General features: G+C 40.5%; 1 protein-coding gene across 1 annotated transcript; it reads left to right on the top strand.

Moving 5' to 3' along the window:
• Positions 1-53,749: 53,749 nt before the first annotated feature.
• On the top strand, positions 53,750-224,208 carry Pdgfc (platelet derived growth factor C). The gene is made up of 6 exons (XM_004655887.2): positions 53,750-53,896; positions 154,431-154,623; positions 181,518-181,698; positions 213,885-214,092; positions 218,518-218,735; positions 222,688-224,208. Exons 1-6 carry the CDS (start codon positions 53,776-53,778, stop codon positions 222,802-222,804), a joined length of 1,038 nt encoding a protein of 345 aa, XP_004655944.2. The 5' UTR covers positions 53,750-53,775; the 3' UTR covers positions 222,805-224,208.
• Positions 224,209-231,068: the final 6,860 nt, after the last annotated feature.

The raw sequence follows: 231,068 nt of genomic DNA, 5'->3' as shown, positions 1-231,068 counted from the left end.
ATGATAAATGCCAATGATTCTTTGAGCTTCTCATTTTCCTCCTTCTTTCCTGATCTTTTTCAGTCTGTCCACGTCTTTTAAAAAGTGCAGAGGCCAAAAGTAGCCACAATATCCAAAGAAGGAGCTCATGAATGCATAATAGGATTCAAAGATTGCTTCCAAGTGCTCCAAGAATTGTTCCGTTTAATCAATTCCAGAATCATGGTGTCGGGACAAGCAGCAGCTCAGAGTTTTCTTCTTTGTGCTTGTGTGTGGTTGGTACTTCCAATATTTTTATTCCTTTGACTAAATTTCATTTTGTTTTAGAAACCAGTATTTTTATTGTCACTTTGATTTTTAGTTTATCATTCCAGAATAATGACAAGATTTCCAAACATTAAATTATTTTACATTTTGTGGCTGGAAAGATGACTTAGAGGTTTGGTGCTTGCCTTCAGAGCCTAAGGACCCAGGTTCAATTCCCCAGTACCCACATAAGCCAGATGTACATGGTGGCACATGTGTATGGAGTTTGTTTACAGTGAGTAGAGGCCCTGACCTGCCCATTCACTCTCTTTCTATGTGCTTCTTTGTTTCTCTTGCCCTCTCAAGTCAATAAATAAAAATAAAATATGCTTTTGAATTACCTTGCGTCTTCATCCCTTTATAGGTGTTACTTTGATTATTTAAGAGCTTCAATGTGTTGAATTTTAAAATCACTGTGTGGGGCCCTGGGAAGATGCCACAGAAGTTAGAGGTGTTTGCTTGGGTTCCATTGCCCTGCCGTCTGTGTAAGATTAAACAGGCATTCCTTTGCAGTGACAAGGAAGCCTGGTGTGCTCATCACACAACACACGTATGTGTGCACGTACAATTAGAACTTGGTATTTTTGCTTCCATATCATAACATTTATAAGCAAGTACTATTAAGATAATGATTCACAATGTTCTTCTCATTCTTAGAAGAAAATGCTGCTCTACTTTAGTCATAATGTAAAAATTTTGTGTAAAACAAGAGCAGATCGACGATGACCATGTCTCTCAAAAATGTGCTACCACTACAGAGAATCTATTTTTAGTTGTATATGCTGAGGCAGCTTACATGGACCTTATGTTCTCTTGTCTTCCTATATTGTAAAAAAGCCGGTAGCATATCATGATGCTCTAGGGGCTGGAGAGATGGCTTAGCCACTAAGGCACTTACCTGAAAAACCAAAGAACGGCAGTTTGATTCCCCAGGACCCACGTAAGCCAGATGCACAAGGTGGTGCATGTGTCTGGCGTTTGTTTTCAGCAGCTGGAGGCCCTCCCACCCATTCTCTCTCTCTGTCTCTTTCTATCTCTATGCCTCTTTATCTCTCTCTCTCAAATAAATAAATAAAATAAAAAATATTATGCTGTTCTAAAAACGAAAGGAATTATATCTCTCTTCTACAATTCATGGAATTAAATCCAGTCCAATCTACACATCCTGAAATTACATTCAAAATTACAAAACAGAAGTCCACAGTGAGGAATATGAGGTATTTTTTAAGAGATTTGTCCAGGAAAAAAAATAAATAACAAAACTATGTTAGAAACTAGTTGACCACATGTAAGATCTCAGGTTCTTTTTTCTACATAATACCATCTCTGGATATTCTACATCAAGAACTTTGAAAATATGAAGAGTTGACCATTTATAACATGTAGGAGTTCAACAAGCTGATAAAATGTGTTAGTATTAAGGAGTCCATTGCAGCTATTATACCTCATAGGACGTGACTGTCTTCCCACAGGCATACTCACATAAGGCCACAAGTCAACAGCCACGGCCAGTTGCTGCTTTAAAGGCTGTGCTGGCTTTTTTTAATGTTTTGTCTATCAGTTGCAGATCAGTCCTTCAACAATGTACCTGGTGCGGCCACAATTGGAATTCTGCAAGTCACGCAGCTTGGACTTCCTGGCCTGTGTTTTCCCACCAGGCTCTGCCAACGGGATGAGCGAGAGGAAGGCTGCAGGCAAAAGGGACTTCCTCAGTCCTGTTTGCTCTCATCTGTCATCGGCACCCTGACAGTGGAGCTGCTTCCAGCACCCAGATTTTTCCCTTTCCTCTTCTGCCTAGTTGGGGGTATCAGCGCTGCCTGCTCTCGGCTGGGGCTCTGGTCACCCTAATCTTTCCCCTTATTCCCAGCACTGGGCTAGTAGCTGTTTCCTGCTCTTTGCTGCTGTGGTTTGTTTCAGTATTCTTCTTCGTTTCTAAGATCTGGTTAGCAAATTCCATATATCAAAATCAGTCTTACTCAAAAGCTTTCCATCCGGGACATATAAGATTACTTTTATCTGAAGGAAGACTAGGTATGTTGTGTCTCTCTTGTTCTGATTTTCTTCCTTACAATTCAAAATTCTCTATGATATGAGAAAAAAGATATGACATAATGCCCACCTTCCTTGCAATGAAGTTCTTTAAAAAGAATCAATGTGAAGGGTGGGAGAGCTCAGAAGTGGAACACTTGTGTAACATTCAAGAAGCTCTAGGTTTGATTCTCAGCCTTGGGGGAGGGGGGAAGAAAGGTAGTAAAACAATCAATCATGAGAAATAGAAAAAAATCTCACCTAAAAGAGATTCTAAAGTTAGTTAGTGTTTGACTAGGCTAATGCGTGAAGGCGAAACAGAGAGGAGAGGAAGAATGGAAAGTAAGTTGAGCTAATTATACAAAAGAAGAAAATTTTCTGCAATTACTAAACATATAAATAACTAAACAAATCAATAAGTCAATGTGCAAAATAAAGGTTTAATCCAATCAAAAACATCTTGAAAGTCTGTTAACAGTTCATTAATAGAGCACATTTACTTTTACAGTGTTCAGCTGAGGGAAAGATAGGGACAGGTTAGAGAATGGGTAGTATGTTGTAGTGAGCTTAGCTTAGGTGTTGAAGAATAGGGTGGCCATAGACAAAAATAACATTTTGTATATTTCAGTAAATGCAAATATGGAAGGAAGGATTCGGAGAGTTTTCCTTATAAAGAAATAACTGGTCAGGGCTGGGAAGATGGCTCAGTGGTGAAAACTGTTTTCTCAGTAAGCCTGATGATCAGATGTTGGATTCCCCAGAACTGATGAAAAGCTAGAAACAAGGGCTACACATGCTTGTAATGTCAACATGCCTAAAACAGTGCAATGGGAGGTGGGGTCAGGAGAATCCCACAGCTTATGCACAAGCTAGTCTGGCTTTTGCTGTCGCAAATCAGAAACAGTGACCCCATCTCAAGCAAGGTGGAAGGTTTGGACAGATACCCTGAGAATGTGTTCTGACTTCACATGCATATACACACATAACATGAGAAATAACTGAGTTGGGGAGATGACTCAGAGGTTAAAGGCATTGCTTGCAAACCTCACAACTTGGGTTTGACCCTCATCACATCAGATACTCAAAGTTCCACATGCATCTGGAGTTTGTTTGCAGCAACAATAAGCTGTGGTGTGCCTATAACTAACTAATTCTCTTTCTCACTCCCTCCCTCCTTCCCTCTCTTTCTCCTTTTCTCCTTTTACTTTCTATCTCAAATAAAAGTATTTTTAAAAATAACTAACTAAAGTCATAGATGTTTAATCGAACTTGATAATTATATATGCTTATGCATACAAATAACACACAATACATGCCAGGTATGTTCAGTTACTGTTATGTGTCAGTTAAAAGGAATATAAAAAGAAAACTGCATAAAATATATATAAAATCTCCAGTGCAATTTTAATATACCTATGCAAAACATAATGTAAACAACCCTATCCCAATAATTTATCTTTTTCTGTTTTGAGCATTTGTACATGAAATATTAAAAATTGAATTCATGCAGTTTTATCACTACTAGATCATCATTTAATTGTATTACAACATTAAGTATTTATAGAATTTATAGAATTGTGAGAAAACAATATGTTACTTTCTTTAGAATCTATTTTTGAAATCCAAGAAAAATATTAGCTATCCAAGTTTTGGTTTTCTAGAAGAATCAGACCATTAAACATGCACATAAGTACTGGGCTAATTAGTGATGATTTAGTGCACTGCCTACCACACTTCTACTTTGTAAGAGTTCCTCCAGGATTTAATAAGAAGAGTGGATTTGAATACAATAAATAACTCATCATGTTCCATTCATTTACAAACAGCATGTGATGTTATCCAGAAAATATTTAACAAAATACTGCCATTTTCAAGCCTGTTGTTATTAATAACTTGTTTTAGAAGTCATCATCACATTAATGCACTAAATCACAAAGATATAGATAGAAGAGTCAGTTTTTTAATGCAAGCTTCCATAGTGGAGATTTTTTCTATATAGTCTTACTCTTATTTTTATTTAGTTATTTTTTCAAGGTAGGGTCTCACTCTAGCCCAAGCTGACCTGGAATTCACTATGTAGTCTTAGGCTGGCCTTGAACTCATGGCGATCCTCCTACCTCTGCCTCCCAAGTGCTGGGGTTAAAGGCATGCGCCACCATGCCCGGCTTAATCTTATTTTTAATGGATTTTCATTTTTATATATTTATTTACTAGAGACAAAGTATAAGACAGACAGAAAGAAAGAAAGAATGTGTGCACCAGGGCCTTCAGCCACTGCAAATGAACTCCAGACGCATGCACCACCATGTGTATCGGGCTTACGTGGGTACTAGGGTAGCAAACCTGGGTCCTTAGGCATCACAGGCAAGCACCTTAACCGCTAAGCCATCTCTACAGCCCTTAACCTTATTGCTCTTAATTTTTATCTAGATAAATTCTTGGGATTCCTGCATATGGCCTGTGAGTGACAGCTTACTTTGTAGATACTCGTATATTCTCTTAGAACTCATTTCACCATCAGTTCTGCTTCTTATATTTGTTCAAGAATTTTTATTCTCTAACATTTACCCTTTATGACTTCAGAAAGAAAGAAAAGCAACATCTTTTGGAACAAACAGTGTGACTGATAGGACAAAGGAGTTCTGTGCTTAGCTATACTATATATTTTCTATTACTAAAATGACATAAAAATGCCAATATATGAATTATAATCCACCTGTGAACATGGCCATGAACTATGTGACAGTGAAGGGATCTTTATGTGGCTATTTAATATTTGATATTATATTTGATAGTAGCTAGTTGAATTAAATTTATTAGCCTATAAAAGCTTTTTCCCGACATCATTCAGTACAACTTTTAAACCAATATGTCATTTGTTTATTCAATAGGTGTTTCCATTAGAATTCTCTAATTTAGAAGCCTTAAATTGTGTTCTTGCAGGGAATAGAAAGCTGTAGAAAGAGGGCCAGGGCAAAGTGTAGAGCTGGAATGCTTGCCTGGCACAAGACAGGGCTTGAGTTTGAGTGTCAGAACTCTCCCCATTACACAAACACACAAACCAAATAGAAAAAAAAATGAAATAAAATTAATTATCTCCTAGTATTACCATCTCTATTATCTAGCTTTCTGCCCTTGGCAATGTCCTCTAGCATCCCGAACAAGCCTACTATACAAAGCTTGTGGTCCAGGCTCCAGCACCTACTCCCTTTAATTCCACCGACACTCGTCAAACGTCATGAAGTCAGCCACAGCCGGAGGAAAGCCATCTCAGAAGAGGGCCTGTGGTAAAAGGTGGTTGTTACTTGTTCATCTCTGTGAGAAGACACCTGACAGAAACAACTTAGGAGAAGGAGATTTCTTCTGGCTGGATCACGGTTCCATGCCCATCATGGCTGAGCTGTGTGTGTGTCTCACGGGGGCAGCAGCATGGGATGAATGAGGTCGTAGAGGCTCCCACAACACAGACTGACCTGGAAGGAAAAAGTTCCTCCAAGCCAAGGACCCTACTTCAATATTCCAGAAGCTTCCTTTGTGACCTAACTTGATGCCACAGGCCCCACCTCCTAAAAGTTCCACTGGCTCCTTCAGCAAAACAGCTCTTGCAGCTGGCAACAAGGAATCAGAACATGAGTCTGTGGGGGCCATTGCAAGTGTTGAAAGACCTCCACGTGAGTGAGTGAGCGAGTGAGGCGATGTATCTCCGCGGAGGTCTGCTAACTTTGATCACTGAAACTTCTTACTTCAGTTTGCATGTGTTCTTCAAGAATTAGGTTTGCAAACTCTAATCCTTGAACTAAAGAAGTTGAGCCAGAAGATAAATAAAGTTAATCTCACTTCAGACAAAGACATAGACCATAGTCTTCATTAGAAAATAATGTGATTATTTTCTTTTTGGCCTACGCAAAGTATATTGTTTTTATAAAAAACAGCTACAGATGGAATTTTGGCATGATTTTGTGAAACTTGAGCCAGATTATCTTATTTTATTTTATTTGGATCCCTGGTTTATCTCAAAAGCTGGAATTCAGGGCCAGCCCATCTATGGAACTTTCTAATTATCTTCAGAGCTTGAACTAAACCCTATGCATTTTTACAAAAGCCTCTTATCTTATAATTTTGGCTTTGTGTAAAGAAATGAGCATTTCCCCTTAAGGAAGAAATGTATAGAACATAACTGAGGTATAATGATCTACCTCAGAAATTTCAGAGTAATAATTTTGGTACATGAAATGTTAATAAATTTCATTGTCACAAAAGCAATTTACTGTTCATGGAATAAGCCACGACATATCATAAAATATAGTACAGTAAGCTTTTTCTTTGGTCTAAAATTCTCCCAGTGAGTGTTTTGCAACTTTGGCAGGAAAGTTTTGTTTTAGGACCTTATGATAGTACTAAACATAGTTGGGTGGATATAAATATAAAGGGATATACAGATGATTTATCATGTTTGCCACTAAAATAGGGTCACCCCATTATATCTTGATACAAATGTAAATATCTGGTTCTGCATATCCAGAATGCCACCTACAGGAGTTGTTGGCTTTCTCAAGTTAAACAAAATAACTATTTTCATAATTTTAATAGTAGAACCTCTTTTTGTCCCCTGAGACTCTTGACAAAACAAGCATGTGTTCAGAATTTGAATAAAATAACGTAAAAAGACAGGAAGGATATCTATTTGGCATGAAGTTATGAAAAATATCACTGGACACATTAGTCATGAAATGAAAAGTTCTAAAGTTTTGGTAGCTGCATGTACCTGAGAGTCATCAGTATCTTCAACAAGCCATCAAGAAGCCCAACACTGGCCCTGGGCAGGAAGTTGTGAGTCCCATGCTTTGCCATGCAAACTGACGTGTGCCAGCTATGAGACCCCTAATCTCCTGGGCTGGGGCTGAGAACCCTGAGAACAGTCAAATCCAGAAACTGCTGAGAACCCTATTCTGCATGAGTGGAGACGCTGAAGTCTACAATCCCTCACTGGTTTTGGCTAGTCCTTGAAATGTAAACATCCACCTGCCTGTGACCTTAAGCAATATGACATTTTGATGGGATTTTATGACAAGTGGGGAGCATAATTTTGGGGATCAGAGAAGTGTGATTTGCTGTTCACTGGTCACACTTGCCATGTCCAGTTTTAGCCTCAAAACACAAACCTGACACAGTTAGGGACATGCTAGCAAATGTTTAATAACAATTTCTCCATGGAGAAAAATGCCTTGGGTTTTATTATTTGTCCATTTTCATAAAGTGTTCTCATTATGTCAAACAGAGATATCCAGGCCCTGAATATGGAATTGGGGACTGGAAAGAGAGGTATGGACTTAGCAAGTTGATAGCATCTCCACGGTGCCAACAGAAGAGACATGAACTCCATTATGTAATCTCAGGGGAGGGGGCTCAGCCACCATGGTCCTCCTACCTCTGCCTCCCCAGGGCTGGGATTGAAGGTGTGTGCTACCATGCCTGGTTTGGACAGCTTTCTGTCATTCACTGATGCCAAACTCAAGAAGTGACTCCATTTGGACCTATAAGTCTATAAAGTTGTAGGATTAAATAAGAGGGGTTACAAACATCAAATTCTCCCTAAATTCATAATGCTTATACCATTTTAACTATCCAGACTTCACTCTCCGTTGGAGAATCTGTTCTTTTTCAGAAGGTAGTGAGACTGGAAGAGATAAACTACCCTCACACTTCAGCCAAGCCACAGCCGAATCCACAGAGGAATGAGAGATGAGCAAGAGTGCTTCTTCCATGCTATTCCTGATAATCAGCACCAGGGAGCAGGAAGCAGGCCCTGAGGTTACTCAACATCTACCAAAGCAGAGATCTAGAGAATCCTAAGAGCTCATCACTGAAGTTGTCTTAAAACTTACCCACCATGGCTCAGGGGATTTTGCGGAAGAGGGGGTAGAAAGATTGTAAAAGCCACAGGTTGAGACATCATGCCTAGAGGCATTCCCTCCCTGCAAAAATAATTGATTGCTGATACCACAATGCATAAACTACAACCCCAGGGAGAATACCTGCAACCCTACTAAGGAGCGACCCCAACGGAATGGGGGTAGGGACAAAAGAAAGGGGTATCAACACATGATGTATACATATGAAACATCTTAATAATAATAATAATATTATAATTTAATAATAATATAAATATATTATATAAATATTAATAATATGTAAGGAAGTAAGAACTTAAACATGGTAATAACTTTAGAACATACATCTACACAGAAAAATACCTTAACTATTTGGGTTCATGTGAATCTTGTATTCTGAGTATTTTTTTAATTTTTTTTGTTTATTTATTTATTTGACAGCAACAGACAGAGAGAGAGAAAGAGGGAGAGAGAGAGAGAGAGAGAGAGAGAGAAAGGGCACGCCAGGGCTTCCAGCCACTGCAAACGAACTCCAGATGCATGCGCCCACTTGTGCATCTGGCTAACGTGGGTCCTGGGGAATTGAGCCTCGAACCAGGGTCCTTAGGCTTCACAGGCATGTGCTTAACCACTAAGCCATCTCTCCAGCCCTTCTGAGTATTTTTAAGGTCTTCCTGTCATCCACTCTTTTGGCCTCTCTCCTTTTATTCCCTACATAGAGGTGGATCCCAAGTCAGCTGAAAGAAGAGAAGCTAAGTGCCGACTCTGTGCATGAAGGCATCCTTCAGCAGTTTTATTTTGGCCTTACATCCTGATACCTTTTTACAGCTTTCTGTTCTGACCATCTATCCCAACTCGTACGCCTACCTGTTAGACATTGTTGCAACAACAGCACATCTTGCAGTCTTTCCCATTGTCGGTTGAACCAGCTAAATTCCTACTTCAAATATGGGATGGGAGAGAAAGCTGAAGAACAAAGCCATTGTTCAAACTGGAAATGTCTGTGGCCAAGAATAGCAGCGACTTCGCTGGTGTCATTTCTCTCACCAGAGTTCTTATTCCTGGCAATCCAACATCAGCGTTTGGGGATTTCATGACACAAAGGAAAATGCAATTGATGAGCCAACAAAAGTTGTCAGCATTGTCGACTGGATGTAACTGGGGAAAATCAGCAAAGGAATGAATGTGTTCAATGAGGTTAGCGCATGGCGTGATTAGCTTAGAGGATGTCACCTATCAACCCTTTAAATAAACAAAACATGGGTTAACAGCTGGTGCTATAATTCTCTCTTCTGAGGAATGATTTTGGGAATGAGTCCAGTGACTGTATCACCAGTCATCATGAAAGATTGTGCCTAATCTGAAATACTGTAAACCTGAAACTATTCAATTAAACCTTCACAGCCTTCCAGCATCCTTAATTCATGGAGAAAGCAGTTATGGCTATGCATACAATGTACACATACAACAAGGAGCCAAAAGAAAAAAAATGTTGGAAAATGTGTATTGGACCTTCAATTCTGATTTACCTTGCACTGAGGTAAAATGAAAAAAAAAAAAAAAAAAAAAAAAGACCAGAACTTCCTAAGATTTTACCAATAACTTCCATTAGACTCAAAACCAGGAAATTAGTAGAATTGGCAGAGTATAATAAAAGACAGACCTGCTGGAAATTTCTGACCTACTTGTATGCATTCTTGAACAGAAGTTTGGTCTGGGTAGGTAATGCATATAGATACCCTCTACAGATTTCAGTCCAGTGTGCTTGGAGACACTTCAGAAAATGGTTGAGTGGCCATTCATATCCTCTTGAAATTTTACACCTGGGGCAGTTGTTGTACTAAGATTGAGTTTGGAGACACTTTGGGGTCATGACTTAAAATAGCCCGATAGATACATGCCCCAATTCGGCTTCTCCCTGGGGAAGTTGGATGAAATAGTGTGTGGTGGTTTGATTCAGGTGTCCCCCATAAACTCAGGTGTTCTGAATGCCAAGATCCCAGCTGATGGAGATTTGGGAATTAACGCCTCCTGGAGGGAGTGTATTGTTGCGGGCGGGCTTATGAGTGTTATAGCCAGTTTCCCCTTGCCAGTGTTTGACACCCTCTCCTGTTCCTGTTGTCCACCTTATGTGGGCCAGGGGTGATGTCCCCCCTCTGCTCATGCTGTTTTCCCCACCATCGTGGAGCTTCCCCTCGAGTCTGTAAGCCAAAATAAACCCTTTTTCCCCGAAAGCTGCTCTTGGTCGGGTGATTTCTACCAGGAATGCGACCTGACTGCAACATAGTGTTGCAGAGAAGAGAAGCATAGGAGATGTAAACAGCCTGGAATTAAGTGTTCACAAGCAGAAGCAAAGCGGCATGGAGTTCTATGACTAGCGTTAGGGCTCCTTTTATCTGGAGGCATGTGAAACTATTTATATTTACCGGTTATATTTTTCCTTCTCAGAAAAGCAATGTAAGCCTAAACTTAGCCTATGAATTTATAAGTTAATATCTGACAATTAGAAACCTGACACTTATAAAACTCTAATTAATATAATATAATATAATATAATATAATATAATATAATATAATATATAATATAATACCAATGCATAAAGAGAATTCTTCTATTTTCACTGTGAGCATTTACATTTCCCCGGAGATGGTATTTATGTGACACAGACAAATCTTCACTAACATGCCTCAGAATTACCTGGAGTGAGTCGTACAAATGTCACTTCTGGGCTGCACACCATGGAGATCCTGGCTTAGGCGGTCAGGACCTACGCAAAGCAAGGCTCATACTTGCTTCACAGATCACCCCACATTGACCTGTTTGATATAAAATACACCTGATTCACTGGTTTCTGTCCATGATTCTGTCATAAAGAGAGAGTGATAGTGACTAGAGGTGAACCAGGGCCTCCTTCCATTGCAGATGAGCTCCAGGTGTGCCACTTTGTGCATCTGGCTTTACTGAGGAATTGAACCCAGGCCATCAAGCTTTGCAGGCAAGCACCTTTAACTACTAAGGCATCTCTCCAGCTGCTGGTTCTGATTTCTTTTTTAGAGTTTTTTTTTTTTTAATTTATTAGTGACAGAGAGAAGGAGAGAGAGTCAGAATGGGCATGCCAGGGCCTCTAGCTACTGCAAACGAACATCAGATGCACGTAGCACCATGTGCATCTGGCTTATGTGGAACCTGGCGAATAGAATGGGGGTCCTTAGGCTTTGCAGGCATGAACCTTACCTGCTAAGCCATCTCTCAAGCCCTTGTTTTGGATTTTTTTTAATTTTTTTTTTTTGTTTATTTATTTGAGAGCAACAGAGAGAAGGAGGGAGAGAGAGAAAGAGAGAGAGAGAGAGAGAGAATGGGCATGCCAGAGCTTCCAGCCTCTGTAAACGAACTCCAGATGCATGCGCCCCCTTGTGCATCTGGCTAATGTGGGTCCTGGGGAATTGAGCCTCGAACCAGGGTCCTTAGGCTTCACAGGCAAGTGCTTAACCACTAAGCAATCTCTCCAGCCCTTGTTTTGGATTTTTTAAAAGTACATTTGAGTAGCTAACTCAGGAGAATGGCAAGTTTGAGGGCAGCCTGGATAATATGGTAAGTTCCAAACTGCTTGAGATGCAGTATAATCAGTATCAAAATGTACAAACAAAGAAAAGCAGAAATATTTAAGGATGATAAGCAGCTTCTCCATCAGTTCTCCTAAGACACGATGGCATATACTTTGCCAGTTATAAACTAGTTTTCTTAGATACTTGAGTTTTAGTGCAGATCCAAGGGAGAATATGGTAAAACTAGTGCAGAGGAAGCAAAAAAGTTTTATAATAAAATTGGTGAAAACCAATGAAAGGATGTTGGTGCATGTGTTGAAGGTACACTGTAAGGTTCTAGTCCCATAAACTGTATCTTTTTTAAAAATTCAAAATCTAAAGGTTTATATTTCTGTGTTATATATGCTCATTTCGAAAAGCATTTTTTTCTTCTACTGGCTAGAGGTCTATGGAAGGACTTGGATCTCAATGTTTTCAGGGGTTAGACCACATTGAGAGCAAAACCGAAGATGTGGTCAACATAAAGGGACAATTCGTAAATGGCTTCATCCTTTCACTGAGAGTGCTGATGCTCCTGCGTGTTGTTCAGCTTCCACAATCAGGGAACAGAGATAAGATGGGGCAATAATTTAATTCTGCAACACTGGGGTTACAAATTCTACTTCAGGGTTCCTAGAATTGGCTTAAAATATCAATATACCAGTGGCATCATGTTTCATATCAGTTGATTTTTAAGCTGATTCAGCCTCAGAACAATAAGTTAGTATACCTACAAACAAAGTAACTTTGGGGAAAATAACCTGAATTCTCAATTGTATTAATCATAGCACTTACTAATAATTGTTACGAAAGTGACCTTTGTTTTCTTTATTTCTGCTTGAACCAGACTTAAAATAAATAGTGGATTGTCTTCACCTAAGACATGCTTCTAGTGTAATATAGGTTTTCTGTTTCCAACTCTTCATTACAATCACTACTAACTCATGTCAAGGTCTTTAATTTTTAAAAATTTTTATTTATGTATTTATTTATTTGCAAGCAGAGAGAGAGAGAGAGAGAGAGAGAGAGAGAGAGAGAGAGAGAAAAGAGAAACAGAGAGAGAGAATGGGTACATTCAGGGCCTACAGCCACTGCAAAACAACTCCAAATGGATGTGTCACACTGTGCATCTGGATTTATGTGGGTATTGAGGCATTGTTGCAGTCAGTTTTGCATTGCTGGCAGAAATCACCTGACAAAAAGCAGCTTTCAGGATAAAGGGATTTATTTTGGCTTACAGACCCAAGGGGAAGCTCCATGATGGCAGGGGAAAACAATGGCATGAGCAGAGGGTGGAAATCACACCCTGTCCAACATAAGATGGACAATAGCAACAGAAGAGTATGCCAAATACTGGCAAGGGGACACTGGCTATAATATCCATCCATAAGCTTGCCCCCAACAATACATTGTCTCCAGGAGGCATTAATTTCCATATCTTCATCAGCTGGGAACCTAGCATTCAGAACACCTAGGTTTATAGGGAACACCTAAATCAAACCACCACATTCTGCCACTGGCCCCAATAAACTGACAACCATCCATGATGTAAAATGCAATGCATTCAGTCCAACTTTAAAAGTCCTCATAGTGTTTATCAATCCTAATGATGTTCAAACATTCCCAGAGTCCAAGATCTTTTAACTGAGCCATAATACCAAAAAAATTCCCCTTGGGCTGGAGAGATGGCTTAGCGGTTAAGTGCTTGCCTGTGAAGCCTAAGGACCCCGGTTCGAGGCTCGGTTCCCCAGGTCCCACGTTAGCCAGATGCAGAAGGGGGCGCACGCGTCTGGAGTTCGTTTGCAGAGGCTGGAAGTCCTGGCGCGCCCATTCTCTCTTTCTCCCTCTATCTGTCTTTCTCTCTGTGTCTGTCGCTCTCAAATAAATAAATAAATAAAATAAAAAATTAAAAAAAAATTCCCCTCAAGACCCATAATGGCACAGAATAAATACTCATACTGCAAAAGATGGCATTGGGCACAGCAAAGAAATATTCAACCAATACAAGATTTAAACAGGGCAAACATCAAACTGTGTAGTTCCAAGTGCAACAACTCCAGTCAATGACAAGTCTCCAAGTCTGATAATTCTAACCAGATACAAGCCTCTGGGATTTCCAATTCTGCACCTCTAGCTAGGCTACTCACAATCCTGGAAAACTTCGTCCATGGCTGGCAGTTCTCCTTGGAATCAAACCTGGTTCCCTAGGCTTTGCAGGCAAAAAGCCTTAACTATGAGCTACTTTCCAGCCCTTTAGTTTGTTTTCATTAGCATACAAAGAACTGGGTTTCCAACATGGTGTTGTCAAGGGCTTCCCTTTGTTCCCCTACCCACTGCCAACTCAGTCTTTCTGTCTTCATACTCTGTGTTTCCTTCTCTCCTTTTCCTGTGAGCAAAGACTTTTTGTTCTCTGTGATTTCATGACTAAGTACAAAGCAAAGACAGTCACTAGAGTTTCCACTTATTATAGCGCCATGTCTTAATTGGCAGTATTTTCCTCATATGTCTACTAATATATTTACAGGGTAACTTCTTTGAGACATAGACCACTGGCTGTTCTCCGACTCACTGTGCCCAGCACCTTGCACACAAGGATTCCAATGCTGAACTGTGTCAGCAAAATGTTAATTTTGCATGCTTCATTTATTCAAAATAGATTTATTAAATAGCCATAATGGAGGTACCATAGGAGATACTAGCAAAAGTTAAAAGATACATAATATTTATGAATATATTAAGCATTACTGGGCAGTTAGAGTGGACTAAATATCAGATATAAGCACTAGTTCTAGGTTATGCAAGTTGAAAGTGGAAAAAAAAATTAAATATAGACAGTGCCCTTCAAATTTTAACATCATATAAGCCGGGATCCAAGTTAAATGACAAGGTTCTCCAGTAAACTGTGGTTCCCATAAGAGGGAAGGCATCCACTTGCTTTCCAATACAGAGACTCCCCTTCATCCCTAAATTTAATAGAATACACTTGATAGTTTATTTATTTATTTACTTGAGAGCGACAGACTGAGAGAGAAAGAAGCAGATAGATAGAGAATGGGCGCACCAGGGCCTCCAGCCATTGCAAAGGAACTCCAGATGCGTGCGCCCCTTGCACATCTAGCTAACGTGGGTCCTGGGGAATCGAGCCTCGAATCGGGGTCCTTAGGCTTGACAGACAAATGCTTAACCATTAAACCATCTCCAGTATTTGTTTAGTAGAACATATTTCTAGGACAGAAAAGTCTCACAGGCCTTTGTCATGAGTATGAAACATCACTTTGATTATACTTTAGTTACTCATTGGAGGGAATAAGAATAATATATAATAATATATAGAATATAATCCCTGCTTTCATATGAAAAGAAGAACTGGGGAAGCTTAATTTATTGAGATATTTTCCTTTATCTGCTTTTGTTGATAGCTGGCTAGCAATGTTTTATTTTGAAAATACACATATGTTACCTTACTCTTTAGGTTGATAAAATGTGATATTTGCTGCTATAATTTGGATTTAAAATATCTTCCCACAGATGAAGGTGTGAAAGACTGAAACTCCAAGTGAGCACTCCAGAGCAACGGTGGAGCTTTTCATCACTGAACATTACCCCGCGAGTCCCAGACATTTCGTGTCTGCATTGCCATGTGAAAGAACATTTCACTTCTAATTATCAATGTCTCTATTTTTAAAGCTTTGCATAGACTATCTTTCATAACAGACTTCAGACACATGCACCACCTTGTGCATCTAGCTTCCCTATGTTCTGGAGAATCAAACCTGGGACCTTAGACATTGCAGGCAAGTACCTTAACCACTAAGCTATCTCTCCAGCCCTACATGTTTTTTTTTTTTTTTTTTTTTTTTTTGAGGCCAGGTTTTGCACAACTTAGAGCTCACTGATTTGGCTAGTCTATCTAAAAACTCAACCTTAAGGAACCACCTCTCTTTCCCTGAACAACGCTGGTATTCTGGGCACAGACCACCACTCCTGGCATGTTTACATGGGAACTGGACATCTAACCTGAGGTCCTTGGGCTTGCATGGTAAGCTCTTGACCCACTGAGCCCTCTCCCCAGGCCACCACAGAAAAAAATTAACCTCGGTGGCTTATTTTACAAAAAGCCGTTTCTCCTTTGCATCTTACCTAAGGTGAGTCATGGTTTGTGCCCAGCATCGGCCACAAGCCGTACGCTAGCTTTGGGTGTGCTCCACTTATCAGAGGATGTTGGTAACCAATGTCGTTTAAAGTCTACAATCATTGCAGTTGCCACTTTACCCACATTCCACTGGCCACAGCCACATATGACCCGGCCCAACGTTGTTACAATAGGAAAATGCATTCCATCTCAGCAGCAGAAGGAAAGACATTGAGTGTTGGTTGGTGAACACACCGTACCACTTGCTGCCGTCACATCGGGTTCACCGTGATGTGAATCGGGGAAGGTGACAGGGCGCGTAGAAGGACCCATGCCATGTCATTATTTTCTAGGACATCTCCCAGGTCTTATATTCATAGAATGGTTGGTTTTCGTATGTCCTACAAATTATTTTGAAATAAAATGGAAATGTATCTACTATTTGGTTTCTACAAATGACTTTATAAAAAAGTGGGGGCCATCTTTCTACTGCTTGTGCATATCCTGAGTACACAAACATGCAGTAATACATTGAGATCTGGTCTGTTATGGATAACTCATAACTAGACTCAGGGAGACAGAGAGAGAGAGAGAAAGGGAGAGGGAGGGGAAGACAATAGGTTTTTTCCTGTACTATCAAACCGTATCAATGTGGATTTCTGACTCCTTTGGACAAATATCGATCTTGACACTGAACTAGTTTTAGCAAATAAGCTGTCTTTGAGTATGACTATAACAGTCTCAGGCGACAGTTACCACTGGCTTTCTACTTGAAGAATGTTTTTTCTGTCCTATGAATGAAGCATACAGTAAAACATCTTCCACCTCCAGCTGTTCCTCTCATCACCAGTGGTGAGGCGTCTGGAATTCTTTTGGATTATATGAAGTTTTTGCTTTCATCCTTCAGATAATATTTACACACACGGGTCAGGCTTAGAGCAATCATCTTGAAGCCTACCTACCGCCAAGGGGGAAGTCTGAACAAAGCCAGGCTGTGTCTCCCTGATGAAGAATTGTGCTCCTCCATTCACAGCACCTTTAAACATCCCACTCTGCACCTGATAGTCATTTCTGGATGCTAACAGATTTTTGGCACTCTGCAATAGGCAACTTCTCAGTGACGGAGGTCTGTGTACATGTCCCTGTCCTCGCCCATCCTGTGGCTATTATGTCACCCATCTGTCAGGTCTCATCACTGCGACGATAAGGGCAAGACAGGCAGAGTACTTCTGCAGGAATCTCGTGCCAGCTGCTGATGTCAGACCTCCACCTGTTCACCTTACAACAAGCACAGATTCATAAGGAGGGTAAAACTACCCCCATCCCAAAGACGGGGACAATTAGACTGTCTCCGCAGATCGTTAGGGGCATGATGTCATTTCACTGACTCATCCCAGCAGTCTGCCCTGCACTGGGACGTTAGCCAGAAGCTAAGGGAGTGAGGGAAGGATGTAGAAAAATCACAAGTTATTCTGATTTTTGAGAAGAAAGTTTTTTTTTTTTTTTTTGCCTGAGGTCTTTTATGGATTTGGGACTTAGAATCAATATATGATATGCAACCCAAATCTCTTAAACCAGACTCTTAGAGGTCAACTCATCTCTACTTCCTCCCAGTGTTCTACACTGTAAAAAAGGACTTTTCTCTGAGTACCAATGTCAGAATAAAGTGCCTTGAAATAAAAATATAAGGAAGCTTGAGCTACAATGGCTCTGATTCAAACACCATCAAAACCAACTACTGGTGAGGATGTGTGGAGTGAATAGATGGCTCAGCAATTAAAAGAGCTTGCTTGCAAAGCCTGCCAGCCCAAGTTGAATTGCTCCCAGCACCTATGAAAAGCTAGATGCGAAAGTGGCCCATGAAGTCGGGCATGGTGGTTCATGCCTTTAATACAGCACTCAGAAGGCAGAGATAGGAGGATCACCATGAACTTGAGTCCACCCTGAGACAACATAGTGAAGTCTAGGTCAGCCTGAACTAAAGTGAAAACCTACCAAAAAAAAAAAAAAAAAAAGAAAGAAAGAAAGAAAGTAGCCCATGAGTCTGGAATGTGTCTGCAGTGACCAGAGTCTTAGGTGCATGTGTAAGCTTGCACATGCAAACAAACACACACACACACACACACACACACCTGTGTTCATGCAGATGATAGTACCACATTGCACAATGCTATCACCATTTTCATAGAAGCTATTGAAGAAAAAGGATGTCTAAATCGACCTGGGTCCTGAGACGCATCTCCTGAAATTGTTCACAACAGTAACCTTGTTCTGCCTGACACCTCCTTCTTTCCACCACTGAAGCCCACTCAACTGTGGGCTTTCAGAAAGCAAGGCCCACCTGTCACCTTACTTATATGGTTATTGTTTTCCTGTGCTAAACTGTATAAAGGCACTTGAAGTTGTTTAGTGAAGGAATAAATGGATACCTGAATGATGTTCATAAAACATCTCTTCAGTTATTTATATTTATACTGAATTTCAATTTTATGTCATCTCTAGGAAGATGTGTGTGTGTATGTATGTATGTATATATATGACATTTTTAAGTGTATAGGAAATCCTCTTTAACCACTGATTTCAGGCATTCTGAGAAATGTCTGAGTGCATCTTGCTTCATAGTTGACAGTTAACAAATATATATCTGGGTTCAGATTTCTTACTAAATTTTTATATATTTATGAGAAAGAGAGAGAGAATGAATTCCAAATGCATGCACTGCTTTGTGCATCTGAGTTTAGGTAGGTACTAAGGAATTGAACCCAGGCAAGAAGGTTTTGCAAGCACGTGCCTTTAACAGTTGAACTGTATTCCCATCCTGTGTGTGGTCTTTTTAGTATGTGCTTGTGATCTTTATGACCACGTTAGGTTTCCGTCTTGAGGGTGATACTTTAGTGTGACTGGTATGTGATATGGTGTCTTTCAAAATTTGCTGCAGGAAGGAACAAAACCTCAGCAGACTGTAAAGAGCCTCACTTGTGGGCATATTACTACACACGCTGACATGACCCAGGCAATCAGAACACAGGGCAGTTCAAGCAACTCCCAGGATCAGCTGCCCGCTGCTGCCTCTGTTTCTCTCCAGTCGTGGGGCTCAGTAAGGGCTCTCAAGCTCTCTGTGTGTGACGTCAGCTTCCAGCTCTTCAGCTCTGCAGAGCAGCTAGCCTCGTCGATTCATTCCCATGCCTTTTCCTCACAAGCTGGACATCTGAGATCCTCACAGGTCCGGCTCCTCTCTTTTGTGTTGGATTCTGCCACCTGGGCTCATTTCCCACTCAAATTGTTATGATTTGCATGGGAAACGTTCCCCCCATAGGCTTGTGTTTTGGCTGCTTGTTTGCCAGTGGTGGCACTGGTTTGGAGGCTTAGGAAAGTGGAACCTAACATAAGTGGGTCACTTGGGGAGAGCCTTTGAAGGTTATACCAATCTCTGCTTGCTGGCCCACCATGTAGTGAGACGCCTCTGCCACAGGCTCTTGCTGCCATGAACACCACACCTATCTACCCCAAAGGACTGAAACCCCTGACACTATAAGCCTAAGAAAACCTTCCTTCCCTTAAATGGTTCCTATAAGGTACTTTGTTACACTAATCCACAGTGACAAATACAGACGTGTTTGAGAAAAAGTCTACGATTGGCCAGCAGCACTGTGACTCTAATATCATGACAGGGATTCCTGTCAGGTCTGTTTCATTCAACCTCTTTTTTAAGTTCCTACTGAAAACAGTGTAAGGGTTCCAAGTGTGTTGGCCCCTCCAAAATCAACGGGGAAATGGTTTCTTTTCAAAATCATATTTTTATTCACTATTGGTAAGCAGGGATAGACAGAGAAGGGTGGGGAGAATGGGGACACCAGGGCCTCTTGCCATTGCAAACAACCTCGGATGCATGTGCCACTTTGTACATCTGGTTTTAAGTAGGCACTAGGGGATTAAACCTGGGCCTGAAGGCTTTGCAAACAAGTGCCTTTAACCACTGAGCCACTCTGCTGGCCTGGAAATGATTTCTTAGGTATCCCTAGGTAGTATGAGCTTCTTCCTTCGCATATCTATTCCCTTACATATTTGTTCCTGTTATTTGGGGGATATGTAAGTGTTTCACAGCTAAATGGCTTCTAGAACTTCACCCAATCTATAGTAGTGTCAAAACGGTGGTGCATTTGTGATTATAAAATGATTGTAAGCTTAGATTGCCACAGTTTTGTGGGGATACAGAAGAAAATGATCTTTGGTCATAGAAAAGATCATTTCTCATGATGTTATGGTTTGATAAGTCCAGAGCCTTGTGTGATGAAAGTGTGGTCCTGAGCCTCAGTTAAAGCCTTGATCACCAGCCTCTGACACTATTGAGCTGGTAGAACCTATAAGAATTGGGCCTTAATGGGAGGAAGTAGGCCATTGGGGCTGCTGTAGTAACCTTTCCATTGTTAGCACAAAGCACTCGACCAAAAGCAGCTGTGAGAAGAAAGGTTTTATTTTGTCTCACAGTTGGAGGGGAAGCTTCATGATGGCAGGGGACAGCATGGCATGAGCAGAGGCTGGATGTCACCTCTGCCACGGCAGGTGGAAACAACAAGAGAGTGAGCTGAACTCTAGCGAGGGGGCACTGGCTATAACACCCCTAAGCCCACCCTCAACATCTCACCTCCCGCAGCAAGGCTCCATCTCCAAAGCTGCCATCATGTGGGCACCAGGCATTCAAAACACATGGGTTCATTTGGGACATCTTTTTCAAATGGCTATAGGAGCAAGCAAGCCCGTGAGAGGACCCTTGATATTGAAACTGAAACCCATTCATTCAGTCTCTTCCTTTCATTCCCTGAGAAGAGGTCAATAGCTTTAATCTACCACACTCTCCTACTGTAATGCACCTGCCCCAAAAGCAAAGAAGCCAATTGACCATGCACTGAAACCTCTAAAGTTACAAACCCAAACAAACCTCCTGAAGTGTTGATCATCTCAGCAGTTTTGTCGCTGTGAGAGAGAGCGGACCAATGCGAACAACTGCAGTCATAGCCCGAGTCCCATCATTTTCTTAAAAAAAAAATTTAAACTTTATTGAAAAATTCATATTATCCTTTTTCACTAATCTTCTTTGCTCTTCCTCCCTTCTCCCCTTCACTGAGCTCCCTCTTCCTTCCAGCTATTCCCTTTTCTTCTTTGATGTCTTTTTTTGTTGCCCTGATCCATCATCTATGAAAATATGTTTATGGGTCTAATACTGTGCAGGTGTTGTGCAGGTGACACCAAAGTCTGTGAATGTGGCTGTCATTTTGTGTCTGGAAGACAGCATTCCAAAGCACTCCTCCCCATCCTTTGGCTCTTAAATTCTTTCTGCTCATCCCTCTGTTATGATTCCTGAAAGATTGGAAGGTGTGATAGAGATGTCTCACTTAGTGTCTCACCTTTGATGACTTTTGAGTCTCCCCAGTCATCAATGTCATCTGAAAAAAGAAACTTCTCTAACCAAAAGTGAAAGCAGCATTAAAATGTGGGCACATGGGCCGGAGGGATTGCTTAGTGGTTAAGGTGCTTGCATGCAAAGAAAAAGGACCTAGGTTCAGTTCCCCAGAACCCATGTAAGCCAGATATACGAAGTGGCACATGTGTCTGTAGTTTTTTGCAGTGGTTCGAGGCCCTGGCACGCCCATTCTCCATTTGCCTCTTTCTCTCCTCCTCCTCTCTCTCTCTCTCAAATAAATAAATAAAAATATTTTTTTAATATGGGAACATAAATAAATAGGTACAGGGCAATTTGGTGTGTGTAATATATCCACTTAGCTAAACACAGTGGCACCTTCTCCTAAGAGTTCAAGTTTCATCACTTTCTTCCTCCAGATTCATGAGCATCACGGGACACACAGAAACATGGCTGGGGCAGATGGTGCCTGTGTACAGAGGAAGCTGGGCTACAGGAAAGGATTCTGTGCTATCAGACAGTAATCTTTGGTAAGCCAGAAGCAAGTCTGTACACAGCCTGTGCTTGGGGAGAGAGACATCAGTTTGATGACCTTTTTGGATGACAAGCAAGCTTGTCCTCTGTCCCTGAAGGAGATTGCTATCTATCTTTCAGAGCTGTGTTCCCAAACATCTGTGAAGAGGTCACTCAATACTGGAACTCCAGGATTCTCTGCTTGTAAGACACTCAAAACTCTAGAAGTCTAAGAAAATTCTATCAAACTAGGAACTTCCCCTCTATGCCAAGGAAAAATTATCATCTCCATAAATCATATAGCTAAATGACAAGTTTCATTAAGTTTTATGTGTTTACTGGTTCTAGAAAGCAAGGCTAGAATTGGTAATAAATTATAATGATAGGCTGAGTCCCTTGATATCAACATGTGATTTTATTAATCACTAAAAACAAAAATTTGCATTGAAATATTTCTTCATTTGGACAATCTTACAATATCCTTCTGATTAATATCTATTAAGCAATATATTATGTAGATATTTTATGTTTTATTTTCATTCTAAGTTTTTATTAGGCTTCTAATTGAGATAAGTGAAACTATTATTTTATTCTGGTTTATATACTCTATAAAGTGGAATCATAATTCTAACTTTTGCAACAAAATTTATTACTTTGTCAATGCAAACATATCTTGCAAAATGTCAATAAATAATTATATTTATTGACCCATAGTAACATTTTGTTTTATGCAGTGATTTATCTGAAATTCACAGTGATATGCTGCTTTCAAAAATGGAATGATTTGTTATAGCTGGAGCAACTTAAAGTTATAGAATTTGAACTAGAACTATACACATTTATCATGTTCAAATGCTTATTTAGAGGTGATACAAATGTTAATAATTCCGTCTTGTGAATGAAGTTAACTAATAAAGATTAATAAAGGAAGGTTTTAAATGCTAGGTAATTTTGGTTAAGAGATAACGTCACTACGGCATAACCACCATGGACTAGGAGAGAGAATACATAAAACAAAATACTTGAATTAAGGAGTGGAAAATATCTTCAAATCAAAGCTATTCATGTTCCATGGATATCACATGGGTAAAATTCCATATTAAATATTCTCACTAGTTCTTTCACTAGTAATTTCTCATTACATAGTACTTTCCTCATCATACTAAAATGGACAATTATTTACCAAAATTAAGCATGCTATTAATAATCAAAAAATTATTGTTCAAAGCTATATATTCACCAGTATAAGTGTAAATGTCCATGCTATCATAGGAAATTAATATTAGTTTATTTTGTAGGTAAGAATGAAGGATTATCAGATATATATTTCATAAACGTTGGACATTTTTATATATAATACCTAACAGAAAATGGACTTTTAAAATAAGTACTATTATCACTAGCAGAAATAAGAAATTAAAAGGTAAAAGAGTTTTTACTCTCTAAAGCAAAACCAGCAAATAGGAAACTGTAGTTTTTGTTTTTATTTATTTTTTTAATGGTCGAGGTAGGGTTTCACTCTAGTCCATGCTGATCTGGAACTTACTCTGTAGTCCCAGATTGATCTCAAACTCATGGATAGACCTCCTACTTCAGTCTCCCAAGTGCTGGGGTTAAATGCCACCATCTGCAGCTATTAACTGTTTGTTTGTTTTTTTAAAAGTTGACAAAATGTGTAGAATTATATCACTTTATGGAGTATTACTGTGAATGTAGACATTCCTACTTGGCTGCTTGACTTTATGACTTTAGGGAAACACAGCAGAAAAAAAAAAAGAGAAAGAATTAGAAATACAGAATTAATATAGTACACCACTTCACAAGGTTTAGTAGCACAGCCAAATCGTCAGGCAATCTTCATTCCAAAACTCACGAACTCTCCTCATATAGTGCTAAGACTTACATTCAGAGAAACAACTAAATGAATGAGGGAGTGCATAGTCAGCCTTTCTTCATTTAGTTCGGTGCAACTGAAGGGGTATAGAATTCTTATTCTTGGGCTAGGGTTGATTGGCAGAGTAGACCTTCCAAACAGAGATTAATTAATCAAAGAATGACTCTTCCTGGTTTTGTGTTTTCTCTTGCCAGCGATGAATGGATAATGCATGCTCCACAGTCAGGCCAGTTTTAATACAGGCTACAGTAATCTAATAGTTGTATGAGTTTGGCATGCGAGGGCAGCTCCTTCTTGGCCTCTCATGGATAAAACACAGGTAACAAGCACGCTCCGTTCTCACCATTGTTGTGAGCACTATGGAAGCTACTTCACGTGCCTGCACATGCTGCCGTGGCATGGATGCTCCTCACTGTTCTGGCTCCACTCATGCATATGCACATGTATACAGCCTGAAGAGAGCTGGGTCACACTTATGTGAATGGACACATGGGTAAGCTACGCCGAATTCCAGAGGCTGTGATAATGTAGGTCTTATTGAAGACTTGACCCCATATCCTACAGCAAAATTGAAGCTTTCAAACAGTATTCTATATACTTCTCCCAGGTACCCAGGAGGTGCTCTTGGGTTCCTGTAACTAATAATTTTTCTATGAGTTCTTTTTATTCTGCTGTGGTTTGGGTCTTTAAAAAGTCTCCTCAAAAATCCCATATGTGCCAGGCATGGTGGTGCACGCCTTTCATCCCAGCACTCAGGAGGCAGAGGTAGGAGGATCGCCATGAGTTCGAGGCCACCCTGAGACTACATAGTGAATTCCAGGTCTGCATGGACTAGAGTGAGACTCTACCTTGAAAAAGCAAAACAAACAAACAAAAAATCCCATATGTTAAAGCCTTGCCTTCACTTTGGATCTGGTAGGGGATAGTAGAATTCACAATATGATGCCGGATGGAAAGAAGTTATGCCCCTGGGGGTGCACCCTTGAAAGGCATGTTAGCAAATCATTCTCTTGCTGTTCCTCTTTGTTACCCAGCTGCTGATAGCTGAATGGATTCCCCTTGCCACACATTCCTGCCACCATAGGCCCATAATAATGGGGCGAATTGGTCAGACTAACCACCCTCCAAACATAAGAAAATCCCGGAGTGTGTATTTGCTACATTAAGTAACTACAAAGTAAATGGATTTGTCTTTGCACTGACCCAAAGTCATCTGTGTATTTTTATAGGAGAGTTAGTGCTTAGGATTATCAGTACCTGAGATAACCAGGTTCCCAATTAGTTATATCTTTTTTTAAAAGGTTTTATTTTTTTTTATTTATTTGAGGAGGGACAGATAGAGAGAGACAGATAATGTGGGAGCCATGGCCTCCGGCTGCTACAAACAAACTCCAGACACGTGTGCCACCTTCTGCAGCTGGGAATCAAATCTGGGTCCTTTGGATTTGCAGGGAAGCACCTTGACCATTAAGCCATCTCTCCAGCCCTAGATATACCTTTATTATGCTATATTTAAGATTATTTCATTTTTTCAGAGACAAAATACAGAATAATTGCAACTTCCCAGGCCACTTTTCCTCTATAAGAGCAAGTCAAACAATGTATTGTGATAAAATAGCATTTTGGTCATATAAAACAGACCCAGAGGTGAGCAGCTGGTACAAAGTACTTAAAGACCCAGATTTGCTCTTCTTGTTTACTGTACCTTCTCCAGAATGAGACCTGTGGTTTCAAAGGATGCTATACTGCTAGCCAACTATGATGGCTTCAGTGTATTGCCCCATAGACTCAGGTCATTTATTAAAATTGACTTTGCAGCAGCTAAGCATGGCGCTTTTAATCGCAGCACTCTGGAGGCTGAGGTAGGAGGATCACCATGAGTTCAAGGCCAGCCTGATATGACAGTGAATTCCAGGTCAGCCTGGGCTACAGTAAGACCATGCCTCAAAAACAAAAATAAACAAATGGGGGAAAAATTGAGTTTGCAACTTCAGCCCCTAGCAGGCAGACTCCAATAAGAGGAGACGTGTCATGGGGTGAATTTGAATTCCATCCCAAACTTGTGCAGTGATCTGAGCTGGGGGTCTTGCTTGCTGCTGATTAGTGTTAGTGTTTGCTGGTGTTGGGGTGTGTGTGTGTGTGTGTGTGTGTGTGTGTGTGTGTGTGTGTGTGTTGGTCCTGGTGTTTTGCTTCGATGTGTGAAAGGGAGACAGCTTCTGCCAATGATGGAACCTCCCCTGGATCTATAAGCTTGAAATAAACTGCTTCATGCTATAAACCTTCCTGCTATAAACTGTGTCTGATTTGGGTGTTTGTCCAAGTCAAGGAATAAGAGGTAGGTGATAATGTAGTATCTATAATCTACATTTCCTTTAAAGTATATTTTCTAAAAGCAGCATTAGATACTTTGCCAGAGTTAACTTGCCAAGATGTCCATTAGTAGGTAAAGAGAGGGTGCAGCCATCGTCTCCTTGCTGGACTGTGCTAAGCACCCCTCCCGCCGCCCCATCAAGCATGAGCACTGTTCTTGCTTTCAAGGTAAGGCCAAATCAATATTAGGAGGCTGATCACATTCTCTGCCATAGTATGTTTACTCTATCTTCTAAGAACTTATTGCACTTGATACTCTAATTGGAAGCATTTGTTTAGATCTAGGTCTCTGTCCTCTGCTCCTATCTCTTTTTTTTTCCTGGTTTCTGTTCTCTAGCAACCCTTACTCCTCTTTTGTTTCTTTTTTTTTTTTGTTACCAAAAGGTATTCCTGGTGATTTACTTGGGCATCTGTCTTACTATGAATTTGATTTCTGTCCATTACTTTCTTTCAAGTAATAGCCCCAGTTTGGCTTGGTATTTAGGCTTCAGTCACATGACCCACTTCCCTATCTCTGAGTCCAACACAGTTGCTGCAAATCTGAACTTAACACCTGGCTCCATCCCAACAGCATCAGTTCACTAACCACTGAGCTTTTACAGTGAACATCAGAGCCCCCAGGAAACCAATTCTTAGCCTTACTACAGTCTAGCTTTTCATATTCCACTGCATGCCATGCGCTGTGCTTTGTATAGCAGAGGGGTTTTCCTTCAAGTTGGCATAGTTTCACAAGCATACTCTCAAGACCTCGCAGTAAAAGTAGATTATTTGGAGATAACATCTTTCACACCAGAACTATTGGCCACACACACACAGAAAAAAAGAAAATATCAAGGGATCACTGTGTACTTTCACAATGCCTTCCCAGTCTAATATTTCAATATTTCAAGACATTTATAGCACAGTTCCTTATTTATCTCTGACTTTCAACTGCTGGGTTTCACTTGTTGGCAGGTACTCTTTGGCAGTCTACAGTGGATCTTCTTACACACCTTCCAGCAGGAATAGCTTCAAAGAATTCATCTATTTACTGTCTCTGATTACGCAACACATCATTTTTGACAGTTGTGACATGACTTCCTGGAATTACGAGAACACATTGTTCTTAGCTGGCAATTGGTATAACTATAAAAACATTTTCCTAAGAAAATAACCTATGTTTAATTAAAAGCCATTAAAGCTATCCCTTGTATCAAATACTATCTAGATCTATTTCAATAGTCTAGGGCATAGAGTCACAGGGAATATTTTTGGAAACAAAAACATGACTCAAGGTACCCCTTCATTTCCAGAGAGCAAATCTCTGATGATAAAGGTCAAGTTCTTTTCAAGTCACCATATGTTTGAGTTCTGATATGAGTTCTCAACAAAGCACAGGAATTGAAAAGCAAAATGTGGCAAGATCTGATTAGCTTATTATCTGAAAATCTAAGAAGCTATTTTGAAAATCTTAAACCTGTTGTGTCATCACAGTTTTAGAAAATTATATAGGGCATAAAAGGTACTTTCAAAAGATTTTTGAAGTTTTTCTTTGAAAATTCCACTCAACTTTCTCATTGTCTTTATTATCACAATTCAGTCCAACAGTAATCTACCCTTCTTCCATATGTTTTCTTCATCACAATTCAGCACAGGGCAGTACACAAATAGCCAGAGAAAGATAACTTATTATACAGGAAAGTATTCTATAGTCACAGTGGATTCACTGGTAAAGACATGCACACTCACACACATACACACGTTCTTATGCTTACTTCTCGTCTACTAAAATCTCCCTTCCAAAAACATCAGGGATTTAGGCTCCTGCTATGTTATGGCTCTAGAATGTGAATATTTAACCCACAGAATCACAAGCTGGAGAATCCAACAGCCTATTTTCTTTGCCTCATTCTGAAAGTACCACAGGTAAGTTCCACACCCACAGCTCATTTGTCATAAGTAGCCGCATGATTTTGCATCTTCATAAGATGGCTGGTTGGTATCTTTGTGTTCCACAAATCAATAAGGAGGTAGTCTTGACAGCGTAGAATTTTAGGAATATAGACCACAACACTGTACAGAAAGAGCTATATATATTATCCTAAAGCCTTACATCTATTGTAACCATTTTCTTAGACTTATTTTTTTCATGGTTTGTGTATGTTTTCAATTCATTTTCAGCCCTTGGCTGAGATTGCAGACATGTTTTCTTTAAAAAAAAAAAATAACAGTCCACATTGGCCTTTCTGGGTTCTACCTCAATGAATCTATCTGTTTTTTGTTTTTACTTTTGGCTGCACATTCCTACAACCTATGTGGCTGTGGTTGGTGCTCAGCTATTTGTGAGAACTGAATCTATATATGCTGACAATCAGAAAGGACACAGAGAAGAAACCACATCTTGCTGTGTGGTTTTTCTCACTGGGTGGTATGGTGGACTGAATGAGATGTCCCCCATACACTCATGCACCCTCCAGATTTGGTTCCCAACTGATAGAAACTTGGAGGCGGGCCTTGCCCGGAGGAGGCCTGTTGCTGCTGGTGGGCCTTGCAGTTTACTAACCTCTAGCTTCCCAGTGTCAGCCTGGTGCACTTTCTTCCTGCTTTCTTTTTCCCCCGTGCAGTGGCAGAGGTGGTGTGCAGTCTCTGCTCATGCCATGGTTTCCCCTGCTGTCACGAGGCTTCCCTTTGAGACTGTAGGTCCAAATAAAACCTTTCCTCCGTCTTTTTGGTCAGAAGCTCTGTCCCAGCCACGTACCTACAACATTTAGAATATATCATCATAATGTCTTCACAACTATAGTTTTAGTATCCTTGGACTCTCTTGCTCAGGCCACAGATCTGCTTGTCCATTCCAAAAGCTATCAGAAAAAACTTTACAATGGATCCCTAGGATTCTTCAAATCTCTCTGTAGAAAAATAAAATAAAATAAAATAAAAAATCCTCATTTCATTTGAATGTCAGGAACCTGAGTTAGGGCTAGGAGGAAGGTGGTTCAGAAGTTAAAGGCACTTGCTTGCAAAGCCTGCCAATGTGGATTCGATTCCAGCTACTGGTGTAAAGTTAGGCATGAAGTGTGGCACACACTTCCGATGTGTATTTACATATTTGCAGGCTTCCCGATCTCACCATCACCCCAGCCCCACATACAAATAGGCACACAAGTGATTTTTGAAAAACAGCAAAATACCTGAGAGATGGAACAGGTGAAAGGCATGGGAAGTAGGCAGGGCCACGCAGCAGAGAGAAGGTGACCGCAAGCTCAGCTCCCCAGTGTGGAAGGAGAAGGCCAAAGCTTCCTGCCCAAGGAAAGCCAGCAGGACCTGAGGGAGAGATGCTGGCAGTCCTGCCCACCACCTGAGCCCACTCTCACCGCTGGCAGATCTAGTTGCAGACTTTGCTTAGACAATGCATCCGTTCCTTTCTCAATAGTGGGACAAAGTATCCTACCAGAAGCAGATTCTAGAAGGAAAGGGGTCTACAGCAACTTATCATTCCAGAGGTTGGAGTTCATTTTGGTGGGAAAGGCAGGGTAGGAATAGGAAGCATGGATCACATTATTACATCACAAACAGGAAGCAGAGAGAGAGAGGGAGAGAGAGAGAGAGAGAGAAAGAAACAGGGCTAAACTCTGAGCATCAAGACCTGTCCCCCAGTGACCCATTTTCTTCAGCCAATCTTTAACTCCTAAAAGGTTCACCACCTTCTCAAACAATGCCATTTTCCTGGGGATGAAGTAAATAAATAAATAAATAAAATATTAAAGAATAAGCAACTAGAAAATCTACAAAAAAATGAATGAATTTCTACACACAGCCATCAAAAGCAAATCAACAAAATATAAATAACTGAAACTGATGCATAAGAAACAATGGGACAAAACTATTACAAAAGAGTATGTATAATGAGACTATTCAAAGCACTCCCTTTTGTATATTTTATGTTTACAAAGTATTATTTTTAAGTCTAGTCTCCCTGCTGTGCAGTAGAATACCAGAATATACCCTTCCTTTCTAACTATCAACTAGTGATGGACCACCCATTCTAATCTATGCATCCCCTACCTGTCAATCTCTAGTAAGCCCCATTCTACCCTTCACGTGTTTGCACGCTACATCTGAGTGAGATCATGTGTAATTTTCTACACTGGCTTATTTCACTTGACACACCATCCTCTGGGTTCATCTATGTTATAAGCAATCAGATTCTATCATTTTTACATCTGAATAGCATTCCAGTCTGTACAACCACCCTAGTTCATTTATCTCTTTTTAATTTAATTTTTTATTTAGTGTGCAAAGTAACAGTCCCTTTTCTGCTTCTGCGTCATAGTATTTGTGGGTAGGAAAGGAAATGGTGAGAAGGAAGGGAAAGGGACTGGAATGGTACTGGGTAGGACACATAAACAAGGAACATGGAATATAATACATATGTGAATAAATATTACAAGTGCTTTAATCCATGAGTCCCCTCCCCAACTCTAAAGAATAAAAATTTAAAAGAGAAATGATCTTGTTCTCAAAAAACAACTCACTGGAAAAGTGCATTTCTTGACTCAATCTTGGCTGATTTTCATGCTGTGCCAGTTACAGTTTGATCCTTTCTGGGGGGCAAAATCAAGCTTTTGTCAGTTTATGAGTTTTCAGATGATAAATTTGAAAACTTAAGTGAAATTTACATGCAGGTAAATTTTGACCTAGTACACATCCAGTCTTTCCAACAAGAAGAAGTGCAGATGTGTTTTGGTCAGTGTTGAAACAGGCATTTCTTTGTCTCTTAGAACACTGAAGTGAAGTTTACATAAAATCTTTCAAGAGCTCTTTTCCGGTCGATTAAATTATTTGCTAAAGGGTTGGATCAGGCACTCTGTAGGACGCTCAACCAAGAGGAAGTAAAACTGGCACTTAAAAACTGCTTTGGCTAAACAGCACTGACTCCATACCTCAGCCCAGAAAGTAACAAAAAAAAGCGCTCTGAAAGCTAATCCTAACTCTATAACCACCTTGAATTTCAGGAACACCAGGACTTATTAAGAAATCCTTTCTTCTAAGAGTCCAAAATTACCTCTAAGCAATGACAAAGTTCAGATCACTACACCAATATGAGGTCACTTATCCAAGATGGCAAGGGTGGGTTCGGAGGGATCCAGAACCCAAGACACCAAGGCTCCTTCCACCCCTGAGCCAGAATTGAGACAGTGATCTCTAAGCCCCTGGTGTGACCTAAGAGTACTCACTTATGCAGGCCTCTTGCCTCCTGCCCCAGAGCTCATGTTGGTGCCCTAAAGATGAACTTGGGTTCACTGAGCTGGGGTAGGTATGGAGTAAGAGAAATGGGAATGGAGGCACATTCTCAAAGAGGAGGTTAAAATGCTCAAATGCTAATATTTCCAACCAGCACTCCTCTAACTGCTTAAATGACCGAGAAGAGCAGTTTAGGATTCCAAACTGGCTGCAGACTAAAGGGCAAATAAGCTGCTAACAGGAAACAGAACCAGCCGCACCTTCCTGGCTTAAAGGTAACAGAAGCCAAACAGTAAGCCCATAGCAATAGATGGGGTAAGCTATCTCTTATCTTAAACATCCTCCTGAGTTGTGGGTCCCACAGAACAACCTTTAACTGGCGGAAAAGTAAAAACCAGTAGTGATGGACTGTGGCTAATCATTTCTTTGTTGGTTGGCTTGACAGGGTGCAGCATAATGTTTATGCACGCGTTCACATCATTCTGGGCATGACAGAGTTTCCGCGCCTACCTCAGTAGAAACCTCAGCGGACAAACTTTTGATGTGGACTGTCTTCTGCTCTTTATTTTATTTTATTTTATTTTATTTTTTTGGAGTAGGCTCACCTTGCTTTCTTGCAAGTCATACCATTCTTTTCTGAACTCCAGGTGCTTTCTTTCTTTTCTTTTTTTTCTTTGATGCTTTAGGTGAGGCATTTCTCACCCAAAGACCAAGGTCCGGCTGTTCATCTCTCCTCTTTCTGATGTGCAAAGTCTTCTCCTTTCTGTCCTTTTCTTACCTGAATTGGCATCTTGGAATGGGAGGCAAAGCCTTGTCCATTGCGACAGGCTCAGCAGAAGCTTCTGGCATAAAACTCTGGCACTGGAACCATTTCCAAACCAATAAGGTACTGGTATGGTGTCGGATTGGAGCTCAAGGAACCTGTGAACCACCCAAACTGAGCTGTCTCTAGCTTTGCATATCTCGCCTCTCCTGTTGGCAGATGCTGTCGTGAGATTTTCCCTGTTGTCTGTGAGTTTTGGCCCAGGCTGCAGAGACGAAGACAGGCCAAGGTAAGAACCCGTGAAGTAAGTGATTTAGGACAGTCACTTGTCAAGACTGGGCGCTTGTTCGTGTGCCGCAAGCGCTGCCTCCAGCTGAGTACTTGTTAACGGAATGATCAGGCCTCTCAGAAGAGTGCTGGGGGCTCTCTGAACCTTGGGACCTGGGTGAGTGGTGTTGGTACACTGGGGATTGGTTCTTCCTTGTAAGAGTGATGTCTGTCACTGGGATTGCTTCAGATCAAAGCTTGAAGCTGCCTGGGGATTGGCCAGTCCTTGAAGAAAAGTCTGGGCAGGGGGAGCAGCCATTTTTCCCAAGCTGCAGGCAACAGTCTGGAAGGGGGCCAGGTGTGAGTCATCAGGTGTGAGTCATCAGGAAAGAATGCTGCCTTGCAGCAGCTCCACTGGGAACAGTCCTGGGGCAGGAGCTGAGTGGCCCTCACCAGGAAACAGCACAGGCCTCCCTGCTGGAGTAAGGAAAGCGAAAAGTGCTGGGGTTGTGGAGGAGAGCTAGAATGAGGACTTCCCATTCCATTCCAACCAACCCTGGAGAAACTGGTCACTTGCCATGACAGAAAGCCCACATGCCAAGCTGCAAGAACAGCAGTCCCCACTTGGCCTGTCCTGGTCATTCCTGCTCACCTCCCTTCTTGCCCCTAGGGGTGCCAGTGGCCAGAAGATGGCAGGAGGAGGCAGAGGAGAGGAGGGGGAGCAGATACCGCATGCCAGGCAGTCTATGGCTTTCTGTGTGAAACTGTGGACGGCATAGGTGACCTGAAACTCCAAGGAGCTGTGAGAGATGGAAATAATGGCCTTACTGGGAGCAGTAAACAAAGGTACTGCAAGAGTGTGGCCTCTGTCCAGTATATTGATTGTGCAGGCAGATTTCTAGAGCAGGTGGTCTGCTGAGGGAATTTATTATTATTATTACTACTATTAATTTAATTTTTTTGAAAGTGAGTATGTACATGCCAGGGGCTTCAACTGCTGCAAATGAACTACAGATATGTGTGCCCCCTTGTAGCGCATGAGCGACATCATGAGCTTGTGTTGCTGCTGAAAGGCCAGAGTTAATTTGGGATTAAGAAGACTGAGGTGGCTGGAGAGATGACTTTGTCATTAAAGGCACTTGCTTGCAAAGCCTGACAGCCTGGATTCCGTTTCCCAGTACCCACATAAAGCCAGATGAACCAAGTGGCGCATGTGTGTGGAGTTCACTTGCAATGGCAAAAGGCCCTGGTGTGCCCATACTTACAACCACTCTCTCTGTCATCCTAATAAATAAATAAATAACTTTAAAAAGGACTGAGGGGTAGGTGGGGGGAAAGATTCAAGAGCACAGTCACAGACTCTAATCTCAATTAAGGTCTCTGCCTTTTGATAAAAGAAAACCAGCATCAATCTTCTAATACCTACATTTTGATCTCAGAATTATTTTGATCAACTGCATCGAGGACATTTTCTGTATTTCGGTGGGTGGTCATTTCTCTTTATCGAGGACTTGTTATGAACTTAGTGTTTCATTGAGTGTGAAAATGTGATCAAAATCAATATGATTCTTCAAAAGACTGACGAGAAACTCAGCATTTCTCTGCCTTTCAGAACTGAGTTGTCCGCGGAACATTCAGCAAGTTTACATAGAATATCCTTTCAGAAAAATGATCCCTCTAGTGGCTCATTTGAGACAGTACATTTTTCTTATTTAATAATTAAGGTATCAACATTTTTTGTTGTTGTTTGTTTGTGTTTTGAAGTAGGGTCTCACTCTAGCCAAGGCTGACTTGGAATTCACTCTGTATTCTCAGGCTGGCCTTGAACTCACGGCGATCCTCCTACCTCTGCCTCCCGGGATTAAAGGTGTGCGCCACCACGCCTGGCTATGAACATTTTTGATAGAAAGTATGAATTAAAATTTGGTCTACATAAGTCTGATTACACATGAGCAGGTATGATTTTGTATGCTTTTTACATGCTTACCACTGGTATCAATGGGAAATGTAAGCCGGATGCACAAGTTGGCACATGAGTCTGGAGTTTGTTCACAGTGGCTGAAGGCCCTGGTGCACCGATTCTTTCTCTCTATCTGCCTATTTCTTTTTCCTTCTCTTTCAAATAAATAAATAAATATTTAAAAAACTAAAAATAAAAATTGCATACCAGGCTGGAGAAATGGCTCAGTGGCTTAGGCTCTTCCTGCAAAATTTAATGACCTGAGTTCGATTCCCCAGGACTCATGTAAAGCCAGATGCACAGATAGCACAGACATCTGCAGTTTGCAGCAGCTGAATGCCAGGTCACACGCAGACACTCCCTGCCTCTCTGTCTCTGTATCTCCTCTATTTCTCTCAGTTTGCAAATAAATAAAGTATTTATTTTTTTACTGCACACCACACCACGCACAGCATTTTAGGTCAATGTTGGGAATCTGAACTCGGGTCCCCATGCTTGATTCACAGCACGTGGCCAACTGGACACCCTCTCTAGTGCCCGCATTATAATCTGTACCGATCCCTCAATGTAGACCTCGTGAGCACTGACCCTTCCATAATGCACATTAAAAAGAAGACATTTTCAAGACTTTTTTGTAAATATGTTAGGACCTATCTTAGAGTAAAATGTGTTTGCTATGAATTATTAAGCAATGTTCTTATTTTCCTACATGGCTACACTTCTGTTGATAGGTACACAGAGGATTCATTAGATCTACTTCTTATTAGAAATTGATGAGTGCATAGCATCACGCTCTTAGCATTTTACTTGATATCATAAACTTCCAAGCAAGAATTTTATTTTTTTTCTACTTATGTTTGTATAGCTTAGAATTTGGTGAATGTTACATGCTTAGCACATTGTGTTTCATCTACATGGGGACGAACAGGGTAATACGACATGAGTAGCTGTGTTTTTTATATTTGTTACAAGGCAGACCTCTATAGTGGTTTCATGATGTAACAGTATGCTCATTTTAAATTTATGCTTCTCATTCTCTCGCTCTCTTTCACAAATAAATAAGTTAATTAAATATATTTTTTAAAGGGGACTGGAGAGATCGCTTAGTGGATAAGGCATTTGCCTGCAAAGCCAAAGGATCCCGACTTGACTCTCCAGGACCCACATAAGCCAGATGCACAACAGGGAGCATGTATCTGGGGTTCGTTTGCAGTGGCTGGAGGCCCTGGCACACCATATGTGGAGAAGATGGAGCTATTGAGAGGAATGACCCCATCGGAGATCTTACCATGGTGGTTATCTCTTGAAGGGGAATATTTGGAACCTAGCCCTTTCCTCTGACATTTTTCATGCCAGGCATGAGGTGAAGGTTTTCTTTCACCACATGATGCTCTGTATGATGTGCTGACTCACCACAGACCCAAAACAATGGGTTCAATCAATCGGTTTTGGACAGAAACTTCTACAATATTATTCTTTATAAGTTGATCGCATAGGCATTTTGTTATAATGAAGGAAAGCTGTGAGACAATGGGTATGGTCAAAAGCCTCATTGGGAAAGTTCATCTAATGACATGAGGGCTACAGAATGTTTCCAGCCAGAGTTAAATTGTGAGCTGGGGCTTTCTATATAGATGGACAGTAACGGAAAGAGAACATCCTATGTAAAAGTTCATAGGAAGTTATGAATAACGGGGGAGTTGTGAGGAAGTACTGACAGTTTGATATCCCAGAAATCTCCAGCAAAGGGAGAGAATTGATAAGTGAAGGATGAGAGGAAACCCATTCAGACATGAATTCATGCCACTTGATTTTGCCACAGTGGAGAGCGGCGAGGCATTGTAAGAAAGGGGGCGACATGACAGACTGCATGGAAGAAGCGACTTTGAGACGCGTGGGGCTGTAAACAGCCGCTCCAGTTGAGAGGAGCTGGATGAATACGCGCACACACGATCTTAAGACCTCAAATAGCTTAATCTTGGTAGGACTACAAGGGAGAGGATGGACTGAAGACAATGAAGAAAAACTTGGATAAAGTTGGCAGTATCAGCTGTAGTGTGTGGAGGGGGGGCGGGGAGAAAAAGAGAGGAGGAAAAAGGAATTGAGAGTGACTTTTAAGGTTTTAGCTTAGTTAATAAGTCAGCAATCATCATTTATTTTACCTATTTTAAACTGGCTTTTAAAAAGTAGATTATGGGGTAGCTATGTGGTTCTTAGAGAGCTCTTGCTTAGCATCTGCAAGGCCTTGGATCTGATTCCCAGCATTGCAAACTTACAGAAGTGTTTGGGGAGAGGTTGGAGAGAGGGCTCAGGGGATAAAGGTACTCACTAGCAAAGCTTTTTTTGATTTTTTTTTTTTTTTTTGCCTTGGATTGGCTCCCTAACACCCATGTAAAACCAGATGTGAAAGTGGTGTCTGCCTCTGGAGTTCATTTGCAAGAGGTTCTGGTGTGCTTATTTTCTCTTCCTCTCTCTCAAATAAATAAATAAACATTCAAGAAAAACAATAATGAAAACTAGTTTTGAATAAAAGAAAAGCCCAGATGAGATGCCTTCACTGCTGAATTTTATCAGACCTTCAAACAACTAAATCTAATGCTTCTCTATGAAACAGAAAAAAAATGACACACTAAATTCCTTTTATCAAGCCAATATTAGTTAATACCAAAACCAGATAAAATTATAAAAGTGAAAATTACATACCAACCTCACTGATATTATCAATGAAGCACTTGCAAACCACATTCAAGAACACACCAAAAATGACATTCACTTTAATTAACTCAGCTACTTGAAGGGAGATACAAAGAAAGATGGTTCAGCAGATGCAAATCAATAAACGTTTATCATATAAAGGACTCATGGACAAAATTCACATCATCATTTCACAATATATAGAAGAGATTTTGACAAAATAGGACATTTCTCCATGATAAGAGCCCTGAAGATACTAGTAATAGAAGGAATATATCATAACATACAACATGTAAAAACATAATAAAGTTTTATAAATATATATAAAATCGTGTTCCCTGGTTTGGCCTAGAAGACATAGTCCCCCTGCCTCAGCCTCCCGTACGCTAGAACTGCAAATGTGAACTCGGAAATGAATGAGAAGATACTTGCAGCTGGCACATCTGGAAGATATTTTTAATGACAAAACATAAAATTTGCTTTACAACACATTCCTAGCTTTTCTCAGCCATTTTTCTCTACTTAAGGTCTGGCTACTAGGAGTCCTAAAAGCAAGCCCTGGGGTTTTTCACCATCTACTTCCTCGCTATGGTGTCTAAGGGTCTGGAAATGTGTCTGATACCGTATTGGTTGCTTTCTCATTGCTAGGACAAAGTATAGGACCAGAAGCAGCTCAGGGAAGGAAAGGGTATATTTTTGGTCAAAGCTTCAAGAGGTTTTCACAGGAGGGAGGGGAACATGGCAGGAACCGGAAGTTATATCACCACATGAGCAAGCAGGAAGTAGAGAAAAGAGCGGGAGAATGGCAGGCCGCAGGGCTGGTCTCTAACATCACCAGGCCAAAGTTGGTGACCAAGTTCCTCCAGCAAGGCTCTACCTCTTAGAGTTTCCACGACCTTACCAAATATCGCCACCAACTGAAAATCAGGACTGAAACACAGGGAGCCTGTGAGGGGACCTTTTACGTTAGACCATCACAGACGTCAGGTATTCTTAGCTGATACACTTTGCAAGTGAGGAAAAGTGTAAATGACGCAGTGAGGGATATTGCTCAGTTGTGGAGTGCTTGGTACACGTACACAAACACACAGAAAATAAAATAATAAATGTGAAGGCTCAAATGGTATTATTTATGATTCGTATCTTTTTGTTGTTATTGTTGTTTTTCTTTTCTTTCTTTCTTTCTTTCTTTCTTTCTTTTTTTTTTTTTTAGTCTCATTCAAGCCCAAGCAAACATGGAATTCACTATATAGTCTCAGGCTGGCTTAGAACTCACAGTGATTCTCCTATCCTAATCTCAGGATTGCTTGGGATTAGAGGTGTGTGCACCCCCACACCTGGCAGAAGAGAATGCACCAGGGCCTCCAGCCACTACAAAGGAACTCCAGATGCATGCACCACTTTTGTGCATCTGGCTGTAAGTGGGTGCTAGGGAATTGAACTCCCATGTTCTGCATTATAGGCAACTGCCTTCACCACTGAGCCATCTCTCCAGCCCAAGAAATATCTTTTTACAAAGTAAATAATGGCTCCTTAAACTGGTAAGCAAGTTATTAAATTTCTTTCTCGGTCATTTTGTCATATACAACTTATCTATTCCAATTTCTCTTTTTACCTTTTTTAAGTAAAATTATAGATGATAGTAAACATTAAATATATCAAAGCTAATGACATAAGTTATGGCTCCTAGTTTCTTATCTACTTAACAATGATTTGGGTATTTTTAGAAAAAAAAATAAATTGTGGTTTATTGTTTTTAAATCCCTAATATATAGTTCTGTATTTTTGGAATTAGCTGTGCTTTCCTTGAGAAGAGAAAAAATGGAGCACACATCATTTTAACTGATTTTTGAATGTATGTTTAATTTTCAACAACTCTAAAGTAGGTAGGCAATAATATTTTAAATATATGCATGCATAATAACTGGTCTCCACTTCAAATCTGCCTACTAGTCACCATAGAAACACATACAAAGTCCCCTCTGTGTGCCTTCTGGTGTTATCAATGTGAATAAATGCACAGTATGAAATTCAGAGAAGGAAAAATAAGACATTCTTAGCAGCATCTCAGGACATAGGTTTTAATAACTGCAGTAGTCTTAATTCATATTTAAATCTATAGAATATTAACATACATTGTTATATCATTATGCAATGATAATGGAAATATTTCCTTTGTAGCTAAGACATTAATATTAATGCAAACCTAATTTGCATATGTATGAAAGAATAGACGGAACCATCAGTCACTATCCTTTTACCCTGGTCTATGAAGTTAGGAAACATGGCCTTGCTACTGCAGACCCCCAGCACAGCTGAAACAGAAATTGGCCACTGACATTTTATAACTCCTACACATGTGAATGCATGTGCAAACACACACACTACTACCTGTGGCTTACAATGTAAGAGTCCTAAATTATTAAACACTTATGCTAATAGTTTATTCTCTAAAATGGATATTTTAATTGTTATCTTTTGTAGCTCTCTTCTTTGGAACTTCAATCCTTCTTTGTTTTCATTTTCTCTTACTCCTGAATAAGTTTTTTGTTTGCTTCTTTTAAACCATTGTCAATATTTTTAGAGTTATGCATATTGTGCTGGAAATGTTTTACAGCTCGAGTATGATGATGTTTACAAGTTATCTCTCCTCTAAACTATGCTGATCTGCCTGTTTTATCTCTACATATTTATTTCCTTGTATCCATCAATTATGCAGTAACCAATCATCTAATGATCTCTTTCTTTGTCATCTAATAACTCTAACAAAGAGGAAAAGGGTCTAGTAAGAAACAAAATTGAATATTGCATAAAAAAAATGATGGAGGTGGAAAGAATGTTGAAACCAACCAGGTACATTTCATGCTTCCCACTATGGAACCTGAAGACCAGAAACCAGTCTCCTTCTCTCCCTTCCTCCCTCCCTTCCTCCCTCCCTCCTTTCTTCCCTCTCTCCTTCCTTCCCTTCCTTCCTTCCTAATTTCCTCCCTCCCTCCCTCCCTCCCTTCCTTCCTTCCTTCTTTCCTGCCTTTCTTCCTTGCTTCCTTTCTTTCTTTCTATCTTTCTTTTCCTGCAGAAGAATTGTTTTCTGAAATTGAGGCTTTCCATGGTATAATAGGGTCCTCAATCAATTTGCTGAAACAAAAATTAATACATTTTAAAACTTTTTTAAAACTTTCAAGTTTGAACTACAAATGAAAATTTATTTTTGCATTCCAAGAGGTGTGATACCTTTTTCCTATAGCCTGTTTAACTAATGAGGGCCTTTTAGATGGAATAGTAGTTGAAAACTCAACACATTATATATAGATGAATCATTTTTGCAGGTAAAAAGTATCCAATGAGACCTACAAAGGGATAAGAAATATGATCCTAAATATTTTCTCTTCATTTGACATTGATTAGAGTGAATATTTATAAATTTTGAGTCACAATAGTAATTATATTTCATCAGTCCACTAATACTGTGCTATTATTGAGTTTATTTCTTAGAATAAATTCTTAACATATATGCAGTTTTTAAAGTAGTGTATTTGGCTGGGCATGGTGGCACACACCTTTAATCCTAGCATTTGGGAGGCAGAGGTAGAAGGAACACTGAGTTCAAGGCTACCCTGAGACTACATAGTGAATTCCAGGTTATCCTGGGCTAGAGTGAAACCCTTCCTTAAAACAACAACAACAAAATTATAATAATAGAATAAATAAATAAAGTAAAGCATTGAGTTTGATGTGTTAAAAACAGGGTAAAGAAATCATACTTGGTTCATACCTTATCAGTTGATTTTTTTAGGATAGAATCCCAGAACTGCAACATAAGCTGTTATCACAAAGGAAGTTTCCCAAAGTTTCATGAAATGCAAAATGATTTAGTATTTTATTTTACTATAAATACTAATATTTATAAAAGCATCCCATCTCCATTTTAGTTTCATGTGTCTTAAAATGGCTTCTTTAGGGGGGAAAGCTGTCATGGATTATTACTTAATTAGCATATGAACTAACAAAACATACACCTTAGATTGTAGTAGACAAACTTCAAAATAAAAAGAGAATTGTACTTGACAACACATCATATTATCAAGACATGAAAAACATACTTTCTTGGAAGTTATTTTCCAAAATGATGACATCTTGGATGAAATAGCTTGGTTATTAAGTAGACAGAGACTTGTAAACCATCTGTTGTGTATGAGTGTTCTATCAAAAGGAATTAACTCTACTAAAACCAAACAGTATGAGTAAAGGCTGTCTGCCAAGCCTTCAAAATGGCCTATTGGAATAGATGTTAACACCATGTTTGTGAAAAAAAATTTATGCATTGTCACCTGCCTTTTTTTAAAGTGCCTATCTGGTCTTCTTCCAGGCTCCCCAGATAAATAAAATTACCTGCATAAATTTCACTTAGGTGTAGGTGTAACTTAGAGACTCTCACAGCTCTGCTGCTGTTTTCCACAATTTAGCCCTTCCTTTCCATACACCTCTGTCCTTGACTGACAGCCAAGCAAGAAAACAAACTCCACATGCTCCAGTCGCTCGATGGACGTCCAAAGCGGCTGATCTTCATCCACACTTCTCCCTGGAGATGAGCCCATCCGCACCTGGCAATTTCATGTGTCAGTAATTTCGCTCAAGAAATATGAGAGCATATTTTAAATATGGTGTGCCCCCACACAGTTCTAGATGCTGGGGCAGGGCACAGGAACCCAGATGGGTAACAGATTTAAAAAAATGTAAAAACAGAAAGCAAAGCTTTTTCTCATCAGAAGCTTATAATCAGTTTTAGAGAGAATATGTCAACAGCCCTGGAAAATGTAACTAATGTGGAAAGGTGAAGTTATAGATTTTTCCTGCATGGGTTTTAGAAGGATGAGAGAAACTCACCCTGGTATCATAATTTGTGATGGTGAAAAAAAGTCAGACTATAGAAAAATGTTTCTTTAGTTAAAAAAAATTAAAGTCTCTTAATGTTGGCTACAGTGGTTACAAAATTACTTTAGAATTAATAATGGTCTTAGAGGGAAGAAAAAAGTTTCAAAAAATATAGGTACACAGTTTCCTAGCAACTAATTGAAATGTTTTGTAGTTACTTTCAGAACTAGTACAATAGAAAAAAATTGAACTCACGACTAAAAAGAAATGGTATTATAAATTTACTATGTGTGTTTCAAACATGCAGGGCATGGCACCGCAGCTTTGCACACGTTGTTGCATTTAATGTGAGCACATTCTGTCATTAGCGATGTGCATTGACAACCTGTCTTAGGCGAGAACTATTAGACGGCTGGTGTGTGTTCTCTTGGCCAACAAATGGTCCAGGAGATTTGTATCTTGGACTCTGTTCCTTGAAACTTGACCAGACGTCTACAGCACCTATGAAATCGTGGTTGATCATCCTCTAGTAAAGGTAAGCTGATGCACTGCTCACTTACATGGGCTTCAGAGCTAGGTCCTCAAGTTTGAATTCCAGCTCTGCCAATTTCCGCTTGTACAGTCTTAGGCAAGCTGTTTAGACACCCGATATCTTGTTTTCCTCTTAAAGAGACTCTATGAGGATTTTGTATTATCTTTCTTTTTTTTTTTAATTTATTTATTTGAGAGCAACAGACACAGAGAGAAAGATAGTTAGAGGCAGAGAGAGAGAATGGGCGCGCCAGGGCTTCCAGCCTCTGCAAACGAACTCCAGACGCGTGCACCCCCTTGTGCATCTGGCTAACGTGGGACCTGAGGAACCGAGCTTCGAACCGGGGTCCTTAGGCTTCACAGGCAAGCGCTTAACCGCTAAGCCATCTCTCCAGCCCTGTATTATCTTTCTTGTACTTTATGAGAATATATAAACATGTGGTCCCTACAACAGAGCCTGGAGCATGGATGAGCATATTCTATCAACTGGGGAAACACAATATGAAAAGAAAAGCAAACTAGAATAACTCCGTATCATGTTCGTTACAACTGTGGAGGAGCGTTACTAAGCAGAATCCAGTATGTGTGCACACACGTGTGCCATGCCAGGACACTAGAATGTGGGAAGAATGAGGGCACATGAGAAAAAAACAAACAAACAAGCAAACAGGTCAATTGTTTGGAAGACAGTGTGGCTTTGATCACACAGGCAAGGTGGCCTGAAGTCCTTAACACAGGGACCTTGCTCTAACCAGATTAAGCTGGTTCTCTGAAGGCAGTATGGGGCTGGTGGAAATGTGGAATAGGCAGAGAGCAGGTGGGAGGCCTCTGGGCAGGGAGGGGATAATGGGAGAAGACAAGGGTTACATTGAAGATGGAAACAAGAGTGAATGAAGGGTGATTCATTCAACCAGGGAGAACGGGTTGAAGACAGCAGGAAAGTATTTTTACTTACATTGTAACTTCTTGGCCCCCACAGCATACAATCATTTTCTTGATAGATGGCTATTTTAGGTAAAGTCCAAGTAATCTCAAAGTTAATAGTAACAGAAAATATGCCTCCCACTTTTACTTCTCCCTTTCACAAGAAAATAGAGAGTCATTGCACCAACTGATTTTTCCTATTACTGTCCTTCAGAAATGTGTTTGAATTTGACTTTTATGTGTCTTTCATTACCAATTGTCAGAACTGGGAACACTTGAATGGTGACTTTATTGCTGGGCTTTATTGTTAGGCAAGGAACACCAGCGAACTGTCTTCCCTCATATAGTTCAGAAGATTCATTTCTTATTTCTTCCCACTGAAGGGTATTCTGTCACGTTACTGTGATTTTTTTCTTGACTGGATGTCTACTTCCTGTATGACTGTGGTACCGTCTTTTCTGACTTTTAATTACGTAGAAACTTAGTATGGACACATCATGTGTCGGTATCATCATTTCCCTCCTCCCTGCCCCCACTCCACTTAAGGGCCTTCCTTAGTGGGATTGCTGGTATTCCTCATGGGGTTGTGGGTTGTGAGTGGTGAGAGAAGCAGTCAGTCATTGTAGGAAGGGGTCAATCCCTCTGGATGTTCCCTCCTACCTGTGTCTTTTACGTTCTTGCCATCCCCTCTTCCACAGAATTCCCTGGGCCATGGTAGATGTGCTTTTAGTTTATGATAGTGTTGAGTTCTCAGCAGCTTCTGGATTTCTGCTTTGGGTGCCAATCTTTTGATGAAGTCAGACACAATCGAGATGATGTATGTAGTGTTGGTAGCAATAGAATTTTAAGATACCTACTTATGTTTAGAATTATGTGGAGTTGTAAAATAAACAGCACATGACTACTATAAATGCATATGTACTAAGTTTGAAATGTACTTTTCAAGTTACTGTCTATTTATCATCATGGTCGGTGATATGAGACAATGAAGTCTTAATTCTCCAAACCACTTCTTCTGGAAGCAATTCAAATTCTGGTTTCAACTCTTATACACCATACGACCTTGGACACATTACAGAATCTCTTTGTGGCTCAGTTGCTCTATGGAATGCAAAGTGAAACCACGATGAGATATCATCTCACACCCTCAGAAGCTTTTATCAGTAAGGCAAAAGATAAAATGTGTTGGCAAGAATGTGAAGGAAAGAGAACATTTGTACACTGTTGGTGGGAATATAAACTAGTAACAGCCAGTTTGGAAAACTGAATGAACATTCTCTAAAATGCTAAGGAGAGAAATGACATTGGCTATACCAGCTATACTGTTATGGATATTGACCCTAAAGGATTGATATCAGTTTATCCAAGGGGATGCCTGCATGCCCACTAATGCCAGCTTATTGAAATAACATCAGTGCCCATCTGTAGTTCAATGGATGAAGAAAATGTGGCACATATACACAATGGAATACTCTTTAACCTTCATAAAGATGGAAATTGTGTAATTTGTGCCAACATGGATTGAACAAGAGAACAGTATGTTAAGAGACATAAGCTAAGCACAGAAAGACATGTTCTTCCTTACACATGAAACCTAAAGCAATAAGACCCACAGCCATAAGAATAGCCCGGTGATGACACAGGGCGGAGGGCGATGGAGGGGGTGAGCAGAAGAATGAGGGTAGACCAAGTTCATAGGAGGACGTATGGTTTTAGTTTTATTTCAAAGTATACTTAATAGCAGGGAACCTACATCAAAACCACTGTGAGAGTAAAATTCAAATCTTTCATCATAAAAGGTTAAGTATTTAAGGTGATGGATATATCAACTTTCATGATTTAGCTCTTCCACATTGTAGTTTTAAATCCTATTATTTTGCATTTCAAATTTTTATGCAACCATAAATTGTCAATTTATGATTTAAAAGAGTGATATGAGGGCTGGATATACAGCTCAGTGCTAGATCACTACATTCAGGGGTCTCTGAGTTGGAGCCCCGAATCACAAAATAAAATAAAAAATAAATTGACATCAGCTTTGTGCATTATACAGTGAAAGCAGACAGCTCACTGTAGCCCCATGGCAGACAACGATTCATTCGTATACCAGGTGAGTATTTCCTGAGGGTAAAGAAGTCTCTTTCTTTGCCTGAGCAGTGTTGATGATACTTGCAAGCCATGCTAGTAACCTTGAAACAGAAATCTAGATAGACAAATTAAAAAAAAAAAAAAAAAAAAAAAAAAAAAAAAAAAAAAAAAAACTAGCCAGAAAACAGATAGAAAGGGGATATTTTCAAATGCTTTGAATTCTTAAAATAGTTTTTTTTTTTTTTTTTTTTTTTTTTTTTATAGAGGCTAGTGCAGTCATTCGTGTTAAGTATGAATCACAGTAACTACACTGCGGTTCTATTCAGTTTTATGTGTCTTAACGGTCATTTATGAAGGGATTTGCTGTCTTTGGTACAAAAGTGGCACCGCTGGGTACATGTCACAAAGCATATGCTCTCAGACACAAATGAGATTTATCCAGGGAATCAGAACTGAGGCAGGAGACTTGCCCGCCTGAGGGCTTAGCAAGCCACCACCAGTCAGGGCATGTAGCAGCCTTAATGCTTGGAAGCACTCCAACTAATCTGAAGAAAGAAAGAAAAAAAAAAAAAAAAAAAAAAAAAAAAAACCTTTGTAAAGTTATCAATGGAGACGCAAATTTGCATCTCCACACAGCTTCAGAACGCCCTGGGCCCAGGATTTGAAATCAGAAACATATGGACAGATGCCGGACAGGGATTGCCTGAACAAGATCCGCCTCGACTTGGACATCATCTGTAGACAAATCTAAGCTGATTCTCCAGAAGGAATAAGTGGGCGAAACAGTGGATCTTTTCCCAGTTGTGATAATTCAATTCAGTGGTAATCACGGGTAGCCCAGGAGGAATGATAATTCTTTCCCGTCCTCCTCAAAGGCAAGGAGACGGATTCTGTAAGGACTGGCCACAGATGGGCTGGGCTCACACACTAGCTGGATGACTAAATTTGTCCAGGATAAGCAGGAGACTCGGGCTAGCCCACACTTTGGGTGGGCTGCACCCCAGGGCCACTTACCCAAGCCTCCCTGAGTCATCTTCACTCCCACAAGAGGCTCATATTCATTCTTCCTCTGACATTTCATTTAGGATGTCACAGAAAGTCAGCCGTGTGTCACTGGATCAGTTCTTATGCTTGTCTACCTGGCTCATAGGATGCTTCACATAGATGTAGGGAAAGCTGTTATGTCAGGATAAGAAAAACAAAAACAAAAAAGAAAATAAAAAGAGGGGCACCCTAATAAATCTTCAGTTCAGATGATGTTTGTCCACTGTGCAGGGCCAAAAGTGTCACATTGGCCTAGAGGACAGGGAACTGTAGCAAATACACCATTTGCGCTTATCACATCACCTTGGAAAAATTAATACTTTTTTCTCAGATTCATTTTCTCTGTAGCTCTGGGGGAGGCTATGCCCTTTCTCGCAGGTAAGTTAAGTGAGAAAAGGTATCTGAATGCATCTCCATTTCCTGAAACATGACAGAAGCTCCAAAAATTAAAAACTACAAGTTTGGACAGGCGGATCCACTGGTTAAGGGTGTGTCCTATGCAAGCATGTGGGCTTGGAAACCCCTGAGATGCCCTGCATGTCTGTAACCTCAGTATTGCAGGCTGGCGCAGACACCTGAGGGTGAATCGTGGTGTGCGTCCACATCCGCACACACATGTATGCGCACATGCACCTGCTATGTACGTGCACACCACATCACAATACTCTACATGTGCACCTACTCCAAAAATAAAAATGAAGTAACTTTTCTTTAAAGTTTTGAAAGTGAGTAATTCTTCCCTTATTTTTATTTTCTGCAGTTCTCTTTTGTCTACTTGTAAGTCATTTGAGCAATTTTAAAAAGGACCATGTGCTTCCCCCCACCCCTTTCTAACTCTGCAGAAGTTGAGAGAAGACTTACCCGAAGGGAAAGAGTAGAAGGATGTGCAGGAAAGTGAGGCACGCACACTTACAAGTTGTACTAACAATAAAACTGAGGAAGAGGAAACAATGCCTAAAAGTGTGGCTAAAGCTGTTTTTAAGACAACAACAGACATTTTCATTACTGCACATTGCATTACATTTTCACTACTATGAACACGATAAAGATAAAGACAGCCAATAGAAATAATCCTACCAGAAAAGGGGGCAGAAATCTGTTGACCATCCTGAGCTTCAAAAGCAGTCCGGGGCACTTTGAATGTGGTGAATGCTATATTTTGTTTCTGCTTCACCAGAATCACAACACTTTCATATAGTAACTGCACATGTTTATGGGGTACCATGTGAACCTTTGATATGTGCCCACAATGCAAGAGCCCTTTTTCATGTTTACTGTGAAGTTGGGGCTCACACTGTCTACTTCCTCTACAAAGGCCAGTAGCCAAGGAAAGGATTGCATGTGAAACAATGACCACAATGTAAAAAGACCCTTCTCCCATGACCTTTGAAATCAGAGGGTCACTTTCTGAGAAAAGAGGATCAGTGGTTTCACTTGACCTCTTTACTAAGATTTGTCACAAAGCAGACAACAGCCTTCATATCTTACAAATGATTTCAGGGGAGAGCAAAAATGACATCACATTGCCTCTCTGACAGAGCCAAGCCCAGTGTTGGGTTGCTGTCCACATTTTTATGGGACACTCCTTATTCTGCACATTGGATCACATTCCACCAGTGTGATGACATAGAACAGTGAGAGATCAACCTTCTGTTCTTGGCTGACCACAATCTTATTTCTCTATTATTTACGTCAGTTTTATATGCTGTCCATTTCCTTTCACTGTGATGGTCTATATAGGGCCAGACATTTACCTTTTTGGAAGTTCACATGGCATTAAACAAGTATTTGGAAAAAAAAATGTGTTTACCACAGCCTGTTTAGTTTCTTTGAATGCAACCAAATTCTGGATGTGCACCCTGCTCCTGGCCAGTGATTTTCAAACTTCACCATTTCCCTTTTTTGGGGTTATCAGCAGAAGTTGTTTCCAAACCATAATGAATATAAATAAAACAGAACTGCTTTTGTTGGGCAAGGTTAGGAAGAAGCAGCTATTCATCATTTTTCTTGCCAGCCATGAAGCCATCCTAGATGGAGGCGAGGAAGTCGCTGTTCTAATCATTCATTATAACAGAAGCATATGAAGTTGGGGGAAAAAAAATTGCCATTAATCTCTGGAATAGCTCAGAGAATCCAAGATGTGGGGGGTTGAGATAGAATCCAGCATAGACTTCCGAGGAGAAAGAAATCAGGGAGAGGATTCCTGTTTGTCAGGGCTGGAGCCAGACTGAGTTCCTGGTCTCCCTGTTCCTCATGAAGTGACCTTTGGTCATGATGGTTCCAAGGTTCCGGGGCTCCCTTTCCTTTGAGCTGTTGTTGAATAGCTACTTTCTCTGAAGTCTGAGTCAGCCAAGCACTACTGAGAGCTTGAAAACTTCTGTGAACACTGTCCATGATTTCACAATGCAGACAGTAGCTTGACTTCAATGAGAAAGGCCCCAGAGGACCACAGGAGCAGCCCTTGTCACTGTTGCTTGGACCACACACTTCTAACCATCCCCTTTACCCCCCACACACACCTCTCATTCTCTCCCCTAAAGTCAAACTGAAAAAGTATTTTTACTCCTTGCAGAGAGGGACCCTGAGTTTAGCAAAGGTGTCTTTTATCTGCCCCAACAAGAACACTGGAAGACAGGGGACATCTGATGCCAGAAAAATGAATGCAAGATAAAGTGAGCTTTGGGGCCTGGAGAGATGGCTCAGTGATAAATGGTGCTTGCTTACCAAGCCTGTAGACCTGGATTCAATTCTCCAGCCACCCGTGTAAAGCCAGACAGGAACTGGATTGCAGTGAGTGGCAAAAGACCCAGGTGTACCCATATGGTGCCACACCTAGTGGCACACACACAAACACACATCATGTATGCAAATAAATGAATAATTCTTTGAAGAAGAAAATGTGAACTTCATTTCTATTTCTACCACTTCCACTTTTGTTCCTTTTTTTTAATCTAGAGGTAGCAAGGCATGCCTGCTTCTCAAACCAGAGTGGTTGGAGAAAGTAGCTTAAAAAATAAAAAGGCATGACTTTTAGACAGACAACTTCATTTATTCCTTTATTACACACACACACACACACACACACACACACATACACACTCACACACACATCATATGTATATCTATATCTATCTATCTAGATATATATATATATATATATATATATCTAGATATATATATATACACATACACACACACACACACACACAGCACACACACATATTTTTCCAGAACAGGCATTATTTCTGGTGTGGTTTGTGGCATTTTCTTTGCTCCCTAATGATTTCCTGGGCATAGCCTTTTCCATATGTGGACATAATTGTTGCTTGTTAGCCGTTCTGGAAACTGGATGGCAATGCGATGGCTGGGCATTTGCATAGAACTTTGCCCCTAAAATGATGAAATGTTCTGAGAGAAGTCTTAAAATAATTGTGTGTGTGTGTGTGTGTGTGTGTGTGTGTGTGTGTGTTTACACATGTGCATTAGGACAGCAGCAGAAATCAGCACGTTTGTATTATTTGATTTTCTGGGACAAAAGTATATATCCATGATATGTGACCTTCCGGGTACTTTAGTGACTAACTGCAGGAGTAGCTTGTTAAAAAGCTTATTAAAGTTTAAAAACAAACAAACTGCAGTGGCTCCTTGGCCCCAGGGCATCGCTTGATGTCCACGGCATACACACAGCTCTCCAGTAGCCGTCTGTACATGGTCCCCATCCCTGAGCCTCCAGCAGGAACATCATGCTTACAGCTTCCAAAGGTTTTTATGTTTTGTTTTTTTTTTTTTAAATGAAACCACAAAGAATGTTTGCAATGATTTTCTCTTGGTTGTACGGACTGATGGCTTTCCTTGAGGAGAATGCCTTAAGCTAAAACAAAGCCACATTCATTCAAAATATATTGTTTAGTAATTGCACAGGCCCTGGATTTTGTAAAACTTAACTTGCAATGCCAGAGTTTTAGTTTTCTGGGAAAGGTTTAAAGACAAAGAAAAAAAAAAAAGAGCAGGAAGACCCTTTGAGGGCAGAGTGTTAAGAAGTCAGCTATGCCAAGGGCAAGGGTAGTTCAAGCAATGAGCATTGAAGGGAAAGTAGTGTGGATGTGATTTTGTCTTGGGGTCACTCAGGAGCACCTGGCTGGCTTTATTTATAAGGCAATTGTCAACTCAATCTCTAGGACACAGATGAGGTAAAACACAGGGTGGAGCATTATTCTCCATCATCTGTAACTTCTCAAATGCAACCTCCGTGCTGAAATTCCAGGGAGAACATAAGTGAGTCCAATAAAGAAACCTGTCAGTCAGTCCAGTGTGTTTATTTATTAACCCCATGTGCCAGGCACCGTTCTCACCAGTAAGAAACGATACAAAAGAAAGGGCAGTTATAACCCTCACAACCTCCTGAGAGCAAATGGATTAAATCTGTGCACTGACACACACACGCACACACACACACACACTATGTGGGTGGTCAGAAGCTTCAAAAGTACGGACATGCAATGTGTTCATTTAGGTAACTCCTGATTAGAAAACTAAACTTCCACAATTAGAAAGACTGATGACAAACGAATTAAATTACAAATGGATCAAGGTAGATTGCTGAGGCATGTACTTTTATGGGTCTCATTATGCTATTAAAATTTCAAACAATCCCCTCCATGTTGCAAAATTTCCAAAACACTTTTGGAGCACATTTGCTGTGCAAATACGGAATCTCACTGATGTGGAGGTAGTACAAAGTTGAATAAAATAACGAGGTTTGTAGCCAGTGAACTTTAAATTCCTTCTGTCAACCCCTAGCTCTGTGAAGGTAGAGAAGACAAATGGAGGAACGGGACCCCATTTCCACAGAGATTTCACAGGAGGAGATGAACCCTGAGCAATTGTGACTTATATTTTATTTTCCAGTGCTGGGGATGTAACCCAGGCTCTCCTGCAGGCTAAGCTTATGAAGTCTGCTACTCAAGAACACATCCATTCCCCGAAGGTGAAGAGGGGGAAGGGAGTAGACTAGGAAGTAGCAAGCCAAGATGTCGAGTTGGTTGACCCCCCCCCCCGCCCCCCAAGATGTCCAAAGAGAGATGTCGTCACATTTCAGCAGACAGCAACTGGTCTGGTCCAGCAGTGTATCGCCTCGCCCAGGCTCCACCTCAGTTTTAGAAACATTGTTATATTGGCCCACTCTGAGCACAGTTTGCATTGACTAACCAAAGGACTTCTGATTTCCATGAATATATATATATATATATATATGCATGTATGTATGTTTTATTTTCACTATCCAAGAAGCTTCATCTTCTGTTTTCTCTTTCCGATGGCCTTGCCTGTGCCCTCATCACTTGCATTTTCTGTCCCTCCGACCAGCAGGCACGCTGCATGCTGCCAGAGAGACTCCCCGTCACACAAGTGGAACCATCCTGGGCTCTGCTGACGTGTGTTTCTTCCCTCCAGAACCCCAGGGCTCAGCACCAAGCCCAAGACTTTGCGATTTTTTTTTTTTTCCCAATTGCGGATTTTGGCGCTTTCTCAACTTTCTTGCATAAAGGCGACTCCTTGAACCACCAGGGCTCAGGCCATCCTAGGAATGTATGCGAAAGGCTAGACCTAGTGAGGCTATGGGAGCTGGGCACTGATTGGCAGCTGCTGCCAAGCGGTATGTGGTACCTTGACTTCACGGGGCAGGGACTGCTGCCACCACCGCCACCAGGGTTCTTCGCAGGGCGCGCTCGAGGCAGCAGGACGTTTGTGAGACGCAGGTCCCAATTTGGGCCTTGCAAAGCTCTGCCCTTTGGCTCTGCTATCCGGTTTCCAAGGACCCCGCACCGCACAAAGTCTGGGAGTGGGAATCCCCTTAGAAATAACAAGTCACAGCCTCGGAGCGCGGGACGCGTGCTGTGTGTGTGTGTGTGTGTGTGTGTGTGTGTGTGTGTGTGTATTTCCCTACTTTTTTTTCTTTTTTTTTGGCAGTCTCTTTGAGGATCCCGCGGGCTCCTTATTTGGGGTTAGGGGCGCCCTGGGAGAGGAAGCCTGGGCCGCCTGGCGGCATTCCTCGCCGGCAGTGGGGGGTCCCGTCTGCGGCGCCCCCCAACCCCAGCACCCCGTCTGCGCCGGCACCTGTCGGCGGGGCAGCTGGCGGTCTCTCCCCGCCCGCCCCCCGCTCGCCCCGCGCCCCCGCCCCGCGCCGCCCCGCCGCCAGGGGGAAGGTGGAGCCGGGGAGGGGACGAGCGACGTCCCGGGGCCCGCCAGGCCTTCCCAGCGCAGCCGGCTCCGCCGCCACCATCACCGCGTGCCGGAGCAGACCCGGGAAGGAGGGAGGGGGGGACTTGGGGAGGATGGAGCCCCCGCGCCCCACCGCCCACCGTGCCCAGCAACAGAAGCTCCCCAACTTCCATCGCCACCGACTCCAGCCAGGTGGTGGCTCGGTCGGAGCGGACTCCCAGATCGCCTCGGGGGACCCCCCCCCCCTCCTCCTCCTCCTCCTGCCCAAACACCCCACCCAGCCCGGAGCACAGCCCGGCGGGCGCGCCGGGTGGCCCTGCCGCCCCCACCCCGCCCCGGGGGACCCACCCGCGGCGCTCGCGGCGGGCTCCCTCGCCCGGCCCCCTCCCCCTCGGGCTGGGGGGTTGGGGGTGGGGCGGGCGCGGGCCGGGCCGCATCTCCCGGCAGCTTCGTCATTGATCCCAAGGTGCTCGCGTCCGCAGACCCGGCCCCGGGACGGAGGGAGTCCGGGCGCGCGCGCGCGCGAGACCCCGGGGTCCTCGCCCCCGAGCCGTCCCCACCCTGACTGACAGGTGCCGTTTGCAAGCGGCCTGCGGTGACTGCTCCCCTCTCCGACACCCCCCCCCCGCACACCCCCACCCACCATCCACCCGGGCTCTCCCCCACCCCACCCCGGCGTCCCCTCCCCTCTCCCCTCCTTCCCTCCTTCGCACACACCCCCACCCACCCAGCACTTCGGCGCAGCTCAGGATCTGTTTAAACCTTGGGAAACTGGTTCAGGTCCAGGCTTTCCTTTGATCCTTAAAAGAGAGAGAGAGAGAGTGAGAGAGAGAGAGAGAGTGAGAGAGAGGGGGTTAAAACAAAAAGAAGGGAAGAAAAACTGGAGACACAGAAGAGGGCTGGAGGAAGAAAAGTTTTGGATGGGATTATGTGGAAATTACCCCGCGAGGCTCGGCGCTTCCAGCCCAGCGCAGCCGTCCCGTGGCGGGGCTGAGCCTCGGCGTCGCCGCTCCCCCAGCGCCCGCGCCCGCGCCCGCGCCCGCCGCCACTGAGCTCTCGCCCCCGGCAGCCCAATGCACGTCCTCGGCCTCCTGCTCCTGCTCACATCCGCCCTGGCCGGCCGGAGTCCCGGCGCTCGCGCGGAGGCCAACCCCAGCGGCAAGTTCCAGTTCTCCAGCGACAAGGAGCAGAACGGTGAGTCCCCGGCTCCCCCGGCGCCCGCCCGCCCCGGCCTTGTGCGCGCACCGCGGAGGACCCGCGAGCCCCGCCGCCCGCCCGCCCGTCACCCGCCGCCGCCGCCGCCGCCGCCGGGGGGTGCAGAGGCGCGCGCGCCCCTCAGTCGGCCTCGCACACTTGTTTATTTATTTATTTATACTTTTTGTGTGTGTGTGTGTGTGTGTGTGTGTATGTGTGTGTGTGTGTGGTGGGGGGTTGTTCCAAAGTTTGCAGCAACTTTGGGAGCTGTCCTGTCTGCACTGGGTAGCCTAGGCTGGGAGAGGACTTTCTGGGGGCGAGATTGGGGACTTAAGTTCTTCCTACGTTGTAAGGTCGTGGATGTCACAGGTCCAAGTTCAAGACCTGGCTGTAGAAAACGGAATCCAAATTGCAGCAGTTTTGGCATGTTTGACTTTATGTATGTGTGTGTGTGTACACACAGACACACACACACACACATATATATGTGTGTGTGTGTATATATATATGTATATGTATATGTATGTGTATATATATACATACATACATATATACACACACACACACATACATACACACACGCATATTGGGCTTCAAAAAATGCATCAGCTGCGTTGATTGAAACACTCTTATGAGAAGGTATACACGAACAAGTATGCAATAAGTACAGAAGTCAAAAAGCAGAAAAATATATTTCTCTTGCACTTAAGAAAACAGTGCCTTTGTGCCCTGGGGCCGTCACCTTTCTGGTGGTGTGGTTTTTGTACGTGTTAGTGAATGACTGCTATTTTGTGTGTGTTGGAAACGACTTAATCCTGCATAGGAAATGAGAATTACTTTCAGCTTTCAAGTGTACCTGAAATGTTTAGAAAACTCTCAGATGCAAGTTCCCCTGGGCTGGGATTGCACAGAGCTGGAGAAAGACTCCTTTCATAAGCCCAGAGAAGGTTCCCGGGGTGTGTAATTTGCTTAGCCTCTGAACCCCATATGATTTACATCATGCAATTTCTAAACACTTTTTGCTCTCGATCTACCATTATGAAGTCATTTTGAGACTCCTTTGTAAATAGAAATTTTATCCTGCGCATGAAACCACAATGTTAATGTAGTCTGCCTAAAATTGGAATATTAAACACCCTGTTTACAAGTGGTGGTTGTTACTGGTATTTGAAGTGAAATGTGCATGCTTTTCTGCTCTGAATGCCATCTGTTTACAATGTGAGTTCACTAACCAGGTGAGATGAAGGGACGGACGCAAACAGATACTTGGAAAATCAGAATGGAATGCACTCTATTTTTAAGTCATAATGAGTTTTTCTGTATATGGGAGAGTCTTTTCAAAGTGTCAGCTCTGAATTTAAACTCCGTAAATTCATCTTTAAATTAAATTAAATTAAAACAAAACAAAACCACAGAGCCCTAGAGTCTAAAAATGCACAGGGATTCCTGGAGCTTTTGTAGACAATTTTTTCCCATTTGTTGCTTCTGTACCGACATGGTATCACATGTTCCAGCCAGTATCAAGTGGTGCCTTGCTACTTGCTAATGTGATGGCACATGGCACCTGCAGGCTCCTTGACCTGCTGATCAAAGGGCAGCCCTGGGCTCTATCTACAACAGGGCCTGCAGAGGAGGGCTGGGGCTGAGGGAAGTGATCAGAGGCGCTATGGCATCAGCTGTACCCAGGCAGGACACACATCTGACCAATCTTTGTTCTCTCTCAGGGGAAATGCATTATCTTCTTCTCACCAGACCTGCATCTCCATAGCAAGGGTACACGGTATTCCTTCTGACTTGCTCCTGTGTAGAGCGCTTCTCCTATTGACATACCCTAGCATCTCTGCCCTCCCCTTTCAGCTGGGCCTTCTCCTGCCCTGTCCTTGATTCATACGCTCTGAGACGGGCCCTAGAGCCTTCAGACATTCAGCCATTGGCCACTTCACTGAGTAAGCTCACATCCTCCCAAGAGGTGAGTTCAGCCAGCCGGGCTACAGAGATTCTGGTGCCATCTGAGGCTAGGCCATTTTCATTCCTAAGATGCATGATACTAAAAATAGCCCAGTTGTTTCCTAATCTGTGGGCAAGAGGATTGGGCTATGTTTAGCTTTTAGAGGGTTGGCAGCAGCAAGTGAAGCAGGAACAGAGGGGAACCTCTCACCTTATAGGTTTTGGCCTCAAGGAGAGGTGGGGCTGGCCAACGCTAGGGGGCAATATAGAGCTGTGTTTCTGCACGTGCTAGCTTGATTTTCATGCTTCAAGGTTCCAGGATTTGAGGACAGCAGGTGGGTTTGGAAGACGACCTACCCCCCCCCCCCCCCCCACGGAATGTGACCATATTTCCTGGAACAACAGCAGCCTCTTCCTCTTCCTAGACTTCACTACTTCCCATTTCCCTATTTGGGTATTTTTCACCCTCGTGTTGGGTTGTGACTTGCGTTTGGTTTGCCCTCCTGGTCTGTTTCCATATCACCTAGTTCTGTAAGTGCAGCCATCTGAAGACTACCTTGTGGAGAGTGCCAAGGGCTACTTTGGCAAAAGGCAAAGAAAAAAAAATGTTCAAATTGTTCTTTTCTTGTGATAAACACTCAATGTGTCTTCAAGAATCCCTCCCCAAGATACTCTTTCCATTCTCCCAAATGGTGTTCGCACATTCAAACCCCAGTCCGGCTCAGTTTCGGTATTCATGGGGTGTCCTGAGTTCAAATTGAGGGCTAGCTGTGTCATAGCTAATGCTAGGTTACAGTGAGACTGGGTGGAGTACGTGCACCTGCCTCTAAGTTAAGGATGGGTGCCATTCACCCAGTCACTTGTCACCTGGCTTTTGTTTTAGTGTAAGATTACTGCTCTTGTCTCCTTAATGTAAAAATAGTTTTAACCCCCAACAATATACATTTCTTTTGTTTCATGCTAGAGATGGAACCCAGGGCTTCATGCATTTTGATATAGGCTGGCATTGGTTCCCCACAAACCCCTTCATCTTCTTTCTGAATGTTAAACCCTAACATCACACATGCCAAAACATGCCAAAAAACAAGCTTTTCAGATTTAACTCAAGGGAAGAGATTAAAAAAAATAATAACACTGGCTTACTTTGAGGTGTGCTTTTGGTTGGTGAAATGTTCTTGTAACTATGGGGAAAATTCCAATATAAATGATAACTGATTTCAGGGAACTATCCATTATAACAGGAGTAAATTCATAAATGAAGCTTCTGAGTTTAAGTAGAAGCAATCATATACATGTATCTGTGTGGATATATAAATATAGATAGATAGATGTACCTTCAGATACGTGTATATATATTTAGAAATAACCAAGCTAAAAACTTACTTTGTCCATTACATACAGCCAAAATGGATGGCGAATATAAATTTGTTGGTTGAGAATGCTTAACTTCCTTTATGTCACCAGAGAATAATTTTCATGGAGCCATGACCTGGAACATGCTCCTTTCCCCACTTTTTAAATCTGTTTTGACTTTGGATGCGTCTTTCTTAGTTTGGGCTAGTGTGAGAGCATTGATTACCGTATGTGCTCTTTTCTTCAGGGACTTTTAGGTTGCGGCATAATTCACCTTGGGATCAAGGGTCCACTAGGAATGCCTTTAGATTTTGGTGCACTATTAGTGCTGGCTTTTTCTTCTTAATGCTGTCATCTGCCTGTGTATAACAAAACTGGGCCCAACCCCCACCTTCTTTTGGTTCCAGACTCAAAGCTCTTTTACTAACAAGTATTGAATTACATCTTTCAAAAGGTGCCCAACTGTATATAAGCTCTGACTGAGGACTGAAGAGACTTTCCTACAACACAGTCTTTAAGTTTTCGTGCATGACCTTTGTGACATTTATTTTTGTTACTTAGGACATTAGGAAAAAAAAAAAAGAAAGAAAGACTTCCTCCTGAGTGTTCTGTTTAAGAGAGTTGAGGAAGCTCATAAGTAAAGTACTATTATGTAATGATGAATTTTGTTTTCTACAATAGGTGATGAACAGAAGCCTGATTCTACTTGATGGGAATTTTCTTCCCTACCAACTGTTTTCCTGTATACTGAATCTGATACACATTACACTCAAATCTAAACAGGGCTTAGGCAGTATGAAAGTTCCGTAGGAAGCTTTGGGACTGCCGTAATGCATTAGTTGTAAACAGACGTTAGGCTGAGGGGCTGAGCTTCCTCTTCAGTGCTGTCTTATGAAGTTTCTCTTCAGCCAACAGAAGCTCAGCTGTGTCCTTTCTTTCTTCATCCTTTCCAAAACTCCTTCTTTCCTGACTTATTTGTGTTCACTCCTACATCATAGTACTACAGGGCTAAGGTTCTATTTTTTCTATACATTTTCACATCTTTTACTTAAATATTTTATCCTATTCAAAAGTTCTAATGATTAAGTGATATGTCAATTCACAAAATTCTACTCAAACCTAATATTTCCAAGCCTAATAAAGTGTTTTTCCCCCCATTTGTCTTATGTCAGTTACCATGGAAAGTCATGAAGTCCATTCATTGACTAGTATTAGAGCCTTGGGCAATTTCAAAACCCTTTGTATGTAACCAGAATATTTATATGACTCATGAAGTCTCCAATTCACTTCTTAGAACAGCCTCGTTACGTTATTCATTTCTGCCTGCGATTGAATCATGAGCCGATTTTCAATTGGTGTGCCCCAGTACTGAAGTACCATACTGACTGTTAAAACAGTGCCATGTTGGCAATGGATTGAGAAAGAGAACCTCCCCCAGCATGTGGGGACCACCCAGACACAAGTGAACCTTCAACTCTGGCGCCTGACTGGTCAGTGTCCCTGCCTTGTCTATCATACACCTTCTTGATACTTGTAGATGTGGACAACTTAGTTCATAATGGAGTTAAAATCCTACCTGGCATTGGTTCCTTGGGTTCTTGTTATTGGTAGTTCAGGCCTTTCCAACATTTGAGGGACTTGGAACAAGGAGGGGTTCTGGATTTTTTTCAGTTTCTGCCCTACCTTCATCCTGGAGCCCCAGGAAAGGTTGGGAGGAAGACATGACAACCTTTTCCCTGGAACATGGGCTCTCAGACCTCAGTTGGCTGCTCCTACCTCCCTGACTAAGATTTACCCTTTGGGTTTATATGGGTGGTACCCCCCCGCCTCATGGATATTTGATGGATCACATTCCAAGACAGGTCTTTCTGAATCATTTGGTCCAAACTAGCTACATATCTCATCAAGGTTAATTAATTCCACTTACCGCACTTTGATATTCCTCTTGCTCTTTCTTGATTCTTTTATTGTCTATCTATTCTTCCCTACTCTTACCATGGAATCCAAGTTCTTTGAGAGCATAGACCCAGCCTAACTTGTTCTCTGTCAGAACTATAGTGCTGAGAACAGGGTGTGGTGGATAGTGTCTACCCGGTAAACATTCATTAACAGTTCTTGGATATACAGTGTCTTTTGAAAATGAGACCATGGCATATGCTATAACAGTAGACCTTTGAAGGTCTTTGAAAGTGTGTTTCATACTGTTTGATATTTTTCATAAGAAGAAAAGCTCAAGAATGATGGGCCATGCCAGAATTCTACTTTATAATCTTGGCGAATGTACCATGTCACCAAGTCAGCACATACTAAATAGTGGTCAGGTTTTCTCGACCTTGTGTTGCTGACTGTCTTTAAGGTACAGTTGGTATGCATTCATTGTGTTACCTGAGGATGGAGATATATGTGGGCCGAGGACTCCTGAGATTGGTGAACAGATAGGAGCCCTGCACAATGTGAGTGCTTTTTACCTTGTGTTTTGGATCATGGGTAACTTGTACCAGAAAAGAGTGGAAATCATCAGCAACTATTGCACTTGGGATCTAATATCTGCGAGGGTCCCAGGAGCCTAAAAACTCACCAATGAGACAATTGAATGAGACCTTAGAGAACTGAAGTATATAGGCAAGATCACTTGTGAATGCAGTACTAGTCAATTGCTGGTGTGTTTTTCCTTTTTTTAGAACAAGTTCTGTAAACAGAATTATGTGGTCAGATTCCTGACACTTAAAAAAATATTTTTATTTATTATTTTTGAGAAGGGGGGAGAAGGAGAGAGAATGGGTACACCAGGGCCTCTAGCTGCTGCAAACAAACCACAGATGCATGTACCACTTTGTGCATCTGGCTTTACATAGGTACTAGGGAACCAAACTAGGATTGTTAGGTTTTCCAGGCAAGAACTTTATCCACGGAGCCATCTCTCCAGCCCAATCCTGACACTTTAATAATAGGATTTCTTTTATTTTTAAGTTGTGAAAGTCATAAATATTTTATTTTTATTTATTTATTTATATATTTTGACAGAGAAAGTGAGAGAATGGACGTGCCAGGGTCTCCAGCCACTGCAAACGAACTCCAGATGCATGTGTCCCCTTGTGCATCTGGCTAATGTGGGTCCAGGGGAATGGAATGAGGTCCTTTGTCTTTGCAGGCAAATACCTTAACTGCTAAGCTATCTCTCCAGCCCAATAATAGGATTTCTTCTTTAAGAAAATATTTCTATTTATTTTAAAGAAGAGGGAGAAAGAAGACCATACAGAACCTTTTTCCACTGCAAATGAACTCAAAACACATGCACCACTTTGGACATCTGGCTTTATGTGGGTCTTGGAGAATTGAGCCCAGCACTTAGGATTTGTAAGGAAGTGCCTTTAAATGCTGGGCCATCTCTTGAGCTCCAGAATTTCTTTACCATGAAGGAAAATTTTGTGCTTTGCAGATGAGATGAGATAGGAAGCATCAGTCTTAAAATACTGTTGTTAGGATACTAAGAAAGTGATGTCACCGTAACCACCTTACCTTCATAGAATAGTTCGTGCAGCAAATATGTCTTGCATTTCTTCTCTTACATAGATGCCTGATAGTTTGGCAAGACTGGAAACACTGCCTTTAAAATTCCTACCATGACTGTTTAGAATCTTATTTCAAGTAGGTATACTGTGTTCAAAGATGAATGATTTTTTTTTAAATTTTTTTGTTCATTTTTTATTTATTTATTTGAGAGCAACAGACACAGAAAGAAAGACAGATAGAGGGAGAGAGAGAGAATGGGCGCGCCAGGGCTTCCAGCCTCTGCAAACGAACTCCAGACGCGTGCGCCCCCTTGTGCATCTGGCTAACGTGGGACCTGAGGAACCGAGCCTCGAACCAGGGTCCATAGACTTCATAGGCGAGCGTTTAACCACTAAGCCATCTCTCCAGCCCAAGAAGAATGATTTTTAACTGAATATTTTCATTGAGTAGTTGATGGTGATGGAGACCATGGCTGACTTCAGCAAGCCGGGAGGCAACAGGGAGCTTTGTTTAGATATTTTTTAAGACTTCAGCCTCTTGGGAGTGCCAGTTTGTCTCACGTGATGGAACGCTTGCTTAGCATTTCTGAAACCCTGGGTTTGATTCACAGTACCACATGCACCAAGCGTGGTATACATCTGTAATCCCAGTACTCCTAAATAAGTAGAAGCCAGAGGAAATGGAAGGCTAAGGTTATCCTGAGCTGCACAGTGAGTTAGGGAGCAACCTGGAATACATGATGCCCTGCGTCAAAAAAAGAAACCCACCAGACAGCAAAGCCTTCCAACATTTTGTTTAACCCGGTGTTTCATTAAATGTTGCATAGATTATAAATAGTAATGCTCACAGGATTATGGCAAACCAAGTGTGTTATTCTTTTAAAATAGATTTAATGCATCTCTTTACATTTATTCACACTGTATTGTATAATCTACTCAGAAATCCATTTTTGTCTTCCAGGACAAGAGTATGATGAAATAAATTCTCAACAATAGATCAGTGACTTGCCTTGTTACTATTTCTTGCTTGTTAACATTTTGTTTGCAAAGTTCTTCAATTTGAACTCAAAGGGAGCTTATAATTTTAAAGACAAGCTATACTAAAGACATTTAGCACCAAAGCCAAGTGGTTACAAATTGATATTTTGGTGATTAACTCATTTTGCTGTTACCTTCATAAAAAATGCACTCTAAGATCCACTGAATTTATGTTATTAGATTGCCATAATACTTCATAGGTCCTCTTCTAACCCCTTGGTCGCTACACAGTGTCCTCTCTGGACATTTGTCTGGATTCTTACCTGAACCTCTTTGCAAGGCTAGCCTAACTGAGTTTGCATTCTTGGTGGTCTCTCTCTCTCTCTCTCTCTCCATGTTTTTGTTTCTTTCCAAATGTGATTGAGTCATTTCGTAACCAGACTCAATGGGTGTTGGTTGATGCTGGACTCCTTGAGGAAAGCCAGCATGTCAGCATGTCTCAGCTCCACAAGGGACTTTAATGTTGGCACAAAGTGGTAGGTTTTCATTGCCGCTCTGTCCCTTCTACATTGGTAGGCCAGCAAGAACAGCCAGGAGAAACGTAGAACAGGCAGTGTGGGGATGGCTCTCAGGGTCTCTGGGCGCCTGTGCGCTTCTAGTTTTGCTAGCTTCATGACACCCAAGGGGCGCCTGCTACAGACTTCATGCGTGCTTGTCACTTGCCGTGTTACGTACTTTGCTGCAAACATTCCCATGAGGTGTTCAGATACACAGGTAGCTTAGTGGAATTCCCACAGCTGGTCAATGTTTCTACCTAGATCTGTCCCCAAGCCTTGTCTCAGAGCCACATGCCTCTTCTTACGTAAGCAAAGTCTTCTAATGTTTTATTCGAATACTATTTCAATCAGCAAATCTAGTGAACATGTGGTGTATGCTGAGCTGGGGCCTGGGTTCAGGATACACGATGAAGTTGCTCTCTTTCCTACTTGTTTTGGTGTCTGGTCTCCTTTTGTAGATCTGGCTGGCTCTGATCTCAACATCTCAAGAGCCCAGACTGGCTGGCTTTAAGACTCTTTTTCTTTTTCTTTTCTTTTTTTTTTTTTTTGAGGTAGGGTCTCACTCTAGCTCAGGCTGACCTGGAATTCACTATGTAGTCTCAGGATGGCCTTGAACTCATGGCGTTCCTCCTACCTCTCCTGAGTGCTGGGATTAAAGGCGTGGACCACCATGCCTGGCTGCTTTTAGACTCTTGATCCTCCTGCCTCAGCTCAGGGCAGTTAGTGTTGGGGAGAAGCTTGTCGCGGCAGGCTAGCAGAGCCTTCCTTTGTGCCCTGATCCGAGTTAGGTGTATTGGAGCACTAAGTGTTTATGACAAAGATCCTGCCTTGGTCAACTCAATGGTTGATCTCACCTGGACAGGAAGTCCATGGAGAAAAGTTATTTTAGGGATGAACTGACTTATTTTGAAACACATTTTTGGGATAAAAAAAAAAAAAATTGGAAAACATGCTAGGCAGTGGGAATGACCTGAACAAACATTCAGAGGCAAGAAAAGCTAAGTCGTGGATGAGTCGAGGGAAGAGCCGGAAGGAAGCGCAGTGGCAGGAAACGTGTGGAAAGCAGTCCTGCCCTCACATAGCTGAACTCGTGTCTGGTCTCCTTTTGTAGGTCTGGCCAGCTCTCCTCTCAGTACTGTAGACCAGACTGGCTTTACGGCTCTTGATCCTCATCTCTCTGAATGAGAGGGCAGTGAGGGTCCCCGAGAACCTTGTCCCAGAGGGCCTGGTGAGCGTGCTTCCTGCAGGTAGGCAGTACACAGAAGGAAGACCAGTTGTCATGAAGACAGGAAGCTTAGGATTCTGTACCAACCGATTTACTTTTATTCTTCTCTCAGCAAGCTGGCCAGAGCAAGATTCTGCTTTGGTGCCCATCCTCAACTCTTGGTTGCTGGAAATTTTCCGCCCAGTCCTTGAGCACGTTTGCAGTTCTGAGCTGGCCGGGAAGTGCGGCATGTGGCCTTCCTTCCAGCTCCCGGTGTCCACAGGATTCTGCGCTGCCTCCTTCATTTATGTAAACCAAGAAGTATTTTCACACTTCATTCATAAACTGAATGGCAGGCAGAAGGAGGTTGTCTGAGGCCTCTGGAGGTGTATAACACAGGCAGGTTCCAGAATATGGCATTAGTATAATGCAGGTACAACTACACACACACACATACTGGCCTTAACCTTTGGAGCAGCATTTGAAATTTAGTAGGACATCCATTCCACAGAGGTGTCTTTGCAAAGGGTAACTGTATCACTTCTCCAGTTCAGTCTGTTCTTGTCGTGTAGACATGCCTTGCTAACAATATCTCATGGTACTTTTCTTAAGTACCATGGAAATGACTCAATTATCTTGCTGGATGCACTCTCTTGTTACCATGCCATTTTTTTTTTTTTTTTTTTTTTCTTGGTGGGAATACTGTGTACACTGTAGGAAATAGATGTTGCTGGGTAAATGCTGTTTTAAGCAGATCAGTGTTTGAAATATAGAGGTCTCTGATTTAAGTGTGCTCAGCTGGCCATGGCACCTGCCCTTGGAAACCTGGTAAAGAGAGTTACCAGCAACAACAAAGGTTATACGCATGTGTATTTAATCACGTGCTTCGTTCTCACTAACAATTTTTGCTAGCTGTTTGTCAGAACATCTGTCTTTGAAATGGTCATATTACTTATCCTTTTTTCCATTGAGAAATAAATCACAGCTTATTTCCCATGTTGTCACGCATATTCATGGTCTGGGGTGATTAGAATTGCAAATTGGAAGTCCTTAAAACATTCTGATATCTTTTTCCATGAACGATGACGTTTTGCTTGAAATGGGAGCAAATGTAAGGAAATGAGAAGAAAGACATATTCAGTTTCCACATGGGGACTTCCTTACTAGGCTTGGTGTAAAGGAAAGATTCCAGGCATTCATTTCTGATTGTTCACATTTTAAACCTAGACATGGTAACAGGTGGGGCGCAAATTGCTTAAAGAACACGAGGAAAGCAGAGAAATCCTCAATAACTCTTAGTGGAGTGTGACTTCCTGTAAAGCTCTCACATTCAGAAGATGTCAACATTCAGCTGGTGGTTGTGAGTGTAAGATCCTGGGTTCTATCCATACCGATGAAAATAAATACAAGAATAAATGGAGTTGAACTTCTTAGACTAAATTGTGGGTGTGTGCACAGTCTGAAGAGGAGACTAAAAGTTGGATAATGCTTAACAAAGAAAGCAAGGGTCTGCACATCCTCAGCTAGGAGCAGGTGTGCTACAGGCTGAGCTTGCACTGATGTCACAGGTAATGGAAGATAATTAAACAGGATTCTGTGATGTCTCCAAAAGCACACATGTGATCACTGTCTTCAATTTCTAGCCAAGTGTGCCCTGTTTCTGGAGTCTGCATGGTGAATATGAGCACAAACAGCCTTACTACACAGAGATGACTCACCCCAGGACATGGGCATCTTTCTAGTCTCAGATGCATTAGCATATACTTTAGAGATTTGTGTGATGAGTTTAAATGTATTTTTGTTCCGTGTCAATTGTTGTAGATCAAATTGCTCTCATTTTTTCTAGGAAGAAAAAAAAAAAAAACATGCATCTAAAAATAGCAGTATTTTTTCAGGATTTATCCAGGACACTGTAAATTCAAGTCTAGAAACTTCATTGATAAATGTGAAAACATTAAGTAATGGTGTTCATATTTGTCTTCTTGAGAATATTAGCAGGCATGAGTTTAAAGGCAAGATTAAGCATGTAAAATAAGGAATTAAATGATTTTTCTGTTTCCTAATATATATTTTTTCTACTTGTGGAAAATTTATTTTTAATTTGTACCGATAACTTTTAATAGGCGTCAGTTGGGCACCCCATTAAGCTAACTGCTTTAAAATGGTTTTCTTTTAGAAGTTGACATTCGCATCTTAATAAATCAATCAGAGGGTCTGAATTTCACATGTTCCTTGTAGTCTTTCTGAGTGGTGTGCCCACAATGGCAAAACACTCCCAAGGTGCAAATCTTCTGGAAGTCATGCAAATGTCACACTTATACTTGGGGAAAAAAGGAAAACTAAGACTTATTTGCTGTATCTGCCGAACATTTAGAACCGCATAAAACACAGGAATACGTTTGGCATGTGGGAATGTGTGGTGTTTCCAAACTGCAAACATTGTTCTACACAGTTGCCCGGTAGTGGTGAATTATATGAGCCCACGTCCATCGAAGCAAGTCTTGTTTAACTAGCTTGTGGTTCTGGGGCTCATTCAAACACTCTGAAACAAAATAAAGGGAATGGATGTAATAACTTCTTTATGGAAAGGCCATAAAAAGCTAGAGGGCCATGTAAACAAATTGGGTCATTTACTGGATGCTTAAGTGATAGATTTGTAGTCCAAATTCAGGGCTGCGTATGATGTTTTATGGCATTGTGACCATGGTCTTTCTACCTAGAGAATGAGGGTACAAAGTTGTTTTTGTTGCCTATTTGTTTGTGTCTAGGGCGTAGAAGTCCAATACAGCTGTCTCAGTACAGCTTGAAAGTAACTAAAATTAGGGCTATGTACATTATTTGTAAATCTTTTCAAGTCTGAAAAATGTCTATAAGCCTGTGTGTGAAAAGTTGAATTGTTCTTCTTTTTTTTTTCCTCTTTTTTTTTTTTTTTTTTTGGTAGCTCTGGGTTCTGTTCAAGGAAAATGCAATGATTGAAATTAAATTTTCCTTCTGGGCCCAGACATGTCTAAACTAATTGTAATATAATTGTTCTGGCTTACAAGACTAGACTTATAACTACAGCTATGTAAAATAAAAGTCCAATGGCAGTCTGATTGATGGCCGTGGTAGGTAACTCATTCTGTCTTGGAAGAAAATTCACTGGTATAAGCAATCTCATATGACATTTGTTTGTCTTCCTGAGAAGTAGCCCTTGAGCCCTGTTCCAAGTCACCCTATTTAAATAGAGCCTCTTTACTGCATTAGGCTATTAGTTTGCCTTCTATGAAGTTGGACATGTGGACTGGGTGAGATGTTCCCAAAGCAGTGAGCATGGTTAGGTGGGACTGTATGCCCTGCCTGTGCTCATCAGTGGGAGAGGCCCAGGGTAACTGGAATGCAGAAATACCTGTGGTGACTGAAGTGAGCAAAGCATGGTAAATAATGCCTGTGTTGGTGCCATGACATTTTGTTCTCAGGCTCCTCTCAATCTGGTTGGCTCAGTTGGCCTTAAAGGAAATTATTGTGTAAGAAACCCATAGTAAAAATCAGTGAATCAATGAGTCTTTCTAAGTTTTAATAACTGATGGCACCCAACCACACTGGCAACTTCTAAGTGTTGCTGCTGGAAGTTTGACAGAGGAAATAACTTCTCTGGTTCAACAGGTTTAAAAACACAGCACACAATGGTGGACATTATGGTTCTGCATAACGTGTGACTTGCTGTTTCCTTTAGATGGCCTCCAGTAGAACCTTCAATTTTCACTTAAATTAGATTCTATGTGATCTTGCACATGCTGAAAGTTGGCTTTGCTCTGCTTTAAGCCCTTTCTGAGCCCCTTTTTGTACTTGTAGACTATCTTAACAAAAGCTTTCAGGATTGAGGTGGGCATGGCATGGGAAGGCTGGTTTCTGCCCCTGAGCCATGAGTCTGGACAAAGTTGTTCTTGTTGCCTATCGGTTTGTGTCTAGGGCATGAAAGCCCGCTATAGCTGTGTCTCAGTACAGTTTGAAAGTAACTAAATTTTAGGCTGTTTACATTTATTTGTAAATCTGTTCAAGTCTGAAAAATGTCTAGAAGACTGCTTGTCAGTGTTTTGTAACTATATCATATGCACCTTTGGGAGACATTCATGATCCAAATAGCTTAAATGTTGCCTCCAAGTAGTTTATAGTCAGAGGAGATAAGACACACAGAAGAAGGTGGACTGTGGTAGTGCACACCCCTAATTGCAGCACTTAGGTGGCTGAGGCAGGAGGATTGCTGTGAGTTCTAGGCCAGCCTGAACTGCAGTTATAACAAAGACAAGGAGATATGCCTCTGCTATGATATGGGGTAAAGGGCGGCATGGCATTAGGTGAGAACTGAAAGAAAGACAAGCTCATTGTCATCAGAACTTTTAGAGGAAGTCACCGAAAGTTGTTGGGGAGGTTTGGGGAGCCTGGGTGAATGGGAAGATGAGAAATCCCTGGAAGCCTCAGAATTACAGTTGGAGGAGCACCTTAGGAGAGAGCAACTCTTGAGTTAGGCAGAGAAGGAAGCACGGGGAACCTACGCTGTCTAAAGAAGAGATTATTTTCATAGCGATATAAGAAACAGATCCAAGGGCAGGGTCACTGGGAGGCTGAGGACAAAGGGAAGATTTCGCAGCAGCGTCAAGTCCACCATCAGCTTTCCTATCCCACTTCTCCACACCCTCAAATGGTGACTGATGCTAGAGGATATGAATTGGGTGTTACTGGTAGAGCAGGAATAGGCCCAAAGTGAACGTTGCTGCAGGAAGAAGATAGAGGGCAAAATAGGTTGCATGAAGAAATTCTCATGAAAAGGAGGCAATGATAGGGGAAAAGCAGGATCAAAATTAAAGCAGGAAGGTGAGAATGCCATGGAGGATCACGAGAAAAGTAAGAGAAGCTAGATCAAAATTTAAAACCCAACAGGGAGTCAGTCATGTAATAAACTGTGAACAACCTGTGATTTTTCCATGTTGGCATAAACAGAACTTCATCAAAAGGAGGGGTATAGAAGCGAGGGTAAGGAGGAAAGTCAGACCTCATGTTTTTAAGAGGGAAACACATCGAAGTGCTTCCAGAATGAAAGGAGAGAAGGGGCAGGGCATGTTCGGTTACTCTTTCGGCTTCTTTCAGAGCTTGGGAGAGAAGCAGTGGACAGGGGCTGGTTAAGCACATGCCAAGGGAGAAGGCTTCCGTGTAACAGGTCTTCAGGAACACATGTGAGCTGCATACGAGACCTCAAGCAGTGTATCAGACCTTTACAGCAATTGCCGAACATGCTGGGTGGGAAGCAGTGGAAGTCCCGAGCCCTCAGACAGACTTTGAAAAGTGAGGGACTCAGAAGAGAAGCAGGAAACATTTCCCAAGGGATCCCCAGCAATGGCATGGGATAAAACTCCATGATATGTGATCGCAGTGCCATCGATGTGAAAGGAACGGTGACAGAGTCCGGAGCTCTGACAGGCTGGTCCACCCAAGGGATAATGAAGTGACACCTCTGTGATTTAGAGGTGAAGGAGAGAGGGGTAGGTGGACAAAGAAGAAACATGAACGATGTGGCAGAAGTTTCCATCAAATGTACTGTTAAAAAGTAGTCAAAATGTGAAGAAATGAATCCTGAAAAGGCTTATGGACACCTGGAATTAGCAAAGGCCTTTCATGTCTAAGATGCTCCGGAGACCATCAAAGTCATTGTGGACATTTAAATTAAATGACTGGTGAATGACTTTTACATTTTTTTTTTTTTTTCTGGCTCTAATGCCTTTACCGAGTATGGCCTTAAGACCATGAGAAATGAAAAACACCTCAACAGTGCCCAAGGCTCTGATAATACAGGTCTAGAATCTCTCTACTCTGTTGCCTATACCACACAGATGCATTGTTTTGGCACCTATTAAAGCTGCACTTGAATGTGCACTTGAATGTGTTGCAGTACTTGTCCAATGTAACACACCATTGGATGAGTGACCCACATTCTGCATGCTCTTTCTGGGCGCACTGGCAGATCAGGAAGCCGGCCATATGTTCCTGTCATTGTTGGCAATACGTCCATGGAACTGGTCTTGATCAAACATCCATTCATTTTGGAGGTCACTGAGTTTTAGGTCAAAAGAAATCTTCAAATCTAGAATGAGCATTTGCCCATTTGTAAGTGGTAGTTTTGGAGAAACATCTAATGTTAATATCCATACACTTTGGAGTCCAGAATGTGAACTTCTAAGTCATGATTGAATCTCTGAATGGGATAGCTTTGGATCTCTATATATCTAACCCAGGCCTCTAATGTTAATATCCATACACTTTGGAGTCCAGAATGGGAACTTCTAAGTCATGATTAAACCTCTGAATGGGATAACTTTGGACCTCTGTGTATCTAACCCAGGCCTCTTCTCATGGGGACCTGCAGAGGTAGATGGTGGGAACCCCAATATGACCAAGAGAGTCAGTGATCATAGAACTTTCTCTAGCCATTTCCCTTAGAAATTTGCATATGAAGATATCTGTCACTTTAATGCTTGCAATCTGTTGTGTTGATATATCTCTTCCATCCTGCCTTCCAGTAATGCATGTGTTTATAGATCGTTTTGATGCTCTGAGACTCCAAGGGAGACTGGAACTTGACAGAGACAGATTTTGTTCTATGTTACTACACAAAACATTAACATATATATATATATATATATATATATATATATATATATATATATATATATGTATACACACACATAAACACACACACATATATATACATACATATATATATATATATATATATATATATATATATATATATGCACATAGTAGACTAAGTGAGCCTTTTTTCAAGCTAATGAGTAAATACTGGCATTTCTATTTGTAGATAAGATAGTTGTATTTGTATTCGTAATTTCTACAATCTTACTATCATTATCCCAAGTAAGGTCCTGGTTATCTATGGCATAACTGTAGGAAAGTGTCTTTATCCTTCTGGGATTCAGGTTTTTCCCATGTGTACACACCCCTGTTAATCAGCTATTTGAGCTCCATGTCAGAGAGTGTTCCCACCATTGAGTTCTGGTTGGGTGGACCCCAATCAAGCTTAGACTGCTGCCTCTACAGCTGTAAAAGTGAAACACATCATCTGGGGACCTGACGAAAAGCCACACTGTGAGTCAGGAGGTCTGGGATGGAGCCACAGAGTTTGCATTTGCACAGTCTCCTAGGTGATGTGGGCTGTGGACCAATCCTGGATGCAGAAGAGTGCTTCAGAGCTCATGAATTCTACTGTCATCTCACCTCAGTCCTTCTTATACCTGGCGCCCATAGCTGACCTGTCCTCTCAATGGTGAACTTTGCACATTGCTGATCCTTTGCCATTGCAACAGCCATATAAATCAGTTCAGTTGCGTAGGCTCCAAATGCCTGTTGTTGTGATAGGACTGTAATACTGAAAACAGTAACAAAATGTGGTTGTGTGCTCACTGATGTCCCTGTTCTCTGTGGTTGTGACGTGATAGCAATATGCTTATAATTGTAAAGGAACTGAATGCCATTCTACTTCCAGGGAAGGAAAGACCTCTTGAGAGGGCATTGTCTAAGGCAAATTGAAAGATAAAGTATTTAGAGGGGTGCTGGAGAGATGGTTCAGTGTTTAAGGTGCTTGCCTACTAAGCCTAACAACCTGGATTTAATCCCACATTACCCACACCAAATGCACAAAGTGTCACATGTATCTGAATTTAGTTTGCAGCTGCTAAAAGCTCTGGCTTATAAGAGGTTATTCCAAACTCACATCTTTTTTATGGGAAATAAGCAATGCTGCCTGACATACCTTTGATTTAGTTATTATTTATTTGAGAGAGGTGGGGAGAGATAGAGAGGGGAAGAGACAGGTGAGAGATTGAGAGAGGGAATGGGCACACCAGGGCCTCCAGCCACTGCAAACAAACTTCTGATGCATGTGCCATTTTATACTTTTGGCTTTACGTGGGTACTAGAGAATCAAACTTGGGTCCTTAGGCTTCACAGGCAAGCATCTTAACTGCTAAGCCATCTCTCCAGTCCCCGTTTTGCATTTTAAGTGAATGTGTACATTTTAAATCATAAGACCTTCAGACAGCACCGAAAGGTTTTGGCTTGTAGGTATTATGTTCCTAAAGGTACATTTCTTTCTTAAAATATTTACTTTACATTTTTCATATCATTGTTTCATCACCCCATTGTACTTTTTCCTACTTTTGTGAGTATAATTGATAAATAACAATTGAATGTATTCACCAAATACAAGACAATGTGGATGTATGTATTTATTGTGACTTCGGTACCTCAAACCACCTACTTACCCATCCTCACACCTGTTCATCTTTTTCTCAATGTGGTGATACCCCTTAAGATCTATTCTTTACAGAAAAACCTTGGGCTAGAGAGATTACTTAATGGTTAAGGTACTTGCTTCAGAAGCTAAAAAAAACTAGGTTCAATTCCCCAGGACCCACGTAAGCCAGATGCCCAAGATGGAACATGAGTTTTGAATTTGTTTTCAGTAGCTGGAGGCCCTGGTGTGCCCACTCTCTCTTTTTATCTGCCTCTTCCTTGCTCTCTCCCCCTTTCTCTCTCTCTCTCTCTTAAGTACATAAATAAATACATAAATAAGATATTAAAAATTTAAATATGCAATGATTTGATTTTTATTTAACAATGAAGATAAATACAGACAATTATAAGGGCCAGAGAAGCTGGAGCTAGGTGGCAGCTGAAAGTTGTGGTGCCGGGTGCTGAGAACGTGGCTCAGTGAGTTAGTGCTTGCTGCACGGAGCGGAAGCCCTTCACCCTGCATGTTATATACCCACATGCTGTAGTGGGGGTCCAGCTTGCCCAGTGCCCTGCCACGAAGCCATGCTCACTTTTCAAACTGGTGTGTCGGCTTTCTCTAAGCTCCCAGAGTGCCACAGAAATCCCCGTTTGCTATTGTGGGTTCTTATTATCTCATGCTTTTCAAGCATCAGCAAAGAAACTGTTGATTAATCTTTACCCAGTACCCCTTGCGTGGTCGGTCTCTGAATGAAGGGCCGACAGCACATTTGAACTTAGCACAGCCTGGCTGGCTGTGGTATTGGCATCTGGGCTCCTAAATCACCATTGCTGGTCTTTAAGTGGGTCATATGCTTTATTTCGCAACTAATGTCTGTCTCATTTTGAGGAACTAGAAGGGGACGCACAGGGGTCCTCCTCTTTCTGCTTAGATAGAGTAAAATTAATGTCTAAGGAACCTGATAGGCAAAATTATAATGATGACTGTTGAGAATGTTATTTCCTCAACAAGAAAACAGAAATGTATCATTTTCAGGAAAAGAAATTAAACCTTGTGATTTTTATGATAATGTTTCTTTTTTAATCAATCTGTTATAGGGAAGAACATGTCTACCCAAAGTCTATTTTCAATAGCTAACTTTTGAATTACTTTCCCCTTCTGATTTAATATTTAATGTAAAATATAGCTCATATGCTTTCTCATTTTTGCTTTATTTTTTTTCTGTGCCTTGGTATTTTGAGATTGACAACTTTAATTTTTTCCTCTATAAGGCAAAAATGTTAAAAACGTTTTTGCGTTTTAAATTGCTCAAAAGATACATTTTCCCCCCTTGGAAATTAAGTTGATAGGCTGTCCTTAGTTTTGGCATGAGTACAAAACAGAAGCAGACCCCAGAGAGAAAGAGAGTTAGTTCAGAACTTGCGGCAGGAAGCACGTGGTCAGTATGCCAATATTTATGGTGTCACAACCAAATTAAAACCATGCACTCTGTTATTTACATAAGTGTGGTACCCAGACAGCAGCAGTAAGATGAAGGCCACATGAATGTTCAAGACACAGAGATCAGACCACTGATTCTTCATATTCATTTCATTTCTCTATGATGGGCAGTGAATTTTTCTTTATGTACATTCAGTTCTGAAGTTAGCTGTAGTTAGTCGGAGAGGCATTCAACCCGGATGAAGACTGACTATGTGTTTCTCAGGTGTTATATTTAGGCAGTGGTGTCCTGGTATTTTGTGGGTCTGACTTGGAGAATTAAATGTACAGATTATTCAGTTGAACCTGGATTGTCGCATAGACAGATGGGAATTCTCATCCTTCCATCTGCAATATTGTATTCACGTTCATGGAGGAGAGTTTGGGTTTCATCTATTTTGAAAAAACACAGGTACACATAATATTCAGTAATAATTCATATTTGATGTCTTTTAATGTAAACTTTTAAAGTACTTTGATTTGGTAAAATTTTAAGAACAATAAGTTATCAGAAACATTTTTAGTAGTACATCTATTTTTCTCTTCTTTAACAAGACAAAGACACGTAGTCACTTAAATTTTATTTACACTATTAGATACTTGGATGGCAACTTATAAAAGTAAACTACAGTGGTAATAGTGGAAATCAGTTCTGTAGAGAAGTGTATTACATTTGCTAGGGGAGATGACATTTCAGTGTGAATGCTAGTGAATGCTTTCTTACTAATTCTCATTAGAGAGGCCTAGAGTCTTCTCAGATCCTCTCGGATGCTGCCCCTTGTTGATTCTAGTCTAGAAAACACCCTGGAAACTATCCAGATTGTTGAGTTTTTAGCAGTTTGGCTGTTTGCTTTGGCTCTCACAGAGATGGTCTTGTAACTTGGTGTCAAGAGAAAGTTTTTCAACACAATTGGTGACTGAACCTGATGATCCATTGTGCAAAGAGGGAGGTTTTCTCTTCCGTGAAAGATAAAAGACATTTTTTAAAGAGTAACTCCCTTGTGAGCTAATGGAGCTTGACTATGTAAATCCTTTCTCTTAAGGGATAAAATTCAAGATATTTAAGAAGTCATTTTATGTTTTGAACTCAATAATTTAAACATTGTGCCTGGGCTTTTTGTTTGTACTCCAAACATTTTACTCCTAAGATTTCCTTTGGTGTTTCCTTAGAAAGACAAAATTCAGCATGTTTTCTTTATAAATAATAACCTTTAGCAGAGATAAAAAAGAGACAATAAACTTTCCCAGTATTATTTTTTTTTCATGCTAATTAGTCAATGTTCTTTATGCCCAAGAATTTACAAATGATGGCAGATTTTCTCTGAGAGTATTATGACTAATTTTGATGCTAGAAAAAAATAATGAAACAAAACTTCTGTACAGTTTAATTTGGGTATTCAAGTTCAGTGCAGACTCTCACTAATAAACAACTGAATTTCCATAAAGCTTAGTAGAAGGTTAAAGAAAGGTGCTAGTTTTTATAGACCATTAGTCAATCAATTTATTGACTGTTTAGTGCCAGGAATCTCATTTCTCAGGATTTGTCTAAGGGATTGAGGAGAATTGGCCTCTGTTCTTCACATGCTGGTCTAGGTGCCAAAATTGATTTTCACATTTTGTATTCACTTAGGACTTTGTACTGGAACTAACAGCAGGTTAAAGAATATTTCAAATCTCAAACATTGATAGGCTAGTTTCAGTGTTGACAATGTTTCAGTAAGTAACAAAGAGAAAGCGGCATTGAAATGTTCTTGCTAGCTCTTTGATTTTCTGTGGAGTGGCAAGTATTGTTGTCTTCTGCAGGGATTACAAATGTTAAGATTTCCTAAGAAACTTGGCGGTGTTATGGAAAATCTGTGTGTCACACGCAGCCTAGAATTTAGGCTCATCTCACTATCATTTTGTGACTTCTTTGTTTCTGAGACTTCCATGACTATTGTGTTTAGTTAAGTGCAAAGAGAATGTTAGTGGAATCAGATATTCAGCAAATGCTCTAAAAAACAGAAGTTTTGCTTATTTTAAGAGCACATTATTTTGAAATTTAACAGATTCTTCCCTCCCTTTGGGGAGCACCCTGTCTGTTGCCATAGACAGGGCATATCTTCTTTCATTTCAGTAGACGCATTTAGTCAAGTTATATACACAAAAGATCATGTGACCCTTGGTTGTCACCGTGCCCCAGTTAGGGAAGTCTAAAGCAGAAGAATATTCCTGGAGAAACATTGTTTTTTCTTATATTTAAGCATGTCACTGTAAGTTATTTTTTTTTCCTAAAAGTTACACTTAAATTCTTGGGAGTTCTTAGATATGAAGCATATTGTGGGTAGAGAACTTCCCTGCCTATAGGAAAGGTTTGAAACTCTTGTGCAACAAATCTATAAAAAGCAAAGGGTATCATTTTTCTAGCCAGATACTTTCCAGGATCATGTTTTCAGTAAATCCAGAAGCACCTGACTCTTGGTAAAACTGTGTCTAAGTCTGAATCTGGAATACAGATGCTAGGTACCATTCTTTCATTGCTGCCTTGGCTGATACTGTCCTTGATAGAATAGTTTCTACCTTGAGCTTGGCATCATTCAGGAGTCCTGCTTATCTTCTGCCTTGCAGCAATCTCAGGAAAATGTCCCTTTTAGGAAATTGTTCATATAAGAAGCAGTCTATTAATGATAACTTGCATGCCTACTAGTGATTTCAAAATTTGAAAATATGATGCTAGCATTGTCACAAGCAATCATATATAAACAGAAACATCTCTGTCATGCCTTTACTTAGTTTTTGTTTTCTTGTGTGGATTATAGAGGAAGGGCACCTCAGGATGGAATATGATGTAATCTGAAATAAGATATGCTGTTTTATACTTTCTGGAAGGAACCCTTTTGAATAGTCCCTGGGCCTTAATACAACAATGAAGGCTGAAGTTTTGTTGTTATTTATGGAAGTTTGTTTTTCTCTTGTTACAGCTTTGTCTCTGGCACCTAGAATCTTGCCTGTAGGCAGTGGGTACTCAGACATGTCTAGAGACAAAACAGAGCAAGATGAAAGAGAAGAGCCCAGTCTCCTCCTTCCATGTTTAGGGCATCAACCACTGTAAACAAAGTGCCTAGTTTGGGAGTTCATAGGTATTCTGCAATTAAAAAAAATAATAAGCAAGTAAATTATTAAATCTATAAAAATAAGCACTACTGATGCTTTAAGTACAAATTGCCATTTTATTTTGATATTTTTAACAATTATATCTTCATTTCATAAATTCATTTCAACTTAGCAATTCAACATTTAAGAAATCTCTTCATTTGGGGCGAATGAGGTCGTTCAGTGGTTAAAGGTGCTGAGTTGCGAAGCCTACCGCCTCTTGGTTGGCTTGCCCAGTACCTACATAAAGCCAGAGGCACAAAGTGCCGCATACATATGGAGTTTGTCCACAGTGACAAGAGGTCTTGTCACACCTGTATACTTCTCCCTCCCTCCCTCTCTCTGTCATGAATAAACCAACAAACAATTTAAAAAAAAAATCTCTGCATTTCTAAGTGTAATAGACTTGTTTTCTAATAAAATGCTGCATACAGATCACTTATTACACTCTAGGAGAGGGAATGCAGCTTTACTTCTTGGATTTGCTATCAGAAAAGATGGCATAACTGAAGACAAGACATAGGGGCTTATTGCTATCAGAAAAGATGGCATAACCGAAAACAAGACATAGGGGCTTATTGCAGATGCAGTGAGACTTCGCAGAGAAGTGGAAGCATGAAGAAATGGTCACACATGGTTTTCACCTAAGAGCCTAATAAAGAACAATACACTGTAGACTGGGGACAAGGTGGGGAAGGGCATTTGGACTTCTTTTGCTGATACATTTTGGGTAAGTGAGTAGCTGGTATTGGGTGAGGGTTATTTTAATGAAGTCTGTTGATATGATTCATCCTGGTATCACCTGTGTGTGTCTGGTGATTCAGGTCACTTTCTTCATCCTGGTCTCAGGAAAGGCTGAGGTCATGCAACTTGCACAAGGGGAAAGCATACTGGTTTCTTTTTGGCGGGGTTGGGGGAGGTTAAGTTAAGCAGTGAGCAGAGACCTTTTCTTGCATGCTGATGTTCAGCATCCTCAAGCTCAAAACAATCCTTGTGTTGCAGCGGGATCGCTTAGCCTGGTGTACTGTGGGCCAGGGCTGGTGCTGTTTGTACCTGCTGGGACTTGTTCTCCTCGGTGAAGCCGCCTTTGTTTCTGGGGTGCTTCTTCTCTCTTCTCTTCCTGAAAACAATGCCAGAAGCTACAGATCCTGTGTTCCTCCAGATTGTAGTACCCTCCTCCAGGACCACGTCCATGTGTCCTCCTACCACTTGGTCCTGGGTGAATTGGAAGAGTGTGCTGGGGGGGTGGGAGTGTCGCACTATTTTCTAATTGATATTTTCCTTAAATTCCTTAGGAATCAGAGGTCACCCCACTCACACACGGTTAGGAAGTGCAAACTACTATGACTCATTTCATGTTGGCTGTGCACGCTATAGAATGTTTCTTGGCTAGGAAGGAATTCCTTTCAAACTGCCAGTCTTCCTCAAACAGCCCTCCTCCCCTCTGTCTGACTAGGTAGTTCTCTTTGCATAGACATTCTTGTGGGCTTAGCTGCTGTGTAACCTCCTCACCCTCATTAATAATTTCTTGAGGCTAGTTTGTTATAAAGACACAGTGCTGTGCAGACAGTGAGTGTGTGTGTGTGTGTGTGTGGACACACACACATACACACACCATGCATACTCTTTAATGACCAACTTGAATGATGCTAATACACATTTAAGAAAAAAAAAAGATGCTTTCCTTATTGCTTTGCACATTAATCAAGAATATCAAACTCAGGTAGAAGGTCTGAAAAGCTGTTCAATTTCTCCTCAATAGTTATTCAAGTGAAAGGAACAATCATGCATCTTTCAGTGGCTCCATGCTCTGAGGAAGCCAGAGAATACATTGAACTTTTTGATTCTTTCTTAAAAAATCCTTTTCTCTCTGGGAGATGTGTGTCATGTCTTTAATCCCAGCGCTAGGGAGGCAGAAGTAGGAGGATCAAAATGAGGCCAGCCTGAGACTACATAGTAAATTCCAGGCCAGCCTGGGCTAGAGCAAGACCCTACCTCAAAAGACAACAATAAATAAATAAATATAAATAGATGCTGACTGGAAAAGCTTACTGAGAAGTGGGTGTGTTTGGAGATGGATACTGGGGCTTCTATCTTTCTGGGCTGTAAACACTCTCTCAGCATTCTCATATTTCTGCTGCACATGTCATCCATGAATTTGACTGGGGTTGGCTGGCAGAGCATTCATGGGAAACACTGTCAAGTATATAGAGATATCATGACTGTTGGGGACATCCACATGCCACCTCCTGTGGGAAAGTGTGGATTGTTCATGTGAACAGTACATGCACAGAGAAAATAGATCTGAAATATAAATATTTCAATGTATGCAGAAAGAAGGAGTAAAAGCTACCAAGATATTGTAAATAACTTATTGACAGGAATAGAGAAGCAGAGAAGCTATTGGTAGTTGTTTTCCTAATATGAATTTAGGACTTTATTTGTTCATTATTTGTGTGTGTGTGTGTGTGTGTGTGTGTGTGTGTGTGTGTGTGTGTGAGAGAGAGAGAGAGAGAGAGAGAGAGAGAGAGAGAGAGAGAGAGAGAGAGAGGGAGAGAGAGAAGTATGTGTAGTGTGTGTTGTATGCATGTGAAATTTCATATTTTGCAAGTGTTCAAATGGAGGGTTAAGTGTGAGGAAATATAAATCACATTTTTCTCCACCCTAACAGAAAGCATCCAAAATTCAGAACTTGCTACTAGAAAAGCTGCCCTTCAGGGCTGAGATTTAAAGTTGGCACTGCCTTTTATCCCAGAGGCTAGCTGAGGCTACAAGGCTACAGTCAAAGCAGCAGAGGGCGGGTGCCTGGTCCACACAGGAGAACCATCCTAACAATTATCTTTGTTGTTCTTGGCACCGTGCAAGAGAGTCTGTTTTCTTAAGACCTGAGAGTTTTGTCTGGAGGAAGGAAGATAGTTGCCAACATTTGGCAACACACAGGATTTACTTGATTTTTATTTCTTCTTTTTTAAGCTTAGTAGGTAGTCTCTGCATCTTGCTTAATGAAAAAAAACATTGTGGGGGAAAGGGAGATGGCTCAGTGGTTAAAGGTGCTTGTTTCCAAAACATGCCAGTCTGGGTTCAATTTCCTACTACCCACCTAAAGCCAGATGTTCAAAGTGGTACATGCATCTGGAATTTGCAGCAGAAAGAGGCCCTGGTGCACCCATTCACCTCCTTCCCTCTTTCTGTTTGTTTTCTTGCAAATAATGAAATAAACACACCTGTTTTTTCCTTAGAAAAAAAAGAAAAGAACATATCTTGGGTTATTTTTTTTCTTGACACCTGCTGGAAACATTGGGAATATGACATTAGGTTAAACTCCATGGCCTTTGTTTCTAGCCGAGCACGTGAGATATAAACCATGCAGAGCTCATCTCCCTTGCAACTGTATTCTGCAGCACACCATCTGAAGTCCCTACTGACTGAAGAGTTGCCCACAGGTCACATTTCTTGAGACTAGTAGATTGTCAATGAATTTTCCTTATTTATTTATTTATTTGAGAGTGAGAGAGAGAGAGAGAGAGAGAGAGAGAGAGAGAGAGAGAGAGAGAGAGAGAATGGGTGCACCAGGGCCTCCAGCCACTGCAAATGAACTCCAGATGCATGCACCACTTTGTGTATCTGCTTTACGTGGGTCCTGGGCAATTGAGCCTCACACTGGGGTCACTAGGCTTCATGAGTAAGTTCTTAACCACTAAGCCATCCCTGCAGCCCCTGAATTTGCCTCCAGGCCTATGAACACATGCCTGTTACTGAAGTTAGCTTATTTGGTTGGGTCCCCAAGCTGTCTTCCCATGTTCTTTCTTATATGGGCATGCGCATTCATCTCCTTCATGATCATTTGAAAATCAAGAATTAAAGGTTTTTTATCCCTGCATTCCAGGCATAAGAAAGTTCCAGACTATAGAGCACTTTCTTGGTTTGGGAGGAAACATTATTCTGTGTGTTCTCTGCACCTGTGACCCTCTATCTCACTTAAGGTTCATTTCATGGGAAAAGAAACAACAGTAATAGTGGTGCCTTTTATATTTTTTTTTTTTTTGGTGGGGGAGGGCTGTACATGCATGCAGTTATACCTCAGCAGAGATAATTATTTTTGGGCATCTCACATTATTATGTCTGCGTATAAAGAAATCAATAGTCAACTTGGCTCTTGTGTTTCCTCCCTCCTCCCTTTAGTCTGCCATCTTCTTTGCTTACCAGTGTCTCGGATCAGAATGATGAGAAGGCCACATCTTTTCTCTACAGTGCTGGCTTCCTCCTGCGGTGATTTGTAGAGCTGAATCCCTGACAGCTCTCTGCTCACCCTGGGACAGGAGGGATGGGTGCTGGTCTGCCCCTCCGAGTCAGTGACCAGGCTGGGAAATCTCCTGGCCCCCTTCCATCACTGTTGACATTGTTCTTAAGTTAGAAGAAGTGTGCTTTGCTTGTGCTCTGGAGATGTTCGGGTTAAGAGAGCATTCAGAAACAGGAAGACGGATGCTGGGAGTGCCTGACACATCGCCTTGTCCGGGCTTCCTCCTGTCTGGTGGTGGCAAGGCCATTCTGGAAGCAGTGGGAAGTGAAGTCACTAAGTCTGAGGTGACCACAACGACAAAAAGGGACTCGTTGGAAAGGAGAGGGAGTTCGGTGGAGGCGTTTGGGAGGGGAGACAAAGCAGTGTGGTAGAGGGTATGAGGTAAACTTTTTAAAAAGTTTTTTTTTTTTTAAATTAAAAATAAGATGACGAGTTTGTGATTCAGGAGTCAGGTGGAGCTCATAAGGGAATGGTGTTGGGAGAGTTATCATGCCACAGTGAGCATTTCGGAAGAGAACTGAAACCAGACCGCTTGGTCAGTGAGGTCATTAAAATTCCCAAGGTGCTTTTGCAAGATTATGCATTTTTTAACCAGCATCCCCACCAGATGAGTAATTGCTCTGTCGATGGCACCTTCAACTGCATTCATACAGGATCATTAGATCCCCTTCTGATCTGAACAGACTGGTTAAGGGAGGTTGGCCTGGGACTGAAAGTGTGCAGTCCCTTTAACTAATGAGCTCATGAAGTATTGTTTTAACCCCTGCTTTGAGATAAGAGACAGTATATGTTAGCATGTAGAAAGTGAAGCTTTTCTGGGGACTGTGGAAATGGCTTAGCAGTTATGGCATTGGCCTGCAAGGCCCAAGGATACGGGTTCACACATGTAAGCCAGATGCACAAGGGGCCACATGTGTCTGGAGTTCATATGTAGTGGCTAGAGACACTGGCATGCCCATCCTCTCTTTCTCTCTCTCTATCTCTTTCTCTCTCATAACTAAAACAAAATCACATAATAAAGAAAGTGAAGCTTTTCTTTTAAATCTTTGATTTATTTATTTTATATTTTCATCCTAGATAAAGTATGCTGCTGTCATAAGTTCTTTATTTTTCCTATCTTTATTTATTTATTTTCATATTTGAGAGAAAGGGAGAGAGGGGGTCAGATACAGAAAGAGAGAGTGGGCACACTAGGGCCTCTAGCCAGTGTAAACAAACTCCAGACAAGTGTGCCACCTTATGCATCTGCTTTATATGGGTGCTGGGGGAGTGAAGTGAGCATGCTTCCTTAGGATTCACAGGCAAGTACCTTAACCACTGAAGCACCGCCCAGCCCTACTTTCATGTTCACAGATATAGATATAGATATTATAGATAATTGAAGGGATATCTATAGTCTCATTCAGTTTTTCTTTCTATAAACATTTACTTTTTATTTTTATTCATTTATTTTATACAGACAGAGAAAGAGAGAGAGAGAATATGGACATGCTAGGGCCTCCTGCGACTGTAAATGAACTCCAGATGTATGTGCCAATGCATACATCTGGCTTTACTTGGGTACGGGGGACTGGAACCTGGGCCATCAGTGTGTTTAACTACTGAGCCATCTCTCTAGTCCTCCTGTTCATTTATTTTTTTCAACATTTTAAAATTTTTATTACTCATGCAGGGAGATAATATGGGCTGATGCTGTAGAGATGAGAGAATTCATGCAGCCTGAACTGGAGTTTGCAGTGTACCAAGGAGGAAAAATGACATAAAATATAAATAAGTTAAGGGCTTCCATGGGGACAGGTCACTGTCTGTTTGGGGGATTAGGAAGTGGGGTCTGGTAGGGAAGTTGCTGAAGTATGGTGTGGATTAGAGAGTGTTTATGATACAGGGATTCTGAGCGTAGATGCGGATATAGGGAAGAAGGCTTTTATAGGAGGGGTCAAAGAAGGCTGCAAGGAATTGTTTCTGGTATGAATGAGGAAACGTTAAGTGGATAAGTTCTGGAGGGGAGTGAATGGGGAATTTTACATAGGGACTACTATTTCTGCTGGATTGAAAATATTCTGCAGCAGACTGGGAATATGGCTCACTGGTTAATGGTACTTTCTTGCAAAATCTGCCAAACATGGTTGGATTCCCAAGTGTCTGCATAAAGCCAGATGTACAAGTGGCACATGTGCTTGGAGTTTGTTTGCAGTAGTAAGAGGTGCTGGTGTGCCCATTCTTTCTGTGTGTCTTGTCTATGTCTCTTAAATAAATAAATAAATAAATAAATAAATAAATAAATAAATAAATACAGTATTAAAAAAGTGTCCTCTAGGGCCACAAGTAAATAAATGTCATGATGGTGAACTACATAGGAATGAAATCAGTAAGGCTTTGAGCATATTCTGACATTAACACAATTGAAATGTGTGGGCAGAATGGATTGGGGAAGGTTAGTGATAAGGGGTGAGACAAAAGCTCCTTTTGCATTTTTTTTATATTTGAGAAAGGAAGAGAAGGGGAGAGAAAGAGAGAGAGAGAGAGAGAGAGAGAGAGAGAGAGAGAGAGAGAGAGGGAGAACGGCACCACTACAAATAAACTCCAGACACATGTGCCACCTTGTGCATCTGGCTTTATGTTGGTATTGGAGAATTAAACGTGGATCCTTTTGCTTTGCTGACAAGCACCTTAATTCCTAAGCAATCTCTCCAGCCCCCTTTTCTAGGTTTTGATCTGCCTTAAGTATTCAGGCTACCTTTTAACTGCTGTATGTTGGTGACCCCAAGCACATTAATTGATAGTGACAACAATAGAACAGACACAAGTTGGTGATGACTTTTCCTGTTAAGTTTTAATCATAACCATCAATGCATATAGTTAGATCAGTAGCAAAGAAAGAAACAAATATATTGATTTGGAAGATTACCAGTGCCTAGCTACAGAACTCTGAATCTTATTTTTTGTTTTATAACCAGATGCAGTTGTACAAAATGACTTTGATTTGATAATAACAAATGCAGGTAACATTCACTGGGCGCTTACAGCACACTACAGGCACCCAAACCTTCACACTCATTACTTCCTTCGATCCGCACACAAAGCCATGGATGGAATTAGTCTTGTCTGTTGAGAAGAATATCAGCTTCTTGGATAAGATCAGGTGGCTGAGGAGGGCTTTGAAAGGTAATTTGATGACTAAAAGGATTTTCATTGGTGGAAAGAACTGAGCCTCTAGTCCAGCATGGGGCTTTTCTGTACTGCTTAGTGTGCAGTTTCATTTCTTATTTGCAAACAAGTCACTGTGAGTTCTTCAATACCCTTGGCTGATTCTTACTAACCATATGTATTTGTTCTAAGGAAAAGTCTGGTGTTTGTGATAAGAGAAATCAATGGTTATAGAAAAGACATAGTTTCCTGGTATGGTGGCGCACACCTTCAATCCCAGTACTCGGGAGGCAGAGGTAGGATGATCACTGTTAGTTCAAGGCTACCCTGAGACTACATAGTGAATTCCAGGTCAGCTTAGACTACAGCAAGACCCTACCTCGGAAACAAAAAACAGAAAGGAAGAAAGAAAAGGAAAGACATGGTTGAATATGTGAACTAATGAGACCTGAACTAAACGTAAACTATGGTTGAGTTTCTTCTTAGTTTTATGATCTTCAATCACTCCATATTAATACGTACTCAGTTTGCTAACTTGTAAAAGTGTCAGATTAAGGAATATTTCACAAGGACTCTTAGGAACGAAAAGCCTTACTCTTATGAATAGATTTCAGTTTTTCTGTCCATCTTCTTGGCTGGGTAGTCTAAAAATAAATATAGTGGGGAGGGTTCTAAAACTAAATTGGATGAAAAAAATGCAAGGTGGCAAACAAAATGTTCCAATTTCCAATATAACTTCAAAAAGAAGAACATTCATAAATAATTTGTGTGCATTCACTTAGATCCATGCATGATTGATTGGACTCCTCACTGAAATCCTGGATCTCACTTATAATGTTGTTGCTGCTTCAGTGGGCTTGAGGTAGGGCCAGAATCTGCACTGTAGCAAGTTAATGCTGCACAAACTGAGTGAAATGGCTTCATGAAGAAGCACGTGGGACACGATAGTGAGTAACAGAGAGGTGAGCGCCCTGAAGAGGAAATGACCTGGTGGTGCATAATTCACTTCTGGACCCTGCATGTGAATGATTTTTGATCTGTGCTACAGACACCTCTCTGTTACTAGGTGTGACCCCTGGCTGCTGTTTCTCTTCTGCATTAGTATGGGATAAACACATAGATGTGGCCGTATATAATTAGATAGGTTTGTGAATTGGTAGACCATCAAGCATGATGCTTTAGAGTAGGGCTTCTTTTTTTAGTTTTATTTACTTTTTTGAGGAAAGAAAAAATAGATAAGATAGATAGATAGATAGATAGATAGATAGATAGATAGATAATGGCTAGGATAGGGAGAAAGAACGGGCATGCCAGTACGTCCAGCCACAGCCAACTAACTCCAGAAACATGCATCACCTTGTGAATCTGGCTTACATGGGTCCTGAGGAATTGAGCTGGGGTTCTTTGGCTTTGAAGGCAAGTGCCTTAACTGCTAAGTGACTTCTTTAGTCCAGAGTAGGGCTTCTTTTTTTTTTTTTTTAATTAATTAATTTATTTATTTGAGAGCGACAGACACAGAGAGAAAGACAGGTGGAGGGAGAGAGAGAGAATGGGCGCGCCAGGGCTTCCAGCCTCTGCAAACGAACTCCAGACGCGTGCGCCCCCTTGTGCATCTGGCTAACGTGGGACCTGGGGAACCGAGCCTCGAACCGGGGTCCTTAGGCTTCACAGGCAAGCGCTTAACCGCTAAGCCATCTCTCCAGCCCAGAGTAGGGCTTCTTAAACTTTTTTCCAATGAGGACCCCTTTGTGCCTGAGGAAGTTTTACATGACATGACCCCAGGTGCATAGGTGTAGAAAATTGCTACATAAATCAAACATCTACCCATAATAATAAATAAAGATGATAAAGAAATTTAGTTTAAGTAATTTGATATACAAATATATTTCCAATTTATTATTAAAGGCAAACACAGACAAAGCATCAGGCCTTAGTTTACAGTGGTAAGACCTAGCATATGCACGCATGTGAGCACACACACACTTGCATACTTAAAGAATTAAGAATTAAGTCTTGGTTGAATATTTGTTACTGCAGAATGTAGAAAACCTTAAATGCTTTTCAGAATTAATTGATATTTTGCTTTTGTAACTATTAATGCTGAGAAGGTCATTTTGCCAAAATAGGTAGCACAAATGGCAAAAGGATATTTCAGAAATTGTTGGAAATTTTGTCTTAAATCAAAGCCAAAATTTATTTAGTGATACTTTATGAAACTTGAGCCAACAATATAACATCAGCTTTTAAAATTTAGCATTGTAACACATTAATTCCTGAGATATATGGATTTGAGGGTTACATGCTGAAGGATGATGGTCAGGGCATACTGAAAGCTTTGCATCTACAGTAAGAAACTGCACGTACAGTAAAAGCACTGCAGTTCCTGACATGCTGCGGTCTTGGCTGAGGCATTCCAGGCTGTCACTGGCACTGTGTGAGGTGAGGGCGAGTGGAGCACAGGACATACGTTGTGGGCTCGAAATCAACAGCAGTGACGTCACAGGTTGCAGCATGGGCAAGTGCTGTGTTGCAAGTAACACCCCAGATTCGCTACATATTTCATTTTGAATTGAACGAATCCTGGGCACCCCTGTTTCCAATTACATGACCCTATTTAAAAGGTGTGTTTTAGGGCAGGAGAGATTGCTCAGTGGTTAAGGCATTTGCTTGTGAAGCCTAAGGAGCTCACATTCGATTCCCCAGTACCCCTCTCAGCCAGATGCACAAGGTGGCGCATGCATCTGGAATTTGTTTTCAGTAGCTAGAGGCCCTGGTGCGTCCATTCTCTCTATCTGACTCTCTCTCAAATAGATAACACACACACACACACACACACACATATGGCTGTGTTTTAAAGGGATTCGTGTCAAAAAATTTGAACAAACTTGCTGATTGCTAGTGTTGATTTTGACTCTGTGGCATGACAAAAGCAAATACTAGCTAGCTGAGAACAAAACTCGCAGATGTAGATGATGCCTCACATATGTTAATAAATGGAATTCTCTGAAGTCCCTGAGATTTAAATTGACACTGTATTCATTGTTACACCCATATGATCGTATTCTGGTCCAAGCATCTTGATGTTACAACTGGTGATGCATACACATAAATCCTCCCAAATATATGCTAATAAGGTGTCCCTCTAATATGCAGTCTATTTGATTTATATTTTTTGTTTTGTTTTGCTCATTTTAGGTTGGAGTACTTTACCATTTCTCAGAAGTTTTCAATGCTTATCCTTCTTAGTTACTAAGAAATGTAACAGCACAGCACACTGTCGTTGACCACAAATGCATTCTTCTCCATTCCATAATTCTCATGCAGCTGTCATGTTACTAGAAAGAAGTATCTATTTATGGGAAATGTGCTTTCTGAACTCGTGAGGAATTTGGAAGGCTTATATTCAAGTATGTCTAAAGCTGGCACCTGTTAAGTTGTAGTGATTCTATTAGGCTGTGTGTGTGTATTTCCATGAAAGAACCTGAGGCAGAAAAACAAAGCACATTAGATGTAGGGGAGCAAAGTCATAGACTGTTTTAATCCTGCTTTTTTGAGCCCTTGGACCCTCCTAGGCTGGCCACTGTTCAGGAGGGCCTGTGAGCACAAGGGAATGGCATGCATTTCTACTTGTGTAAATAAGATCCTGTGTGCTTTCCTCTGAGAACATGCTGGCGGCCCTTTTATGGTCAACCCGGGGGTTTCCCTCTGGCCCTTGGGCAGACCACGGGACTACATGCTCAAGCGTTATTTTCCAGTGCCTTCTGTATGAATGATTTCCTAATCTGGTTCCCTTTTATGAAATCTTGGGTATGTTTTTGGGATATTTGCCTTGCTCTAAATCATTCGGGACTTAATGAGAGGTTTGAGGTTAGAAACGGGTGGGGGGAGTGCTGGAGAGATGGCTTAGCTGTTAAGTGCTTGCCTGTGAAGACTAAGGACCCCGGTTTGAGGCTTGATTCCCCAGGTCCCATGTTAACCAGATGCACAAGGGGGCTTCCGCATCTGGAGTTCATTTGCAGTGGCTGGAGGACCTGGCATGCCCATTCTCTCTCTCTCTCCATCTTTTTCTCTCTGTCTGTCACTGTCAAATAAATAAAAATAAACAAAAGGATAAAGAAAAAAAGGCCAGTATTACTTTTGTCTAAGTCACCTGGGTTTTCCTTAATTTTTAACTTTGTTAATAGAGTCCACCTTCAAAGCAGAGAGTGATACCTTATTTTCCTCATGACTTCCATATGTTCAGCAATCCGCATGTGTTCCTTCAAGGCATCTATGATAGTTACTTTATCCCTTGTTTTATGATTTGAATCTGAAATGTCCACCATAGGCTCATGGTTTTAACCATTATTTCCCAGGTGGTGGGCTGTGTTCTAAAGACTGTGGAGCCTTGAGGAGGCAAAGCCTGCAGGAGGTGGCAGGAACAGGTCCGAAGAAGTGCACCTTGGAGGACCACACTGCTTGTGACTCAGGGTGACCGCTCAGCTTACTGGTCCAGGCTCAGTGAAAGACACCGGGGCCAGCCTCAGCCCCCTTTGACTGACCTCTCCTGTCTCCAGTTTCCTCCACCATGAGGTGCTTGACTGAGAGAGAAAACAAATCTGTCCTCCCTTAACTGTTTCTTTATGTCAGGTATTTTGCTAGAGCAGTGAAAAAGTCTGAATTATAACTTCAAGATTGTCTTTGATGAAGAGACTCTTAGAGTCATATACTCAAATGCATCATTAAACTCCCTGAAAGTTGAAAAAGGAAGAAGAAAAGAAGGGTAATGAATGGATCATTTTAGCAAGCATCATTATGAACTCCCCACCCCTCCCACACACAAACACACTCACACATGCCTCATTTTGTGTGGGTGCTTTTGCATTGATATTGTTTCTTTTAAATTAATGTATTTGGCATGTGTACATGAACATGCATGTGTGTGTGTGTGTGTACACAGATGCATAGGTCACAGCTTTTATGCGGGGTCTGATGGCTGAGTGGCAGGGACTTTACCGACTAAGCCATCTTCCTAGTCCTTTGACATTCGCGCTTGTCATCATATTATTATTTAAATTTGATGATTCTAGAAAACCACAAGGCTAATCATACCCAGCCCCTTTATTTGCCTCAGCACAATATTTCTGAGAAAGGTGGCTTTGAAAGCAAGTCTCTTTCTAGAGTTATAGAATGGGAGCTATTTTGCAAGGCCCTGATTTTCCATAGGGGTTGCCCAATTGTCCTGTTCTATTTCCATTTTTACCAAATGCTCATTTTTAGTCCTTTTCTGCAAGTCTCTCAATTTTGGGGACACATATTTAAATAAGTGCAAACTGTGTACCTTACTAAAGAATAGTATCCCATGTGATCTTGCATTTCTGCCCATTTCTTCAGCTCTCAGGGCCGAGAATTGACACATGCACATTTTTTCCCTCCATGATTCATGTTTGGTCTACAGATACACTCAGCGTCAGCTATGTGCCAAGCCTATGGTCTTTAGTCTTTCTGATGTCAGACCCATTTGCACATGTAAAGACTATTAGTGATGCTAATGGACTTCTGTATGTGAGGAATATATATATATATATATATATATAAAGAGTGACTATATTGTAAATTAATTTTTGGCTGGAGATGCACTTCAGTGGTAGAGTATCTCTTGAAATAAGCAGGGCCTTGGGTTTCATTCACAACATTGTAAAATAAAAGAAATAAAAGAAAAAAATAAGTTAAAAAAAGGGAAAGGAAAGAAAAACAATAAAGACAGAGGAAGTTTATTTATTTAGATATGGCAACAGTAAGTATAACAGTTATAAATTTTTTTTAAATATATATTTTTTTAATTATTTATTCGAGAGCGACAGACACAGAGAGAAAGACAGATACAGGGAGAGAGAGAGAATGGGCACGCCAGGGCTTCCAGCCTCTGCAAACGAACTCCAGACACGTGCACCCCCTGTGCATCTGGCTAACGTGGGACCTGGGGAACCGAGCCTCGAACCGGGGTCCTTAGGCTTCACAGGCAAGCGCTTAATCGCTAAGCCATCTCTCCAGCCCAGAGTTATAAAATTTAATGAAAAAAATCCCATTTTACAAAGTGGAAACAATTAGTGAGGGAGTGGTATCATAGAATAGCTTTTGAAAACCTGACAAGAAGATAGGGAACACTCCTCTCTGCGGCTGAATTCCATGTGGATTACACATCATGGAACCTTAAGAAAACTTGATTTGTACACTTGCAAAAAAAAAAAAAAAAAAAAACTGGGGAAAAGAGGCAAAAAAATACATTGGAGTTTATGGAGCAGGAAAGGTCTTGGGGATAACATGCACAGTTTTCTAGATGGTACCCTAGAACACCAGTCATGGAGTCAGGCAGTGCTCAAAAACAAAAAAAATCAACGAAGGCCCTTCTATAGGGGACCTCATGTTGGTTCTCTTTAGTGTCTGTGCCTTTCTTTTTAGACTTCAAGCCTCTTACTGCAATGTGCTTGAATCTCACTAGTGTTTGCTTTTCTAAGGTATATGATTAAACATTTATTGGGTGAATAGATAAAATCAAGTGTATGGAATGTTAAATATACATTTTTCTATGTTGTTTATTTTCAGCACTTACTTTACAAGTATAGACATAATTTCTAAATCTTGGAGAAAATGAGTTTAAATCTCTCTGGATTAAGTGCTATAATGGCTGAACTTTTTCAGGACACTGGGAAATAGACTAATATACTTAAGAGAGGGAAGACGATCAAAAAAATCAGTAAACAATTGATTTGAAGTAATAATGAGACTGTTTACTTTGTAGTTCCTCGTCTCCAAATCAGTAGTTTAATGCTTTAAAAGTATATTCTTACAGTCCACATTAATTAGCAATATAAATGCCTTTCCCATGTGGGCAAACTATCTCGGTCACTAATAGCTGCAGTTAGAGTAATAAAATGAGAAAATCGGGTCTTTTTCCCCCTTGGCATGTGATTTTAAATAGGGAACAGTATTTCTAGAAAATCATGTTGCCTAGCAACTGTCACTGTTTACCAACTTCACAGACTTTCTTTCTGATTAGCCCCAACAGCTTTCTGTGTGATGAACTCCTCCCTGCCTGCTTTCCAACTCCATGGAGCCGGACCCGTGCTCACACTTGTACATACTGTGGGAAATATGTAGGCAGGGACGGACGGAGGAGGGATGAGAGTTAGCATGATTGCAATTAGCTCATACTTAGCATCAAGTCTTAGGAAGATTGTTGCAGGGGAGACACTTGGATTCTGCACGGGCATAGAACACTCCAAGCCAGTGGCCTTGAATTCTTAAGTTCTCGTCTATCGTTAGAAAAGAGTTGAAAACAGTCACAGGACTGGAGGGGATGGATCAGACTTTAAAAGCCCCAGTACCCACGTAAAGTCAGACGCCCAAAGTGGTACATGCATGCGAAGCAACCGGACGCCTTGGCACCCTCTATTCCCTCGCTCTTTGCCTATCTTTCTCACATAAATAAATCAAACAATAGCCCTCACAAAGAAGATAATTAAGAAAGATCAATTTTATAAGAGTAGAAACAAACAAACAAAAATAGAAAAAGAGGAAAAACTCCCAAGCTAAGAGGAATCCCCGTCTTCCCACCTAGGAGCAGGTCCTAAGACAGAGATCAGGAAATCCACTTGGCAACTTGGACCAGGTCATTTCATAAATTAGGCTTCCAATTAAGATGAATCGCCTTGCCAAATTCAAATGCTTATGAAGGATGTTGGTTGGTTGGTGGGCCCAGGAGGAAAGCACAGACTTCTGAAAGAGCCTGCCCACAGGGAATGCAGCTCATGGAAAGTTGAGGAAGACTCGGAAGCTGTTCATTATCATCAAGTTGGGTCACAAGGTAGTTCTTGCCAGGGCAGGGCAGCATCCGCGTGGTCCTGGGTCTGTATGGGCAGCAGACAGAGGCCTTGGCCCTGGTCTGTATCAGGACGTGCTCATTAAACTCTGCAAAAGACACGCAGATCTCAAGACACGATGTTGAAAGATGTGTTATGTAAACAAACCACAATTTAAATAGGCAGTACTAAAGCAGTTTTCTTCTGATATTTCACCAGACTATAAGCCCGATGGCATTTCCCCATCACCATCTGTATGAAACCTGTGTTTCTTTAGCTCCAGGTAGTTCTCACTGGCTGCCTTGGTAATGGACTTTTCTTCTTTTCCCCTGTGTAGGGTTAGACCCTGCTTGTTCTTTCTTGTTCCTCCGTTTGACTCATTGAGCTGCTTTGCTTGCGAGTTTACATTATTCATGATGTCAGCTTTGCAAGTTTATACACATGTTATTATATAATAACATTTAACGTGCTATTTGGAACCAGCAAAACACACACACACACTTGCACACACACACACTTGGTGATGTGATGTCTACAGTAGAGGATGAGGTAGGTGAAGGAGTGGCTTGGCAAACCCTTTAGGCCAAACACTAGTTGTAAGTAAATTGAGGATTTAAAGTGTTTTTAGCTAATTAATTATATGGCCTTGCACGATATTCATCTCAAGGCTGACACATAAGCCGTTATTTTGTACATGTAAATACTTTGCTAGTTAATGAATCAGAAATTCCAGGTCCCACAGAGGAATATAATCTCCACAGGTTTTGATAACTATTTTGTAGAAATTTTGTTATTTGGTAGGAATGTTATCTTTACACTAAATCAATTTAATTGAAAATTTAAAATGGCTAAGTGTAATGATGAGCATTTGAAATCTCAATAGTCAGGAAGCAAAGGAAGGAGGAATGCCATGAGCTTGAAGCCAGCCTGGGCTAAAGTGAGACCTGGCCTCAAAAAATAAAATAAAACGATTGTACCTATTCTCATATCCAGATTATTTTTTCTGATATGGAGAAATATCAAATAAATCAGACATACATTATTAACAGTATATATGTTATTTTGCTATGTTCTGCTGAAAGTCATATACTCTGTCAGAATTATGCATGTTATGGATAATTTTCAAACTTTTTTTGTGAATTAAAATGCCTAAAATTCTTTTGCAGCTAACTGTGTGTAGCATTTCCTTACATATTATGTTATATATATATATTTAAGTTTTTTTGTTGTTTATTTTCATTTATTTATTTGAAAGTGACAGATCGAGAAAGAGGCAGATAGAAAGAGGGATAATAGGTGCTCCAGGGCCTCCAGTCACTACGTATGAACTCCAGACGTGTGCGCCCCCTTGTGCATCTGGGGTCCTGGGGAGTCGAGCCTTGAACCAGGGTCCTTAGGCTTCACAGGCAAGTGCTTAACCACTAAGCCATCTCTCCAGCCCCTATAAGTTTTTTTAGTGTTTCATGTGTATGCTATTTTGCACCTGCTTTGTTTACCTACTTTTGTCATTGTTTGAAATTATTAGTGATCCAACCAGTTTTGTGTAGTCCATATGCATGTAGATGTAGATGCCTTCCTTATATTGCTTGCATACATTATTTCTAGGTTTATTTCCTTTAGTTTCCATTATGGTTTGCTGAAGAGCTGGGTTATGTTGGGATCTCAGTGTTACCTAGCTCCAGAGTCCTCTGCATTCTAAACCTTAGCAACAGCAATTAAACACTTCAAGTTATGATATTGTAAGATCCTATATGCCCTTTTGTTTGGAAGTGACTTCTTTGACCATGTTCTCCATAGGCATACATTATTTCCAAATCCTATGTTTATCATATTCCTCACTTTTGCCATTTATTCTAAGTCTCCATGCCTGCTAGTCAGAGCTGTGTGGATGTTCCCTTGACGACCTAGAGGTGATTGCAGTGCCCTGGGAAGACTATGGTGTCTTACAGTAAGCAACAAAAGGGACAGAAGGAATGCTTAAGAGATTTGTGGGACCAGTAGGAGCAACACTTTTGGCAAATACTTATGTGTAGAAATGGAGAAGGGAAGAGGGAGGCACAGACTTCTGAGTTGAATGCCTTGCTGAAAATAAGACTGTGCCCTGCACTGTGGATTTCATAATAGAGCCCCACTTGGGCATTGAGTAATAAGATCACTTTGGAACATGTCAAAACTTGAGGTCCGCAAGGGAACATCCACACAGCTCTGACCAGCAGGCATGCACACTTAGAATAAATGGCAAAAGAGAGGAGTGTGATGAACACAGGACTTGGAAATAACATATGGCCATAGAGAACCTAGTCAAAGAAAACACTTTTTTTTTTTTTTTTGGTTTTTCAAGGTAGGGTCTCACTCTAGCCCAGGCTGACCTGGAATTCACTATGGAGTCTCAGGGTGGCCTCAAACTCATGGCCATCCTCCTTCTCTGCCTCCCGAGTGCTGGGATTAAAGGCGTGTGCCACCATGCCCAGCTCAAAGAAAGCACTTCTAAACAAAAGGCCATACGGGGTCTTTCGATATCATAACTTATGATGTGTAATGGTTGCTACGGTTTAGAATGCAGAGGAGCCTGCACGGGCTTCATTCCGACAGCTCACCCGATTCACCAGCCCAGTTGCCAACAGCAGAATTCCCTGGAGTCCCTCCATGGTTCTTTTTTGACTTTTTGGATAAAATCTAAGTTCCTCAGAATGGTTTTCAAGCCTTTTAATCTTTCTTCATTGTCTTTTTTTTCCTCCAGAATCTTCTTTCTAGCCCTCTTCCATCCTTCCTCAATCATAGCTTTCTTTGTCTAAAAATATGAAGAAATGAGATTTTTGTTCTTGGAAAATTATTAATATTTCCTTTTTATTTTGTTTTTCAAAGACTGAGTAATTGTCTTATTACACAGGTTAGTTAGGATCACTACTTCTCCCTCTTGAATTGGCATGGATGTTGTAAGGAAGAGAGGCATTTGAAGTATGGATGAAATACTCTTAAAGTTTCCCAGTTTTTCATAATGCCTTCTTATACATTTCCATTCTAACAATTTTCAGTTTGTATTGCAGCATCTCACACTGTGTGTACTTGGCATTTTAATTTCCTTATGAGAGAGGAACAGTGTTTTTAAAGCTTGCATTCCTGTTATGTAACAGATTTTCCAGCATATAAAGTCTGTTCTCCTTTTCATGGTAGCGCTAGTCTATAAATTCACTGCCAGACTTGCGTAGTGAAAACTGAGTGGTTGGACCCACAGGACATACATACAGCACTAGGATCCAGCAACTCCCCAGTCACATTGCCACCAACGGATAGATGTATAACCTTGTTTCTTTTGTGTTTCTGTCTGGAAACCTCTTCAATGTACAGAACTGATCGATTACCATTGCACTCCTGGCCCGCTGCACTGCTGCTCATGTGTGAGTGTGAGCGAAGCTTGTCTAACACATGCACCACATCTCTTCACCAGAGGCACAACTTGCAGCCAGTTTTCTTTTGCTTATGAATGCTGGACAGAGCTTCAGATCTTTGTTTATGGCCATTGTAATAGCAAATTTATTAACAAGAAGACAAAACTGTGCAGTCTTGCAGTAAGTATCATGCACTACTAACAGTTGCTTGCACTGAGCTGAAGGAGGGAATAGAACACTCTGGAGGTTCTGGGGCCCACTTCAGCTGGGAACAATCTTGGCTTTGCTGCCTAAGGCTTTTGTCACTCACTCCTATGTGCGTGTGTGTGTGTGTGTGTGTGTGTGTGTGTGTTGAACAGAAATGGCTCTGCTACTAGACTCTTTCTGGGGGCAGAGGGTGGTGTACAAACTTTTTAAAAAAGATTTATTTTGTTTTATTTATTTGCACAAAAGAGAAAGAGAGGGAAGAAGGAGAGAGAGAGAGGGAGGGAGAGAGAGAGGTCATGCCAGTGCCTCCAGCTACTGCACATGAACTCCAGACACATATGCCACCTTGTGCATCTGTCTTATGTGAGCACCGAGGAATCAAACTTGAATCCTTGGTCTTCACAGGCAAACCTTAACTGCTAAGCCATCTCTCCAGCCCAAAAAAACAAATGTTAACCAGGGCGTGAGTTCACAAATATTATATCTATTTCTGTTAAATATTTTATTAAAAACAGTAACACTCTACATAAGAGTGAGATGAGTTCCCCAAAGTGTGTCCTTAGGTGATTTCAAGTTGGAGCGTCATAAAGTGTCCTGGCACACACCTAGGTGGTTTAGGTTAATGGTTCCACCTGGCCTCTTGAAGCAATTAAGAGACTTGGCTTGCAGCTACATGAGGCTGCTGCTGGCAGGGTATGCTGTTTTACAGGAAACCGGTCTGTATGTAAAAAGGAGGGTTCTAAAGTAAGATAAAGATATAGTAAATACATAAATTAGTAAGCGTGTTATCAAATATCATGTGCTGTGTGTGCATTAGCTAGTTACATGTATTACATATCAACATTTCCTTTGCTTTCTTTCACTGAAGTTTCTAGAAATGACTGGCTGGCATCCTCATGCAGATGAGAAAAAGTGAAAAGACAGAGAAAGTGCAGAACTTCCCCAAGGTCCTGTAGTCAGCAGGAGGTGCCAGGGCCTGAATTCTCCACAGGCAAGCCAACTCCACCACGTGATGACTGTGGTTAAGCAGCCATTCTCATCCCACACCTTTTCTTTACTCTCAGCATGTATAGTTCACATTTTGGTTTTTGGCTTTTGTCCTTAAACTAGGTAAAGTACATATGCTTAGCTTGAGTTCAGCAAGCTAAAGTTAGGTAATTCACTTATAAACATATTCTAATTGCCTGAAGAATGTAGTGGTAGGGGCCACAGATCCAGCACCTTTAATAGAGTGCTTGTCTGAATGTACAGAGTCCTAGGTTTGATCTCCAGCACACCATAAAACTGGGTGTGTTGGTAATGCCCTCTAATCCCAGCACTCTCGGGGTAGAGGCACAAGGATCAGATATTCAAGGCTAGCCACAGTTTGGGTCCTTATCAAAACAAAGATTACTAAAAATAGATTAAAGTTGTGTTACATTAATAAGTAAACAGCCTCCTCTTATCTCTTTTATTTATACATTTTTTTTAAAACTGAGCATTTTAAGAAGACGAGAGAGAGAAAGAGAGAGAGAGAGAGAGAGAGAGAGAGAGAGAATAGACATGCTAAGGCCTCTAGCCACTGTGATCAAATTCCAGATGCGTGCACCACCTCGTGCACATGCAATCACCTTGTGCACGTGCGTCACCTTGTGTGTTTGGCTTATGAGGTTACTAGAGTTGAACCTGGTCCTTAGGCTGCACAGGCAAGAGCCTTTACTGATAAGCCATTTCTCCTGCCTTGGAGCAATTTGTTAAAACAATATTCTATACTATAAATATCATGGTCAGGTGATGTGGGCACTTATAAAATGCCAATGAAATAATATTTTTTATGAGGAATGCTTAGAGTGATTTTCATGGGGACAAAGCTTCTAAAATAAAATACGATAGCCTACTCTCTTACCTGAGAGTTCTCTGTTCAACAGATGTAGTTTAAAAAAGAAAAAAGAAACTATAAACATCATGTTCAAAATCCACACACTGTAAGTATAAACCATAATTCTGAATAAATATCTCCACTTTAGTTTAAGAGGATAGTCACATAGCTAATGTGTGGGTGGTCCAAAGCTTCATGGAAGCTAAGCATGCTGGGAGTCCAGGCCAGCCGCTTCCTTTCCAGTACTGCAGCCTCACAGTCCACTGCGGACCTTGCTCCTTCCGGCACTAATAAACAGCTAAGGTGTGATGTCCTTCACGATTGCTGCGGGCTCTTTTCAGGCATAGTTGTGAGAGGACGGCTAGGGACCCTCGTCCCAGCAGGCCAGTCCTGTAATGGGCAGGTGTCCCTAAGCTCACACGGTGGCCAGTGAGTGTAGTCTGGGGGCACTTAAGCCATCTTGGAACCATGCCTGTCATTTAAGTTTCCTTCCCAGAAGAAATATAATACCCTTCGTTCTGTAGCTGAGAGGCACATCTAACCTCTCCGCATTGTCACTCTTTGCTTATCTTTGCAGAAGCTCTGCATTCGTCACTGTGGGGAGGCACGCCAAAGACGTTTAATAACAAGAATTACAGGCTGTTTGACTCACCACACAAAAGGCTCCGTGTTTATTGGTTTTAAGTTCTAAAGGTCATGATTCTGAGGCTGTCATATCTTTCACTCTCACAACTTTTGTCTGTTTTTGTCTCTTCAGAACAGTTCCACTGCACTCCTGTATCATCAGCACAGAGCAGCAGAAAAAAGGAGTTAAGATTACAGCTGGGGTGCAGGACAGGGAAATTAAACATAAAATAAGATGACAATAGAAACTAAGTCAGACTGAAATTTATGTATCATAAAACTATGAAGCTAAATTCTTAACCAATAAGTTTCTTGCAATTTAAATTTTTGATGAAGTGGCCTCAGCTTTATGAAAGGCTTTCATATTTCCTTACAATGATATTGCTGTATAAAAAAACCACTAAAATGAGAATGTATTTAAGATCCTATAAGCTGATCATTCTCTACAATGTTCCCACACACAAAACAATCTACAATAGGAATTTTTATGAAAATCTTCTATCAGCCAGGTCACAAGTCTTATTGCTGCATTTTTTAATGCTTTTAGTTCTTGCAATTTGACATGGTTTTGTATGTATATATTTTCTTTTTACTGAAGTCTTGTCTTATCTTTCTACCTGAAAAAAAGTATATAAGTATATAGCAGCAATACTACATATCATTGTGTGAGATAAATCTACTCTTGAATGAAATTATCTCCTAAAATTATAATTTTAAGAAATATTTCCAGTCTGTATACAGTACACATGCATGTGGCTTGATACTCATTCTATAGTATTTTGTGAAATAAACCATAATGTGTACTTCTAACAGGTTTGTGAAACATGGAAATTGGGTGGCAAATGAATCCAGTGAGTAAACCAGTTCCCTTTGGTTAGAGCCATAATCCAGTGCAAACCCATTTGGTGTCCTCACATGGGCTGAATCGCCATGTATGAACTGAAGAAGTCTTTCTTTCTTTCTGCCTTTCTTTCTTTTGCTTTCAACTTGTGTGGGCTTTGAGCAAACCTCTACCCTTCTCAGGACATTGCAGGTTCTGGCCTGTCGATGGTGACTTCTTCAAAGCACTATTTGAAAGGTCGGAGGGGAGACTTGTGTGTAATCCCAAATTTTAATGTGTTACCAGCTATTCCTAGTGTCATAGGCTCCGGGCAGATGAGGAACCAGGGCATCCTTTTCATTTTTTCCTGCACAGAATGGGAGGCTCCATGTTAGCCGACCCGAGTTAACCCCGGGAGTCAATCACTGACGGAGGAAGATGAGGACAAGGAAGGAGTAATTATTTTGTTTTTCTTGCTCCTTAGAAGGCTGGAAAAATGGAGGTTTCATGTGAAGAGTCCATGGAGAAAAATGAGTTATGATTAAAACAAAAGCAAAAACCTGAGACCAGTTTTGCTACTCATGTCATTTTATTAATTGTTTTGAATGACAAAGACTGATTTTGTGGGCTATGAAGTTATTCTATAAGACATTCTATTTACCTTTTCTTCCTTTTTTTCCCATTCCTCTGACTCGTGACTCTCACAGGTAGTTACTGAATGTTGCTTTATTTTTTTCTTTGATAGATAAGATTTTAAGAGACACTGATATTTACATAAAATATACTTTGGTCTAGCATATCTAAGGCCATATTTTTATTATTATATTACAAATGTCTGCTGGTTGTTATGTTGTGTCTTTTTACTGGCTGGTCCTCGAAGGAACTTTTCTTTCTCATGCTGAGGTTTTCCTGGTAGAGATATATATGGCTCATATGTTTCACAGAACTTAAATGTCAGGATTATCACTACTTTCTTGAATGTTGCACTTTCCTTAGCTGCCTCTTATGAATTTACTTTCTGCCCCTTCCTCATTTTGGGGAGCCTGTGCACTTTCTGGGTTTATGAGTTCACTGTTGTTCTGTTTAATTTTATCCTTTCACTAAAGTCTGTGGCTTCCGTTTCCTTCACTCTTGTCCCTTTAAAAACCACGAATCCTTCAGTACCTACAAAATTCATTCTTATCAGAAAAAGTGTAGTCTCCTGTGATTGGTGTTTTGCCCCTAAGTCTGTCATGCTAACTCCCACTGTTTAGGAGCGGCGGACTAAGAATCTTTGAAGGCTACCATACAAGGATGTTCTGAGCCCTTTTAAAAGTGGGAATAAAAGAAATCCAACTGGGGGCTTTCAATGCAAAAGTGCCTAAGAGATAAGTGTAGTGCCTGCTACAGGCTGTAAAATCCTTATGTCATCGCTCCATTGGCCTGACTCCTGCTTGACTGTTTGAACCTCATTCATTCTTCTGGTCCACTTGATGCCTTGTATTTTACTGGTAAGATAGCTCTTCTTTTCCTTTTTTATTAAATCTTGATCCAGTAATTTTAGCCATTGCATATTACAGATTCACATGTACTTCATGAGTTTTCAGTCTTTAAGAATCAAATCAGATAGATGTATCCATAAAAGGATGTTAGTAAGATGTGCTTAGGCATTATTCAGAACCCATGCACACTATAGAAAGTGATATTATCAGAAATGCATGTAAAGGCATGGTTTACCGTTCTTAAAACTCAACTAAGGTGGTATTTACTGCCATTAAAACGAAGTAATTCTTCATAGTAAATTCTTGAAAAGTGCATATAATCGTTTTTACATCCTACAAATAGCAACTGAAAACCCCATGTATGTACATTTCTGTCATAGAGCAGACTGAATAATTTATCAAACTTTGCATTAGACTTCCTCCAGGGTCTCACTTCTGGAGTTCTGCTCTGTAAGTGTTCTGTTTGACAAAGATTCACATCTGAAACATTTACAGGTCACGTTCTCGGCAGTTTGAAAGGCTTTCTAGTCTAACCCAAGTGCTGTTTACTTTCAAAACTGTCCGTGGTTTTATAGACATAACTATCTGCTAAGGACCAAGTGTTCAAGGAGCTTGGGGATATGGGGCTGTTTTGCATTCAAACCATCACAGCAGAGAAAATACAGGTACGTGATCAATGGTGGATGATTAAAGGGTTTCACGTAGACATACATTTCCAGGGTGCACAGTGTGGGTTGAAACTGCTAAGCTGTTAGGCCTTGGGTCAGTGAATGAATTTTCTAGATAATGGAGTGTGAAACTAAACCTTCTGCCCTCCAGAATTCAGTGCACATTTTAACTGAATTCTTATTTGTCGAGAACTAAGGGAGAGATAGGAAACACTCTTACCCCTCAGATGCTTCCCTGCAAGGCAGGTACAACTATATGGGTGCCTGTCCTCAGGGCTCGCTAATGCTGACTTCCTCTTTTTATTTTCTACTAGCCTGAGTGTCTGTGAGGGATAGTATTGAGCCATATTCATCACCATGGCCCCAAAAGAAATTGTCTCCAGAATATGGTAGCATAATTTAGTGATTTCTTATATCAGAAGCTTAATGGCCTGTCTCCCGTTGTTTTTCTTACGCTGAGCTTCCACAAGTGAGTATGAGTGCTCACTGAGGCTTGGGCAGGTTCAGGGCGATGTGGCTGGAGGTCCCATTCCTCCCTCCATCAGTGGGCAGCAAATCTTGACATAGAGAGGGCGGTACTGTCCTCTTCACTCAACAAAGCTGTGAAAAATTATACATGCTGACTGCAGTATTGGGGTTCCATAGGAAGGGAATTCAGACTAGCTGGAGAACACCTTCCACTTGCTTGGGAAAGTTAAAATGTCTCCAGTCATCTCGCAGAGAACAACTGACCAGTTGTCTTTCTCTGTTCCAAGTGCAACCTACTTCTCTCTCCATTTGTAATTATTCCTGTAAAAACCCAAGTTTTGGTTGCTTTACCGCTCAGCGAAATTTAACTTTTCATCTCTAACACCCAGACTCCATCCAACCTGGGCATATAAAAACGGTATTCATTATTCCTTCCCAAACCAAAGAATCACCAACCATATTATGGGCCCAGAAAAGTAGAAAATGATTGGTAATTATACTTTTTAAGCTGAGCCAGACTAAGGTATTAAGCATGTTTGTTCCTCACCCTTGAGAAGAATTGCAGTTTTGTGTGCATGTGTTTGTGTGAATGTGTGTGCATGTGTGTGGGTGCATGTGTGTACATGTGTGTGCATATATGTGCATATGTTCTTCTCTTCCTGTTCAGCTTTGGCAGAGAAGAGTTGGTGTATTTTCAAAATACGTGCTCATCAAGGTCATTGACTTTTCTCTTAACGGGGTGCAACTACAGCTTTATTTAATAATAACAAATCTGTCTTGAGATGGAAGACGTTCTTGTTGAGATGGTGACAGGTTTGGTGACAGTGGAGACTTGGGAGCCATCTTTCCCTTTGTTCAGCCCTCACCCTACCCCGTACAGTTTTCAGTGTGCGTAATGGCCCAGTGGCTTCCCCGGTAGAAATGGTGATCCCCAGCTGCCTCACACAGTTGCTAAAATAGGGACCGATCCACACCGTACTTGAGCAGCGGTTCATTTTCTCAAAGAGTGCATTTTATATGGAAGTTTATGGTAGGCCTCAGCCTCCATAAGGAAAGTCTGTCTATAGAGACCTGAACTATTGTGAAATTCCATTTATGTTTCCCATTGGTTTCTCTTTAAGTTGATACTATGTTGTCATGACTACAGAGTGCTGGAAGGGACCGTAGCCTCTACCCTGTTCGGGCAGTTTCTGTGTGTGGACACCACTGTGTGTAAGCCACATCCGTGGAGTCTTCCCCCTGCTCCTGGACTTCTCTTCTAGAGGGCAGTGTCCAGTTGGGGAGCTGTGTGAAGGGGTTTAGCTTGTGGCACTCTTGGAGGTAGTGGGATACCTAAGAGGTGGGGCCTTGTGTGAGGAAATTGGATCACTGGAAAGTGTGTCCTTGAAAGGGATCGTGGGATCCTGCCCCTGCCTGCTTCTCTGCTTCCCAGCTACTGAGATTTGAGGGATGTTTTATTTGTTTGTTTTGTTTCTACTTTGTGTTTTCTGCCACCATGTTTTCACAGGACCAAAGTGAGTAGGCCCAAGTGAACGTGGACTGAGATCCTGCTTCCTTCTCTAGAACAATTTTCCTGCACTTTGGAGTAGATGGCGACGTCTAAGAAATTCTCCAGACCCCCTGCCTGATCAGAGTCAGTGGGTTCTTTACTTGTACGAAGAAGGTGGAAATGTGTGGGTCATTGAGGACACTTGAGGGTCCCCCGTATGTAAAAGCATCAGGTACTTTATTCTTTTGAGCCATCACTCTTTAGATTTGTCCTGAGCAGGGAAGGTGACTGGTAGAGCCAGCCTTTTCTCGGGTATCTTACTATGAGCAACGTATATCCGGTAGGCTTTGCACTCTCCCTGTCCTCGTACGGTTGAATGCGCACTTGGGAACAAGGCATCATCCTCGTAGGTCTGAAAAGAGGGTTGTGGCAGCAGCCATCTCATTGCTGGGACAAAACACCCAGCCCAAAGCAGCTTATTTGGTTTCAGGCTAACAGGAAGTACCAAGGGGAAGTTCACTGACGGTAGGAATAGCATGGCAGACTAGGAACTGGGCATCAAGTCTTGTCACATCAGCTGGGAGGTAGCAGCAACAGTGAGCTATCTATGCCAAGGGAGGCTTCGTTTATGACACCCCAGCAGCACAACTCCTCCAACAAGGCCCTAGCCCACAAATTGTCAGCAGCTGGGGACCGAGAATGAGGCCAAATCACAAACACGCAATCCTATGGAGAACTGTGGACTTGACATTCAAATTATCACAAAGTCACATAATAAGTAGTGTAGGAGCTAATGTTTGTTTTCTGTGCCACGAAAGTACTCAAAATTCTGCCTTAACTTTACCATCCAACAACTCCACAGATGCAATACCTGCAGCCAATAATGATGATGATGATGATGATATTAATAGCACACCCTCTTGATGCAGGCGTCACTTTCGAATCTGGCTTTACATGGGCTACTGGGACATTGAACCAAGGCCAACGGCTCTGAAAGCAAGTGACTTTAAATACTCATAAATCTCCCAGCACTTACCTATTTTACTCTCACAGTAAGTTCAGTCAGAAAATTTGATGCTAACTTTTTTGATAGTTTCATGAATCCTAACTTTAAATTTTCTTTATACGTTGTCATTTATTTATTATTTGGAGAGAGAGGGAGAGAGTTTATGAACATAGGCATGCTAGGGCCTCTAGCCACTGCAAATGAACTCCAGGTGCATGTACGACTTTGCACACCTGGCTTTATGTGGGTACTGGAGAATCAAACCCACACTGGCCAGATTTATAAGCAAGCATCTTTGACCACTTAGCCATCTCCCCAGCCCCCATGAATTGCAAATTTCAAGAATGTTTAGTGTAAGAACGTAGTGTAAAGTACTTGCTAAACATCAGTAGACCTGCTTTACAGAAAAAAAAAATCCTCTCTTAATACCTATTTTTTGTAATTTCCTCCAAATGGAGAATGTTAAGTCATATTCCACTTGTTGATTTCTCTTTCTGTCTATTGACTTCCCTGTCTCCCTCTCAGCTTCTTTCTACTTCTTCCCTTGTCTCTATCCTTCCCTCTCTTTTTTTAAAATAATTTTTGTTTATTTTTATTCATTTATTTGAGAGCAGCAGACAGAGAAAGAGGGAGAGAGGAAGAGAGGGAGGGAGGGAGGGAGGGAGGGAGGGAGGGTGTGTGTGTGTGTGTGTGTGTGTGTGTGTGAGAGAGAGAGAGAGAGAGAGAGAGAGAGAGAGAGAGAGAAGGAGAGAATGGGCGCACCAGGGCATCCAGCCACTGCAAACAAACTCCAGATGCATGCGCCACCTTGTGCATCTGGCTACGAGGGTCCTGGGGAATCAAGCCTCCAACCAGTGTTCTTAGGCTTCACAGGCAAGCACCTTAACCACAAAGCCATCTCTCCAGCTCCTTCCATTTCTTTTTCGCAGTTCGGAGAGATTGAACCCAAGATGTCCATACCTAATAGGCACGTTCTCTATCACTGAACTACCCTGAACTACACTGCCAGCCCTGTTGCACATCTTTACTATGAAAATGATAACTTGGATTTAAATTCTCCAAGCATGGCTCTTTGTAAATAGGTACATAAACTTAAGAACTACCACATCCAAAATGCAAATCTGTATTCAATGGTGACTTCATTGTGTATTAGAAGCATTTTTCATCCTCACTGTGTCCTCTGTGTTAAAGGCTGTCCAGCCCAAGGAAAAGCAGTTCCTCATGCTTCTGAAGTTTCACAAACATTTTTCCCCTCACTAATAGAATTTAATTTGATTTGCAACAAATTGGAACTGCCCTGAGTGTTGGAATAGTCAAGTGCATTTGAGTACGAGTCTACTTCCGCAGCTAATGGAAATGGGAGTATTACTTCTAGTTGTTGTACAAGGTTTGCTTTTAACATTGAGCAGGCTGGAAAGCTTCAAAACTACATAGAAGCACCTTATTCCATTGAACATAATTCGTGTAGATTAAGTTGATTTAAAGTTGAATTAAATTAATTTGTTACATTTGGAAAGGTAAATATTTTGAGTCTCCAATTATTTCATTGCATTTAAGAAGTTCTCTTATTATTATATCCCTTTTGAACTATGCAACTTGAAGGTTATGCCCAAGGCCTAGGAATAGAATTTTTTATTTTATGTTTTAAGTTTTGCATCATTTGTGTCCATGTGTGACAGAATTTGCATGATTTACAAGTGACATTTTGGGAGCAGAGGAAATGGCTCAGCGGTTAAAGATACTTGCTCGCAAGTTTGACAACCCTAGTTTGATCCTTTCCAGCACTCACATAAAGCCAGACACAACATGACACATTCCTGTGAGACCACCATGCGACTGTGGTAGTGGGAGGTAGAGCCAAGAAGGCCTGGAAGCTCAGTGGCTAGCTAGTCTGATGCGCACAGGACCAAAACAGCAAGGGAGACTCTGCCTCACAAGGAAGACTAAAGGAGGATGGAGAGCCTGAGGCTGTCCTCTGACTGGCATGTGGTCACCACAGCACACATGGGCCCTGATACACACAAAAACGTTTCCTCAAAAAGTGCTCTTCCAGTTTTATCTGTGTGTGCTGTGCTTTGGGGTGAAAGAATTTGACGGTGTTCTTGGTGTTCTCCTCAGGTTGCATGTTGAGTGTTTTTGAATTAGACTTTGTTGCAGTCAGGTTCACCTGGCAGGTAAAAATCACTAGACCAAGAGCATCTTGTGGGGGAAGAAAGAAGTTTATTTTGGCTTACAGACTCAAGGGGAAGCTCCATGATGGCAGGGAAAATGACGGCATGAGAAGATAGTGGACATCACCCGCCCCAACCAATATAAGGTGGACAATAGCAACAGGAGAGGGTGCCAAACACTGGCAAGGGGACACTGGCTGGAACGCTCATAAGCCCGCCCCCAACAATACACTGCCTCCAGGAAGAGTCAATTCCCAAATCTCCATCACCTGGGAACCTAGCATTTAGAACGTCTAAGTTCATGGGGGTACCTGAATCAAACTATCGCAGACATGCATGTCTCTTTGGACATGGCTGACCATTCTAGGGGAATTTTTTCTTGATTTGGTGTGGGAACACAGAGGGATTGTAGGAGTTGGGAATTTCTTGATTTCCTCTGGCTTTAGCATGTCATACCCTCAGTGATGCCATTAATCACAAGTTCAATGAAAAAAAAAAATGAAGTGAGTTTAATATGTGATGGATAGGCATCAGTTCATTTTAAGTATTTTTTAATTGGGCAAGGACATTATTTTTCAGGCATGTTGAATTAATGGTTTCTGAAGTGATGATAAGAATAAATGGTAGTACTTAAAAGGAAATAATAAATTGTAGTTCTTAAAGGATAAACTAAAATGATAACAATTTTGTAATACCAAGCTAATAAACTAGTTAAAACAATTCTATCCCTAAGTCTGGATTGTATATTTTTAAATGAGTGATGGTTATTAATGTATCAATATCAAAAATTGTTTTAGACTATATTGACTCAGGGAATGAGACATTTCTGTTAGCAGTGCTCTAAGACTTCCTTACAGACACAACTGGAAATTATTCCCTTCTACTGCATAGGATGACTAAGTTCTCTAGCCACTTCAGAAGTAGAAAAATACAGCTATTCATATAAGATTGAAGGGATGCTTCCACCCTTCTTGAGTTTATCTTCTTTTCTTAGGGCTGCCCTCAGTTGATTCACCTGGAGTTTGTAATCTCAAGTAGACGTGTGAAAATTGCCTCACTCATGGCAGGCTTTTCTTTAGATGGCCGTCTGTCCACTGCCAGGGTTGAATGATAACTTTGGGGATTATTTTTTTTCTTTTTTGCTATCCATACATTTCTCCCTAATATTCCCCTACCTTGCAGACAGGAAGGACAGAAGATAGGAAGTGCATCTACTTGAAGGGACCTAAGCGTTTCTATAGCTAAGATTTAATTAAAAAAAAAAAAAAACAACATTTGAGGGCTGCAGAGATGGCTTAGTGGTTAAGCGCTTGCCTGTGAAGCCTAAGGATGCCAGTTCGAGGCTCAATTGCCCAGGACCCACATTAGCCAGATGCACAAGGTGGCGCATGCATTTGGAGTTCCTTTGCAGTGGCTGCAGGCCCTGGCGCGCCTATTCTCTCTCTCTCTTCCTTTTTCTCTGTCTGTCACTCTCAAATAAATAAAAATAAGTAAGCAATATCCAGGATCTCCTCGGTATAAAAAATGGCATGGTTCCTGCCTTTGAGTTCATCAGCTTATTTCTAGATGATTATATGAGCCAAATGGGATATACATTTAGTTTGGAAGATAATTCTTAAAATTTCTCTTGTTCAATCTTAAATTACTGGGTACCCTGTACTTGTAATAGGACTTCCAAAAAAAGGTCAAGTTCCGAGCTAAATTCATTCTCAATTTCTGTCTTTATTCTTTGTCCAAATCCAAACAAAACTCTCTTTGTCCCTTAAATAGAGACTTTAGCCTTTCTTTTTTTTTTTTTCTTTTCTTTTCTTTTTCTTTTTTTTTTTTTTTTTCCAATTTGGAAGCTTGATCAAACCATTAATTTCTGGCAAAAAATATAGATATTTGTTGCTCAATGCCACTCAGTTAACTCTCCTCATACCATCATCTATGAAATATAAATGTGTTTCCTACCAATATAAAGAAAATCATCACTTCCCAATGTAGAGTAAGGCACAGTATCACTTGCCTTGCCCCGCGGAGCTGTGTGTGGAAAAACTGGAGGGTGATCTTGAGAGGATAATTTCAGCATCAGGCTGCAGTGGATTATCTCTGCTCGCTGCCACACACGAACTTCAAGGTTTATTTAACTCCCCTATACCTCAAGGTTCACATCTATAACATAGCTTTCACAATAAAGTGGATTTTCACCTCTTAAGAGGTTTAATGAATGAATATGTAATGTGTGCAGGAAAAATCTTGAGAGGTGGAAGCATTGTATGTGTGTGAAGTTCTAGCCCTTGTGGAGTTAAGGCAGGAGAATCTAATTGTGGTAAGCCTTGTCTACCAGTAAGCCACAGGCCAGCCTGGGCTACGTAGTGAGATCCTGTCTCAAAAAACCCAAATAACGGGTCAGGGGAGATGGCTCCATAGGTGAAGTGCTTGTCACACAAGCATGAGGACGTGAGTTTGGATGTTCGGCATGTCTGTCAAAAGGCCAGGCACTGGCCTGAAACGGTACTGCTCATGGGGCCAGCACGGGGAGCCCTTAGGCCTCACTGCGTGGTTAGTCTAGCCTAGTTGGTGAGCTTTTCAAGGAACCCACTATGAAAGCAGCAAATACAGAGCAATCATGAAAGGCCGGACATCAACCTTTGGCCATTACACACACACACACACACACACACACACACACACACACACACACACACGTAGTTCTACACATATAGGAACATGCATACACACATGTGCTTCACACACACACACACCACCACCACCACCACCACCATCAACAGCAAGAACAGCAAGCAAGCATGCAGTATGTTTAGGCTGCTCCAAGAGCATGTCACTGTTACTTCTACTAACAAACGGAGACTTTTAACTAGAACCGTCAGACTAAAGAATAGAACGCGAATTTCTCAATGCCATTGTAAAATAGACGGGATCAATAGTTGAATGTAGTCAAGGAACATGGGAAATTTGGCATTTTTTTAACAATAGAAGAGGAAAACTAAGCATATGAAATTGGTGAGTATCTCTTATGTAATTCACAAGTACAGGTGAATACATGTGAGAGGTCTTGATGCAAGACATGAATACTAGAGACACAAAAAATGATATACATTAAAATGCAATTCTGACTTGAATGTCATTCATTTACATTCAAATCAACAAAACTGTGTGAATTATATTATATAATTCATGATTATAAAAATAGGAATAAGTGGGGAGGTAAGGTGTATATAGGACACCAGAAACACAACCCACATAGCAATAAGTGATATATTTGACTTAATCAAAATTAAAAAAAAACAACACTTTGCTTTGCAAAAGATGCTGTAAGAGGACAAAAGATCAGACCATAAATTGACTGAAAATATGTGTAAGTCACCTTGCATCTAGGATATATAAAGAACTCCCAAACTCAATTATACAAACACAAACCGCCCAGTTAGAAATAGCAGTCACGAACACCCGTCACTCTGTTTGCAGACAGTGGATACAGATGTGAGTTTAGCACAGGAGAGGGTGACGGGGGAGCACATCCTTAGCCAGTGGATAAATGCAAATTAAAGCCACTCTGGGGCAGATCTGCACACCTGTAAGAATGAGTGAAGAAAAAATAAAAGGCTGGACATGGTGGCTCATGCCTTTAATCCCAGCACTCAGGAAAACAAACAAACAAACAGACAATGAAGCCAGGCATGGTGATTGGTAGCACATGCCTTGCATGCCTTTAATCCCAGCACTCAGATGCAGAGGGAAGAGAATCACCAGGAGTTCAAGGCTACCCTGAGTCTACATAGTGAATTCCAGGTCAGCCTGGGCTAGAGTGAGACCCTACCTCGAAAAACAAAAATGTGTTTATTCAAATGCTGCTGAGCCAGGGAAGAAATTGGACTTTTCACACTCTGCAGGAGACAATGTAAAGTCCTGTAGAGTTGCAGCCATTCTGGGAAGTAATTAGACATTTCTCATCAAATTAAATGTACATGTTTCACATGGTTTAGTCCAGATAAAATAATCTATTTACTCACATAGAAAGCTATATGTTATTTATCTGTAGCACGTGAGTGTTTAAAAGCCATAATTTGGAAAAGACGTGTAATTGGATTTCAGAGAGTAAATGATGAGATAAACCTTTTTTAAATCTGTTTAACAAATTTTCACTTGATGATTTAAAAAATAAAGAACAAACCATTAATAAATGCATCAAGTTTGATGGAACATAAGGTCATAGCACTTTGCCAAAAAAAGTTAGTTTCAATAGAGTGCACAATAAATAATTCCATTTATATAATGTCATCGTACTGATCATTCTGAACATAGAAACAAACAGATGGGTGAAGAGAGGATGGAGAAGTGATTGAACCAGAGCACAGGGCAGAATTCCTTTGTGTGGATGGTGCAAGAATCCGCACTAGGCATCTTGGGTATATGCGGCCCAAGGCATCTGCTTCAAGGCATGAAAGCCTCCTTCATTGTGGAGCCTCATGATTTGGGATACGTTCATGTGCACAGAACTCGGGGTGGCATGCTCCTATGACAGCCAGGAGTACAGAGCCCACACTCACCTGTGTGACCTTCACCGCCCTCCTGAAATGCACACTCCCCAGGGGGCTGGGCAGAACTCTACTCACGAGAGCAGTTTCCCAGAGAAGTTGAAGGTTCCAACTCTGTCTTCCACCTTGAAGACTGAGGAGTAAACACTGAGCTCAGCTAGAATAAGAAGGAAAAGAATCTTCCTTCTATGCTTCAGAGAACAAAATCTGTAATCGGTGGTGCTCCATTTCTCTATAGGCAGATTGCTAAAGTTAACTTTAAGTAGACTTGACTTTTCATTTGTTTGCATTTTTGGCACACACTTTTTATTACAGAGCATATACGTGCTAGCTAATGAGTAGTGTATGAATACAATATGGGGATAATTTTATGAAAATTTTCTGTAAAAATGGGAACAAAAAAGTGAATTTATTTTTCACATTAAAACGTTAAAGTGCTTTTAAAGTATTAACTCATACATTTTTAAAAGTCTCTTTAGAAACATATTACTGTATTTTTTTGTTCCTGTCACGTGTGTGTGTGTGATCTATGTTTGTGTGAGTTCTGGCATGTGCATGCCAGGGTGTACATGTGGAGGTTAGAGGATAGCCTGGAATAACAGTCCCCCTTCTGCCTCTTTGAGGCAGGTTCTCCCTGGTGCTCACTGCTGAGTATCGAAGGCAAGCTGGCCTGTGAGCTGCTCAGTATTCTCCCGTCTCTGCCTCCCATCTTGCTGTAGGAATGCTGAGGTTATAGTTAGTGCTGTGTCCCGTACCGTGTGGGTTCTGGACCTGAACTCAGGCCCTCACACTCACACAAAGATGCTGTACCCGCAGTCTGATCTCTGGCTCTGGTCTTCTCCTTTCAAGTCTTTCTGTGGTGTTAAATTCTCATTACACAGCATACTTGGCTCTTAATATGTATATGTTCTGAGCCAAGAGAATAGTTCATAAATGCAGTGATTTTCATTTGTTCATCAGGAACGAAGCATAATATTAACAGTAAGGGCTGGTGGTGGGCGGGGGGAGTGCGCATAACTTCAAAGGGTGAGTCAACTTACCCATGGCAAAGGCTGCTAGCTTTTAGAGACAGTCACAGGCAATGTGCAGGGGCCATGTACATCGTGGGACAGCCACCTGAAGAAATTTGGGGATTGTTTCAGTTTAAGAGAATTTGTATGAGTTGTGGTTCTCCATAGAAATGGAACCAATAAGAAATGCTGTGTGTGTGTGTGTGTGTGTGTGTGTGTGTGTGTGTGTGTACACCAGGATCACTTGCTGCTATGAACTTTATGTTGGAGATGGAGAATTGAACCCAGGGCCAGCAGGTTTTGCAAGCAAGTGACTTTAACCATTTATATATCTCCTTAGCCCCTAAGGTGCCTTTTAATTGTCACAAACATACTCATTAATGAGCTTCAGCTCAGAATTTATTATGACTAAAAACTTACAATAATACAGACACATGTGTACATGAAAAAGTAATTAGAGGAGAATTACATGATTATGGTTGAGTGTTGGTTGTCATTTCAGGAGTTTTAGAGAGTATGATCACTTCAGTGTTAGCACACTGTTTCCCTGTTGCTTTCTTTATTTCTATATAGAAGTTAAAGCTTGTATATTTTGAGTATTCCTAAGGAATTATATTCATGTCTATTTACAAATGGTGAATTTAGTAGATGTCATCATCAACAGGTAAAATGGAAACTGTTGATGGTGAATTGGTAGGTAATTTTTATGTTATCAAACTACAGAACAATTTATTAAAGAGTTTGGTTAAATTTCAGATTTCCTAATTAATTTTTTGCACAACTTGGTTTTATTTTACTACTATGGGAAACCCCAAAATCTTTTAGTGTTTATTGCATTTTCTCAGGAAGAACACTAGCTCCTGCAGTCTTCCATAGCCTGAAGTAGAGTGAGGTTCCTCAGTGTACCTCAAGTCTATCATAAACCAATACTCTCAGTGACATAAACACTTGAATCAAAATGAGAGAGTATACTAACTACTTGTGCAGAAGACAGCAACCAGACTAAACTGAAGTAGAGCTAAACCACACACTCGTAAGTGTGGACCACACACTCGTAAGTGTGGACCACACACTGTCAGTTCTTCAAAAAGTGGGAAAGAGTTATTAGACAATACAGTAATCAGACCAACTTCCTCAGCAAACCAGGTCAAGGTGACATTCACAGTGAATGATGCCCTGTGGATAGTATACACTTTTAGTACGATGTGTTAAGAACAGTGCTTTTGGGCTGGAGAGATGGCATAGTAGGTAAGGCACCTGCCTGCAAAGCCTAAGGAACCAGGTTTGATTTCCCAGGACCCACATAAGCCAGATGAACACTGTGGCACATGTGTCTGGAGTTTCTTTGCAGTGGCTAGAGGTCTTGGTCCACCAATTCTCTCTCTGTCTCTCTCTCTCTCTGTGTGTCTAATAAATAAATAAATTAAAATACTTTTGAAAGAATAGCATTTTCTTCTGCTCATGATCATATCTACAGTCCCCAGTTTGATTGTGAGGAAAATTCAGCCAAATTTAAATTGAGATACCATCTATAAATTTCAGCCCAGTTCTCTTACAAACTGCGCATACCATTAAAACAAAAATCTGCCACAGTCAAGAGAGACCCGAGGCATCAAAATGACCATGTGTAAATATAGTATCCTGGAACCGAAAGAGGATATTAGACAAAAAGTAAGGAAGTCTAAGTATAATGTTTGCACTATTGGAAAATATCACTGGTTCATTAACTGGAATTGATAGGCTATCTGAATGTAGACATGTTCATGACTGGAAAAAACAAGTATAGCATCCATGGGCCCTCCACGGTTTTTCTAAAAACTTAAAACTTCTCTAGATTAAAACTTTTTAAAGATTACATGTAATTGAGGAAAAAAGAATTCCAGGTGCCATGTTTAATTGTGCTGCGAATAGAGCCCATTGTGTACTCGCAGAGAAGAATGCCAAGTAACCAGAAACCCAGGTCAGGACTGGGGAAACACTCTTAGGAGAACATTATGAATCAGAAGTCTATTACACTTTAATTATACCCCAGGACTTCAAAGATAAACTTTTGCCCATGCTTGGGATTTTTTTTTTAAAGTATATCATAAATCTTTTTAAAAATCCCGTCCCCTTAAGCTACCTTCCAAGAATTCTTAATTACAACCACGTGAAAAACAGGAAGACTTCTCCTATTATTCCTGTGTCTGCTCTTTAAATTGTAGCTGTACATTCCATTGTATCACATGTTTTACAAGTGAGTGTAACGCTACAGCAAAAGAAGAAAGGTATTATTCTTTCTTTACATCAAAGAGTGTGCCAAACCACTCCTAACTGTAAGCAATAAATTTCCTGGAGTTGCAAGTAATGAAATGAAAATTGATTGTGCTGTTTTTAACAGTAAATATAGATTTATTGGGGAGAAAAAGAGTATAAACCTTTTCTAAAATTTAAAACCTGGGCAAGCAGCATTCTTTTAAAATTTACTTGTGTGTATACGCACGTGCATATGTGATTGCACGCGCACACATGCCTGCAGCACGTGTGTGGAAGTCAGGGGACAGCCTTGCGTGCTTTTTTCCTTCCATCTTCCTTTGAGACAGGGGTCTTTCATTGTTTCGTTACTGCTGCCTCCCATGGCCATATGCACATCGGGGTCCAGCTTGAGTGGGCAGGCAGGCCAGCAATGGCGTTTAACCTCGGAGCCAAATCCCCATCACAACCATCAGTGCTTTTGAGTGATATGTGCTATTTAGGCATACTGGGTTAAGAGAAACTCATGTTATTTTTTAAAACTTTTTAAAATTACTTTATTTGCAAGGAGTGATAGAGAATGAAAATGAATGCTTATGGGCCCCAGAGGGCCTCCTGACACCTCAAATGACCTCCAGATGCACGTGTCAGTCTGTCCAGATGCTTGTGCCCACAGGTGGACAAAAGTGCCCATCTGCCAAGAGTACTGAGTCCCATGAATTACCTTTGGTCGCGGGTATTTTACATGCTTGACTTACAAACAGAAATAAGATGTCCACTTAGGGAAATACATATAGCATTTATTAAGTGTGCTATATCCGATATTCCCATTCTGAGTGCAAGTCTGGCTTCAGATCAAGCAAAGAAACAAAACTGAGCTCTATGCTTTGTAAAGCGAGTTACTCTGACATCTAGATAAATAGTACTTCATTGAGGATGAATCCGAGAGAGGATGAAGATATTTCCAAATGGTCACTAGAGGAAGAAGCATCTAGACAGTTGAGCCAAATGAGGGACTGAGAAATCTAGGAGTATGTGGATATTATAGACAGACTCTCAGGTGTGAAATCATGGGCTTGGATATGAATTTTCCCTTTAATCCTTAAATCTATGTTACTTATGTAAACTTTACCTTTGTCTTGGGGTCACAGTTTTGGTTTATACACCTGGATTTTATGGTTAACCATCTTATCTTTGAGAAGCAAAAAAAAAGTGGTTTGGCTACCTTCCTCCCCAGGGCGCCTGCCACATGGGGTTAAAGAATATCCTGTAGCCATTCCTAAGCTTTTCTTAAAGATTCTGTGTAGTTACTAAAAGGCGCGGAAACAATGTTGAGCCCGTGGGGGTGCTGAATTTCGGGCAGCATTGCTCAAGGGGATGCTCTCATGTTGTCGGGCTCTCATTTGTTAAACAACTACGTTAATAATACTTAGGGGATACATAGCAAATTAGCATCCACTTCTGGACACCATCCCAAGCCTGCCAGCTGGAGTATCCTCACCACTTTCCTGCCTCCAGGAGAGGCACAGACTCTGGTCTTGCTTGCTGAGTGGTGCCCAGTGGGAACTGGGAGACCTCGGAAGTGAAGTTAGCCTGACTTTCATTGCTCAGTGGTCACTTTGCTCCCTCACTCCCCCACCCTCTGTCCATATACATGGGTATGTGTGACTTCCAAATAATTTCCTTTCCAAATCTTGCTTTCATTCAGTAAATATTTAATATACGGTGGGTACCTATGTCTCCCCTGTTGAGCTTACCTTCCAGAATGGATGGCAACCACTACACATTTATGTGTGCGCGAATAAGGTGGTGACGCATGCCAGGCAGAATAATACAACCAGTTATGAGGTCGAGCCTCACAGGGCTCTTGTGGGCATCAACTGTAGTCGTCTGGAGAGACCATGCGGAGGAAGAGCATTTGAGCTGCAAGTGGTCTGGTGTCACTTTTCTGGTGGGTTTTCGATGCTATTGCTGGTTACCGCAGGTGGAGAGGACAACAGAACTCTAGAGAAAGGATGCTGTTCACGTCTAGCTGGGGGAAGCAACGAACTCTCTGGTGTTTCTTATGGGAGCGTGGAGAAGGGATAGGTCTGGGTGGGGTGAAGGGCTGAGTAACTGCATCACTAAGAAGCCTAGCTGGAGACCTGGGTGGGTGGACGTGTCTCCTGTGTAACGCTGAGGCCGCTGTACCTCGGAAGAGTCTCTGATGACCTCGTGAATCTTTGTTTCTATTCCATGAGCCAGTGCTCCCCACCCAATCCAGACACTGTGTTCTTCTGACAGAAACAGCTCCGTTACATGTAAGAATGCCTATGTGGAGTAAGTTGGCATTCTTGTACATACATGGATGGCATCTCCTTAGTTTCTTCTCTCAAGGTTTACTCCACTAAATATCTTAAGAGATCATTAGCTCTTTTTTAATTTTTTTTTTTTTTTTTTTTATGGTAGGGGATTACTGTAACCCAGGCTGACCTGAATCCTGAATCTCACTCTATAGTCTCAGTTTGGCCTCAAACTCACAGTGATCCTCCGAGTGCTGGGATTAAATGTGTGTGCCACCACGCCTGGCAATCACTAGTTCCTATTTGTATCTCACAAATGAGGGACCTAGTGCTTTGAGCAAGGGATGAATACATGGTAGCTGTTTTTACTGAAGAAAAGATGGGTTTTTGGGGCAAAGACATTTTGCATCTGCTATTTCATGTTCACAGTGGTTTAAGAAAGTGTTCTTTCTCCTCCTCTACAGGTGTTAGAAGCTCAGTAAGATTCAGTAATTTGCCTAAAGGTTAATGACTAGTGGAAAAAAGATTTCAATCTTGATCTCTTTTTTTCCCATTCATGAATCCCATGGTAAATTAGGGCACTGAGAACAGGGAAATCCAAATTGTTTGCTAAGGTACTCAATTCTCTGCCCATTGAAAGACCTAAAAGTGCTCCCCTAGCCTCTGATTTTGTTCTCAATTTAGTATAATTTTCATATAAATTAATTATTAAAACTAGTCTCAAGTTTTAATCTCAATTTAGTACAATCTCTTGTAAATTATGCTGTAATCTCACTGCAAAAGTGTGCTAGCCATGTCCATTTGAATTTATAAATTCAATTATTTCTTTGTTTTTTAAATATATTTTAAAATTTTAATTTATTTATTTGACAGAGAAAGAGGGAGATTGAGAGAGAAAATGGGCATGCCTGGGCCTCCAGCCACTGCAAATGAACTCCAGACGCATGTGCCCCCTTGTGCATCTGGCTAACGTGGGTCCTGGGAAATCTAACCTTGGTCCTTTGGCTTTGCAGGCAAACGCCTTAACTGCTAAGCCATCTCTCCAGCCCTATTTCTTTGTTTTAATTGTTAGATAAATGTATAGATAGCCTGGTTTTGAGTAACTAACTGGACTTCATTCAGTCAGCTATGTTAAAAGCAGATCTCTCACCAGTGATATGTGGCTTAAAAATGTTTTTTGGAGCCTGGAGAGATGGCTTAGTGGTTAAGGCATTTGCTTGCACAGCCTAAGAACCTGGGTTCAAATCCCTAGTACCCCACATAAGCCACACGGTCAAGGTGGCATATGTGTGTGGAGTTGCTTTGCAGTGGCTAGAGGCCCTGGCATGCCCATTCTCACTCTCTGTTACCCTCTCTATCAAATGAATAAATAAATAAAATATTTGTGAAATGTCTCTTCAGTCCAATTTTTCAGCAAACTATGCAATAATTTATTTATTTACCTACATTTTTCTACATGTTATGTGTTTCTTTTATGCCACTAGAGTCCAGTGATTTATTCATTTTATAAACATGGATTGCATCATCTACGTGCTACTATTTGGTAAGGCAAATTGTTTTCATAGATAAGTCTTTTTCTTTCTATAATTTCATGAATTGCTGTGCTGTCTTAAATTGCCATGCTTATTAGTTTTATCAGTCAAACTCATTCTTTAATTATTAAGTTGCTTTCACCTTGGTATCTGTTTCTGAACTTACTATGTTATTTTTTAGTTTTATAGGGGCATATTCTGCTTTTTGTAATGTATGTAATGTTTTTGTATCTGTAAGCTTGCTTGCTACTATACGTGACTTGTGATGTCTTGATGTTGAAAGGCATAATTTTGCCACCTGTACACATTGTAAATTCTTGTGTTCAATTATTTCTTTTCTCAATTTGCTTAGTTTCTTGTGGCCTCCAAATTGTTTATACTGTCCACATGATTCCTTGTCTTACATATTTAACTTGCTGATGTGTCATCTTATTATATAAACATGATATTTCATTTGCTGTATAAATCATATTCTTGAATTGGAAATACTGCAATGGAATACATGTGCAATATTTTATGTTTGCAAAATTAAAGTTTCTTGAAGCAACTGACATTTTTATCTGTGAGGCAGCACATTGTCTCTCATACTCTGATTTTGCATTACACCAGGAATAGGTTTCCAGATTCATTGGAGTGTCCACAAACTTCACTGTAGCATTTGTCCTTGCTTCCAAGATTCATGCTCTTCTCAGTCAAAATACATTTATTTTATTTTTTTAATTTTTACTTATTTATTTACAAGAGAAGACATACAGACAGAGAGAATGGACACACCAAGGCCTTGGCTGCATGTGTTACTTTGTATGTCTGGCTTCACGTGGGTCCTGTGGAATCAAACTCAGGTCCTTAGACTTCACAGAAAAGTGCCTTATCCACTGAGCCACCTCTGCAGCTGCATGCTTATTTTTTAATGAGACAAGGTCTTCCAGTACTGACCATGGTCCCCCTTCACTTCTCCTGCCTTGGCTCACTAAGTGTGTGGATTACAGGCAAGAGCCACCAAGCACAGCTGACTTACTTTGCTTTCTATTGCCTTTTCTTCTCTTCTTCTTTTTTTCTTGTTTGGTTTTTCGAGGTAGGGTCTCACTCTAGCCCAGACTGACCTGGACTCAGTATGTAGTCTCAGGGTAGCCTTGAACTCATGGAAATCCTCCTACCTCTAGCTCCCAAGTGCTGGGATTAAAGGCATGCACCACCACACCTGGCTCTTCTCTTGCCTTTCTTTACCATACCTTAGTGTTTCATCTCTTCCCTTTCAGTCACAGGAAAGGCTTGATGGTGCTAAGTGTGTGATGTTTTGGAATAAAGCCAGAAACAATACTAGTTATTCCAGGTCACAGTCACAATAAAGACTCAACTAAATGTGACTCTTGGCATTTTATTCATTAAGCCACACACACACACACACACACACACACACACACACACACACACACACACATATATACATAGATAGATAGATATAGATATAGATATATATGTGCATATGCATATGTATATGTGGTTAAGTTTTAATTGATGCATATCTTCTCATATTTTCAACTCATATTCTATATAGCAAGAAAGGCATATAATTTTGTGGCCTGGCCAATTCTTCAGACAGTTTACAGTGAGCAAATAATCATGTAATGTTAGGGCCAAGGGAGTGCATGAAGGTGGCAGGGGAGGGCAGAGGGAAGAGGAGAAATGCCAGCCCAAGTATGTTGGGAATGAAAGAGTGGTTTTGATTGTAGTCATAGCAACTTCAAATAAGTGTTTTGGTGAATTATTAAAGAAAATGTAGTTTTCAAATTAATACAAAAGACCAACTTTCTTTTCTTTTCTTTTTTTTTTTTTTTCTTTTTTTGGTTTTTCGAGGTCGGGTCTCACTCTGTCCCAGACTGACCTGGAATTCACTATGGAGTCTCAGGGTGGCCTCAAACTCACAGCAATCCTCCTACCTCTGCCTCCCGAGTGCTTGGGATTAAAGGCGTGCGCCACCACGCCTGGCTCAACTGTCTTTTATTTAAGTCAAAGATTTTTCTGTTTACCTTAATTTTACCTACATATTATCTCAGTACTTTTCTGTGTTTTTATTTTTTTCTATTTCTAGCATGTATTTCTCTGTGGGCTGCGGGGTGCATTCACTGTGCATGGTTAGAGGTCAGGAGACAGCCTAGGGGAGTGTCTCCTGCCACTTTCTTTTCAGACAGTGTCTCCCCTGCTTCTCGCAAGCTTTGCAAGTCTTGTGGCACTACTCCCCATATCAGATTCATTGGGGTTGCAGGGTGTACCACTTTACATCCAGATTTATGGGGGTAATGAGGAGAGATGACCTTGGATCTGGAGTCTTGCAAGCAAGCAAGCACCTCTAGCCCCAGAGCCATCTTCCCACTCCCTCAGTACTTTTAAACACCCAAATACGACTTCCCTTGCTTACCATTTTATGAGACCATCTCTACATTTCATCATTCATCATTACTGAAGAATGTATTAATAGGGTTTCCTGACCATGGGAATTAAGTTATCCTCATAGAGAAATAATTTCTGCTCATTTCGGCAAATGACCAGTGGACACATTGTTACATTCTTCTTGGACTCATTTCCAGCCTTGGTACTTAGAAAAGCATGTCTCTGCCATCACTTTTACCTTGCAGAGTTCTCATAAAGCATGCCAATGGTTGCCCGTGTTTTGCGTGGGTTTTCCGTGCGCCTGCAGGAGTGAGCGGATAATTTCCAGCCCGTTCTGTGTCAGCTGCTCTGGCTCTCTGCTGTGCAGAGGCAGCGTTACCTGTAGTGCTTTGCTACTCTTTCATCTCCGTCGTTTGCAGAACTAGGGCCAGAACCCCATGCTGCTTGTGTGGGTTAGCAGTCTGCCTGAGGCGTCATCACCTCTTCATGCACACTTCATTTGCTTTGTACGACTCTTTGGTACGTGTGATGTGGTGTGTAATGTAGCACGTATGTGGTGTATGCTTGTGTTGGGCACAGATGCATTGGCCACATGTGTTCATGGAGTAGCCAGAAAAGAGCACTTGGGTGTCCTCCTCAGTGGCTCATCTGAGTTTTCCTTGAGAGGAAGTCTCTCCCTCACTCCAGGGCTTCTGTTTTCTGTCCGTGAGTCTGAGCTACCAGAACTCTCCACTCTGTGCTACCAGATGCACTACACCCAACCCACTTAGGACTGGGGTTCCCTCCCAGCAGGCCACACTCAGCTGTCTATATCAATGCCAACAGATCAAATTTGGGCCCTTCTCAGACCCTAACACTTTTATTCACTGAGCCACCCCCCCACCCCATGTATGACTTTTCTAAGTATACTGACAATTTTGATGAGTTCACAACAAATACTACATCGGTCTCATAAGGAAAACTTGACAGGTTCAAACTGTAATGAAATTTTGTCATGGTCATGTTGAAAAGTTGTAATTGATACAGGAATAGAGGTGTCCACATGAGCTATAGTCTGAACTGGACAGCACAGATACATTGAAAACCCTTGAGCCTTAAGTTGAGTTACTGTAAAAAGAAGGTCGCTCTTGATTTCCAGGGTAGTGTGGGGAATACTCGTGACTGTGGACGGAGAGTCTCCTTCTTTCCTCCAGCCTGGCAGGACACAGCATCACCTGTGATGGAGGGTGAAGAGCCTCACTCACATCCTCAAGGCAACAAAGATGCTTCCATCTCTCTAACCTCTACCCACTTCAGGTTACCACATAGTTTTGAATTTTCCCTAAGAGACTTGAGAAAATTATTCCCTGTATATTTCTAAATTGTATACCTAGTAGAAGTAAATTATATTTAATGTGTCCATTACTTTAATTAGCACTAAATTAACCAGATTTCCTTAGCCCAGATACTTTAAATAGTCATTTATTTTTTTTTTTGAAGTTTAAAGTTAAAATGCTATTATCCTAGTTTTACCTATTTTTTGTAGAAATTTGGCTGAATTATTTTGTTTTGACTCACTCATGAAAGTAGATTAATTATTATTATAACAATATTAATGATTAAACCCTTGGTCCTCTTGACTTTTTCATCAGGGAACACTCGGGCTTCTGGTACTTTATAAGCTTTTGGCTTTCTTCTGTACTTTACTGTTCACTTTCCTGGGAGTTCTAGTCTCACGTCTTGTGTAAAGCTTATTATGAAGTTTACATATATATTGTACAATACACACAGTTCATGCACACATACAGTCTTTAATCTCTGAGGGATAGAGATAGAATTTATTACTTTCAATAACTCTAGAATTCATATGTTAATATTAGGATTTTATTTAGGAATAGATTTTGTAAACTAGTAAACAGGACATGCTGGTTTGGTCTTTTGTCTTACTTTATTGATGATACAGTCCTCCTGTGCTGTGAAAACGATATATGGAAAATGACTTGAATGACCATCCTATGGAGCATCCTATGTAATTTGTGTGATAGTCTTTGGATTTGTAAGGGAACAGGGAAGTAGTTTATGCTGTACAAACTCAAGGAACTTACACCTTACTCACAGACAGTGTGACAACAAATGAAACAGACATTTCACAGTTATATGAGGTTGTATCGTGGTTTGCGTGGTTGTCTAGGAGCATCACATCCCTGAAGGGATTAACTATTAAAGGAGGTGCGTTGACAAATATGGCAATGGATACAAATATAGTAAAGTGGGATCTAATCTACATCAATGTGTCTAATGTAACTAAAGGGCCAAGTGCATTTTGAGGACACAGTTTTAAACCATTCTATTGACAAATTTCATAACCATAGACAATAAAAGGTGATTAATAACCCCCTCCTCCCATCCTTCTATCCCCCCTCCTCCACTGAATCCCTTCTCTCCAACTCGTCTCTCTTCTATTTTGCTATCATCACTTATTCTTTCCTGTTATTCAGGTCTTGTGTAGGAAGCTTCAGTCACTGTGATGTCATAAATGCCATGGCCACTTTGTGTCTAGAAGACAGTATTTTAAGCAGTCCTCCTTTCCCTTTGGCTCTTAAATTCTTCCTACCACATCTTCCATAATGTTCCCTGAGCCTCAGAGGGTGCAACAGAGACGTCTCAATGCTGAAAATGCTACTGTTTTCACTTCTTCTCGGCACTCTGGTGAGTTTTGAGTCTCCTCAGTGGTCACTATCATCTGAAAACTGAAGATTCTTTAAAAAAAGTAGCATTAAAATATGGGCATAAATATTTAGAGAGTAGTTTGGTGGTCACAATATATCCATTTAGACAGGTGACAATAGTTTCCACTCTGGGGCTTTGAATGTCCCTAGTCATAAGCTTTTGATTAGGTTTTCAGAACCAGGAAGGAATTTCCTACCAGGGATCAGGCCGGCCTCAAGTCCAGTCATATCATACTGTGTTCCTGTAGAACAGACGTACCACCATTTCAGCAGTTGGTATACTTTTGGCCTGGTTGGTCAGCCAAAAAGCTTGCAGGGCCCATAGCTGGTTAGGTTTGCGAGGACTCATTTTTAATGTTAAATTTTAGAGGATAACCTGCTGGTGTATTAACTACAGAGTCTTTTAATTATTTCCCAATTGCATAATAAATTTTATCTTGGAACGTTCTGCTTTCTAAACTACAGTGATTAATTAGCTTTGAAACCATGATCTGGGAGATTAAAATATTACTGTGTACTAACTGATGATGAATTAAAGAAACACATTTCCTATATCTGTTGCATCTGTTGGTTTTACTCTCTCAGTAGTCATAAGCAACACTGGGATACCTGCTTCAGTGTTACGTATGGAGAAAACAACGCAGCAGTATTCAGCATGAAACTAGGAGACACTGAATAATTATGTTGCCCAGGCAGGAAGGGTCATAATCTAGGCTTCCATGTCCTATAATATATACTTTGAACTATAATTAGGTTATTTCTCAAAATAAATCCTTCAAAACAGCCTGATAAAATCAAGATTTTGAAAATAAACTATACTTATGAAATAAAATGTAATTCATTGGAAATACCCAGGGGAGATCAATCCAACAAACTGTAACTAATATGCTGATAGTGAGAAAGTAATGAATGTAAGAGTGAACTCCCTTTTAACCATGGAATACCAATGAATAGACCATAAATTAGCTCTGCATTTGTCTCCAGGCATCAGCTACTATCAGGCACTTGGATGAGTGCCATTAATAAAAGATGAGGAATGCTTTATTGTGAACCTCAGGGACACACACTCTAAGGCACGATTGCCATCTCTGCTTTGAGAGAAAATAGGATGGATATATGTGGCTATAGAGGCTGATGTATTTTATGTTTTCCATTTTCAATGTCAGCACATTTTGATCTTCTGAATTATATTTGTTTTTGTCGTCTGTGGCATTTCTTAGTATACTTCCTCACTGCTCAGCCAAGTACAGAAGTCAACAGACCTGTGGGAGTAAGCACTGTCTTCACGATGCTCCTTGCAGAAATTATTGTAATGGTATTGAAGGATTTCATGACCAGATCTGGAAAGATCTGTTTGTGTGTTATATCCATCGAGTCTGTATCATTACAAATTGTGGGACCTGAAGGTTAAATGTGTATTGCTTGTGCACCATATAATAAATGGAATAGTTATTTTTGTATTAAGGAAACAAGACTCAGCCAAGCATGGTGGTATTCTCATGTGGGAGACAGAAGCAGGTACATTATGAGTTCAAGGGCAGTCTCAACTACATATGAGTCACAGATCAGCCCAACTGCTTGAGAACCTATCTCAATCTAAATATTTGTTGCAGTCAGATTTACACTACTCACAGAAATCACCCAACCAAAAGCACCTTTTGGGAATAAGGTTTTATTTTGGCTTATAGGCTCGAGGGGAAGCTCCATCATGGGAGTGGAAAATGATGGCATGCGCAGAGGGTGGATATCATCCGCTGGCCAACATAAAGTGGACAATAGCAACAGGAGAGTGCACCAAAAACTGGCATGGGGAAACTGGCTATAACTCCCACAAGCCTGCCCCCAACAATACACTTCCTCCAGAAGGTGCCAACTTCCAAATCTCCATCAGCTGGGAATCCAGCATTCAGAACACCTAAGTTTATGGGAGACACCCAAATCAAACCACTACAATATCTTTTTATTTTTCATAATTTTTGAAATTTTGGAATTTTCAAGATAGGGTATTTGACCTGGAACTCACAGTGTAGTTCTAGGCTGGCCTTGAATTCACAGCGAACCTCCTAACTCTGCCTCCCAATTCCTGGGGTTAAAGGTGTACACCACTGCATCTGGTTCTGAGCATCTGTCCTTCTTTTTTAACCAGAAGAAGTGTAACTGGGCAGTTATCATAGCTTAACCTTTTTTCACTGAAATTATTTTGGACAATCACAATATCGTTGCAAAGAAATGTAGAAAATATAGTAATTAGTTACATTTATACCACTGTGACCAAACACCTGATAGAAATAATTTAAAAGGAGTGAAGCAGTTACTTCCTCATTGCTGGAGCAACACACCAACCAGAAGCAGCTTATGGAAGGAAATGCTTTATGTCTGGTTTTCAGTTGCAGGGAGAGGCTTTATCATAGTGGGGAAAAAACCTCACAGACTTTAGAAGGTAGCCTGGGTCATATATCCACAGCAGCAGACAGGAGGTAGTGTAATCTTGCTTATCCCTTCCAGTAAGTCTCTCTCCCAAAGGCTCTATCAGCTGAGGTTCATTATGACACTTAATCACAAACATGCATCTATGGGAGGGGCATTTTTTGTTACATCCACACCATTGCAGGGAAGAAAGGTTTATTTTGGCTCATGATTTCAGAGGCGTTTCAGACAGGGAAGGTATGATAGTAGACATGTGGTAGGAAAGTGTGGCAGAGACTCCTCCACAGTGAGGAACCACTGAACAGAGGAAGCAAGCCGGAATGAGTGGTTAAGTATCACCTCCAAGGCCATCCCAACCTGGCCATTCCCACCAGCCAGGCCGCCCTCCTACAGGCTGCCTAGCTTTCAGAATAATATAACAAATGTGGGATCAAGACATGAGTCTGTTGGCAGACCTTCCTTATTGAAACTGTCGCATATAGCTTTCCTTTTCTAGCTAGAGTGTGCTATACTAAATGCAATGCGACCATCACAAGGGATAATCCGTGTGATGGGGGCTGTGATAAGGGGTGACTTGATCAGATCTGTGGCCAGTTTCTAGAATGTGACTCCTATTCATCTGCTGAGAAGGTCAAGTGCCCTGGTGCACCCATGGTTCTCTTGTGGAGAGAAGTTGCAACCCGTCTTTGCGGCGCTGCCCCAGTAGCCACGAACCTGGGTGATGGGTGCTGAGGGCTCCACTTTCAGCCACATGCCTGCATCCCATGCCTGAGCAGTGCGGGGGATGCCACCAGAAATCTCTCAGCTGCAGGTATCATTTGTTAGCCTTCTACTAATAAAAGTGTGTTTGTGTCTATGCATTTTAAATTCTGCTGAACATTGTTAGGTATCTTTAACTTTCCCCACCATAACACTCCCTAGGGGTATTTATATCTTACTGGGAATTTCTGCACCTCCCCCATGTATTATCCATTAGGACAACATCTTATCATTATTACATTTTATTTTTATTTCAGAATTATGATGAGAAATCGTACCTCCCAAGAAAACATAAATTTGAAACAAAAGCAATAGAATATACAACTCCAAGAGCTATTTATTCATGATTCCTGTATGAGGTGTGTTAAACTCGCAATACAAAGCTGAGTGGAAAACACATGTTTTTATTAATTATGCCTTAGATAGACTATAACCTGTTACAGAAAGTAGCTGTCCTTATTGCCATATCAGCCTCAGTTGGTTTCCAGCATTAACTGAGGCTTTGCAGTTTTCATTTGTCCTATGAGTTAGGAATTACTTTCCCCAGTCATAGATAAAGCTCCTAGGTCAGATATTCCAGTTGCTTACGATTATGTTGCTGAAAAACATAGCCTTTGGGTTTCATCATGACCATGGTTAGGCTTTCTGTATACTTCTGCAAAACCCTCACTAGAGAGCTGAGTGGATACATAACCAGGGGGCCCTTGGTGTGCAGATAAAAGGAAATACTGAATCCATCACTGTGGTGTCATTTAGGGTAGCAGTTCTACTTTAGCATTGTGTCCAAGGGTTTTATTAAATTTAAAAACCAAGCCGGGCGTGGTGGTGCACACCTTTAATCCCAGCACTTGGGAGGCAGAGGTAGGAGGATTGCCATGTGTTCGAGGCCACCCTGATACTCCATAGTGAATTCCAGGTCAGCCTGGGCTAGAGCGAGACCCTACCTCAAAAAAATTAAAAAAAAAAAGTAAATAAATAAAAACAATTAATGTATGTCAGCACCAGTGGAGACCTGGTATTTAGTGGAAAGTAGTCACATGCATGTAAAACTTCCTCCTTGCTATTTATGACTTTGCTTTTCTACCTTCCTTCACCACCGTGCCCTAGTCATGTTATGATGGGGGAGCAGAGGGGGATTATTGCAGAATCTGCTCCTAAACTGTTTATCAGAACAGTAGAAGAGATGTTTTTCAAGGTTACCTTGTGGTCATATCAATTTGGCTTTTGTTTCTGAATGGGTGGAAATGATTATTTCTAAAAGTATTTTATAAGACTGGGTAATGTATTCAGCTTCTGCAATCCTGACTGAAAACAATGTGAATGTAAACTTGGACACTTACTGGCTTAGACTTCAAAATTTTATCAAGCTCTTACAATCTCTGAAACAGTTTGGAAATTAAATTCAGCACATATTTTCACCAAACACACACACACACACACACACACACACACACACACACACACACACACATTCACTTTGGAGAAATCAGCAGAGAAATAAAATACGTTTAGGATACCCTGCATTTGCATTTGGCTTAAATTTTTGGTTCTTTTGGGTTACCTGAACAATTTTACACACAGTATGGTGCCACTTAGTAAGGGATAACATTTATTGAGCAGCATTTTAGAGAGATCTATGAGCTTGATAAAAGATCTGAAAGATCCCTTCTTCAAAGTTTCTCAGTTTGGTGACAATCCCCCCCCCACCAATGTTGCATACATTTGTTTCAGGCATGGGAAAAAAGTCTTAACCTTCAGTAAGTCAGGAGTCTCCTCGAGGGGAGCAGAAGGAAGATCAGTTATAAAGCTTTGCCCATGTCTGGAGGGGTGAGGAGAGCAGCCACGTGGGAAGCACAGGGAACAGTGACAGCAGCCTGTGCTGAGTGCTGAAGCAGCAATCCTGGCTTCCCACAGGACAGTCCCTGGGCTCAAAGGGTCAACAGTTCAAGAGGGTGGTCATCATTTGTGAGCTGGCTGGACTCACAGTCCAAGGAGGAGCATGCTGTCCCTGTTCTTCCTTGCAGAGCTCAGGCCCTTTCCATCCTGGCCCCTGCTCTCAGAATAAACTCAGGTGACTCGTCTCCTCTCACAGTCCTGTCCCTTGGGGCACGTCTCTGCTGTTGGAGATCACAACTTCCCCCTGGCACTCACCTTCCCTTATAGTTCACTCACCTCACTTGACACGTGCATGCTTCAGATCAGTTCCCACCCCCTCTGTAACCCCAGGACCTGAAAAATGTAAAAAAAAAAAAAAAAATCAGCATGTATTTAGACAATGATCAACATGTATTAACTCAAATGACCTGATTAGGGGAAATAACTTTTTTTCTAAAAAGTCAAGGGCTTTACATGTAAACAAGAAATCATGCCTACCTACTTCCTGATTTCACGTATAATTTCCCAGGCAATTCCACACTTTGACAAGTGAGCATGTTGAAAATAGCTTTGCACCCAGCCTTAGGTACAACTGAAATCATGTAACTGGATCTTTGAAGTTACCTCTTAGATGCATACAGGCACTAACTCCATCCCCAGAGAAACCTTGCTGCAAACGCCAGTTAGAAAACAAAATAAACCATACTTAAGTCACCACCGCCTGCTTTTGGATTTGGAGATTTCTGTATTGGGCTTTTAATAAGGCCCGCAGGAGCTCCGTAGAATGGAGCTCTGTTGGCCCAGGAGCTCCAAAACGTCACTAAAAATCAGCTTTGGCCTGGGACCTCATATGTACAGTGTTATTTATCACAGACATCTGGCCAACTGGGAATGAATGAGCATTCACAGGCAGTGTGGCGATTAAGGGCCTCAGGCTTAAAGTCACCCATTTTTCATCCCAGCGAGTTACTTTACCTTTATAAGTGACATGGTAATAATGCTTCTTCTCTCCGAGTAGTCAGGAGTCACCATGAGAGGCAGGTTATGTCTAAGAGTTGTATGTCTATCAGAAAGGTCCAAACTGTGACGCAAACTAGCATGGGGCCTATATGAAGGTTTAATGGTTAGGGAAAGCACCACATCTGTGTAGGAGCTGGGCTCACAAGTGGGTAGCTGGGTAGATGAAAAGATGAGAAGAAAAAAAGTAACAATGAGCAGTGTTAAGAAACCATGGCTAAGGGAAGGCTGACCTCTGTCTGGGCATGACAAGAAGATTTCTGGAGATAATGGCATAGAGTGAAGCTGAGAGGTTTATAATCAGCCAGAAGGATGGTGCTTGAACTCTTTATCACACAGTAGTAGACACACACACACACGTTTGTTCTCTCAAAGCTCTGAGGGCAGTTCACAAAGGAATCATTGACACACCATGAAGTTCAACATGAGAATACTCCAAATGAATTACTCAAGGCACTTAACAGATCTAAAAAGCTTATTTTTTCCCCCAATCCTGTAGTTCTTGGCTAAGCCAACCCTCCCCTAATTATGTGGCAGTTACGTTTGCCCGTTTCCCTCTATGATACTGTGAATGCTCCATGTTGATATGGACCAAAAGCTCATACATCAGCTGGTGAAGCATGCGAAGATGACTGATAGTAAATACACAGAGAGCTGTGCCCAGGGGTGACAGTGTGGATGAAACAATTAATGCAAGTGTGAATGAGAAAACAAACAAACAAACAAAAACAAAAACACACTAACCAAAGAGATAGCAGCAAGAACAGTTTAAAGCAAGAGGTAAAAGCAATCAATAAAAATGTTAAGCTTTTTTTTTTTTTTTTTAAGTAAGGGACTTCCAGATAAAGCTCTGTGGGTGACAGGGCAAGAAGATGTGATATGAGGTGCAGTGCAGCTCCATGGAGCTCTGCATTATGAAGTCCGTGAGTTCAATTCCCAGTACTGCACAAACAAAAGCAAACCAGTGATGTAATGTGATGTGGGATGCTAGAGAGAGAATATTTTGGTCTCAAATCCAACTTTGTGCCTGATTTTTTTTTTTTTTTTTTTTTTGAGGTTGGGTCTCCCTCTAGCTCAGGCTGATTTGGAATTCACTACGTAATCTTAGGCTGGCCTTGAACTAACACTGATCCTCCTACCTCTGCCTTCTTAGTGCTGGGATTAAAGGTTGCACCACCATGCCCAGTGTGCCTGAATTTTTAAGCACAAATTCTTTCCTTAAGGGCTCAGTCAAACTGAATTAAATTATTATTCTTTAGATGGCGCAAATGCATATACAAACTTGAGCTTTAAAGCAATGCCTAGGTAGTTGACAAATAATAACTTATTGTGACATTAATTTTTCTTGTCTTTACATGGTTCTCCAAATAATGAAATTCAGACAGTATTTATGATAAATGCAAACTGAAGACAAGAATTTCTGACGTGGAAGCATGTGCAGGCTTGCCTACACTACTCTCTGCTGGAAAACAAATGCTCGGTACCAGAAGGTGGGCATCCATGTTAGTGCCACACCGTTCTCACACAAATGAGAACTGATGAAAGCTCTTAAAATTGTTCGGCCTATAGCAATCGTACCTCTAAAATCCTGTTTGATGTCCTGTTGGATATTTAACATGAAAAAGGTTTTTTTAATATGTTATTTTTATATATGGAAAGAGAGAAAGAGAGAATGGGCGGGCCAGGGCTTCTACCTGTTGCCAATGAACTCCAGAGCTTGCGCCACCTTTGTGCATCTGACTTATGTGGGTCTTGGGGAATCTAATCTGGGTCCTTTGATTTTTAGGTGAGTGTTAAGACATCCTTCCAACCCCCCCCCAAAGTTTTTTTTTAAGTAAATTACTTATAAATTACTATTCAAAACTCTTGAAGTATGACAGAAATGAGTCAGTTTTGTATTCCTCTCCTGGTTTTTTCTGAAGCTAAATTTGTTTATTCCTTCTTCTCGTGGTATTGACAGGGGCAGTTGAATTTAAAAACAAAACCTCATGATGTATGTTTTATGAAAAATGTTAATGCAACTTTGATATGGTCAGCTTACCTATAATAAGTAAGAAAGAATTAAAATGTTATAAATGACTTCAGGCAGTAGATATTTTTTTAAATTTAATTTATTAGTTTTCTTTTCAGTAAATACAGGCAGTTTGGTACCATTATTTAGGCTCATCTGTGATCTACCCCCTCCCATTAGACCCTCCTTGTTATTGAAAATGGGTCGTGCATTGTGGAGTTAGCCCCCAGTTATTAGTATGATAAATGTCTCTGAAAATCATGACCCAACATGTAACTCTGACAATCTTTCCACCCCCTCTTCCGCAAGATTTCCCTGAGCCATGTTGGGTTCATTTTTGGTCTGCTTCAGCGCTGAGGTGTTGGGGGCCTCTGAGGCTCAGGCAGTAGATATTAACGTTCATTAATTACACACCATTACATTAACAGTCATTAGTTACACACCATTTGTGCATATTTTGTAAACACGAGTGTTATTGAAGACAGAAGATGGCAGAGCAGAGCGACATTGAGCATCACACACTTATTACTAAATGGGATTAAAGGACGTCACCTTCCTACCAAGTTTAATGGGCTTTTATCTAAAGAATTGATATGAATAGTCATATAGATAACTTGTAAATATAAACCAGACTTTCAAGCCTACACTAAGCTGTGATGAATAGTGATCTCATGTTTCACATCTGATTACTTAATGTGTGATCTATTGAGTATTTGGGTACACAAATAAGTCATCTCTCAGAAGGTCATATGGCTTTGTTTCAGATGCACATTATCTCCACATAGATGCAGAAAATGCAACATGGAATGATTGGCAGTAGTTCTAGCTGCAGATAACAAAAGCCCCAAATAAGACTTACATATGAATGTGAATGCCTCATGTAATTAGTTGTCTAAATTTAGGTCAATTTAAAGGTTTGTTAACTTGAGGGCTCAGTGGTGATATCATCAGGTTCATGAACCCACTTTTGTTTCAACTTTATGCCTCTGATTTATCCTGGTAGAACCTCCTCTCCCTCTCCCCTCTGTATCCACGCACAGAAAAAATTCATTATTAGCCAAGTATGGTGGCACACACCTTTAATCCCAGCACTTGGGAGGCAGAGGTAGGAGGATCTCCTTGAGTTCAAGGCCACCCTAAGACTACAGAGTGAATTCCAGGTCAACCTGAGCCAGAATGAGACCCTACCTCAAAAAACCAATATATAAAGTACCTTCCTTGTCATTGACCAGATCAGGAACAGAGCACTCATGAACTGAAAGGCTGTTGAACTAGCTATGTTAGTCATAATTCTGTGTTTTGGAGTCACAGCTCACCACTGGGTCTGGGAACCATGGTCCGCTTCTCATGAAAAACATGATCCTTTTGAAGTCAACACAAATTCATGTTTCTACTTAAAGGAAGTCTATGGACAATGGGGCTGGGGTCAAAGTTAGATGTCACATATTAATTTATGATATCTTATATAACTTGATAGAGAAAAAGAACTTTTTGTGGGTTCTTATAAAGCACAGTTAAAACACCACAAGCACAGTAGAAGAATGACAGCTAGAAGTGAAGACTTAGGGTTTAATATCAGACAGTCTTTTGGGCTTCTGTAAAAGTCCACTCGCTGCAAGGTAGTTCATAGTTTACTGATATTCACTTACATCTGGTCCCTAAAAATTCACCCTATGACATTATTACATTAAATTTCACAATATGTAAAATACTTTGCCATAAGTTTCTCCTTTTATTTTATTTTATATCTTCTTCTTCTTCCCCCATTTTTTATTCCAAATTAGTACCTATTTCTTTTCTACCCATGCTCAAATCTAATCTTCTGTAAACCTCTTAAGTATTGGCTTCTTCAATGCCAGATTTTAGTAACTTCACAAGGATGGAGTGGAATTGAAGATTGACTGTTACTTCAGGGGCCTGGCATGTACACCAATGTTACACCAGCTGCTTAGTATGCAGCATGTGGACGGCGCTGGATTCCATGGTGAGTCCCGTATCACCTAGGAAATGACTCTATCTGTGTCAGGGTGCTTAGGAAGAATGTGACACAGTTTTGTAATGTGGAATACTGAAAACAGCATTATAGAGACCTAAATTTTATTCCAGATTATGAAAGAGTGAAAATTATTCAACAAGAAGTGGTCAATTGAAATTGACTGTCAAAATTTATACTTTTTGTTTTGTTTTGTTTTGTTTTTTTGAGGTAGGGTCTCACTCTGGTCCAGGCTGACCTGGAATTAACTCTGTAGTCTCAGGGTGGCCTTGAACTCACAATGATCCTCCTACCTCTGCCTCCCGAGGTCTGGGATTAAATGCGTGCGCTACCATGCCTGGCGAAATTTATACTTTTATGTGTCATTTGTATTTAACTTATTAGTAACTTTAAAGTCCTAAAGCCAGAATCACTGCCTTTAAAGAGTGCATACATATTCTAAGACTCATTTAAAGTTACTATATGTGAGAAAAATTTAGAAGTCATATTTTCATTGATCTTTATATTAGATGGAATAACATTCATTCTCTGTGGGCCACCTATGGCTATATATATTAGGATTCCTTTGCATATAATTAAAATGGAAAAGTACAGATAAAATAGGAATGTGTGTATCTTCTACTGTAGAACAAAGCTGATGAGAACTTTGATGTGCTAGATATTAATATGTGTTTGCATATGATGATGCATGCATGGGTTTAAATGTGCATTCACTTGAGTGTGATTTACTCCCCACACATACTAATTGTGCTTATGTTAGGACATTCATTCTGAAGTGTCTAACATGGAAAGTGTGACCATTGTAGTCTTTCAAAATATGATATACTCTTCTAAGGAGACAGCTTAGTGGTTAAAGGCACTTACTAGCAAAGCCTGTCAGTCCAGGATAAATTTTCCAGCCACCCATGTAAAGCTCAGTTAAAAGAAGTGGTACATGCAGCTGATATTTGTTTGCAGAGGCAAGAGATCCTGGCATACACACACACACACAATAAATTGATAATAAAATTGAAAAATATGGGGCTGGAGAGATGGCTTAGTGGTTAAGTGCTTGCCTGTGAAGCCTAAGGACCCCGGTTCGAGGCTCGACTCCCCAGAACCCACATTAGCCAGATACACAAGGGGCGCACACAGCTGGAGTTCGTTTGCAGTGGCTGGAGGCCCTGGCGCGCCCATTCTCTCTCTCCCTAGTTGTATCTGCCTCTTTCTCTGTCTGTCGTTCTCAAATAAATAAAAATAAACAAAAAGTTGAAAAAAATTGAAAAATATGGAAACGCTTAGACAATAAAGCCAATAATGTTATGAAAATTTCTTTCAACCAAACATATTTTTAAATTTACTAAATATTTTTATGTATTTATTTATTTAATTATGTGAGAGAGAGAAAGGGAGAGAGGGATATAGCAAGAGAGAGAATGGGCAGGCCAGGGACTCCAGACACTGTAAACTATAAACATATTGTGCCACCTTGTGAATCTGGTTTTATGTGGATAGTGAGGAATTGAACCTGGGTCTTTTGGCCTTGCTGGCAAGTATCTTAGCCAGTAAGCAATGTGTTTGGCCCCATATGAAGGTGTTTGAAACATATATCTAAGACTGCAAAGAATCTCCTCAGAGGAGAAATTGCCTCAGTCAAACTTGTACTCTTGGCAAGTTGAGGCCCAAAGATGTCTCCTTCTTGCCTAAGAAAATAGCAGGTAAATGTCTACTTTTGAAGAATTCATTCAGTGGTTAAATGTGTTTTCTGGCAACAAGGTATTAATTTTGTACAAGTATGCATATAAAGCCACTTTCACTTGAATTGTTTGCTACCGAGAATTTAAGACCCAGTTTTGCTGAGTCTAGGCATGCCCAAGCTTGGGTTCTCCACCAGTTATAATGTCTTTTTAGCTGGATAAGGTGGCACACACCTTTAATCCTAGCACTCCAGAGGCAGAAGTAGGAGGATCACTAAAGCTCAAGACCAACCTGGGATGACAGGGTGAGTTCCAGGTCAGCTAGGGCTGGAATGACACCCTACCCTGGAAGGAAAAAGTAGGAAGGAAGGAAGGAGAGAAGAAAGGAAGGAGGGAGGGGGTGGGAGAGACGGAAGGAAGGAGGAAAACATTCACTTCTTCTTCTAAAGGCTCCGGAAAAGTACATTCATTCCCTCAAATCTTTCTTCCCAGAGAACTGCTTTTTCTTTTTGTCCAAAGCTGTTTTGTTTCACAGTTTTTATTTGACAGGACCTATCAGTTATATTCTTAGAGCAAATGTTATTCAGATCATCATATGTCCCATGACTGTGCTGGGAACTAAAGCAGTGGCCACCTCAGCCTCAGTTCCCCCCTCATGGGTTCATGTCTCCATCCTCACACACTGCGACATGCGTGCGTTCACACCCTCACCAAAACCCCCAGTCATTTGTGCTGTTAACAACAGTTCACTAAATATCTTCCTCATGCTGAGAAACTTTTATTCTTAAATAGGTTTTCCAACTTAAGGGAAATGACCATATAAAAGTCATATGGTTGATTTGTATATATTATCTTTAAAGTGAAATATCAGCAGTAATAGAAAATGCCCATTCTAGTGCTACCTAAACATCACATTCAAAAGCACTGGTGGTATAATGTCTCACTTTGAGAAACGATGGCCCAGATCCACAATGCGGAGTCAAATGTCCTAGAAGAATATTGACCTTCGTGACTACTTTGAGCATGGGCATTGGGGGGGGGGGTGATGCTGCTCTTGCCTTATTCCTGTCACTAGGGAGCATAACAGCTTGTCCAGAAGAGACAGTCATTGGAAAGGCGCTTGCCTTGGAAGCAAGGGTTATAATAAAGAGCATGGGCTTTGCATACTTTTATTTTATTACACAACCAGCGTCGTATATGTTGCATTCTTTCTCAGTAAGAAATTTTAACAAGACTCGGGGTGTAAATTATTTTTTTAATGCATAGCAGTTCTAAAGTTGCTATGTATTTAAGTGCTTATTTTAGGGCAAAGTATCAAAATTCAAGCTGAGATTGTACATTCAATAGCATTAACATGAAATAGTGAAAAAGAATGTGTGTGTGTGTGTGTGTGTGTGTGTGTACCAAGACATATTTTGTAGCCATGAGTAGTGTCCACTCTATTATGGTGCTGAGGCCAAACACATCCAGCAATTGAAGAACCGTCAGGTCTAGTGGAGGAACTTGCGCAGTGTGTGAGTGGGAAAGATGAGAGATGTGTGGTGGCCTTCAGACGATGAGGTCATTGCGTGCTAGATTCAGACATCAGACTTGGCTTTTCTGAAACCTGGGGTTCCAGCAAGACATTCCAGTTGAAGTGCATTGGTGGCGGTTGCTAATGTGTGTGCTGGCAGCAACAAGCCACGGATCAGAGGTCTGCAATTGAAGGTCTGACCTCGTTCCCAGTCTTTTCATTGCTCTGGACTTGTGGCTCTGGTTCCCTAGAAATCTGGCATGTTTGAAGTTTAGGTCTATTAATGCATGGATGCATGTGTGTGTATGCATACACATGTATATTTTCACTGTATAACTCTGTCACATATACAATGAACAAGGAGAAAATTTGGTGAAACTGACTGTTGTGCTTAAGTCAGAATATAAAAAAATAACTATTATGATTCTCTATAGTAGCAAATTAGAGTTCTATAGATCTTTCATTAATAAGTTTTTTTTTATAAACTTCAGTTCAATTTATCAATATTATTAATTTAAAATTTGTCAATTGTGTTATTGGGAAGTTTGAAAGGTATAGACTTATTTAAAATTTTTAGAAGTAGTACTCTCTCCTCTCATATACAATCATATACAAATGCAAAAGGTCTAATGTTTATTTATAAGAATGCCTACATATAATATGTTATCCATAAATTACTCCCAGGCTAACATACTCTGAAATGCTATTTTTAAAACAGTCAATTTAGTTAAGAAATCATAAATTTCTTAGGTAGTTCATTGTAAAGAATATATTCTCCTTAGTAAATCATTTTGACTAGATGTGGTGGGGTGTACCTGCATTTCCAGCAGCATGCAGGAAGCTGAAGCAAGAGTTCAAGGCCACCCTGAACTATGTAACACTCCCCGCCCCCGGCACACATACAAGCAAACAAAGAAGTAAAAGTAGGTTGTGGAGGTGGCTCAGCAGTTAGAAGATCTTGTTTGCAAGGCCTGCCAGCCTGGTTTTTCAGTACCCTTGTAAAGCCAGGTACACCAAAGGGCGCATGTGCCTAAAGGGTGTTGAGAGCAGCAAATGACTCCCTAGCTTACCCATTCTCTCTCTTCTCTGACACAGAAGTAAACAAATAAAATATTTAAAAATTATGAAATTTGCATTAATAATTTGCACTTGAATAAAAGATAGTTAAGCTGACTTTATATTTAATCCATGGCATGCAATCACAAATATGAACACATTAAGCAAACCTACAATGAACACTTTAAAGCAGTTAAGTGGGGGTTGCAATGGAGCTCACTTACCCACGATGCCATTGTTTGTTCACTTCAGCCTTGGATGACACTTGTACATCATCTGGTCTTCGTCACCTTGTATGTCCAACGCTGAGAGCACGCATGGACTCCTTGGTTTTGACTCACTGTGTTCTTGTGATTACTTGTTTGTTTCCTTCAACTTCAATCTGTTCCAGGAGAACACTTCAGTGCTAATATTTGCCAGGACTTTCTTGCACACTTCCCATCATAAAGTGGACAAAACCCCCGTTTTGGCACCTACTTGAGAGGAGTCACAGCTGCTCACACAGACAGCAGGTCATAGGAGCCAGCATGAAGCTCGTGATCATTTCCTCCCCACTCTGTCCTTACATCAGAATCTGTGCAAATAGCTCCTAACTGTACCTTAACTTTTATTATTTTAAACAGTGTTGAATGCTTTATGTTATTTTTTTCAACTTTAACTTTACATTTTTGCAGTATCTTCAAATTTTCTCATCACTTTAACATGAATTGCCTTTTTGGGTATATAACAAAAATAAATGCATGTCAAAATAAGTACATTCTATTAAGACTGGGCTAAACTTCCAATAACAGTGAGGAAGTAGGGTTGGTGAGAGTCATGTAATTAACATTTGGAAATGGCTTTGTGTTGAAAGGATTTTTTTCATGTTTGTATTGTTTCTAGACCCACTGATAAGAGTGAGCACTCTGTTGAGGTAGTTAGCTTCTATTTAATATATAAAAACCTTTGGGTCAATAAGTCTGTTGAAGCAAGTTTATATTATCATTATGTCAACAGGAGAAAAAAAAAAGTATGGTTGCAAAGCGGGGGTAAGAAAAGGTTAAGAACTGCAGAGGAGAGTTCAATTCACAGAGGGTGTAACCCAAGGAAACATTCTGGGAGGCAGAGGCTGTGCTCAAGTTTAATCAAGACATAGCCTTGAGGTCTCTTCACAGTAGTGAATATTGTCTGTTCTGAAGCATTTGGCACATTATTTCTAATGAAATGCCTCTGTGTGAGATCCATGGACAACAGGTTTTAGGAGAGGAAGCAGAAAATCCCACTTAGGCCAGCCATCAGTTAAAATAAAAAAGACTGTTAAAAAGCTGTAAAATGAAGCTGGAAGACATGTAGGTAAGGAAAAGTGGTGGAGGCATGACCAGGGAAGCCACGCTGGTCGAGTGTCCTTTCCCAGATTCAGAGTCCGAGTGCTCACCATTACACCATGGAATCCTCTCTGGAGTGAACTTTTTTGATGTCTTGTTGGCCCATGACTGTGATCTCAGGTTTCCTTGGTATTTTTGTATATATAATGGATAAGAGGATTACAAACTCAGATAGCAGTCAAGGCAAAGTCTAACCATTCATATATTTACATTAAGGATGTATCATTCCTTAAGTATCAGTTCAATAATTAAACAGGTATGTACTGTTTAGGCTGTATGGACAGTGTAGCATTCTAGTTGATAGGGGTATAACAACAAGCAAAACAAACTGTAGGGCTGGAGAGATGGCTTAGTGGTTAAGCGCTTGCTTGTGAAGCCTAAGGACCCTGGTTCGAGGCTCAATTCCCTAGGACCCACATTAGCCAGATGCACAAGGGTGCACATGAGTCTGGAGTTCGTTTGCAATGGCTGCAGGTCCTGGCACGCCCATTCTCTCTCTCTTCCTCTCTCAAATGAATAAATAAAAAATTTAATAAAAAAATTATCCCTTGCTACAAGGAATTTGCCTCTAGAAGGAAGGAAGAGACTTAAGCTAAAGCCAGGGTGACACAGGAAAAACCCAACATGCTGTGAGGAAGACCTGTTGTAAGAAATAATGGAAAAGACATCCTGATAATATAACCAATACAGAACCATTAACCATTAAAATTAGGTATACAAAATATTTGCGAAAATAATTTAAACTTCATACTAGACAGAGAATATCTAGAATATTTTACATGGGAATTTTGAGGAATCAAGCAATATTTACTTTCCATTATTACATCTCTTTTTATCTCACAATCTTAAAATAGGTTTTGGAATATTGCAACAGGTTTGGTGTGGATAATATTCTAGCTGAGAGGGACCAAGTGAGTGGCCATTGCAGTTTCTTATAGGCAGCTTTATCCTGAGGCCCTCTGTTTTAACTGTTGCTTCTGTATTACTCAAGTAATTCTGGGAGAAAAGGAACACATAACATATAACTAATTATACAGAGGAAAGTGATATTTACTGGTAAATCCCTACCATCAAAAATAATTTTACAAAGTCAACTAATTACACTGAATTTCTTGGAAAACTAAATGGACCTTAATCAGCAAACTTGTGAATTGGCATTGGTAGTGGGCATGATTAGTATGCACAAGGTCCTCTGTTCAATCTCCAGCGATGTGGGGAAGTATACATTGAAAACAATTCATATCATAAGCAAAAATAAATTAGAACATGAAGTGGTAAAATATAAAGTTATATATTTTGGACACTATAAAGAGTATATGTTCTTAAATTAGACAAAATACTCACAATATGACTATAGTAAACATTTTAATATATGTTAAAGAATATTAACAAAGTTTAAAGAATTCCAAATCAACCTAAAACCAGAAATGCCCTAAATATTCTACACTTAACATGAAGCTGTGTGTACCCTATGGGGTGGCATCTTACACTCAAATCAACACACAACAGAAACCAAAAATGACAGTACAAAAAATGGCAAAAAGAAAACAGAAAGGTAGAAAAAAAAATCCTGATCTTTTAGTGTTTGTTCATGAAATTGCACACTACTACAGTAAAAACAGTCAAGTAAGTTGTTGACTCTAGGTGTGAGATGTATGCAAAGTTTTATGTATATGTAATATATGCGTAGTTCATTTTTTAAAATTTACCTTTAAAACCCTTATCGCTGAAAGACACTTGGAATGTTCTCTTGCCTATGTAATTTATCACTTTTTAAATATGGTGACAATATTAGACATTGGCAAGTTCATGAAAGTAAATAAAAGTTATACTCAATGGGTAAGTTTAACAGGGTACCTACACTTACGAATAAACTACACAGCTTCCCATGTTGAAGTAATTCCTACAGCAGTCTGATGTGGCTGGTAGAAGGGAAGTCTGCACTAATTATAGGAAGTTGTCTGGATTGGTTACCAATGCTGTCTTCTGTCATTAGGATAACCGTGTATCCAGATTATCTGGGAATGGTTATGGTTTAGAGCTATTGCTCTGGCAAAACACTATCACTCTCGTTCTTAAAAATATATTGGTTTGGATAAAAACTAATGGGCTTCACAATATTGTGACACTGTGATATTTTATTTCATTTTTTATGGGAAAATGAATATATGAAAATGTATGTATGCATGATGCACTTGGTATTTGAGGTTATTGTGTTAGTTAGAAAACACTTTGGCATTAAAAAGAATTTTGTTATCTAAAAAACATAAGGTCTATAAGGCAATATTAAATGTTTGTGTGTTCAGTTGGACAGAATGATTGTGTAACTAGATAATGAGTAATTTCATTTCATTTCTTTTTAAAATATATTTTTCTCTTATCTGTTTTCAAGGAGAGAGAAAGGGAGAATGAATATGGGTGTGTCAGAGCATCTTGCTGCTGCAATCACCAGATGCATGTGCCATTTTGTACATCTGGCTTTATGTGGGTCACAGGACAGCAACCCTGGGATGGCAGCCTTTGTAAGCCAGTGCCTTTACCCACTGAGCATCTCTGTAGCCCAATTAATTTGTATTTTAAACATAGCATCCTTTTTGAAGTTTTTTTTTTCATTTTTTAAAGTTTTTATGTGCAAGCAGAGAGAGACAGAGAGAAGAGAGAGCACATGCATGCCAGAGCCTTTACCTACTGGAAACTAACTCTAGTCACATCATGTACCACTGTTGTGTCTGCCTTTACATGTGTACTAAGGAATCAAACTCAGGTCTTTATGGTTTGAAGGCAAGTACCTTAACTGCAAGTGCTGAGCCATCTCTCTAGTCCAGCATCATTTATTTATTTTTTTTTTTTCAAGTTAGGGTCTCACCTCACTAGCTCAGGCTGACCTGGAATTCACTATGTATACTCAGGGTGGCCTTGAACTCATGGTGATCCTCCTTCCTCTGCATCCCAAATGCTGGTGTGCTGGTATTAAAAGCATGTACCACCACACCCGGCCCAGCATTCTATTCTTTTCTTTTCTTTATATATATATATATATATATGTATATATATTATATATATATATGTATGTATGTATGTATATATGTATATATACATATATATACATACATACATACATATACATACATACACACACATACATACATACATATATATACACACACACATATATATATGTATATATATTTGAGAGTGACAGACAGAGAGTGAAAGAGACAGAGAGAGAGAGAAAAAAAGAATGGGTGCACCAGCACCTCCAGTCACTGCAAATGAACTCCAGACACGTGCACCCCTTGTGCATCTGGCTAACCTGGGTCCTGGGGAATCGAGCCTCGAACTGGGGTCCTTAGACTTCACAGGCAAGTACTTAACTGCTAAGCCATCTCTCCAGCCCACAGCATTCTTTCTTTAAACCATGTCATTCTTGAACAAATTAGTATAACTCTAACTTGATGATTGTGTCATGGATGTTTTCCCAGAATGTGCTATGCTACAATCTAATTACAGAACATGAAAACTAGCAGCATTGGACTTATCCTATGCTTGGTATAATGAGCAGGGCTGCATTCCATTCATGATTAATTCAGAGGGATTATTACCGCGAGCGAGTAAAAAGAAGCCACTTATTTCCTAATCCCATCACTTTCAAATTGATGTTTTAATGTTCTTAAACTTCCTTCTTTATTCTCATTAGGAAGTACATCAAGCCCTTCCATTAGCTCTTGAAAATGACAATAATTGTATTGTTTTTATAAAACATTACCAGCAATCACAATTTTTAATGCATTTCCCTGAGTTTAACGCGAAGTACCTAGTGCTTAAGCAATGCTATTTTTATACAGCTCCTGACCTGGTCCTGAGAAGTCATTGAATGTGTAAGGCTGCATTTCAGCTCCATCCATTTCTCTCTGAAAAGTAGTGGGAGGATTTATTCATTTGAAAGAATAATAAATAAAACAATCAGTTTTTATCACTAGCAGTGGAGTTTCCAACTTTCAGTTCCCTTTATCAATAAAAGTCCATCCTGGATCACCAGGACTCCAGAATCTGAGCATGTGGATTGAATTTAGCATCTGGATGTTAAACTATACAGGCTCTGGAACAGGCTTTAGGGGTTAATAATTACTAACTACTACGCCTATCAAAAACATTAATTAGATAGTCTAGATTGTGCATCCGGACACTATCCATGGTATATATTATATATTTCTGAATATCTAATAGATATTAGTCCATGAATAAACACATTCTCCAAAAATCAAAATATCTAGCCTTATACTCTACCAAATAATGCTCTTTCTTATATTTTTTCTATGCCAGCCAAGACCCTGTCATGTAAAGATTAATATAAATAATGATGGATAAAAAGTTCCTTTGAGTTACTTAGATAGTTTTAGAAACTTTTTGTGTCTTTTCAATAGTTCAATTAAAAAAACAAACAAAAGAACAAAACTCCTGAATTGAAGATTCTGAACCACCTAGATTAGGATTTGAGGTCAACAAGACTCAATTTTACTATCTCCATCTACTGGCAGGGAGGAACTATACCCAAGCGTCTGGACTGGCATAGAAAAGAGGAGAAAGAACATTTAAAGGTAAGAAAAAGATATATTTTATTTACTCTGAATTTTATGCACTTTCTTATACCCATATACTATTGTACTCTCACATACAGAAGGCTAATAAAATGGGCAATGGTAAAAGAAGAGAAGTTAGGTGGTATAATGCTCATATCTGATTCCTCACCATGAGCAAGTACACACGTGAATATCTTCCCTTCCATAACGCCCGTCTTTGTCTGTCTTTGCACTTTTAACTTTCTACCCAGTCATTCCCAATAAGCAAATACTGTTTTCCGGTGCTTAATAGAATTCCTGTCTTCATATTTCTGTGCATCCTCAGAGATGCTACAGATATCATGACCAGTGAAATAAGAGGAAGCATTAGAATTTAGAAAAAAGAAAAAGTCATGCAAAAAAAAAAAAAAAAAAAAAAAGATATCCTAAGCTCTACCCCTTGGTACAAAGGAAAGAGCAGAGAATTCTGGAGACAGAGGCAAGGAGTTTAAATCTGAGTTGTGCCAGTTTTAGCTCTCAGACCCTGGGCAGCTTATCAGTGAAACACAGGAAATAGCTATAACCTCAGAAGATCCCTGGAAGGGTAGAAAACAGAAAGGAACTGTGTAAACTATAAAATATGGTCGAGAGTATCTATATTAACCATTGTACGTTCTCGGAAGTGAAAGTTATGAGGAAAATCTAAGTACAATAATTTGTTTTCCTCCTCAAAAGATTAAAAAAAAGGAACGGAGAGAGACTAGACACTTGTTACTTAGTGTATGTATTATTACGCTGATGTTTATTAGATTTTATTTATTTATTTCCAGTTTTCATGGTAGGGTCTCACTCTAGCCCATGTTGACCTGGAATTCACTATGTAGTTTTAGGGTGGCCTTGAACTCATGGCTATCCTCCTGCCTCTGCCTCCTGAGTGCTGGGATTAAAGGCGTGTGCCACCATGCCCAGCTTAAGATATTTTTCCTCCTTAATTTATAAGTATCGTCATTTGGAAGAATTAACTTCCTACCTAATTGTTACATCAATATTAATACATATTTATGTCGGTGTCATTTGTGTGTGTGTGTGTATGCATGCGTGGCCATGTGCGTGCTTTCACACGCATGCGTATTTGTAACTTGGTATTTTGCTTTCCCATTAGACACACTCTGAACTTGTGTACTTCCCTGTCATTAAGATTAGAAAATAGCTATGACCAGTGCAGAAACAGAATGAAGACATCCACGGTTTCTGTGGTGATGTGGTGAGAGACCTCTGCAAGGATTTGAAATGATCGGTGTAGTAGTTCTTAAGGCTAGCGTCTGAATTTCTTTCTTAGGATACCCATATCTAATCTTGAGATTAGAAATAACAGCCTTCTGAGATAATTAGTACTATTACATTTGTCACAGCTACATTGATCATTTTTCCTGTTGGCTTTCTTTTCCTTTTGTAGTCCATCCCCAGATCTGCTCATCTCGTTCCTCCATGGCTCTCAGTGATGATGCAATTATTTCAAAAGAGGGATGGGTAGTTTTATAAGAAACAAGGGTGGAGCCTTTTCAATGTCAACATTTGGTGGCAGGGCCAAGGTCTTCAAGGAAATGCTATGTGTAAGCAGGTCTAAGCACATCCCAGAAGGTCATGAGATATGGCTGGTGCATTTGCCAGCTGAGGGATTAAATTCATAAACAGTACAAATGTCATAAACAGGGATTATCACATTTTCCTGTGGTGTCCAATCTGACAAGCATATCTTCAAAGTGTTCCCTGAGATCAGAATGTGAGGAAGTAGGTAGGTATCTTGAGATCATATTCAAAGGGACAGAAGTAATATGTCAGAGAAAAATCTGCCCTCGTGAATGAGAAACCTTGTGTGTGGGACAGCCACAGTTGAATGTGCTTTGGAGGACAAGCGTCCCTCTTGTGGACTGCTTTCCATCCTCTGCTCCAACTCCCCTTCTTAGGCCACTCTTACATTTGGCATAACTTGAAAACTGTTGTCACAAAGCAAACTGTTTCCAGTGAATGAATTAAAACCAGTTTTAGAATCAAAGAACACATTCAACTTTATACATATTCCCTATTCCGTTATATAGCCTGCAGGTGGTAAGATACTCTCAGTTTGGATAGAATACGGTGGCATGATTGGGTACCTCGCTCCTTATTAAAACACATGTCTCTGGAGGACATAATAGGTCCATATTTTTCCATTAAATTATCAATATTATTATTAACTCATGCATATCATTTATTTTAATAGCTTCACCTTTGTAATTTTTTGTGTATAACTTTAAGGTATTAAAATAAATCTTCAGAGGCGGGAGATATGGCTCATGGTTAAGACACTTGCCTGCAAAGCCTAATGACCAGGTTTTATAACCTAGTACCCATCTAAAGTCAGATGCACAAGGTGGTCGATGCGTGGAGTTCATTTGCAGCAGCTGGAGGCCCTGGCATGCCACTCTCTCTCCTTCTCTCTGTCTCTTTATTCTCTCTCTCTCTCTCTGCTTGAAAATAAATAAATAAATGAATGAGATATTAAAGAATTGTTCTGGGGGCATATTGGGTGGAGAGACCATGCTGTCTAGCAGAGCAGAATGATTATGGCATCCACAGTCAGGTTTCATTTAAACTTAGCCTTGAGGGGCAGTAGTGGCTTACCTACTATAATTACTGCTCATTTATTCTTGGTATCATTAGGACAAAGGCCTGCGAAATCAAGCCAGTAACCTCTGCTGCCTTATGCTACAAACCTAATTTATAAACCTCACATATTTCTTATGTCAATGCAAACACATTATTATTTATGAATAGAATTTAATACCATATTAAACAAAGACAGGTAGCTGAATTTGTGTTTTTTTCTTCTGGTCTTTGGTTAGTATCCACAAGAAAGCCACAGGCTCATTACAGATTCATGGTAGCCATTTACTTTGAACACACAGTATTAGATCAAAGCTAGAAGCAGTAAATCCTCATTTTCAGCATCCATATGCTAAATATATTGTAATGGAGGCTAATGATGTATTTTTATCTTGCTGTTTCTAAGGTTTCGTTTATAACCTAAAAGTGTGAGGATATTATAAATATTTATTAAAGCCATAAGCTTATGGACTTCCTTGCATTTTTTTCTTTGAGTAATTCTTCATTTACTATTATCTTACTGTTTTTCATTGAAAAGTACTGAACAACTTCCCATCAAAACATCATCACTTTGTACAGATGCTGTGCACACACAAAGGAATAGGTAACTACCTTGCATTGCAGAAATTATTGGTGAATTCAAACTTCATGTTTAAAATTATGTGTCCAAGGCAAAAAAAAATGGTAGAAGCTAAGTTTATGAAACAGATTAAAAATAATTTTACTTATTTATTTGAGAGACACCGAAAGAGGCAGATAGAGAGAGGCATGCCAGGGTCTCTAGCCATTGAAGTCAAACTCCAGACACATGCCACCTTGTGAGTCTGGCTTTACATGGGTACTGGGGAGTTGATGTGAGTCCTTAGGCTTCTTAGACGAGACCCCTACTCCTGAGCAATCTCTCCAGCCCCCTGAAAGAGATTCTTAATTTTTTTCTTTATTTATTTGAGTGTGAGAGAGAAATAGGGAGAGAGAGAGAATGGGCACACCAGGGCATCCATCCACTGGAAATGAATTTCAGATGCATGCACCCCCTTGTGCATCTGGTTTACCTGGGTCCTGGGGAATCAAACCTGAGTCCTTTGGCTTTGTAAGCAAGTGCCTTAACCACTAAGCCATCTCTCCAGCCCCGAAACAGGTTTTTAGTTGAAAATATTTCTTTTAAAATAAATTGGTTTCCAGTACAGTAGAAATTTGGGCATAATCACATTAGTTTTTCACATATCATTTATTGTAAATGTATGTTTTTTGTAATAATTTTCAGAGCTCCAACTATCTAATATTTTATTTACACTTAGTATGTTAAATATTAGTTTGAATTTCTAAGAGTGGATTTAGCTAATCCTAAGGTGGAATTTTCATTTTAATGTGAATTATTACCAATTTATCTCTTCTATATTCTGTATTTGGTCTCCATGATGTCTGAGATATGTCTTACTTAACAGAACAAACACAGCAATGACTGTATGTTTCATCCTATCAACCCATGTAATTGTGCATATGTATATGTATATCAATTGCTAATGGCTATGTGCAAAGGCTTTATGGTGAATCATGTTTGCATACTGGGTTTTTTTGTCCTATTCCATAGTAGATTAAAAGGTTATTGCTGGCTTTACTTCCATGGCTGAAACCTCACTTTACACTATATCTTAACCTCTTGTATAGTACCAAAGTAGGTTATTTTTTCTACTTTTAAAAAACATATTTTATTTATTTGAGATAAAGGAGAGATAATGGGCATGCCAGGGCCTTCAGCCACTGCAAAAGAAACTCCAGATGCATACACCACCTTGCGCAATTGGCTTACATGGGTGCTGGGGAACCAAACTTGGGTCCTTTGACTTTGCAGGCAATGCCTTAACCACTCAACTATCTCTCTAGCCCCAAAGTAGGTTATTTTAATCATTGCCTAGGGACGAAAATATTATGTTGACAAATCTTTAGCATTTCTAAATTACATGGCTCAATTTGAGAAGAATTTTACATATCTTACCTTGTGACATTGTTGTGATATAAACTGGAGTATTTTCAGGATGAAAGGGCAATCAATAATAAAAAGTTGCTCTAATATGTCGGACTAAAACCAATGAGGTTCCAGGCAAACCCAATGTGGTACTTAGTGGTAATTTCTTTTAGTTGTAGTTTTAAAGCATTCTAATTCTAATGGGTTAAAGTAAAGTGATTTGCTTATTTAAATACCTAAGAAAGTCACTGAGGGAGTGAGTTCGTTGTGTATTTGAAACTTAAAGTAGTTGGTGACTATAATTAATTAAAAAAAAACAGTTATCAAATGGCTTGCCTAAAATAATCACATTTAAAAATTAATCTACTACATTTAAGGGCTTATGTAATATAAGTCTATAAGTGTAGTACTTACACATTATGATAAAGTTATAGAGCATGTCTTATTCTCAAAAATAATGAATCACATTGAGAGTATGGCAAATCTCAGTACTGAGTTCTCTGGCATAGCTCCTTCAGCTGGTATCTGTGTAGATTGTGATAGATGAATTTGGAATCAAAGATGAAAGGATATTACTGGGGACTATGGGTTGTCAGGGGTCTTTATTCTGGTCATTCAGGGTCTATGAAAATTTAGGAGATAAGAAATGTTTAAATGATGACCAGATCTCTCCTATTTTAGGAGAATGTGTTTCTTTGCACTGATCATGTGTATGTGGACAGACCATGTGCTAGGAACAGAGGTAGATATCGTGCTAGAGAGGAAAATAGGAGTGAGTACACTGCATTATAGTTCACATATGCACTCCCAGGAGGATGTACAGCGGATGTGCATGAGTGCATTGGGTGGAGACCTCACCTGAACACACTTCTGACTTAGGATGCTTGGCCTTGGGCTAAGCTAAGTCATAGACCTACAAAGTACCGTGTGTGGTGGGAAGTGCTTTGTTTAGTTCCTGATGTCCCAGTGCTGGACTATACTGAACACATGATGGATTTTTAGATTTTCAGCATAAAACCTGATTGATCAATTCCCCTCAAGGGGAGAATATATGAATATCTAGTAGAGTATGTTTGAAAAACTCAATTGGGCATATCTTCTTAAATAATTCAAATTACTCTTGTGGTGTGTTGAATATGCAATCACTTCTTTCACTTTGTTAGTGGTCATTTGTTTTCCTAACTTTAAGCAGCTTGAGTTGACTTTGTTAATTGTCTTTGTCTTACTTTGCCTATGGTGTTAAAGACATGAGAAAAGGCAGATCAAACCTATCATAAAAACAAAAATCTTAGAGTTTCATTTATCTGTCTAATGTGTTATCGTCATGGTTCATTTTTACTCCGCATTTGAGGTACTAAGCATGCCAGTGGGGCATGTCAAGGTGGACATAACTGGTGAGAGATGTTTTTCAGAGCACTGATACGTGAAGTATACCTTCTCCCTTGCAGAATCCAATAAAGTCAAGGAGAAACTATTTAGGATCTTGTTACATAATAAAAAGGACTTTCTCCTGGAATCAGTGAATATAAATGTACACATATATACATTCTATGCCATAGGGTTTCAAGTATTGTCTGAAATGAAATTTCTTGATTGCCATAATAAGCAAACTTGCAAGGTTAGGAAACGAAGGATCATCACAGGCTGATAACCTGTTACTTAAGAAACAAACAGTGGGATGGAGAGATGGCGTAGTAGTTAATGGCACTTGCCTACAAAGCTTAAGGACACAGCTTTGATTCCCCAGAATTTACACAAGTCAGATGCACATGGTGGTACACGTATCTGGAATATTTTTTTTTTTTTTTGCAGTGGCTGAAGCACTCACACTCTCTTTCTTTCCCTCGCTCACCATCTCTCTTATAATTAAAAATAAAATAGTATGAAATGAAATAAATAGCAAAATGCAAATAAACTAGTGTGTTTATTTTCCAATCAAGTATGTATTAGAAATAGTAGATCTACCAGCTTTCAAAGGAGACGTTTTTTAGCCTATTTAAGCCAGGGATGGCGGCTCACACTTATAATCCCCACACTCCAGCTCTGACATGAGAGGTTCATTATGACTCCAGGGCTGCTGGAGGGTAGAGAGTGACTGCCATGTCAGGCTGCACTACGGTGAGACCATACCTCAGCAAAGAGCCACATGTATTGAGGTGTAAACATATTGCACGCCTCACAGGACATCTTGGAGTTCTACCGTCTCATAGAGACTCATCGATCATAACAAGCTTGCCTCTGGGAAACAGAAAGGCAGGATTCATCAGATCTCAGAAAGTAAGCCCATTTCCCTCTACCTGGCTTTTCCATCCCACAGTTTTATGATAAAGTCAAAGTAATACGTTGTCTCCAAGCCTGGTATGGTGTAGAATACTATGATCCTAGCAATCAGTAGTCAGAGGCAGGAAGACTGTAAATTTTTAAGATCAACCTTGGCTACATAGCAAGATTTTGGAAAAAAAAAAACAAAAGTATAGAGAGGGAAGATTAGCCAACTTGTTGATTCTGAGAGAAAAGTACCTGACAAAATGCAGTTTAAGGGAAGAAGGGTTTATTTCAGCTTTCAGCCAATCACGGCAGGCAGGGTGTGGTGTCAGGAACTGGCTACATTTAGTGAGGAAGCCAAGCAGAGCATTGAATCCTTTTGTATATAGTCCAGGACCCTGGCTGAACAGCTGAGTGTCTCTTCTCAAGTCATTTAACCTAATCACGGTAATCTCACACTGGTGCTTCTAGGTTTTGTCAAGTGCGCAACCAATATCATTCTTCAGAGTGTCAAAGGACATTGATGATGTCTTTATGATGCCTTTCTCTATAGGTCACATACTTTCAAATATGTCTTAAAATGTGTTTTTATTTGTTTAGGACAGAGAGAGAGAGAGGGAGAGAGGGAGGGAGGGAGAGAGAGAGAGAGAACCTTTCAATGTTATCATTACCAACATACCACCTTGAAAAATGCAATATTTTAATAATTCTATGATTCTTTTCCCATTTTTCTCTTTCATCCATGAAAATATACCTTGCTTTTTTTTATTATTGACAACTTCCTTAATTATAGACAATAAACCATGATAATGCCCTTCCCCGTTACTTTCTCCTACACAACTCCACTTTCCATGACATACTGATTCCCTGTCAGTCAGTCTCTCTCTTTTCCTTTTTTTTTTTTTTTTTTTTTTTAGTTTTTCAAGGTAGGGTTTCACTCTAGCACAGGCTGGCCTGAATTATAATGATCTTGTGTAGGTAGTGTCAAGCATTGTGAGGACATGGATATCCAGGCCATTTTGTGTCTGGAGGAGTATGTTGTAAGGAGTCCTTCCCTTCCTTTGGCTCTTATATTCTTTCTACCACCTCTTCCACAATAGACTCAGTCTTGGAAAGTGTGACAGAGATGTTTCAATGCTGAAGACTCCTCTGTCACTTCTCCTCAGCCCTATGATGTCTTCAGAGCCATCCCAGAGGTTGCCATCATCTGAAAAGAAAAGCCTCTCTAACCAAAAGTGAGAGTAGCACTAATATATGGGTATGAACATTAAGAAAAGTGCTTATCGGCAGTTTGGTGAGCAGAATACATGTGTTTAGCAAGACACCAGCAAACAATATATCCCTAGGGCTCATGACTACCCTGTCATAGATTTTCAGTACCAGGCAGGTATCCCTTCCCTTGGAAAGGGCCTGCAGTGAAATTAGAGAGCAGTTGATTTTCCCCATAACAGACATGCCACTATTGCACCCATTGGCTCATTTAGCCTGGCTGGCCAAAGTTAAGGCTTGTGTTGTCCATAATTGTTTATCTCCATTGATCACTTCTCTCTCGCTCATGGAGTTGCAAGCAGCGTAGCTGAAAAATACACCTTTAAAAGTATAAACTATGTATAATCATGAAAACTAATGTGGAATACTATTGGTTTTAATGATAAGCTAATTTAATTCAACAGATTTGTGTAACTTAGTTTTACATATACCAAATCAAAAATTTATAGTCTTTCCAATATGAGTCTCTACTCTTTCTTTTTCTATATTTACCTCATTTTAGTTTTCATTTCTGCCTTCAAGGGAATTGCATGAGATAAAATGCAACTGTGTGTAATGTTTAACAGTTTTTTTTTTCATGTATGTTTACCTTTTTATCTAATTATATCCAAGATTTGTTGTTTCCATCAACTTTTCAAAGATCCTATGGATAACTTATTAATATGATTCCCAGCATGTGTTTCATTTTCTTAATGCCTTTTTATTTATTTATTTGAGTGGAGAGAGAGAGAGAATGAGAGAGAGAAGGTGGGAGGAATTGACATGCCAGGGCCTTCAGCCACTGCAAATAAACTCCAGAAGCATGTGCCACCTTGTGCATCTGGCTTATGTGGGTCCTGGGGAATGGAACTTGGGTCCTTTGGCTTTGCAGACAAGCCCCTTCACCACTAAGCCATCTCTCTAGCCCTTTATTGTTACTTTGTATATACTGGCCACTGGATATGAAGAAAGCATACTTTCCTTAAAATAGTCACAGTATGCATTGAACTTGTTTCATCCTTTAACTACTAGCAAAGTTATGTTTGTGGGGGAAAAAAAACAAACAAAGTGAACGTGAAAACAACTGAACTATCAGTGCAGAGTCTAAATTTGGTAGAACTCAAAGTCCATTGCTTTATCCTGTGCTTTTCCCCTTTTCTGATTACAGACTTGGTTGCTTGAGATTTACATAAAACTTTGAGTGTTGTCTGAAGTCATACGCATGTGGTGGAAAGCCTCATTATATTTTGAGGTGAAGCTTTTGAGAGCTGCAATTTTAACTTAAAAGACAATTTACAATTCTTTTACCACAAATCGAGGCTAGATTTTTGTCTTTAAATTATGTTTAATTACTGTTTAATGAAATTATGAATTGTGAAGGGAAAATGGCATAAACAGAAACTTAAGTACATACTTTATTGTGTACATAGGTAGAAATAGAATTTAAACCTTCCAGTAGACATGTGGTTTTTTTCTAGATTATATATGAAAAATACTAATGTGTTCATCCAGCATAATCTCTTCAATATAAAGAATGTGTTCTGAAATAAAATAAGGTATTATTAAATGTAAATATTAAATATGCTTAGAAATATTAATTTATTAAAAATATTAGTTACCAAAATAATTTACTACTGTTCACAGCTCTGAAATATGTAGGCTATTGGTAGGAAATTCAGAGCAAAGGAACCTAGCTCATGTTTTAAAGAAATATATGAAAATAATTTATGTGTATTTTTCATAGCTCATGACTCATTGTTTCCATAATAATATTTGTCAGGAAGGGAGTTCATCTAATAGGACAGATCTTCTGTGGCCTTTAAAATACTCTAGTGTCCCAAGTATATGCATAGAAGGAGTAGCAATTTGATTTGATTTTGCTACATTTTTACAATTTTCATTTATTTATATGAGAGACTGTGTACAGGGGCTCCAGGGTCTCCTACCACTGCAAACAAACTCCAGAAGTACGCTCCTCTTTGGGCACCTGGCTTTACATGGACATTGGGAACTGAACAAGGACTGTAAGACTTTGCAATTAGGTGTGTTTAACTGCAAAGCTATCTTCCCCAGCCCCTTGATCCGATTTCTTGTGTGCATGGTGCTTGGATGTGTTTGAGGGCTTTGTACCTGCTCAACAGAGCTGTGCTCCAGCCACAGTCATTTTAAGTTAGGCTGGCCAACAGCAGTGTTGATCATTAACATTCCAGAAAAGGAAACCTTTCTATACAGAAGCACATTGCTCATGGAAAGTCTGTGGATTAGGAAAGACAGCATTAGGTTCTGCTAGTCCAAGGTCACAATCCTCCATGCTGACATTAGGTCTAACTTCCTAGGGACCTCACCAATATGTGCCACGATGTGCCACTGCCCATGGGCAAACGTGAACAGAACCTCTACACAGAAGCATACACAAGACACGCACACACAAACACGACACACATACATACACAGACGCACAACACAAATACGCAAATATGGAAGCAAAGCTGGGAGTGGTGAAATACATATTTAACCCTAACACTGAGGAGGCAGAGGTAGGAGGACACCCATGTGTTCGAGGCCACCCTGAGACTACATATTGAATTCCAGGTCAGCCTGGGCTAAAGCAAGCACACAGTCTCTGTACACATGTACACAGCACATACATATCACGTGTGATCACTAGCATATATCACATGCAAATAGAGAATGCAGTATTAACTATAGTCTCAAATACAATTTCAAAGTCATTCTGGATAGTTTTAGCTTGTAGTAGGACATTTGTTAGCCTTGAAAACATTCTATTTTATGACCCTTGGCATTATCTCTTTTAAGTTTAAGAAGTTGTATCTATTTTTTTCAGAGCAATATACCTGAACTGTATTTTGTCACTGTGAAATAATATTGCTATATTTTTATTAACATACACTTCAAAATAAATTTTGCTCTAGTTACTGTAGTTTCTGCTGAAGACTCCAGGGGCATGAAAAAGCACTAACAGCAACTCCATCAACTTTATGTTCATGTTTTGTGTATTAGGTTTTCAATGGTATATAAGAAATTGTAGCCTCAAAGCCCGGCGTGGTGGCGCACGCCTTTAATCCCAGCACTCGGGAGGCAGAGGTAGGAGGATTGCCGCGAGTTCGAGGCCACCCTGAGACTCCATAGTGAATTCCAGGTCAGCCTGGGTCAGAGTGAGACCCTACCTCAGAAAAAAAAAAAAAAAAAAAAGAAAAGAAATTGTAGCCTCAGCTACATAAGAGCTTGTCTCAAAAGTGATAAAAAAAGAATTGTATCAATTTTTATTACAAAAAGAGTTATAATTTACATCACCATAATTATATTTAAGTGAGTAATGTTCTATGTACTTTCCAGTATAAGTATACATTTGTTTTATTCATTAATATTTTTCTGTAGATACTTTGAAAAGAGTGTTGCTTCATTTATATAAGATGGGCATCTGTTTTGGTAAAACACAAATAATTGAAAAAAAATCTCTCATTTTGAAAGCTATAATTTTTGAAATGTCTATTCTAAATGTGTGTCAATGCCTGTTTTTACTTTAGGAGTACAAGATCCCCAGCATGAGAGAATTATTACTGTGTCTACCAATGGGAGTATCCACAGCCCGAAGTTTCCTCAGGCTTACCCAAGAAATACAGTGTTGGTTTGGAGATTAGTAGCAGAAGAAAATGTGTGGATACAGCTTACATTTGATGAAAGATTCGGGCTGGAAGACCCTGAGGATGATATATGCAAGTAAGTCATGATACCTGAAATTCCCACAGAGTGACAACTGTTGACTTCCATGCTGCTTCACTGATGTGACTTTTCATAGCATTTTTGTTTTATTTTCTGATCACCTGAGAAACTGACAACTGAATTTAAGTCCCAGCTCCCTGAGCATCTTATAAAATCAGGAGATGCATACGGAATTAGAGAGCGAAAGATCTGTACTTGTGCCAGAACACGTAAATGAACATTAGTGCTAAATTTATTCTTGAATTCCCGGAGAGATGAGTCAGTAAGACAAAAGAGAAATTAGTAAGAACAAACAGTGAATCTCAGGTTTTAACGATCTGGATCTATATATCACTGCATCCACATACACACAGGCCTAAGAAGTGTGGGTCTTTCAACTCAAAGGAGGAATATGGTGGCGAAGGCAGAATTTGACTTTTAGGCTCTGAACATTCCTTGCCAGGTAGGAATTCATCATGATTTTTTGACATTCAGGAACCAAAGTCGGCTGGGCTATTTCACTCACACAGAAGACCACCTACTGCATGTCAGACAAACATTGCTCTGTAAGTCCCATGGGAACAGGGCTGTCAAGGTTGGGTGGTCTTCCTGAAGAATTTCCACTCCAGCGGTATTTGTATATCATGGCCATTTCACTTGAACTTCTGGTCAGATTCCTTAGATTTTCTTTGATATACAAGTTAAAAGGGAATTTTCATTTTATCATACATTACAGATAAATATTTCAGTGGAGATGAAACAAACTTTGTACTTGCTGTCATCAGGTTTTATCTTTAGCATTTACATTCTTTTTCCACATTTCTTCTGCCTGTGACTGTGCTTTCCCTTCTAGCAGATATGTGTGAGACCTGCAGAAATGGAGGCTCTTCTCAGAAGGCTCATTTAGGTCTTGTTCTATAGGTAACAACATGAGACCAGAGACGTGGAGCACCTCTCAGGCATATTTTACACCCAAACAAGTGCTGAAACTCATTTTTCCTGTCTCCCGTGTAGTAGTTTTTCCACCATACAGCACCTCCTCTCTCTTTGTTTTTGTTCTCATGAAAATTCCCTAATTTGTGAAGAGTGTAGAAATATATGGGAAGAGGATCCATGAGACATCTGCATAGCTGAAGGGGTAACATTATAGACGATCGTATTATTTTATAGAAGGGCATATTATGTGTTTGTACTTACACATATATACGACACATTATTATTTAATTCTTCAAATTAACCTGTCACCCTGCATGGCACACCAATGTGTGACATGGCTTTACATAGCATGTGGCTCAATGCAGGAAGGTGACCCTTCCCACTGACTTTGGAATTTTCTGCCCTTGTTCATCCTTAATTACATCTTCTTTTTCTGCCAGTAGGTAAGTGCTGTGTCCCCAAGTGACACAACCAAGTTCTACTCAACTTTTCTCGTCTTACCTGCCTCACTGAGCAATTGTTCGCTGGAGGAGTCTGTGAGCTTATGTCTTAGAATGGGGGAAACAGTGAGCATACAATGTGTAAATTTTCGACTTGACTAGAGTTGAGATACTTTTAAAAATGACTAGTTTCAGGCTGGAGAGATGGCCTAATGGATAAAGGTGCTTTCTTGCAAAGCCTAACGACCAGGGTTCAATTCCCCAGTACCTACATAAACCAGATGCACAAAGCAGCATATGTGTCTGGAGGTCATTTGTAGCGACAGGAAGCATTGGCCTGCCCATAAATAAATAAAAATAGTGATTAAAATGACCAGTTTGTACTTATACCAATAATCAATGGTTAAGCACTTGCCTGTGAAGCCCAAGGACCCCAGTTCAAGGCTTGATTCCCTAGGACACACATTAGCCAGATGCACAAGGGGGCATACTCATCTGGAATTCCTTTGCAGTGGCTGGAGGACCTGGCATGCTCATTCTCTCTGTTTGCCTCTTTCTCCCTCTGTCACTCTAAAAATAATAATAATAAAATTATCATCCTCAAAAGTTTTTGTTGGGTGGCATTCTTACTATCTTAATAATATATTTTATTAGAATTTTACTCTATGAACATATTGCATATTTGTGTTCATATTGGGTTATCCTCTTAGGTTCCCTCTCCCCCGCATCCCCTGCTCCACTGAGGGCCCACAGTGTATTCCCTGTGGGGTCATGAATGTACTAAGCAGTCTTAGTGGGGTGGGGGCAGGCAATGCCTCTGGATATTCCTGCCAACCTTAGAGTTCTTACACTCTTTCTGCCCCCAGCCCTTCCACAATGTTCCCTGAGCCTTGGAGGGCTCACTAACTTGTGTCTGTTTATGACAATAGAGTCAGTGTGAAATTGGACCTATTATTAATTTGTCTTTGTTTTTCTCATTATGAATGAGGCTGGGATATTGTTGTATTCATTAAGAGCCTTTTTACTTCCTTTTCTGTGAAATGTCTGGTTATTTTTCTGTCTTGCTATTCCAAACGTGCCTGGCATACTTCAATCCTTGATGTATTGCCATGTGGCCCTGAATGCTTTCCCTAGAGAGCACAGTATGTCCTTAATATTTAAAAAAAATATATTCACTCTTCCTAAGATAGGCAGTACCAACCAACAACAGAGTAAGTCCCTGTTTAGGATCGGCCATCATCAAAATGTTCCCTCTTTGGATCATCTATGTCTATAGTACTGAATGACATTGTTTTCATTTCTTTTCACATTGTGTAAGCTTCTGTTAAGGAATTCTTTTCTCACCTTTACCTTTCAGACCAATTTTGACTTTTTCCCTTGTAATATTCTTTCAATATACTTTTTTAAATACAATATTAAGAATTGAACCTAGGGCCTCATGCAGATTACACATATTAGGCAAATGTTTTAACATTCTTTCTCTAAACTACAGCTCCAGTTCTCTTTTCAAATATTTTTTATTTGCAAGCTGAGTTAGAGAGAATGACCTCCAGACATGTGCACCACTTTGTGTATGTAGCTTTGCATGGGTACCAGGGAACCCAACTCAGGCTATTAAGCTTTGCAAGAAAGTCCCTTTCACTGATGAGCCATCTTCTCCTTAGTCCCTCTTTTCACTTTGATTTTAGGCAAGATCTCACTAAATTGCTCTGACATTCTTTTTCTTTGTGGCGGGGGTTAGAGGTAGGGTCTTACTCTGGCTCAGGCTGACCTGGAATTCACTATGTAGTCTCAGGGTGGCCTTGAACTCTCAGCAATCCTCCTACCTGTGCCTCCAGAGTGCTGTAATTAAAGGCGTGCACCACCATGCCCAGCTCTGAGACATTCTTGAACTCACCATGAGTTCAGGCAGGCCTTCAATGTGTGATCCCCCTGCCTCAGCATCCATAGTATCTGGATTCATAGTTCTTTGCCACCAGACCCACTGCCTTTTAATATATTCCTTAGAAGTAGGTTGAAAATATCCTTGGAAACGGCTCAAGTTTTTATTCTAATACCTTTGAATCTGTAGGTCCATCTTAAGAAAAACAAACATCATTCTAATCATCTTGACCTTGAAGATTTTATGCTTCTGTGCTTATTTGAATCCATTCTTTCTTATTTCCATACAGTTTTAAGTTTTCCTTCATAAAGATAAATCTAGTGTTAAATTTCCTTCCTTCTTTCTTTCCTTCCTTCCTTCCTTCCTTCCTTCCTTCCTTCCTTCCTTCCTTCCTTCCTTCCTTCTTTCTTTCTTTCTTTCTTTCTTTCTTTCTTTCTTTCTTTCTTTCTTTCTTTCTATCTTTCTTTCAAGTATTGCTCTGTAGACCAAGTTGTTGGTCTCAAACTCACAGTGACACAACAGGCTTATATTCAAGATTTCTAAGATTCCAGGTGTTGATAACCATGCCCACCTCATTTCACACTTTCTTACTAAATATGTCAGTAACATTTGCATAGCTAAGAAATTAGTGTCAGCGAGAGGGCAGACTTTAACTGGATGCCAGTGTATTTTTCCACGTCGTATCTTCTCCTGTCCTTTTCAGGACATGCACGGCATGTGGAGCTGTAGCCTCCTGGTCGCATCTTGTCTGCCACTGTTTTCTTTTCCTGTGTGTGATAACTTGATAACACTGCTTAGGCACTAGGTTTAGGTTTTCATGAGATTTCTCATGATTACATTGAGGTTCTGGGTCTGGGAAGAATTTCCATGGTCAGATATAGTCCTCACGTCAGGAGGTCTGTGCTGTACAGGCCACTCATCAGAGATGGGGCTAGAAGTGAGCACTTATCTGCTGTGTTTCTTATCTAGTAAGATAATGGGTTTCCCTTTATTTGTCTGCTATCTGGAGATTTTGTAATCAAGTCACACCTACTCTCAAGAAAATAATGATCAGGCTTTGCCTGGAGAGGGAAGTATGTGGGGTGGGTTGGGGTGTGTGTGTGTGTGTATGTGTACATTTACATGTGTATGTAATGTATGTATATAAAATTTGGAAATTTCAGCAAAGATTTTTCTTCATTCTTTCCTCCTTTAGCTGTGTTAAAATAATACTAGTTAAGTTCACATATATGATACTATTATCTTTAGTAATGTTTGGTTGAAGATATAGTATTACTAAAATAAAGGTAGCTATATCTGGTCCCACTGGTTGTAACTTATCTTCATTTCTTTCTTATTTTCATATGTGAAAGCATGTTGGAGTCTGTATCATTGAATCTGATTATCTTTATATTTTCACTCCCAACTTCAATTTAGTTCATTGGTATTTTCGTGAATATTTAAATTCTGTCCTAGGACTCATTTTGAATATCCCATTTATATTCATTTTCCTATTCAGGTTTCTCTCTTGAACCTATTCATGTTGTCTTCTCTTTTCATTTTTCATTTAATTATAAGACCATGTGCATGCTAATTTCTGTTCTTAATTGCTATCTTAACATTGCATATTTAACTTAAGAATATATATATGGAGTTAACTGATGCTTGCCCTCCACCACAATATAAAATTAGACTCTGGGACACCTAGAACCAGTTATGAGGACTGTCCCCAGGGTGACAGGAGATCTGGGGAAGCAGCCCGACAGCCCCAGGGCTGTACATGGCCCTTTACTGAGCATTAGAGAATGTGTGGACCCTGGCAGCAGGAAAGCCGGTGAGTCTCTGACAAGGGTCAGAAGGAAGTGGCATGTATAGTGGTCAAGACAAACATGGCCTCATGGAAGTTGGAATGTGCCTGAGTTATTTTATCTGACTATCAAAGGATGTGGGCATATTCTCGGAGTCCACAGTGGCAGAGCCTAGTTGTAAAGCAGTATGCAGGAAAATTATGCCGGCACAAACCAAACAGGGTTACTCGGAGGTAGTCCTGATACCCATGACTCAAGATGGCTGTGGTCAGGACAAGATGGATGCTCACTGTGATGGTATAGCATTTTAACTGCTGGCTTCTACATACCACAAAACCAAGTTGCTTTCTGATAAAACAGAGATGAGTCATTGAATATGGTCATGAAGCCATCACCACAGCTTCAGTAGTATGCGGCAGGAGGACAATAAAACCAGGTTTTGTCAACTCAAGGTCAAGTTCAGATGGCGTTCCTTGTGGGGCCATGGATGGCGCTATATACAGACGTGGATATAAGAGCACAGAGCAGGTGGGCATAACAGAGGAAGGCTTCCTGTGAGGCCTAGAGTTCAGATTGGCAGAAAGCATTAAACTAAAGTGAGACAATTTAAACTCTTAACAGTGCATTTTAGGGGGCACATCTGTATGAGTGACACCATTATGAGTTGACTTTTTTTTTTTTCAAACAAATTTTATCTTGAACCATAAAATCTTTCTTGAACAGACCTGGTATTTAAGGTTCAAATTAAAATTTGTTATTTTTTTAAGCTTTCTACAAGCTGAAACTGACCACAGTATACAAGATACATGCTAGCTTCGGTTTTAGGAAGGATGGAATAAAGCTTGTGCAGAGTGGGCAGACTCAGATGTCGCCGGCACCGCTGTCCTCAGACCACCTTTTATAAGGAAAGAAACTGTATAACTACGTCAGTAACCTGGACATACACAAGCACTGTGGTTGTGGAGGTACGAACTGTGAAATGTTAGGCAACTGGAAAAGGGATGAACATAGATGCAAACATATGTATCTGTTTCCTACTTTCTTGGTGTAAGAATGATGAAATGTCTTGATTTTCAACCTCTTCCCCTAAATAGGCAGACTGTGGTATAGAAACCTGCCATAATCGAGCCCCTCCGTGCACTTCCATGCCTCCCACAGTTACATTTTATGTACTTTTTGCTGAGTCTCCTCCAAGGATTCTGATGTGTGTTACACCCAGGAGACATGTTTTTAGTGGAAAGTTTTATTTTTTAATAAAATTCATGTCTGTCTGCTCCTCTTTTGAAGTATATAATCTCTTTGTCATGTGTACTGTTTTCCATAGAGAAAGCTGGTAAGAAAGACAGCATTTGAAAAAAGAGATGTTAATCAGTGCTCCAGTAAAAAATAATGCCTCTTTTGAAGTAACATGGAAATAATGGGTTATAGAAATTATAAGTATGATATAGTAAACAGATTTTAATATGTAAAGTATAAGATAATACAATTGTTTTAGTCATTTTTATTTGGGGGGAAAAATAACTCTTTAGACATTTGTTATCTTCCTCCTGTTTACAGTAGAAACACCACAGCAACAATCAGTGTGTCCCCTGTTGATGTTCACAGCAGGCAGTGATAGACAGGTAGCTTTCAAATTTATAGTTCAGATTTCCTACCTGCACTTTTGGCCACAGAATAAAGCATTTTTTTAGAAGCGCATTTGCCCTTTCCAGCAACCGTTGTGAGTATTGTTAGCTTGGTGGCATAATTTATAGCTTTGTCATCCTCTGACCTCTGCAGAAGTTACTTTTGTAGCTTCAGGAACAAACATAACAAAATGATGGGTGTGGACCTGACCAAGGCTCAGATCAAGGGCTTATGCTCTTGACTAATGAGACGTTCTGGTTTTATGTTTTTGAAATGCTCAAAATCAGCATACCAAGTAGAAAAAGAATACAGGCTTTAGTTCTACAGCTCTTTCCTGGCTCCCTGGCTGTCCCAGAGTTGGTCTCTCATCAGCCCTGCATCAGGTTCCCACATCCTTGTTCCTAGGGCCCCTGCTACTCACCTTTCCTGCTCACCCTCCAGGCGCGGGTGCCACCCACAAGCCATTTTCCCGCACCCACGCTGGAACCACTGTGCACTTCGTACCCGCCAGGACTTGGCAGTGTTGGGAGCATTCTGTGCCACATGCCCTCCCTCTCAGTTGTCGTTCCTAGGGTCACAATGAGGCCACTTGTTTGGGTTAACACAATGACTTCAACATAAAGAACTTATAAGACCAAAGGAGTAGAAACATCACCGCCTGGCGAGTTGACCAGTTATCCACCTATGGTGCTTAGTCAGCAGGACAAACAAAAATGGTCGCTACTCCTTCATATTAGAGAGATTCCAAATGAGCAGAGCTTTAAACCTCACAGCGGTAATTCTGCCTGCTTTTCTGTCTCTTCGGTCTTTTGTAAAATTGTGTCTCCAGTGTTCAGCCACGTTACCATTTTCCTGCAGTCTGCCACATTCCACACTTTTCCACTTGACCCGGATGTGCCTGGAGCTAAGTTCTGTTGAAGTCCAAGTAGTTTTTATGGAAAAGCAGCACTTTTACAGGCGCCAATCCTGAATTCCACAGCTTTAGTAGTTACCTTCTGGGGGCTTGGGAGAAAGCGCCAGACCAGAAGCAGCTTGTGGGAAGAGAGGGTTTAGTTCAGGTTTACGGTTTTGAGGAGAAGTTTCACCGCTGGGTAGAAAACCTTGGCAGGGCGGGTAAGTGGCTCATATTTCCATGAGTCCGTGGCAGGGCAGGAGCAATGCAAGTGAGCTGTCTCTGAACACCAGTGGGCGGGACGAATGAACCCCAAGATCCCCCCAGCAACAAACCTTCCCAGCAATGCTCCACCTCTAAAATGCTCCACCTGCTGGGGCCTCTGAGCCTTAATCACAAATGCTTGAGGCCACTGGAGAACGTTTTTCATTCAAGCCCCTACAGCAGCCTGTTGTCCCAGGACAGTGCCGCCTTAAGGTTCTTACTGGGTTGATGGATTTCTCTCTAATTGTTATTCGCTATTCCTCTGTAAGGTTTTTGTCTGGGTGTTGTAATCAAAAGAAATCTAACTTCTGCAAAAGGACTGTTATTTGGCTATGTACTTGACAAGGCTTAAATTAGCATGCTGAACAAAGTTCTTCCAGGTTAAGGGTCACTTCAGTGCAGGTGATTGACTGCGAGGGAGCCTCATGGAATTGTGGGCCCCTCCCAACTTCATTGGTGGCACTGGTCAGCCTTATCATCTTTCCATTTGGAGCAGAAGGCAGTTCACCTCGGGTAATGCAGTTTTACCCTAAGCAGCAGTAGGCCGGCTGTATGAGACCAAGACTACTCGTATGATTAATGAAAATGTTCCAAGATTCCTGAACAGGTGTGCCCCACCTCTCCTCCTCTCCACAGAAGAACCCCAACAAATGAATATTTGAGATGGGTGGCTCTGTGAGATCACTGGACCTCAGCCAGGAGAACCACGGAAGACCAGGTGTGACAGCCAAGAGAGTCTAGCAAGGCTCAGCGCCCATGCCTTGGCTCCCTCATGTGCCATTCCGCTGCAGGGGAAATCGTAGCAGAAGTGGTAGACATATCCTCAGTACAAGAGAGTTGCAAGGGAGGCACAGGCTCAGAGCCCAGTTGGGAGAACTGCCTAGAGCCCCCTTGGGAGCTTTGCCTTAGCCGAAGATCTCTTTCCACTGTGCCCTTGTACCTAGGCTCCCGGCCCTTGGCTCCACTTGAGCGCAGAGCCGATGCTGGAGCGTGCACACCCTGGGGGCGGAAGCTCTGTGTGGCCTCACCTGCAGGGCCCCAAAATTGTTGCACTGCAACTTCGCAACTCCAGCCAGACCCAGCCATGCAAGTGGCACCCAGCACCCTAATTCACCAAGTATTCTGCCTTAGGGTGAATGAGGAAGTCTTTGCTTCAGACCCAAGGAAAGATCGTGCTTGTCTTGAGGACATAGAGCATGCCTCTCGAACGTCGCTGGAAATCTGCTTAAAAAATACAATCTGTTTGAAAAATAGAAAAATGATCTAGACGTGTTTTTCTCAGAAATGTTCTTGTGAGCAAGAGATACTTGGAAAAACTTTACCACCATTGCTAACCGTGAGGGCAGTGCAAACCAAAATTGAACAGTGGGCTGTTCTCACCTCAGCCATAATGGTAGTTATGAAAGACTCAAAGTTTGACAAATGCAAATGAGTATGCCCAGCGAAGGCCTTGCATGCTGTGCTTTTGAATACACTGAACACATTCTCACAAAAGCTAAAAATAGAACCATCATGGCTCTGCCTGTACCCCCACTGGATATTCATCCAAAGGAAATGAAGTCTTTCAATCGACCCATTTTTATTGCGGCACTATTCACAATAGCCGAGATGTGAAGTCAACCAGGACTTCCACAGACAGATGAACTGATTTCAGTGCTTGTGTGTGTTTGTGGTGCATACAGGTGTTTCTCTGTGTGTGTCCATGTGTGCGTTTTGATATTGTGTGTCCTCCTCCATCACTCTCCTCGTTGATTCTTTGAGACAGAGGCTCTCAGTGAACCTGGGGCACACTCACTTTAGAAAGACTAGGTAGACAGCAGTTCCCAGGGATTCTCTGTCTTTGTCCTGTCCACACTGGGATTGTAGCCACATGCCACTACACCCTGAATTTTATGAGGGTCACACTCAGGTCCTCTTGCTTATTGAACAAACACTTTACCCACCGAGCCATCTACTTGACCCTGAATGGACTTTTTTTTTTTAAATACATATTGGAATATTTTACTACCATAAAAAGAGGAATTCTCACTTGGTGACAATATGGATAGACTTGGAGGCATTATGTAATATACTATGTAAAAGACACATACTGTATGTTCTGGTTCGTTTGTGGAAAAAACTTCAAGGAAGCAGACAGAGGAACAAGAGTACTAGACAGTCAGAGGGAAACGATGAGGGACGGGCGATGAGTAACAGAGCACAGTGAGATGTACAAGTAATTCTAACACCGTGTAGTGACTACAGAGCGATCCTGGACTACAGCACTCAGTTACTCATTCCAAATAACTAGCAGGAAAGAATTTCAAAGCTCCTAACACATAAACTATATCATGTTTGGGGAGAGAGAAATGGTAATTTCCCTGGTGGGCAGATTACACATTGTACAGATATATCACATTTTGATACCATTCCTCACAGATGATGACTATCAATTAAAAAATAAATGTTAAAAACAAATAACATATTTTTGTTCTTATATAGACATAGATTTTTTTCAAAGACATTAAGAAGAATTATTATATCGAAATACATGACTAAAAATGTTTTAGGAAAAGTCTTATTTAAATTTAACATTTCAATAAGTCAAGGGCAAACCTTACTTTAAGTCACTATGCTAAATCAAAGACAGATGGCAGTTATGACTTCCTTAAGATTCATTGAAATTGAGCGTTTGTTGGTCATGGTGAATGCTTCCATAAGCCCATAAGCCATGCCTTTTTTTTTTTTTTTTAACACTTGGCCAGACCTCTGTGTGTTCATAGATACTCACTCAAAGGTGGGCAGGGAAGGATGCCAGAGGTCCTCATGGACACAATTCCTTTGTGAACTCAGTTTCAGAGTATCGAGGAAATACATGATGTGATGATGTGTTTCTTATTACAGAGAATCTGAAATATGTTTCTTCCCAGAGTGAGATAGCTGCTTTAATTTTTAATTAAAACAAATATCCTTCCTAATGTTGTGGTAAAGTGCATGCATGCCTACTGTGTTTGAAGACCTAGCACTTTGTGTGTCTAGCTCTGTGTGTGTGTGTGTGTGTGTTTTCTATACTATGCTGCCTTTCATTCTTATTGATAGCATATTTATGCTTGTAGTACACAGGATTTCATTCCTATTCCCAGTTACTAAAACTCAAAAGGAGACCTGAGGTGGGGATTGTTCTTATGCAACCAAATAAGATTCAGATGCATTTTTCAACACCCAGAGGATTAGAAACGCTAGTTTGGAAAATGGGAAAAAAATATACTCCATTTACCACACTGATTGCTTTGATGTTTAGGTACTTAAGGTGAACTGGCAAGGTATTTACGGGAAAAAAAAATATATTTATTTCCTGGCAGCAGTACGTGCTTGGAATGCCTGGCATGTGCTAAACCTAAATTCAACAGTGTCACTTGTCACTAGCGATATAATGCCTAGGAAAAAGTTCTCTGCCTGGTTGATCATGACATATGTGCAATATATGTATATTTATTTATTTCACAAAGAGGGAGTATGAGCAGGCTGGGATGTCATGCCACTGCAAATAGACTCCATAGGCATGCACCACTTTGTGCATCTGGCTTTACATGGGTATCAGAGAATTGAACCTGTGTCAGCAGGTATTGCAAGGAAGCTCCTTCAACTGCTAAACCATCTCCTCAGCCCCATACATACATGCATACATATATACATACAATATGGATTTGTTGGTGTTGTTTGTTTCTATGGATGATCTTGTGTATACTAAGAAAATGCTCAACCAATGAGCCAAAATCCAATTATAGCCAGATATACTTAAAATATTTTACAAGAATCAGATTATATTCCAAATGAACACTCACTTCCAACATTAACTTTCTGTTGAATATCCATGTATAAATGTGACACCAAGGTTTTTCTTCATTGAAACAACATTTTTTTAAAAATATTAAAGTTGAAATAATACTGTGGTTTCTTAAAACATTGATGGATAAACCATCCCTTATATTGGAATTCAAATTTGATTCAAGATTAGGTTGTAATTTTTTAAACTTATTTGTAAACAGAGAGAGAAAAGAGAATAGGCCCACAAGGGCCTCTAGCCACTACAAACAAACTCCAGGTGCGTGCATCACTTTGTTCACATGGATACTGGGGAACAGAACTGGGGTCATTAGCCTCTGCAGACAAGTGCCTTAACCGCTGACCCATCTCTCCAGACCCAAGATTAGTTTTTAAATTGCAAATGTTTAATGCCAAACCCATATGGTGATCAACTCAGTGAAAAGAAGTTTTCTGCTCTGTCTCTGCTGTAACATAGCCCATGTCATGCTTTCTTCATTGCATAACCCTTCTTAGGAAGTCATGAAAGTATGCCTTCCTCGGTCCTCTTCCTCCCTTAAATAAAGTTTGATATGATAAACATTTCAGTGCTTAGAAGTCTGAAACGATGTTCAAAGGCTTAACTATTTGACTGGAGACCATACAAAGTTCTGAAGTGAGTTCTTTTGATTCAACATGCTGTTCATTTTTATGTGGTTGGAGAGGACTTATCTATCATCCACTGAATATTTTGAAACCCTTTTGTCCAAAGATATTTTCCTTGACAAGTTATTCCTCATGGCTATTTCCCGAACTTGGGAAAAGTCTGGATAAATATTCAGCCCTCAAATCAGCTCTCCTCACGTCCTGCCAAGGGACACACTCCATGCCCCCAGTGGCAGCTGATTTAACCCCCAACTCTGCTACCCCAGAAACCCTCCACGCTAACTTCAAAAGCAGAATTTACTTCATGCCATTTCTATCTGTAATTCTCCATCTCTGACTGTCAGTTTGAATAAGCAGGCTAGTTCATGATATCAAAATATTTGTGTAAATGGAACCAGTCATAATTTATTGCTTCTAAAATTATTTCATGGGATTGCGGTAGGCTCTGTTTTCACTAAGGCTGTGGGGTTAATCTCAGTGGAAATGAAGCTTGCACTCTGTGTTATTATAGTGTATTTTGGAGGGGAAAAAATCTCTCTAATGTCAGTTTACCTACTATTTATCTAGATTAGGAAATTTCAAAAAAATGAAAGGTGACTGTAACAGTGTGATTCCATGCTGCCAGTTACGACCTTTCTTCCTTAAGGTTCATAAAATTCATATATTCATTTATATATCTCAAGGTTCATTGTACAAATAATTTCTCAAGAGATAAAAAGGGATATCCAAAAGTATGTTCTGAGTTTTACATGCAGCATACCAAGATAGAAAGGAAAGAAAGAAAAAGAAGAACATGGCTGGAGAGATGGTTCAGAAGTTAAGGCACTTTCCTGCAAAGCCTAAGGTCCTGGGTTTGATTCCAAAGTCACGTAATACCAGATGCACAAGAAAGCTCATATATCTAGAGTTAGTATGCTAGTGGCTAGTCCTGGCACACTCATTCTTTCTATCTCCTTCTATCGGCCACGATGTCTCTCTGTCAAGTAAATGAATGAAATATTTAAAAAAATGGAAAAATAGAAAAATGAGAGGGAATGAAGGTCAAGGGGAGAAAGGGAGGACGGGAAGGAGATGACTATAAAGATGACTGCTTAAGTGTTGTGTCTCTTTCTGATGCTACCAAGTTCCAAGGAGACTTAATAGAGAAACCGTGGAAATGTGTGCCATGTAATTAGTCCAGTAATTTATCAGGTACCTAGTATATGAATTATGGTGGCTGCCCAAAACTTCAAACTTCCTTCATGGTGTTAAGAATCACTGTCATTTTAAACTGATACTTAGTAATCATGTATATGCAGGAACACAGCAGGCTACGTTGAGACACTTGTACAGTATGCATGGATCTATTCAAGATAGCCAGTATATCCATCACCTCAACCATTTATCGCTTCTTCATGCAGAGACCATTCAAAATCCCCCTTCTAGATATTTCAAGCTAGGCACTATGCCATTGCTGGCTGTGATCACCTTAAATAGCACATCAGAACATAGGCCTCCTGTCTAGTTAGAACTTTGTACTTACTGATTAAACTTTCTTCTTCCCTGCCCCCTTTCCAGTCTCTGGTTTCCTCTGCATCAATGGGAAGAGCTGTTATAATTCACAAGGAAGTGACCTCAGGAAGCATTATTAGTCCCTGTATGACTTGGGAGCTTTCAGATAGAAAGAACTGGAAATTGACCTCCCAAGATAGTAGATACGGTATTCACACCACTGTCCTAGCTAGAGTGGCTTATAGGAGGATACTTGTCCCGGTTTCTTTCATTGTTGGGGTATTGCTAGCCCATACCTCCCCCCAGAATAATTTTGTCTTTCTTGTTAATCACATAACTCAATAAAACAAAAAAAAAATGGTTCATGTGATAGAACTGCATGTTCAATCTGTAAGTTGGAATTCAAAGCTCAAATCTTTTTTAAATTGGCACAAAGTTCAATTGTATAGTGTTGGTGCTGTGGGTAGGAGACGTGGGAGTCGCTCTCTTGCATGAGTTAATATTTGAGGGGTCGTCACCATCCTGTACTGGAATTAATATGTGCTTAATGCACATTCATTAAGTGAAAGGAAGCCTTGGCAGCAGGGAGAAGCATTAGTATAATTGCTGTCCTCTGGGAGCATCGAAACTTGCCAGGAACACCTCAGTCTGTCAAACAAAAACAAGCAAGACTCTTTGCTGCTAAAAGCTCTCCTGAAAAGGATTGGATTTACTTGTAAGATATATGCTTCGGTTTGCATGCTGAAAGGTTACCGTATGTTTTGGCTGTTGACTGCCCCCCGTGGCCCTTGTGTTAAAGGTTTACAGTGGTGTGCTATCAGGGGTGATGGAACCTATGGGAGGTGAGGTCTAGTGGGAGACCCTTTGGGCTTTGGAGAGTGGCCACAGAGGTGATCGTGGCCTCCACACTCTTCTCTCTCTTTGTCTTTTGCGGTATGATGTAACAGATTTTGCTTAACTGTGTGCTCCTGCTGTAACAGGCTGCCTCAGTACAGGCTCAGCACACTGGGCCCAGTAGATAACGGACTGAAACCTCCCAAACCATTAACCAAAATACTTCTTTTTAATGGCTTCATTATCTCGGGTACTTTGTGATAGTGACAGGAAGCTAACCCACCCAGTATGGAACTGTGATCAGAAATGCAGTCCTTTCAGCCGTGTCCGAGTTCAGGAGACTCCAAGACATGACCAGCAGTCGTGTTTGTGTTCCTGGATCCACTCCCGGGATGTGGCCTTCGGCTGTGATGATGCGACACTGCTTAGCACTGCCCACTGAGGAATGGTCAAGTCCTAGGCAGCAGGCTTATGGGAACCAAAGGCTCAAAACAGCCCCTGGAGCCAGAATTAAATCTATGATCTGCAGGTGCAAGGGGGTTGTGGGTTGTAGGAAGTCCTGATTTGATGTAAGTGATGATGGTTTGGTATTTGCTATCCTTGGCTGGTAGAGAAATGTGTGTTTGAAGAAGGTGCCATGATAAGATAAGGCTTGTCTTTTATTTTACACACACACACACACACACACACACACACACACACACACACATTTGCAAGCAGGGAGAAAGAGAGAAATGCAGAAAGAATTGTACCAGGGCCTCCAGCCACTGTAATTGAACTCCAGATTCATGTGCCACTGTGTGCATCTGGGTTTATATAAGTACTGGGGAATCAAACCAGGGTCATTAGGCTTTGTAGGCAAGCACCTTAACCACTGATCCATCTCTCCAGCCTGTCTTTAGGAAGATAAGCCGGGTGCTGGAGTACCGGTATGTGCCAAAGAAGGAAGTGTGGATTCCACAGGTCTCAAGGGAACATTTTAGAGACCATGTGCAGTTATTTTTTCATAAAATTAGGCTTGGAATTAATGCAAAAATTCAGAATTAGAATCAAGTAAAAGTAATGTTTAGGAGTATCAATATTGGGCTGGAGAGATGGCTAAGAGGTTAAGGCACTTGCCTATGAAGCCTAAGGATCCATGCTTGACTCTCTAGATCCCATGTAAGTCAGATGCACAAGATGACGCAAACCGTGTAAGGTGGTTCACATGTCTGGAGTTTGATGGCACTGGCTAGAGACCCTGACAATTCAACTTTCTCTCCCTTGCTCTCTCTTTAAAAGAGTATTGAGTATCAAAGGCAGAGGTAGGAGGATCACTGTTGAGTGAATTCCAGGTCAGCCTGGGCTAGAGTGAGTAGAGTGAGAGCCTACCTTAAAAGACCAAAAAAAAAAACAAAACAAAAAGAGTATCAATATTCACTATGTGTATTTCAACATTATATATGCATAAGCATTTTGTCACCAACTGTGTGGACAGATACTTTCCTCTCAATCTGTTACCATGTTATAAATGTATAAATTTACTTATCTATATGTCCAGTTAGCAGTCAGGTAGCCTGAAAGTGTTGACAAAGTACCATGTTAAATATTAGGAACACAAAAATGGTACAGTGAATCCATGGCCTATAGAAAGTATTGAATAGGCCTGGAGAGATGGCTCAGCAATTAAGGTGCTTAACTGCAAAGCCAAAGTTCCTGGGTTTGATTCCCAAGTACCCAAGTAAAGGTGCTGCATGCATCTGGAGTTTATTTGAAGTGGCTGGAGGCCCTGGCACACCCATTCCGTCTCTGTCTCTCTTTCTCTCTCTCTTCTATCTGTCCATTTTTCTCTCTCCTTCAGATAAATAATCAAAATATTTTCTAAAAAAGAAAGTATCGAGGGCTGTGGAAATGGCTTAGTGGTTAAGGCGTTTGCCTGTGAAGCCTAAGGACCCTAGTTTGATTCCCCAGGACCCACATAAGCCAGATGCACAAGGGGGCGCATGTGCCTGGAGTTCGTTTGCAGTGGCTGGAGTCCCTGGCACACCCATTCTCTCTCTATACATATATGCCTCTTCCTTTCTCTATCTTGGATAAATAAATAAAATATTTTTTAAAGTATTGAATAGTAAAGGGATAATCATGGACAAATGACCCACATTCCCCTATGAGGAGGGTCCCTGCGGAGGAAGAAAGACAGGGAGGAGGCTAACGATGGTAACAACATGGCTGTATACACACTGTGTGCATAACTAATAAAAAACACACATAACCAAATTGCCATGGGTGTGGCAGGGGCCATGCGCAAAGACATCATAATCACAGCCATGGGACCCACAGAGGGCTTCCTTGACATGCTCATTCAAGGCGGAAATCAGAGTAAAAGTGGCCCCAGTGAAATTGGGAAGGAAATATTATTGAAAGTAGAGATTTAATTGGTTAGCTTTGAAAAATATTGAGCATGCAAGCCCCAAACATCACTGTTAGGTGGTTCCCAAGCATTCCAGTGAGATAAATGCCCCTGTGCCTGCTTGAAGTGCCAGAGTCACAGTCTGATGACATAAAGTCTGTGTTTTGACCTCTGACGGGGCTGTGATTGCTGGAATTGCTACTAAATGACGTGATCACATTTGCCATCTGGTGAAATGTCTGTCTCACCCAGGTTGAAGTCCGCAGTGACTAAAGGCTTAAGTAGCCCACAATGACTCAGTTGCCCAAAGGCCCCGAGGGAGACAGGAAATCGGTCTGTGCTGTCTCATCAGTTCCCTGATCTGAGGTCAGGGGTGGCAGAGAGAGGGTACACACACATTGCCTATTCTTTTTTATGTTTATTTATTTCTAAGGAAAGAGATAGAAAGAGACAAAATGGGTGTGCCAGCGCTTCTAGCTGCTGCAAACTCCAGATGCATGTGCCACTTTGTGCATATGGCTTTATGTGGGTACTGGAGAACAGAACTTTGAATGCTTTGCAGGCAAATGCCTTAACTGTTTAGTCAGCTCTCCTGTGCCACATTGCCTTCCATGGGCCTTAGTAGCATGAGGTCTTTCACGTCTCCTAGACAGATGGAACCGTTCATGCTCCTGCCAAGTCAGGTAACAGATAGGCTGTGGGTCAGGAAGACTCCATGAGAAGTGCCCACACCTTCATAGACAGTATATTCTACTTGTATGTAAACAATCATCTTTGCTGTATATTATTTTTAAGACAAAGAATTTTCATATCTTAAGCGGTAGTTTAAATTCAAATACAAGCAGCATAGTAATTGAAACTGTAGTACAAAAACTACTACAAATAGTCTCGAGTTACACCTCATCCTTGCTTGATAATGTGGAATGAACAGTTCATCAGATACATTTTACAAATGGGGTTTCATTTCTATTTTGTTCTTTTAAATTACTGATGTGTTACTCATGGGAAGGTTCTCAAATCACCAGATGACTTGAGACACAGACTTACTTCTTATTACTATCTTAAATGTACGATTGCTGAAGCAAAATGAACCATTGGTTCTTTGCATTTCTAGAGAAATTGAGGCTCAGTGGAATAAATCTTGTCAATGCACATTTGTGAAAATATAAATAAAGGTGCCATGTTTCCAGTCAAAGAGAAAGGGGTCTGAGAGAAACCATCAGGAGCCAAGAGGAAGTGAGGGGTGTCTTTGAAACTGTCAAAGCTGCTGGATCTTCCAGTAGCCTGGTGACACGCCAGGAATGCTGGCTGTGAAAGCACCTGGACTAGGAAACCAACACGGTGATTGAGGAGGAAAATGCAGTAAGTCTATGACCAAGCAGTCCCTTCCTCAGGACCGTCCCAAGAAGGTGAATCTGGCCACGTGGACACTAAGTCTGGCATTTCTTATTTTTCGTTCATACCGTGTCCTTTGAAGAGGTCTGTCTCCTCAGCAGGATTGCCGTCGGAATCAGATCGGGACCAATCAGTGTTTCCTTATAGCTGAAGCATTTCGCTTGTTTGTTTCTTGGGGCATGACAAACCTCTGGTGATGTTATTGCTCACTCCTCCTTACTCATTAATCGTTTTCTTGAAAAATACAATCCCATAGATCCCATGAGGGTTTTGTCATTGGAAATAAATGTAACTGTTGATCCCAGAAAGGCAAAGAAAGAAAGAAAAAAAAGAGTGAAAATCTTGTTTGCATACTTTTTTAATGTGGCACAATTAAGATAACTTATTTACTTACTATCTAGGTTTCTAAATCTTGCACTTAAGAGATGAAATGAGTTTTTTATATCAAGATGTGCAGCCCAAAACAACGTACTTAGTGTGTGTATCTCAAGGGATGTCCCTGAGTTTAAGTCTCTATAGATCCCCAATGTCCAACAAAGAGGAGATGTTTTAATTTTGCTGTGTTAGTATATTACTTATTTTTACTCTTGCTTGTATGTATGTCTGACGTGGTGTGGTGCGTGTGATGTAGGCACACACCCGCGTGACCTTGCTGGGCCCTGTGTGCCTCAACTGCAGAGGGAGTCCCTTGCCCACTAAAGCTGGGACGGAACACCAAGTGAACTCCTCTGTCTGCCTGGTCTTGTTTTGAGCCCGAAAGGCCTGTTAATAGTGTCCAGTGCTCGGGTTGTCATGATCCTTGGGTCTCTCCTCCCCTGGGTGACGGGAGTTAGAGGCATTATGGCTGCGTATGCTCTGTTTACCATACAGCACAGTAAATAGATTGCTGTGACCTATTCCTCCTCCCTAACTGGCCCTGTGTACCCTGTGGTGAACAGCTCTCCTTCCCCTAGCCACTACTAACCACCTGTCTGCTGTTTCTGTGAAATGGACTTTTTCAGATTCTACATATAAGTGAGATCAGACCATATTTTTCCTCATGTACTGGCTTATTTCACTTATCTTAATGACCTCCAGTGTTGTAATGAATGACAGAATTTTAAGCATTCTTTTTAAAATTGTAGAGTCTTTCATATATGCATATGTATTCCACATTTTATCTATTTGTCTGTTGATGAACAATTAAGTTGCTTCCATATCTTGGCCTTTGTGAATAATTCTGAGGAAATCTTTTTAATATACTGATTTAAGTTTTTTTTGAAGTTTACCCCAAAGTGAAATATATAAACATAGTGACTCTGTGTTCAGTTTTTGGAGGACCCTCCATACTTCTTTTCCAATTGACTTACTACTTTACAGGCCTACCAACTTTGGATAAGTTAGCACATTGTACCCATAACTATACATAATTATTCAAAATAAATTTAATATTTTAATTAAAAACTAATTTGTTTAGCTTATAATTCCACAAGAAATTTCAAGGTCTGTTCATCCACACAACTGGTTAATAGTGACTTAATGACAATTACTATCTTTAAAAACTTGCAATTTTTGAATAACTTACTGTTGGACACCATACTAAATCCTATTTAGTCACATCTTCGCTCATTGTGACACTGATTGTTGTATATTTGTTAAAGAGATTCTAGAGAGCTTAAATCAGAATTTCTCAACTCGTTTGTGGATATCACCATATGGGGCTGGATGACTCTCTATTATGCCCTGTTTAACTAGAGACAAAATTGTGTTTCCTTTGAGCCTAACACTAGGTCCCTTCCCTGGTCTTTCTGACTCTTGCTTGTGTGGCTTTACCTCACCACACAACTTCTCTGTGCCCCTAAAATAAGCATAGCCACACTCCATGGATGGGCTTTGTTTGGAGATTTAGTGGCTGTTGATGACCAATCTAGTTCCTTGTATGTGATGCATAATGTGTCTTGCATTGGAATAAATATTTTTATTTTATTCAAGCGTTTTAGAAATCTCATTGAAATGCTGACTTGAAATAAATGCAAGACTACTTTTGTTATCGAGTGATATGATGTTTCCTCCTATAAGATGTATTCGTACATTATTGTTTAAATTAATTTATTGAGTTTTTAACATCTGCTCTGACATTTTTCCCTAGGAAGTTTTTCTTTTTTTTTTTTTTTTCCTGTTACAGACAAAACTATTAGTCCACTGTTGAGTATCTTCAGTGGTGATTTCTCGCTCTCCCATTGACCTGCATGCAGAATGCCTTTTCCAGATTTCTCTCAGCTGGTCTACATGGAAGAGGTTGTCAGTTCAGTTCCAGCAGGATTTCTCAGCGGCCTTGAAGCCCAAGTATGTGGAGTCTTCAGCAATAGGGTCTTACCATCTATTCCTGGTGGGAAACCAAGGGCCTCGGCAATGGCCTATAATAATTTGGGAGCATCAGGGACCTCCCTGGCCAACAACTCACTGGACGGTATCCCATCCCTGGCACTGAAAATTTTCTAGTGACAATCTACTTCTCAATCTACTTTGTCCAAGAAAGTAGGTTTTTGTATGATAAATTTATATCCTCTTAGATTTTGATTAGCCCTCCTTCCACCTTTCCTTTAGGATTATATTGTGTGTAAGTAGGTAGAAGAATAGATTAATGGGGGTAAAAAGGCCTAAGTGAGAAGTCATTCTTAATTGTAAATTAATTATTCCAATTTCAAACATTTAATACAAGATTTAGGCTAGCCATAGCAATTTTTCACTAATAATTGAGAAGATAGCTATAATTTTCAATTTTTATTATTGTTTATGAAATATTGGAAATATCTTTAAAGTGTAGTATAAATATCTTATAAAATCCCATTCCATCTTGTTTAATTGATGAATCCCTGAGAGACTTTTCAATTTCTTCTGGGTTATTGATTACTTTCATGACTTTTTCTGTAACTATTAATAATTCAGCTTCTTAGTCATCTTTCTGATTTATTCCATGTAAGTTACATAAATAATAAGATTTAAGTACATTCTTATTTGGAATCAAAGCTTCTGGCTGGTTGGTACATTTAAGAAAATTCATTCTCCTCTCTTTCATTTTCCCTTTCCTCTCTGTTCAAGTATTTGGTTAAATTACAAATTTTAATTTTGTATTCATTAATGATTACCTTTACTTTCACCTGGTTTGTTTTATTTTTAAGTTGGACTTATGGCACCTATTTACAGTATTTTTGTTTAGTAATATGAGTACTTTAAAATTCTATTTTGACACCATGACGATTTTAACAATTCTTCATTAGTTGCATTCTCTTTTCTGCCATATGTTCTTAGTCCTTGGAAGCTTGTTACTTTGCTTGATGTCCATAGTCTCTATGTAGGAGTCAGTTCTCCAAAACAATTTACAGAGTCTAATAATAAATATTACCAAGTTAAGTATAAGAAATATCTATATAATTGATATTCCTAAATCAGCAAAATAAGTGATCAGTTTTATGTTCAATGTCCATGGCTTTTTTTTCCAAGCCCTTGCGCATGACCATTTGGTCAGTTTGCATAAAGCCTCCAAAATTCAACCTACTTCAGCCTCAGAAAAAGGAAATTTAATGACATAGGTATATTTAAATAAAGTAAGAAGGATGGCTTAATAATATTTAAGAGCTTGGAGTCTAGAAATTGGTCCCTAACACTGAAGCCATGCCTTCACATTTAGTTACTATGTAAACATAGCCAAATTACTTAACATTTTTACATATTGCAACCCACCAAATAGGCATAGTCAGCAATATCAACCCTTGTTTTGGGGGAATAAAATAATTGACCGCATAGAAACATTTGAAAAAGTGTCCATCACAAAGTAATCACCTAATAAATATAATTATTATTTAAATATATTATATTTATGTTTAAATAAATAAAAAAATAGAAAAACACTGTCTAAATAGGGGTGTGAAATCACCATTTCTGTGTGGGGGTTGCCTCTGCTAAACTGAAGTGTAATTGTCTAGGTGCTGTAGAACGATTATCATCTTACTAATTTTGTTAACTTTCCCAACCAGCTTCTGTTCTAGTTGACACTTGCTGAGGCGGGCTTTTTCACCCACATTCCCTTGGTGCGGCTTTCACCACTGTCACGCCTGATACATGGTGCAGATTTAATTGACAGGGTTTTAGTTCCTATGAACTGGAGACAGCCTGTTCCTCAGGGTTGGTTTATTTTTGTTGAAGGAAGCTGGGTGCCTGACAACTGTGTTTACCAGTGGATTTATTTCTTTGGTATACTCCTTAACATTTTTAGGAGTAAGAAAACAACTCCCACATCCTCACGGTTTTTGAATTTCCACAGAAAAGCAGAAACTCTGTCTATAACACTAGACATGTTTGTTCATCATAAAAGGACATAAATCCTCTGTGGTTCCCCGGGGTATGTTGGAGAAAGGGAGTGATCAACACCAGCCACTTAGCACCGTGTGCTGGCTCATGCTGCTTTGAGAACATGATGTTTGATTGTCTCATAAAACAGGCTTAGTAAATCCTTTAAACACTGATGTGGACAATTGTGCATCTTGAAAATTAATACCTGGGGGTGTATTATATATAAGGATTACCATGTCTTCAGGATGGCCATGTGGGCATGTATGGACTGCTTGCTTTAATTATTTCCATTCACTTCACTATGACCTATTGTGATTTTCAACATTTTTTTTTTTTACCTCTCTTCACTTTCTTCCTGACATTTTGACCTATGATAGCCATTCCTCTGTCACCCAACTTGTGTGAATCCCATTTTCTGATATGAGCATTCTGTCCAGGAGAGCAAATGAACAGAAAAACATACTCTTCTAATTATGAGAGAAGACAACTGGGTTTAATGCACTCTTCTTTTCCAATCATAATTCTACATACTTGACAAGATAGAGGGAAAGATTGAACCAGGTATGAATGGCTTTTTTTTTTTTCTGTTTTTTTATTGCATTTTGAAAAACGAAGTTTGTGGATGCTTTCCAGACACATCCTCGCTTGATCTGTTTCATTTTTTTGTGCCTTTGTACATTATGTTATTCTATTTTGTTTTATTTTGTTCCTAGCAGTGCATGGCAGGCAAGTGCTGTACCATAGATTACTCAGCCACTCAAGTCTGTTGTACATGATCCTCAATGCATTTTATGAAAACTGTTTCTGTAATTATATCCTTTCCCAGGGGACTTTCATTAACAAATACTTGATTTATTAATATTTTTATCTTCCATAGATGTCTTAATGGTGGTTACATATGGCTATGAAAGTGATGTTTTAAATTGTCCAAAAAATTTCACAGAATTGTTTAACAACAGACCTGGAAAAAAGTTTGAAGTGCATAATTGACTATGAAACAATTGGTAGTTTATGCTGAAATGTACTTTTTGATAGGCAGAAATTGTGCCAGTTTTAGATGTGCATTTCACCTCCATGGAATGAAAACACCATAAATTTTGTAAAAGAAAACTATGGTAAATGTATGTTTCATACTTGTATGAGCATGTAAGCATTAATTGCCAGCTGTCTGGCTGAAAATACAGGAATCATTATAGAAACTAACATGAAATTCAGCAGAAAATCTTCATAAAATAAGTAATACTTCCTTTCCCTTTCTCTTAGGTACACAATAGTGAATTTATATCCTTTAAGTAAGGCCAAAGTTAAGACATTTTTTAAACTATTTTTCTTTTATGGCCACCAAAACCACACATTCCTTAAACATGAAAAGCAAGGCTTATTTGGACTTTATAAACTCAACATTTTATAATGCAGATATTTCCTCATGATTTTAAAAGCATTTAAAATTATTTTAAACCAATTACAAATGAGATAGGCATATATGGTGCTGCATTATCAATAAAAATTAAAGTTGAATTTCATATCAATGCTATAGGAGTGGTTTCTTGAGTATTATATTATCTTTCTTAGGATACTTTCTATATTTCTAATACGCTAGTTTATAGATACTAGGTGTTCTGCCCACTTTATTTGCTGGAAATGTCTTTGTATGCTCATTTGTCAAATCCATTGTGTCTGGTTGTCTTCTCTTTGTCCAGGTTTTGCACAGGGCAATGCCGACCACTTTTGCTTCTGCTGGGAATTTTCCTGTCCCTCTTTCTTAGCTCCCTTGCCAACTGGGAAAATGCCCACTTCTCTGAACACTGCTTTGTAGAATGCTTTTGTTAAAGGACCTTTACTTTTCACTCACACCTGAAAGGTTCCTTCAAAGGCCTCAAATACATGATGTTTTTTTCTGTCTGAGTTGTTGTCTTAATTAAATGTGTGTCTTCTGCTATGGGACTGTTAAACCCAGATGCTTATAGAGCTAAATAGGATGGATAAACAAGGCGATAAGGATTAAAAATTAAACAGAACAAAATATGAAGATTAAATTGGAAAACTATTTGAAAATGACATGTCTCAACAAAAAGTCTTTTCATTCAGTCAGTCACCCATTTAGTCAATCATTGTGAAGACCAAGTGTTCAGCTCTTCACCTGCCAGGTGCTAATCAGGTCTGCTGAGTACCTGGCCCTCCATAAATTGAACAGACACTGCTACACCTGTATCTAACACCAGTTCTGAGGAGGATCCCTCACAGAATCACATCAGTACAAATGACATGTGGTGTCACCAAATCTTAAAATTAAAGAGAGAGGAAAAATTACAGAAATGTGGATTCTGGGAGAGTCCCCCCTTTTAATATATTGACTTAAAAATTTAAGGAAACATCAGGCATATTAAAGCTGTACCAATCTCTATTTTCAACAGTGTCCTTCAAGTATGATTCTCACAGTATAGTCTGAAAGGTCAAGTCTTCTTATCTACATCTGTTTTTCCCCACTTCATCTGCATGGACTGCTTGGTTTCCCATCCTTCATTCTTGGTTTAAAATGCCTGGCCCCTCAATCTTATATTATCTGTTTCCTGTTGTGCTTCTTGATAGCATGTATTTTCATTGCTTTCTTCGTTCATCCCTTGGTCTGTCGATCAATACTCATTCACAGACAAGATATCAAGTCTTTTGTAATAGACTTTTCTTAATCTCATTGGGTAAAATTCCTCTTGCTCCTCTGGTATTCCACAGTGTATTCAGCAGTGCTTTAATCAATGTGCTTTATGAACCGTGAATCCAAGGAATCTATATTTTCTTCAGTGTAACCTGAACATCCAGTGTAATACTCTAAACGAAGCCATCACTTTATAGACGCCTACAGGATGCATAATGAAAAACCAATCAGATAGATTTACTTTCCACACACCAAACATAGGTTCTATAAATACAAGCTTTGTTTTCTCTGCTGACACTGATGAGAGTAAAATTACGAAAATGATCATTACCAACATTTTAACCAGTGATAATTAAGGTATTTACTTAGATCTGCTCTATTCTACTATGTTACATCTGTTCCCTCCTTCAACACCTCCCACATATATACACCCAATCTACAATAAATAAAATACTTACTTTTCAGATTTTGTACATTTGAGCATTCTGAGACCTTGCCCACTGCCATCCAGGAGTTTTCTTCTCATCCCCAAAGCTTGAACCAACTGAAAATGTTCTAGTAGATCTCTGAAACATTTGCTTATTGAGTCATGCAAGTCATGCTGTTTTAAATAAGTAGTCCTGATGTGAAACTCCTAACCAAAGTTGCCATTTATTTACAACAAGCTTTATGATATTTTGTATAATCTGATATAGAGCAGAAATATGTAAGCCTTGATTTTTTTCTTCAAGTATTTAATACCCTAAAGTAGATCACTTATATACAAATGTACATATCTGCTCAATAATAAGAATCTGTGTTTATTAAACAAGAGTGATATCAGGGCTAGAGAGATGGCTTAGCAGTTAAGAAACTTGCCTGTAAAGCCTAAGGACCCATGTGCCATCTCTCTCCAGATCCCACATAAGCCAGCACACAAAGATGGCACAAGAACAAGGTTTACTGGTGGCACACATGTCTGGGTTTGATTGCAGTGGCTGAGGCCCTGGAACACAAATTCTCTCTCTTGCTCTCACTCTCATCATTTCTAAAAATAAAATGTGATATCAGGAAGTATGATCAAGCAAGATGATGTGAAAGATGGGCACGTAATGATTTGACTGAAAAAAATAAAATAAAACCGCACCTCAGATACAGATAGAAAACCAGAGAACCTGATTAGGATGAGCAAGCTGCCAGAAAGTAATGGGCAATGATTTTAGGACCTAAGATGAAAATAAAATCACCAAATTCAGATGAAAGTTACATGAATAATTCACGAGGTGAACATCAGATATTGTTGGTACATGTAAAATAATTTTTAAAATGTCTAGTAAATTTGGAATCTGTTCATTTTACTATGAAAGTCTTCTAAGTGAAGAGTCATATATATTCAGTTGGGTCTGAATTTCAGTGTCCTTTATAGAATACTTAATTATATTCACCCTGTTTAGCTTGGGATTAACTCATTGCTCTGCCCCATAAACTTACTACATGGATACAATCTGTTTTGCCAAAAACAAGAAATTACATTTTGCCTCTTTTCCTTTCCCCCTCTCTCAGGTATGATTTTGTAGAAGTTGAGGAACCCAGTGATGGAACTGTGTTAGGGCGTTGGTGTGGCTCTGGGGCTGTGCCAGGAAAACAGATTTCTAAAGGAAATCAAATCAGGATAAGATTTGTGTCGGATGAGTATTTTCCTTCTGAACCCGGGTTCTGCATCCACTACAATATCATCATACCAGTAAGTACCGTTTTCAGATACCTCTTACTTGATTGACTCATCTATTTGTTTATCAATTTCTTCACTTAAATATGAGAATCAGAAGTTGAAAACACAGGAAAAAAATCTTTTCCTAGCTTGGATGATTTTTTTCTCTCTACAAGTCATTGTTTCTGTGAAAAACAAATTAGTAAACAATGTCATTATAGATAATGAAAAATGCCAAATGTCTTCTCAATGCAGGAAAATAAAATATTTTAATATTTAATATATTTTTTACATTTGAAGCATATTACTAAGTAAAATTTGGACACTGAGATTATTTTCTTGAGTTAAACTACTTAGGATCTATTTTCTCAGCATCCTGGTCTGCAGAATTTATTTTAAATTTTGTTAGAAAACATAAAACTGAATATGGCCTTAGAAACCATAGGTGTGCTTCCCAAATGTCCTTTCTTCAACACTTCTTGTTTGATTTCCAGCATTTTAAAGAAATATTTTTAATACTATTTTATTTTTATTTATTTATTTATTTGAGAGAGAGTAAAAGAGAATGGGTGTGCCAAGGCCCCTAGCTGCTGCAAACAAAGTCCAGACACATGTGCCATTTTGTGTATCTGGCTTAATGTGGGTTCTGGGGAATGGAACCTGAGTCCTTACGTTTTGAAGGCAAGTGCCTTAACTACTACGATATCTCTGCCTGCGCCCTTGAATGTTTAACGTAGCCGTCTAAGGGAAGAGGCACTCCCGGGAGAAGCTGGGCTTTAATAACACCATACCCACCCCCAGCAACACCCTTCTCCAGCTGTGCTTCACCTCCCAGAAGACCAACAGCCTCCTGAGACTGACACTAGCTGGTGACCAAGTTTTCACAACACAGGAGACAATGAGGGTCATCTCATTCAAACCACAACAGCAGGCCTTGTGCAAGAAGAAACGAGAGAATGTGGAGTTAGTGTTTCTATTGCCTGATAAATGAAACTTTTTTTTTTAAATAAAAGTTGCTCTCAGGACTAACTAATATATATGAATTTTACTATCTCATAATCTTAGCTCTTTCATATTAATATATTAATATATTAATTTTACTTTGACATCTGACCTGGCATTTCTTCACATTTTTTTTTTTAAATCAAGCCTCCTTACGTACAACATATACATTCCACTCTTAATAATTTGCCTACAGCGAGAAAGATTTGATGATCAAAATCTGGCAGGTTTTTACACAGAAGCTTTTCAAAATGTTTTGCATCATGGCGTATAGCTAAATGACACCCTCTTACCCTCAAAACACACCGGCAAGGCAAGAGTCATCCATCACTCTTATCTGTGGTTCACAAAAGTGACAGCCCAGGGGAAGAAAATGTGCCTCTTGGAGAAGAGACTTCGAGGTCCTTGTGGCATTCGCTCAGGGGCAAGTGCCCCGGTGAGCCATCGCGTCATCTCTCTGGCTTGTCCCTTTCTGCCTTGGATGAACTTTTCTTACTCACACTCCCAATTCCCTCCAGGCGGCGGTTGGACGGCCTGCAAACCCACCACTGCAAAATAAAATCCGCTTTGCTCTTGACCACTATTAGCTTTGTCATGGTAAAAATAGTAGGAACCGCAAGCCCATTAACTTCCTGCACTGAGGTTTGCTGTGCCAGTCACGCTTGGTGCCATCCAGAGGGCAGCTTCTCAGAAACTGCTCAGAAGCTCAGCCCTTTCTCTAGCGTCATAGAACAGGGGACCTGCATGAACTCCCCAGTAGCCATGTGCTGCTCAATCCCACAAAGTCATCCCGTGAGTCATAAGCTAGAAAATTTGTAGTGATGACATGAAGAGATCTGCTGTGCAGTGTCGCAGAGACAGTCAGGCTTGCTTTAATGTTCAGCACCGGTTCCCTCATTTGGGAGCAAGAGAGAGTTGCAGGGTGCTGGAAATTAATATGATATCCATGGCAAAAAACTTAGTAGACACTACTGAACAGCCTCTAACATATATATATATAATTAGCCTTTTGTGCTTTTTATAATGAATATTTCAAATATGTTTGTGCACAGGAAATATGTCAAGACAGTTTTTTTTTTTTTTTTAATCCCAAAGCACAAGTTACAGAGAAAATGTACTCACAAGTTGTTTACAGAGTTAACTCTTCTGTCTTCTTCTTTGGGCGCATGTTTGGATTTGGGTGCTGTTCACTCTCAGCACCCCGTGGTTCTCATTGCCATGGATCACAGAGGAAAGTCAATGAATATTAGTTAATGTGCTCACAAGTCATTTCTGCCATGCAGCTGGCCATAAAATTATTGTGTTCATTGTGAGGTGATTTATCCATTTATTTCCCCCTGAATGTAAATAATACAGCTTACACCTTAACAAGGGACGTTTGTGGTGCTGACTAAGGATTTTATGTTTTATAAACCTAATTTCTCTTTATATTCCAATTTTGGTACCCTTTTCTTGATTTCTTAGAATTAGATAAATAAAATTCATCTCTCCATTTTACAATGTTAAGTAAGCATTAATGGCATAGTTTAGTTTTAAAATCCCTAATATGCAGTGTTGACCTGAGGTTATGGTGAGTTCTAGGGCTAAAATAAGTGTACTAGGTTTACCACAGAAATTTTTAATTTTGGTATATTAGTGCTATTTCAGAGAATTATTTATGGAAATATTTCTCAGTCATGCTTCATTAACAAATAATGAAAAACAGGTCTGTGTAAATTGATACAAAATGATATATATTCAGCTTTTATGATTGCTGCATAAGAAGGTAATATCTTTGATTTATTTCTCTTTCTTGCTGAAATGTAAGAGAGAAGAGAGAGAGAGAACAACCTACCAAGAGACTACTCAGCCTGATAGGTTAACAGTGAGAGATGTTTTAACAACAACAACAACAGCAACCAAAAGTCCTGAAGCAAAATTGAAATGAAGCAAGTCAAGCTTGTTTCCACGTGCAGGCCACACGCAGCGAGAGCCCAGAACATGCTTCAGACTTATTAGGAAGAAAATTTTTATTTAATTTTTGGATAAATTATATTAGGTATGTGTTACTGGGAAGTGTATCCTAAGACCCCATTTTTAAAATGTGAGACCTGGCAAGGCTGAGAATAACATTTTCCCTTCCAGTATAAAAAGATATTATTAAATCTTTCATTTTACTCCTCAATTTTTGTTATCAAACTCCTCTAAAGAGCCATTTCTAAGGTCTTATGTAAAAAATGTAAAAATTCAAAGCTTAGCGTTTTAAATTATTTTTTCTTAATATAGAACAATTCATGGTTAGAATGCTTGATGTAATATAAAACACACTTTTTTATGGAATGTGAGGCTTTTCCTTTTTTTCCCTTCCAATCTAGTTAATATTATAAAAATAAACTAAAGTAATCACTCATTTAAAAAATATTTTATTTCCCCCTTATTCCTAACTTTTCATCAAATAATTCTAAGTAGAATTATAAGGTAATGTTTACAATGCTTTTCCTCTCTTTCCATGCAGTAAGTTCCAATTTAGATAAAGAGAGCTTCCAGAGAACTAGGCATTATAGAAACTACTGCAGCTGAATTTCACACATCATCATTTTCTTTATCCCCCCGAAAAGGTGGATAGCAGAGGCCTAAGGATCTAACTCAATGCCCAGCAAAAGCCAGCTGCTTTATCAAGCTTATGCTATTAGTGTGTGACATTACTTTTTTGATAAATGTGCATCATCAGTGACACTTGCTAGGATATCGAAGCTTATTATTCTTGTTAGTAGATGTAAAAAAAAAAATGATGTAAATAGAATAGTGTGGTGTGGTGTAGAGCAGAGCAATGCTGCTGTGTCACAGCTGCATTACAACTGGAATTGTGTGCTGTCCGTCATAGTGACAGCGTTAAGCAAGTGCGTGGGCCATGGTGGTGGGTTCTCTGGGGAGAGGTGAGAAGGACATTTGGTGCCCGAGGTGCCACTGAGGAATGCATGACTGATTGCCAGAGCAGTTATTAATTATGCAGGATGTGAGAACAAAGCAGCTTCATGGATATTGAAGTTGTAGAGAGAGAAAAGGTGGGAGGTTGCTTGTTTCCTTCCCTGGTAGATCCCAGTAGAAAGTTCCACTTCCAGAGCCTGTAGAGAAAAGTCGTTCCAGGGGACCACGCACGCTGCGTATTCAGATGAAGAACACTCCCAACAAACCCTCAAGCAAGCTCCGCTTTGATCCCTCTCACATGCTCTTACGTAGGAAAAAAACCAGTGTGTCTAGAATAGAATCACTTACATCAGTGACATGGCACGGATACTGTGGAGCAAATAACAGTGTAGAATGTGCTGGAAAGTCTTTGAATTTCAAATCATCACCACCACTGTGTTCATCCCCATGTTAATCATACTAACCTCTCGTGAGTACTGATCTATCTATATTCCATATCTATCTGTCCGCCTGTGTCTCTCTATATGAATCTATATTATTTATACTATACATAATGAGAGAAAAGCCAGAGTCTTAGAATTGCCCGTAGCACTGTGCTCATGGAAAGGGCTTTCCAAAGCATGGCATTATCTACTGCTCTCTGAAGCATGTGTTGAATGGCTAGATTTTTATTAACATATATAATGTGTTTGCATATTTATGTAACAAGTCATGAGGTTGCACTTATTTTATTGAACCTAGGAAATTATACAATCCCTGCAGCAGCTAAGCTCTTCCTAGTAGGAACATTCACTGAGGTTGCTTTTGACTTAACTTCTGCCTCGTAGGCACAAGCACAAGGCTCCCTATCCTCCTATGCTCCCCTGTCTCATTTCTACTGACTGCTTCTGCTCTAGTTCATGCCCTGCTATCTACGAAAGTTTGACTCGTGGTTAATATTTAGCAAATAAAATGATGCATCAGCCCTCCTTCAAGAAAAGTGAAAGGCAGAGCATTTTAGTAGAGCTGAAATTAAAACTTTAGACAAGTGAATAGTTTGAGGTTCGATGATAATTGTTTTTATTATTTATTTACAAGGTCAGAAAGATCTAATCACTTAAGCTGAATGCACAGTAACACTGATGGGAAGTATTCTCTAAAAGTAGTATTTTTGTCAATAACATCATTTGTTTTATAATATCAACACACATTTTCACATGAATTCCTTCAAGATGCATTGAGGGATTTCTGAGATATTTTGAGAACATTTGGATGGATGACAATATTGACGTGAGTCATCAGTTCCCTATATTCCTTACAGAAGTATGTACATTGAACTATTCATATAGAGTATATACTCTGTAGTTATACATGCATAATAGTTATAGGTATGTAATAATATCCTAGAGATAGTATTAAGTATGATCTGTTATAGAAATTATTTTGAAAGATTTTTAGAAAGAAGAGAGATGACTATTGAGAGCCAAGGAATTCCATCACTGTCAGAGCACAAAGAAACTCTAAACAAGAACACAAACAAATAAATGATCAGGAGTTGTCCTGTGAGAATTGTTTTCAAATACAGTGTAAAGCACTTTGAGTGTATTGTACGTGTCACATATGAGAGTTTCTCTTTTGATTCTGGTAGCACCCAGTTATTTGCATCTAGATCACCAGACCCACCTGTAGACTCTGTCTCTGCTGTTATGACTCCTGTGAGCTTGGGTTGGGAGCCCAGGGGAATTACTCTCTGTAACTTGAACAAGATGAAATGAGTTTTACTAAGAAATTGAACACATGTGCTTTTATATTCAAATTAGCATGGATAGTTTGTGACCCAGCTTGGAAGACACATACATATTTGACAGCTAATAAGCCATGTGTTCTCACTTCATCTTTTCATTTTACAGAGAGGGGGGTTTCTCATAGAATCGGGTGTGTGTGTTTCAGTCTATAGGGCTTACTTGCATGTATGGTCCATCTTTCCATGCTGTGTACCGAGGGCTATCAATTTGTCAGTATCAATTGGTCGGTTTCGTGTGGGCATGGCACTGTGGTCATCACCTCCTGCCATTGTTTCTGCTCACCGCCATCCTCATATGGAATTCTCAGATGGCTCAGTTCCAACACACAGTGTGATTCTACAACGTATCTCATCTCGTTCCACAATATGATGAGATGTTTCAGTCAAACCAGACATTGCCATCTATCAAGAAAGACTCTCATTTCTCTAGACTTTGATTTCACATTCAATGGCAATTTTTGTTCAAGTGAATCTTATAGATGGTTCAAAGGACAAGTGTTTCTTTTAGAACGCCAGCTCACCCCTCTCCCCTGTGGAAACTCGGTTTTTGTTTCTTATACTTCTTTCCAGTGACCCTTGGGGAATTTACTCCACAGCCTAATACAACATACTTTGTCTGTGTGTGTGTGTGTGTGTGTGTGTGTGTGTGTGTGTCCGTTCTTGACCCTTTGGCTCTAACAATTATTAACTGACTTTGCATTCTGGAAGGTGAAGTTTTACCTCTTTCTGTCTTGTGACTTCGTTGCACACTTAGAAACTTCTAATTGATGAACCTAATTTATCCCTTGTGTGCCTTAGCAGAACCATGAACCACTTTCTTTCACAGCTAAATGAAGTAGATCAACACTGCATTTGGAGTTGTGCTAGTTTATTTTTTTTCACTTAGTTTTTATATTAGTCTTTGGTTCATCGCCCAAGCACAACTCAGATTGTGTGTGTTATTTCTTTTTTTGTAACTTTTTTTTATTAAGAACCTACTATGTAAATAAATAAAAATATACATCTCTAAAGAGGGGTGTGGGCTGGAGAGATGGCTTAGCAGTTAAGGCGCATGCCTATGAAGCCTAAGGACCCAGGTTTGACTCCCCATATCACATGTAAGCCAGATGCACTTGGTGGCACATGCGTCTGGAGTTCTATTGAAGTGGCTAGAGGCCTTAGCATACCCACCCTCTCTTTCTCTCTCTCTCTCCTCCTTTGCCTCTAATAAGTAAATAAAAATAAAAATTGTTAACAACAACAAAAAAAAAACATACCTTGTATGGAGACATTATGTGTTGGTACCACCATTTCCCTCCTTCCTGCCTGTACTCCAGAGGGGCCACCCTCAGTGGGGTTGCTGGTATTCTCCATGGGGTTGCGGGTTATTCTTTGTGGGAGCAGAAATCCCAACCTATGGCTCTTACAGTCTTCTGCCCCCTCTCCCACTAAATTCCCTGAGCCTTGGTTGCATGTGTTTTAAGTCTACTTCCATGATGAGCTCTCGGGAGCCTCTGGGTTTCTGCTTTGGTAGGTGTTGCGTATCCTCGGCATCCGTCTCCTTCACCCTGTCACTGATTGTCAGGCCCACTGTGTAAGCAGCGCTCTTGCTCATCTTCCCACTTTCTCTGTGGTTTCGCCTGGACCTTGACATGAGAGGGATTGTTTACCTCCTTCTGAAAAGGAAAAGAAGATTGCCCAGCAGAGAATGAAGTCAGTATAGGTAAAATTGGATAAGTGTTATTAACTAAGGTAGAGTTTGATGGATGTAGCCCTTCTTTTCACCAGAGGCTCATGGGAGCTTGACACTGGAGTGCATAATCTTTGTCTCCATAGGATTCTGACCTGGTTTACAGTCCCAGATATGGGTTCTTTTCCACTGAAGGGATCTTTTAGCCAATGAGAAAGCCCTTGGTTAGCCACCAAGGCTGTGTGCCATCATTGCAGCGATGTGTACTTCTCACCAGGCTTGGTGATTCTGAATGGCTTAGACCCCTGCTTACTCACACCACTGTTAGCCGCTTTCCCCCAGTAGCTCACACAGTGCTTTCTACAACTAGATGGGCTGCCTGTCTGGGAACTGGCTTCCTTCTGGATGCCAGCCAGATCTCTCCATGTTCTGTGCTGGCAATGTCTTGTGTTTTCAGCAATAAGGTCTTACCTTATACTTCAGGTGGGTAATCAAGTGCTTTGGCAGAAGATGTCTTGTTTTGAGGACCTCGTAGGTCTTTCTGATCAACAGCTCCATGTGAATAGCACCTATTTCTGGCACTGCAAGTTACAGGTCAGAGGCAAAGTTTCTTAAGGTTAGTCTTCATCCCACTCTCTCCAGGGCCCTTTTTTATCAGGCGTTGCTCCCACCCCCACAAACTCCTGTTGAGGGTTATGTCTTTTAGTCTACCTTCAAGAGAAAGGTTTCTATGGTACCAGTTCATTTGGGGTTCAGTTTTGTGTTATTTCCTCCCAAGCCCTTCGGTCTCTATTGTCTGGGCCTCAAGGTGCCTCTGCAGTATACCAGCAGTTAAGCTGCTCCAGGTGAGGAATCGCTGATGAAGGGGGGCATGTGCTGATTGTCTTCCTGTGGCTGCGTGTGTTTGATGTGTATAATGTGCTCTAAGTCCACCCATTTCCCTACACATTTCACTGTATTGTCTGTTCCTCCTGCTGAGGAGAATTGCATTGCGTATATGTACCACAGCATTATCCATTCGCCCAGTGATGGGCACCTGGATTGATTCCTGCTCTTAGCTGTTATGAATTGAGCAGCTGTAAGCATGGCTAAGGAAATAGCTGTGTAGAGAAGCAAAGGGCATTTAGGGTAAATTCTCAGTAAAGCAGTATTTCTTAATATACCCAGACACTTTGGTTTCCTAGTATTTTCGTATCCGTGCAGAAGCCCTCTGGGCTACCCCAGTATTGGGCTGGGTGCTTTACGGACCATGTCACTTGTCACCGCCCTTCCCACAATCCCTTGCAGGCTGATTCCTTGCCTTAGATGCTTGTTTGCTGAGTCATCTCATTCCCTCTCGTCATTTATTCGTTGTTTAGTAGGGGAGTAAAATCTCCATGAATTTGCTGAAAAACGTGAGCATGAGTGATCAAAGGTTTGAGGCCCTGCATGGCAGAAAATGCCTCTCATTGCCCCTTAAACTAAAATGGCTGCAATTCAAGACGGCCATGTACAGAGTGATCTGGCGCTTTGAAAAGCTTGCTGATGTGTTGTTTGTACTTGTGGTGCACCTTTAAAAAATACTGAGTTTGGGGGCTGGAGAGATGGCTTAGCGGTTAAGTGCTTGCCTGTGAAGCCTAAGGACCCCGGTTCGAGGCTCGGTTCCCCAGGTCCCACGTTAGCCAGATGCACAAGGGGGCGCACGCGTCTGGAGTTCGTTTGCAGAGGCTGGAAGCCCTGGCGCGCCCATTCTCTCTCTCCCTCTATCTGTCTTTCTCTCTGTGTCTGTCGCTCTCAAATAAATAAATAAAAAATGAACAAAAAATATTTAAAAAAAAATACTGAGTTTGGGCTGGAGAGATGGCTTAGCAGTTAAGCGCTTGCTTGTGAAGCTAAGGACCCTGGTTCAAGGCTCGGTTCCCCAGGTCCCACGTTAGCCAGATGCACAAGGAGTCGTACAAGTCTGGAGTTCGTTTGCAGTGGCTGGAGGCCCTGGCGCGCCCATTCTCTCTCTCTCTCTCTATCTCTCTCTCTCTCTCTCTGTATCGGCCTCATTCTCTCTGTCTGTCCCTCTCAAAAACATAAACAGAAAAAAAATTAAAAATAAATAAATAAAAAATACCGATTTCCCTGATCATTTGTTGAGACATGTAAATGAATGTTGGTTGGTAAATGAAGTCACAGCATTAAATGGGAACAATTCTATCCAGCCCCTGCCCCATAGTAAGAAAAATATCATCCCCCACCCAAGTCTGCTTGACAATGCCAGCCCACAGGTGGTCAGTTTTATTCTGTTCTAGGAAGTTGCACAGGGAATAAGTCTCAATAACAAAATACATTTGGAATGCTAGAGTTTCATTCACAGATTTTCAGCCAATCTCCACGTTGTCAACCTCAATGTCACTCCTACTTCCACAGGCCCCTGGGACATCACCAGGAAGGAGCACTGTGGTGACACCTTCACCTGCCTCAGGTGGGTGGGTGGCCTTGCCCACCACACTCTGGCAGATCCACCAAGCCGGTGACCACCATCTGCTTTACGGCAAATTCTATTACTCTTGGCTCCTTCCGACCTTCGCTTTGGCCTTAAAGACTTGCACATTTTATTTCAATTCATTTTATTTATTTAATAATTTTTAGAGAGAGAGAGATAGTTGTCACACCAGGGGCTCAGCCACTGAAATCAAACTGCAGACACTTGTACCACCCAGTGGGCCTGTACAATCTTGAACTTGCCTCACGTTTGTGCGTCTGGCTAACGTGGGATCCGGAGAGTCAAACATGGTTCCTTAGGCTTTGCAGGCAAGTGCCTTAACTGATAAGCCGTCCTTCCACCCTGGTTGCACATTAGAACGAACCATTTCAGAGGATGACATAGCCAAAACCACTCTCTTCACATACTTTTTTCTTTATTTGGGGGGTGTATTTATTGGTGTCTTTGTTAGAAGCTACCTTTCTGTGGAGTGGGGAATTTGAGGGACATTCTTTTGAGTCTGCCAACATGAGTTCAGCCCTTCTCGGCACTCACTAAATCCAGATCCAAAGTAGTTCATGTGTCTGTGATCCCAGTGTGTATACAGAAATGAAAGGGGGAACGTGCAAAATCCTGAAGCAAGTGACAGTGGACAGAGGGACCCTGTCTGCAAATGGTGGATGGAAGGTAAAGAGAATCATCCCAAGATGTATGCCCATATGCACATACATCATACACATGCATACACACACATAAATAATAAAAATGGACAAAAAGAATTACCTTCCAATATAAGCTTAAAAAAAATAACCAGAAACTGACAAATCCACATGTAAGTATTCTACAACTTTTGCTGTATGTCATTGAATCCTCACAATTCAGTGGCATTACCATTTTGATGTTTGACACTCAGAGGAAGTCACACATGCAGAAATGATGGTATTACCTAGAATTTCTTACAAATAGGGTTAGTCTGTTTCTGAAATGGTTAGAGAATCATTAAATAAGTAAAGACAAATTTAGCTCTCTGATCATCATTGCTTTCTTATGAAAATACCTGTGCCAACATACTATTTCTGTTGACTATAATGTCATCCATGTTTGGGAAATTTTTGGTTTATTTTTAGTAAATGACAAGATAATAAGCAATGAAGGATAAAATACTACTTTTTGGCTCAGAGAAACTTTAACAATCATAATACAGTAAGTTACCCGCTCCTTAAAGAGATTTACATGTAATGAATGACAAATGAAAAGGTAATTGCAACCAAGTCACTATAGAGTCAAACCTGCCACTGCCAGCCATTGCCCACGTCCTTGATGTGCGTATTCTAGCCACCCTGCCAGCAACCACATATCCCGACATGCATGAAATACCGAGGGCCATATTAATCCAAACAAATCAGAAGATAAACCTAGAAACCAGGTATACTTATTGACTAGGAAAACCTTCTATTAGGCATTTTCTGAATGCATTTCTATGGAATGCAGAAAACCCATAGCATCTTATTTGAAAAGAGGCAGTTCACACACTGTCTAAAAAATAGTGGCCTTCCAATACGTGTTCAGAATAAATGAAAGAGGAAAACAGCCTGAGTACTAATATATTTGCAAAATCCTGTTTTGTAGCTACTTGTATAATGTCTCCTTGCAGATCACCAAGAGCCCCAGAGAGCCAGGAGGGAAATTCTGACATCAGGATGCCTTTGTGGCCTTGGCCTCAGGCCCAGGTCCTGCCTGCACATAAGTCAGCCTTCTTGTTAAGCCTGGCTTTGTTTAAGTGTGAATGAAAGTACAGGTTGAAGTCCCTGGCTCTGCACTTCCTTCTCCTTCTCCAGGGCAACTATTATTTTAGATGTGAGATTAAGGTTGTCAGCTCTTGCCTTAAAGAACTGTGTGAATTATCTTAAGTACTTCCAAGGCAGGTTGTTGAAGAAAGCTAAACTGTGTACTACAAATTCTTATTTTTTCTCCTTACATAAAATAGTAGAAAGACATTGAAACAGCAATTATCTGAAGATTAAAAATCAAATCTGAGGTAGGGATTGGAAATTAATATGCAAGCCTCCACACCCACCGTGGGCCATATTGTCTGTGCAATCATGCTTTCAAATTTTCATAGCATTCCTGAGGAGGAGAGGCTTTTTCCAGTAGAATAACATTCTGGTAGGGTACAAAGAAAAAGGCACTTTCCTGTTGGATATAAGTTAATGAAATAGCATTGAATGCAATTAGTTGTTTTTAGAGAAAGAAATATGTGAGACAATGCATGCCAAAACTTGACTTTCAATGCTTGAATGAGAAGGTATTAAGACATGACACATCCTTTGGATAGGAGCCTTTAGAAGTCATCTCAAACCTTCTGACACAAATATTTTCCTTTCTTTGGGGGAGAGGATGAGTGACAGAGCTCCAGGGAATCCTAATTCCATCACCGGTAAAATAACAGGATGAACTCCCAAGTGCACAGAGCTTTGTTTAAGTTTGACCTTGGGGATCCCTTTTAGATGTGACCTTTTCCAAGAGATACACTGATTTCTGAATCTAATACCTGCATGTCCATTTTCCAGCTGCCTTTTAGAACACCAAAGAAGCATAATATTTTATGACTAGATATCAGACAACAGAAGCTTGTAGTTGAAACAGTGTAGACTGGTGAGGTATGCATGTTTATAGCACATTGCAGCAGGCTTCCCATAGACTTGGAATCTTGTCTGTGTTTTCTTTTATTTGAATAGGATGGCTAATGCCTCTGTAAGGGCTTCATTTGCCCTCCATGCCTCACCTGTTTCACTGGACAATAAAAGCATAGCATGATTTTAGACCACTGAACAATGAGTTTATGAATCTCAACATTTCAAAAGATAGGGGCATGGCCTGGTGATGGCTCAGACCTGTAAATCCCACTGCTTAGGAAGCTGAGTGAGGTAAGAGCATTGAAGCAAATTTGCAGTCAGCCTTGATTCCATAGTAAGTACCAGGACAGCCTAAGCCACAACGTATAGCTGAGTCTCAAAATGCACATACACAAGTGCTTCCCCTGCCCCACACACACGGGATCCTTTCGAGAGATGATGAGCTGTAGCATCCACAGAACCCGGTCGCTCACAGCCCAGCAGGGGAGGACCTCACTCAGTAGTACATTAGACGGCTGTGCAATGGGACAGCTCGCCCACAGCCTGGGCTAATTCGTCATAAATAATGCCAATCATGGAGCACTGGTGTCGTATGACACAACCAGGAAATTTTGAATGAAGGAAACCCCAAACATCCTAGGAAGTGGTAAATAAAATTATGACATGAATAATCGTTCACAAATAAGAAGCACAGAGATATCTGATCCACGATTATAAAAGTGGATTCATTCAGAAGGGAAAGTATATGTTTTTGGATACCCCAAAACAGCTCCACAATATTAGCTAGGGTCCGGAGGAAACTTTTTAAAAATTTTTCCTTTACTTACTTAAGCTCTTATTTATTTAAGAGAGAGGCAGATAGAGAGAGATAATGGACGCACAGGTACTGCCAACCACTGCAAATCAACTCCAGACACAAGTGCCACCGTGCGCTTCTGGCTTTACGCTGGATAGTGGGGAATCAAACCCGGGGTCATTAGGCTTGCAGCCAGTGCCTTAGCTACTGATCCATCTCTCCATCCCCAGGAGGAAACTTTTTATTCTGAATTTTTACTTCCTAAATGGCTTCATACAGAATTCCCCAGTGTGGTGTGTAACCATGATTGCAGCTGTGAGTAGAACATCTGCCATAAATTAATAATCACAGAATAGAAAAAAAAAATAATCCCACGAATCACTCTTCTTGATACAGGATCGTAAGTAAACGTGTGAAGCATAAATAATCATGATACATAAATCCACGAATAAGGCTCTGTTGCCTCCAAGACAGAGATTAATGAAGGCTCAGGATGCTAAGAGCTCAAGATATAATCTGTAGATTTAAACTCATGTCAAGATTCAGAACTGATTGCTTAAAATGCTCTTCATTGCCACAGAAGAGACTGATGCCTCCAGGGCTACTTAATTTCTTCTCATGCAATATGTATACAGTTTGGTTACCACAGGTATGGTATGTGATAGTATTTACATATTAAACATAACCATGTAATAGGTAAATGTCAAGCAGTTTTCAAAGGGAAAGACAGGAGTCCATGATACATTTCCCAATTTTAGAGTAGTTCAATAGAGTCTAGCCCAAGAACACTGTTGAGGCTATTAGCTGGTCCATTAGTGGATTTATGTGTTCAAGTGGAGAATCATAAAAAAGTAAGACACATATTCTTAAACAGTTAGTTCCTATTCACCCCTTTTAGAGCCAAGAACCTTTCTTTTCAAAAGTAAGGGTTTCCACACTGTGGCTTCTTTCTTCCAAAACTCACAACCACAATGCCTCTATTGTAGCTTTTAGTTTGGCTTTCATTCAGTACAAATAAAAGACTCAGATATATTTGAGAATCTAACTGTGGAAACTTCTAGTATTTTATGAGGTTTTTCTCTCCTAGAATTTATAGTTATCGCTCATCCCTAATTTAGTGTTAATTTTATAGTAGATCCTTTTCTATGGAATCCAAAGGAGTCATCCATGTTTCGAAGAGCAAAACCCCCTTACACAGTATTTTAACTATTACAATATTATGATCAACAAGTACCGCTGAAGTAAGTATTTGTAGGGAAAAGAAGCTACTTCAGTAAAGGTAGGTTCAACTGGTCAAAGGAGAGGGAGGACGAAGAGATTTATCTCGGTGTGTTATGGGGTCATTGGTCAGAGGTCAATACAGGCATGGACAGGGGAGTAAGTAGGGGCAGCTAAGTGGGGTCAGTTCAGATAATGCCCTCTGGGCAATGGGTATGCCCTCTGGGCAATGGGTACACTGATACTGCAGGCTCCCATGACATGGGAAAGTCATGCTGTCAGTAGAAGGGTAACTTGCCAACTGTCTTGGTATGTGTTTCAGAGGAACTAGCAACATGCCTATCACAATGAGCACACTTGATGCCTCCTGGTCTCTTCTATAATTTTTCCATGACTGGACTTCATTATTTTTATACTACACAAACAGATCAATGGTTGAGCTGAAAACTACTTAGAGATGAAAGGAATGATTTTCTTACTAAAGTGATGTCCTGTGTATAGAACTCCAGATGGATATGTGTCAGTAGTTATCTTTATCTTTACTAACAATATGAAAGTTTCCACCCTCCATTGCTTCCTCCCTCCCACCGTTCCTTTCTTCCTTCTTTCCTTCTCTTCCTTCCTCCCTCCCTCCCTCTGTTCCTTCTTCTCTTCCTCCCATCTTCCTTCTCAGTTTGTTCTCACATACTCCTGCGGTGATTTGAATGTGATGTGTCGCCCATAGCCTCATGGGTTGGACTGCTTAATCCGCAGATGGTAGGGAAAATGGCAGAACATTCGGGAAGTGGAGCCTTGCGAGAGGAAGCTTGACCGTGCGCATGGGCCTTGAGGTTAAGACCCAGCACGGCTCACGTTCACCATTCTTGCTGCTTCTCCCTGTGTGCTGACAGTTGTGACCATGTGACTCCAGTTGTCTGCTCTGCCATGCTTTCCCACCATGACAGACTCACCCCCCAAACTGAAAGCTGAAAACCCTTTTCTTCCCCAAACTGCTTGTGGTCAGGGGTTTTCTCCAAGTAACACAACAACAAAAAAAACTAATGTATTCCCTATCATAAACTGCTCACTTTAGTTTGATGTTAAAATTTTATCCATAATTCATAACATTAATGCTTCTGTAGGAGAAAAAAAGCCTAATATTATTTTTAACAAATATCTCTCCATAATAGCAAGACTTCATCTGCCATTTTCTTTTATTTCCATATGTTCTCTGCTCCTCTTATAGAGTCTGTCATGTTAAGGAGTAAGAGAAAAGAACAGCAGAATATAAATTTGTATCTGCTCACTCCCGTCATTACATCAAGGTTATGAGCAGATCAAGTGAAGCAAAGACAGTTTAATGTAAGTTGGTGTTTATTCTCCTTACAAGCTATCATATACCTCCTGGTGCACAAACTGGGCACTGGGGTACCATAGCACATCTTGATGCCCCATATTGCACATGGCCTCATCCATGTGCCCTAATGTTATGAACCTCAGCTCTCACCTGACCTCAGTAGTATCTCACAGTTTCTCCCCCCAGCCATCACCAGCCCTCAGCTATGTGCTTAGCAATGTGTCTCACAGTTATTTATCACAGCTTTCACCAGTCCATAACCCGACCCTAACCTGGCCTCAGGAGTGTGCCCTGCGGTGATCTACCTCACAGCTCTCCTTTAAGGGTTTGTATTGTTGTGACCCGGCTTGATTTCCCATCCTTCTTGTACCTACCTGTAAAACCCTGGGCAAGGGTGCATAGCCACAAAATGTGAATAACAAAACTCCCTGCCATACATTGTTGTGGGGTTTAACCATCAAATTCTTAGCTCAGTGTTTGAGTTCGAGCAGAAGTCACTGAATTCTCGTTACCTTTAGTTTAAGGTTAGATTCCCTAACAGGTTCTTATTCCAAGCCCTTATGCCAAATATTTTATATTCATTTACAAACACACACACACACACACACACAGAGAGAGAGAGAGAGAGAGAGAGAGAGAGAGAGAGAGAGAGAGAGAATGGGTGCACCAGGAACTCCAGCTACTGCAAACAAAGTCCAGAAGCATGCCCCACTTTGTGAATCTGGTTTTACATAGATACTTGGGAATCAAACGCGAGTCATTAGGCTTTTGTAGGGAAGTGCCTTAACCACTTAACAATTTGTCCAGCCCCTGGGTTTTCAAACTTATTGACTAAGACTCTTACTTTCAAGAATACCTGACAAGATACATTAAGTTGATTTCATCATTTCATCAAATATTTCACAAATGAAGTTTGAAGCTAATTGACCTAGATTGTAAGAAGATGTATGATGTATACACAAGAGAATATTTTCTGGGGCTGGGCAGGGAGTTTGGTGGTAAAGCCAGTATAAGCATGCATGAGGCTCTGCATCTACTCTCTAGCACCCAAAAGGCAGCATGTTCCTTGGCTATTTTCTTTCTTTTGTTCTATAACAAAACCTGTACAAACTCAATTTTGACATCCCTATATTTGGCATTAAAATATTTCTGTTCTAACCTACAAAACATAAAAGGAATTCTACACAGTCCAGGGTCAAAATTTTCCACCCATCGCTATTCAAAACATGTTCCCTTCATGAACTTGACATGGCTTCTTTTAAGAATTTTATTAATACCTTAAGTGATGGCAAGAAATATATATATTGATTAGCCATTTATCCTACATGGTTTTAAAATAAATGGCTTGCTGAATTGATAGTTTGGCTTAGTCGTCATCCCCACTTCTTTTGAATAACTCGTCAGTGTGTTGTTCCGTGAAGCCACTGCTCATTTGTTGAGCCTGTAGCCATCCAGAGCGACCTTCCCACTTCCACTGTCCTGAGCTACTTGTCTAGTGTCTAGATCACAAGTCCAGACCAATCAAAGAAGTTCCTGCATGCCCTGCAGCTGTGCTCTAGGCTCCAGTGAAATCAGAAGAGGCTAGAGCTAGCCTGAAGGATTGCCGTCTCCTCATAGTGCTTATAAAAAGCAGGAATGTGGGCTGGAGAGATGGCTTAGCAGTTAAGTGCTCCCCTGTGTAGCCTAAGGACCCCGGTTCAAGATTTGATTCCCCATGACCCACATTAGCCAGACGCACAAGGGGAGCATGCATCTGGAGTTCGTTTGCAGTGGCTGGAGGCCCTTGTGTGCCCATTCTCTCTCTGTCTGTCTCTCTCTCCCTCTGTCTCTCTCATCCTCTCTCTGTCTGTCTCTCTGAAATAACTAAATACAAAATAAACAAAAAAAAAATCTTTTAAAGCAGGACTGTAACATCTCTTCTCTTATCTCCCCCCATCTCAGTGAAACTGAAAATGCCAAGGAAATGTTGTAGAGGCCACTGTTCCTGTTTGCACAGGCCTGTGGGTTCCTCAGTGAGGCACCTTTTGAGCAATGAGCTGCTAAGTAGCATCTACTCTGTATGTTAATGGCATTTTTGCCTGGAGATGTTTTTTTTTTTTTGTTTTTTTTTTTTGTGTGTGTGTGTGTGTGTGTGTGTTTCTTTTAGAAATAACTTGTCATTCTTTGAGACATTTTGCTTGGAAAAGCTGGAATTTCAAAGCAGTTCTGTGCTCATGCGTGCTCACTTCCCGCCCCTTCTTCTTCTTCTTTTTTTTTTTTTTTTTTGTTGTTGTTGTTTTGTTTTCTGATCATGACATGTGTTTTGTTTTTAAACATCTCTGACTCTGTCATTTCTTATGGAAGGAGATTTTTTAAGTTTTAACTAGAGTCTGAAATGGTTCCACTGTCCCATGAATCCACTGCTCATTTCATTTAGATTGTGAGTAAATTCAAGTTATGAATAAATTAGTACAGCTGTAGTGACCTTTTTCTGTTTGGCTGCAATACTAGCTTCTCCTTGAGCCCGTCTCCCTCTCTTTGTCTCCTCCCTTCTTTACCTTTTTCTATATCGCACCTAACCACCTAACCTTTTGCATAGTTTAAGACTTGTTTTCCATTAGTGGAATATATACCTCATAAAGGCAAAAAAAAAAAAACAAACAACAAAAAAAAAAACACCTTATTTTCTATCTGAAATCATCCCATGCTATGATTTCTTGAAGGGAGCAAGGAGGAGTCGGAGAAATACAGGGGATTCCTGAGTGTCCTATTCTTACTGCTTGGGTGTTTATTGTCTTTCCTGTGCAGCATGTGTCACCTTGGCGCCTCAGCCGTCCTCTGCATGAATGCTATGTCTGTGTGCACAGCCTTCCACTGGGATATCCAAACCAGTACCTTACAGTCTAAACACTGCTATTTTCATTTTTGCCAAATCTGTCTGTAGTGGGTAATTATGACACTGCTGGCCCATCCTCTCAAGCTAGAAATACTTAAAACCATGTGTGTCCTTTCCTGTCTTCCTGGTCATCCCATTAGCAGTTGATTGCTACCACGTCCATCACAATTTTGTATTCTGACACTGTCTCTCCATTTTTCTGGTGACAATGTCATATTATAAAGAATCATTTTCTATTACCATTTTATTGACATTTTTTCTGGCAGATTCTTACAACTTTTGGGATTTAAGAATTATTCACATGACAAGAGATTTAACTCCTGCCATGAAAGAAGTTTGAAGCAAGTGGGAGAGAGAGAGAGGCAATGATTTGCAGTCAACATAAGGCTAGAGAGAGCAGAGTGACAGAAGGATTAGATGGGGAACCAGCTTCGTAGGCAACGTAGAGAGAGAGAGAAGAGTCGTTACTAAAACCATTTCAGGAGCTGTGCCTTCGCTGCTGGCTGACTGTGCTCTCTGTGGCAAGGAAGTCATGACCGCCGAAGGAAACGATGCCACATGCTAAAATGCTGTCAGTCACCCCCACCAGTGTACCCCTTTCCTACTGGAAAACTTCCTCACAGAGTGTAGCTGGTAAGACAATGGCAGAGACACCTTCTTAAGAAATCGCACTTCCCCCTGCTTTAAGCTCACATGCTGTAGGCTAGCATGCGGCCTACACACCAGACCCCATCCTGCACCTCGGCCTCCACGCCGGACTCCGTCCTCTCTCCCCGCAGCAGCGCTCCGGCTCCTTCTGCCCCCCTTACCAGCACGCGTTTTCCTACCCTGGCCAAGTCCTTGAACACAACTCAAGCATTTTCTATGATCTGTACATAAAGTTTTTTCTTATTCTCCACACAGTAATGTAACACTCAGATCTTTTTAGTAGCCAAGCCCAAAAGCTAGTCTCTCTCTCTTTCTCTCTCTCTCTCTCAATTTATAATTTTGCTCGTTCCATTTGTATGTTTTTGTTTATTTGCTTGACATAAGACCTTTTTGTTATTCCATGTTGGACTCAAATTCACAATTGTCCTGCGTTAGTCCTTTGAGAGCTGGGATTGCAGGCCTGGGTTACCACACAAGGTTCCCACAATGGTTCTGGTATGACCCAGTTGCTCTCACAGCACTTATAACCTTTGCCCTGTTGTAATTGCTACCTAAAGGTCCCAGTTTGTCCACAGAGAGATATGAACATCACAGTGTCCAGGTAGTGTGTCTTCAATATAGTAGTTTGAAGTGTAATGTGGTGTGTGTGTGTGTATATATTATATATAATCCATAATACTATGTAACAAAGTACTATATATATATATATATATATATATATATATATATATATATATATGCTTATGACTATGAATTCTGTTTAATGAACTGGCTCTTTTCACCCTCTTTCAAAGTAATAGTTTGCAGTATCCCATGATGACAGAGACTTGTCTGCTGTGTGGGCTTGTGTAAGCAATATTTCACAAAGATGTTCTTTGTTGCCACAGGAGATTTTTGTGACATGGCATGTGATAAAACTTCCTTTTAGTGGAATGTCCCACATGAAAAAACATGGTTCAAGAACAGAAAACTTTTTCTAGTACTGTTAGGAAGAGAGTTTCCAGTCTGGGAGAGAACAGTGGGCATGTTCTTAAGAATGTCCGCAGCAATGCATCAGAGTGAGGCTGAACCAGAAAAGCAGTGCCCTCCCAGGTTGTAAAATAATTGCTGCCCATGCCTTTCCCTCTGCCATCACAGGAGGAGCTGCATGCTGAGTAGTTTCTATGGGCATCTCAAATACTGCACTCTGTGATAAGGAAACCAAGTATAGTGGTCCTTGCCAGTGAGATCTTGTATTTTTGTTGAGGTTTTGTTTCATTTCATGTCAAGACTTTGTAGGGAAGAAATATGAATTCAGAAAGTTGATCTAGGAGACATGATCTAAAGACACTTACTGCACTTGCTCTTTAAGTTTCTGAGCATAGAGATTAATAGTCATGGCCAAAACAGACTAGGAAGCTCACCAACTGGACTCAAGGGTGTGAAATTCACATTTGTCCTTAGTCAAGAGCAGACACTGAACCTGACTGAGCAGAGGAAGACATTTGCTCAGAGAACTCCCCATGGAGGAGGACAAGCTCAGAGAAAGATGTTCGCTCAGACAACTCTGCCTGGAGCAGGACAAGCTCTGATAAGCCCTGTGAGTGTAACAGGAGCTCCGAGCAAAGGCACCACGACACACTGACAAGAAATGCCACTTTATGCAACACAGGCAAAATACACAATCTCTCATTTTGGAATGTGCTTATCTTCACTGAAATGTCACTGGTTGGATAATTAAGTATGTATTAAGGATCATTCTATGCTAATGCCTACATATGGACTGTGCTTATCTATAAAAACTGTCAATTCCACTGTTTTTCTTAAACTTGTAACCATTTTCCTAACTAGGTAAATTCACCCTTCCTTTGATCATGCCACACTGCACACATTTGCTTGTACACACGTGGACACACACACACACACACACACACACACACACACATATTGGGTGTCCACCATGCAATTTTAAGAGGTACCTATCTTCATGGGTACACAGTATGGCCATCCCTAACAAAGAAATCCCTGATCAACCCCCAGCAGCCTGTAGGGGGGAGAACAGATGAATGCCTTCCAAGCAGCAAGAATGTCCCTCAGGAATGATGAACAGTTTTCAGAAGTACTTGGGTCAATCTTAAAACATAGTGGACACAGGACTGGAAATATCAACATAGAAAATATTTCTGTGCTGGATTTGCAGGAAACATGTTAGCTTCCCCTTAGTGGCTGCCTTGAGATTAACTGAGGGAATGTTGTACTCAAGGGGAGATATCTATGAGGTAGTATTTGCTGGGAGTCTGGTTCAAGGTGTACATCATTTCAAACATTGCAATGAATGAGGGATTCTCTTCTAATGCTTATTTTTCTTTTTTAATTTTTTTACAATATTTATTTATTCATGAAAGAGAGAGAGCAAGACAGAGAGAGAAGCAGATAGAGTGAGAGACTGGGCACACCAGGGCCTCCAGCCACTGCAAATGAACTCCAAACACACATACTGCCTTGTGCCTTATGTGGGTCCTTTGGCTTTGTAGGCAAGCACATTGCCATCTAAGCCCTCTTTAGCCCCTAACACGTCTTGTTCTATAAATTTTATTGACAACTTTCATCCCTACAAACACTGTACCCTGATCAATATCTCCTCACACAGTTCTTTGTCCCCATGGCCTGAACCATTTCATTATTTTTTCCAAATAGTCCCTTTTCTATTTTAATTTCATCATCTTTTCTTGCCTCATATTATACAGGTCTTGAATGAAGCCATCATTTTATGTCTTCCCATTCTTTTGATCTTACATTTTTTATTAGTTATGTACAGTGTGTAAACAGCCATGTTGGTACCATCCTTAGCCTCCTCCTTGTCCTCCCCTCCAAAGGGACCCTCCTCATTGTGGAATATGGGCCGTGCATTATGGGGTTAGCCATCAGTTATGGATAAGAGGCAATGTCTCTGTGCATAATGTCCCAACATGTGGCTCTAACAATCTTTCCATTCTGTCTTCTGCAAATTTCCCTGAGCTATGTTGGGTTCATTTTAGGTCTACTTCAGTGATAAGGTCGTGGGAACCTCTGTGTCTCTGGATCTCTTGTTTGGTAGGAGTTGTGTGTTCTCTGTGTCAATCTCCTTCACCTTTGTGCTGATACCAGGTTCACCAAGAAAGCAGCACTCTTGCTCATTTCCCCAATTACTCTTGGTTTCAGCTGAAGCCCTGTTGAAGTGTGATGGGCTGATCCTCTCCTCAGGATCTGCATCCATCTGAAAAAGAGAAGCAAATTCTCCAATAGGGAGTGAAGTCAGTACCAGATAAAAGGGATGACCATTATTATTTTTGAGAGAATTTAATAGGTGTAGGCCCTCTTGTAGTCCATGATTGGTGGGAGCTTGATAATGGAGAGTGGGCTTGTTTTTTGGATATGGTTCTGACTCGTTACATTCTTTCTGTCCCCTCTTCCACAATGGTCTCTGAGCCTCGGAGGGTGTGATAGAGATGTTCCCTTAGTGCTGAACCCTCCACTGTCCCTTCTCCTCAGCACATTACTGCACTGTGTGCTTCCCCAGTCATCACTACCATCTAGAAAGAGGAGCTTCTCTAACCATAGTGAAAGCTGCATTAATCTGTGGGCATAAACAGATATTTAGAGGTCAATTTGGTGGATATAACATATTCTTTTAGCCAAATAACCGTAGTACATTCCCCACCTAAGGCTAATGACCTCCCCAGCCACACATTAGATAGTTTATATTCGTATATTTAGATAGAGTATGTTCATTTGAACCTCCACTACAAGACTGGGAGGAAGGGAAACGTCCCATGATACTTTTCCACAGTATACTTGCAGCTTCCTGGGCATTGTTTCAGCTTTTTATTGCCTATCACATTTTGTTTTTATTCATAGGAGTAACTTTTCAAAGCTTGATAGGAAAAAAATACAAAACTAATTTGACTTGCCATTATGGAAATTATTCTTGGAAGTATGTGACTCAGTCATCCTAGAGTGCTAGTTTCCAATATATGTTATTACTTATAGTGCATGTTTTCCACTTAAAAAGTGGAAAGCGGGCTGGAGAGATGGCTTAGCGGTTAAGCGTTTGCCTGTGAAGCCTAAGGACCCCGGTTCGAGGCTTGGTTCCCCAGGTCCCACGTTAGCCAGATGCACAAGGGGGCGCACGCGTCTGGAGTTCGTTTGCAGAGGCTGGAAGCCCTGGCGCGCCCATTCTCTCTCTCTCCCTCTATCTGTCTTTCTCTCTGTGTCTGTCGCACTCAAATAAATAAATAAATAAAAATACTTTAAAAAAAAAAAAGTGGAAAGCTCTATTAACTCTGACTCACCAGCCTCACAGTTAGTCTTTCTTGTGCCTGTAGAAGTGCTGGGCTTCCATCTCACCCTTCAAACTTCAGATGCGGGCACTGGAGTGAAGGTGCTACTCCATCAACCACCCCAACACTCTGGGGGAGGATTGAGCGTAACAGCATCTTAATGGATGTCAGAGCCTGCGGTTCTCAAATGTCAGTCTGATGGGAAACTGATCCTTCCCAGTTGTTTCATCCATCACGTTAGTCTGAGGCCGTCCTCGGGATCACAAGCAGTACTTTATTCAAGACAAATTTTGGCAAAAGGACTCATCTCATTTTCCATATATGAGCCTGAGCAGAATCCTCCTGTTTGTAGGGTTTTCCAGAAACTGTGAACTCCATGGCCTCTGAAGGCCCATGTGAGCCAAGAACTCTGAATTCACTGTGTTTTTGTGCTGATGGAGGCTCGCTGTTTGCGTCTTGGCCTGCAGGCTCATGATAGAGATATGCCATAGCAAATGCCATTGCTGTGGGCATTTAATCCAACTGTCACCAGTGAAGCTGTGTGAGCACCATTCACCTCCTTCCCTGGGATTTCTCACTTAAATCACTGATCCCCATTACACACCCAGTATTAAAACATCTGTTCCTGAATCAGATTTCAAGCACTTGCCTTCCTTTAGTGGCTTAAAAGTAATGTAAAAACCAAACCCAAAAGTTTGGGGGATGGATTTAGATAAGAATGAGGGGAAAGGAAAAGACGTGTGTTGAGACACATTGTTCCAGGATGTCCCTGGTTCTGCTCAGCTGTTCCTGGAAGGCAGGTCTGTCTGCCTGCCCTGTCTGCTACCTATGCTCTTAAAGTCAGACCAATGTGCAGTCAGTAACCGTGACATTATGTAAATGATCCTGGAGACACCTTTAAGATGACTGTAACAACAACAACAACAAAATAAAACCACACTCACAACTTTTAAAAAATCCTATCCTGGGATGAATTCTCACTGTTTTTCCTGGGCCAGACTCAAACTCCTGGGACCTAGTGATCTTCCTACCTCAACCTCCTAAGTAACTGGAAAAGCCAGCACACCCCACTATGCCTGGATTTGAACTTTGTGTCTTCTTCTCCTGTAACACCCGATAATTAAGTTGCTGTGTTTCTAGCTCTATCTGTAGGCCTAGCTCTGTGTTAGACATGCATGAAATAAAAGCCTTATCAGTTTGAAATATGCCTTGTACAGCTGACTGAGAAAGCTATAACATAAATCTTCCCAGGCACTAAAATTTTGCAGCGGTTGCTAGGCAACCCAAGGTAAACTATTGTGTGTGTATTTATCCGTGCCATTTTCATTATAACCATTGAATTTTTTAAAATTGCAATCATCACACACAAAAAAAACTAATGAAATGACAAGCTACATTTTTTAATACAGAGAGCAGTAACTATTTAGTGTGAAATTATTAACATGTCAGATTATACCCTTCCAAACAGAAAGGCATCTCTTTGTTTTCTTCTAACAACAAAAGAAGAAAACCAAGATGGTAATAAGTGCACACAATGCTTCAGGTAACCACAGTACAGACAAAACACCTAAATACTGACTTCCACATGCCTTGCGGGACAAGCCAGTAAGGAAACTTACTTTTGAAGCCAACTTTGTGTCGGACCTGAGTCTTCTAACACTAACTCATTTCCTTTAATAGTACTTCAATCGACTTCAGGGGCTCCTGGTCACATTTAATATACTTGTTTTTCAGATATCCGTTCATACTGCATTCACTTTTTGGGATCCACACCCACCAGATGTGTGTGACGCTCGTTAGGCTACTTACGTGATTCATCACAGCAAACCCTGAATTTGGCTTTGTTTGGGCAAGACAAACATCTCCTAGGATGCATATAATTGGCTGAGCAAGGATGAGCTTCACAAGGGGAAACTTTTCATTCTGGTCACAATGCTCACCTCACAGGAATTTGGGTCATTGCTAAATGATTTGAATAATGGCTAAGTTTTAAAAAGGGATGGGGGGGGGCTCTGGAGAGATAGCTTAGCAGTTAAGGTATTTGCCTGCAAAGCCAAAGGATGCCAGTTCGATTCCCCAGGACCCATGTAAGCCACATGCACAAGGGGGCAAACACATCTGGAGTTTGTTTGCAGTGGCTGGAGGCCCTGGAGTGCCTGTTCTCTCCCTCTCTCTTCTCTCTCTCTCTCTCTCTTTCTCTCTCTTAAATAAATAAATAAAATATATTTTAAAAAATGATGATGATCTATGTTTTTTTTTTTCCAAAGGTTGCCCTAGCAGACCTCTGCACAGTAGTTTCCATCACATAATTATGTTTTCTCAGTTTTTGATGCTAACAGTTAGAGATAAAGACACCAGACTTGGTTTCAGATATGTAGCAGTGACCTTCTCATGACTGGCACAAAACACCTGACCAGAAGCAGCTGGTGGGAAGCAAAGATTCACTTCGGGCTGACAGTTTCCAAGGGAACCTTCATCCGTTTGGAGAAAGCATGTCAGTGGACGTCCGTCTTCCTCACCACAGAGGGAGAGGAAGCAGCAAGCTAGTGATTTCTGAACAAACTGTGGGCTGCACTAATCAACCCCAAGGTCAGCCTCCAGAATCCACCTCCTCCAGCAAGGCTCCAACCTTCAAAAGGCCCCACCAACTGGCCACTGAGTAGGAAAACATGTGAGGCGACCCAGACATTTTGCCATCAAACCACCACAGGAGAAGTCTTCCATAAGTTCCTAGAAGCCCATCTCCTCCCTGTGCTTTTACCTAATCCTCTGTACTATGTCTCTAGTTTTAAATGTCCTCATGTGTTTGTGTGTGTGTGTGTGTGTGTGTGTGTGTGTATGTCATTACCTTTGTACTGCTAAGGTCCAAACCTAGGACATCATACTCATTGCTAGAAAAGCACTATACTGTATCACTCAACTTTATCCAGAGACCAAATTTCTTCTTTGTAAATTTTCCAGTCATGTTGAATTAAAGTCACCTGAATGCACTGTTTTCACTTTATCTCTAAGACCTTATCTCCAACTATAGCCTCATTCTAAAGGATTAGGAAATGAGATTTAAACATGGGATTTTGCCTAAACACAAATCAGCCTTTGTGTACAAACACACACACACACACACACACACACACACACACACACACACACATATGCATTTGAATTTTTTATATGAGTTCTCTAAAAATGGGCCTGTTTCAGACTTTTAGAACCATATAACTTCTTCTCCCGAACTATAAATGCATGTCAAAGAAATTAGAATTTTTCAATGCCAGTGCAGAGTTGTGTGTACTGACAGGCCAAGAAAGAATAAGTCAGTATCTGTCTATGTAAAATGTTAGTTATACTATTGGATGGTGTTTTACAAAATTCACTGATTATCACAGCACTGGGAAAAATGACAGAAAATACAGCTTAGCTTCAAAATATCCTAAGCGGTACACTATACTTTTTTTAATGTATAACTTTATTATTGACAAGTTCTATATTTAATATAAACCATGATAATTTCCTCCCCTCCCACACTTCCTCCTTCACAACTCCACTATCCATCATATCCCCTCCCTCTCTGTTAGTCTTTCTTTTATCTTGATGTCATCATCTGTTTCTCCTATTATGAGGGTCTTGTGAAGGTATTCCTAGGCACTGCGAGGTCTGGTATATCAGGGCCAATTTCAGTCTGGACAGTTGTGTTGTAAGGAGTGGTGCCCTCCCTTTGTCTGTTACATTCTTTCCGCCACTTCTTCCGCAATGGACCCTGAGCCCTGGAGGGTGTGATAGAGATGTTTCAGTGCTGGACATTCCTCTGTCACTTCTCAGCACTATGTTGCCTTTTGGATCATCCCAGTGGTCACCACCATCTGAAAAGAGAAGCTTCTCTAACCAAAAGTGAGAGTAGCATTAATATATGAGTATGAACATTAAGTGTAGTGCTTACTGGGCAATTTGGTGAGCACAATATGTGCATTTAGCCGGATTGGAGCAGGCTTTATACCCCTAAGGCTCATGACCTCCTCTGCCATAGGCTTTCAGTACCAGGCATGTATTCCCTCCCATAGAGCTGGCCTCCAATCCAATTAGAGAGTGGTTGGTTTCGTTTCCCCTAGAGCACTTGGCCTCTCTTGAATCTGACATTACCTATGAGGTTTAAAGGTAAAAATTGGAGGAAAAAAAAAAAAAAAACTCTTGAAGCCACTTAGGGTGTATATTTCACAGACCAGGAACTGCAGCACAGAGGAGCTTGAATTCTCTTCCCTCGGTGTGAACAGAGCCAGGGTTAGGACCCTGCTGAGCCTTCTGGTCTGATCTCTTCTCTCATATCCTGGTGTCATTCTGGGATTCAAACCACCATGGAATTTGGAAGACCTCGACGTAGGTAGGACCCTGTACCCTGGAGCTCTCTCACTGGTTAAATGAAGTGTTTGAGAGAACGCTCATTGAGGAAGTATTCCAGGTTTCCTCTGTTTTTTCCCAGTGACACTTCACAAAGCAGAGGCAACACCTGAGAAGCCTAGCCTGCCTCTGCTCCAGCCGATGCGGCCACCGCGGAGCAGAAACTCTTCCATGGCTTACTGAGGGGAAGCCATTATTGTGCCTGTTGACCTACAGAACATCAAAATGCTTTGCTTCTGGTGGCTGTCCCTTGTCATCCACAGGACTGTCTTAGGGCACCACAGACATGATCTGTCCCTATCTTAGGCCATTCCCCCTCGATCACTCAATGTTAACATGCAATCACATATGACATACTCTTTTCTCCCAGTTTCGTCACACTTGGATTGTTACACAGGTGACACATCGCAGCCAACGCACGTATAGTTGGTTCATAATAGTCCAGGACTTTTTCCCCCCCTTTTGTATTGATATTAGGTACTGTATTGCAAGATCTTTGATTTCAGTTTTAGCTACATTGGCCTCAGAAAGAAAGCTCTATGTTGACCTGATAATAGCAAGTAAGCCAACTTGCTCCACATCATCCACTAGCTGGAAAAAAAAAAAAAAAACAACTTATTTACATAAAAATTCCACACCTCATCAAAAATAAACATGTGTGGGCTGGAGAGATGGCTATTGGTTAAGTGCTTCCTTGTGAAGCCTAAGGACCCCAGTTTGAGCCTTGATTCCCCAGGACCCACGTTAGCCAGATGCCCAATGGGGTGAACGCATCTGGAGTTCATTTGCAGAGCTGGAGGCCCTGGCGTGCCCATTCTCTCTCTCTCTCTCTCTCTCTCTCTCTCTCTGTCTGATGCTCTCAAATAAAGAAAAATAATAAAAAAATTTAAAATCTGCAATATGACACTTTAATAAATAAATAATGCCTACTTTTGCATAACTTTCCTAGAAACCTCTTGTTTTTTGTGTGTTGTTTAAGATAATTTTCATTTTAATCATACTCAGGAGTCAGCTAAGTAATTCTTAGAGAATTTCACCTATGTTCATCCTCATCTGCACTAAAAATATATTTGCCTTTTATTTTGAAATATTCTCAAATTGCTTCATCATCAGTAAGAATATATACTTGTCTTGTATTTTGAAATATTTTCCAATTGGCTTTAGCATCTCCATTTTAGATACCTAATCAACCTAAGCCACATTGGTTAAATTCAAAACAAACAAATAAATAAAAAATACTTTGCTAGGTTAGCGGTATGTTGCTAACAGAGTTATATTAATCTTTGCATATAATTACCAAAGGAATTTTGTGTTCCATGGACAATAAGAAAAGTCATTGCATAAATAAAAGCATTAGGTTTATTTTCTATTCTCAAAAGTTTTAACAATGTGGTTGGCAGAGCAAAGTCCTCCTACAATAATTGGACAACATGCCAGTTTTAATACTTTAAGTAGGACCTTGACGTTATTGAACTTAAGACTTTAAAATAATGAAATCCTCATTGGTCAAGGCTGCTCCGTGCTTTTTTGCTGATCGTGCTGTGTAAGATCATGCCCTCGTGCTCGGGGAGAATGGTCTAGCCCTGAGTCATGGCAAGGGCCGAGCCTGCCCCGAAAAAGGCATGCTGCTTTTGTACATGTGGTAGGCTATATCTCAAGCCAGCTGCCCACAAGGCCCCCCACAGAGTCTTTCAAATGAGCACAGCTGAGATGCCTAGTCAGGGGAGAGTGCGGTTGTTGTAGATGCTTTTATGGATGACTTGGGTCTTTACAAGGGTCATTATAAATGGTAAAATAAAAAAAAAAAAAAAATCGCATTCACCAACTGAAGAGAGGTTTGCCTATGGGGGATGCAGGGAGCATTGCTCAGGCCCAGAGTCTGGGAGGAGGGTGACGTGTGTGGCAGTGACGAGACTAGATTGATGGGAACAGAATGTGCGTGTCTTTGATGAGTAGGGGATTAGATGGGCAGGCAAGCAGAGGTCAGACTGTGCAGCAGAAATGCTGGGTAAGGAATTTAGACTTTATCCTCCTGATGAGAAATCACATGATAAGTGATATCTTATTTTAGGTAGAGTAATACACACTTAAACAGCATACAATGGAAAGAGTAGAGACGGAAGGCTCGGAGACAAGAGAGAAGTAGCTAGTGCAAACAGTAACCAGGGCAAGGAAGAGCCAATGTGACAGGGTTTTAGGTGCATTGAGTGGTATTATTTTACCTGATTTCATAAAGATATCCATGATTATTATACAACAAAACTGAAAATATAGAAAGTTTGCACTGAAATCACTCATTCATTTAAACTATAGCTTTTTGACTTTTTTCAGGCACTATTACTGTTTGTGTTTTGTTTTATTCCTATGCGTTAGAATTGTGTGATATTAAAGATGTTTTGGGTCGCTTGTTTTTTTTGTGAGTAAAAATTCCTGGAGGCTGTCATTCTTAATGCTGCACCCCGCTCTGTAGTCTGGGTGCTCCCCTGACCATCCTGCGATGGCCCACTTGTCCCTCCAGGTTTTCATTATTGCCAGCACTGCCGTCCTGAGCATCAGCCAGCAGCACTGTTCTTTTCCATATTCCCTTCTCTATGTCTGTTTGGATAGATGTTTTATTTGGGTTTATTGAGAAAAGCACATTTGTCCACAAATTTACTTTTGCCTATTTCAGTTAAATCTTTATCTTTAGTGTACATTAAAAACTGGGACAGGGCTGGAGAGATGGCTTAGCGGTTAAGCGCTTGCCTGTGAAGCCTAAGGACCCCGGTTCGAGGCTCGATTCCCCAGGACCCATGTTAGCCAGATGCACAAGGGGGTGCACGGGTCTGGAGTTCGTTTGCAGTGGCTGGAGGCTCTGGTGTACCTATTCTTCCTCTCTCTCTCTCTGCCTCTTTCTCTCTCTGTTGCTCTCAAATAAATAAATACAAATAAAAAGATTTTTTAAAAATGGAACAGAAGGGTGACTTTTACTAAAATTTAGACATTTGACGAGACTATTCAAACTTTTCTTCCTTTGCTAAAATTATTGTCATATTTCATTTTATGTTGTTTCAGTGACTTTTTTTCCTAATGATGGCTTGCAGGTTGGCTCCAGGGCTTGCCTCTTTGAGAGAAGGCTGTGATGTGTATCATCATTGTGTGTGGTTTAATTAGGACATGGGACACACCAGCCTGTAGGGTTCACTGTACTTCAGCGTCAGCATCTGACGTGGTGTGCCTGTCACACTCCAGCTGCAGGTACAACCTAGGATTTCCTGTTTACTCACACCCAGAGTAAAAATAAAAATAGTTTTCCCCAATCACGTGTGTGTTTAATACTATCTCCCCTTTTGTATGAGTCAGAATGCTTTGCTTATTTTGCAAGAATTAGTAAGTTTTAACACATTTTGTTATGATTATTGAGCACCCAAACTTCTTGTTTAGAGTTGGACCATGTTCTTCCATCAAGTCATTCTTTTTGTGCGATCTGAAAGTTAATCTTCCGGCAGTCACATGGTTTGGAGTCTTAATTCTATTCATTAACGTTTTTATATTAGAATAGATGTTGGAGGCAAATTTACCAAGCTGGACTCTCATGATTTAGGTGTTTTCAATCTTGGGTTGACAAGACTTTTCTGAGGTCCCAAGATTTTAGACTGTGTTTTGTCCTATTTCTGGTGGGCTATTTTATGTTTAATTTTTAAGTCATCTAACTCTATCTTGCATTAACTACCATGCTTTTTTGTCCAGGTTTAGGAAAGGGGAAAATAGAAATTAAAAGAAAACTCTGGAAAATATATGATAATTGTGTTATAAGTTTCATTGTAAGTCTAGAATTGAATTGTAGAGATATTTTGAACTTGTTAGTATAAGATGTCCACATTAGCCATAGTTTGTGATTAAGGAAATAAATATCTTTTATGCTTTACAGAACATTTCTCAGAGTTCACTCATATCACATCTTTGCAGAATGACTTTTTTCTCTTTATTTTAGACAAGGTCTCATTTTATAACTCAAGTTGTTTTCGAACTCCCAATCTTCCTGCCTCAGCCTACCTCTGAGAACCGAAGCTGCAGCACACGTCCTGCTACGACGCGATTTCGTCTCGCTTGGTTTTTGCATGCACTTTTTCTTCTCATGTATTTTAAGGCTTTTGTCTCTGTAACTTGGAAGAGGAATCCATTGTCCTTCTTAAAACAGTTAACAAGGGATTTGTTTTCCTTTCAGCAAGTCACAGAAGCTGTGAGCCCTTCAATGCTGCCCCCTGCGGCCTTACCACTTGACCTGCTTAATAATGCCGTGGCTGCCTTCAGCACCTTGGAGGATCTCATCCGCTATCTTGAGCCTGACAGGTGGCAGCTGGACTTAGAAGATCTGTACAGGCCAACGTGGCAGCTTCTGGGCAAAGCTTTTGTGTTTGGAAGAAAATCCAGAGGTGAGCATCCACTTCAGATTAGAACTTTGTTTAATTTCCTGAGCAGCGAATGTGCTTTTAGATTCTCCCACCACCCTTGAGAGTTTCATAGTCTTCGGTGATCTATCCAAGCAATCCATTTTCTGGTCATTTAGATGCATTTGTTTATTCGACAGGACAATAGACAAAAGGAAAATGAAGTGATACTTCTGCTGAAAATTGCAAGCATTTCTTAGCCCCATTACTTTTCCCAAGGATCGGTGCTGATTTCAGGTTCCAGGTGGGGTAGATTGCTTGTGAGGCAGGAGAGAAATGATTATAGCTCCAAAGCCATATTTGTGGCTACAAAATGAGGTGCTTTCTTATTAGAGCTATGCTTACCATGAATTCCCCGTGTCAGAGTCATGTTCACTTCCATTTACAAGGCTTAGAAGTTCTACACAACGTAGAAGGAGGCAATGGCTCTATGTAAAATCGAAGTTTCCAAGGTAGGAGTCTCAACAAGAAAACAGCAGCCTACAGGAAAATATACCAGGGATTTTTCATGTATAGAGACTTGAATTGAGACCGCCACTGTTGACGAAATGGGCCTGCCTTCTTTCTCAGAGCAGAAGCGCTGTTCAATAAGCCTAATTTGACTTGAGCCTGATATGAACAGTGATGCTAAAGGGAATCTCCTGTATGGTTAGCTAATATTCTCAGTAACATTAGAATTGTGGCATACACATATCAGATGTGGATAATAAGGTAATAGCAATAACTGGATAGTTATCATGCACTCAGAAAAAAAAAATAATAATTCTGTTTCAGTCTGTCAGAAACATTGGACACTACCCAGGATCACACTAAAGAATGGAATGACAGTGCAGAGAATTTATGTGGAAGGAACAATGCTTGGTTAATTTGAGCCACTCACAGGGGCATATTGCACCAGATTTGTTCTAAATCTTGTCAGAAGAAACCTTACCCCTGCCTTTCCCACTGTCTTGCATGTAGCCCTCCAGGGTCCCGAGCTTTCGTCCCAGCAGCTCACGCTTGGACTTGCCCAGCCCGCTGTGTCCCTAGAGTCACAGACACAGATTCCTTGTGGCAACGCTTGAGGAAGGATGTGTTCAAGGGCATGGGCAGCTGAATCCTGTCCAGATGCTCAATGCTGTTGCATATTTATAAGACTGGACCTTGATAAATAACCTTCCCACACTACTTTCCTTCCCAACCCTTAAGAGCAGCACACTGAAGATCTGAGTAGCAGCTCAACCCCACATGAATAGGGTCCTTGTTAGTAAATCTGAAATAAATCAGCATGTGTACCTGTAAAGAAACAGAGGTGCAAAGTTTTTCAGATGTAGTTGTTTTTTATTTGTTTGTTTTTGTTTTGTTTTGTTTTGATGACTGGTATTTGAATTTCAGCCCAAAATCCTTACTTTGTGCCTTGAAGCCGGAACCCTGTCCTTGCTGTCTGCAGTTTTGGCCACGGGTTACCTTGCATTGCAACAAAGTCAAAGCTCTTTCAGGTGTTTCCCATATTCATTTAACACCTTCAAGACTGAAGCACTTTGCAGTTTGCTGAAAATATTAGTTTCTTAAACATATAGTAAGTGTGAGAAAAGCAGTGTGTGTTTTTGGAAATTTACACAAACTCAAAGGCGAGTGTGGCTGGTATCTCTAGACAAAAACACCCCCTCCCAAGAATCTTTCTACAAGAGAATAGGCGTAGCATGTTTAAAAGCCTCTCATTAGACATTGAAATAGATTTCCCCCCAGAATAAACACATCACTGTGTTACCACATTCATCTTAGAAAGACCACCCTCGGTTTGCATTATGGTAACATGATACCCTTGGATTGAATATCTTCAAAGAATGAACAACTGATAAAGTAAAAATGTGCCCCCACATTTTGGCCAGTATTTTCCTTCCTGGTTAAACTACAGTGCTGATTAAAGTTCCATTAGAACCCTTGAGTTTTGTGATTTGCTCTGTATCCTTATTCTTTAGAAAGAAAATTAACGAATATCTTGTCTGAGGCAGTTCAGGAAAGGTGAAAGAATCTGGTAACTGGGTGTCACTTCACAAATACTTTTCAAAGAGAAAATTCTTCAGAATTATACTTATTAAAATGTGCCTTGGGGCTTGGTTTTTTCTTTACCATTCTTTCTGTTTCTTACATTCTCAACCTTCTCTGCTCTCCTCTCTTTGTCTCTTGGTTTGTTTTCTTCTATCTTTCTTGTTTTCTTTGCCCAGAAATTTTACAGGATATTCCAAGAAGTTTTGATGCAATATTGTATTTTAATGAAGCTCATATGAATTTGAAGACTTTGAAGTAGGAAGTATGTGAATTTCAAAGATGATATGGAATTTAAATTCCTTAATTTTGTTATGCCAGTGTTGCCTGCAGTAGTGGTTTTCAGGCTCTTTTCTTCTATTTTTTGCACTATTTTAGAGTATTTCTTCACATGTTGCTATTTCAGAAGAAAAAAGAAAATAAGTTATTTTCTAAGTCAAGCTTAACTAGTACTTTAAAAGAGGCTTTTGACTCGTGTGTCAAACATGATAAATGAGTGGAAGCTAACTTGAAAGTATGTTTAAATTTTCACAATGTAGCAGGTATAACTTAGTTCACTTGGGAAATGTGCTCTGGCCTTTTATTGTAGTTAAGTAAACATTTTGAGGAGAACATATGCAGTCTTTTTTTTTTCCTCTAGTTTTAAGAAATAGTATGTTTAAAAATCTTTGTGGTAGGTGAGGGTCTTTGGAAAGCTGAGAACTTTGTTCACATTCTGAAGATTTAAGTCTTAGGTGGACATTGCAGGTTGTATCAACATCTTTTGTGTTCATGCATATTTTTAAGCTTTTCTCCCTGCTAGTTCAGATATGACCTTCTAGAGCAAAGATCCACATTAAACTATGCATAGCTTTAAAAATGAAATAGGAATGTATGCATGCACTGATCATTGTCCCTTTATGGAGTCATTTTGAGATGAAAAAAGACAAATCTTTAAACACTCAAATAAAACTATGATTTCTGTTGAACTAACAACATGCTCTTAGCTGAATAAATTGCTAAAGTGGTCCTACTGATTTCCATGGCTTTGAGATACTCACACATTTGGCCCAGCTTTCTGACCAACTACCCATTGTATCATGTTCATTATTAATGATAGTTCTTAGAGATATGAAGACTACTTCCCTTGGACAATTCATAAATTTTGATCACATATAATTATGATCAAGCTAAGGAAACAAGTATTTTATTCTTAGCTACCTTCACATTTTCAAATTATTAACAGTAATCAGAGCTGATTTTCAAAATTGAAGTCTCGTGATGAGTATTGTTGCCTAAAGCCATCCTTACCTCACAATGATCTTTTTCTTCAAGTTCATATTTTTTTCAACAGTGTTTAACCAGATTCATCAGCCTCAGGGAACAGGTGGATCTGAGACATTACAATAGCAAATAGTATTAAAAGCCCCTTTTTTGAATATTTCTAAAAGAAAAGATTAGAAGTATATACCCTAGTAATTGCTGTGTATGCTTTATGTACAAATTCACAAAACACATAACATTTTATTTTGACATAATTTTCCTGAGACAGTATCCTTGTAATTTAAAACAATGGCTCTTTGAGGATTTTGCTATCCACATCTGATGAAAGGATGTTTTGTCTAGTCTTTACAAGTAGGTATTCTTTCTAAAAATAAAGGGCAACACAGTTAACCAACTTACTAAAAGAAAAGAGACAATGGTTATAAATCAGACTTTTCTTCTATCCTTCAACAGAGGAACAATAGAACTCTGAAGGAATCTAATTAGTCTAAATTTCAAAGACCATCAATTCTAACACATTGGAAGCTGAGCTTTCCAAAAACATCTGATCTTACATTTCTAAAATGTATCATTTCTTTGACTCCTTGCCCATTCAGATGTTTTCAAAAAACATTTTCTTCATTCTTGTTTTTTGTTATATGATTTGTAGGTCCTTTACAATCATAGAAGTTCTATTGACAGGCTATACTAATTGTGTAAGCCTGTAATCCTTTCAAAAATCACATTTTAAAAAATCAAAGCATTCATAAACATACATTCTATTTTCCCCTCCAGTGCTTTCCTTGTCTGTGTTTTGACTAAGGTTAAAAGGTGTAGCTCTTTTTTCCCTGCATAAAGTTTCCTATTTATAGCTTTCAACTGTTTCATTGCCCTGTTTTTGATAATGCACAATGAGATTTCTTTATATTACTCCCTAAGTCAGACCAAGGCTATTTTTACTATGAAATAGCAAGTCCCATTTGTGAGCAGTACAGCCATACAACGCAGTTAAAAGGGGAAGGAATATTGTTAAGGCTATTGCTCAAGGGAAATCTAGATTTCTTTATGAATGGAGCTTACTGCAATAGATTCAGACTCAGTACATGAACATTTTTTTTCTTTTCTTTTATATGAATGCAGTGGTGGATCTTAACCTTCTCAAAGAGGAGGTAAGACGCTACAGCTGTACACCTCGCAACTTCTCGGTGTCCGTAAGGGAAGAGCTGAAGAGAACAGACACCATTTTCTGGCCAGGCTGTCTCTTGGTTAAGCGCTGTGGTGGGAACTGTGCCTGTTGTCTCCACAATTGCAATGAATGTCAGTGTGTTCCCAGCAAAGTGACGAAAAAGTATCATGAGGTAGGTATACCATTTTTATCTGGATATTTTCTTTCTTACAGAAAAAAGAATGAATCTGAAATGAATTTATGTTTAGGCGGAGCAAGTCAACAGTCAGCAAAATAAAATAAGATAAATGCAGGGCTTACAAATATTTTAAGAGATTAAAACATGAACTAAGAATTTCATTTTAAAACAGAGATATTAAAAATTTATTATAAAGCTTATTGTTAGTGACATGCCATGGATGGTCAAAAAATTTTTTGCTCTTTGTAGCACCAAGTGTAGAACCCAGGACCTTATGGATGAGTGTTCTACCACCAAGCTAGAGCATCAGCCTCAATCAATGAAGTTGTAAATTCTTACATAAAGAAGACAAGCTATTTCTCTGAGGAAAGAATGAGTGGAGTTTTTTCAGATTTAATGTTTTTTCAAAATATAAAGGGAAAATATTTTAAGATAAGCTTGGGGATAAATTACTATCTAATTTAGAGAAAGGAGATTTTTGATACTTATTTTTATATTTTTTATAAGTCCGTACCAGAAATACAATGATGCAAATGTTTATAATACTCCTGTTGCCACAAATGACAAATCCAATGTCTTATGAGTTATTTGCTCTTTAAATGCTTTATTCTTTGGAATTAAGAGAAATATAATATGAAAAATTATCAGCCCTTACTTTATTGAACCTTGCTTGTGTATGCAAAGTCTTCATTACTGGCACCAGGCAGTATGGCATGCATCCATGGTCCCTACTGTTTGGAAGCTGAGCAGGAGAATCACTGGAACCCAGGAGTTCAATGCCAACTGACAGCAACACAGTAAAACATGTACTCAAACAAATGTAAAATAATTTTTCTTTGTGCTAGAATATCCTCCACTGTATTCCAACTTCTCCAGCTCAATGGTGTAAGCATACTGCAAGAAATGATACTTTCCATTTATGTGAAACTTAATTTTTACGACTTTTTTTTGCATTATGTTATACCAAATCTGTCCTTCATACTTGACTTTTACATAGCTTCATGTGGTGGTTTGAATAAGGTGTCCCCCATAAACCCACATGTTCAAAATGCTTGGTCCCTGCTGATGGCAATTTGGGAGGAGGAGAGTTGTGTTGCTGGGGGTGGTTTTAGAGGTGGTATAGCTAGTTCCTTCATACCAGAACTGGGCTCACTCTCCTGCTGCAGTTTTATACTTGATGTTGCCAAGGAGTAGATATCCAGGCTCCAGTGATTCCGTGTTTTCCCTTGCCATCATGAAGCTTGCTTCACACCAAGCTGGACAAACTATGCCACTGAGTTAACTTCAAGTTTTGTAAACAGTTGCTTTGCTGATGTCACAATCAACATTAAGATGAAACCTCCCTTTAATATAACCTGGGATCAGCTGACAAGTTTTCCAGTCTAGTTTTTAAAAGTTAAAACCTTCAAGTGGAGTTAAAAAGTTATTACAGGCTGGAGAGATGGCTCAGCTGCTAAGGTGCTTGTGTGCAAAGATAATGACCTGGGTTTGATTCCCCAATACCCATGTAAATCAGCTGCACAAAGTGGCACATGCATCTGGAGTTCCTTTGTAATAGTTGTAGGCTCTGGCATGTTCATACACACACTCTCCCCCACACCCATCTCAGCTTACAAATAATATATTTTTTTTAAAAGTACAATTCTAATACTAAATCCTTTTGTGAGCTTGAATTTCTTATCCACTTCTTTCAAATCAGTAGAGCATTCTGAGATGACCCTATTCTTTGTAAATCTATACAAGCAGCAGAGAGAAAGATGCCTCTTAGCCAAGCATGCTGGTAGAGGCAAAGGCATGTTTGGGGCTGACTGTACAGCCTGTGGATGCTAGTTTCTGCATCTTTACCTGTCACTCTGCACATCTCCTTGCAGATGGAGAAATACAGACAAGTTAGAGCTGGGAAATGGAGACAATGGCAATGCTGATACTGTACTGTGTCTTACTAAACCTCATTCCAGAAAATAAAATAAAATAAAAGCTTTCAGCAGGAGCACTATAAGGAATACTATGAATGCCATATTTAGTTAAGTTTTATGCCACCCTAGTTTGCCCAAAACATCAAATCTAATACAAAGTATGATCCACTTGTCAACGCAGTTAAGCTTCAAGTGAAGGAATCTAATATTACCAATTTATGTTTCAGAACTGTGAAAGCTATTAGACAGAGAAACCTACTGTACATGTTATTATATGATGGCAAGTTATTATAGGATTTTGAAATTTATCTTTTCAGGAAGAAAGTAGCTAAGTCAATGGAATGTATGATTAACAGTATTGAGCCTTTAAAAAGTTAGCGTCCATTGTTCTAACTTTGCCTAAGAGCTAATAAGAACTATGTCTCTCAGGCCTGATTAAATCTGTTCACACATGTACAATAGGGAAATAGCTGCAGATTATGTCATAGGATGCTCTGAGTTAAAGTAAGTAAACATTATTATTGTGCCTGGAATCCAGGAAGTATTCAAAAAATGTTCGCTAATTAACATCTGAAAGAACCACATCTTCCACGTGGGCTGTGTGTACTTCTCCAGTTCTTTAAGTCTTCAACAAAACAGTCATATGACTTGACTTAATCGAAGCTTACAAGAATGGAAGCTTACAAGAATGGTGGCTTTCCCAGGGAGCTCTGAGAAGTTACGCGTGTCGCTTGTGGAGTTTCAAGAACCTGGACAATTTCATATCTTTACATATGCTGTAGTAGTCTTGCCCACAACCAAAACACTTTTCTTGAAATGCATAATATAATATCTGTTGTCAGAAACACATTATCCATCATCTCAGGTAATTTTTAAAAAATCCTTTATTTTTATTTATTTGAAGGAGAGAAAGAGAGAGAGAGAGAGAGAGAGAGAGAGAGATAGAAATAGCCAGGTAGCAAGAGAGAGAATGGGCACTCTAGGGCCTCTAGCCACTGCAAATGAACTTCAGATGCATGTGTCACCTTTTGCATCTGGCTTACATGGGTGCTGGAGAGTCGAACTTGGGTCCTCTGGCTTTGCAGGCAAGCACCTTAACCACTAAGACATTGCTGCAGCCCTATTTCAGATCATTTTTAATAGAATACATAGATAAATCCTTCTGCCATAATGTTAGAAAGTGATTTGTTTATTTTGGGTAACTAATTTTTTTTTTTTAACTTTAAAATCTCAACAATCCAAATTGCAGGAAAGGGCTGTGCGAGGGGCATTTTTGTTAGTACCAGGCCGACTCAGGACTCGCCAGTAGGCTAAAGCTGCAGAAACTAGGTATGACGAGCCTGATGTCAATGAAGTACATCTAATCCATCCCATCAAGTTTATAGAGTACCTGAAGGGTAGCCAAGAAAGTTCATGTGTGGTGTAATTGAGCGAACTCAGCTGTAGAGCCATCAGGTTCCTCTCCCCGCTCTTCCCGTGCTCCAGGGGACTGCATCACATGTAAATATTTGCTCCATGTGGGAATAACTGTATGAGTGGAACCTCACAAACAGAAGAGCAAATTGTGCACTTGTCCTCCAAAATATTTGAGGGGAAAATCTCTCTAGCATAATCAAGTATGGAAAATAATGCAGACCGCAGGCAAATTTTTCAGTCTAAGGACTAGACTTCATTTGGCCAGGGTTTGTTAAAGATTGTTGGCATTAAAATGTCCTTTTAAAAAAGGAAGAAAGAAAGGAAGGAAGGAAGGAAGGAAGGAAGGAAGGAAGGAAGGAAGGAAGGAAGGAAGGAAGGAAGGAAGGAAGGAAGGGAAAAGAAAAGAGAAGAAAAGAGAAGAAAAGAGAAGAAAAGAAATGATGGTGCTGTCTGATTTGAGGTTGGGATGGAAGAATGTTTATACAACTTCACTAGGAAATAGTAAAATCTGAACGTCTTTGTCAGACCCCCAGTTCTTTTTTGAAGAGTTACAAGTGCGTAAAATCCAACATAAATGTTGATTTCCAAAGGTAACTTTTGTTATCCCCCTGCAGGTCCTTCAGTTGAGACCAAAGACTGGAGTCCGGGGATTGCACAAGTCTCTGACCGACGTGGCCCTGGAACACCACGAGGAGTGTGACTGTGTGTGCCGGGGGAACTCGGGAGGGTAGCGCACCCCCCCCCCTGTGTCTGCCCCCACCCCCAGGAGCTGTGATGGGCGGCCGCGGGTTGCATTAGAGACCTTCTGCATTATCTCCATCCAAAATCTCAGTTAATTTTGCTCAAGGACCTTCCATCTGCAGCGTGCTCTGAAAGAAGAGACACTGCACAAAGAGAGGAGGAATGCATCAGGACTTCTCAGAGGGGACACCCAAGGACAGGACAGGTCTGCAAACATGGACAAAAGCAAAACGTTTGTAGATCGTTAGGCAGCCCCACAGTGCGCATGTTCCTGTTCTGCTAATGGGATTTTCTATTTCCTTTGTGTCAATATGACTTAGGTGACGTCAGAACAAGAAAAAAAAAAAACAGAAAAGTAAGCACATGATGGTGAACATTACAGAAAAAATTTGGGATTTTCGCCTCTTATATTTGCATATGTAAATCAGAATGTGCCGTGTGCTACAAACCTGGCTTTTAAGAGAACTATGTCGCTATGATTGATACTGGTGCGGTGCTGATAAAAGAGACTGGATTTTCCATGCTCATTAAAATGCCTGTCTTTTACAAAGAGAGAACTACTTCTGGGTTTGGAGAAGGCAAACCTGAAAAGAGAGAGAGAGAGGCCTTGTCTTCCCTTACCTCTGAGGTGGTTGATGTTTTATTGTGTACATTTTTATATTCTCCTTTTGACTTTATAACTTGGCTTTTCTAATCTTGTTAAATATATCTATTTTTACCAAAGGTATTTAATATACTTTTTTATGACAACCTAGATCAACTATTTTTAGCTTGGTAAATTTCTTTTCTAAGCAGAATTGTTATAGCCAGAGAGGCAAAGATGTTATTAAATATTGTTGCTCTGACAAAAGACATGTATTTCCTTCTTGTATGGTGAAAATTTTTTGCATAGAGGAATATGCATTTTAAATGTGGGAGGTGGGAAAGGAATAGGATTGGTTTTAAGTCATGAAGACTTTTTGAAAGTAATTTAATTATCAACAATTCCACTTGTCATTCAGATCAAGTCATTCCTAACCTAACCCTCTTTGTAGGGAGTATGAGCCTAGTTCACTAGAATGAAAATTGCCTTAATGAAAGAGACGTGCAGGCTTCATGACGGCGAGCTGTGTCAAGCTGTGCTGTTTGGACACATCCTATTTATTGAGATGCTGGGAGTTTATAAACATTAAGCCCTGCTCCATACGCTTGTATAATACATGGATATTTTATGTACAGAAGTACAACCTTTAACTAATTCACTCTTTGTACTCTTTGGCAAGTAAAAAAAAAATCAGTATAATATTTTGCTTGTAAAATGCTTAATATCGTGCCTAGGTTATGTGGTAACTATTTGAATTAAAATGTATTGGATCATCAAATAAAAGAATATGGCTATTTGGGGGAGAAACTAATTGTGTGTGTGCTTGTGCATGCAAAATAGAACTGTTAGGATCTGAGGAAATGGAAGTGAACAAGTCCTGTGTTCCCATGATGCACAGTGGGCAAAAAATGTGTGTCAATTTGACATAGCAGAAAAGCAAGCATTGCTGTTGACAGCCACACCCATCTGCCTCTTCTGTCTCGTGGTGTTGTAAAATGGTTTTCTCTGTGGTTTTAACAATAATCAATTAAGTCGTAGCTCACTTGAAAGTTATATGTGGTCTCTTGAAGTGGTTCGTGAGCGATTATATGGTGATATAAAACTGGGGGTGAGGGATCCCTTTCACTTTCTCCTCCTGTTTTCTTTTCTAGTGGTAACTACTAACTTGGGTATTCATTGATTTGGTACGTAGGTAACAATATGTAACCCAATAGCCCTCGAGTCTTAGCGTCGGTTTCTTGGGTCTGATATCCTCAGCACTGGTCCTAGGCCCTTCAGCTTACCTGAGACTTCTTGTGGCCAAACCCATACTCTCTGCATAACACATTCAGACAATACCAACTTACTATGCTGCCTTGCCCTTCCCCCTGCATGAGAAAAAAGTACAAAAAAAAAATGTGTCTATCTCATTTCCCTAACCTTTTGCACATTTATCATAGCCTGATAAAGGCCCTGTTGTAACTTAACCGAATTTCAGGTGTCTAGCAGCAATCCCATTCCTCGGCATCACTTTATGTTGCAGTCAGGTTCACGTTGCTGGTAGAAATCACCCAACAAGAACAGCCTGTGGTACAAAAAAAAAAAAAAAAAAAAGCTTTATTTTGGCTTACAGGCTTGAGGAGGAAGCTCCATGATTGTAGGGAAAATGATGGCATGGGCAAAGGGTGGACATTATCCCCTGGCCAACATAAGATGGACCGCAGCAACAGGAGAGTGTGCCAAACACTGGCATGGGGAAACTGGTTATAATACCCATAAGCCCGTCCCCAACCATACAGTCTCCAGGAAGCGTGAATTCCCAAATTTCCATCAGCTGGGAACCTAGCATTCAGAACAGCTAAGTTTATGGGGGACACCTGAATCAAACCACCACACAGGGCTATTTAGCTTAGTAACCACAAGGTATTATAGTCATCCCCCCAATTACTGTGTTTAACGTGCTATTTCTAAGAGTGTGCCTCACATTTTGTAATAATTATTTTGTTTCCTTATCAAATATTGGTAGTTTAAATAAGCTAGGAAGGTAGAAATTCACGTACTGTTGCCAGTGAGTGAGGCACTGAAGATATATATCTGCTTACAATCAATTATTTGGGAATTACTTTTACCATGAATTTACAAAAAATAAGTGAAACAAATTAGCTCCTGGCACATATAACCCCCTTTTCTCCCAAGTCCATGAAATATTGACTGTGTTGACCTCATATTCTTTCCTATGGCTATAAGTCATAACGTGGTTTCTGTGTAGAGGACCATTTTACCTAGTAATGTTTATTAAAAGCACAGAGCAAGAATGAACTTCTATGAGGCAGGTATTCCTATCTACAGTTTTCATTTCTCCATCTCATTTATGTCATACCCTTCTCCTTTAACAGTCCCTATGTACACTTTAAAAATATACAGAGGGTGAGTAATGAGCCTTGCACTGGGAAAAATCATGCTGTCATGATGTGGTTTCATTTCAATGTGTTCACTTTCTCCATGTATTGACTAAGGTCTGTGGTTTTGTTTAAGAAAAATCAGGAAATGAGTTTATAATTTCCTACAATTTCCTTATCTACAAAAGTGCAATGTTAACATTCCACCCCTTCTAACGTTATATAGTCTATTATAATGATGCATTGAAAGTGCAGATAGACTACTGCATGCCATACTTCACATGGTAAGGAAGAAAACTCAAGCTATAGTGGATGTGGTTGGCACAGGCTTCTAGAACAGGGTGCTGTAGCCAGTGTGGCTGAGGAAAGGAAATGGATTCTCGGTGATGGAAACCGGAGGTCTCTGGTGTGCATGCAACACGGGAAGGGCTTGGTGAGGGCCTACCATGGCTGTCTGACTCCCTTCTGCCGTGTGTCCTCAAAAAGACGGAGTGAACTCTATGAAGTCTTTGTAAAGTGCACAATACCATGCATGAGTACTCTACCCTCCTCACCTAATTATCTCCCTGTGGTCCCACCTCCTGGTACCATGGCAGTGATGGTTAGGATTTCAGCGTGGCATCAGGGGAGGCATGTTCAGAGCATTGGCATCAGTTGTCTTGCATCTTCTGTGTCTCTATGCTCCCCCTCTGGGTTCAGTCATCATGTCTCCTTGCTTGTCCTCTCAGTGACTTACATTTGTGCCACATGCCCGCTGCGGCAGCTGCTGCTTTGCTGTGGCCCCTCCTCACGGCCCCGCAGCCCTGCCCTCCCGGTCTTGCTGCCTTAGGCATCACTGTTTTCTCTCTCTCCTCCCTACCACTAACGGCACAAGTCTTTCAAACCTGATTATGCAACGCAGGTAGAAAATTCCCAATGGAGCTCCGCAAGATTACGTTTTAATCTTTGCATGGCACACCAAATCCTGCATAATCACCCTGTTTACCACTTGCTGTTCATTTTACACCATCCAGCCTCACACAGCTCTAGTGAATATTTGTGGTTTTTCTGCAAGTGCCAAAACTCTCTCACATTTTGTCCTGGTGTGTGCTGTGGGCGCCTTTGCAGCACTGCTCCTGCACATACCTGTCTCTCGGACTTCCTGCCCAGCCTCCTGTCAGAGGCCCGTCTTCCCTGAAACTACGTGTACTTCCTGCTACTTTTCCACACTCCCGGGAATAGTTCAGCTATAAATATTGCCATTTTGTTATTTTAATGATCCTGTCTTGATTTCTCATTAAGCTACTTTCATGTATTTTATTATTATCTCACTCTTGCTTCTTCCCCCCCCCCCTTCAAGGTATACCTAGGAATCAAGTCAAATTGAGTGTTAGTTAACCCCTTGTGTTGAAGAATAAGTGAAGTCAATATTCACGTGAATAAATGATTTTCAAATGTAGTACTGAAAACTACATAAAAGCTCCAGAGCTCCCAAATGTTTCTGAACTTCAGCTGTAAGACAAAGGCATTAGCAGAAAGAAGTGGGCTGCATTTGTGCTTCTAGAAAGTCCAGTTGATTTTGCTGCTGCACCTGCTGAAATAATCAGAGCAGGTGGCCTTTTGTGTGTTTCCTCCTTAGTAATGCTATGAGGCTGCATCTTTGATAGGCTTCTTGTTTTTCCTACCAACCCTACCATATCCTACTTCATTTAGAGTTAAGATTTATGCATTCTTTTATGAATTATTCATATGTCAGACATTTACAAATGATAAATCGTTCGTGAATGTAAAAGAGTCCTTAAACTGTGCACAGGGAAACATACCAGTGAAGGATGATTTGCAATTTGTAATTTGCCTTTTAGTTGCATTTGCATCATCAACCCTATATCACATACTTTTCCCCAAAAATACAATATCCCCTGGATGTCTATGCTATGCATAGTGTATTATTTTTTCGTAAGACTCTCCCTTTATGTCATTTACCTATTTCACTTACATCCTCTGCAATTACTTACTTGCTAATTAATTTCTTTGGGGTACTTCTTCAGGAGGCATTTGCATAGTCTTCCATACCAGATCCAATTTATTTTGTAAGTATTAAATTACAACAACAAATCTTTCCCAGTAAAAAATAATTATGAAATTCAAATGTGAATCCTTCTTTAAAATGTAGGTTTTAGGATTAAATTTTATCATCATTTTGAAAGTTGCATATCCAATCCAATTTGGCTTATTTGCAGAAATTGATAACCTAATCTTAATTTTGCTTAGAAATGTGAGAAAGCTCAAATGGCTAAGAAATCTAGAGGAAATAAGTAGAAAGGGCACAAACTCAAGATTCCAGATTTCAGAATTTACTACAAAGCCACAGAAATGAAATACAGTGGTGTCGTGTAGTAGATTCCTCTGAATTAGAATATTCTCTACTGAAGAGAGGAGACTTGGTGGCTTCAGACAATTAAGCCATGGCAGATCTAAAACTTAAAAAAAGGTCACACAGCCATTCCCCAAGGTCATGTTAATTAGAAACTGAAACATTCCTTCTTGTGGGGAGGGGACAGGAAGGAAGTTCTAGAGATTCAGGAAGCCAACCACTCTGGGAAAAGGCTGCAAGGCCCCACCCTAAGGATGTTTTAAGGGGAACCAGCTAAGTAGGGAGAGACTCTCCAGTGAGCTCTCTTCAAGTGGCACAGGGCACTGCAGATTCTCCCACCGCCCAGCAGTGCCTGCAGGCTGGGCAGTGAGAGGTCGCTTAGGTTGAGGTGAGCTCTCTGGGGATGCAGCTCTTGGTGAGTTGAAACAGCAACGGGGAGGTTGTCCTCCAGGATGTCCTGAGACTTCCCTTGGCGCAGCTGCTTCTGAGTAGCCCATTACTCCTTTCAGTATCCTCACGCTGCTCTGTAAGTTACCCCAGTAAACTTGCTGGTTCACCAAAACTGGTTAAGGTTGACTTGTCCTTTGGTGTACAAGTAAACCCAGGGAAAAGGCTTCCCTGGATGAGTGGAGTGGCTAACAGTATTAGGCGCACCGAAGGGGCACAACTGAGAATCAGCAGTGAAGCCTTGTGCTTGTCAATAGATTGTTGACTAGAACGCCAGGAAAGTTCCATGGTGAGAGAGCACCATTAAATAATGCAGGGACAATGGATACCATGCAGAAACAGATGAGGGTTCTACCATTCTGTACCACACACATACACACACACAAATCCAAAACAAAACAACAACAACAACAACAAAAAAAATCGAAGACCTAAATGTTCAGAGGAAAACTGTGAAGCACTTAGGAAAGCATACAAGAAAATTTTCATGACCTACAGTTGATCTCAGAAATAATATAAAAAGCACAATAGGCAAAAATAAAAATAAAGAGGAAGTCCCCCCAAATTAAAAGCTTTTGTACTTCCTAGGGAGATAGGACACAGTAAAAGAAGAGATTTCTAAGTCATAGAGTTATTTATCAGAGTGCATAAACAATTCTGACAGTTAATGATAAAAAAAAAACCAAAGATGAGAAAAGTTTAATATGCGTTGCACATGAAAATATACAAAGGACCAACAAACACATAAAAATATATCAATACTGTCAGTAATTAGGCAAATGTAAATGAAAATCACTCAGTCATACTTCCCAGTCACTAGCACGGGTAAAATTAAAACAAAACAGTGTTGTTAGGCTATCTAGACACTGGTGGGACCCTATTGTAAAACATTGTGACCACTTTGTAAAGCAATAGCTCTTCAGGTTAACATGGAATTAAACAGGACCCAATAATTCTCTTCCTAGAACAATATTCGAAAGAAGTGAACAAAACCTTTGCATTAATGAACTTAGCACATTTTCCAAAATGCAAAAGAAGTTTAAAATATTCAAATGTCCTTTAACTGATGAATGGACCGAGTGTGGTATGTCCATACAATGAACTAGCAATGGACCATACGGAGGTAATGAAGCACTGGTAAGTGGCATAGGGTGAATACGTTGTGAAAACCTGCTACCAGAAGCAAATAGTCACAAAACATGCCATACTATAAAACTCCATTGATCAGCAAATTCCTAAACACAGAATGCATGTTCGTGTTTGCAATAGTATGGGAAGGACATACATAAATGGAGCTGGCTACTAATGGAATAGGCTTTCTTTTTATTTATTTTTTTAATATTTATTTGCAAGCAGAGAGAGAGGAAAGAATGGGAATGCCAGGGGCTCTAGCCAGTACAAATGAACTCCAGATGCATGTACCACTTTGTGCATCTGGCTGTATGTGGGTACTGGGTCATCAAACCCAGGTCATTAGGCTTTGCGGGCAAGCACCTTAACCACTGAGCAATCTCCCCAGCCCCAGTTTTCCTTTTAGAGTAATGGAAATATTCTGAAATTAGAGAGTGGTGACGGCTGAATGTTGTGAACATAAAACAAGTGAATTATATATACTTCAGAGAGGTCATATTTTAGTATGTGAAACATGTCAATAGAACTTTAAAAAAACAGATACCTATGATAAGGCAGTTAAAATATAATGCACCGGGACTGGAGCGATGGCTTAGCGGTTCAGCGCTTGCCTGTGAAGCCTAAGGATCCCAGTTCGATGCTCGGTTCCCCAGGTCCCACGTTAGCCAGATGCACAAGGGGGCGCACGCGTCTGGAGTTCGTTTGCAGAGGCTGGAGGCCCTGGTGCACCCATTCTCTCTCTCTCCCTCTATCTGTCTTTCTCTCTGTGTCTGTTGCTCTCAAATAAATAAATTAATATATATATATATATAATGCATCTCCTTCCTCCTGCCTAAAAAGCCAAGAACAAAGAACAAACCTATTCCTCTGAAAGTGAATCTCCTGTTACACGTGGGTCTTGCCTGCTCTGTGCATGAGGTGAGCCCACTAGCAGGATGCAGACAGGGATGGATCCATGGATGTCATTTCTGCCTTGTCTGGTAATGCTCATCTGTGCCACCTCCACCGAAGCCAGAGCTGGCCTTGTATTGGCCTTGCTTCTCTCTTTGGTCTGCACTTCCATCCAACTTTAAACCCCATGAGGCTTTGACCCATCATGCAGGGTCCCTGTGACATGGCTGTAGGCTGCAGTCTTGACACACGGGTGGGCACGCTCCCTCTCCGTGCAGCCCTCAGCATGGGGACGGTATGCTCACCCCAGAAGCCACCTGGTGAGGTCTAAAGGGAATCCTCACCCTGAAATCGAGTTCTCATGGCCCACAGATGTGTAGGTGACAAGATAAGACTTCATGCTACAAGCTACTGAACTGCGTGGGAGTGTTTATTTGCAGTGTAATATAAAAGTAGTTGACCAATGGATAT

The sequence above is a fragment of the Jaculus jaculus genome, chromosome 12 (genome assembly GCF_020740685.1).
Source record: "Jaculus jaculus isolate mJacJac1 chromosome 12, mJacJac1.mat.Y.cur, whole genome shotgun sequence".
Taxonomy (NCBI): domain Eukaryota; kingdom Metazoa; phylum Chordata; class Mammalia; order Rodentia; family Dipodidae; genus Jaculus; species Jaculus jaculus.
The sequence above is the reverse complement of the archived record's forward strand: the minus strand, read 5'-3'. Positions and strand labels throughout refer to the sequence as shown.

Coding starts and splice junctions, on each gene's coding strand:
- Pdgfc (XM_004655887.2), top strand. CDS start 53,776: ATGCACGTCCTCGGCCTCCTGCTCCTGCTCACATCCGCCCTGGCCGGC. Junction 53,897..154,430: donor CAGCGACAAGGAGCAGAACG/GTGAGTCCCCGG, acceptor TTTTTACTTTAG/GAGTACAAGATCCCCAGCAT. Junction 214,093..218,517: donor GTTTGGAAGAAAATCCAGAG/GTGAGCATCCAC, acceptor ATATGAATGCAG/TGGTGGATCTTAACCTTCTC.